Raw genomic sequence first — 288,358 nt, forward strand, 5'->3', positions numbered from 1 at the left:
GGAAGTTGACTTCTATTTGGGATGAAAAATTGCTTCTGCGCATCGCGGAAGAGTCAAATTCAAGGGTCAACTTATACGCCCTTACCTACTAACTGAGTCGTTATATTTCGGCTCAGTAGTAAAATGTGAAATATACTCAAAACAGTGCAAACGTTCATCTGGATGGAATGAAAAGATAAAGAACCCAGGTAATAATGTAAACAATCCTTATCTACGCGCCTGATGGCAGGTGGACCCAAATCAACAAACAATGGCATTATTAACAACATTTGCCCAACTGCGCCAGACAAGGAGGGTTTTAATATTCGGGTCTCTTTTTTTTTGTTAGTAGCTATCCGGTATATCGTGTGGTTTCTTGTTAAACAGCAACAGTATCTCTTCTCGAGGATTTCGTCGTAGGCGTCACAGATTAAAACTAAACCAACTAACCCATTGCCTCAAAAATATGATGGCCGACCGTAGCGGGACAGGGCCGGCCTCATCGAACGAAAAAGAAATATCGAATGTCAAAAGGGAGTGTTAGGAGTACCCGTAATCGTCGAATATGCATGAAAAGAATAGTCATTGAGTGTGGAGGAAGCGCAGAGAGGCAAGGATCGTAGCAAGTGGAAATCCATAGTCTCTGCCTAACCCAATATCTAAGATACCAAACAAACCAACCTACTTAAAGACTCAATTTTACGATGAATTTAGCAGAGGACCTATAAATGGTCCTTGTGGCACCCCGTGTGGGTTTATGGTAATTTACTTGTTACTGAAAAGGATTTATTGATTAAATTAATTCGAATCGTAGGCAGCCATTGGATTAATATGTAAGTAGGCATGAGGGATAATCCCATGAATTATCCCTCATGCCTACTTAACTTATGACTTACAAATGAATTTGACTATATAGGTACATTTGTACTTATATTGTTTATAATATATTCATGAAATTAACAAATTACCGCCTAATTGTTTAATTTGCCCATAGTCGAAATTCAATTTCAAGATTCAAGTTAACAACGCAAATGGTTTTTGGAAAACAGATAATTCAAAGACGCTAATATCCATATCGTCCATTTGACATTTTCGTTTTTCCTTATCAGTAGTTGGTGAAAGTGCTTCTTCTACTTCTCAAAGAACGACACCGAGAGTACTGGAGAATTTTTAAATTTTTAGTGATGAATTAATTAGTTCTAGAGCATCAGACAGGACAGTTTGTGTTGTTCACTCATTCACGTTTCCATGCGGAAGGATTTAACGACAGACCACGCATACTAATCATACCGCTCCTCACTCCATACCAAAACTTAAGGGCGGAAATCAGAAAGGATATCCTTTATATTTATGGTGCACTATCTCCATAGAATCCAGACAGACTTATAAAACCATTCCAGGCTGTTTAATATGGCGGCTTCGGCCATTTTGTACGAGGTGCGCGTGCGTTGTTTCCTGCGACGAAAAGAGGCTGCCTACCCATTGTTTTGTTGGAGGGGGATGCGTGTGACTAGAATAAAGAATATATTAATGGTTTAACTGTCGATTTGAACTGTGGAGAACCCCGTCTTTTATAGTTTACGTATGAGTTTTTTGGGAAACTATTGGCTTCGCATAGGAATGTTTACTTCAAATGGCGTTACATAAACCGTGGAATAGACGTGACTAATTTTTAAATCTAATAACTACGATGTGCAGGATAGTTTGACTTTCGTTGATGATGTTAGATGGTCACCATAGTGATCACGTTTCTTCAGCCCAAACAACTCCCTCTGACTTTTCGGAATTTGATTGAAATTGAGACATTTTTGAAAATGGACTAAAATTTTTACCTGTCTAATGGTTCTGCCAGCTCATTTGCCTTCTATACTATTTTTAATCATTGAGTCGGCTGTACGCTTTTTCTATCGTAGTATTAAAATCTTTAGGTAACCCCAAACAGATTGTAAACGTTTATAGAAAAAAGGCTTTGTTATTCAAAGTTTCGAAATTAAGCCTCATCTGTTCCACCGGAGGTCCCGGGTTTGAATGAGAAGGGCATGAAGAGAAGTTAACTTTTTCTAATGGTCTTGGACGTTTATCAATACATGTAGATATTTATTATGAAAACACAGTATCGTTGAGTAAGTATCTCGAAACGAAACACAAGTTTCGAACTTACTTCGAAGCTATATCAATCTGTGTAATTTGTCCCGCATATTTTTATTTACTTGTGTTATAGGTATGTGGTATATAATATTACAATTGGAACCCCGTTAAGGGTAAGCACGTCATAAGTGTGTGTTGTAAGGTTAAGAGTTAAATTTTCACAAACTAAACGTGGATACAAATTGAATATATCTTCGGCCCACAAGCGAATAATTACTTGACCCGAGAACCTAACATGAGTCATCTCATTCATCTCCAGACAGAATGACACCCACACATAACAGATATAGCGTTATCTTATCTCAAATAGGCCTCACCACGAAGCATCGTATCTCACTGGAGAGGACTCATATTTTTATGTGGATACATGTACAATTTATGTTTCTTAATCCATGAAGGGTAAGGTTCTCAAAGGACGCGGATGCCAAAGGGAAGTCGCTTCGTGTAAAAACCTTACTTTGGCAACCAACCAAGATCAAAGTCAAAGGCTTTAGTATCGTTATATAGGGAACCTCGAAAATTTTAATCATTCGGGAATGTTTTAGTGACATGTCGGTTAAGAGCATCCTAATCCGCAGAGCTTGCATAAAATGATTCTGGCTATGATTGAAGCAAATACTACTTAGTTGTAGAACGTGCCAAACGGAAACATCTCTGCGCCGCGCTACCACGTGTAAGAAAAAGAGGACGTATTTGCGTGTTTGTAGTACATTCATACATATACCCACGTCTTTATCCCTCGCGGGGTAGACAGAGCAAACAGTCTTGAAAAGACTGATAGGCCACGTTCAGCTGTTTGGCTTAATGATAGAATTGAGATTCTAATAGCGACAGGTAGCTAGCCCATCGACTAGGAAGAATCTTAAGTTTAAAAGCCTCTCTCTTAGTCGCCTTTTACGACATCCATGGGAAAGAGATGGAGAGGCCCTATTCTTTTTTTCTATGCCTGCCGGGAACCACACGGTTGATTTAGTAGTACTTATTCTAATTTTATTCAGTAATTTTGGATACCAACTGTTTCACATCCAGTGAGTACTTGCTTTATGTGTCTCGGATCAAACAAAGTTGACAAACAATCAAAAATCCTTAAATACCAAAGAACTGTACTTTTTTCTCTTAAGCTAAACTTAGAACCAATACAGAGGTAGGTAGCACCAAATCGAGATTTCACAACATGCCATCTATTATGTCGAATGGCGACACTTGCACACATATTTTCGCGTCCGTCGCCATTGTGGAAGCTATTGTACGCGATTTGAATGCGCACACGCATGTGTCAAAACTTGGAAACGTAAGCGCCATTATTTCTCCGTTTCGGTACTAAGTACTGATATTTAATGACCGCGAAATTTAGGTAGGTATAGTAAAGAAAATCTTTGAATTACTTAAATAAAGGTAAATCGGTTCGACTTAATAATTTTCCTTTAAGACCACGCTTCTTCATGGGTAACCCATCTCGAAAGCTTACATACATTTGATACCAATCTATTTCTGCTGGTATTAGGCATCAAAAACAGATTGATAGCAAATATTCACCCATCCCACATATATTTTGAGATTTTATAAATACTTACATTCCCATTTCTCTTCCTGTTGATGGTGAAGAACGTATTTAGTAGGAGTCCAGTAGTAGTACCGCTGTAGGATAAGGACGCAACGAAAATATGTCGTTAATATTACCTCGTACATAGAATGAACATTTTATTGTTGGCCCCTACCTGCTACATTCAGGAAAATATGGTGTGGATGAACGATATATAGTGCCAATAACAATACTTCCATACAATATCGTTTTCTAAAAATCTAAAAGACTTATATTTTGTTTCATAAGTTACATATATGTTCGCGCCAAGGTCATTCATTTTAGCGGGAAGCCGTCAAAATGGCGGACCCTTCGTCACAGAATAGTGAGGAATGGAGCCGCGCTGCTAAACGGGAGGTCACGATTAATACATGTTGTGATAATTATGTTTATTTTACTTAGAAAGCTTGGATGTGAATGTTCACACAAATTGACATTCTGCAAGTACTCCCATGATCAAGCTTATAATATATTTTATGAGAAAATAACTATCTTTCCCAACACTACCCATTGGCTATCGGTTATTCGAACAGAATTATGAGAGTAGTGCGCTGCTCTCTAACAGCGCACTCTTTCTTGACTCCCTACAAAATCTCTTTAGTGTCCGTTTAGTATTCTGTATTACTCGTCATTTCAAGATAAGTAAATATGCACTTTTAGTTCCGAAGGGGGAATAAAATTGTGAAACCCTCCGGTAGCATCAAAGGGATTGAATTTATCAACCGGTTGGCTTCTCAACTCTCTCGAGAAGAGAACGCGGCACACCTAATTAATAGAAACCTACTTAACGTCGCCTTTTATTCCAATTAAAATGGTGACGGTCTGAGGAGGACCAAGAGACACACACTGAGAAGCTAAGCTCAATAATCCACTGGTAAACGCAATCGGCCTCTGTGTTAGAAATCAAAACAACAGCTTGATAAAGCAAAAATTTACACGAACCGACTCCTGTCTGAACTCCGCAACCTTCGAATGGGAACCTGACCTATTGAATCATGATTACCTACACCTCATGTTACCAGTATGTGCACGTACCGTCATGACTATCCTTCGCGCACTTCAGGCTCTTCTGGTGAGGATGCAAACGGGACTAAAGCTCAGCCAAGGACCAGAGGTTATATTCCTTATCAAAATTCGTGAGTAGACCCCAGATTTCTATACGCTCCTCACCGTAAGTACCTACTTATAGACAAATGGAAAATCACGCCGATTCAGTCCCAATTTGTACAAGAAGCTATTGTGGTCTGTATGAGCATTGGATTCCTTATCGGTGTACTATTGGTCATCGTCAAGCGTGCAATAAGTATGCGAGCCGCATCCGCGGCGAAGACATTCGTGCTACCTAAAAATAAGGTGAGAACAGAATAAACATACCAAGTAAGTAGTACCTTACCTTCAGACTGAAATCGCTTCTTGTAAAAACCTGACTTATCCTATCCAGCCCCCATAACATGGCACGGGCGATGCTGTTTTTTTTAACCGAAAAACTATTGCTGTTTAGCTTTTTATTATGCAGTGAAAAGGAACAGCTAAAGGTTTTTGCGCGATAAAAATGGCGTCGCGCATTCCATTCTCCTGGAGCAGGATCGAAGCCAAAGGCACGTAACTATGACTCTTCTAGAAAGTTTAGGACTGTCTTCTATCAGAAGTGTTGTTTAATGTGTTTGACGTAGTTGTCGGATTCGCGCATGTGAACCAAAAGGGAACCTTTTGTTGGATGTTTTTCAAGTATTAATTAAAAATAAGTAGTCTCCTTTATTAGGTATATACCTAAACCCAGTGCCTTCATAAGAAAAATTAATTATTTTATTGAAGCATAAAATGCAAGTAAACTTAAGAATTAAAAATTTAGACTTGTTTAGCACTCGATTTTGACTATCTTTAAAAGCTCGCAAAAAGTAAAGAGTACAAATTTAATGTAACAGATTAAATTACATGAATTTCATTAATATTAAGTGCGCCATATCCCGCAATTTCGGGCTCGCTGATCTATTAAAATATTGATACAATAAAAATAAGAAAATATAATTGTCATCGAACATATTTACATTATGTAACATGGTCAGGACACAAGTTTTCAGTGGAATCTTATATGAACATCTTCTGTGTTTTCTGTATTGTATAATGCCGCGCCCAACTTTGAATAGAAAGAATGGGTGATGGAATTTATGTTCGGTACTTCAAGTGGCAAAGGGCTGCGTATCATATACCTACGAATGAATAAATAATGACTTCTAGGAATAAGAATAGCAAATACATACATATAATCACGTCTTTATCCCTTACGGGGTAAACAAAGCCAACAGCCAGTCTCGTTAAGATTAAAAGGCCTCGTTCAGCTGATGGGGATCATGATAGAATTGAGATGAAAATAGTGACTGATTGGTAGCCCATCGCCTAAAGAATAAAAATCCGAAGTTTATATAAGCCTATCCCTTAGTCGCCTTTTAAGCCATCCATGGGAAAGAAATGAAGTGGTCCATTCTTAAGTACTGCTGGAACTATACGGTACAAGAATAGTTTGCACAAACTAGGAATAGAACATTCAAACAAATCTTTGACAAAAAATACCGATTCATCAATAAAAAAATATTTAAAATCGTAGGTACTTACACATACACCCTCAATACTTGGGACAGAAAAGTAACCTATTTTTTATTCTTGAAGAGCAATTTATTATCTCTGTGCCTTTGTACTTCTTACTGAGGCCAGAATCTCTTTGTCTCTCTTCTTCTCGGTAAGATTCCTAATGCTATCCTTTCGATTAATCTTCTCTCTGGCGTAAGTCCTAGCACAAAGCGATTCCTCTTTTACACATACATATACGCAATCACGCAAAAGGTCAAAACACTTACATATATAACATGGCAGCCGCGAGAAGAGAACCCTTTGAAAAATAGCGAAACAGTGTTGTTTTTCAGGCGATAAAAACGACGTTGCGCGTTCCATGCTACTGTGCCTGAACGGTGTAAGTGTAACGTAAAAACGTTATATCAAACTCAGCCATGAACAAGCTGCTGTGTTAGAAGTTGACTCCATTTAATAGATGTCCTCAATGGTAAACAGCATAAAAACGCAATTTTGTGCATGCATTCAACTATGACACTAAATATCAAAATCAACCATGACGAAGCTGCTGCTTCAGTAATTGAGACCCTTTATTTGTGGTCGCTTATCAACGACGGGCAAAAAACATTCAAATATAAGAGCTTAACTGTATGGAACATCGGGTCCATCGTACTTGTATTTTTTATATATTCACGTCTGTGGTCACATCAATAGTCAAAAACTATAAGCATTTGATTTTGAGCTTCAATAATATTGATAGTATTGTTGTTTCAATAGTTCTAAGTAACTGAGCTATCAATACTATCGATAGTCCTCCTGATACTATTACTTTTACTCAACTATCGATAGTCTATAGCAGAAGACTATCCATCGGCAACACTAGTCAAGCAAGTCAATTGTCAATGTCAAACAAACATCATGGTTATGGTGTTTTCCATAGAGTAAAATGTTATTTCTGTTTTGTTGTGGTTTTGATCTCAGTGAAACAATTTTGTTTCTCTGATAAAATTTTTAGGTCTGCTTTTGTAAAATTTTACCATCAATATGTCACAAACACAGCAGCAATTATTAAATGAAAATAGTAAATACATCTTAGAGTGAGTACTTTTAAATTTACTATTCTAACCTATCGAATGGTTTTACTACATTTATGAAATTACTTATAATTTTTTTTGTTCCACTTTTTCTGTTCCAGTTTGTTTTCGGAACAAACAGTTGATTCACAAAGCTTAGACTCCATATGCGCTCAAGTACAAAAGAGGTTTCCAAAATCGGAACATTTTAACTGTAAGTATATTGTCATCTATATAACTAAGTTTATAAGCAAAACTTATCTCAAACTTTTACGGAATATCTTTAATATGAATAGTTTTACAGATTTATTATATATCTGCCTATATCTTCTGAATTTAAAGAAAGAAAAAATATAAGTTACAAAAGAATTATCCTACAATTTTGTTCAAGAAGACAAAGGAGTTTTAGGAATTCTCAGTCATAAGCCATGTGTATCATCAGACTCCTGGCTTTTGTCCCAGTTACAGTTGTTAATAATGTAAATCAGATAATAAGTACATACAGCACAACACACACAATTGAACTAGCTTTTAAATTAGTTCGAGACTTAGTAGTCTGGATTTATAAAAATAATATAGTACTGTTGAGACAGTACTATATAATTTTATTTTCATTACTATACTGTCTCAACAGTACCATATTATAATATTTTCATTTATAAGAGCTTCATAAAGTTATACTCTCATTCCAGTATGCCTCCTGCTCTCATCACTCATCACCAGCGGAGACTTGTCTCTTCCCGGGCAGCGTGTGGTTGCCCTGGCGCTCCTGTTTGACGTCTACAAGCTGGACAACCCGTTCAGCCCGCTGTTTCTGTATCTGCTGGAGGGCAAGCCCGGATTGCTGCCGCTACTGCCGCAGGAGAGGCTGTTTATCGGACAACTGCATGGGTTCTTGCCTATTAATATTAAGGATGTAAGTATGCACGTAACAATGACAATTGTCAGTGGGAAGGCATAGACGAACCTTGATTAAATTAAAGATGTCCTGGCAAAGGTCAAGTCAGGAATATCCTACACCTTGTTTTACAAATTGTAATGATAAATTCTTTTTTATTTATTACTATATCATAATGAATGTGAATGAAACAAAAGAAGTATGTAGAGATCATAGCTAGTGGAAAGATGTAGTCTCTGCCTATGTATGTATGCGTGTTTGATTCTCAGTTTGGTGGGAGCAATGATTCGGATTTGACCGCTCTGAACAAATACAACCTATGCTTTGAACTGCAGCCTAAGACCTGGGTCTTTTCCTCTCGACTTCATTCTTTGTGGTTTCGCTCTTGGCAGAGCGGTCCTGGTCACAATGAGGCCAACGCTTTCCTCACGATCTCCCGCCATATCTTTCTGTTGGCAGACGCCAACACCATTTCTTTCTGGTGTATTCCGATAGCATTTTCCCAATGCTGATTTTATTTGGTCAGTCCAGCGCATAGGTGATCAGCCATATGGTTTGGTTCCCTCCACTTCATTCCATAATGTTAATTCGCTGTAAATTCCAGGTGATGAAGAAGTCAGCCAAACAGGTGATGCTGACCGAGGTGGCTCCGAAAGACTTGGAGTTTGATTTCTCTCCGCTGCAGGCGGTGGTCGCCGAGCGCGTGTCTGAAATGAGCTCCATGGCGCGAGCTACTGCGCCTGCGCTCATTCCGCTTAGTGATGGGTGAGTTTGTTTTTGTTTGGTCTGACTTTGTAAATTAGATTGATACTGCTATGTGATATGAAGATGTTATATAAAACTAATGAAGAATCTATGCGCAATTGACGTAAAGCTTATTATTACTAATATTAAACTCCAAAAAAACATTGATATTTTACAAATACATACATAATCACGACTATCATTATATTATATTATATCATATATCATTTGCGAGGTAGACAGAGCCAATAGTCCTAAATAGACTGATAGACTATGTTCAGCTGTTTGGCTTTATGATAGAATTGAGATTCAAGTAGTGACAGGTTGCTAGCCGGTCGCCTAAAAAAATCCCAAATTTATAAGCCTATCCCTTAGTCACCTTTAATGACATCCATTGAAAAAAGATGGAGTGGTCCTGTTATTTTTTCTTTTGGTTTTTGGAATCACATGGTACAATTTTAATTTGTGATCTTAATAAATTTGTTTCTGTCCAGGACCCCCCCAAACCGGATGGCCATGAAGGAGCTGCTGGAAGCCCTGATGGGGAACGATTACATGCCGTTACATCGCACACTCAAAGCAGCTGGACCCATCCCCCCTCCAAGCTTCCTCATCGACACCGATATACCATTTGCAGACGAGGTACCTAAATCTTCTTCCTCCTGGCTTTAGTCCTGGTTGTTTCTCGGTCTCCACTCTGGTGAGGACCCGGGGTATGCGTGTAACCATGGATCCTGATTGGGTGAGTCAGGTTATTACCCGAAGCAACTCCCATCTGACCTCCACAATCTTTGCAGAGGAACCTAACCCATATTGGATTGATCATGGTCCAGTTGCCTGAATGTGCAGGTATCCTGGTCATGTTTTCCCTCGCCCTAAGAAAAAAAAACTAATTTGAATAACACTTGGAATAAAGTCATTGGTGACTGAGGGATTGGAATTCGAACCTGTTTACTTTTTGATTCTGACAGCATTTTTACCGGACGTCAATTTACTAATATATGTAGATCTCTTAAATCTAAATCTTGGAAATGACGGCATCTGTGGCGCAGCGGTAATACGCTTGTCTGTGACACCGGAGGTTCCGAGGTTCGAATTCCGGTCAGGGCATGATGTGAAACGAACTTTCTCTGATGGTCTGGATCTTGGATGTTTATCTATATAAGTATTTATTATAAAATATAGTATCGTTGAGTTAGTATCTCGCAACACAAGTCTCGAACTTACTTCGAGGCTTACTCAATCTGTGTAATTTGTCCTGTATATATATATATATATTGTCTACATTAAAAAACATGAATAAATATATAAAATTTTTACTCCCGTTCAGGCTGTATGGAAAAACTTGGTGAATCGCGGCGCGTACGTTCCGCTATACGACACGGAGTGCGACGGCCTCGTCGGTCTCAAACCGGAGCGCGAGCGCAGAAACAATCAGACTGCTAACAAGGTAAATAAATACATTATAATAAAGTGCCGTGTGGTTCCCGGCACCAATATTCAAATTCAAAAATTTTATTCATTACTATATAGGATACTTCATATCGCTTAATAATTGTCAAAACGTATGGTTTAACAACATTGGTTGACGTCAAATAAATTACTTAAAACTAAGTTTACTGCCGCTTCCAAGGGCGGAAGAAGAAGAAGCGGTAACAAACTGCACTGCAGCATTTTCTTCAACAACGTCAACTTCACAATATCAATATATTTAATATAATACAAAAAAGAATAGGACCACTCCATATCTTTCCCATGGATGTCGTAAAAGGCGACTAAGGGATAGGCTTACAAAGTTGGGATTCTTGTTTAGACGATGGGCTAGCAACCTGTCACTATTTGAATCTCAACTCTATCATTGAGCCAAATAGCTGATCGTGGCTATTCAGTCTTTTCAAGACTGTTGGCTCTGTCTACCCCGCAAGGGATATAGACGTGACCATATGTATGTAGTCTACTTTAATTTCGACACCACCGCAACGGCCTCGATGGTCCATTGGTTAGCGCGTGAGAGTGTGAAGTTGGCGGTCCAAGTTCGAGTCCCAACAAAAACAAGATTTTATTTTTTATTAAAAATATTTTTTTTTTGTGTTATTTGAGTATTTTATATCAAAAAACTGAAAATCAAAATACTACATGTAATAAAACGGTAAAAATATTTTGTCTGTACATTTAAAATTTTGACTGAAACGGATAGAGATTTTTTTTTTACATTTTTTGTCTGTCTATATCTGACTGTATGTTTAAGATTGAACTCGAACTTCACGCGGACGAAGTCGCGGGCAACAGCTAGTTATAAATAAATGGTGTAGGTGACACGTATAAATCATCTCAATTCGGGCGTATACACGCGATATCGATAAATTCGCGCGGATGAAGCTGTTGGAAAAAGCTAATTAAGGCAATAAAGCTTAATTCTCTTTTACAGCAAGAAGAAAAGAAGGAGAAGCAAGAGGAGAAGAAGCCAGAAGAGCCACAGAGCATCGTGAGCGAGGCCAAGGAGCTGACCCAGCTGGCGCTCAAGGCGGCTCTGAGCGTCCCGCAGCAGCAGCGGCTGCTGGCCTTGCTGGACCAGCATCCCAGCACTGTCTACGAGATCTCTCTGTTGCCGGCACAGGTGATGTAGCTACATACAGCCAGCTGGAAGGCACCAGGAGCTGCCTCAGCTGACTCGAGGCGGCTCTGAGCGCCCCGCAGCAGCAGCGGCTGCTGGCCTTGCTGGACCAGCATCCCAGCACTGTCTACGAGATCTCTCTGTTGCCGGCACAGGTGATGTAGCTACATACAGCCAGCTGGAGCACGAGGAGCTGCCTCAGCTGACTCGAGGCGGCTGCTGTTCTGCATCACCTTGGCTGTTCAACCTATTCGTGTTTACATTAATTTAAAATTGTATTTACTCCTCTAAATAGTAAAAATCCCTATTAATATTATAAATGCGAAAGTAAGTTTGTTTGTTTGTTTGTTGTCTCTTCACGCGTTCACTGAACCAATCTTCATTAAAATTTACCATTTTATATATAATCAGTAATCTGGAGAAAGACAGCGTACTTCACGTCCCGGTAAAAACTATGGTACTTGTGGGATTTGCGAAAAAAACATGTATTTTTTGTAGGTGACGCTAGGTGGGGGTAAAACCTGGTACCATATAATTATCTGGTCCATCTCCTTAGAAAAAAAAGAATTGCCAAATTTCTTTCCAAAAATAACTTCAGACACTTGTTTCAGCTGCCGGAGCTGGTGGAGAACAATCCGATGGTGGCGATCTCCGTGCTGCTGAAGCTGATCAACTCCCAGCAAATCACGGAGTACTTCAGCGTCCTCGTCAATATGGAGATGTCATTGCATTCCATGGAGGTTGTCAACAGGTACTTGTAATATTTTTTTTTTTTATTTATTTATTTGGAAGACCAACAACCGTTTACAAAAAATAGCGCCACATATGTAAAACAAATGGTCATTTATAGGACTATATATATATAATATACCTACATGACTATATTTGTTTAAGTGATTAATTTACATACATACCTACATATGGTCACGTCTATATCCCTTATGGGCTAAACAGATCCAACAGTCTTGGAAAGACTCTGATAGTATTGAGATCCAAATAGTGACAGGTTGCTAGCCCATCGCCTAAAAAAAAGAATCCCAAGTTTATAAGCCTATCCCTTAGTCGCCTTTTACGACATCCATGAAAAAGAGATGAAGTAGTCCTTTTCTTTTTTTGTATTGGTGCCGGGAACCACACGGCACAATTAAGAAGATACATACATAAAATCACGCCTCTTTCCCGGAGGGGTAGGCAGAGACTACCTCTTTCCACTTGCCACGATCTCTGCATACTTCATCCACATTCATAATTCTCTTCATGCAAGCTCGGCGGTACTTTTGACCTGACCCATTGCCAGGACGTCCTTAATTCGATCAAGATACGTTCGTCTAGGCCTTCCCACTCCGACCTTTCCCTCCACACTCTCCTTGTATTAAGAAGTTTAGTTGTGATAATTTAAATTTCAATCTCAACCAACAGGCTGACAACATCGGTGGATCTGCCGGTAGACTTCGTACACTTGTACATCAGCAACTGCATATCAACATGCGAGACTATCAGAGACAGGTACATGCAGAACCGGCTGGTGAGGCTTGTGTGTGTGTTTCTGCAGTCGCTCATCAGAAACAAGATCATCAATGTTAAGGTGAGTATGTCGCGAACGTGTTTTATGTGACTTTTGAGACTTCAAATCGGGGCTGAAAGGTCAGATCAAGATTTTTATTTTTATTTATTATTTTTATTTTTTAGTGCCGTGTGGTCCCCGGCACCAGTACAAAAAAGAATAGGACCACTCCATCTCTTTCCCATGGATGTCGTAAAAGGCGACTAAGGAATAGGCTTATAAACTTGAGATTCTTTTTTAGGCGATGGGCTAGCAACCTGTCACTATTTGAATCTCAATTCTATCATTAAGCCAAATAGCTGAATGTGGCCATTCAGTCTTTTCAGGACTGTTGGTTCTGTCTACCCCGCAAGGGATATAGACGTGACCATATGTATGTATGTATGTATGTTTTTATTTTTTATTTTTATTTATTATTTTTATTTATTTATTTATTTAAACTTTATGCACATAAAATGTACAACAGGTGGACTTAATGCCACAAGGCATTCTCTGCCAGTTGAACCTTTGGACCGAACTGAGATGGATGTACAGTAGTGTGATAACTGTAAAATAAAAAATTATATAAATACTAATAGGTTACTTAATACACTTGCGTATAATATATTACAAACATAAGTATGACTATATAATATATATATATATACGTATATACACTCAATATAAAATAAACATACATATACTACATAAGGTGGATGATTGTGTAAAGTTTAAGGAAATTATAACTAAACGAGATTGAATTCAGAGAGTTGTGTATGTGGATGAAGCGAAAGAAGTGTGCAGGCATCGTTGCAAGTGGTTATATAAAATTACTAGCTGTGCCCGCGACTTCGTCCGCGTGGAATAGTTATTTTGGACATCATTGAAGCCCTCAAGGATGATTAATTTGCCCCGCTTTTTTTTTTTATAAATTTCCATTTTTTCGTTGCTCCTAAAAGCTGCAGCGTGTTATTTAGCCTAAAGACTTCCACGATAAATGGTCTATTCACCACAAAAAGAATTTTTCAATTCGAATCAGTGGTTCCTGAGATACGCGCGTTCAAACAAAAAAACAAACTCTTCAGCTTTATAATGTTACTATAAATAAAAGTTATGACATTAAAACTTTTAACGTAATAATGGTTTATACGAGTAGTTTGAATTGATGGCATTTTATTTTGAAACTAAAAAAAACGACGCATCCTTTTGTAGTAAAGGTAGAGCGCACTAAATTTTAACCCCCATCACAATAAGATGAGTGTTAATTTATATAAATTTCTCTTGCCCAACAGGAACTTTTCATAGAAGTGGAAGCGTTCTGCATAGAGTTCAGCCGTATTCGGGAGGCGGCCGCTTTGTTCAGGTTGCTCAAGCAATTGGACTCCGGCGAGGGCTCCCACAAGGACTCCAAGGAGAACTGACAGCTGGACGGTGACGGGGAGTACGCTGACTGACTCACTGATTTACTGATCGCGGTAAATAAAGGTGATACATACGAGGCCGTTTTGAGGGCGTTAAAGCCGTTTCCGGGCGTTAAAGCCGTCCCGTTGTAACATACAATACATACATACATATGGTCACGTCTATATCCCTTGCGGGGTAGACAGAGCCAACAGTCTTGAAAAGACTGAATGGCCACGTTCAGCTATTTGGCTTAATGATAGAATTGAGATTCAAATAGTGACAGGTTGCTAGCCCATCGCCTAAAAAGAATCCCAAGTTTGTAAGCCTATCCCTTAGTCGCCTTTTACGACATCCATGGGAAAGAGATGGAGTGGTCCTATTCATTTTTGTATTGGTGCCGGGAACCACACGGCACACGTAACATACAATAGATTTTTTAATTCGAGTTTATTTTTAAAAGTCAATTTTAGTTGATTCTTATTTTTATCACCATAAAAATTAACATACTGTGCCGTACACACGTAGAAAGTGGGAAAAGGTAACGACGAATTTTTGTGGATTCTTTAAAAATATATAGGTTTTATCTATGGATTTGATTGCTACGTGCTGGCAACGTAGCTTTAGCGGTAAATCCATGTATAATACTAAAGCATAAATGTAAGACTCCTGCACATAACATGACTCTGATGGGCTAGGCCTTTAATAATTCACGAATAAAAAGTAATCTTCACTCTATTTCTAACTTTGAGGTTAACTGGAACTGTAAAAAGTGAGAACGGGGCTGACATGTCAAGATAAATTTAAAAGCCCACAAATGAATAATAATAATAAAATATAGAATTAAGAGAATATAAGACATTTTTCCTTTCAACGTTCGTGAATAAGAGAGCCGAAGCCGAAGACTCCGAAGAGGTTTCCCACAAAGACGCCAAGAAATAAAAAATATAATAATAATAATAAATATATACGGGACAAATTACACTGATTGAGTTAGCCCTGAAGTAAGTTCGAAACTTGTGTTACGAGATACTAACTCAAAGATACTATATTTTATAACAAATACTTATATAGATAAACATCCAAGACCCAGGCCAATCAGAAAAAGTTCTTTTCTCATCATGCCCTGACCGGGATTCGAACCCGGGACCTCCGGTGTCACAGACAAGCGTACTACCGCTGCGCCACAGAGGCCGTCAAGAAAGGCGTAGACGGGGAGGATTCTGACTGACTGACCAATTTATCGCGTAGAATAAAGGAAAATCGCACACGCACATCAGCCTTCTTATTCACGAACGTTGAAAGGCAAGTTTTCAAGAATGTTGGCTCTGTCTACCCCGCAAGGGTGCAAGACGTGACTATATGTATTGTATTTTTTTATATATTTTACTCAATAACGATGTTACTTATATGCATCTCATCTCGTGCGCACACTGCGCAGATCGTTAGTATTATTTTATAGATAAGGTGGTTCTAATTTTAAGTTCCTCAATGTACCTAAATAGTTTTAGTAAGTAGAATAATTATTTGGTTCCTATAACAGAACTAAGATAACCTTACAATATAAGGGTCTGTTCACACCACGACGCGACGCGATACTTCAAGCACAATTTTTAAATAACAATTTATTATTATTTTATTTTGGAATCACAAACAGCTCAGCTACATAACAACATATTAACATATAAGTATTAAATATACACATTTTCGCATCCTTTATCTTTTTGTACATACATACATAAAATCACGCCTGTTTCCCGGAGGGGTAGGCAGAGACTAACTCTTTCTACTTGCCTCTACATACTTCCATCGCTTCATCCGCATTCATAGATAACTCTCTTCATGCAAGCTCGGCATGTTTCGAGTATCTTTTTGTGTAGTAAATAAATTTTGAGTGGCCATTTCTGGCCCCACCGGGGAACCTAACCCTTAACCGGGTTGCAGGGGATCCTAACCCTAATTGGATCGATCATGGTTACACATCCAGTTGGTTGAATGTGCAGGTTACCTCACGATGTTTTCCCTCACCGTAAGAGCGTCGGCTGGTATTTAAACTAATGTACATAACTTCGAATATAGTCATTGGTGCATGGCCGAGTTGGGATTTGAACCTTTGCCCTTTATGCGCATCACGCATTTTAAAGCGGGATAATAAGTCATACGACAATTAAATTCTCCAATGCACGGAGTATTGAATCTGACTGTGCCCTTCTGAATGTATTTTATGCGACCTTTGTAAGGCTCTATATATATATATATATTACTAGTTATATAGTTGTATATATATATATATGTAGTATTATATATATTTACAACTATAAAATAGTTATATATATATATATACTATATATTATAACACTGTGATGTGTGAATAGTTTAGACGTACCTAATTGTAATTTTTAAGAACATTTTATAATACCTAAATAATGTTAAGTCCCTTTAATTTCTTTACATATGTCTAAATAGAGAAGAGTAGAAAATTATATGAAATATTAATGGTTCTTTTAGTAACATTCTATTATCATCTTTTTGCATATTCTTAAGTCTCATCTTACGATTCATAATTATATCTTGCCCTGTTATATAGTAGTTTAATTCCATTGATTGATTACCATTCTCATTGATTTCATACAAAAAACATAGAAAAAAAAATCCTTGCTATAGTGTGGTTAGCGAATAAATCTATGGATTATCACGAATGCTGACGAGGCATATTTGTTAAAATAACACACAATTGTAATCTATATTTATACAATAAGTTACAATTAATGCAAAAGCGTCTATCGGAACACATTGGATTTAACAGAAGGCGGTACTGAGGGCTCAGAGGGGTTAATGCCAGTTTTACTCAATCAAACGCGTCGAGCAAGTAAACGCGAATTTGTATATCATTTGCTCAACGCCATCTAGTGGTAACTCGATGGCACTAATGCAATTCCATACAAATTCGCGATTACTTGCTCATGAGAGTCAAAATGACGGGTGTACCCCAGGAATTAAATTGTACCTATATAAAAAAAATGTACCTGAAGCATACTTTTATGTACCTTGTTTAAAAAAAATTGTTTTGTTTCTCAGGAACTATCCAAGTTATCAGGTGTCTGTTTTTTGTTTCTAAAGGTAATGTTTAGGTACATTTTTTTGGTGTAATCATATTTTATGTACTATTTATAGAATTTGAAATATTTGGGTACACCCGCCATTCGAATGTCAAAATGGCGGGTGTACATATTTTATTGAATAAGTAACTCTTTTTTGAAAGAGGTACAATTTTTTTCAGGTCATTTTGACTCTCATACTTGCTCGACGGGTTGTATCGAGTAAAACTCGCACTCACCCCTCAGGAGATAGCTGCGCCACTTCGGCTTGGTGTATGGCAAGTGGCCCAGGTATCTCCCGAGTCGTATTTACCAACTGAAATAGAGTTAAGTATATTTAAATTAAAATATATTTTCTTACTAATGCTATAGTTAAGGTACATTCATAAAGGTATAAATTAAATATATGAAAAATAATAACTGTGTATACAGGGTAACTAAAGTAGATCTAAATTAAAATCTTCGTCACTTTTCATGCCTTGTCAATCTTCGTGAAAAGCCAATAGTTATACAGACTATGATCTTTATTGTAAATATTTCTTACAATTTGTAATAAATGATTTGCCTATTCAAGTTTTATTTTATACTTATTTAGCCACCTTCAAAAAAATAAGTCTTTCGCAAATCCCACGGGAACCATAGTTTTTCCCGGGATGGGAAGTACCTACTCTACGTCTTTCTCCAGACTCATAATTTTATATAGTATGGAAAAACTAGAGGTGATTTATTTAGCCTAATAAAGGTTCAAAAGTGTGAAGTAAAACAACTTACTTTCGCATTTAAGCTAAGCTAAACACTCATCTGTTCCTTTCTCTTTGGGATTTAGTTGAAGCTTAATACCTATTTTATTTATATTGGCTACATAGTTGCTTTATTTTTTTAAATAAACTTTAGACAATGGACTAGCAACCTACAATGAAAAAAATCCTGTAGTGAATTTTGTCACCTCTTCTGCACTAACGCTTTGGAAGCGGCAGTAAACTGAGTTATAAGTAATTTGAATTATTAAGTGATAGGAAGAATCCCATAATAATGAATAAAATTTCAAATTTTAACTATCTGAACAGCCGCGTGCATTACGCCAGCAACAAGTGCTGAATATGAAATCGAGATGTTACTGGATAATTAGTTAATAACAACTTGTGACGAAAGTTTGAAAAAAGTGCAGACCAGTTGTTGCCGATTTATGTATACCTACATATAGTCACGTCTATATCCCTTGTGGCGTAGACAGAGCCAACAGCCTTGAAAAGGCTAATAGGCCACGTTTAGCTATTTGGCTTAATGATAGAATTTTCGATTTATCTATACACATTTATCTTCTATCATTACTAATTGCTGGCGTAATGCTTCACATGACATCCTAGTAGAATCACATTAAAGTGAAAATCTCGGGAACTAGGTACTTACTGGATGCACTTTTGTTCAAATTTTCATCACAGTTACAAGATTATATTCTGTAACTGTAACTTGTCTATGTAAGGTAGGTCCTACAAAAAAATATTAAATATTACTATAATTTAATATCAACCAAGTGGTTTTCTTGTGTCATAACATTTGCTTTATTTATACCCCCAGATGTTTCTAACTAGTATCCAAAATACTACATACTAATGATTCATTGGAAATGGCTTAGTTTTAAAATGCAACTGATAAAATGATTGATATTTACTTTCATATATGATATTGCATTGTAGGGTAGTTAAACAAATTAAAACACTATGATCTCTTTAAAAGTTTATTCAAATTATATAACTACCTTATTTCCTTTTTTATAACTAAAACTGGCGCCATGCTATATTCCATTAACAACTACTTTACACCATCTAGAATTTTCTTTATTTCGGCATCAGCAGCTACATCTACAGGAGTGCAGTCTTCATCGTCTTTTAGCAGAGAAGCTCCTGCTCTTACCAGGATCCTGGTTGAGTCTACGTGACCACAAGACGCTGCATAATGAAGTGCAGTCTGACCGCATTCGTCAATGGCATCTATTTGGCATCCACCCTCAATGGCAGCCAATAAGGCTTCAGTCGCGTTTCGGTCTGCAGCCCAGTGCAACGCACTGAGACCTTCGTCATCTCTTTCATGTCTTAATTCCGGATTCTTCTTCAAAAGTTCTCTAACTCTATCAGCACAGTTTTCTCTTGCCGCGTCTATGAGTGACAACTCGTGGGCAACAAGGTCGAGTTCAGGTGAACGTCTCATAGATGACACAGTGACCCAAGTTTCCTTCGTTCCAGGTGTGCCATCAGGTTTATGGGAAAATTCCGAATCTAACTGCTGAATTAATGCTATATATTTTTCTTTTGCTTCTCTGCTGGGCAAGTCTCCTAGTGACCTCCAAGCTTCCCATTTCCTCCTGGCGCGACCTTCTAACCACCCTGGCTTTGGTACATTGCACTTTCCCTCTGTTCCTTGCTTGAATAGGCCATACAACTCTAGTAATTGATTGTTATCTAGTTTGTTAGTAATTTTCCGCAAATGATCAGCTGCCTTATTGAAAGTTACGTCTAAAGGTGATTGCTCATTATCTGAAAAGTCTGAATCTGGGTATTCTGGAAGCGCCTCTGCCATTATAAATGCTATCTAGCTATTCTGGATTTGAACAGTTAAGTTAAGACCCTCTAAAGTATGGACTTGTTTGTTGGTAGCATCAGCGGCAGCCGACGGGCTGACAAATTCAATAAACCCGTAGCCTTTGCTGAGACCTGTGGAACGATCAAAGACTACTCTAGAACTTTGTACTGGACCAAACTGGGCAAAATATTCTCTAAGTTGGCGGTGGCCCACAGTCCACGGCAGGTTGCCCACATAAAGGCGAGCAGCTCTGGCTGTACTGGCCATTACCTACACAGTTACAATTTCTAGCAAATGCAAAGACCTGTCGCCGATCAAGGCACTGTAGTCCACGCCCGAGCTCTCGGTCAGTGAATCCAAGTCAAGAAGAGCGCCCTTGAGTCCCCACTTCTTCAGCAAAGCTTCAATGGACCAGTCCGCACTGCGTTCCTGATAAGCACACAAAAATCGACCGTCAGTACCGTCCAACAGATACGCAACTGTCGAAAGCACTTCTTCAAACTGCGACGGTTCGTAAAAACAATCGGAAGCTAGCAAAAGATCTACAGGGCGGAGAGAATGGACGTCCGCCAAGAGTAGACCCCAGGCGAGCCCTAAGATTTGTACGTCACGGCCGGGAACTAGACCGTTTGCCTCACAGCAAGTAGATAAATGTTGAAGGGAGCGCGGTAGTGCAACACTGTCACTTAATGTGACACGGGCACCACACTTAGCTGCTAATATTCCTGGTAATCCAGTGCCGCAACCGAGCTCTAATACACGTAGACCGCGTAAATGTCGTCTTTGGGTCCACAGATACCAAGCTAAGAGCGACGCAGAAGGCCACGTGTAAAAGGAGTAGCCAGCGGTAAGAAGCTCGGGTATTATAATTTCTAGGTATTCGCTTCGATTGTCGCCGTTATTCGAACACTTGCCTCGGAAGACGAACTTTTTCAGGGTCCCGCTAACTGGACGACCATCGGTCATTGCTTAAACCTCGTTAATATTGGAAGAAAATCACCTTTTTTAGTGCAGAAATTCACGAACGATGAGCGGAATACCTACTGACTGGAAAAAAAAAACCTCGGGGAAAAAACTAACCAACCCACTACTTCAATTAAGTGACAATTGACACATGCCATTGACATTTTGTTGTTTTTTTTTTATTTTGTTCGTTCTTGGTTCCTTCATCCCACGACTACCCCTCAACGTGGGACAGTCAGGATTTCAGGAAGCTCACAAGAATCATAAAAATCCCATGGACTAAAAAACATTGATCGGTAAATCATCTCAATTTATATTAAGTTTACCTGAGTAAAAATTTCAAATTATTTTTTTAGCACTTTAAACAGGACACCGAGTAATTATGAGGAGAATTAAAGAAAATTTAATTTATTCACTTTATTAATCAACGAGCCGAAGTGTTGTCCGTACAGAAACTACATTTTTAAATTAATAACCCGAGTATCAAAAAACAAAGAATAGGATCACTTCATCTCTTTCCTATTGATGTCATATGAGGCGAATCTCAATTCTATCATTCAACCAAGCAGCAGAGCGTGTGTAGCCTTTGAGTTTTTTGATGACTGTTGCCTCTGTCTACCCCGCAGGGGATATAGACGTATTTATATGCAATGTTACGTTTTAATTCTAAAAAAATCAGCGCCACACAAATACACACACACACAGTCATACGTACAATCTCTAAAACACACGCATTTATTCTTTTACAATTGCGTATTATTACCTGCCAAAAATATTCTATTTTTTATCAAGCTTCAAAGCCTTTAGTAAAATTTTTTTGGTGAAAAGTAAATGTATCAGCCAAGGGTATCACCATTCCAACAAATATAAAAAAATAATATTTCTTCTCCATTCATTCTTTTTTAGTTCATTCATGATATGCTTCATTCATTTCCAACTCATTCATTCCTCTCCTCACCTCACCTTACTTCAAAAACTTTGGTGTTGCTGAGGTGTCTACAGCCGGTTTTATTTATTTTATTTACTTTTCGATTTTATTTTTGAATAATTTTTATCTATTTTGAAAAATGGCAGTAGCATCAAAAGGTTAGTATAATAATTAATTTTAAGTCTACGACAAAAGTTATCGCCTGCTTCGAAGGTCGGGGTCAAATTCCACTTGTTATGTTTTGAAGAATTTCAATAGAAGCAAATGAGAATTAACAGGTTTTAATTATAAATAAATTTTTAACAAAAACAACATCAGATTTAATTTCTTAAATAAAATGTAAGAGCCTGATTTAATTTCTTTCTACAAAATTTTATTTTGAATATACAATTTTCTTGTATGAACGAAGTCCAAAAGTTCGGAAATACCTCTTTCAGTATTAAACCAAACTACTAATGAATACGTAATGACTTATCTTAGACCGAAATTTCGTTTAAGGTATATTTATAAGTAAGTATATTTCGTTAACAAATATACTTTTTTTTTTTTAGAATTCTCACGTACCTACCTAACTGAAAATAATTCTCATAACAAAAGTACATACATCAATTCCCAGTAATCAATACATGTATTGCATACTCTCAATAAGAGTTTGTAATTAAATCGCACGTTATAACCCATGTAGGTACCTACATCCTGATTTTTACTGTTAACTAAATGTGTGGTTCCCGGCACCTATAGAAAAAAGAATAGGACCACTCTTCCTGTTTCCCATGGATGTCGTAAAAGGGGACTAAGGACTAAGTGTACTGTCGCTCGTGTAATGTTGCCCGCGTCGTTCTGTAGAACGCCAGCCGACGCCGCTAGGAAGCCGGAAGATGTGCTTGATTATTTTCCATGTGAGAATTTATTGTCTTCATAATAGTATTAAGGCGACTTAGGAATAGGCTTATATACTTGGGATTCCTCTTGTAGGCGATGGGCTAGCAAACTGTCACTATTTGAATCTCAATTCTCTCATAAAGCCAAACAGCTGAACGTTCAGTCTTTTGATGACTGTTGGCTCTGTCTACCCTACCAGGGGATATAGACGTGATTATATATTAGGTTATCTTAATTGCCTACAGGAATATTTATTCTGGGAGCTAAGCGCACACCCTTTGGTACATTCGGTGGTGTGTTCCGTAACACAACAGCCACGGAGCTGGCATCGCTGGCCATAACTGCCTCGCTGAAGGAAGCTGGAGTACCTCCAGAGAAAGTTGACACCGTTATTGTGGGGCAGGTCATCGCTGTAAGTTGTTTTTAGCTACTTATGTATCTCGCTTTCTTTTCTATATTATGGCATCCACCGAACTTTCAATGATTCTAACAATGTCATGGTTTGAAGAGACACGAAGTTATGAAATTGGTCGATGGATGGTTATACCATCTGAAAGGAGAAGGTTAACGAATATAAGAACACAAAAAGACAAATATAACAAGTAGTCATTGTAAGTAAAAAAGAGAACAAGTAGTAAGAGCTACTTATGTTTGTTTAACTATGTTATTTTATTATTAAAAAAAATTGTACTTTTGTTGGAAATTAATAAAATATTGTACTGTTTTATTTTTAAAAGCAAAGTCACATAGGCTTTATTTCCTCTACATTCTCATGGGAGCTGAGAGATTGTAGGTCTTGGAAAACTACTTTGTTACAATATTTTTTTTATGTCCATATTGAATTAATTATAATATTTATAACAAGTGCCTTATGTAAGTTTTAAGAGTTATTAAAATCCTATAGGTACATTCGTCTGGCGTTTAGTTAGTTTTGTCTTTCCTGTGTAGGATTCAGGTCAGGGTTGGAGTCTACTTTCTGCGACCTCATGTTAATACATTGCACAACTCCCACACGGGAAATTTAAAGCAACTTGGTGCTTTTTCTATGATAGTCCTTGACAACTTGACATATTATTTTATTTTGATTTTTTCAGTGAAAGAAGTTATTAACTTATTATCACTGTAGTTCATGCCTTGATAACACAGAAATGATAAAAGCATTAAATTATGTATCTGTAAATTTTTTATTTATACATAGGTACTTACTTAGGTATTTAACATTCTTACATTTCTATTTGAAATGGACTAGATTGTTTAGATCTATTGTTCACCCCAAGTGCCCCTAGAAGTGAAGGTACACTCCGTACCTTCAGATCATAAGGAAACCAACCAAATTTCAACTTTCAACGCTCAGTAGTTTCGGCTGTGCATCAGTCCTCTGTAACAGAAGAGTTATTATTGATTATGTGAAGCAGAGTGTATCCATTTATATGCTACTGTATCGCGAAATTCCCATGAAAGTCTCGCGCAAACCCAAGGATAAGAAATAAAGTATTTATTAATTTTGTTTTAATTGTCTACCCCGCAGGGGATATAGACATGATTATATGTACGTATGAATTTTGTCCAGTCATCAGCCACGGATGGAATCTACACACCTCGCCATGCAGCGCTGAAAGCTGGCATCCCTCAGGACAAGCCTGTTCTCGGCATCAACAGGCTGTGCGGCTCAGGATTCCAGTCTGTTGCCAACAGTGCACAGGTATGAAATGAACAGATTTGAACGAAAGTACACAGGTTTGAACGGGTATGAACAAATTTGAGCAAGTTTGAACACAGTACACAGGTTTGAACATTAGGGCACGGGTATAAACAACATTAAGCAAGTTTGAACACAGTACACAGGTTTGAACATTAATGCACGGGTATAAACAACATTAAGCAAGTTTGAACACAGTACACAGGTTTGAACAATAGGGCATTATGAACAACGTTTGTTCAAACCAGTGCAATATATAACTGTTCTTGAACAAAGTGCACTGGTTTGAACAATACCTGGTGCAACTGATATGAACAACATTGAATATTATTCAGGAATTATTTAGGTACGCGTATACTATAATGATCAAATGCAATAAAATAATTAAAACTGAAAATCTACAACTGAATATTAAAACTACAAAATTGGTCACAGGACATCATTACCGGGGCAGCTAAAATATCCGTGGCTGGAGGCACAGAGAACATGACCCAGGCCCCGTTCGCAGTCCGCGGGGTCCGCTTTGGCACGATCCTAGGGTCCAACTACGCCTTCGAAGACACTCTGTGGTCGGGACTCACTGATTCGTACTGTGGTCTGCCAATGGGCATGACCGCTGAGAAGTTGGGGGGCCAGTTCAGTATTACCAGGGAGGAGTGTGATAACTTCGCGTTGAGGTCACAGCAGAGGTGGAAGGCAGGTAAGATGAAGATCAATAAAAGATAAAATAGTAGAATGACAAATATAGTAATCTTAAGTGAAACTGGATAAAGTTTAACACGCAATAATAGATGCCATCGACATCAGTAGAGGGACGTGTATAGATGGGATCATGATAAGCTGAAATGAATCTTAATTTTAAAGAAAAAAGCTTTCATAATTGCATGTCAGTTGCAATGGAACAGGACAAAATATGCTGAAACAAAGGTCTTATCTATACTAATATTATAAAGCTGAAGAGTTTGTTTGTTTGTTTGAACGCGCTAATCTCAGTAACTACTTCCGGTCCGAATTGAAAATTTCTTTTTACGTCGAATAGACCATTTATCGAGGAAGGCTTTAGGCTATGTAACATCACGCTGCAACTATAAGGAGCAAAGAAATAATGGAAAATGTGGAAAAAAACAGGGAAAATTATTCATCCTTGAGGGCTTCAATGATGCCCATCATAATTATTTTACGCGGACGAAGTTAGGCACACGAAGGCACAGCTAGTTAATATAATATTCAGTAAAATAGGCTATATTTTGCCTTCAAATATACATATGTTATTTAGTTGGGACTGAATGATTCGTACTGTGGTCAGCCAATGGGTAGGAAGGTAAGAAATAAAACTTTTAATTAATCATCGTCTTTGCTTAAGTTGGAAGGTTCTAGAAACGCTTAAGTGGAAAAGAAGTAAGCTGATGATTGCACTTGGCAGCGTTGTTGGTTGCACTTTTGGAAATAACATTATGTTGTTAACCTAGATTATCTAAGTTTTATGAGAGTAATCGTTTGCTGAACCAAATAAATAAAATAAACATACACACATACCTACATATCGTGATTATACACGTCTGTATCCCTTGCAGACAGAGCCAACAGTCAAAGACTGAAAGGTCACGTTCAGCCTTAATGATAGAATTGAAATTCAAATAGTGACAGTTTGCTAGCCTCTGCCTAAAAGAAGAATCCCGAGCCTATCCCTTAGCCGCCTTTTACGACACCAATGGAAACCACACGGCACTACAACAAAAATAAAATAAAAAGTAAAAGCAGCATAATATACTGTCGTGTGGTTCCCGGCACCAAAACAAAAAAGAATAGGACCACTCCATCTCTTTCCCATGGATGTCGTAAAAGGCGACTAAGGGATAGGCTTACAAACTTGGGATTCTTATTTTAGGCGATGGGCTAGCAACCTGTCACCATTTGAATCTCAATCCCATCTTAAAGCCAAACAGCTGAACGTGGCCTATCAGTCTTTACAAGGCTGTAGGCTCTGTCTACCCCGCAAGGGATATAGACGTGACCATATGTATGTATATACTGTCGATGTGCAAATTTTCTTTTAAATGAGAGTTTCCTCATTTGTCCCCCCAGCCAGCGACGCGGGGGTGTTCAAAGCGGAGACGGTGCCGGTGACGCTGACGGTGAAGCGCAAGGAGGTGCAGGTGGCGGCGGACGAGCACCCGCGCCCGCAGACCACCCTGGACTCGCTGAAGAAGCTGCCGCCCGTCTTCAAGAAGGAGGGGCTGGTCACCGCTGGCTCAGCTTCTGTAAGTGGCTCCATCTATCTTCTTGTTCTTTTTATGTCGATATAATTGAACATTTCGAGACGAAACTCTTATAAAACTTTTTAGGAAATTTATAAATTTGCGACACTTGTTATTAGAATAGAATAGATTGGTTTTTAAAATCGGATACAAGGTATCACTTATTGACATGTAAAATCTAATAGGCATGATGACAATTTTTTTTTTGTTTTAGTGTTATTTTAGTTTCACAACAACTAACACATTGTTTGAATGGCATCAATAAACAATAAACTACCCGAGATATACGGGGTAACATAACACATTATTTGGACGAGTCCAAAACGCACCTCACAAAACGTTACTCACGTGTGACGTCACAACTGAGTATCTTGTTCCCGTCATGAACTTTATTTGTATGGCAGCTACCTTAATTATTGCGATTATGGATATAATGTCTTAATAAAAGTGATTTCATATTATTGTTTATTCACTCCTGGCATAATTATATTTAAATAATTTTGATTTTTTTAAATGGACTTTCCCATCATACTTTGAAAGAATATCCTACTACTATTATAAAGGCGAAAGTTTGTATGGATGTTTGTTACTCTTTCGCGCAAAAACTACTGAACCGATTACCATGAAATTTGGTATGTAGGTAGCTGAAGACCCAGAATAACACATAGGCTACTTTTTATCCCAGAGTTCCCGCGGGATTGATAGGGTTTCCATGCGGACGAAGTCGCGGGCGGCCTCTAGTAAAACATATAGGGCGTCAACATTATAACCAAAAATTCACATAACGTATTAATTACGTGTATTCTATCATGTTATGCACTAATAAATAATGTTTTAAGACCTAGTCATCATCCTTATTATAACTACTGCCTCTTCTAAAGCGCACGTGTAGAAGAACCGGCGGAACGAACTACACTGCAGCATTTTCACCGGACGTCAATTTACTACAAATATAGATCACTTAAATCTAAATCGTGGACGGAATATACTAAATTAGTGACTAAGGGAGAGGCTTATAAACTTGAGCTTATTTTTTAAAGCGATGGGCTAGCAACATGTCGCTATTTGGATCATTAAGCCAAACCAACTGTACGTGGCCTATCAGTCTTATCAAGACTCCTGCCGCCGTCTATCCTGCAAGGGATATAGACGTGATTATATGAATCATATACATATATTAAAATATATCAAATATCTTTATTATAATAATTTATCTTATCACACACATTAAGCTTATCGGACGCTGTTTGTTGAACTTTGCTTTCACATTGTAAAAAAAAAACAATATTATTTGCATTTATTGTGAGTCTAAAGTGTACACATTATCTCTAATTCTACGGTCAAAGTACAAAAGTTCAAGGGCCCTTAGGTGACCGACGTACATACATACCTATAGTCACGTCTATATCCCTTGCTGGGCAGACAGAGCCAACAGTCTTAAAAAGACTGAGAGGCCACGTTCAGCTGCATGGCTTCAAGGTGGAATTGAGATTCAAATAGTGGCAGGTTGCTAGCCCGTCCCTTAGTCGCGTTTAACGACATCCATGAGATGGAGTGGTCCTATTCTTTTTTCTATTTGGGTCGAGAACCATATGGCACAAAATATGTGTACCTATATTCTTGCGGTACAAACAGAGCCAACTCTTAAAGACTACTGTAAGTCCACATTCATTCATATGGATATTAGTTTAGAGAATTATAAAGCTAAAGAGTTTGTTTCTTTGAACGCGCTAATCTCAGGAACTTGTGGTTCGAATTGAAAAATTCTTTGTGTTGAATAGACCATTTATCGAGGAAAGCTTTAGGCTATATAACATCACACTGCAACTTTTAGGAGCAAATAAATAATGTAAATTTGAAAAAAGCGAGGATAATTATTCATCCTTGAGGGCTTCAATGATGCCCAAAATAACTATTCCACCCGGACGAAATCGCGGGCACAGCTAGTAATAAATAATTGACGGCCTCTGTGGCGCAGCGGTAGTGCGCTTGTCTGTGACACCGGAGGTCCCGGGTTCGAATCCCGGCCAGGGCATGATGAGAAACGAACTTTTTCTTATTGGCCTGGGTCTTGGATGTTTATCTATATAAGTATTTATTATTATTATAAATATAGTATTGTTGAGTTAGTATCTCGTAAAACAAGTCTCGAACTTACTTCGAGGCTAACTCAATCTGTGTAATTTGTTCGGGTATCATTTAAGCTATCACCAATTTATTTAGTTTTGTGTTTCTTAAATTATAGAGTTTGTCCTCAACATAGTAGATCTGTCACCAAAATGTAGTCACCAAACAATGCAAAATCAGTTCCACAATAAATCACCTAAAATCCTGAGATATAAGGTCTAGTACCAAATAAATGTTTTTGTATGTATTATAATAGGTGTGTCCTAATAAGTATTTAAGCAAACTAATTTAAAGAGATCACCAATAAATCATATTATGTTACTAGCAAATTGCATTAAGTTCAAATAAAAAATTAGGGTTGTCATCATCGTTTCAACTAAAAGATTCTGCTACTTAACTAGACTCCCAAGGTTCTAAATTTCCACTGGTAGTATAAATTATATTTAAATAAAATTTTTAGCAGAGTAGTAAATAAAACAATTAAAGTTAAAATAATCAATATTTATTGTTGAAAATAATTACCACTGAACAATCAGCGCTGGTTTAAAATAGCTGGCTTATGGCTAGCAGAATAGTAGATAAAACACTTAATTAAAGTTAAAATAATCAATATTTATTCTTAAAAATAATAACCACTGAACAATCAGCGCTGGTTTAAAATAGCTGGCTAGCAGAATAGTAGATAAAACACTTAATTATAGTTAAAATAATCAATAGTTAACTACTACCCATCGTTGAGGCCGGATTGGTCAATTTTTAAAGCGCGCCAATTTGTCTCCGCCCCTTTGATCATTTTTTCATTAAAATTATAAATTGATGTATTAAATTGGTAACGAATACTATTAATTTAATATCTGAACGAAATAAAATGTTACTACTGTATTGGTGACAAAATATCAAATAAAAAGGAGTCGCAGTCAGGGATCGATAATCGATTTATTTGGTGACAGATCTACCATTCTGAGCACAGAGCTATTATTTAAGTAACAAAATTATTATTATAAGAACGAAGTTTATATTCATGTAATTCAATATAATTTTATTGGTTATCGATCTCTTATTTTACACATATATTAACATTAATTTGATAATTCATACCTGGGAACAATTTTTGTTTATCTGAGAACGAAAATATTTCGTGGCGATAGATCTATTTATTAGGTGATACAACTTGATGACAAATATAAATTTTGGTGATAGAAAATATAGTTCCCAATTTGTTCTGATTAAAAAAAAAATAAAAAAATAAAGTAAATAAATTCCGATACAGGGCATCTGCGACGGCGCCGGCGCAATAGTTCTGGCCAACGAGGAGGTGTCCAAGGCCTACAAGCCCCTCGCCAGGCTGGTCGGCTGGGCGTACGTGGGCGTCGACCCCAGCATCATGGGCATCGGCCCCGTCTCCGCCATACAGAACCTGCTCAAGGTCACCAACCTCACGCTCAACGACATTGACCTCATTGAGGTGAGTTTTGTCAATTACCAGAAGTTTGTTGATGAAAACTGTTATATTAATGTGGTTATTAGCTGATAATCTAGGGAGATAAAATAAAACACGGAGCAATGAACAATGACCAAGCAATTATATTGTAAAGTGACACAGAGTAAAAAGGATAATAAAACAGTGGCGACATCTATGCCTTTTACCTTTGCAGGGGAACCTAACCCGTATTGAATCAATCATGGTCACACATCCAGTTGCCTGAATGTGTAGGTTTCCTCACGATGTTTACCTTACATATAATAAGTTCACATACTATACATAGATATGTACTCTAAATAAAATAAACTTTTTAAATTTTATGATTGTGAAGAGTTTAAGAAAATCTACTGGTCAAAAAAAGATTAGATTTGATTTTCTCTTCAAGAAAATTTATAGTACATTATACATGTGGCGCAGCGGTAGTACGCTTGTCTGTGACACCGGAGGTCTCAGGTTCTAAGCCCGGCTAGGGCATGATGAAAAAAGAACTTTTTTTAATTGGCCTGGATCTTGGATGTTTATCTATATAAGTATTTATTATAAAATATAGTATCGTTGAGTTAATATCTAGTAACACAAGTCTCGAACTTACTTCGAGGCTAACTCAATCTATGTAATTTATCCCGTATACATATTTATTATGTTCACCAGATCAACGAAGCCTTCTGCGCTCAGACCCTGGCGTGCGCCAAGGCCCTGAAGTTGGATGTTGAGAAGCTGAACGTGAACGGAGGCGCCACCGCCCTCGGACACCCCCTGGGCGCCTCTGGATCCAGGATCACTGCCCACTTGGTCCATGAGCTCAAGTATGTCACATCCAAACTCAAAATATTTTATCAATAGGTAGTTTTTTTTTAGTTTCTGCCTACCCCTCCGGGAAAGAGACGTGATTTTATGTATGTATGTATGTAGTTTTTAAGCCATGCGGGTGAACTTCTTTTGAAGACTTTTTCGAATATCCCTATCACTATTTTTGAATCTCAATTCCATCATAAAGCCATACAGCTGAACTTGGCCGTTCAGCCGTTTCAAGACTCTTAGCTCTGTCTACCCCGCAAGGGATATAGACGTGATTAAATGTATGTATATGAAACTAAAACTAATTTTCCTTGTTTCAGACGTCGTGGTCTAAAACGCGGTATTGGTTCCGCCTGCATCGGAGGAGGTCAGGGGATTGCAGTGCTTGTAGAATCTGTCTAAATGTAACATCGGATATTGTTGTCTAAGGGTTATCTGGGGTCAACATGGTAGGATATTACATGAGAGGTCAATTATTGCCAATTTAACTTTTTAAGTATATTAAAGTGTCATTGTTTCTCTAGCTGTGTATAGTCACCAGAATTAGTTTATCTATGTAAGTGTTTATTGTACAGTATAGTTGAGTTAGTATCACGTAACACAAGTCTCGAACTCACTTCGAGGCTAACTCAATCTGTGTAATTTGTCCTGTATATATTTATTTATTGAAAGGTTTTCATATTATGTATGTTTGTTTTTAAAATAATTGTACTAACAAATTTGAGGCACTGTTCTTAAGACTAAACTATCATGAAAAATTGAAAATTTGTTTCCCAATTTGCTGATTTTATGATATTCTGTCATAGCTATCAAATTTTACAAAGCTTGGATCTTCAATAATGAAATGAGCCCCAGATGCCCTTGTAAAAACAGTGTAACTTTTCATATCAGTAAAAAGATATATATACCAATATATTTTTTGGCACAATAGAAAGATAATTCTTGTTATCATAAAGATAGACTGATCCGTACATAAACAACAAAATCGTAGAATTTATATTTTGTAAGTGAAAATATATTTATAAGTGTAAATGTTGTATAAAACATGTTTATGTATGTACCTACATATATTATTTGGATGTATTTTGTGTTTTGTTGAATAAATAAATGTTTTTTTTTTACAAATAACTGCATCTTTATTTATTACTTGATCCGCAACAAAAGAAAGCATTTGTCTATCTAAATATCTTAAATCATGTCAAATTAAATTAATAGCTTTTTAGCTGTTGCTTTATTGTTTAAGGTATTTTAAAAACTAGAGTAGACGGAGAAAAAGTTGGAAAGGAGACAGATATTTTAACGTACATACACATACTCACGTCGATTTCCCTTGCGGGGTAGACAGAGCCAACAGTCTTGAAAAGACTGATAGGCTACGTTCAGCTCTGATAGAATTAAAATAGTGACAGGTTGCTAGACCATTGCCTAAAAAAATAATCTCTTAATTTATAAGCCTATACCTAACTTTCCTTTTACGACATCTTTGGGAATGAAATGTGGCCCTATTCTTTTTCCTATTAGTACCAGGAACCACGACACTTGTGCGACTTTTGTGGATAAATCATTGTACAGTGAAACTGTCACTGGTCTGGTTTTGTACCAGCGGGGTAAGAAAATTCAAACTTGAAAATAATCATCGACTGCGCGGAATATCACAATCAAGTTTTAATTATGATTAGGGCATTGACCCATATAACCTATCGTGAATATTCAATTTTACTTTGGACAATTCGAATGAATGCAACTAATATCATAAAAATAATTCTTTGTTACTAACTTGCATTTCATATAGATACCTACTTACCTACGGCGCTACGAAGACCGGTTATCAACCGCTTGTTATCAACAAATAATACAACAATATTATAATCATTTACTGTCATAAGCGGCCGCGAAGTGACGTGTTTGTTTTTTTTTTCTAGTGATTTACCGTTCCATCAATAAAAAAACATGTCTGTGGCTGTAAATAAAGGTAGGAATAGTTTTTATTTAAGTAATTTAATAGGTGTTGGGTTAAATAATGCTTGTCGTTACAAGGACTTTAGTCTCGTGTTAAATGGAATTTTATTACCGAAACTCGTCATTTATTTTAATGATTAGGCTACCATGTAAGTACAAGACGTTTTGAGATCCAAATTAGTTAGATATGTTACGATCAAATACGCAAAGGAAAATGTTTGTTTTGTTTGTCGTCTTTGGCTTATAGGTTATGTGTGTTAAAAATAAATAAGTTTGGTTTGGTGAGGTCAATGTCTATTGCGCGTGCGCACCTTCGCTTTCATTTCGTATGCCGAGAAACAAACCAACATACGAATAGTCAAAATAGTAGGTATTCAGAAATGTCCTATCGGACAAACTTAGTTATAGAAAATTTGACAAACTTAGTCAATAGGCATTCTTAGTAGGTACTTAGGTACCTATAAGTGGTTTTCATTTAACACCCGATCAAACCAATGAATTTTATATCTTTCCGAAAGAACTTTTTAGTTTTTAGCTGCGTTGGATGGAAATCGGTTTGGCAGGTTTAAATTTATTTTAAATATTCACAAAGAAGGTTGCCTACAGGAGAGAAATTGAAGTAAAGACTGGTCTGGACTGGACAGTGCCTAGGGTATAGGTAGGTACTTAGAATCTTTGCGATACATACATACATACTTTTTAAGACCAAAAAAACACATTATGCTTTTGGTTGAGTCAAAAGCCAATGTAAGGACGGTTTCAAAAATTAAAACTAAGTAAGTAACCTAGGTAGGTACTAAGGAAGTATTTTAAAACAACCTGGAAAACAGAATGTAAAAAATAGTAAAAAAAAACACGCATCGCTTCTTGAAACCGGTTAAAATACCTGTTCCCGACAGGTATATACATAGTGGCAGCCAAAAGAACCCCCTTCGGCCGCATGGGGGGGATGTTGCGGGATGTCCACCCTTCGGACCTCATGGCCGCGGCTGCGAGGGAGGCCTTCAAGGCGTCAGCGATCTCTCCAGACATAATTGACACTGTTAATGTGGGACAAGTGAATGGGGTGAGTGTCTTTGCTGATCAAAATCATTATTTCTTTTGCTACATTCATGTAACCAACTCAATTCTATCATTAAGCCTAACAGCTGAGCGTGGCCTTTCAGTTTTTCAAGACTATTTTCTCTGTCTACCCCGCAAGGAATATAGACGCGGCTGTACCTATGTATGATGTATTTTCATTTCTTTTAATTTTTTTGAGGGGAGGGAGGCAGAAATCACATCTTTCCGCTGGCAATCAGTTACTGATTTTTACCAATGTTTCAGCTGAGTGGTACCTCAGACGGAGGTCTAGCTCCTCGCCACGCGGCTCTGAAGGCGGGAGTGCCGCAAGACAAACCGGCTCTGGGTGTGAACAGGCTCTGCGGATCAGGGTTCCAGGCCGTCGTCAACAGCGTCCAGGTAACTCTTTTTTTGTTACTCATACATACATATCATCACGTCTATATCCCTTACGGGGTAGACAGAGCCACCAGTCTTGAAAAGACTGAAAGGCCACGTTCAGCTATTTGGCTTGATGATAGAATTAAGATTCATATAGTGACAGGTTGTTAGCCTGTCGCCTAAAAAAGAATCCCAAGTTTGTAAGCCTATCCCTTAGTCGCCTTTTACGACATCCATGGGAAAGAGATGGAGTGGTCCTATTCTTCTTTTTATTGGTGCCGGGAACCACACGGCACTTGTTACTCATTTTTCTGTTATTTGTCCCTGTTCCCGAAAGAAAGATCCCAGGGTCCGCCCATGACCACGGCCCAGTGGATAAGTCAGGTAAATACACGAAGTCATTATCATCTTATCTCTAGGAACAACAAGAGAACCTTAACCCAACTGGGATTATGATTTTGAGTTGCTTGCTAACTAAAGGAAATTTTAACGAAATATAAAACTCTAAATGTACTGACATGACGAGTGATGAAGGAAACATACATACATACATATGGTCACGTCTATATCCCTTGCGGGGTAGACAGAGCCAATAGTCTTGAAAAGACTGAATGGCCACGTTCAGCTATTTGGCTTAATGATAGAATTGAGATTCAAATAGTGACAGGTTGCTAGCCCATCGCCTAAAAGAAGAATCCCAAATTTGTAAGCTTATCCCTTAGTCGCCTTTTACGACATCCATGGGAAAGAGATGGAGTGGTCCTATTCTTTTTTGTATTGGTGCCGGGAACCACACGGCACTGATGAAGGAAACTTGACTCCAATGCCTTGTTCCAGGACATCTTAACTGGCACCGCCCAAGTCTCGCTTGCTGGCGGGACAGAAAATATGTCAGCAGTACCCTTCGTTGTTAGAAACGTACGTTTCGGCACTTCCCTGGGTACAAATGTACCATTCGAAGATCTCCTCACCTCTGGTTCCTTGGACACTTACTGTAACTTCACGATGCCGCAGACGGCTGAGAATCTTGCAGAGAAATATGGACTGATGAGAGGAGAGGTGGACGATTTCGCTATCCAATCACAAAGACGGTGGAAAGCTGGTAAAGAAACTTTTCATCACCTGTTTGTGGTCCTTGAGTCCTTCCTAGATTATCATAATCATATATCATCATCATATCACAATTTACACGGCATTCCCTCTTTCTCAATCGTTAATTGTAAAAGCAGAAAATTAGCAGTTAAAGTTTTTTGAAAGAAAGCATGTCAACTAGCTATGTCGACTTATTTCTGGCGTTATTCCCGATTACATCCTCACCGTTCTGGAGAGGAGCCCAGGGTGCGCCTCACTGAACATGATCCTGGATTAGGTAATATCAGGTTTTTACACCAAACGACTTCCGTCCACCTCCGCAACCTGATGATTAAAGTTGCATTAGATGGATGTGACTATTGTTTTAGTCGCCTTTTCAAACATTCAAGTGGACGGCCTCGAAGGCCTCTGTGGCGTAGCTGTAGTACGTTTGTCTGCGACACCAGTGGTCCCGGGTTCGATTCCCGGCCAGGACATGCTAAGGAAAGAACTTTTTGTGATTGGCCTGGGTCTTGGATGTTTATCTATATAAGTATTTATAATAAAATATATTATCGTTGAGTTAGTATCTCGTTACACAAGTCTCAAACTTACTTCGAGGCTAACTCAATCTGTGTAATTTGTCCCGTATATAGGTATTTATTTATTTTATTTATTTAAAGGAAAATATGGAGTTGGTCCTACTTTAAAGTGTCGGGGACCACACGGCACCCACTTATCTATATTAACATCCCATTTTCTGTAGCATTCGACGCCGGCGTGTTCAAAGAAGAGATGGCTCCAGTCACAGTTAAGGTGAAGAAACAGGAAGTAGTCATAGACAAGGACGAGCACCCCCGTCCAGAGACAACGACCGAGGCGCTCAATAAACTTCCTGTGCTTTTCCGCAAGGGAGGCGTGGTCACTGCTGGCAATTCTTCAGTAAGTTTATCAATTACCTTCCACACGACTATTCTTCTTGCAGATTTTAAAGTGTTTACATTTAAATAGAATTATCAAAATATTTAATCAAGACGAAACTGACCGTTTATTTGTGAATATCCATAGCGGCTTTGCAATATCATAGTGCAGACAAAAATCCTGCCTGATTGATATACTGAACTCTCCTAATTAATTTCAGGGCGTAAACGACGGAGCTGGAGCGCTGATCGTGGCTAGCGAAGACGCCGTGAAGAAGCACGGTCTGAAGCCCCTCGCGAGGATCCTCGCTTGGTCCTTCGTGGGAGTGGACCCTAGCGTCATGGGCATTGGACCAGTGCCGGCTATAAAGAATGTACTGTCTGTCACTGGCCATAAGCTGGAGGACATTGACTTAATTGAGGTAGGTCATCACGATTGCATCCTCCATTCTCGCATCATCTCGGTATTTGCCCTGGGGAGGGTCATTAGATCCGTCTTTGAAAACAACATTTTCCAGTTTGGAGTGTATTAAATGGCGTAGATAAGTTAATATGGGGCCATGAGCAAAAATAATATTGGGCCCCTTGAAACTAGTGGTTCTATGAAGTGTGGAAATATTATATTTCTGGTCAGGAGTAACCTATAGAGTTCATTTTTGAGACTTGTGTTGGTATTATAATTTTGATGATACAAGTACCAATTAAAAAATACATTTTGACCTGACCCGAGTAACGAAACTGGGATTTTAGGTTCAAAGACAAGACATTGTCTCAATGACATAACCAGTGCTATTAACATGGTTATAAAAGGATATTGAAAGCCTCAATATGCATTATTTATCAGATAAACGAGGCCTTCGCTGCTCAAACCCTGGCCTGCGTCAAGGAACTGGGCTTGGACCAGAACAAGCTCAACGTGAACGGCGGGGCTATCGCTATGGGCCACCCCCTGGGAGCTTCTGGTGCCAGGATCACGGCGCACTTGGCACACGAATTGAGGTAATCAGTAGTTTTAAACCACTGTTTCGCATCCGTAAAATACCGTTTCTCCCTATTCCCAGAGAAATCGGATACTGTTTTATTTTCGAATTAAAAGAAATATAACAATATATAATAGGCAAGATGCAATAACATAATAGGCAAGATTTCTCCGTTTTAAATAATAAACGCCACTAGATATCTGCGATATGTATAAGATCTTATCATATTATGATTTTTATTTTCCAGACGTCGAGGACTCAAGAAGGGAATCGGTTCAGCCTGCATCGGCGGCGGACAAGGTATCGCCATCCTATTAGAGTCAGTCTGATGATAGCAAATAGAAGAGTTTCTATAATTTAAGTGTTGATGAGCCTAATGAACAGAGCAGCGATAAAATCGAATTTATATAAATTATAAAAACTAACATTTTTTAAAAAATGTCCATATAAAATTTTATTTAAAAAAATAATTTAAAAATAGTAATGTATGTACTTAACTTAAGAATAATTACCACGCATAAAGAAATTGCATACATATAATGAAAGGAAGAGTTATTTTTATATTATTATTATTTGTTACTTAATTTATATTTTCTATACGTACCTAATTTTTTTAAATAATGTCGACTGATAGCACATACTTTTTTGTTATGAATAATTGTATTTTTAATAAATATGTATTACTGCATTTTTATTGTTTTATTGAAAGCTATAATTTTTGACTGATTTACTTTCGAGATCAAATTCCCCAGGCAACAGTTTTCATGCAAGCTCGTCGGTTTCGGGACCTGATCTTTTGCCAGAACGTCTCCAATTTGATCAAGGTACGTTCCTTTAATGGGACGACTTTCTTTCAAACGAACTAGATATATAGATAATTCATTTATTTGATTTGCTACACACAATTTACAATTTCATATTGAATACAAATTAATTAGGGTGCGAGTTGCAGCAATAAAAAAAGGTCGCAACTCGACAAATTTATTGTTATAGAGCAATACGCTGATAGCTTAATTAGGCATACTTACTACATACCTATTATCTTCTACCTTATACCAAAATAAATATAAATAACATACATTGTATGTACCTATCTATCAACGAATAAACAATTGATAAGACAGATAGACTTACATACTAATTCACATAAAGATCCAGTGTGAGACACGACCACCTTGTCAGTGCGCGTTTTATCTTATTCATATCTATTGTTTTATCTTTATTATGGTCGTGCCGAACAAAGGTCAGTATAGATTTTATTATTAAGTAATACACCAAGATTAGATATAAGTATTTATATTCTATGGTAGGTAAGTTTATCTGGCATCCTGCAGTTTTATATAAATCCAGTTTAATCCTAGCAAAAATAAATAAGATAAATGCCAAATAATTCTGTCACTCAGCGGAGGTTCAAATGTTTTTCATAATATAAAAATAAGTCTAGTGTTTATTCATTAACAGTCATATAGATATCCCGTATATAATCGCCCAAAAAAAGAATCCCATGTAAGCCTTACCATTAGTCGCCGTTTATGACATCCAAGGGAAAAACGTGGACTATTCTAAAGTGCCGAAAACCAAACGGGAAATAATTCATTAAAAATAAAAATATCCATATATTTCCAGTGTACATGTACCACAATTTGGACGAATTTTTTTTAATTCACAAATCAAACGTATTCAAAGGACAAACATCATTAAAATCAAGCCAATATAAGAATATTAATTTATTGTTTCAGGAATATTTGTAGTCGGCGCGAAACGTACGCCATTTTGTAAATATGGCGGATCTCTGCGCGAACTGACTGCTTCGTACATATTCGCTACAGCTGCCAAAGGAGCGATACAATCAGCTGAATTGGACCCTAGTATCATCGACCACACATTTGTAGGAAATGTTAACTATGTAAGTTGATGTTTGCTATTAGACTGATAGAGGTCGCCTATTTCCCCTTATTTAAAACTTCACCTATCATTTTCGAATATGGGCGCTTATGCATTATTGCCCGCGGGTAGATACTAGATAGTTGCGTAGATACTTACCTACAAAACCACAGTAATGGTAACTGGTAATCAATGTGGGTTATTATTAATGGTCATCTCCATTTATTTCTGTGGATATTGCAAAGGGATATCGTACGGAACGTGGCAAGCAAAATGTAGTGCAACAAAACAATGATGAATCTGGCGATATACCTACCTAATCCAACTAATATTATAAATGCGAAAGTTTGTGAGTACCTATGGATGTTTGTTACTCTTTCACGCAAAAACTACTGAACCGATTACGACGAAATTTGGTATGTAGGTAGCTGAAGACCCAGAATATCATATAGGCTACTTTTTATCCCGGAGTTTATTATATTTAGTATAATTGCACGCGGACAAAGGCGGGCGGCCTCTACTTATCTATAAAGAGAGAAATAAAATTGTCCACAGACAATGAACTAATCATAAAATCAATCAGAAACGTGGTCTGGGAATTGGTGGACGATTTGCGAAACATTCCATTTTGAAATAGATCATCATGGACATTGGACAATCTGGGAGTAGTCATAACGTGGCCTTTTTGGCATGTGCTCATTTTAGGAAATGGACAATAGGTACCTATAGTCGCAAACGGCCCTCAACACTACAGCTAAAAATGTACTTATTCGTATTGTTCTTCTTTTCTCAGCTCAGCCAATGCGACGGCGGTAAGACCCCAAGGTACTGCGGCATCTACTCAGGAGTACCCATCGATAAGCCAGCCCTGGGCGTGAACAAGGCATGTGGAAGCGGCCTGCAGGCTGTCATTAACGGTGCTCTGGTTTGTATGAATTGGATTTTGTTTTTGTACCAGAATAAGCATACATACATATTGTCACGTCTTTATCCCTAGTGGGGTAGACAGGGCAAACTGTCTTGAAAAGAATGAAAGGCCACGTTCAGTTGTTTGGTTTAATGATAGAATTGAGGTTCAAATAGTGACAGGTTGGCAGCCTATCGCCTAAAAGAAGAATCCCAAGCTTATAAACGCCTTTTACAACATCCGTGGGGAAGAGATGGAGTAGTCCTATTCTTTTTTCTATTGGTGGTGCCGGGAACCACACGGCACTTTGGCATCTTTTGATTATATTAGTACTTATTTTTCATCTAGCCGAAAGTCCAAAGTGACCATGGGTAAACCAATGCATGTGACTAAATCGTGGTTCCGATAGACACATTATTAAAAAAAATTTGACGGCCTCTGTGGCGCAGCGGTAGTGGGCTTGTCTGTGACACCGGGGTCCCGGGTTCGAATCCCGTCCAGGGCATGATGAGAAAAGAACTTATTCTGATTGGTCTGGGTCTTGGATGTTTATCTATATAAATATTTATTATAAAATATAGTATCGTTGAGTTAGTATCTTGTAACACAAGTCTCGAACTTACTTCGAGGCTGACTCAATCTGTGTAATTTGTCCCGTATATATTTATTTATTAATTAATGCCTACAACACAACACACCAACAATTTCAGACAAAACCGTTTTCCATTTCGAATAAGAACTTTCTAAAATGCTTACTTCATTAACAGCATATTTCATCACATTTTCCAGGAGATCCTAACAGGCCTTGCCAGGGTGTCGCTCACCGGCGGGACAGAACAAATGACGTCACTACCACACCTTGTCAGAAATGTTCGTTTCGGCGCCACCCTGGGTGGATCATACCAGTTCGAAGACCATATAACTACTCAGTTCGTAGATAGCCGAAGTGGGTTGACCTTGCAGAAGGTGGCTGAGGAACTGGCAAAGAATTACAATGTGACGAGGGAAGACGCTGATAAATATGCATCTGAGAGTCGCTTAAAGTGGAAGGCAGGTGATTGGATTTCTATTTTAATCATAAATTTAACACGAAGTATTCGTGGTTTAATTATCGTTTATATATAGAATTCTCATGTCACAATGTTCGTTCCCGTACTCCTCCGAAACGGCTTGACCGACTCTCATGAAATTTTAGGAGCATATTGAGTAGGTCTGAGAATTGGCCAATATCTATTTTTCATACCCCTTAGTGATAAGGGTTGTCCACCCTTAACATTTTTTTAATAGATGGTTCGGTCATGCGGAGAGGATGAATGAAAGCAGGTTGACTAAGCAGATATACAAGGAGAGTGTGGAGGGAAAGGTCGGAGTGGGAAGACCTAGACGAACGTATCTTGATCAAATTAAGGACGTCCTGATAAAGGGTCAGGTCAAAAGTACCCGAAACCGCCGAGCTTGCATGAAGAGAGTTATGAATGTGGATGAAGCGAAAGAAGTATGCAGAGATCGTGGCAAGTGGAAAGAGGTAGTCTCTGCCTACCCCTCCGGGAAAGAGGCGTGATTTTATGTATGTATGTATGTTAAATCCAATGGAGTATGACTGCATAGAATCGTGAACCTGACTATGACAGAAATTCCACCATATTTAACAAAGCGTAAAGTTCACATTTCAATGCCTCTCCAGCCCAAACATCTAATGTCTTCGTCGAAGAACTAGTGAGTGTAACAGCGACAATGAGAAAGAAGGAGATCACGGTGTCAGAAGATGAGGTGACAGATGATGACAGCAGCTTGCAAGGGTTGGAGGCGTTACAACCAACGCTGATAGATGGTTCGGTTGTTACTGCTGGGAATTCTGCTGTGAGTTTTACTTCTTTTTCTTGATATTTCTGTCCATAGTCCTTCTTTTGATCTTATCTATCTATACTTATAATATTAAGCTGAAGAGTTTGTTTGTTTGTTTTAACGCGCTAATCTCAGGAACTACTGGTTGGAATTTAAAAATTATTTTTGTGTTGAATAGACCAATTATCGAGGAAGGCTTTAGGCTATTTAACATTACGCTACAACTATAAGGAGCGAAGAAATAATGGAAAATGTGAAAAAAACGGAGAAAATTTTTACCCTTGAGGTCTTCAATGATGCCCAAAATAACTATTCCGAGCGGACGGAGTCGCGGGCACAGCTAGTTCCTTTATGCGAGGTTAGAACTGTATGTCGGTTTCCACCAAGTTGCATACCTACTACGCGTGTCTTTTACGCAGTCAATCCAACTCTTTTAGCAATATACATTCGTCCACGATTTAAGAGATCTACATATATTTGTAAATTGACGTCCGGAGAAAATGCTGCAGTGTAGTTTGTTCCGCCGCTTCTTCTACACATGCGCTTTGGAAGCGGTAGTAGTTATAATTAGATTTAAGTGATGTGACGTCAATAAGTGATACCTTGTATCCAATTTTAAAATAAATTTATTTCTAGATATTTGTCATTTTAATAGGCTTAAGCACAATTCAATACTGCTCAGCTGATTTATGAAAACATTGCAGGTCGAACGGTTAAGTTATCCGAATAAAAAATCGTCACGCACAGGTTCCAATGTTATCGTGTACCATGTAATGACTTCTTTTTATGTTAAGCAGATTAGAATAAGTCTTCAAGTGCACATTTTTGATCCAATGTGCAGATCGGATATTTAATTCTTGCCTCCATGAAAAATAGACGTGACAGTGTGACGAACTCTGTGTATCCGACGTAATAGATTTCTCTTATAGATTTACTTGTCGTAAAAGATTCTGTTTTTATAGGCACCTGCGGACGGTGCAGCATCACTGCTCCTGACAGACGAGGAGACGGTGACCCGGCATCAGCTCAGGCCACTCGCGAGGGTTGCCGGGTGGGCCTGCGTGGGCGGAGACCCAGAGTCTGGCCTGGGTGCGGTCACAGCCGTGGAAAGACTGCTAGAAGTAACAAGGGTGAAAGAAGTAGATTTGTTTGAGGTTAGTATTTCCAAGTGCCGTGTGGTTCCCGGCACCAATACAAAAAAGAATAGGACCACTCCATTTCTATCCCATGGATGTCGTAAAAGGCGACTAAGGGATAGGCTTACAAACTTGGGATTCTTTTTTAGGTGATGGGCTAGCAACCTGTCACTATTTGAATCTCAATTCTATCATATAGCCTAATAGCTGAACGTGGTCATTCAGTCTTTTCAAGACTGTTGGCTCTGTCTACCCCGCAAGGGACATAGACGTGACCATATGTATGTATGTATGTATGTAGTATTTCGACCGTTATTGCTATTCTACTAGTAAGGAAAGGTATAAAAAGACTTTTGATTAGACGATGGGCTGTTAAGCATTCAAAATCTGCATCTCGATTCCATCATGAGGCTATCCGGATGAACGTGGACATCGAATATTTTTAGCTCTGACCCCGCAAGGGATAAGGACGTGATTGCATGAAATCCACCATATGTGCTCCACCTAAACCACCTTAGACCTCATAATTTTTATCAGGGAGATAAAGATCAGACACACTCAAAATTCAATTCATCTTTTTTCATCAATTTAAACCATCTTAAAGTGGAATATTATCAAATTGTTCCACAGATACAGAGTGCCGTGTGACTCCCGGGACCAATAAAGCAAAGAATAAGACCACTCCATCTCGTTCCCATGGATGTCGTAAAAGGCGACTAAGGGATAGGATTATAAACTTTGGTACCTATCTTCTTTTAGACGATGGGCTAGCAACCTGTCACTTTTTTAATCTCAATTCTATCGTTAAGCCAAAAAGCTGAACGTGGCCTATCAGCCTTTTTAAGACTGTTGGCACTGTCAACCCCGCAAGGGATATAGACGTGGTTATATATATATGTATGTATTCCATAGATAAGCGACATGTTCGCCTCTCAAGCTGTCGTCACTAGCAGACAGCTCAACATAGATCCTGACCAGCTGAACGTATCAGGAGGAGCATTGACCCTGGGCCATCCGGTAGCTGCCTCGGGCGCTAGGATAGCAGTGCATATGGTACATGAACTGAGGTAAGAGGCTTAACTTAGACGAGGCGAACCTAGTACCTAGAGACTTATTTTCGGACATTGAAAGGCAATGTCTCATCCTATCTTTCTTTCAAGCTTCAAGGTAACTGGATTGGTAGAAAGAGAGAGAAGACCTATTTTCGTTGAAGGTTGGTAATTAAGGGAACATTTTTAGATTCTGAGAACATAACCACTGCACAAGTGCCTAATGTAATGACTACTGTTATGGTTACATACATACATAAAATCACACCTCTTTCTCTGCATAGGAACTTCCTTCGCTTCATCCACATTCATAACTCTCTTCATGCAAGCTCAGCAGTTTCGGGTACTCTTGACCTGACCCTTTACCAGGACGTCCTTAATTAGATCAAGATACGTTCGTCTAGGTCTTCCCACTCCGACCTTTCCCTCAACACTCTCCTTGTATATCTGCTTAGTCAACCTGCGTTCATTCATCCTCTTCACATGACCAAACCATCTTAACATACTCTTTTCTATTCCTGTAACTACATCGTCTTTCACATCACAACATTCCCTTATCACGCTGTTCCTTATCCGGTCACTCAATTTCACACCCATCATACTCCTTAACGCTCTATTATGGTTTTCGACGACTATTCATATTTATATAAGTATAATATATACTAGATTTCACTGGGGCTTGGCTCCCAATAATCAGTACAGTACCTACGGTAGTAGTACCCTATGTTTCTCCTGAAGGTTGAGTCCATCTCTGTGCTATTTAATAAGTCTATTCAGAAATTTATTCCTAACAAACAACAAAACAAACCGTTTCTCTTTATTATATAAACATTTACATACATATAATCGCGTCTATATCCCTTGCGGGGTAGACAGAGCCAACAGTCTTGAAACAACTGAAAGGCCATATTAATCTGTTGTGCAAAAGATGGAATTGAGAATCAAATAGTGACAGTTTGGTAGCCCATCGCCTACAAGAAGAATCCCAAATTGAAGAATTAACGTTTTATAGTAGTTGCATTTTATATAATAACAAATTTACTGTTTTTTTTACTAAATTTCAGGCGTCGTAACTTAAAAACTGGAGTAGTCGCGTCGAGTTGCGGTGGAGGGCAAGGAATAGCCTTATTGCTAGAAAATATGTGAAGAAAATGTGCCAAATTTAGATTTTAATATGTACTAGCAACTGATGCTAGAATATTGTTAAAAATCATACAAATCAATACGAAAGAAATGACAGCATGTAATATTTTGATTGGAGGAGAAAAAGTGGAGCAAGTGAAAGAGTTTGTATATCTAGGATCAAAGTTTACATCAGATGGCAAGTATGATAGTGATATTGAAAGGAGAGTGAACGCGGGGAACATGGTGAATGGAGCTTTGCATGCCTTTATGAGCAGTCAGAAACTATCCAAAAAGGCTCGACTGGCTGTGCACAGGGGCGTGTTGGTCCCGACATTAATGTATGGGAGTGAAAGTTGGGTATGGCAAAAGAAGCATGAAAGCAGAATAAATGCAGTGGAAATGAGAGCGTTAAGGAGTATGATGGGTGTGAAATTGAGTGACAGGATAAGGAACAGCGTGATAAGGGAATGTTGTGATGTGAAAGAAGATGTAGTTACAGGAATAGAAAAGGGTATGTTAAGATGGTTCGGTCATGTGGAGAGGATGAATGAAAGCAGGTTGACTAAGCAGATATACAAGGAGAGTGTGGAGGGAAAGGTCGGAGTGGGAAGACCTAGACGAACGTATCTTGATCAAATTAAGGACGTCCTGGTAAAGGGTCAGGTCAAAAGTACCCGAAACCGCCGAGCTTGTATGAAGAGAGTTATGAATGTGGACGAAGCGAAAGAAGTATGCAGAGATCGTGGCAAGTGGAAAGAGGTAGTCTCTGCCTACCCCTCCGGGAAAGAGGCGTGATTTTATGTATGTATGTATGTATGTATGTATGTATCATACAAATCAGAATAAAAATTATATGGTTCCTTTTCTACATTTTAATGATTCCAAATAACGACTTAATTACGTCATATCCATATGTCAGATATTTTATTCGGAGACATATTGTAATATAGTATACAATAAAGGTCCTGTTTTTACTATTTCACCATTTAAAAATCTTGATAATTTTAAGTGTACTGTAAAGTACTGAAATATGTTTACTGTAACATAAGTACTAAAGTACTGAAAAAAGTCGCAAGGTGTACATTTACAGTGAATTATTATTTTGTGGTACTATAAGGCAGGTTACGTAAGAATTGAAATCAATTTAAACAAGGTATATTCATTTTTAGGTATGTATATTATTATTGAATAAAACCTAAGTCCATTTAAATGCTACTCGTATGTACATACAGTGAACTGCAGATTAACTTGAACCCCAGTTCATACAAACCAAAATATTGAGAAGTCAAGTTTCTTTGCAGGTCTCTATACAATAGATACAAATAGTGTTATAAGAAATTATCTAACTTTTGGAAATTGAAGTTTTATACCTATGCTAAATTAAAATAATAATTACATGACATACCAACATATGTACTTATTAATTATGTATATTTCAATATTTATCTAACATGGTATGACAATACTATGAAAGAATTTCATATACCTTATCACTAAGTTAATATAAAAAACCTAGTTTCCTTATAAATAGGAAGAAGTTAAATATATAATATATAAATATAAATAATAATAAAATGTTACTGTAATTACTATGTGAGAGTTTCTCCCTTAGTTACCTGTAAAAAAGAATATATGTATTTACTATGTCAAGCTGTTACAAATCATGGAAAAATGTAAAATATGTATATACTAGAGGCCGCCCGCAACTTCGTCCGCATGGAAACCCTATCAATCCCGCGGGAACTCTGGGATAAAAAGTAGCCTATGTGTTATTCTGGGTCTTCAGCTACCTACATACCAAATTTCATGGTAATCGGTTCAGTAGTTTTTGCGTGAAAGAGTAACAAACATCCATACAAACTTTCGCCTTTATAATAGTAGTAGGATTTATTTTATTTTTAACCAGCTTAAAAAAAAAAGTTGGTTCTGAATTTTAAATATGTTTGTATATTTGTCTGCAATTATCTCGCTTTTCATTGAACCAATTTTGATGCAGTTTTCAGGAAAGTGTTTGTTACACTTAGGAGAATGCTTTACTGACATCAAAAAGCAGTATATCAATGGGAGGCAGATCCCTTATTTATATTGAATAAGTCTTTTTATTATTTAGACACCTGTCAAATTAAAGACTAATTTACCCATTGGTTCTTATTTTTAACTCCTATTTTTCCTATATAATTCTGTCACTGTACAATTCTACATTTAGGTCAGTTCACACTAAGAAAAGATGTGACATACCATTTTATAAGAGAGACTTTGTTGCCTCTCTCAGCACAAATTGACTTTAAGGTTCTCATGACCTACTTTACAGGTTGCCTATTATTTTACCAGCCTCCTTCACATCTATTGATTACATAAAAAATGTTTCTACTGACTATCCTATCAAAACAAATTGTTCAGACAACATTAAACTTACACAAGCCTCCAAATAGTCAATCTTCCTCTCCAAAGATGTCAATTTCTCATTCAAAGTGGCGAGTCGCGATCTGCATGACATGTCTACAACAAAACAAAATGATGGTTAAAAAACAAAACAAAACAAACATTGGTATCAGGTCTCTGAGAATATTGCATCTGGTTAAAGTTTCTTGGATACGGATCTCGTTCGGCTTGGAAGAAAATATGTAGTACACAATTTAAATCAGAGAAGTTAACAACGAAAGCGTTTGATCAAGCTTTCACTTACCGAAAGAATTTAGAAAATCGGTGATCTTTTTTATGCTTCCCGTGATAACCTCTATGTATTCCCTATTAGCCCAATCCTGTTGGATTTGCTTTTGTATTGTTTCACGAGGAGGTGCAGCCATTTCGAGATTTGTATGTAGAATAGAATAGAAATATAGTTTTTATAAGAACTTAGGCAAATAAATTTGACAAATCTTAAGAATTTGGGGTTTTTACAGTTTACACACAACAAAGCTAAGATATTTCTTGTATTGTTGAAAGTCACAAACTAAGGAGAGATACTATTGAAAGTCAAGTCAAGTCAAACTTGAACAGACAAGGACAGGCAGATGCTGACAGTGACAGTCCGATGCGAAGAACAGGCTAAACAAAAGATCAAAGCAAAGGTACATCAATTATGAACAGCTGATTTATATCAATTGTCAATGTCATTTATTTGAGTAACTGTCATTATCAAACACTGAATCGAAGTTGCCGGCGCCACGAATTTTGTTTTATTTTTGTATAATATATAATATTTCTAAAAACAGACCAAAAAAATAATGGATGAAATTGAGTATAAATTAAACACAAAAAATAGTGTCTTAATAGTTAACGCTGTTGATAAATTGATATCAATAATTAAATCCAAATATAAACCTTGTGAAAGGCAGAAGTTTGTTTTGGAGAATGAGGAATTAAAGTTTTTGAGAGAGAAATGTTCTTCAAAGGATCCTATGGTGAGCCTGACGGCATGCCAGGGTTTGCTGGCCCTGGTGGAACTGGGGGTTGTGGAGATTGGTCAGACTATGTCGATAGTCGTGACTCTGTTACCAAGTGCACAGTAAGCAATTTATCTTGCCATATTTTCGTACATTTAAAGGTTAAGTTTTTATATTAACTTTATGAAATACTTATTGCCGTATCTTTTAGTAATAATGAATCTTACCAGTGTAGAGTGGTTGTTCATGAACATGGACTAGGCTTGTTATAAAGTGAGAACCTCTATAACTTATGATGAGAAGGTAGGAAGATAGAGAGAGAAGATGTGACATATTCATTGCCAACATATCTGAATAGACACATAGAAAGAGGTACATGTTTTATAGTAAGAAACTCTAACTTATGATGAGAAGGTAGGAAGATAGAGAGAGAAGATGTGACATATTCATTGCCAACATATCTGAATAGACACATAGAAAGAGCTACCAAGCTGGAAAGGCTAGTAGTATTAATTAGTATTTAAACCCACCAAAACATTTTCCATTAAACTCTTAATGGAATTGATATTCCTTTAATTTCTTTTACAGCAACCATGCCGCCATCATTTCAACTATGGCAGGCCTTTTAATTTTGGACCTGAAGTCCCGTCTGGTGCCTGGTCAGCCATACAAATGTCAGTTTGGTTTGAAGTCTCCGCAGCATCCGTTCATAACCGTTTTGGAGAAGAATAAGGCTGAAGATGAAGTATTGGTGCAGATGCATGCATTGTGCACTCATCCTGATTATATGTGAGTGAATTACTACAAATCAGCGCCACAAATTACAACATATATCATCGCTGTTATATGCGACCAGTAAGTTGCTGGCTAACCTCATCACCCAAGGCTCGGTATGTGACCATATGAGACCTTTAGACTGCCTTAAGACTTTATAGTCTGATTGTTATATTGTTTCCATCATGTTTCCAGAGTATCGTCTAACAGTTTAGAACTTCTTCGAGCAGTGTTCCTGTGGCTGACTTGCAACCCTCGCCGCAGCAGCAGCATCAGGCCGTGGCAGTTGCTGCTCAGCTTGCCGCACTCCGCGCAGCAGAGCGAACTGCTTCTCACCTGCTTGTCTTGTCAGCAGGTCTGTGTTACGGAAGCTTCTAGAGTATTAGTGGGGTTCAAGTGTTTTGTACGATGGGCATGGCACCAAATTGAACATTTTTCGCGAGGTTTTAGTTTGGAAACCGTAATTCTGTCAATGTTTAGTCAAATGTCGTATTGATGAGCTGAGCATGAGAGAACATGAGCTGAAGTGGTTTTAACTAATTTATTTGACATCAAAGAATGTTGTGAAATCAAAAGATATGACAATAATTAAGTGATGTCGGTCTGTAATCTTTGCAAATTAATTTGCTGTTCTGTTTGAGTCTCATTGGTTTGCCTTTTTTTCAGATATGTAACCCAGAATTAATGGAGGGAGCTTTAGCGGCGTACTCCGCAGTGTTGGAGGCGTATGTTTACAAACAAAATGGCGACTACATAGCGGCTCTACTGCCCATGCTGGCCAGGATATCAGTGGAACTTGTTGCTCATGGGTAAGTTTATTATCTTAATCCTTCTCCTGAAGTTACTCCCGATTGCATCCTCACCAACTTGAAGAAGAGCCCGGGCCTTGCCTTTGACCAGAGACTCTGGATTAGGTCAGTCAGGTTTTTACATGAAGCCACTCCCATCTGATAAATTGACAGTAGAATTGGTAAGGTGCCCGGGTAAAACTGGATATACTGGAGCAGACAACTGGATGTGAAACCATGATCAATTCCAATACAGGTCAGCTTCCCCTGTACAGGTTGTGGAGGTCAGACGGGAGTCGCTTCGTGTAAAAACCTGACTCATACCCCGGGCTCCTCTCCAGAGTGGTGAGGAAGAAGAATGGTTTTGACGATAGTTGGTATCATTGTTCGTTTTATTTGACAAATGTAGGCAACCTTCTTGTACGCCATAGCAACGGTTGCCATGGATGTTGTTGATTTAGGAATAATGTCAAATTAATTTTACATACATACATATGGTCACGTCTATATCCCTTGCGGTGTTGACAGAGCCAACAGTCTTGAAAATACTGAATTGCCACGTTCAGCCATTTGGCTTAACGATGGAATTTTTATTGTCAAAAAGATAATCTCAATTTTATGTTGAATAATATAGTGATTTTTAACTGATTATTTCTCTCCTCTTTTCTCCTTCTATCTTTTGTAGGAATAAATAACTTTATAACTATACTTACATACATAAAATCACGCCTCTTTCCCGGAGGGGTAGGCAGAGACTACCTCTTTCCACTTGTCACGATCTCTGCATTCTTCCTTCGCTTCATCCACATTCATAACTCTCTTCATTCAAGCTCGGCGGTTTCGGGTACTTTCGACCTGACCCTTTACCAGGACGTCCTTAATTTGATCAAGATACGTTCGACTAAGTCTTCCCACTCCGGCAAGGGATATAGACGGATTATATATATATATGTATGTATAGTTATACACATATCTATAGTTATACAAATGTAACGTTGTGCAGCAAAGACCCGCGCGCGTGCTACAGCCGCCTGGAGCGCTGCGGGGCGGAGCACCCGGCGCTGGGCGCGGCGCTGCTGGCGCTCGCCGTGCCCGCCAGCGCCGCGCTGCATCTGCACGAGCTGTTTTCTACTGGTATCTCATTTCGTTTAGATAACATACAGTCATCTTGTACTCAAATCTCATTTAGTTACTTTAGACAATTTACATGTTTTCTCATAAATTAAAAATTGAAACAAAATAATAAGTACATAAATTAAAAAGAAAACAAAAATATTGCCGTGTGGTTCCCGGACCTTTAGGAAAAAGAATAAGACCACTCCGTCTCTTTCCCATGGATGTCGTAAAAGCCGACTAAGGGAAAGGCTAATATACTTCGGATTCTTCTTTTGGGCAGGCTAGCAACCTGTCAGTATTTGAATCTCAATTATATTATTGAGCCAAACAGCTGAACGTGGCCTATCAGTCTTTTGAATACTGTTGGCTCTGTCTACCCCGCAAGGGATATAGACATGATCATTCGCACCTTCGGTGCAACAAAGTCACATATAGCCAAAATTGTAAAAACTAAGTATGCCAAATTGTTTTTGAAACATACCTTTACTTGGGGCAACAAAAACATCCGCGAAAATAAACAATCAATATTGCAAAGATGTTAAGCCTACTATAAATAGTAATCCAGAAATGAACAAATACATGAGAAAAACAAATTAAAAGTCTTCTCCTGTAAAATCAAAAAAAGAGTTGTTGTGACTTTGTTGCACTGAAGGTGCGATGTATGTATGTAGGTATGAAAACAAAAAATAAAGTAAGAAATATGGTAGACACTAATCAGCGCCTAATTATTATTGACAGAATGAGAACCGTCAAACCAAGACTAGGTGGTAATTTTTTTTTTAAATAAGTAGGTTTTCAATCAAAAATGTCGAGCTCCGAGCAGACAGCGAAATAAATAAAGAAAGAGTTTTTCCTATAGTCGGTCAAGCCCCATCCAGGGGAATACAATGGAGCTGTCTTATTCTAAAATGCTGGAAAGAACTACGGTGTCCTGTATTATCCTAATCAACTAGCAGTACCCACTACCCGTCCGCGTGGAATATTTATTTTGGGCATCATTGAAGCCCCCAAGGATGAATAATTTTCTCCGTCTTTTTCACATTTTCCATTATTTATTTGCTCCTAAAAGTTGCAGCTTGATGTTATAAAGCCTAAAGCTAAAGCCTTCCTCGATTAATGGTCTATTCAACGCAAAAATAACTTTTCAATTCGAACCAGTATTTCCTGAGATTAGCGCGTTCACACAAACAAACAAACTCTTCAGCTTTATAATATTAGTATAGATAAAAATACATTGTTCCAGTTCTCAACATAATAAGCAAGTACGAGTGCTCGAGCATGTCTCTGAACATGTTCGCGGCCGTATCGCTACAGTGGCTCCACCTACCCTCTTATCTAACATCATCTGCGTTGAAAGTCGCCTCAAAAATACTAGACATATACCAAACAAATAAAGGCGACAGTCGCTTGCACATGACAAATTTGAAAGCGAACAAAGTGTTCCAAACTCTGTTATATACGGACAGCAAATTGACCGTTATGTTCAAATTGTTGGAAACGTGGGAACGTTTGGAACATAACCCGGATAAGTTGAGGAGTTGGTTCGACGATTTAGAGACGGTTAATGACGAGTTGAAATTTGAATTGGTACCGTTTTTGCTTGGCGTAATAATGGATAAGAGGAATGACGATTGGTTTAAAGATATAATAGTTCGTGCTCTGAGAATGGTCGTGGGGTTGGTGGAAAAGAAAAAGGAGATATCTGTAACGCTATTGCCGGTGTTGGTGTATAAGTTAGCAAATGATATTTCGCCGAAAGTGAAGTTGGAGTGTTTGCGAGCTTTACCGTTAATGGCGAAGACTAAGGTGAGAAAACTGATCCTATATATATCTATATCTCTGTTACTGTATTTTCAGCTGTTAGTTGTAAAATTCAGGTTTCGATTACCTACTTGTTTTTTTAATATTTAAGCTTATATCCTACTAATATTATAAATGCGAAAGTTTGTGAGTATGTCAGGATGTCAGTATGGATGTTTGTTACTCTTTCACGCAAAAACTACTGAACCGATTACGATGAAATTTGTTATGTGGGTAGCTGAAGATCCAGAATAACATATAGGCTACTTTTTATCCCAGAGTTCCCGCGGGATTGATAGGGTTTCCATGCGGACGTAGTCGCGGGCGGCCTCTAGTTTTTAATATCCTACTACTATTATAAAGGCGAAAGTTTGTATGGATGTATGGATGTTTGTTACTCTTTCACGCAAAAACTACTGAACCGATTACCATGAAATTTGGTATGTAGGTAGCTGAAGATCCAGAATAACATATAGGCTTTATCCCATAGTTCCCGCGGGATTGATTGGGTTTCCATGCGGACGAAGTCGCGGGCGGCGCTAGTTTTTAATATAAACTTATAAAAAAATCGGTATTCTTGTTTTAGCCGATGAGCTGGCAAGCAGTCACTATTTGAGTGTCAATTCTATCATTATGCCAAACAGCTGAACGTGGCCTTTCAGTCTTTTCAAGACTTGGCTATGTCTACCCCGCAAGGGATATAGACGTGATATAATCACGTTATGTCTGTATAATGGTGTATGTTACAGGAGAACGTTCCAACGATTGTAGCTATTCTGAATTCTCTAAAATCTGGAAAGGGAGCGCCGGTGTCGTTCCTTATCTCTCTTTACACCAGCTTGGCTGAAACACAGGTATGTAATGCTGACAGATTGTTTTTATCTATATGTATGCACCTCGCGATCTTAGACCTTGCGAACTTAGATCTCGAGAACTTAGATCTTGCGAACTTAGACCTTGCGAACTTAGATCTCGAGAACTTGGATCTCGCGATCTTAGACATCGCGATCTTAGACCTCGCGATCTTAGACATCGCGATCTTAGACCTTGCGAACTTAGATCTCGCGAACTTAGACCTCGCGATCTTAGACCTCGCGAACTAAGACCTCGCGATCTTAGACCTCGCGATCTTAGTCATCGCAATTAGACCTCGCGATCTTAGCCATCGCGATCTTAGTCTTAGTCTTCACAACCGGTTGGAGCGAGACTAGTTTATTGTATATCAGATGGATGATACATAAATTCAAATGTAGGATTATCCTCCAGTACACCAACTCCATCGCATCAGCATAGAAGCTTTGACTAAATGACTTCATATTTAATATATTTTCTTAGGTTCGTTGCTTCCCGTATCTACAAGAATTACTTGTCGACACCGGCGCCGGCGCCGGCAGGCCGGATGAGCTGAAATGGGAGGTCGAATTGGCTAGGGCATTAGCCGTGGATAGGATTTGCGAAATTAGGTGAGAAATATCAGAAGGATGTTCTTTTTTTTATCATTTTTGTGCGTATTACGGAAGAATTTGTTATACATTTGTCGTTAAAGGCGACTAAGGGATAGGCTTATAAATTTGAGGTTTTTCAGGGTGGGTACGCAATGGGCTAGCAATCTGTAAATACATATTGTAATAAAGTTTAGGTTTTTCTTTTGGGATTTGAATCTCAATTCCATCAAGCCAAACAGCTGAATGGTGGCCTTTCAGTCTTCTCAAGAGTGTTGGCTCTGACTACTCCACACGGGATAAAGACGTGATTATATGAATATGTGCCGTGTGGTTCCCGGCACCATTCCATCTCTTTTCTGTGGATGTTGTAAAAGGCGACTAAGGGATACAAACTTGGGATTCTCTTTTTAGGCGATGGGCTAGCAACCTGTCACTATTTGAATCTCAATTCCATCAAGCCGAACGCGGCCTATCAGTCTTCTCAAGACTGTTGGTTCTGTTTACCCCGCAACGGGAAATAGACTTGATTATATGGTAATGAATTGTAAATAAAAACGTGACATATATGAAAACTAGCGACCCGTCCCGGCTTCGCACGGGTGCAAAATTATAAATGTTATTATACATAAAAACCTTCCTCTTGAACCACTCTACCTGTTACAAAAAACCGCATCAAAATCCGTTGCGTAATTTTAAAGATTTAAGCATACAGACAAACAGACTAAAATAGCGACTTTGTTTTATACTATGTAGTGATGAATTCGTTGAAGTTGTGACCTTTTTGTATTGCTGCCACTCACACCCTATTAATTTGTATTACATATGAAATTGTAAATTGTGTGTAGCAAATCAAATCAATGAATTATCTATTGCCGTGTGGTTGCCGGCACCAATACAAAAAAGAATAGGACCATTCCATCTCTTTCTCATGGATGTCGTAAAAGGCTACTAAGGGATAGGCTTGCAAACTTGGGATTCTTTTTCAGGCGATGGGCTAGCAACCTGTCACTATTTGAATCTCAATTCTATCATTAAGCCAAATAGCTGAACGTGGCCTATCAGTATTTTCAAGACTGTTGTCTCTGTCTACCCCGCAAGGGATATAGACGTGACCATATGTATATGAATTATCTATCTATCTATCTAATCGTATACGTTGGTCAGGCCATCCAGCCACGGCCTAGAACTGGTCCCGGTGATATCCTCGATCCTGAACCGCTGCACGGAGCGCGCCGGCGCGGCCGCCAGCGGCGCGGCGCTGCGTGCGCTGGCGCGGCTGTGGCGCGGCGGCTGCGTGCGCGCGCCGGGCGCGTGGCGGGCGCTGCGGCACAAGATGGCGGCCGACGCCCGCCCCGCACTGCAGATCAGGTGCGCTTGTATACGAACATTGTTGTCATTTAACTTCAACTTCGTGAACTTAGACCTCGTGAACTCGGACCGCGAGAATTTAGAACTCGCGAACTTAGACTTCGAGAATTTAGAGCTCGTGAACTTAGAACTCGTGAAGTTAGACCTCGTGAACTCGGACCGCGAGAATTTAGAACTCGCGAACTTAGACCTCGAGCCTTGTATACGAACATTGTTGTCATTCTGGTTTAAAAAGAAAATGTAGAAGACCTTATATTTTCTCTTCTGTTATTGCCTCTGTCTACCCCGCAAGGGATATAGACGTGACTGTATGTATGTATCAAACAGAGCGTCGGTGGTCGAATCGGTAAGGTGCCCGGTTAAAACGCGTGTTGCGCATAAAGACACCAGTTCGAATCCCACCGCGGTCATTTGCCAATGACTATTTTCGAAGTTACGTTACATTAGTTTGAATACTAACCGATGTTCTTACTGTGTGGTGTGGGACTACATCGTGAGATAACTTAATACAATAATAAACCAAGCAACCTTGGTAGGGCTAACATTATTAATTTTAATACAAACTTACACCCCCCATTTTAGTATTCTAGAGATTGATTTTTTTTTTAAATAGTGTCCTATGTTAGAACGCGGTTTTAAAACTATTATGCCTGCGGTTTATCAGTGAAAGCGGATCAGACAGACTTACACATTTCTATGAAGTAAGCGATAGTAACTGAGCGATTACTTGAAATGTCAAAATATCAATTAATTATGACCAACAGAAGCAAAAATTGTGATTTTTTTAATTTCTCTCTTGTCTGTATGTTTGTTATGTACCGTGTGGTTTCCGGGACTTTAGAATGAAACCACTCCATATATTTCCTATGGATGACTAAGGGATAGCGGCTTATGAACTTGGCAACTTTCCTTTTGTGGGTGATGAGCTTGCAACATGTCACTATTTGAATCGCAATTCCATTATTTAGCCCTACAGCTAGCGTCAGAGTTTCAGTCCTTGCGAGACTGTTGCCTCTGTCTACCCCGCAAGGGATATAGACGTGATTATATGTATGTATGTACATGTTTCAGCCTATGTCGTCTGTTATCCGAAATCCCAGCACTACGGGTGTCTTCCCCGGAATTCGATAATCTCATAAGTGACGTCACTGGCAAATTGTGGAACTTCATCGCAGAGTCCAACAACCCCGAAGTGGTGGAAGCGGCGTGCGATGCGCTTGCGCAGTATAAAATTACTGATTACCAATTGAAAGATATTCCCGAGGTAAATGTATATTTGTAAAGTTATGTGTAAGTATGAACGTGGCCTGTCAGTCTTTTTGAGACTGTTGGCTCTGTGTACCCCGCAAGGGATATAGACGTGATTGGATGTGTGTATGCATGTATATACGGAAAAAATTACACATATCGAGTTGGCTTCGAAACTTGTGTTACGAAATACTAACTCAACGATATTATATTTTGTAATAAACATCCAAGACCCAGGTTAATTAGAAAAAGTTCGTTTGTCATCATGCCCTGGCCGGGATTCGAACCCGGGACTACCGGTGTCACAGCGCACTACCGGTACGTCACAGAGGCCTTTATTTAAGAAATTGAAATAAATAAGTGCATGTGTGGCCCGAGATTGACATAATGGCATGTGCATTTTTGACATGGCATTGACATAATTTGTACAGTATGTATATAATATATTATATATATCTTGTTTTATATATATATATACATACATAAAATCACGCCTCTTTCCCGGAGGGGTAGGCAGAGACTACCACTTGCCACGATCCCCGCAAACTTCCTTCGCTTCATCCACATTCATAACTCTCTATATTCTCTCTCTCTCTCTCTATATATATATATATATATATATATATATATGTATATATGTATATATATATATATGTGTGTATATATATATATATATATATATATATATATATATATATATATATATATATATATATATATGTATATATGTATATATATATATATGTGTGTATATATATATATATATATATATATATATATATATATATATATATATATATATATATATATATATATATATATATGTATGTATGTATATATACACACATATATATATATACATATATACATATATACATATATATATATATATATATATTATTAGGTTTTTACTCATTCATATTTTTTGCAATGTGCATTGGATTTAATATTTTTAATTGACGTCCGGTAAAAATGCTGCAGCGTAGTTTGTTCCGCCGCTTCTTCTACATATGCGCTCTCGATGTGGTAGTAGTTATAATTAGATTTAAGTGTTGTGACGTCATTAAGTGACCTTGTATTCAATTATGAAAATAAATCTATTCTATGCATTATAATAAATATGTCAGTCTTAATGTCTATCATTAAGTCAAACAACCAAATACTAGCACCCTGTCAGTTCAGTCTTTTCAAGACTATTGGCTCTTGTCTACCCCGCAAGGGATATATATATATATATATATATGTATGTATGTATGTCTTAATATATGTTTTTTGTCAGGTGTACCGTCGCTCGGTAAAGTTGCCCGCGTCTTTCTGTAAAACGCCCGCCGACGCCGCTAGGAAGCCGGAAGATGTGCTTGATTATGTTCCGTGTGAGTTTTTTTTTACGGGACTAATTATACAGATTGAGTTAGCCTCGAAGTAAGTTCGAGACTTGTGTTACGAGATACTAACTCAACGATACTATATTTTATATATACACCAAGAATAAACATCCAAGACCCAGGCCAATCAGAGAAAGTTCGTTTCTCATCATGCCCTGGCCGGGATTCGAACCCGGGACCTCCGGTGACACAGACAAGCGCACTACCGCTGCGCCACAGAGGCCGTATTGTCTTCATAATAGTACTAAGGCGATTAAGGAATAGGCTTGTTATAAACTTGGGATTCTTCTTTTAGACGACAGGCTAGCAACCTGTCACTATTTGAATTTCAATTCTATCATTAAGCCAAACAGCTGAACGTGGCCTGTCCAGTCTTTTCAAGACTGTTAGCTCTGTCTACCCCGCAAGGGATATAGACGTGATTATAATGTTTGTATGTATAATAGTGCTAGCTTTACCCGCAGCTTTACGCGCCTGAATTTAGCGCAATTTTCATAAAGCGACGATTGTAACGCCATCTACAAAAAAGCGGAGAAAATAGCACCACCACCTATAAAAAGCAACGAATTAAACGCCACATACATACATATAGGCACGTCTGTATCCTTTGCGGGGTAGACAATGCAACGGTTAACAGTGTTAAAGACTAAAAGGTCACGTGAACGTGCTAACCGATGCTCTTACGGTGAGGGAAAACATCGTGAGGAAACCTGCACATTCAGGCAACTGGATGTGTAACCATGATCGATCCAATACGGGTTAGGTTCCCCCGCAAAGGTTGCGGAGGTCAGACGGGAGTCGCTTCATGTATAAACCTGATTCAACCAATCCTAGATCCATGGTCAAAGGCACACCCCGGGCTCCTCTCCAGAGCGGTGAGGATGCAACCGGGACTAAAGCCAGGAGGAAGAAGATTCTATCATGTTTTTAACTAATTAATATTGATTTTAGATTTTGTTGTTGCCGTGTGGTTCCCGGCACTAATACAAAAGAGAATAGGACCACTCCATCTCTTTCCCATGGATGTCGTAAAAGGCGACTAAGGGATAGACTTACAAACTTGGGATTCTTCTTTAGGTGATGGGCTAGCAACCTGTCACTATTTGAATCTCATTTCTATCATTAAGCCGAACAGCTGAACGTGGCCGTTCAGTCTTTTCAAGATTGTTGGCTCTGTCTACCCCGCAAGGGATATAGACGTGACTATATGTATGTACTAGAGGCCGCCCGCGACTTCGTCCGCATGGAAACCCTATCAATCCCGCGGGAACTCTGGGATAAAAAGTAGCCTATGTGTTATTCTGGGTCTTCAGCTACCTACATACCAAATTTCATGGTAATCGGTTCAGTAGTTTTTGCGTGAAAGAGTAACAAACATCCATACATCCATACAAACTTTCGCCTTTATAATAGTAGTAGGATGTAGATTTTGTAATTATCCATATTCCAGGTGAAGTCTGGCCGGAAGTATACAAATATACAAATCAAGCCGCCTTAAGCGGCGTGGAGCGTCTTTGCACCAAATTGATAGACAGAGAAATCAAGGGGTACCGGAGTGGAGTGTACCACCACGACTCCAGACAAGAACCACCTTCAGCGGGGTACTTGCCCGCTAGTAGTGTGGCCAGGGGACTGTTGGACTGCTTCAGGAAACAGGTAGATCTCATTAGTTTAGTACCACTAGGACTCTATAAGAACCACCCTCAGTGGCGTGCTGCTAGTATTATGGCCAGGGGACTGTTGGAATGCTTCAGGAAACAAAAAGATTTCATTAGTTTAGTACTACCAGGACTATATAAGAACCACTTTCACTGGCGTATACTGCTAGTAGTGAAGCCAGGGGAATGTTGGACTGCTTAAGGAAACAGGTAGATGTCACTAGTTTAGTACCACCAAGACTCTAGAAAAGAACCACCTTCAGTGGCGTACTGCTAGTAGTGTGGCCAGGGGAATGCTGGACTGCTTCAGAAAACAGGTAAATGTCATTAAGTTAGTACCATCAGGACTCTAGACAAGAACCACCTTCAGTGGCGTGCTGACAGTATTATGGCCAGGGGACTGTTGGACTGCTTCAGGATACAGGTAGATGTCATTAGTTTAGTACCACCAGTACTCTATAAGAACCACCTTCAGTGGCGTGCTGCTAGTAGTGTGGCCAGGGGACTGTTGGACTGCTTCAGGAAACAGGTAGATGTTATGAGTTTAGTACCACCACGACTCTATAAGAACCACCTTCAGTGGCGTGCTGCTAGTAGTGTGGCCAGGGGACTGTTGGACTGCTTCAGGAAACAGGTAGATGTTATGAGTTTAGTACCACCACGACTCTATAAGAACCACCTTCAGTGGCGTGCTGCTAGTAGTGTGGCCAGGGGACTGTTGGACTGCTTCAGGAAACAGGTAGATGTTATGAGTTTAGTACCACCACGACTATAAGAACCACCTTCAGTGGCGTGCTGCTAGTAGTGTGGCCAGGGGACTGTTGGACTACTTCAGGAAACAGGTAGATGTCATAAGGTTATTATCACCACGACTCTAGACAAGAACCACCTTCAGTAGGGTACTTGCCCGCTAGCAGTGTGGCCAGGGGACTGCTGGACTGCTTCAGGAAACAAAAAGATCTCATTAGATTAGTACCACCAGGACTCTATAGGTAAGAACCACCTTCAGTGGCGTGCTAGTAGTAGAGTGGCCAGGGGACTGTTGGACTGCTTTAGGAAACAGGTAGATCTCATTAGTTTAGTACCACTAGGACTCTATAAGAACCACTTATTATTTTGCCTGCAAAGTATAGTAAGATGGGATATCCCAGTTTTTCTAAGGGAATGGAAAATAAATGAATATATTTTTTCATTTTTTATTATACTAGGGACAGTTGCAGTTGTAATAGTATATATATTGATGATTTTTAACAGTGCCACGCGGGGATATAGACGTGATTATATGAATGAACGAATGATGAATTAATTCGTTATCATTTTGCCTAGGACACGAACCAAATACTACGGCCAGTCGACTATAACGTGCGAAGGTGCGCGCCTTTTTAACAAGATACCCTCTGATTTCAAAAACATTACCTCGTTCGATGTATTCAAGAGACAATAAGCCGAGCACATAATCTCAATTTACTGAACTTTTACTGTTATATTTCTTTTATTATTGTGACAACGAACTTTTTTTTTTCTTTTTATGTTCTTATGTAAGTGATGTAAAATATGTTTTTATAAGAATAAAAGTCTATAAACCTAAAACTAATTTCAGGCAACATCCCCCTCATACGAATTCCCCGATACCGTTCTCCTGTCAGTCCTCCGCACGCTGACAGCGGAGTACCCGCGCCCCCTGCCGCCAGGGGACCTGTGCTTCCTGCACGAGGCGCTGCACAGAGGCGAGGCGTGGCGGGCGGGCTGCCTCGGGCTGGCGGCGAGGCAGGCGACTGTGTCTGCCTCGGCGAAGAGACTGCTGGAGAATTACCTGCAAGGGATCGATCCGGGAGTCTCTGATGTGAGTATTGTTGGTACATTTGCATATATATATAGGTACAATCACGCCTGTTTCCCATTATTGGGATAGGCAGATGCTATGGATTTCCGATACGATCCTTATAGACCTCTCTCGCTTTGTTTGTTATACATAAAAAGGGGTAGGTAGTTTGTTAGTTGTTTTCAGAAATAATAAGTAGTTATATTGAGAAACCATTGGTTATAAATATGCTATTCTCAAAATATTACTTCCAATAGACATCTTATGTAGTGGGTATTAGTAATGTTTTTGTACCGAGGCGAGGCAAGGCAGGCTGCCTCGGGCTCGCGGCGAGGCAAGCGACTGTGTCTGCCTCGGCGAAGAGACTGCTGGAGAATTACCTGCAGGGGATCGATCCTGGAGTCTCGGATGTGAGTATTGTTGGTACATTTGCATATATATAGGTACAATCACGCCTGTCTCCCATTGGGGTAGGCAGATGCTATGGATTTCCACTCACTACGATCCTTACTCGGAATCGATCCAAGCGTCTCTGATGTAAGTTCTGTTTTATAGACGTGATTATACGACGGCCTCTGTGGCGCAGCGGTTGTACGCTTGTCTGTGACACCGGAGGTCCCGGGTTCGAATCCCGGCCAGGGCATGATGAGAAAAGAACTTTTTCTGATTGACCTGGGTCTTGGATGTTTATGTATATAAGTATTTATTATAAAATATGGTATCGTTGAGTTAGTATCTCGTAACACAAGTTTCGAACTTACTTCGAGGCTAACTCAATCTGTGTAATTTGTCCCGTATATATTTATTTATTTATTTATTTATATGTGTATGTACAAAAAATATGAGTGATTTCATGTACGTATTTACATAAATACGTACATAAAATCACACATATTTTTCGTCTTTCGTGTTTTGTTGTACTGGCCACTTTTAAAACAGACTTGTTTATTTAATAGAACATACATATATACATATAATCACGTCTATATCCCTTGACAATAGACAGAGTCTTGAAAGACTGATAGGCCACATTTGGCTGATAAGCTTAATATTAGAATTTATTCTTTATTTTAATTTTTTTTTAATTTTATATATTCTTCTACACATGCGCTTTGGAAGCGGTAGTAGTTATAATTAGTTTTAAGTGATGTGACGTCAATAAGTGATACCTTGTATCCAATTTTGAAAATAAATCTATTCTATTCTAATTGAGATTCAAATAGAGACAGGTTGCTAATCCATCGCCCAAAAGAAGAATCCCAAGTTTATAAGCCAATCCCATAGTCGGCTTTTACGACAACCGTGGCAAAGAAATGGAGTGGTCCTATTCTATTTAAAATTGGTGCCGGGAACCACACGGCAATTAATAGAAAAACATGTTTATTTACAGCAATCTGACATAGTAATACTATTCGAGCTACTTCCAGTCCTCTGCCGAGGAATGCCGCCCAACTCTTTACGCAGTCCCATAGAGAAATGTCTTGCCGAGTCTTACTCAGCCATATCGAGGTTGAAACGAGGTGAGTTCTCTCTCTTATAAAATAAATAAATAAAATATATACGGGACAAATTACACTGATTGTGTTAGCCTCGAAGTAAGTTCGAGACTTGTGTTACGAGATACTAACTCAACGATACTGTATTTTATAGTAAATACTTACATAGATAAACATCCAAGACCCAGGGCAATAAGAGAAAGCTCTTTTCTCATCATGCCCTGGCCGGGATTCGAACCCGGGACCTCCGGTGTCACAGACAAGTGTACCACCGTTGCGCCACAGAGGCCGTCATTAACTCTTATTTTCTTACTAGTTTAAAGTTTTTTTTTCTGTTTGGTCAGCTGGTTGACTGGTTTTTGTTTTGTGCATTAAAGTTTTAAATAAATAAATAAATCTTCTTGTATTATATATATATAAATCTGTTGCAACTGATTTGTTTCTTTTATAACTATGTACTTACTATTATCCTATTACTGTGTAAATTTCTATGCAATAAAGATATTACAGCCAAACAAACAGAAAATAAATAGTATATGAAATGTTTGTTTCAGGTCACAGTGTAGACGAGCCTTTATTCGTGAAACAGTTGAACATGATCCGACAGGCTTTAGAGAGTGATCGAATTCACGACGCGAACAGAACGTTACTATCACAGATTGTGGAGCATTACTTCTCAGTTATATCTGATGATAATGTGGTAAGTAACTTAATGCATATATTTATTTTAAACATATATTATCATGTGTGTAGATGTAGGTATTCACGATCCCTGGGAACTTCTTATTTTTCTAGTACCTGGTTGACTGAGCGGTGCTCGGTGTACTACGGAAAATCAAAATAGGCTAACGCAGGCACGTCATTTTATATTTCAGTAAATGAAGTAAATTTGTATCATCTAATATGTTAGTATTTTTTTAAAAGCTACAAACTACCTAAGCACTTAACCCCCTTGAGGCTAATGCCCCTTTTAAACAAAAGAACGGGATGATCTTCAAAACAGACACAGAATCCATTTAAAGAACAGAACGAAGAACTAACTAAACGATACTATATTTTATAGTAAATACTTAGATAGATAAACTTCCAAAACCCAGACCAATCATAGAACGTTCGTTTCTCATCATGCTCTGACCGGGATTCGAACCCGGGACCTCCGGTGTCACAGAAAAGCGTATTACCGCTGCGCCACAGAGGCCGTCGTAAATCGATCACTGGTAAGAGAATATGCACCAACTGCAGAAACTCCTTCAGTATCAGTCACCAACTGTCCAGAAGAGCTTTATACTCTTCCAAAATCGATGTGTTCTTCTACAGGCCTGGCCAGCCTTCGTGGAAGCCTGCTGTTGTTTATCCAGTGTGTACCTGGAGCGGATGACGTCCCCCAGCAGCTGGTGGGAGCCCTGCGGCGCGCTGCTGAGGAAGGCCACCGCCGTCAGGGCGGCCGTGGCTGCGGCCGGGGGGCTGGTGTGGCTGAACGAAGTCATAGACGCTCAGAGTACCATGATCAGGTCAGTTTTGTTTATAGACGCTCAGAGTACCATGATCAGGTGAGTTTCTTTTGGCGTATCAACTGCCTTAGGTTACTCAGTTGGGTCATTTATTTATGTACACAAAATTAAATACAGGAGCATTGAACACAGACATTGTAGTACGAAGGTGCTATTTATTTCAATATGAGTCGTATTTGTAGTTTCCTTGTTACAATATCTATTATCGACTCTTGATTGCAGCGAGCAAGAGCACTGCCTATCCCTAATGGTGCCCGCGCTGAAGGCGGCGGATCCCGACCAGCCTGACACAGTGGCGTGGTGTCTGCAGCTCATGGCGCGGGCGCAGGTTGCTTTCCATGAGTAAGTTACACACATACATATCAAATCAAATCAAATCTATTTATTGTGGAGCACAGGTAAATACATACAGGTACATACATATTTGATTCTCGATTTTCATTTTTATTTTGTTTGGTTGACTGGAAGAAATTCCGATTGTGATAAGTCGGAAATTGTTCTTCTAAATCCAATGACTGTTTTATATTTTGTTATATTTATTTTTATGTGAAATTAAGAATTTACAAACAAACGTACATACATAAATATAATCATGTTTTTTCTCCAGAGGAGACTACATCTTGCCAATTGCCACGATCTCTGCATACTTCTTCCGTTTCATACACATACATAACACTCTTAATGCAAGCTCGGCGGTTTCGGATCGGATTTGATCAAGATACGTTCGTCTAGGTCTTCCCACTCCAACCTTTCCCTCCATACTCTCCTTGTATATCTGCTTAGTCAACCTGCTTTCATTCATCCTCTCCACATGACCGAACCATCTCAACATACCCTTTTCTATTCCTGTAACTACATCTTCTTTCACATCACAACATTCACTTGTCACGTTGTGTATACATACATATATATATAGCCACGTCTATATTCATTGCGCGGTAGACAAAGAAGACAGTCTCTTTTGAAGATTGTTGATTCTGTCTACCCCGCAAGGGATATAGACTTGTTTATATGTATTATTTATTTATGTACATACATACATAAAATCATTGCTGCACTTGCCACGATCTCTGCATACTTCCTTTATTATTTATGTACATCAAAGAAAAAAATTAAACTAGAACTTATACTAAAGGGAAATTCAGTACAAGGGCTCTACTTATTTCTGGCGAAATTTTTTCCAGTAGACCCACGTATATATGTCTACATATGCATGTATGTATGTCACTTCTATTTAAACCTACATCACATACAGGTAATTATATGTCTACCGTATGTTTGTATATACATATATCAGTTTCATTTCAACCTACATCACATACAAGTCATCACACATCTTAAAATTCCTTAACAGGGCAGAAGAACAATCGGCCAAGTTATACTTCTGTAGCGTAGTCATGGTGACGCTGTGCGCCCTGAGTGGTCACTCCTCCCTGTCCGGGGCTCCGCCCCCCGCCACGTTGCCGCCCGCCGCCGCCGCCCTGGCCGCCAGGGGGGCCTGGCGGGGGCATACTCATCAGGTATACATCCTACTACTATTATAAAGGCGAAAGTTTGTATGGATGTATGGATGTTTGTTACTCTTTCACGCAAAAACTACTGAACCGATTACCATGAAATTTGGTATGTAGGTAGCTGAAGACCCAGAATAACACATAGGCTACTTTTTATCCCAGAGTTCCCGCGGGATTGATAGGGTTTCCATGCGGACGAAGTCGCGGGCGGCCTCTAGTATATAATATACTCATTGTTACATTAAACTGGTCGGTAATAAACTTCTAAATTGTTTACAGCGCCATCTATTAGCAAATTAATGTATTATTCAAATTTTATTATTGTACTTCTAAATATAGTGCCGTGTGGTTACCGGCACCGATATATAAAAAGAATAGGGCCACTCCATCTCATTTCCTATGGATGTCGTAAGAAGCGACTAAGGAATAGACTTACTCGTATAAACTTGGGATTCTTATTTTAGGCGATGGGCTAGCAACCTGTCACTATTTGAATCTCAATTCTATCTTAATGCCAAACAGCTGAGTGTGGCCTATTGGCTCTGTCTACCCCGCCAGGGATATAGACGTGATCATATGTATGTATATATATTTCTAAACGGGTAATCAATTGTTGTACAGATATTAGAATGGCTGATCTACACCAGAGACAACATCGGCGATACTGAGATCGCGTTGAGCTGTCAAAGAACTTTACTAGCGATGAGGCATACGTCCGCCTTCGTGGAACACAACGTGTGGACCAGGCTGTAAGTACTTACATGACACGTCTATGACCCTTGCGGGGTAGACAGAGCGAACAGTCTCGAAAAGACTGAAAGACCACGGTCAGTTGTATGGATTCATACATACATATAATCACGTCTATATCCCTTGCGGGGTAGACAGAGCGAACAGTTTCGAAAAGACTGAAAGACCACGGTCAGTTGTATAGATTCATACATACATATTATCACGTCTATATCCCTTGCGGGGTAGACAGAGCGAACAGTCTCGAAAAGACTGAAAGACCACGGTCAGTTGTATAGATTCATACATACATATAATCACGTTTATATCCCTTGCGGGGTAGACAGAGCGAACAGTCTTGAAAAGACTGATAGGCCACGTTCAGCTGTATGGCTTCATGATGGAATTTAGATTTGCTAGCCCATCGACTAAATGAGGAATCCCAAGTTTATAAGCTACTCTACTCCGTCTCTTTCCCATGGATGTCGTAAAAGGCGACTAAGGGATATCCTATTAAAATATCCATGGGAAAGAGGTGGAGTAGAGTAGCTTATAAACTTGGGATTCCTCTTTAAGGGGCTATCCCTTAGTCGCCTTTTACGGCATCCATGGGAAAGAGATGGAGTAGAGTAGTTAATATACGAAGAGACAGGTTGCTAGCCTATCACCTACAAAAGGAATCCTCAAGTTTATGAATAATGTTTAGTGGTAATGATAGTTCTGGTCCAATCGCCACAAAGGGAATACCTTCCTGTAGGCTGATGTGATGCCTGTAGAACCGCGCGACAGACGATGTTATGTCGGTCGACTAAGGGATAGCCCTTAGTCGCCTATTACGACATCCATGGGAAAGAGATGGAGTAGAGTAGCTTATAAACTTGGGATTCCTCATTTAGGGCTATCCCTTAGTCGCCTTTTACGGCATCCATGGGAAAGAGATGGAGTAGAGTAGCTTATGAACTTGGGATTCCTCTTTTAGGGCTATCCCTTAGTTGCCTTTTACGGCATCCATGGGAAAGAGATGGAGTAGAGTAGTTAAAATCATAAAGAGACAGATTGCTAGCCTATCACCTACAAAAGGAATCCTCAAGTTTATGAATTATGTTTAGTGGTAACGATAGTTCTGGTCCAATCGCCACAAAGGGAAGATCTTTCTGTAGGCTGGTGTGATGCCTGTAAAGCGACAGACGATGTTATGTCGGTCGACTAAGGGATAGCCCTTAGTCGCCTTTTACGACATCCATGGGAAAGAGATGGAGTAGGGTAGCTTATAAACTTGGGATTCCTCTTTTAGGGCTATCCCTTAGTCGCCTTTTACGGCATCCATGGGAAAGAGATGGAGTAGAGTAGCTTATGAACTTGGGATTCCTCTTTTAGGGCTATCCCTTAGTCGCCTTTTACGGCATCCATGGGAAAGAGATGGAGTAGAGTAGTTAAAATCATAAAGACCCATGTCCATTTACCCCAATCCGTGGAAATTTCACTTGCGCGATTCAGCATACGCGCTGTGATTTGCTAGTGGCGTGTGACGTATTGGAGGTATCGCCACTTATGTATTTTTTCTTGTACTAGGACTTGGCGGTAGCTCCATCTGTGTGTTATTTTCGTAACTATTTACTTATTATTGTAATAAAAACTTTTATTTCTACAGAGATAATTTCTTTCTTTACAGAGAATCTTACTTCGGAAAGCATGCTGTAGAAGTTGATATATAGGATAAAGATTCAGAACTGACAATAACCTCCCTTTTTAAGAATGTTGAATATTGTATTGATATATACTTACATATAATGTAAAACAAGTGTATGTTTTGTAATTTGCCAATAATTATAAATATTATAGTTACCCGAAATTGTACTATAAAATTTGTTTTGTAAATAAATATAAATGTGCCAGATGTACAAATCATCCTTTGTTTTGTATTTTTATCTGAGATTTGAAAATGGCGTGCCTAAACATACATACTGTCATGCCTGTCTCCCTTTGGGATAGGCAGAGATTATGGATTTCCACTTGCCACGATCCTTACAGATCTCTCCCGCTTCCTCCACACTCCTTACTCTTTTCATGAATAAAAATTGTTCAAATCTATACTAATATTATAAAGCTGAAGAATTTGTTTGTTTGAACGCGCTAATCTCAGGAACTACTGGTTCGAATTGAAAAATTATTTTTGCGTTGAATAGACCCATAATCGAGGAAGGCTTTAGGCTTTATAAAATCACGCTACAACTATAAAGAAATAATGGAAAATGTGAAAAAAACAAGGAAAATTATTCATACTTGAGGGCTTCAATGATGCCCAAAAACTATTCCACGCGGACGAAGTCGCGGGCACAGCTAGTAAAAGTAATATAGTTAAGTTCATATGTTTTATTTGATTACATAGTTATTAATATATTACAACTCTCCTATTTGAGAGCCTTATCACATTTTCAACGGCGCAGTGCTGCCCTCATAAATAATTTTGACTTTTTAGACAAAATTATTTATTTCAAATAAAATGTGAAATAGCTCTTTAACACATTATTACATTTAAAATTAATAATTTTCATTAAATAATAATGAATAACTGTTGAAGACGGTAAAGCACACTACAAGTAAAACTTAGATATGGAAATGAACTGGGGATGATCTTGGGATAAAGTATAAATGCACTTTGGTTTAACTTTAAACATGTACTGTAATAAACCGCTGAACTTATTGATACAATAGTTTTAAAACAACGTTATATCTAGTACTATAACATTTATTTACAATATGCAAAATAGCACTACTCTATTAGGGTTGGATATAAAATAAATGAGATCATCATTACTATCTTGCACTAGTTTTTGTCCGCAGATTCGCTCACGCGAATTTAGCGCCACCAACTCTTACTTCTTCTGGCTTTATACATAGGACCCTCAATTGGTCCATTCAATTACAATTTCTAACACACTTTACCTAGTATGGCTTTTGGATAGAAATTATTTGTTTGATTTAAAAAAATGTGATTCCCGGCAGTGCCGTGTGATTCCCGGCACCAATACAAAAAAGAATAGGACCACTCCATCTCTTTCCCATGGATGTCGTAAAAGGCGACTAAGGGATAGGCTTACAAACTTGGGATTCTTCTTTAGGCGATGGGCTAGCAACCTGTCACTATTTGAATCTCAATTCTATCATTAAGCCGAATAGCTGAACGTGGCCATTCAGTCTTTTCAAGATTGTCGGCTCTGTCTAACCCGCAAGGGATATAGACGTGACTATACATATGTATGTATGTGTGTAAAAAAATATAACCACGCCCGCTTCAGTAGAAGGTGGCGTGCGTGGTGTGACGTCACACGGCGGTCTCGTCCGCGGCTGCTGCGCTCTGTGCGACCGCCACGCGGATCACCTCCTCCTCCAGTTTGCTCTCCGCCGGCATGTTCTGTTTTTAAATAAAACGCATAATTTAAAAAAAAAAAAAACGTTCCACAGATTCGTAATTAGAGTATGTATGTACTAAATTTTTATAAGCAAAGTCAATTTATATACATACATACATAGATAAAATCACGCTTCTTTCCTGAAGGAGTAGGCAAAGACTACGTTTTTCCATTTGCCACGATTTATACATACTTCAATAGTTGATTAAGACAGGTCTTTGCTTTGCTTCAATAAAAAAATAAATAAGGAATGAAATTTGAACTATAAAAAATAATAATTAAGGTTTTTAAATAGAACTCCAGTGAAATCTAAAAGTTGATGCTTACATCCTCTTGGTATGTTATACTCAATCTTCTTACATATGAATTAACACAAGGTTCCAGGTTTAATACCCGGTCAAAAATAAAAGTATTTTAAGGGGACGGGCTATCAACCTGTCACTTATAAAATCTCAAACCAGTCATTAACCCACACAGTTGAACGCGGCGTTTCAGTCATTTCGAAACTGATGTCTCTGTCTCACCCGCAAAGGATAAAGGCGTGATATAACATATGAATGTGAACATACACATACAACATGTGCCGTGTGGTTCCCGGCACTATTACAAAAAAGAATAGGACCACTCCATCTCTTTCCCATGGATGTCGTAAAAGGCGACTAAGGGATAGGCTTATAAACTTAGGATTCCTCTTTTAGGCGATGGGCTAGCAACCTGTCACTATTTGAATCTCGGTTCTATCATTAAGCCAAATAGCTGAACGTGGCCATTCAGTCTTTTCAAGACTGTTGGCTCTGTCTACCCCGCAAGGGATATATACGTGACCATATGTATGTATGTATGTATGTATGTGAACATACCTCTAAAGCAGTATAATGCTTATGGAGCGCCGACGGCAGCTTGTTGTGGGCGGGCCGCAGCTTGCCCGCCTCGGGCGCGCGCGCCCCGGGCCCGGCCGCGCCCCGCCGGGCCCCGCCGCGCCCCGGGGAGCGGCTCGTACCCACGCTTTTTAGGAGGCGAGCCCTTTAACAATGAATAGAATAGTCTAACACCAGGATTTCTTAAAAAAAAACAAACAAACACAAACAGGTGCCGTGTGGTTCCCGGCACATACATACATACTTATTATGGTCACGTCTATATCCCTTGCGGGGTAGACAGAGCCAACAGTCTTGAAAAGACTGAATGGCCACACTCAGCTTTTTGGTTTTGTGATAAAATTTAGATTCAAATAGTGACAGGTTGCTAACCCTCGCCTAAAAAAGAATCCCAAGTTTGTAAGCCTATCCCTTAGTGGCCTTTTACGAAATCCATGGGAAAGAGATGGAGTGGTCCTATTCTTTTTTGTATTAGTGCCGGGAACCACACAGCACTAGTTCCCGGCACCAATAAAAAAAACCATAGGACGACTCCATGGACACTTCACCACATAGATTCTGTCATTCCTAAACAAGAACCGAGCAAAATAATGAAGATAACATCATCACTCACGCATCCAACAGCTTGAGCAGCAGCCTGCTGTACTCCCTGTACTCGTCCTCGCCAAACTCCCCGGGGTGGTGTCTCGCGAACTCGTACGTGTCACAGAACTGATGCACCAGTTTCTGCCCGCAGCCGTCCAGCGGCGCCGCCAGCGACGACAGCAGGAACGCCCTGAGGGACTCCCGTGGGTGGCGACGGAGACCTGGCTCTTGGTTGGCTATCTCTTCCTCTGGAACAGGATGTGATATTTAAACAAAATATTCAATAATAACAAACATTACCTTATATATAAAATTATCGTGTCATGTCCGAAACAGCTTGACCAATTCTCATGAAATTTTGTGAGCATATTGAGTAGGTCTGAGAATCGGCCAACATCTATTTTTCATACCCCTTAGTGATAAAGGTTGTTCATCCTTAACATTTTTTTAACTAGAAAAATTATTTATATGGCAAACATTGTTTTGCCATATAAATTTAGTCCAGATATCCTAAGACCGTTAATGTATTAGCTGCTATGCTGTGCTGTTTTTTTTTATATTGCAGTCGTCATTATAAACAATTTTGCATCTGTGTCTAATCTGTCCTGAATATAATTTTATTAAATTTTCCCTCCCGATACAAAAAGTCTAAGTAGCAAAATGTCAAACATCTAATGAGAAATCTGCCTAGGTAGCTGATCATCCATTTAGCAAAACATCCTACTATCAAGAGGTACAGATAACAAAATGTCTATAAAGGAAATTGAAGATTTAAAATAAAAGAAATTACCAAATGATCTCTTATATTTACCTAGTGTTTTGATATCATCTACAGCTCTAAACCTGTAATGGTACGGTTGCTGCGGCTCTAGGATGTAGTGTGAAGGCTCCGTGCTCAACAGACGAGGTTCATGCACGATGCGAGGCACCGCTTCAATGCGACGCTCTATTTCTTTCTTTAAACACTGAAATATAGAAAAAATTGTTACATACATACATATCATTACGTCTATATCCCTTGCGGGGTAGACAGAGCCAACAGTCTTGAAAAGACTGAAAGGCCATTTCAGCTGTTTGGCTTAATGATAGAATTGAGATTCAAATAGTGACAGCTAGCCCATCGCCTAAAAGAAGGATCCCAAGTTTATAAGCCAATCCCTTAGTCGCCTTTTACGACATCCATGGGAAAGAGATGGAGTAGTCCTATTCTTTTTTCTATTTGTGCCGGAAACCACATGGCACAAACAAACTGTTGAAATGTATATGTTAAAATAAATAAAATTGTTTTATTCTATTAATAAATTGTATTTCATTTGGTGTATGTTAACAATTGACATACAGACAGAGTTGATGCAGTGGAATTAATTTCCACTGCACTGCATAAGTTATAAAAATTTAATTTGTTTGAATAAAGTATTATTTTTACTTGGACTAAGTCATTCCATCTCTTTTACATGAATGATGTAAAAGGCAACTAAAGGACTAATCATTTATCAACACGAAGATTTGTTTAGAACATGCATGCTTTTAAGTCTATCTACAAAAGAAAGTCTTATTAACTTTATTAAACCTCTCATTATCTATGAATTCCAATTTTAATATCTTTGAACCATCCTGTTAAACAAGCTCTCTAAGTCTTGTGACTCTTGGCTGTCCTTGTAAGTGATAAAGATGTTGATGAAGCGAAAGAAGTGTGAAGGGAACATCGCAAACTCAAACTCAAAATATTTATAGCAAATGGAAATATGTTGTTTCTGCCAACCCCTTTTGGGAAAACGGTGTGATATTATGTTTGTATGATAATGAACATACAACATATTCTCTCTAAGAAGAAGTCTATTTTATACTATGTTGAAACTTGCGTCTTTCCATGAAGTCCCCGCAGTCACCCAATCGATATCGGATATAAAACGACACGTACCTTTTTCGCATCAGCTCCAATAGGAACGTGAGGTCCTCGTCTGGACCGAAGGGCAAACCTAGTGATCTGCCTTTTGGCGAATATGAACAATATCACGAAAGTTAGTACCCCACCGCTTATTATGAATATAATGTTCAAACTCGTGAAGTCCTGTCCAATGCCCATGGTTTTTAGATTATCGCAATATAGTTATGAATTAAAAAAAGAAGCAAAAACTTCTCAACAAACACAGTAAATCACAAATTTTGATCAAAAACTAGATAGTAATACATTTACATATATTTTGATTATTGTTTTTGGCAGACGACTGACAAGAAATGCTATCACTGACACTGACTGACATCACTGTGTATGATGACAGTGACGACTCTATTTTTACTACGCTTTTTTAATTTGCAAGTAATGCAATAGACGACGTGTTCATAATGATAACGCACACCTCATTAGTTTTAATAAGTTTATAATATAAGAATCGAATAAAAAACGTAAAAACCACCTACTCAGACCAACGCCAAGGACTTACCTACTCTATCCAATTCAACACATGCCTCCTAACCACATCATGTAAGATTTAATCTATGAAGTTAAATTGTTATCCTTCTTGAGTTTGTCCCAGTAATCAATATAGCAGGAGTGACTAGGTCAAGCAATGAACTGCACAAATCGCTTACCTTTTGCGCCAACTAAAGATTTTCTTTCTTTCTTTCTTTCCATTTTCTGAGTACAAACACCTTGTTATTAAGTTAATTTTTTAACTGTTTGGATCGCTAACATATTACAAAACACACAACTGTTTAAAATATAAAAAATTAAAGCGTAAGTAGGTACATTACATTGATTAAAAAACTTACAAGCTACTGTAAATGGACCGCTTTTAGATTTCTATACAAGTAAATATTATTAATGGCAGTATTAGAAATAAAAATAACACCTGATCGCTGTGTGTAAAAAATACGATCGGAGGTAAGTAATATATACTTATATAGTATATAATATTATAATATTATAATATTATAATATTATGTGGTAAACTTATTTATTTTTATTTTATTCTTCGCTCTAATTAAGTAAACGCATTCTACATCCACTTTTAATGTGTTCTCAGTTGCAGTCTTAACGGTGTTGCTTCGTTTTTCGGAAACTCAAAATATTTTTCCTAAGTCGCCTCTTACGACGTAGGTACCTACAATGGACATAAGAATTTCTTTAAACTCTATTAAAATACGGTCAAGTTTAGTTTACTTGTTCCACATAACTTGTAGGTCGATAGATAGGTACCTATTTACAAGATAATTTTTGGTAACTTGGTAAGACAAAGAATGTCGCACTAGGGTTAAACCTAGATTTAAAGCAACACCAAGGTATAAATCGATTTAGTTAATATACATACTAGCTCACCGGCGGGAAATTTAATTAATTTTATCAACACGGATGTACGTAGCTCGGTCCTTATCTATACTCTTTGAGTTATCAACGCAATGCTAATTGTAAATGCTCACTTCTTTTATCGCTCCCATTCTTCGCTCCGATAAGATTATAGTCATATGGCTCGGCAGTACGCGCCTTTACACGACGAAGTAAATAGTTCAGATTTACCAATAAAGTTTAGGTATTTTTGTGATGTGAATATCGAAGTGATGGTGTGTTTTATTAGTGGCAGTTTTATTACAACATGATAGACCCTCGCACGTTTGCAGTGATGCATAGTGTGAGGCCACTGGAGGTCGACGGCCATAGGAATCGGTCGGCCTCTTTGTCAGTCAACCTTTATCAACGGTCCTTAAGACCCGAGCCTAGATACTCTTTGCAGCATCAGGTAATAATTTATAGTTCCCGTTTTATTTATTACAAATGTAGATACTTATAAGAAAGAAATATTTAAGTATATAATGATTTTTCCAAATCGATGAGAATAAATAAGTCACAGATTTAAAACATTACTGTTTGTCTTATATATGTCTGTGAGTTATGGACGAAACAATGTCAAGTGTTTGTAACACAGGTTAATAATAGATGAATTCTTTGGTTTCTTTTCAAAAAGGAGTACCATGACGTCTATGGGCGAACAATCACGTTAAAGCGAGATTATAGGGTAGGGGATTTACCACAGAACACAGATGTGGGATAGATTACCCCTTAGGTGCTACGATATGTGCATGACTAGGGATTAAATACATGGCCGCATATATGAGCCCTTTAGTAACCTAGAGCCATCTTAAACTTATCAGATCTAACGAGTAGCGTCGCATTCAATCATGTTTTTCAAAGATGATTGCTGTAAGATTTTTTTTAATATTGCACATTTTTGACTGACTGACGTCAACAGTATTTACAAAAAATTTTTTTTTAGTTTGTAGTTAAGGATTTTTCTTTAATTAGGTAAATTTATTATAACAATAGTTTAGAAATTGTTAAAGTCAAAATAATATATATGTAATGTTATAAATAGTCAGTGACAAAAAATGCATAAAACGAAACGTAAACGTAAAATAAGTAGTGACAAATCAGCTGTCAATTGTGTCAATCAAACGAATTGACTCAAAACTGTCATCGAGATATTTCTTCATGATATTTTCGTTTTTTATTTGTGTATTTCATTAATTACCGTAGGAAATTATTAGATTCAGTGGTTAGATATTTTTAAGAATATCGATCAAACATCTTAAATGTATGATACTTGTGATGTGCGAGTGTAAAACATTAATGTCTTGAGAAACGTGTCACTATTTTTTTACAAACCGTTGTACAATAATCTAAGCTGGGTAAAGGAATGTGAAGTGTCCTTTACCTTCGGAAACAAGTGATATTTTCACATGGGTGATGGCTTGGCAGTCGGACACACGTGTAAGTAAAGATAACGGTTCTTGCTTGGCAGCATTGAATAATTAGTAATGACAATATGTAAACACATCCTTGTCATTGATTTACATTTAAATGAGGTTCACGTACATACCTGCGATCTAAACAATTCCTCTTGTCTGATATGTTGTGAGTTCTGACCATAATGTGCCCATTTTCATATGTTTCTTGATATTAAAAGGTTACTCTGCTAATAAGATTTGGATCCAATTGAATAAGTTAATATTTGTCATTTGAAGTTTTTTTCCTGAAAAGTAGGCGTTTGTACTCTGTTTCAGACACTCTAGGCATAATTTAAATGAATTCTTGGATGAGAATCTATAAAACTGTTGAACATAGTCTTATCTATGTATGGGTGTAATTACCCATATGTCTTCCTGATGCATCCCTTGGCCTATTTTCTCAATGTTCTCTCAATGCAGGGCCAACTTTCTTGTGTCCCCAATCTCGGCTTACAGATTTGATTCCCAAGCAGGCAAATGTAAGAAAATATCTTTTTTCGATCCTTTCTCCTAGCATTAATCTTCGTTAAATCCTAACCTGTTTAAACCTGGGGTGTGCCTTACGCACAATAAGTGTGTTTCATCATAACATTGATATCAAGTTGATTAGTTTGAATACTAACCGATGCTCTTATGGTGAGGTAAAACATTGTGAGGAAACCTGCATATTCAGGCACCTGGATGTGTAACCATACGATCCAATAGCAAAGGTTGTGGAGGTCAGAAGGGAATTGCTTCATCTAAAAACATGACTCACCCAATCCATGGTCAAGGGCTTACCTTAGGCTCTTCTCCAGAGTGGTGAGGATGCAACCAGGACTATAGCCAGGAAGAAGGAAGATTGATGTCAAGTTAATTAAAATGTATGCTGTGTCGTTCCCCATGGTTATGGCACAAAGGTGACCAAGGGAAAAGTTGCACATTAATATAGCGCATGCTTTTAACTGGTCCAGTAAGATAGAAACAAACATAGTATGTGCGTGCTATTTCTCTATCTGTGCAAATTGTGATAGTAATCAAGGAAAGGCTTATAAACTTGAGATTCTTCGTTGAGGCCAAGGGCTAGTAACATGTCACTGTTTGAATCTCAATTTCATCATAAAGCCATACAGCTGAACATGGCCGTTCTGTCTTTTTATGACAAATGGCTGTGTCTACCCTGCGAGGGATATAGATGTGATTATGTGTGTGTGTGTAGCTTCACATGGGTAGCATTTATACATCTTCCTCTTGAATCAAAAAAAAGTCTTCCTGTTTTTAAAAATTGTGACTATTAAGGGATGGATTAGCAACAGTCTCTATTTGAATCTCAATTCCATCATAAAGCCATACAGGTGAACCTTACAGTTTTCAAGGTTCTTCTGGAGGGGTAGGCAGAAATTTTATGTATGCATTCTTCTTTCGCTTCATTGACATTCATGACTCTCTTCATACAAGCTCCCATCACAATATTTCTGATCAAACCTTGGTAATAAAAAAGACTACTTTTGAATCAATTGTCATCCCCTGAAAACAAATCTTATATCGTGTGCGGTTCATATAAAACGTTAAGGCAAGAGAGGTAATTTAAAGATCTTTTACAATATTTATGGGTGAGAGATAGACACGAGATCCAGAAAGAAGCCGCCAGTGGATAGCGAGCTACTTGGCGAGCGCTGTAGTAGGTAGTTCATTGGTCAAGGCCGGGGGCGCGTGCGCGCGTTTACATAGGGCTCCCGGGCTGGGAAGAGGTGCGCGGGGGAGTCCGCAGCGGCACGATGTCACACTCGCCAGTTCTAATTTGTCTCCACTTGTGTAAATATAAGAAGGCGATTCCACTGTTATCAGGTTTTATCTCTAGAGGCGTCATTATTTGTTGTTATAGTGAATCACTGAAAAATCTATAGATAGATACCTGGAAAGTACCCAATTCATTAGTGAATGCTTAAGTTCATTCATTTATATAGTCACGTCTATATCCATTGCGGGATAGACAGAGCCAGCAGTCTTAAAAGACTAACAGGCCATGTTCAGTTGGTATGTTTACATACACATACATACATATGGTCACGTCTATATCCCGTTGCGGGGTAGACAGAGTCTTGAAAAGACTGAATGGCCACATTCAGCTATTTGGCTTAATGATAGAATTGAGATTCAAATAGTGACAGGTTGCTAGCCCATCGCCTAAAAGAGGAATCCCAAGTTTATAAGCCTATTCCTTAGTCGCCTTTTACGACACCCATGGGAAAGAGATGGAGTGGTCCTATTCTTTTTTGTAATGGTGCCGGTAACCACACGGCACTTGGTATGTTTAATGATAGAATTTAAGTTTAAATAGTGACAGGTTGCTAACCCATCACAAGAAAGATAAAAAAAACATTTTATTGAAATGTGCTTGTGTATGTAATGCTAATACTATCCTTATCTTTTTCCTCAGACTGATGAAAACAGCTTCTTGCTGCGTCTGAAGATAATCGGAGCCCACTCTTTGGCTAAGAAGGATATATTTGGTGCTAGGTGAGTCTGTTTTAATAATAATCTATTCTCTTAAGACGGGGTCAAAGACCACCGGCCATGAACCAATGACTTTTTTCAAAGTTATGTACATTAGTTTGAATACTAACCGATGCTCTTACGGTGAGGGAAAATAAGGTGAGTTAACCTGCACATTCAGGCAACTGGATGTGTAACCATGGATACGATAGGGGTTAGGTTTCCCTGCTATTGTTCCGAAGGTCAGTGGTCGCTTCGTGTAAAAAACCTGACTCACCCAATCCAGGATCCATGGTCAACGGCATACCTCGGACTCTTCTCCAGAGTGGTGAGGATGCAACCGGGACTAAAGCCAGGAGGAAGAGGAGTTAATTTGGACTTCTGTTTGAAGTTTGTACACATATAAAATCACGCCTCTTTCCCGGAGGGGTAGGCAGAGACTACCTCTTTCTACTTGCCACGATCTCTGCATACTCCCTTCGCTTCATCCACATTCATAACTCTCTTCATGCAAGCTCGGTGGTTTCGGGTACTTTTGACCTGACCCTTTACCAGGACGTCCTTAATTTGATCAAAATACGTTTGAAGTTTGTATTAAACGTATAATGTATTAAACATAATTATAATGTACGAGTAGGTACTGACATGTTCCCATTAGCTGCGACTACACGATATTAGCATAAAGTAGACAACTTTATTGTTTCACTAATTGTATTTCACTTCAAGGTTGGTAGATCACCGGCTTTCAGTGTTAAAGAGTGGTATTCAAAGCTGAAGGTACTCTACTACCTATTAATTCTCTGAATAGACTTATCAGTGCCGTGTGGTTCCCGGCACCAATACAAAAAAGAATAGGACCACTCCATCTCTTTCCCATGGATGTCGTAAAAGGCGACTAAGGGATAGGCTTACAAACTCGGGATTCTTTTTTAGGCGATGGGCTAGCAACCTGTCACTAGTTGAATCTCAATTCTATCGTTAAGCCAAATAGCTGAACGTGGCCATTCAGTCTTTTCAAGACTTTTGGCTCTGTGTACCCCGCAAGGGATATAGACGTGACCATATGTATGTATGTATAGACTTATCAAAGGAAAGAAGCCATCGTGAAAGAATCCACCGAGATAGGTCTAGCTATAAATGATTTTAAAATTTTGAGTTGCATTATACATAAATAAATCACGCCTCTGTCCCGGAAGGGTAGGCTTGCGTTGCATTATACATAAATAAATCACGCCTCTTTCCCGGGAGGGTAGGCAGCGACCACATCTTTTCACTTGCCACGATCCCTTAATACTTCTTTAGCTTCATCCACATTCATAACTCTCTTCATGCAAGCATCATACTATCAATAGTTCTGTGATCTCACAGTAAAAAATAAGTTTGTCCCAAAATTTGTACATGTGAATTGGACAAATTGAATTCGATAGCATATGACATTCGCTATAGTTGTAAAACTTGTAAATTGACCAGGATCAATGAACTGACTGACTCACCACAAAGGACTGTACTATAATCGTGTCACGAACTAGTGAAAGTCATGGACGATTATTATTAGTATGCTTTAAGTGGCTACGATTGTCGTTAAGTGGTCAAAATCGAGTATGAATCCCACTGGGGCAGTTACCAGTGACTCTGTAGAGTAGTGGTAGGCAGAGACTCTTACGGTGAAGGAAAATGTCGTGGGGAAACCTGCACATTCAGGCAACTGGATGTGTAACCATGATCGATCCGATACGGGTCAGGTTCGCCTGCAAAGGTTGCGGAGGTCAGACGGGAATCAATTAGTTGAAAAACTTGACTTACTCAATCTAGGGTCCATGGACAAAGGCGTACCCCAGGCTCCTCTCCAGAGTGGTGAGGATGCAAGTGGGAATTAGACCAGGAGAAAGAAGTGGTAGGCAGTCTTCGCTTCGTCCACATTAAAAGATCTATTTTCTGAGTAATATATTAGTTTGTATACATACATACATATGGTCACGTCTATATCCCTTGCGGGGCAGACAGAGCCAACAGTCTTGAAAAGACTGAATGGCCACGTTCAGCTATTTGGCTTAATGATAGAATAAAGATTTGAATAGTGACTAGGCCACAGATGGACGCACAGACAAATAGACACTTCTCACATATAGCACCCTACTTTTCGGTCGTAAGATCTTAGCCGTCGGTGCAAAAGCACTCGAAACGCATAAAATAAATCATGATAAGTGGCAATTGACAAAAAATTACAATATTATGACGTCATCTCTATATTTATAACAGTGTTGATGATTGTATGAACGTGTCACGATGACTGAGTCATATAGCCATTGATGATTTTTATGGTAATAAACTAGAATCTTTATAGAGTAGATAGAATATATAGGTAACTGCGTGCATAGACACCAATTTAGAGACGGGATATTTTGGGGAAGTTACGATTTGTATGGACCACACGGCCTGCTTTACTATGTCTTTAAATATGTCACGCGTTTACCAGAAAATCAGTATCTTCCTCTTGGCTTTAGTCCCAGTTTCATCCTCACCACCCTGGAGGGGAGCCCGAGGTATGCCTTAGACCATGGATCCAGGATTGGGTGAGTCAGGTTTTTACACGAAGCGACTCCCATCTGACCTCCGTAACATTTGCAGGAGTACCTGACCCGTATTGGATCGATCATGGTTACACATCCAGTTGCTTGAATGTGCAGGTTTCCCTCACGACATTTTCCTTCACCGTAAGAGTCTCTGCCTACCACTACTCTGCAGAAAAGAGTACATATGTGTGTTTCTTATTAAATAAGACGCACATTGGAACAGACAGAATTTAATGAGTTTTTTTTGTACTTATTGTTTTTTTTCCTGATTTCCAGCGATCCCTATGTTCGTGTGGAGCTGCAGAAAGTGGACGGTGACGTCACCATCGAAACCTTCCTCACGAAGACCAAGAAAAAGGTACGTGAAGCTTCAGTCATGGATCCTGGTTTATGTAATGGTCTTCTACATTTCAACTGGACATTATTGAAAAAAAAAAGACAACCAAAATTTTTTTATCACATTTTTTTTTTGTATATGTATGTTATGTATCAGCCATCTTGTTCGCAACACGATCGTTGATAAGGTTAATGTCTTATCATATCTCTCTTTCTATCATTTCGGAAAACTAAAGAGAAGGAAAGAGAGATTAAGCATATGTATGTCTCGTCAAGTTTCGTGAAAAGAGCGGTCAGCTTTTTGGATGTAGCTACATTATCAAAAGATTCTGTTCATCCGTTGGAAATAATATAATCTGATTTCTTGTTTATAATAAAGACATCTTATACATATTTTTTTAAATTTATGAAGTTTCAATTAATTTATAATCATGACTAAACATTGAACGCCAATTTCTGAAATCTATAATGTTATAAAAATTCCATTTCAGACATTGAATCCAGTATGGAATCAGGAGTTTGTATTCAGGGTGAGTATAACTCGTTTACAATTTGTAATAGTGTACAAGCTAACATTTTTACCATTTTTTTTTGTATTGTCATATCTATATTACGTATCTCTCGCCATTTCACTAGATACTTTGTGGTCTTACTTTCATTTATCCCGTAAAACTACTTTTCCTTGTCTTCCCCATTTTCTGACATTCTATTTTTATGTCTCTCATCTTTGCATGTGATATGACATAGGGAAAGGCTTATAAACTTGGGATTTCATTTTGTAGGCGATGGGCTAGCAACCTGTCACTATTTGAATCTCAATTCCATCTTAAGCCATACAGCTGAACCTTGACTTTTTAATCTTTTTAAGACTGTTGGCTCTGTCTACTCTGTTAGGGATATACATCAAGGGATATAATCACGCCTTTTTTCCCGGAGGGGTAGGCAGAAACTATGTTTCCACATGCCACGATCTCTGCATACTTCTTTCGCTTCATCCGCATTCATAACTCTCTTCATGCAAGCTCGGCGGTTAAAGACGTGATTATGTGTGTATGTATGTCTGTCATCAACCTTTCCTTTATCCTAATCTTTGAGTCTATTGTCCATTTCCATTTTGCACAAACTTCCACACCTATTTGTAATCAGATGCAAGTCATACGTTTTGATATGAAAGCTATAAAGAGATAATAATATAAGATAGTAATCTTAAGGTTTATCGCTCATTTTATATTGCGCTGAATTTATTTAATTTGAAAACAATGACCATTTCATACTCCTTTTTGATTAAATGAAAACCTGTTATTGCGTTATCTTAAGATAAGAAACAACGCAGGACCTAGAACACGACCTTGTGGAATCCCATATCTAACATCATGATTCATTGGATTTCACTTTGTTTTTTTTTTCTTTTCGATTTGATTGACTTTTACTATCGTGTTTTATTATTTATTTATATATTTTTTGTGGGATAATGAAAAGGCCTGGCCGCACACTCATGGAAAGCCGGCCTAATGTTTTGACCTGTACGTATGTATTGGTCCATAGGTTCGACTGGCACAGAATCCTGTATGGCATTAATTCCACCTGTTGTGCATGAACAATAAATAATAAAGTTACCTCCCCAGGTGAAGCCCCAGGAGCACAAACTCCTCATCCAGGTTTTCGACGAGAACCGGCTGACCCGCGACGACTTCCTGGGCATGGTGGAGCTCCCGCTGGCGGCCGTGCCGGCGGAGAGCGCGGCCAGCGCGCGCGCCGCCGCCGTCAAGTACCCGCTGCGCCCGCGCAGGTCTGTGTAAGTAGCGCACGAGTGGTCACGCCTTTTTTGTTTTGATTTGGCGCGGATGTGTAACGATTTTGCCCGATTAGTATGTTAAAAGGATATTTTTATCTAGTTAATACTTAAATAGTATTTTATTACTTTACTTTCTTGAAATTGAAAACAAAATGTTTATTGAATCAGAAGTTTCACAGACAGTTCCAGAGACCTGTTTTTAAGCAAAAACTATTTTTACACTCAAGTAAATAAAAAAAAGAAAATCTGAACGTCCTGGTCAGGCCATTTATAAGAAATAGTATGAATATAATGGCCCATTAGTCTCGATCCAATCAGAAATGGAATGGAATTTCAAATATCTTCAAAATCGGAACTGAAGTGAAGCTGAGTAATAGATAAAAATTTTACATAAAAAATGTTGTTGCTAAATACATTTTTTTTCTCGACAAAGTATTATTTTTTGAAAAGTGACAGTTACATATCCACGCCGAAAGTTTTTTTTTTTAATTTAACCTTTCTCGTGTTTATTTATAACATTACTAATATTATTTGTGTTTTCTCTCCTATCTAGCTTTTACTGTTTTTAAATGGAGGTAGAACTGTTGTTTATTTTTATGTTTCAGATATTTTTTATAATGTTGTTATGTTTTAACATAATCCCCTTATTTGGTTCACTAACTGTTGTAGGTAGATACATTTTTTATGGATTTTGAATTTTGTTTGTATGTTTGGATCACGTGAATATTTTTTTTTTACAATTGGTGTTTTAATGTGTGTATTGGTAATTAAATTATGTAAAATGATTCTCCATATGATTGGTTTTGATAAAATTGATGTTGTGTGTGTGAGTTTACTGTGTCTTTTTAAATAATTGTTTCTGTATGTCTTATCGACCTTATTTTCGAGATTGAGTCTCAGCTATGGTAGAAAAAAAATTAAATTAATTGTTTATTTGGTACAAAATGCAAAGAACACGAGAGAAAAATCATTTATTTCTTAAACATTGTACTTAACATTATCTCCAGGAAATAAGCATAATTATGTGTTTGTAGTGTAGGAGTAGTAAAATCATCGTCAAAATTTGAGGTCACAGAAGTGCTCCCGCTAAGTCGAGCGCAAAGTTGACATTTCCGTATCATCCTTTTGTGTATCTATTTTGGCGTATTTCGTTGCGTTAAGAACTTTAAGCAAACATTTAAAGTGCAGCGTTTTTAGAATAAAATACAATAGATTTATTTTCAAAATTGGATACAAGATATCACTTAATTCTAATTATAACGCTTCCAAAGCGCATGTGTGGATGAAGCGGTGGAGCAAACTACACTGGCTGGGAGATCCTACTTAGGAATAAGCTCGTCTTTTTACTGAACTACTGTTTTATATTTGTAATGTACTCCTTTAGTGAACAATAAAGCATTAACTTACTTACTTTTGAGCGCTATATTTTCAAGTCGTGTTTTTTTTTTAAATTAATTTAGTCAATAACATAAAGCTACGTTTCCAGTGCGCGATCGCGCGTGCGTGGGTTCATAGAGGTGTACGTGGGGCTGGTGGGGCGCGTGGGCCCGCCCGCCGACGGGGACGCTGCGCCCGCGCACGACGACTGGGAGCTGGTGGAGCCCGCCGCCCAGCTGGGGCAGCCGGTGCAGCCGGTAATATACATACATACATACATACATAGATAGATAATTCATTTATTTGATTGCTACACACGATTTACAATTTCATATGGAAAACAAATTAATAGGGTGTGAGTGGCAGCAATACAAAAAGGTCACAACTCAACGAATTTATTGCTGTAGAGCAATACGCTGATTTTCAGTTATGACCTAGGTGCTAGTGCAGGTCAATCTGCGTACGTAACAAAAAAATAAACAAATACATACATAATAAGACAGATGGCTCTGTCTACCCTGCAAGGGATATAGATGTGGTTATGAGTGTGTGGTTTCACATGGGTAGCATTTATATTTCCTCTTGAATAAAAAAAGTCTTCCTATTTTTTAAAAATTGTGACTATTAAGGAATGGATTAGCATTATGTCTCTATTTGAATCTCAATTTCATACATACATAATGCCACGTCTATATCCCTTGCAGGGTAAACAGAGGCAACAGTCTTGGAAACACTGATAGACCACGGTCAGATGTTGTTTGGCTTAATGATAGAATTGGGATTTAAATAGTGACAGGTTGCTAGCCCACTGCTTAAAAGAAGAATCCCAAATTTACAAGCTTATCCCGAAGTCGTCTTTAGCGACTTCCACGGGAGAGAGATGGAGTGATCCTACTCGCTTTTTTTTTGTCGCAGCCGGTAACATAGTTTTTACTGTTTTATTAAAATAACAGGTGAGTAATGGCAATCCGACTTGTTTTAAAAGATAAATAAAATAGTTAAAAAGGTCCAATAAACAAGATTGACAACTTAATAGCGTTGGTTTATGCTTATTATTTTTGAGTACATAATTATTGCTTAGTTCCTTAATTCACTTTTAAATCCGCAATATGGTGAGGTATGCTATAGTTCTTGTCAAGTTTTATAAGAGAATCTGATAAGGGAAGCCGGTAGCAATATTGTTCTTTAGAGGGTTCGCAGCTGGTAATTGGTTTTGCCAAAGTGTAAAACAGGATAGAGTTATAAAGCTTTGAGACACGAAAAATAAGTTGTGCTATAAATTACTAGAATATGTTCGCAAATCCGCCCGCGTAAAGCGAAAAATCCCGTTAATTTCTCTTTTTTATTTATTTATTTATTTATTGGCGCACAATACCTATAGTTTCACAATGTATGTTTTAATAATAAATAAATATATACGGGACAAATTACACAGATTGATGTAGCCCCTAAGTAAGTTCGAAACTTGTGTTACGAGATACTAACTCAACGATACTATATTTTAGAATAAATACTTATACAAATAAACATCCAAGACCCACCTTTAAGTAACAAAAACTATTTATTTTTTCGCGGTAATTAGAGAGAGACCGAGAGAGCAGCCATACTTTTCTTTTTTTATTGTTTTATTTTCCACGTTGGTGCCCACGGAAGACCAGCGTTTTGGTCCACGTTGTGGTATATATATACCACGATCAAATGGGGGCAGGGGGCATTTTGGTATCTACCAAAGTTGTTATAGATTAAGGTTCCTGTTCTTGTAATAAATAAACATTTTTTTTCTTTCTTTCTAATTACGGGAGATCTATTTTTAGATTTCACTTGGCCAGTTTTAACCTAAATTAAAAAATAAACATATATTAAAATAAGTTGATACACATACATACATACATACGGTCACATCGATATCCCTTGCGGAAAAGACTGAATGGCCACGTTCAGCTATTTGGCTTAACGATAGAATTGAGATTCAAATAGTGACAGGTTGCTAACCCGTCGCCTAAAAAAGAATCCCAAGTTTCTAAGCCTATCCAAATAAGTTGATAACAATTTATAATTACTATCGTAATGTAATTTGGCTAGGTCTCGGAGGGCGCCGCGCGAACTGTGCCCTCTTTTACCGGAGAGGACTGGGAGATAGTCGAGGCATCACAATTTGTATGTCATTATTTTTGTGTTTATCGCTTCCCTTCGCATAGCTGCCTGTGGATTGATGGCATCTTTTAATAGGTGTATTAAAAGATGCCACTTTTAAATGCTTCGGTACTTTAATCTCCATTTACTATATTTAATAGACCGTATTTGACGTATTGTATATATATAGAGATCGTGGCAATTGGAAAGATGTAGTCTCTGCCTACCCCTCCGGGAAAAAGTTGTGATTTTATGTATGTATGTATGTTTATGTATTAGCTTTTTGCTTTGCGTTTGAAAATATATTTTTTTAATGGAACATAATTTATCATCTGTCATTGTTAAGATATATTCATATAATCACGTCTATATCCCTTGCGGGGTAGATAAAGCCAGTAGTTTTGAAAGACTGATAGGCTACGTTCAGCTAATAGACTTAATTGAGATTTAAATAGTGACAGGTTGAAAGCCCATCGCATATAAGAAAAATCCCAAGTTCATAAGCATATCCCTTAGTCGACTTTTACGTCATCCATGGGAAAGAGATGGAGTGGTTCTATTCATTGTAAATAACATAGTTTAAGAGCATCCATATTTTTTTAAATTAACATTGTTTTAAAGCAGACATTAAAAATGTCATGCTTACCCTGTTATGTTATTTTTTTTTTAATTATGTATTCTTTTGTTTCGTTAATTCTTTAAATTTTATATTCTAGTATCCCCGTAAAATCCTACTAAAATATAAATGCGAATGTTTGTGAGTATGTCAGTATGGATGTTTGTTACTCTTTCATGCAAAAACTACTGAACCGATTACCATGAAATTTGGTATGTAGGTAGCTGAAGACCTAGAATAACATATACTTTTTATCCCGGAGTTCCCGCGGGATTGATAGGGTTTCCATGCGGACGAAGTCGCGGGCGGCCTCTAGTTAGAATATAATATTTGAAGAATAGAAAAGGGTATGTAAAAGGACAATAACTGGGTAACTCTTGGATAGACATGTATCGTCTCAGTCTTCATCGTCACTTGCCATCAGGCGAGATGGAAGTCAAATGCCTAATCCAATGTTGAAATAAAAATCTAAGTTTATGTTTCCTCACGATGTTTTCCCTCGCCGTAAGAATATCGGTTAGTATTCAAACTAATGAACGTATAACTTTGAAAGTAGTCATTGGCCAAGGTGGCCTTTATGATTTTAAACCTATTTTGACGGCCTCTGTGGCGCAGCGGTGGTACGCTTGTCTGTGACACCGGAGGTCCCGGGTTCGAATCCCGGCCAGGGCATGATGAGAAAATAACATTTTCTGATTGGCCTGGGTCTTAGATGTTTATTTATACATATAAGTATTTACTATAAAATATCGTTGAAGTTAGTATCTCGTTATACAACTCTCGAACTTACTTCGACGCTAACTCAATCAGTGTAATTTGTCCCGTATATATTTATACATACATACATACATACATATGGTCACGTCTATATCCCTTGCGGGGTAGACAGAGCCAACAGTCCCGAAAAGACTGAATGGCCACGTTCAGCCATTTGGCTTAATGATAGAATAGAGATTCAAATAGTGACAGGTTGCTAGCCCATCGCCTGAAAAATAATCCCAAGTTTGCAAGCCTATCCCTTAGTCGCCTTTTACGACATCCATGGGAAAGAGATGGAGTGGTCCTATTCTTTTTTGTATTGGTGCCGGCAACCACACGGCACATATTTATATATTTATTTATTTATTAAACCTGTGCCTTGCCTGTGATTCGACCACCGACGGTCTAGCTCATTATTGTACTCTCTGCTCGTGTCTATATCAATACATATAATAAGAAAGTTAAAAATTGAGTGCCTGTCTGCACATTAAATATTTTTCCACAAAAGTGATTGGGGGAGATTTAAGAAGAGTAGGAACAATTTTTGTGTGCCTGTCTGTCTGGTATGTTATGACTTCGAAACTACTCAACGGATTTGGACGCGTTTCGATGGTGGATTTACATGTAATTAGGAGCATTGTGATAACTTTGTTTCATTAAAATCGGTTAAGAGAAAAAGATGTTTAAGTCATTTGAAAAATTACTTGAATTGCGTTGCTTCAAAACTCGTAAACTGAGTTGAATGCGGTTTACATAAACGTATTTGATTTAATTAAGATCAAGCTAGAATTTCTACTTTGTTTAATCGATAATTTGCACGGGAATATGATACCATAGAATTAACTATAAATCTTTTATACTGTATAAATGTAGTTTCCACTGGAAAATGAAATAAATTACTTAAAAACTAAGTTTACTGCCGCTTCCAAGGCGTCAGTGCAGAAGAAGCGGTAACAAACTGCACTGCAGCATTTTCTTCAACAACGTCAACTTCACAATATTTGTAGGTATATACACTCCGTGACAAAACTTTAGCACACTATACATTTTTTATTACAACTTTTAATAAAAGCATACTTTTAGCTTAAGCATGCTACGATTGAAGATCTTTAGCCTAGGTATTTATGTAAACATCAAAATAGATAGCTATTGTTTACTTATAGGTTCTGTATAAAATCGTGCCCTCTGATCGATGTCCCGGCCAGGGCATGATGAGAAACAAACTTTCTCTGATTGGCCTGGGTCTTGGATGTGTATCTATATAAGTATATATTATAAAATATAGTATCGTTGAGTTAGTATCTCGTATCACAAGTCTCAAACTTACTTCGAGGCTAACTCAATCTGTGTAATTTGTCCCGTATATATTTATTATTTATAGTTTACATTCACTCCTATAATCAATTTCAGCTATGTTATGTGTTTGTTACAGGTGATCGGCGGGGACCCGTTACCCCCCGGCTGGGAGGAGAGACAGGACGCCAACGGGAGGACGTATTACGTGAACCACATAGAGAGGTCCACGCAATGGGAACGGCCTACCTTCACGTGAGTGTCTTCTTAATTTGGTCATCTTTTGTACCTACAATGTATTATCTCGTCCCATTCTATTCTAAGTTTGGATATTTGTGAAGTTGACGTTGTTGAAGAAAATGCTGCAGTGCAATTTGTTACCGCTTCTTCTGCACTGACGCCTTGGAAGCGGCGGTAAACATAGTTTTAGTATATATTTGACGTCAACCAATGTTGTGAAACCAAAAGTTTTGACAATTATTAAGCGATATGAAGTATCCTATAATAATGAATAAAAAATTTGAATTTGAATTGAATTTGAATACTTCACTTACGTCACACGCCGTCAGCCAATCACAGTGAGAGTACGACGCGCTCAACCAATCACAGCGCGTATGCGTATAAATTGCGATATAAAAGATTGCACAGATTGAAGAATAAATACATATGAATCTCATTTCAATTAAAAAACCATCTATCTACCTAAACTTAGACTTATAGTATTCTGAATATGGGCTCTGTCTACCTCATAAGGTATATGATGCGATTTAGTTATGATGTATGTGATCTATGGAAAACTAAATACTTCTCCACCACTTGGTTGGGAGGAAATGCAGAACGCCAAGGGGTGGACGCATTACGCGAACCACATAGTGGTGGTGGTGAAACCATGCAATGGTAATGGTCTACCTTCAAGTGAGTGTCATCTTATATTGGTTGGGTGCGAAACGAAGAAGATAAAATATATTTTGTATATGTAACGTGATAGGTTGCAAGCTCGTCGCCTAAAAGAAGAATCCCAAGTGTATAGGTAAGCCTATCTCTAAGTCGCCTTTTACGACATCCATGGAAAAGAGATGGAGTGGTCCTATCCTTTTTTTCTATTGGTGCCGTTAAGTTTCAGTTTCCCTGTATAGCGAGAGCGATGATTAATTATGTGTTATGCGAAAATAAAAACAAAAAAAATTAATCATCATTACAGCCGTATGCAAAGTACAGAATCGCAAGCAGAGCGTATGGAGACGGCCGTGACTGAGTTCCAGAGGCGGTTCCACATCTCCGCTGATGAGGAACACTCCTCCAGCCCCTCGGCTTCGCAGCACCAGGTATGTCTAGCTATAGGATGCGGTGATATATTGACGACATGTTGATTGGGGTTAACATGGAAATAAAATACTGGAAGTCACACTCCTTTATGCAAAATTTTTAGATAAATAATACGAATTATTTATTAAGTACCTACACCTGTTAAAAGGGACGGAGTGGGAAAGGAAAAAAAATGAATGAAAAGTTGTTTATTTGGTACGATATACAATGAACACTAAATATAAATGAATAAATATATATGGGACAGTTTAAACAAATTGAGTTAGCCTCGAAGTAAGTTCGAGACTTGTGTTACGAGATACTAACTCAACGATACTATATTTTACAATAAATACAAGACCCAGGCCAGTCAGAGAAAGTTCGTTTCTCATCATACCCTGGCCGTTCGAACCCGGTACGTCTGGTGACACAGACAAGCACACTACCGCTGCGCCACAGAGTTTGAAAAGATGGTAAAAAATACATCTTTTGTTGGAATTGGCGTTTTAAAAAAGATATACACAAACATTCGCGGTCAATTTTTATTATACAATTTTTGTTTAGGAGTATGACTTCTAGTTTCTTTTTATATCTATGTACCAATCTACTCATATCGAGTCTTATAAAGGCACTGCATTACCATCGAAGATCAGCTGAGATAATAATACCATTTTAGTTAAATTTATCTGATTGGTGAATGTGTATGTAACTTTTGTTTTGTAGTTACAAACTGTGTATCATTTTACATACACACATACATATATTCACATCTATATCCCTTGCGGGGTAGACAGAGCCAACTGTCTTGAAAAGACCAAATGGCCACATTCAGCTGTTAAGCTTAATGATTGAATTGAGATTCAAATAGTGACAGGTCGCTAGCCCATCGCCTAAAAGAAGAATCCCAAGTTTATAAGCCTATCCCTTAGTCGCCTATTACGACATCCATGGGAAAGACATGGAGTGGTCCTATTCTTTTTTCTATTGGTGCTTTTATAAGAGAAATAAAGTACAATGTCGCACTTTGTTAGTGTATACAAATTAAATTTGCACGTCTCGGTCCGAACCTCTATGGAAATAATAATCTTTGCCGTTATTAACGGGTAAAAATTTTATTACTGGATCGGAAAAGTGGTCAAATTCGTGAATAGTATTTAATATGTTTCAAAGATATACGAAAAAAAAAGATTGTAGGTACTACACACGATTTTGATCCACTTTTTCATGTTTAAAATTTCACTCAAAATGCATATGTTTGAAACTTTTATAAAAATCAGTTCTGTATATGATTATAGATTTTGATGGCAATAAGTATAGTGGCATGCATTTTGAAATAAAAACTGATGTTTAGATAAAAAGTAATTTTGGAGGCACGAAATAAAAATTTAAATATTTATTTATAAATACTCGCTCATTAGTTATGCCCGCGACTTCGTCCGCGTGGAATAGTTAGTTTGGGTATCATTGAAGCCCTCAAGAATGAATAATTTTCCCCGTTTTTTTCACATATTCTAATTTTCTTTACTCCTTATAGTTGCAGCGTGATATTATTTAGCCTAAAGCCTTCCCCGACAAATGGTCTATTCAACGCAAAAAGAATTTTTCAATTCGAACCATTAGTTCCTGAGATTAGCGCGTTCAAACAAACTCTTCAGCTTTATAATATTAAATGTTTACGTATATGTTCACCAACTTTTAACATTCGCCTATATTTTGTGCCTCCAAAATGTCAGGAAAATTTTCGATTTACCCTTAAAAATGTAACAATCCTATATGTTTTGCATGTTCAATGGGATATTGATGTTACAAAGACCGTAGTTGTGCATGCAAGCACATAGATGGCGTTCACAGTTAGTAGGTTTGTTGGAAAGGATAGTGGAAAACGGAATCACGTGCTACGGGGTGGACAGGGAAACAAGATTAGAATGACCGGGAAAATATACAATTTTAATTGCCTACTAGCACTTGCAGAGTATTTGTTTTTAAAGGTATCCTTTATAGTTATAAGCATTCTATACAAATTATGTCACGATTTGATGTACAGTCACGTGCAAATGTTTGTGCACGTGTCACGTGCAATATCTTTTCTTTGAAAAAATTGATGCGGACTCTTGTACTTGACTGTACTTAAATTATAAGACTTTAAAAGGCCCTGTCTTTCCTGTAAGTGACTTGGTATTATAAGTATTATAATTAAAATTGTAAAGTTTTAACTTTGACTTGTTTATTATTTTTATTATGTTTTGGCTTTTTTATCTTGATAAAAAAATATTTGCCAAAATTTTGTTTACATATCATATATTTCTTTTAAGATTTTCCGATTTTTTTTCCTTTTCTATTCAGAAAGGCAGAGATATTAAATAGAGCATGGGCTTCAGCGAGTTACTAATTCGATATTTCATGCTGTGTACTCATTTTTTTTGGATTAATTTCATGTAGTTAAAATATTTTCTTTACTAAGTTACTTTAATTGTAATTATTTGCCAACCCTTAATACATCTTTTCATAAAGTCTCAGATTTTAGCTATATAGCAATTTATTTTTTTGTTTTAAAGTCTTGATAATATTCAAAATTTTTGCATGTTGATATGCTTACAAATATAATACTTGGCAATTTTTTTAAATATACCTTTGCAGCCTCTAAATAATTTAGCTTATAATAACACGTGGGAGAAGCTTTAGATATGAGTACACAGCCACGCATAAAACTCATAATTCATCACTCAATACTAATCCGGTGCCAACGGTTCACGGGTGTGACCATAGACGTCCGTTGTGTTGTCCTCACTACCATAGACAATTTTAAGCACGCGAGAGATTAGAAACACTATAGTAAGATCTTTGGCAATGGCAATTTTTTAAATAAAAAAAAAAGATCTTATTGAGTGGTATTCAAACTTTTATGTGCAACGGTCTGCAGACAAAAGTTTGTGGGTAGATAATGTCAATGTAAATCTCTAACAGGAGGATGTAAGCAATAGAAGCGGGGATACTAACTCGCCCGATGCTACTCCTTACTCGACTCCGATACGGTCTCCGGAACTCAATGATGTAGAGCAAGAAGAAACAGACAGAGGTGCAGGGGAATCAACTAGTATAAGTAACGAAAACGACTGTGATAATAATTTAAGAGATAACCAAGATCAAGACGATGTTGTTTGCGCCAACGAAACTGTGAGAATACAGGGAAATGATGACAACGAAACTGCGAATGAAAATGATGCTCAAGCTGTTTGTGATAATGCGGCTTCTAGTCAAGACGATGTCGACGGTGACGCACCGAATGCCATGAATGGTGATGCTAACGAAATTTCGGAAACAAATGTAGTAGTAGAATCGGCTGAGATTGAAAATGAACAGACGGAAAATGAAATGGGGAATGGGGAAACAGAAATAAGAGATGTAGACAATGAAACAGATGAAAATGGAATTGGTCAAAACAACGAAATTAGTGCAGAGGAGGCAGAACGAGAAGCGTTATTGGCAGATTTGGAGGATGCGTTGACGTTTGATGAGAATCACTTCAGTACGCCGACAGGTGGCGCTAGTCCCGCGAGGTCACCGAACTCTAGGCGGAGGCGGACGGCGACCGATTCGGACGACTCAGAGGTAAGACCGGGCGCGCGGGTGACGCGAAATGTACAGACACGCTTTGCTGGGAGCATTAGATCTCACACATACATACACTTGTACATTGTATATAGCTATTATAACTGTATTGTATATTTTTTAAGATCATAAATAATAAGAGTCGATAGCGTTGCTTATATTTGGATGGCGTGGTGGTGGAGAAATCCAAATTCCGCAAGTGTGGTCTCATTGTAATGTCGGTGATCATTTCTACAAAAATATATTAATTTGGTCCGGCTATTGGCATGGACATAGTGAATCTTTATTTAGAATTCATGTTTATTTATTTGATTTATAAGATCATTTATAAAATCAAATATATAAACTTGGGCAACACCAGAAAAAGCAACGAAATTTTGAACCATAAACTTTTCAAATAACCAGGGTGTTTGCAAATAAAAATATTAGTCTATTTCATTACATTATTATCAAAATTTCATCGCATCGTACAAAATATATTTAAGCATACATTTCGCGTCACCGCCGGCACGCTTGCAACGGAGTGCATTGGGAAATTGTCTATGAGACAGCGTGAGGAACAACAGCCTTCTGTGATGTCCACAAGTGCTTACCATAACCTGTGCCCGCTTGCGGCTACTTCTCGTGTTACCCTTGTGTCTTGTGCCAAGTGGATGTCTTGTGCCAAGTTTGTTTTTTTTTGTTTTTTTTCTGTATTCGTAACAAACCTGTAAAGTTTGTGGAGGCCACATGGTAGTTGCTTCGTGCGGAGAATCTGACTCCATTCAATCCAGTATCATGGTAAAGGTGAACCCCAGGCTCGTCTCCAGAAAGGTGAGGATGATGTAATCGGAAAAAACGCCAGGGGAAAAAAAAAAATAAACAATATACTTGGCATTCAATATTTAAGTTTTCCTCGTGGCAATACTGCGAATTCCGTCTTGTAAATTCTTCATTCACAAGATTGCGCTGTTTAAAATTTGACCGCCGAAAATTTTTTATTTGTTTCTTACCCAAATGAACACTGGATTAATCCACTTGACACAAAACTCGTCACCACAAAAATACTGTCTTTTTTACATATCAATTGGACTAAGACATTTCAAAATTGACAGCTATCAATAACGATTCTAACAGTTAGCTTTATTTTACAGGTTGAAATTGATACATCTAAAAATGGTTTGACATAAATAACAATTGAAATAAATTCAATTACAATTTGTTTTCGGGAATGGTGTAAATTATCAATTTATTTTCAGTTTTTCAATCTGATCTATTGTTTTTGACAGTTCGATGCTCATTTGACAGTAGTTTGACAGTTCATGTCATGCTTCTTTTGTTGTATGTATATGCTTGTGCTATATATGTGCTTTTTGTTCTTTTTTTTTTTGAACAATGGATAGTTTATCATATTTGTATGTTATTGTGTGATTTTTATTGATATATATAGTTTAATTATTTATAGTTAGTGGAACGTTGTTATGATTGCACGGTTGACGGTTGAAAATAATAGCACAAATTTATTATTATCCTGTAGATTGATGCATCTTGTAGATTCTTTATAAATGTATCCAATATGGCCAACATTGTTTTCTTGACCGCTCTTAAGCTATGGGACTTCATTTCTATGACACTGGAATCGGTTAAATCGAGTTTGGTGCGATTTTTTTTGTGGCATGGTATGGGTTCGCTTTTTTTTTTTAATAAAAAAGGGTGATTTTATTAATTTCAATTTTGATTTATTCAATTTGTGTTGCCAGTTTGAATAATCCAAGGGGCAAATATGAAATGCATATTTGTTTATAACCCGGTGTGCTAAACATTTGTCAAATATACAGCTGACACGCAAAAAAAAATGACAGCAGTAGAAATAAATGGGTACTTTTCAAAGGGCAGTCAAGTGAAACTATTTTTCATCATTGACTCAATAAAATCGGTCAAAATAATTATGAATGTTAAAGTTTCGTCGTTCCGCAGGACGAGACAGACGGATCGACGGAGAGCACGCGGAGCAGTAGTGCGAGCAGCACGCAGAGTCAAACTCTGCCTAACAGTGAAGGTTGGTACTGCTTTTTACAAACCGTAAGACAGAAACACATTAATCTTCTGGGGTGTGGGGTCTTCTCGTATTAAGGACGTCCTGGTAAATGGTCAGGTCAGTACCCGAAACCGCCGAGCTTGCATGAAGAGTTATGAATGTGGATGAAGCGAAGGAAGTATGCAGAGATCGTGGCAAGTGGAAAGAGGTGTCTCTGCCTACCCCTCCGGGTAAGAGGCGTGATTTAATGTATGTATGTGTCATCTAGGGTTAGTAGGTTCTAAGTGGTTTAGATTATTGACCGGGGTGATCTTATAAATATACATACATATAATCACGTCTATACCCCTTGCGGGGTAGACAGAGCCAACAGTCTGGAATAACTGAAAGGCCACGGTCAGCTGTTTGGCTTAATGATAGATTGAGATTCAAATGGTGACAGGTTGCTAGCCCATTGCCTACCACTAGAGGAATCCCAAGTCTATAAGCCTATCCCGTACATGCACACATCATATCGCGCTATTTTTCTGGAGGTGTAGACAGAGACTACATCTTTCCGTTTTCCACGATACATGCATACTTCTGTCTTTTCGTTTACATTCAAAAATATCTTCATGCAAGTTTGGCGTTTTCAGATACCCTTGACCTGACCTTCTACCAGGACGTCCTTAATCAAGTATTTTGTAACAAGTACAATAATTATTTCGTACTAAGCAGCAGACTTTCTGATATCATTCGGATGCTGTTAACATTCGATCATTTTTATTACTTTTTTTTATGTATTGACATTATCTATCGATGTTTTCTGTATATTCAGGTTTACCTCCCGGATGGACGATGCAGAAAGCACCAAATGGAAGAATATTCTTCATCGACCACAACAAGAAGACTACCACGTGGATAGATCCAAGAACAGGTCAGTTATCACTACTTAATTGGAGAATTTTATGTTTGTACTAGCTGTTGGAGAATTTTATGTTTGTACTAGCTGTGCCCGCGACTTTGTCCGCGTGGAATAGTTATTTTGGGTATCATTGAAGCCCTCAAGGATGAATAATTAATCCCGTTTTTTTCACATATTCCATTATTTCTTTGCTCCTTATAGTTGCAGCGTGATGTTACATAGCCTAAAGCCTTCCTTGTTAACTGGTCTATTCAACGCAAAAAGAATTTTTCAATTCGAACCAGTAGTTCATGAGATTAGCGCGTTCAAACAAACAAACAAACATACTCTTTAGCTTTATAATATTAGTATAGATATATCCGTGCCGTATGGTTCCCGGCACCATTAAAAAGAATAGGACCACTCCATCTCTTTCCAATGAATATCGTAAAAATACACACATATAATATATATATATATATTTATATTATTCGTTAACGCCATCTTTTTCAATACTAGTTAAGTAAGTGTGTAACGTATGGTTTTAATGTAGTTTATGATTTTGTCTTGTCTAAATTAAATTTCAACTAAAATTACAAAAGATCTTAATTTTAATACGTTTGAATCCAAGGCGGTGTCGATGTCAAATTTTAAAATTACCGTCATCCTGATTTGAGAAATGGAGAGATCTTTGACGAATACTGCATTGATCCTCGTATGTGATGAGAGGCATTTTCAAAGTCACAGTTTGTCCTGGAATATGTACTGTTGTGATCTATTCTTAGTTTGGATAATTGTGAAGTTGACGTTGTTGAAGAAAATGCTGCAGTGCAGTTTGTTACCGCTTCTTCTGCACTGACGCCTTGGAAGCGGCAGTAAACTTAGTTTTAAGTAATTTATTTGACGTCAACCAATGTTGTTAAACCATACGTTTGGACAATTATTAAGCGATATGAAGTATCCTATAATAATGAATAAAAATTTTGAATTTTTGAATGAGATCTACAAATGAATGAATTTTTATTCCATTTTAATATGTTATGAGAGGCATTTTCAAAGTCACAGTTTGTCCTGGAACATAGTACATGTTGTGATCTACGAATGAATGAATTGAATTTGGATCTAAATTCTATCATCAAGCCGAGCAGCTGAACGTGGTCGTTCAGTCTTTTCGAGACTGTTGGCTCTGTCTACCCCGTAAGGGATATATACGTGACTATATGTATGTACAAGCGACCCGCCCCGGCTTAGCACGGGTGCAAAATTCGTAAAAAATTATACATAAAAACCTTCCTCTTGAATCACTCTACCTGTTACAAAAAACCGCATCAAAATCCGTTGCGTAATTTTAAAGATTTAAGCATACAGACAAACAGACTAAAATAGCGACTTTGTTTTATACTATGTAGTAGAATTGAATTCCATTTGAAGGTTGTGCATCGAGTCTACCATCAGCCGCTGCGGCGTCGGCGGGACCCACTGACGAGTTGGGACCACTACCCGAGGGTTGGGAGGAGAGAGTTCACACGGACGGCAGAATATTCTTCATTGACCACAGTGAGTATAGACCTTTCAATTGACGCCGCCATTTATTGTATTAAGGATGTTTACGTTTTAAGTCTTTAGGATGGATAGATATCTATTTTTTGCCAATAGGCCGTGTGGCTCCCGGCACCAATACAAAAAAGAATAGGACCACTCCAAATCTTTCCCATGGATGTCGTAAAAGGCGACTAAGGGATAGGCTTACAAACTTGGGATTCTTTTTTAGGCGATGGGCTAGCAACCTGTCACTATGTAGTTGAATCTCAATTCTATCGTTAAGCCAAATAGCTGTACGTGGCCATTCAGTCTTTTCAAGACTGTTGGCTCTGTCTACCCCGCAAGGGATATAGACGTGACCATATGTATGTATGTAGGCCATTAATTAATTTCAAAATTTACCCAACGATATTTTTTTTTGCCGTGTCGTACCTGGCACCAATACAAAAAAGAATGGGACCACTCCATCTCTTTCCCGTGGATGACGTAAGAGGCGACTAAGCGATATGCTTACAAACTTGGGATTCTTTTTAAGGCGATGGGCTAGCAACCTGTCACTAGTTGAATCTCAATTCTATCGTTAAGCCAAATAGCTGAACGTGGCCTTTTCAAGACTGTTGGCTCTGTCTACCCCGCAAGGGATATAGACGTGATTTTTTTTTACAGATACTCGCACGACGCAATGGGAAGACCCCAGACTTTCAAATCCCCAGATAGCGGGCCCGGCAGTACCTTATTCCAGAGATTACAAGCGGAAATACGAATACCTCAAGAGTCAGTTACGCAAACCTGTGAGTAAAGATATAGATTATTTATTTGAAAAAAAAAGGAAAAAAAAAATGTTTTTGTGCCGTGTGGTTCCCGGCACCATTATAAAAAAGAATATGACCACTCCATCTCTTTCCCACGGATGTCGTAAAAGGCGACTAAGGGATAGCCTTATAAACTTGGGATTCCTCTTTTAGGCGATGGGCCTAGCAACCTGTCACTATTTGAATCTCAATTCTATCTTAAAGCCAAATAGCTGAACGTGGCCTATCAGTCTTGACAAGACTGTTGGCTCTGTCTTCCCCGCAAGGGATATAGACGTGATTATATGTATGTATGTATGTAGAAAAAAGAATCTGTTATTTTTTTATATATTTATGTACAACATAAAAAAAAACATCAACATTTGTACAAGGTCACTTCTTATTTCTTATGTATTTGTCAATGAAAAGAAATCACATATAACTAAGTGTTCTTTAACCTGGATTTGTTTAAAAAAAAATCCGATTTTAATGTTTCGATTTTAACCGTTTTCATTAGTTCTGCTTAGAACTAAATAGTTGATGAAGTGAGACGATTAAAACGCTTAATGCATAGCCAAGGGTGAAGTTTTATCCAATGCCTTATTTATGTAAGTATGATTAAAAGTATGAGGTAATTGTCATGTGGCATAGCTCTCAAAACCCGGCCAAGTCTGACGGGAATTTGCTGAATCGTCTCTAAAGAAAGTCATTGTGAGATATGTATTATTACTAAAGTGTCTTGTTATGTTGTTGTCCATATCTTTCTCGTGGATGTCGTAAAAGGCGACTAAGATATAGGCTTGTAAACTTGGGATTCTTTTTTTAGGCGACGGGCTGGCAACCTGTCACTATTTGAATCTCAATTCTATCATTAAGCCAAACAGCTGATCGTGGCCTATGTCAGTCTTTTCAAGACTGTTGGCTCTGTCTACCCCACTAGGGATATAAACGTGTCTTGTTAATTTTCAGAGCAACGTCCCCAACAAGTTCGAAATAAAAGTCCGTCGGAACTCAATATTGGAAGACTCGTACCGTATTATCAGCTCCGTGAGCCGCATCGAGCTGTTGAAGACCAAGCTGTGGGTCGAGTTCGAGTCGGAAGTCGGGCTCGGTGAGTGTTTGTTGTGTGACGATAGATGGCGTTGTTTAAAAATTAAATCGCGCTATGCAATTTCTTTAAATTCCTACTTGTAGTTTATTGTACGTAACTGTATTCTGGAAGACTCGTACCGTATTATCAGTTCCGTGAGCCGCATCGAGCTGTTGAAGACCAAGCTGTGGGTCGAGTTCGAGTCGGAAGTGGGGCTCGGTGAGTGTTTGTTGTGTGACGATAGATGGCGTTGTTTAAAATCTTTTACCATCATCCTCGTGGTGTTTGTCATGATTGTGTGGAGGAGACTGGATTTTATTTTTGAAAATTGTTAAAGTCAGGTAGTTACATTAAATGCATCCTGTTTGCTTTTGGCGACATTGAAAAGTATCATAATTAACATTTGGAAAATCAATTGTCCAATTTTAATTTGAAAAATGTTCCATTTGACTGTGCGCTGCCTATTCGATTATGGAGTGTTTATTTATTTATTTAAACTTTATGCACAACAGGTGGACTTAATGCCACAAGGCATTCTGAGTGTTCCTTTTTTGGTTTACTGGAAGAAATTCCGATTGGGATAAGTCCGCCATTGTACATACATATTCTTCATAATCCAACGACTGTTTTGTAATTTATTATACATATTTATTTTTTATGTGCAATAATCAGTTTACAAACAACAGTTTTGTATATTTGTTCTCTTTTCTTTGTCACAGATTACGGAGGTCTGGCTCGCGAGTGGTTCTTCCTCCTCTCCAAAGAGATGTTCAACCCATACTACGGCCTGTTTGAATACTCGGCCATGGACAATTACACGTTGCAAATCAACCCTAACAGTGGGGTATGCAATGAGGAACATCTCTCGTATTTCAAGTTCATAGGCAGGGTGGCCGGCATGGCGGTGTACCATGGGAAACTTCTAGATGGTAAGCAGTTCAGCTTTTTAGTTTTTTGTGAGAAGCACTTGTGGTATAAACGCCTTTGTGTTAGGGTCGGTAAAACAGCTCCTTAACCCTTTGAAAGTTTGAGTTCTTTCTACGGGTTTTAACTTAAGAACATCTTATAGTAAGATGGTAAGTATTTTAGCTTTTTGTTTTTGCGTATTCCCATAAGTCTCTGTGGTATAAAGACCGGGGTTTAAAGTTTGGGTAAAACGGCTACTTAACCATTTAAAAGTTTGAGTTCTTTCTAAAGGTTTAAGTCTAAGGAGTATCTAATAGTAAGATGTGAAATGAGGAATATTTATTATATTTTAACTCGTTTCCGTTATAGACTATGTGCATTCGTCCACGATTTAGTTTTGAAAGGATTCTTCTTCTTCTGAAAAAGAAGAATTCCAAGTTTATAAGTTTAAAAGGGATTACCCTTTTACGACATCCATGGGAAAGAGATGGAGTGGTCCTATTCTTTTATTTCTATTGGTCCCGGGAACCACACGGCACATTGAATATAAATCTAATCTATTCCATTCTTTTCAGCATTCTTCATCCGTCCATTCTACAAGATGATGCTGAACAAGACTATAGATCTCAAAGACATGGAGTCTGTCGATCTCGAGTACTACAACTCTCTCATGTGGATCAGGGTAAGTGATTACCGTTACTGAGAAAGAAAGAAAGAAAATATGTTTATTTAGTACAAATTACAAATTAAAATATGACAATTTACATCCAAGAATGTACCCAAAAAGGTCACCGCTCAGCGGAGCTGGTCTTCCGCGGATGCATCTTTGACCTAAATAATATAAAACATGGTACCACGCCATCTATTTCTCATGGATGTCGTAAAAGGCGATTAAGGGATAGGCTTAATCGCCTAAACTTGGGATTCTTCTTTTAGGCGACAGGCTAGCAACCTGTCACTATTTGAATCTCAATCATTAAGCCAAACGGCTGAACGTGGTCTATCAGTCTTTTTAAGACTTTTGACTCTGTCTACCCCGCAAGGGATATAGGCGTGATTATATATGTATGTATGTTATATTAAGGACGTCCTGGTAAAGGGTCAGGTCAAGAGTACCCGAAACCGCCGAGCTTGCATGAAGAGAGTTATTAATGTGGATGTAGCGAAGGAAGTACGCAGAGATCGTGGCAAGTGGAAAGAGGTAGTCTCTGCCTACCCCTCGGGGAAAGAGGCGTGATTTTATGTATGTGTGTATGTATGTTATTCCAGGAGAACGACCCATCGGAACTGGAGTTGACCTTCAGTGTGGACGAGGAACAGTTCGGGAAGACGATACAACGAGAGCTGAAGCCGGGGGGAGCTAACATTCCAGTGGACGATGAGAACAAGGACGAGTATATCAAGTGAGTATCAGTCTGCCGTGTGGTTCCCGGCACCAGTACAAAAAATAATAGGACCACTCCCATCTCTTTCCCATGGATGTCGTAAGAGGCGACTAAGGGATAGGCTTACGAACTTTAGAATCCTTTTTAGGCGATGGGCAAGCAACCTGACACTATTTGGATCTCAATTCCATCATTAAGCCAAGCAGTTGAATGTGGCCTCTCAGACTTTTCGGAACTGTTCATTCATCAATTTTAAATAGAAATTATTTCAGGCATAGTCTACGCCTTTACTTTTTTGACTAACACTTAATATACATACATACATATAGTCACGTCTATATCTCTTACGGGGCAGACAGAGCCAACAGTCTTGAAAAGATTTAAAGGCCTCGTACAGCTTTTTGGCTTGATGATAGAAATGAGATTTAAATAGTGACAGGTTGCTAGCCCATCGCCTAAAAGAAGAATTCCAAGTTTATATGCTTATCCCTTAGTCGCCTTTTACGACACCCATGGGAACGAGATGGTGTGGTCGTATTCTTTTTATTATATTGGTGCCGACAACCACACGGCACTCATCATTTATCAGGCATCAACCTTTATTTAAAAAAATAACTGGTGTGGCTAAAACATCAAAAAAAAATATATAATAATAATAATGGTCAATTTTCGTCTATTTTCTTGAATAACTTGGAAACTATTTATTTTAAAATTACAAAAAAAAAATACTTTTAAGATCTTCTCAACAAGACCTTTCATTTAATATGCCACACGATGCAGTTTTCCGAAATTTTTTTTTATTTTCCCCTTCCCCCCCAAAAATGACCCCCCATATACAGATGTCATCCGCTCACGTCACACCTTTGTGTTTGGGTCACAGGAATTGATATGTGTACCAAATTTCAATTTAATCGGTCTAATAGATTCGGAGATAATTGACTGTAAGCGACGGACGGACAGACACACGAGTGATCCTATAAGGGTTCCGTTTTTGTATTCAGACGTACGGAACCCTAAAATACCCCCTCCTCGCGTCCGTACGTTCCTAAAGCTTTTACCTTTGTCCAGACGCCCGCACCCACTTCAATGGTGATAACTGAAAATCAGCCTTTTGCACTTCAGTTAGCGCAAAAATTCCGCTGAGTTTATGACCTTTTCTACTTGCTGCAGCACGCAAATGCATCTCAACTGTGTTATTATATTGTTATGTTTAACTCTGTATTTTGTGTATGTAGCAACTGAATAAACGTTTTTATCTATCTATCAGACTGGTGATCCAATGGAGATTCGTCAGCCGCGTCCAGGAGCAGATGTCGGCGTTCCTGGAAGGTTTCGGCGCGCTGGTGCCCCTCAACCTGCTGAAGATCTTCGACGAGCACGAGCTGGAGCTGCTGCTGTGCGGCATACAGCACATCGACGTGAGGGACTGGCGCGCCAACACGCTCTACAAGGGCGACTATCACGCCAACCATATCGTCGTCATGTGGTTTTGGAGGGTGAGTTGTTCATTCTTCCTCCTGGGTTTAGTCCAGGTTGCATCCTCACCACGCTGGGACTCGGTACCGCTTTGGAGAGGAGCCCGGGGTGTGTCTGCAACCATGGATCCTGGATTGAGTGAGTCAGGTTTTACACGATCTACAAGGGGGATTATCACGCTCACCTTATCGTGGTCATGTGGTTTTGGAGGGTGAGTTGTTCATTCTTCCACCTGGGTTTAGTCTCGGTACCGCTCTGGAGAGGAGCCCATGGTATGTCTGCAACCATGGATCCTGGATTGGATGAGCCAGGTTTTACACGCTCTACAAGGGGGATTATCACGCTAACCATATCGTGGTCATGTGGTTTTGGAGGGTGAGTTGTTCATTGTTCCACCTGGATTTAGTCCAGGGTGCATCCTCACCACGCTGGGACTCGGTACCGCTTTGGAGAGGAGCCCGGGGTTTGTCTGCAACCATGGATCCTGGATTGGGTGAGCCAGGTTTTACACGATCTACAAGGGGGACTATCTCGCTAATCATATCGTGGTCATGTGGTTTTGGAGGGTGAGTTGTTCTTTCTTCCACCTGGCTTTAGTCCAGGTTGCATCCTTTCCGATTTGGAGAGGATGGATCCTGGATTGAGTGAGCCAGGTTTTACACGCTCTACAAGGGGGACTATCACGCCAAACATATCGTGGTCATGTGGTTTTGGAGGGTGAGTTGTTCATTCTTCCACCTGGGTTTAGTCTCGGTACCGCTTTGGAGAGGAGCCCGGGGTGTGCCTGCAACCATGGATCCTGGATTGGGTGAGCCAGGTTTTACACGCTCTACAAGGGGGACTATCACGCCAACCATATCGTGGTCATGTGGTTTTGGAGGGTGAGTTGTTCATTGTTCCACCTGGATTTAGTCCAGGGTGCAAGTTCACCGCTTTGGAGAGGAGCCCGGGGTGTGCCTGCAACCATGGATCCTGGATTGGGTGAGCCAGGTTTTTATACGAAGCGACTCCTGTCTGATATCCGCAACCTTTGCAGGGGAAACTAACGATTCGATATTTTATAATAAATACTTATATAAATATACATCCAAGACCCAGACCAATCAGAGAAAGGTCGTTTTGGGATTCGAACCCGGGACCTGCGGTGTCACAGACAACCGCACTAACTCTGCGACACACCATATTTAACCGGTAACGTTCTTCACATACTATTTACATACATATAATCACGTGTATATCCATTGCGGGGTAGACAGAGCCAACAGTGTTGAAAAGACTGATAGGCAATGTTCAGCTGTTTTGCTTTATGATACAATTGAGATTCAAATAGTGACAGGTTGCTAGCCCATCGCCTAAAAGAAGAATCCCTAGTTTGCCTATACCTTAGTCGCCTTTAACGACATCCATGGATAAGTGGTCTTATTCAAAATTGCCGGGAACCACACGGCACACAATATTTAATATCAATAAATTTTCAGGTGGTGCTATCATTCTCCAACGAGATGCGCTCGCGCCTGCTCCAGTTCGTCACAGGAACGTCCAGGGTCCCGATGAACGGGTTCAAGGAGCTGTACGGCTCAAACGGACCCCAATTGTTCACTATTGAGAAGTGGGGCGCGCCCGAGAATTACCCCAGAGCGCATACTTGGTAAGCGATCTTAACTGATTTTGTTCTATGTTTCTACGTAGGTATGTATGTTTAAAAATTCCCTATCTACTTAGTTATGCTTAATTAAATAAAATATGTTAAAGTTAAAAATGCACAGTCAATTAAGAGGCACTTATGTCGAAGCGTAATGATTTTGTATGTAGGTATGTGTATCTACGCCATATTTTAAATAGACCTTTGATCTATGTAATCTAATGACTTGAGTAATTATTCTTCAAATGTGCATATAACTAACAAAAAACAACCTAATAATAGCTTGCTTTACGAGTACAGTTGAAGGGCAGCCCGCATCATGGTACGCATGCGCGACGCCATTATTGTCGCGTGGAAAAACTATAGCTTTCTTGCTTTTAATGATGACTTGAAACGGGATAGCGATAGGTTGTCGCGCGATAATAACGGCGTCGCGCGTGCCGCGCGGGGGCGGGTAATGGTGATTAAACTCATACTGCAATATAAGGGGTTATGACGTCATACTGCTCAAAGTAATAATTCCGTTTCAAATCTAGGCATCAATAAATAATAGTTTAAATTTAGTGAAAAATATTAATAAAAACAACCTAATGTGCCGTATGGTTTCCGGCACTAATAGACATAAAAATGCAAATACACTCCATCTCTTTCCCATGGATGTCGTAAAAGGCGATTAAGGGATAGGCTTGTAAACTTGGGATACTTCTTTTAAGCGATGAGCTAGCAACCTGTCACTATTTGATTATATAACTATTGTCAAAAGCGAACCGCCTCCAATCGGTATCTCGATTGTGATAATTATATACTAGCTGTCCCGGCAAACGTTGTTTTGCCATATATATAATATGCTATATATATTATTAATATTAATATCGTAATTAACTCCAAGCTCTTTCCACGTCACAGCTTCAACCGCATCGACCTGCCGCCGTACGAGAGCTACCAGCAGCTCCGCGAGAAGCTCATCAAGGCCATCGAGGGCTCGGTAGGGTTCGCCGGCGTCGACTGATTGTGGCTGAGCGACCACGACTACCTCCGACTGGTGCTCACATCGGAGTTCGTGAGGCATATAGTGCCACTACTGATAGGCACTATCTTGTTATTCTTTTTGTTTGTGAGTAATAATGGCGGTTTTAAATAGAGATGCGGTGGGAGGGGGGGGGGGGGGTTTGTGTGTCCGGAGGGGGGATGGGGGGGAGACATTGGGGAATAAATGAACTAACTGACGTAGTGTTGACGTGTGTTTTGACCGTGGGTTAATAAGATTAGAAAGCTGAAGGTTAGTAAGAAAATTCGGATGTGAAATGGCGGATGGAGCTGTTTTTGTGTGAGAAGATGTAGTAGAGGACAGCAAAAAAAACCTCGGATGAACTTTTAGTTAACTGATTGTGGCTGAGCGACCATGATCACCTCCCGATTGGTGCTCACATCGGAGTTCGTGAGGCATATAGTGCCACTACTGATATGTACGATCTTGTTATTCTTTTTGTTTGTGAGTAATAATGGCGGTTTTAAATAGAGATGCGGTGGGGGAGGGGGGATGTGTGTGCGAGGGGGGAAGGGGGGGAGACAGTGTGGGACTTGACTCGGGGAATAAATGGACTAACTAACGTAGTGTTGACGTGTATTTTGTCCGTGGGTTAAAAAGATTAGAAAGCTGAAAGTTAGTAAGAAAATTCGGATGTGAAATGGCGGATGGAGCTGTTTTTGTGTGAGAAGATGTAGTAGAGGACAGCAAAAAAACCTCGGATGAACTTTTTTTTCAACTGATTGTGGCTCAGCGACCATGATCACCTCCCGATTGGTGCTCACATCGGAGTTCGTGAGGCATATAGTGCCACTATTGATCGGCACTATCTTGTTATTTTTTTTGTTTGTGAGTAATAATGGCGGTTTTAAATAGAGGGGGGGGAGTGTGTGTGCGAGGGGGGGAGGGGGGGGGTGACATTGTGTGGGACTTGACTCGGGGAATAAATGGACTAACTAACGTAGTGTTGACGTGTATTTTGTCCGTGGGTTAAAAAGATTAGAAAGCTGAAGGTTAGTAAGAAAATTCGGATGTGAAATGGCGGATGGAGCTGTTTTTGTGTGAGAAGATGTAGTAGAGGACAGCAAAAAAACCTCGGATGAACTTTTTTTTCAACTGATTGTGGCTCAGCGACCATGATCACCTCCCGATTGGTGCTCACATCGGAGTTCGTGAGGCATATAGTGCCACTATTGATCGGCACTATCTTGTTATTTTTTTTGTTTGTGAGTAATAATGGCGGTTTTAAATAGAGGGGGGGGGGAGTGTGTGTGCGAGGGGGGGAGGGGGGGGGGGTGACATTGTGTGGGACTTGACTCGGGGAATAAATGGACTAACTAACGTAGTGTTGACGTGTATTTTGTCCGTGGGTTAAAAAGATTAGAAAGCTGAAGGTTAGTAAGAAAATTCGGATGTGAAATGGCGGATGGAGCTGTTTTTGTGTGAGAAGATGTAGTAGAGGACAGCAAAAAAACCTCGGATGAACTTTTTTTTCAACTGATTGTGGCTCAGCGACCATGATCACCTCCCGACTGGTGCTCACATCGGAGTTCGTGAGGCATATAGTGCCATTACTGATATGTACGATCTTGTTATTCTTTTTCTTTGTGAGTAATAATGGCGGTTTTAAATAGAGATGCGGTGGGTGGGGGGGGGGGGGAATGTGTGTGTGGAGGGGGGAAGGGGGGGGGAGACAGTGTGGGACTTGCCTCGGGGAATAAATGAACTAACTGACGGAATATTTACGTGTTTTGTCCATGGGTTAATAAGATTAGAAAGCAGAAAGTTAATAGTAATATTCGGATGTGAAATGGCGGATGGAGCTGTTTTTGTGTGAGAAGATGTAGTAGAGGACAGCAAAAAAACCTCGGATGAACTTTTTTTTCAACTGATTGTGGCTCAGCGACCATGATCACCTCCCGATTGGTGCTCACATCGGAGTTCGTGAGGCATATAGTGCCACTACTGATATGCACTATCTTGTTATTCTTTTTGTTTGTGAGTAATAATGGCGGTTTTAAATAGAGATGCGGTGGGAGGGGGGGGGGGTTTGTGTGTGCGGAGGGGGGGTGGGGGGAGACAGTGTGTGGGACTTGACTCGGGGAATAAATGGACTAACTAACATAATATTTGCGTGTATTGTCCGTGGGTTAATAAGATTAGAAAGCTGAAGGTTAGTAAGAAAATTCGGATGTGAAATGGCGGATGGAGCTGTTTTTGTGACAGAAGATGTAGTAAAAGACAGCAAAAAAAACCTCTGATGAACTTGTAGTCAACTGATTGTGGCTGAGCGACCACGACTACCTCCGACTGGTGCTCACATCGGAGTTCGTGAGGCATATAGTGCCACTATTGATCTGCACGATCTTGTTATTCTTTTTGTTTGTGAGTAATAATGGCGGTTTTAAATAGAGATGCGGTGGGGGGGGGGGGGGGGATCTGTGTGCGGAGGGGGGAAGGGGGGGAGACAGTGTGGGACTTGACTCGGGGAATAAATGAACTAACTGACGGAATATTTACGTGTTTTGTCCGTGGGTTAATAAGATTAGAAAGCTGAAAGTTAGTAACAAAATTCGGATGTAAAATGGCGGAGGGAGCTGTTTTTGTGTGAGAAGATGTAGTAGAGGACAGCATTCAGGACAGGGAGACATTGTGTGTCTGAAGGAAAGGAAAGATATCCGGATACAAATTGATAGGACTGATTGTGGCTGATTAACTAAGAGACGTCTTACACGTTTGTTTTTTTGGGAGATAAAGTTACTTATGGAGGGGGAACTGTATTGAAGATGAACAGGATTAGAATGAAGTCAACCGATTGTCACTGAGTGACCACGACTTGTTGTTCTTTATATGTGTCAGTCATAAGTATTTGACCCGATAAATTCTTGTTCTCAATAAAGATAATGAATCGCCATGCTAAAATAAAGGTTTTTCAAATGAGCCGCTGTGTGGGACTCATAGACTGCCACACGGTAACATTGTTTACCTTGATCTGTTGCCCACTGTACAAGCCATGATTGATGGTGTAGTGTCAAAGAGTAATTATGACTTCGGATGTAATTTACGTTTGTAATAGAGTAACTCATTATGCGATCGTTATATTAAATATTATGTTTTTCAAATAAAAAAAGGCAATTTAAAATAGTTCAAGAAGTTCAAGATTTATTGTTAAAATCAATCTTTAATTTTACCGTCATAATTATTCCCTAATAGTGTACAGACAAATGTGGGGAACTAAGATATAATATGAACAATGAAATTCAAAATTTGACACCACGCCCCTTAGCATGCGCACGCGCAACGTCGTTTTAATCGCGCGAAAAACTATCGCTGTCCCGTTTCCCGTCATAAAAAAAACGAAACAGCGATAGTATTGCGCGGTGTCATGCTGGTGGCGTATCTTAACTATTCTATCAACAAACGAATAATGTCTGTCACAGACATAAAAATTATATGGAAATGGACAAAACGCATTTCAAGTATGCGTACAAAATAATAATTCGTTATGACCCCAAATAGGTTTACAAGTAAGTTGAGTACTGTTTCTTTTTTTTTAAACTTTGCCTTAGTATTGTAAAACATCGAGATTTTAAGGCGCACATACATACGTCTTAAAGGTGCGTGTGAAAATCTGTTCAGTTTACAATATCTACATGATAAGTTGACTAATGTTAATTTCACACACGTCAATTGGTAAGTTAGCACGGAATTGATTGATTAGATGTTAAATCATTTGATTTTTATTCAACGATCTATATTCACTTATTTTGACAATTAAACTTTCACGAGTTAACGACACAAACACAAAGGTCTGGTTCAAATGTACTGCATTATATTAAAAAGGCAGGTCAGATTAACAAAGAAATTGTTAAACACATTAATCATATCTATAATAATATTATAAAGCTGAAGAGTTTGTTTGTTTGAAGGAACTACTGGTTCGAATTTAAAAATTTATTTTTCTGTTCAATAAATAGACCCTTTATCGAGGGAGGCTTTGGGCTATATAACATCCCGCTGCAACTATAAGGAACCAAGAAATAATGGAAAATGTGAAAAAAAAACGGGGAAAATTATTCATCATTGAGGGCTTCAATGATGCCCAAAATAACTCTCGTAAACACTCAAAGGCCACATTCAGTTGTATGTCTAAATGATGGAATTGAGATTAAAATAGTGACAGTTTGGTAGCCCATCGCCTACATGAAGAAACCCACATTAATTAACCTCCATTGATTGATTAATTTTCGCCATTTCGAATTGGAAAATCACAGCATATTTGAATGAAATTACCTAATCAAATGGTAGTACATAATTTGATCAGACCTTTTTATAATTTATGCAAAAATGTCTCATTAATAAATGTCTTAACTTGTGATCGTATTTCTTTGCGTCCTAAACGACTGAACCGGTCGGCTTTTGCTTATAAATAAATATATTTTCATATTAAGTCGTTGTATATATTGTATTATATATAGGGTGTAAAAAATTGCTTTGTAATTAAAAAAAAAAAAAATCAGAAATTCCATGAAATGGACGACATATTGTAATATTGACAGCAATTGTTTACACCGTGTATTAAAATAATATTTATATTATATTATATGTATAGAGTCAGTAAGTTATGTTATTTACTTAATTATCTAGTTTTTTAGGTAGTCTACGACGATTGTATTAAATTGTGTGAGTTTTGGTCTCTTTATAATTTTAGTTGTTTCTGGTAAACGGTATTCTTATTCTTGTTAGTTCTTGTTAGATTCGACTGCGCATTTATGAGAAGGGACGTGAAGGAAATTGTAGTAAGGTATCTAATTAAATTATAAGTTTTAACTGGCGTTTGTTTTGTTATCTCACAACAGTCTTGTTTCGAAAATATATTAAAAATTCTTTATTAATATTAATATTTCTGTTACATTTATTTTTATGTGCAATAAAGAGTTTACAAACAAACAATCAAAATCACTACGTATTTTTTTTTACTGATTACGTCAAAAATCAATTAATTTTATTGACTTTTTTTAAATTGTATTTTTCTTGTAAGACTGTTATTAGGTTCAATGATTATTAAGGAATATATCTAGCAGACTGGTCTAGATTTGTGTGAGATTGGACAAAAGTTTTTATACGCTTTAAATCTGTAAAATAAGATTAATATAAATTCCACGAGTAATAATATTCATAGACGAATTTTAATTCGTTTTCTAATATAAAATTATCTGTAAAATTGTAGTGTGAAAATCATTAGTTAATTAGTTAGACCTTTGCCGAAATTAGATGTAGTCATAGAAGTAAACCAGAGGATGTGTTTTGTAATACGGCGTCTGGTCGTGCGGACAAATTGTAAAACGTGTTAAAATGATGTAAAAAAATAATAATTCTGGTATGTAGCTATAGTGTCTATTTATTTTTACATTCGTGCCTTATTATGTAAATAACATTGGCAGTTAAGAAATTTTTTTTGTTTTTTTTTTGAGAATTACTCTTTGAGGTTTTACTTCTATGATCACAAGTAGAATTAGAGCCAATAATTCTAAATTAAAAAAAAGAGAATATTTCTGTCAATTTAAATGGGATCCCCAAAAAGTTGGTATAACGCGATAACTAAACATTATAAAGAGTGCTGAAATGAGACATATAAATAGAAACTTTAATTATAAATAATTGAATAAGAATAGTTAGAAGACCTTGCGAGCATTTTACGAAATTTATTCCATTATATATTTAGCTACCTATATTTTTCATTTAAGCTATCCGATAAATATATTAAAAGCAATAAAATTTAAAGATCAATTTTTTTTCTTCAGTTTTGGCTTTATAAGTTAAAATTAACGAACACTTGCGTAAAATGCCCGTGACGCAACGATGTGCCGTAGCCGATGCAGTTTAAACTCTCGCATAGGCTTTTTAAAAGGATAGACCGGGCACGGAAAAATAAGGCTAAAGGTCAGAATTTTGTGTAAGTATTGCTCGATTAGTTGTTCTTATGATTTAATTTTGTGACTTTATTTTAAAATATTCGTTTATATACTCTATTTAGCTTAAGTGAGGTCTTAGGTGACACTTGATTATTTTAAGTGACGGGTCTATTCTTTTATAAGTCATTTGTTGTAGACAAATCCTGGGAAGCCTTATATTTTGTTGGCGTTTTGATTTGTTCCCTGGGAACTTTTCGATGTAATTGCATTAACAATAGCTATATTTTATAAATATTATAACTATCGTGTAAATAGATTATTGAAATTAAAAATTCATGCAAATAAAAGTTATTAATTATATTGTTGTGTTTTATTTATACAATTGTTACGGTGACCTCAACGGCTTGGTTGGTCAGTCTTCTAAAGAAATGCGGTGGACGTATGTTGAATTCTATTTGTACAAATATTATTTACAATATAAAGCTGTTTGTTTGACTAAATTAAAGAAAAAAGTCTATTAATATTTTTAATTGTGTTTTTAACTGAATAAGTAGGTACTATAATTGGTTTTGGTTCCCATCAGACATATTCAAGATACAGTTTATTTAAATAGATAATAATATGTATTGATAAGTCATATTGCATTTATAATGAAAAATAATTATTTTTTACCTGGCGTAGTGGTCTGATGAATTATCAAATAATTAACACTGCACCAACAAAACAATAAATAATTAAGAAATATAAACGTGTTTCCAACTGAACAAATGATTGCAAAATGCAAACCAAATTCCTCGGAAATATTCAAATAACTGAACCGAATTCTTTTTAAATTCCCTTACAACTGGCCAGTTACATCACTCAAAAGTGACCACAGACAACAATGCATGTTTACAAAAAGTTTACCTCATGTGTGGAGGCGATCTGTTGAAATGAGCCACAGGTTATACAGAGAAGGGGGCGACCTCTACCTTCAGGTTACGCAAATTCCCGCCAAATTGCCGACTCAGTACGTGATTGCGCGGGAAAGATGTTGCGCGTAGCTGTGCTGTCTGTGCTTGTGAGTGTGGCGGTAGGGAGTATCGTTCAAATTAATGGTAAGTTTAGATTTTTAATTTATAATAGCTTTATAATACGTAGGTTCACCAAATCCTTATTTTAAAGTTTAAATAAGTTATACATAATTAAATTATAAAATAAAGATATACAGGTATAAAATCGAATATATAAAATAAAAAATACATTAAACAGTTTCAGTTTTTATAGTTTTCAGAAATCTTTATACTTCCGTTTTCCGTTAGCCGTTTGAGTTAGGGTTCAAGGTGCATTTTGAAAAAGTTCATATTCACTGCCAGTTCCATCCCAAAACAACAAATTTATATTGGAAATTGATAAAATATAAGTTATAATATTAATCCAGCCAGGCATAAAATATGCAAAATATTGTTGATGCCATTTTTTTAATCTGGTAAGTTATTAAATTTCTTAAACTTTTTCCCAATCAGATCCGACCGTTCTTAGTTAAGAAAGTTCTTAGTTCTCAGTTATCAGTTAAGTTTGTGATATCGAATAAAATATTTTTCTTTCTTAATTTAGATTATCCGGTAATAAAAGAAAAATGTTTTTAATTCCGTAAAATAATTATTATACCTAATACGTCGCTTCAAATATGAAAAGAAAATCTACAAAAAATAAGAGTAAGTACATATCTATCTATTTACTTAAAAAAATAAATCTAAACTGAGCTCTTTATACCTTTCATTTGATATTAGTCGAGCTCTATAAATGTAATTACAGTAACCACTGTAAATGTATTATTCAAAACGTGTTAAAATGATGAATATTTAACGAAAGATCGGATTGCAGTTTAGGATTTTAGGATGCACAGTATGCGAATTGTGCAATGTATGTAGTGACAGAATGTTAATTAAGTTGGCAAGTGTATTCCAAACGTCACCACTTCTTTGTTAACTAAGAATAGAATAGAATAGATTTAGTTTCAAAATTGGATATAAGGTATCACTTATTGATGTCACATCAATTAAATCTAATTATAACTACTACCGCTTCCGAAGCGCATGTGTAGAAGAACCGGCGGAACAAACTACACTGCAAGTATATGTCTTCTTCCTGGCGTTAGTTCTGATTGAATACTCACCTTCTTGCTGAGCAGTCTGGGGTGCGCCTAAACGATGATGCTCCTGGATTGGGTGAGTCAGGTTTTTACACGAAGCGACTCCCATCCGACCTCCACAACCTTTGCATGGAAATCGACCTCATATCGGATTATGGTATGGTGTTGTTCCCGGCACCAATACAAAAAGAATAGGACCACCCCATCTCTTTCCCATGGATGTCGTAATAGGCGACTAAGGGATAGGCTTACAAACTTGGGATTCTTAGTTAGGCGATTGTCTAGCAACCTGTCACTATTTGAATCTCAATTCTATCACTAAGCCAAATAGCTGAACGTGGCCATTCAGTCTTTTCAAGCCTGTTGGCTCTGTCTACCCTGCAAGGGATATAGACGTGACTATATGTATGTATGTAACACATTAAGTTGCCTGAATGTGGATTCCCGAAGGATGGAAAAGAATGGATTCACGAAGTGTTCCCTCACTGTGAGCGCATCGGTTAGCACTCAAACTAATGTACATAACTCAGATAAGAGTCACTGGTACATGGCCGAGGTAGGATTTGTACCTGTACACGCTATTGCTCGCGCATTTTGGCCGGGCCTTTTAACCGTTCGACCATCGACGCTTAACTATGCAACCTTCCTTAACTATTTGTCCCTTCTTAACCAGACGTCCCGGGGGATAAGATGCCGCAGTTCTGACCTCCGTGACTTCCTGTTACTGCAAAACATCCTGACGAAGATAAAATAAATAGATAAAAAACGTGTTCAAACAAACTCTTCAGCTTAATAATATAAGTATATATTGGGGATGTGATGTTTTTGATTCTAGAAACGAAATTTGCATCATTGCCGCCTCTATACGGGCTGGACGAGTGGTCACAATGTCAGAATGAAGGCGACGTATACTGCATCGTGGATGCTGTTCTCGTCTCAAACGCACCTTCGCCCACCCTGAAGTTATTACAGGTAAGATTTCTTTTATTACTATATAAACAAAATGCCGTGTGGTTCCCGGCACCAATAGAAATAAGAATAGGACAACTTTTTTTCCATGGATGCCGTAAAGGGCTACTACGGGATAGGCTTATAAATTTGGGATTCTTCTTTTAGGCGATGGGCTAGCAACCTGTCACTTTATATGATATAAATTTTAATTCTATCAGTAAGCCGAACAGCTGAACGTGGCCTATCATTTTCCCCGCAAGGGTTATATACGTGATTATATGTATGTATGTATAAACAAAATCAATTGAACCAAAAAAGACTTTCTAACCTCTTCAAGCCGACATCAAACATTGGAAGAGGAAGGAAGAAATATAGTTAAATTCAATAATGAATTTTTAGACGTACACAGACATATTTTTCGAATAATTTTGCAACCACATAGAATTCTCCATAGCAAGTTGATAGCGGTACAATAACATGTACTCCAACATAAAGCTGTACAATTGAACGTGGCTCTTCACTCTTTTTAAGACTGTTGGCTCTGTCTACCCCGCAAGGGATATAGAAGTGTCTATATTGATGAACGTTTGGATAATGCCACAGAGAATCACTCTGTATACACTCCAATATAACCAATGTTGTGAAACCAAACGTTTTGACAATTTTTAAGCGATATGAAGTTGTAGCGGGAGCGATGATTCGGCTCGACCGCCACAAAAGGGAAGATCTTCCGCCAGGCTAGGTGTTATGCCGGGGGAACCGCGGCTCCAATGATGTTGTGTCGCAGGTTGTATATCCGATGCTCCAATCTGTGAAATCTTTGCTTGCGCGATTTAGGCTTTTCGCAGTTTTTGATTGATAGCGTCGCGTAATTTTATTTTTTATACTTGTGACTTGTGGCGTATAGATTTCGCCACAAAGTATCCTATAATAATGAATAAAAATTTTGAATTTTAATTTTGATTTTAAACTCTTTCTCGCATATCGTCGGAGTACCTCTCTTAAAGGTCACTTCCTTGTCTTCACTTCATGTCTCTTCATTCCGGTCCAAACACAGGTGTGCGTCAAAGTTACAATAATTTAAATTTTAAATTGTGTTTAACCAGACTGTCTAGTTAGATTGGTTACTATAATAATTAACACAACAACATTTGTATATATAAATGTTATGAATAAAATTCTTAATTCTAGATTCTAGGTCAACGGGAAGTGTATTGAATTTGGCATATGTGCGTCATTACGTTTAAAAAAGGACCAGACAAATGTTTATCTGTTACCGTTATTGTTGAAAGAAAATAAACACGCTAGTTGTAAGCGTCATTTTATAGTTTTATTAATTTAATGAGATGTTGCAATATTATGCCGTGTGGTTCCCGGCACCAATACAAAAAAGAATAGGACCACTCCATCTCTTTCCCATTGATGTCGTAAAAGGCGACTAAGGGATAGGCTTACAAACTTGGAATTCTTTTTTAGGCGATGGGTTAGCAACCTGTCACTATTTGAATCTCAATTCTATCATTAAGCCAAATAGCTGAACGTGGCCATTCAGACTTTTCAAGGCTGTTAGCTCTGTCTACCCCGCAAGGGATATAGACGTGTCCATATGTATGTATGTATGTTACAATATTGCAACAGCAATACATAGTTTGTAAAAATTTTTTTTCATCATTATAGTATACTATCATATCGCTTAATAATTGTCAAATCTTTTGGTTTAACAACATTGGTTGACGTCAAATAATTTACTCAAAACTAAGTTTACTGCCGCTTCCAAGGCGTCAGTGCAGAAGAAGCGGTAACAAACTGCACTGCAGCATTTTCTTCAACAACGTCAACTTCACAAATATCCAAACTTAGAATAGCATGTGGTACGGATTTCGTTTGACGCGGGCGATGTTGCGAGCGTACTCTAGTATCGTATAAGCTTTAAGTACGCTCAACCTAAGTCGCCTTGTACAACATCCGAAACTTACGTCCTGGTTTACTTTTCCGGAAATCCGGCTGTGTAGGGTACATACGAGTACCTTTGTCATTTCCGAGTCCGGAGGTCTCGACTTGTTTACAACTTAATCTCAACGTAGGTAATTAGCGCTTTAGTACAGTGTAATAATATATATTTGTTTCTTTATTTAGCTTTTAGACTCTCAATGCCACATACTGGTTTTAAACGTCTATTGAATGCTGTGAACCATCACGAGTTTACCTACATGTTAAAATAGTTAAAAACCTCCGTAATATATGTTTTCATACATACATACATATGGTCACGTCTATATCCCTTGCGGGGTAGACAGAGCCAACAGTCTTGAAATGACTGAATGGCCACGTTCAGCTATTTGGCTTAATGATAGAATTGAGATTCAAATAGTGACAGGTTGCTAGCCCATCGCCTAAAAGAAGAAACCCAAGTTTTAAGCCTATCTTTTAGTCGCCTTTTACGACATCCATGGGAAAGAGATGGAATGGTCCTATTCTTTTTTGTATTGGTGCCGGGAACCACACGGCACATATGTTTTCGTTGGTTTGTTATCTCGTACATACATACATACATAAAATCATGCCTCTTTCCCGGAGGGGTAGGCAGAGACTACCTCTTTCCACTTGCCACGATCTCTGCATACCTACTTTCTTCGCTTCATCCACATTCATAACTCTCTTCATGCAAGCTCGGCGGTTTCGGATACTCTTGCCCTGACCCTTTACCAGGACGTCCTTAATTTGATCAAGATACGTTCGTCTAGGTCTATTGATCTTGTAATTGATTTTAATTCGCGTTGCATTGTCATATTTATAAATAATACAAGTATTAAACCCGCACAGATATACGAGTACCTAAATATGTGTTTTAATACTTATATTTGGCTGAAAATATGGGAAAAACGAATTTTGTCCACGTGGTAGTGACCACATTCGTTGGAATTTAAAATATACTAGTGAACCTAGTGAGGTTCACTAGTATATTTCAAATTTCAACGAAATTGTTAGAGACTTTTACGAAAAATGTTACAACAAAATGCTCATATAAGTAATGGTTTATGATTTTTGCCTTAAGTTTGTCGTATTGTACCACACTAATACAGAGAAATAATTTTTACTACTAAACTTATTATCACGAAATTTGACACACATTAGGATAGTGAGAGAAAAGACCTTCTAAAGTGACATTGGCTTTTTTTTTCCTCTGAAACTCCGCGCAATAGCTAGTCTTTTATATATTTTCGAATGTTTTTCTCAAGCTGAGACCATCTCGGGATCCCAGGTTTTTCTGGGTCCATTCCTAGAAGCCAGGAATTGGAAAAATGGTCCAGGATGTACCTACCCCAAGACTTGCTTGCTTCCCATAAAACCTTACCAACTCCAGGCTCGTGGTCATGGACCGTTGACCAATTGACCTTGAGTTTTGCATTTTGTGCTCAAAGAATGACATAACACTTTAAAAGTTGGCATTTTGAATAAGGCACCTAATCTTGAACCCACGATTATTTTACAATCAAAACTTCAACCTTATAATGATGTGATAAGGATTAAAATTTCCCTATAAACAATAAGTTGTTATTTTGTTTACTTGTATGTACAATATTGCACATCTTAACAATCAATCATAATAATGTTTGTCTATGGTTATGAGGCTAGTTTTCGTGTCAAGGTATAAGGATGTTTCTTTTGACCCTTTGTGCAAAAGCAGAGTGTTATCACTAAAAAGTATAAAGCAAGTCGCTTCCCGGGTCCTGTCCCTATGTCTGCATGTATGTCTGTATGCGTAAATAAACAACTGATTTGATGCAGTTCAATGCAGTTCAAATCAGGTTTAAGTGTATAAATAAATATAATAATAATTTAAGATTAATATTTTCACTATTATTATTTTATTGTTTAACTTTAACTAAGTTGGATCAAAAACATCGAAATATAATTAATTCTTGTTGTAATTTCGTACAGTCATCGGCAAAAAAGTTAGATACAAAACTAAATACTTTAATATTAGGGTTAAGATTATCTTCAGTTTAATAATCACATCTATATTCCTCGCGGGGTAGGCAGAGTCTTGAAAAGACCGAAAGGCCGGGTTCAACTGTACCTACGGCTTAAAGATGAAATTTGGAATTCAACAAGTGACAGGTTGCCAGCCCATGGCCTGCAAGAAGAATCCCAAGTTTATACACCATTACCTTAGTCGCCTTTTACGACATCTATGGAAAAAATATGGAGTGGTCAAATCCTATAAGAATTACACGGCACAATTTTTCTACCTCTTATCACTTTTTAAAACTTCATTGAAGGATTATAAGATTTTTGACGTAATTTACAGTACAGTCAACGGCAAAAAAAGGTATCCTCTATTCATACAATCCAAAATGGTATTAATGTCAAGTTTATCTGCAGTTGTTTGTATGAGACACCACAAAACCCGTTTACTTTATATATAGATAATTAATTCGGAACAGATTAGTAAGTTAATTGGACAGGATTATGAAATGAATCTTATAACCGAACTAGTTTCGTGAGACGACCTCATTGGCGTAATAGTTAATACGCCGGCCACCTACTTTGGGGTTATGGGTTTGATTCTCAGCAAGGAATAATATTGCACTTTATTATGTAACTTTTTCGCCTTTAAACATTTAACAGATTGTAAAAGTGTAAAAGTTTGTGTGGCCATTCAGTCTTTCCAAGACTGTTGGCCCTGTCTAACCCGCAAGGGATATAGTCGTGACCATATGTATGTATGTATATGTATTAATTAATTCGTGACAGATTGCTAGCCCATCGCCTACAATTCGAATCCCAAGTTTATCAGCCTTACCCTCAGTCACCTTTTACGACGTCCATGCTAAATACCTACATAGAGTGGTCCTATTCTAAAGCACAGCGAAGTCCTAACAAGAGGTAAGTTTATGTAGGCAACCTTCAAATTCAAATTCAAAATTCAAAAATTCAAATTCAAAATTTTTTATTCATTATTATAGGATATTATTATATCGCTTAATAATTGTCGTATGGTTTAACAACTTGGTTGACGTCAAATAAATTACTTACAAACTAAGTTTACTGCCGCTTTCAAGGCGTCAGTGCAGAAGAAGCGGTAACAAACTGCACTTCTTTGTATACGCCAGAGATATGTCAAAAATAATATTTATTGTCAGATGTTCTTAATTTTATGTGGAATAATATAGACATTTTAAACAGATTATTTTCTCCTCTTTTCTCCTTTTATCTTCTGTAGGAATTAAATAACTTTATAAATATACTTCCTACAGTCTACATATTTAGATTCGCGCATTGCCAGATGAATGTCAGAATGGCCGGTTTCATCAGTATGTACCGACAAACGTGATGTCCTTGACTCGCCGATATGACGAAAGCCGGGTTATGTCGATACTTTATATCGTAATGTATTATTTCACTACCTGTCCTACAGTAATTATACATTTTAATATTTATGTAATGTTAATATGTTATATTTGTTAACTAGATTGGGTCGCGAGCTCGTATGGAAATATTAATGAATGTGGACGGACGGTGTGACATACATATATACATATGGTCACGTCTATATCCCTGGCGGGGCAGATAGAGCCAACAGTCGTGAGACTGACAGCCCAAGTTCAGCTTGGGCTGTCAGTCTCACGCTTTATGATGGAATTGAGATTCAAATAGTGACAGGTTGCTAGCGCATCGCCTAAAAGAAGAATCCCATGTTTATTCCCTTAGTCGCCGTTAACGACATCACGGGAAAGAGATAGAGTGGTCCTGTAGTTTTTTATATTGGTGCCGGGAACCACAGGGCAATTTAATTACAAATATACAGATTTTCGTAATCTTAATACGATACAGTAGCCATATCGTAATATATATTATTTCACTACCTGTGGTAATACCATGCGGCGATAACATTTGTATTAAACTTGTAATAACGAGTTTTTGCTCGCAAATTATTTAAGTGGAATCCTATTTATATCTACATTCTTTTTAATATTCATCTTATAGTTTAATTCATTTCAATTTTTTTTTACAATAATGATTTTGACGATTCTTAACAGAATAAACATTAGGCAGAATATATATGTACCTACTTATCCTATCCTTAGACATCTCTTACGATACCACGGGCACAAGCGATAGTCTTCTTTTTTGTGGGTCGTCATAGTTGCAAATACCAGAAAATTTAAACCATTTTAGATTCCCGACACCATTATCTTCTTGTCTCCTGTTTCGGGTCTGATGGAAGAGATTTCTTTAGAAATAAGCTGAACCAAATACTATTCTATTTTCCGCCCTTGTATTGTACTACCTACTGTTTTATATTAGTAATGTACTTCTTTAGTGAACAATAAAGCATTTAATAACTTACTATTTTTAATTGTGTTTAACATTCCTACTTAAATGTTTTCTGTGTATATAAATCCCAAATTTATAAGCTTATCCCTTAGTCGCTTTTTACGACATCCATGGGAACGAGATGGAGTGCCCCTATTCTTTTTATTTTTGGTGTCTTTATTTACTTAAGAATTGAGATTCAGATAGAGATAAGTTTTTAGCCTAACGTTTAAAAATGGATAGTCAAATAAGCCTTTACCTTGATCAACTGTAAGGATCCATGCAGAATGAGCAGCTTTTACTTCGCTGCCGGATCAGAATGGACGCCATAGTTAGTCATAATTAAATTATTTCTTCTCCTTTTTCTCCTCCTATTTTTGTTTCCTTTTTTGTCTTTTTGTTATGGTGTTCTTTGAATAAATTCTTTTTGCCTTTTTTTACTTTACTTCCAGGATTACTCACAGGAGACACTAAAACACTACAACCGCACTATGGTACACCGAGGCACCTGCGTCTCCAGGTGTATGGAGGAGCTGGGTGTGAGTGATCACCAGCTGGCCGCTCAAGCGTGTATCAATAACAGCTTGATCAAATATGGACTACAGGTGAGTCACCTACATACATACATACATATCATCACGTCTATATCCCTTACGGGGTTGACAGAGCCAACAGTCTTGAAAAGACTGAAAGGCCACGTTCAGCTGTTTGGCTTTTTGATAGAATTGAGATTCAAATAGTGGCAGGTTGCTAGCCCATCGCCTAAAGGAAGAATCCCAAGTTTATAAACCAATACCTTAGTCGCCTTTTACGACGTGAGTCACCTCCTGGTAATTATTCCCATTGTACCACTACCGGTGAGACATCAACGTTATTACATACCATTGAATCATATCTGGACTCCCCCAGGTTCACCTTTGACCGCAATACAAAAAAGAAAAGGATATTCACTAGTTGAATCTCAATTCTATCAGTAAGCCAAATAGCTGAACGTGGCCATTCAGTCAAATCAAATCAAATCAAACATGTTTATTGTGAAACACAGGTAAAAAAAATAGGTCAACAATAAAATTATAGGTATCACTGTGTCCTGCCCATATGGACGTACAATATTTCCTTTATAATATGATTAAAGATCAATTAATTAGTAATACAAATCAAAATAAGCACTTGCACAAATAAAAAGAAACAAAAATTAAAAAATCATAATAATAACAGAATTTAGGTCAAAGAGTAGTCAAAATAATTTGGTGTCATTTAAATAATTATCAATACGTACTATAATAACATTCATTTGTCAATAAAAGTTTAGGTTCTTTTTTAAATGTCAGTAGATTAGTCTTTCAAAACTGTTGGCTCTGTCTACCCCGCAAGGGATATAGACGTGACCATATGTATGTATGTATGTCTAATTGTAACTGGAATGTTATCAGGCGGAGGTGATATCAGTAAACTGGTGTAGCACGGTAGGGGAGTCGGCTATCACCGACGCCAGCTCAGCCCGGGCCTTAGCTGTAGTTTGTGTTGTGCTGGTTGCCCTGGCTTTCCTTGCCACTGTGCTGCATGTAATCGGAGACCGCTGCGCTAAAGTGGACAGTAAGTTACTGAGGATTATCGAGTGCATGTGTACTTAACGTCCCAAGCACTGATTCGGGAACTAACTTCGTAGACGTTAGTTTCTGAGTCAGGTACTTAACTAACAAGTATATTTGCATGTCATTGGAAAGGAGTCAGTTAGTTATCACATCAATTGATTACGAATGAAGACTAACCTATTGAACACAACACAGCATACAAATTTAAAGATTAACGTGCATTAAAAAAATTAAGTTGTATTTTTATTGATAAACTAAAACATATGTAAATAACTTTTAAACAGATCTCTTCAAATCATCGCGTATATAAGAATAGATAACGTCAGCAAAATCCTTGTCTACATCGAACCCAAGTTTAAGGGCGTGTGAGTTGTCAAAATCAAGTGGAAGAGATTCCAGCATACGTCTTATCTCCGCATCTGTCTCAAATCTTACTAGAGCCACCACTTTATCACCAGCTACCTTCCTGAGAGCAGCTAAGATCTCGTCAACAGACACGCAAAAGCCTGGTATATTTACTCCTCGCCACAAACCCAAAGAACTTTCAGGAACTAAAGCTGCATGTATTATATTCTTCACAACCATTCTTGGACTTGATATCCAAACTTTCTGACTTCTAGCTACAGGACAAATAGCGACTTCACCATTCAGAGGCTCCCTTACTATGCCACTGACAAAAGAAGTCATCGCTTTGTTAGCGGCACCAGGTCGTATACAAATTGTCGGTAGTCTCACGAAACGGCCGTCTAGAAACTTCTTTCTTGAGTAATCGTTGATGAGTAGTTCGCACATCGCTTTCTGCGTTCCGTAAGAAGTCTGGGGTTGGCAGGCCGTCATGTCAGTCACAGTTTTAGGTAGATCTCCTCCAAAAACGCCGCAGGAGCTGGTGAAAACAAATTTTAATGACGGCACTTTCTTCCGAGCCGCTTCGAGGAGTGATCTCGTTGCGTCGAAGTTCACTGCCATTCCGAGATCGAAGTCTGCTTCGGCATGACCGCTGACGATGGCAGCAAGGTGGAAGAACACATCGCAATCTGGTTCTATAAGATTTGAAGCCGCTTCTGGTGATGTTATGTCCACAGCGAGTACTTTAACTCTTGGATCATTGCGTTTGTTTGGAAGGATAGCATCAACTAGGGTTAAATTCTTCACGGGTATTGGAGAGTCCGGTTTGAGCAGTTCGTCTGCTATGCGAGACCCCAGGAACCCAGCAGCGCCAGTGATTACAACCTTCATTATGAAAGTCTCTTGAAATATAATGAATAACTGAGCGGAATACAACAAATTGTTAACTTTTGATTGTAAGATATTTAAGTCAAATGTCAACACTGCTTCGATTATGTAAGCTGATAGTAATGTTTTGTGTTTACTACAGATAATGATTATATTTGGTGGGTATACTTAGAGATCGTGCTATGAGTGTCATTAAATTTAAAGATAAGTATGTAAATTATTACGCAATAATATATTTTACGACTTAAGACCTTATAATGGTTAAGATAATAAATATTTTACACCTGAACTTTATGAATTTGAAAATAGGTGTCACGTTCTAGTATTTATCTATTTTATTCATGTACCTGCAATTGTATCTCTTTGTTTATTTGAAAGTTAAATCATTTTTGATTTCATTCTGACTTAAATTATAATAAGACAATGGTTGCAAGGTACATGTCATGAAAAATTTTAGGTTCGGCGTCGCTTGCATAATAAACTCCTTGTAGTTAGTACTCCCAAATCCTTGGTATTCGTAAATTTTAATGTGAATGTTTTTCCAAACATTCATAATAATTCTCTTTAGCAAGCTCGGCTGTTTCAGATACTCTTAACACGTACGCGACTTTTAAAAGTGGTACTGTATCAGATTCCTCTCTTGAGTTGCATTTGTAAGTTGTATATTTTTGCAGACAACAAATACCTCCTGGCATTTTCGCTGAAGCGCAATTGGTCAATCCTGACTTACAACAGGTCCAAGCCCAGGAGCGACGATAGAATGAAGGACCTCACAGCCATTGAGGGTATCAGGTAAATTTTCTTACATATCCAAGTTAAACATATATACATACATATAATCACGTCTATATCCCTTGCGGGGTAGACAGAGCCTACAGTCTTGTAAAGACTGATAGGCCACGTTCAGCTATTTGGCTTTAAGATAGGATTGAGATTCAAATAGTGACAGGTTGCTAGCCCATCGCCTTAAAGAAGAATCCCAAGTTTATAAGCCTACCCCTTAGTCGGCTTTTACGCCATCCATGGGAAAGAGATGGAGTGGTCCTATCCTTTTTTGTATTGGTGCCGGGAACCACACGGCACAATATCCAAGTTATAGGTATGTTTTTCGCCTGGGGTTCCGCCCTCTTGAAACGAAAAATCCCGGAATTTCGGGAAATCCTTTCCTTGTCTACCCTTACTACACTTAAGGAACCTACGTGCCAAATTTCAAATCTCTAGACCAAGCGGTAAGTGATGTACGTTGATTTCACAGTCAATTGTCCTCTATTTAATTTTGGCCCAAAATTTGAACTATATTTAATTATTTTACAGAGTGATGGGCATGCTGTGCGTCATCTTCTCCCACGTGTTGTTCATCAACATTTATTCTTTCACTGACAACCCCCAGTTTATTGAAAAGGTAAGTATTTTTTTTTATGTGAAAAGAGCGGTAACTTATTCCAAGTCCTACTTAAAAAATCTATCCATTCCAATGTAATATCATCTTTTGTGCCAAAAAGAATTTCCTATTTTCTTTCAAATGTAGAAATTTTTGTCAGGGAGAACGCAACCATGATAAATAGCAGGATAATAATGACTTTACGGCTTACATTATAATATTAATTTGGACATCGATACCAGAAAATTACTGGGCATTGAAATTTAGTGTCAGAAGTGGGATCCTATCAATCCCACTTCTAATGACGTCAACCAAAAATTAAAAATTACAAATTCTGATTTATATTCAGATGTATGACCAATTCGGTTGGCAAGTTGTGCTGAACTCGCCCGTGTGGTTGCAAGCGTTTTTCGCGATGTCAGGCTTCCTCACCGCCTACGTCATCCTCATCACAGCTGACACCAAGCCCATGACTGTGCTAAAGTGTTTCATGAGCGTCATCAATAGATATATCAGGTAATTATTTTTTTAAATCAGTTTTACAGATTCTTATTGCCTTATTTTTAATAGATACCTATCAACTTCGATTAATTTCCTGCATTTTGAGAAATCCCTGCATTTTCCTTCTCGATGTTTATAGAAATAACACGTCATTCAATAATCCCATTGTAAAAATGTGCCTATTGTTTTATAGTTAAAATACTGTGCCGTGTGCTTACAAACTTGGGATTCTTTTTTAGGCGATGGGCTAGCAACCTGTCACTATTTGAATCTCAATTCTATCATTAAGCCAAATAGCTGAACGCGGCCATTCAGTCTTTTCAAGACTGGATGGCTCTGTCTAGCGCACAAGGGATATAGACGTGACCAAATGTATGTATGTAGAGAATGTAATATATACATACATATAATCACGTCTATATCCCTTGCGGGGTTAACAGAACCAACAGTCTTAAAACGACTGATAGGCCCACGTTCAGCTGTTTGGCTAAATGATAGAATTGAGATTTAAATAGTGACAGGTTGCTAGCATGTTGCTTAAAAGAAGAATCCCAAGTTATAAGCATATCCCTTAGTCGCCTTTTACGACATCCATGGGAGAGAGATGGAGTGGTCCTTTTTTTTAATCTAAATTCTCTACCAGTCATCCAATATATTCAAATCAAAACATCTTATCGAATTACGGTAAAGATTACGGTGAGATTCGAACTCGTTCACCTTGGCACGCATTATTTGGCCAGTTACTTAAATCAGTTGCCTGCCTACATACCTACGATCACCTAAACTCTCTTATACATAGATACATACATACATATAATCACGTCATCCCTATAGATAATAGAAAAAGCGTCTTTACTTAATTACATACATTAGTTTTGCATACATCAGTGCTGTGTGGTTCCCGGCACCGGTACCAAAAAGAATAGGACCACTCCATCTCTTTCCTATGGATGTCGTAAAAGGCGACTAAGGGATAGGCTTACAAACTTGGAATTCTTCTTTAGGCGATCGGCTAGCAACCTATGTCACTATTTGTATCTCAATTCTATCATTAAGCCAAATACCTGAGCGTGGCCTGTCAGTCTTTTCAAGACTGTTGGCTCTGTCTACCCCACAAGGGATATAGACGTGACCATATGTATGTATGTATATCAACAATGTAGAATGTTGCAGTGCGTAAAGGAATGTCGCGGTAATATGTTGAATTAGCCATACATACATTTGACGGCCTCTGTGGCTCAGCGGTAGTACGCTTGTCTGTGACACCGGAGGTCCCGGGTTCGAATCCCGGCCAGGGCATGATGAGAAAAGAACTTTTTCTGATTGGCCTGCGTCTTGGATGTTTATCTATATAAGTATTTATTATTATTATAAAATATAGTATCATTGAGTTAGTATCTCGTAACACAAGTTTCGAACTTACTTCGAGGCTAACTCAATCAGTGTAATTTGTCCCGTATATATTTATTTATACTTCACATCAGGATAACCCCGGTGGCCGGCATAGCGCTCTGGGTGACAGTGACCTGGTACCCGGGCCTGGGTTCGGGCCCGCAGTGGGCGTGGCTGGTGACGCGCGAAGCCCGGGACTGCTCCCAGCGCTGGTGGTACCACCTGCTGTACGTACACAACCACCTCGAGATGGGGAAGTTCTGTATGGGGCATACCTGGTGAGTTCTATCCTACTACTATTATAAAGGCGAAAGTTTGTATGGATGTATGGATGTTTGTTACTCTTTCACGCAAAAACTACTGAACCGATTACCATGAAATTTGGTATGTAGGTAGCTGAAGACCCAGAATAACACATAGGCTACTTTTTATCCCAGAGTTCCCGCGGGATTGATAGGGTTTCCATGCGGACGAAGTCGCGGGCGGCCTCTAGTAATTGAATAAGCCTTTTTTAACAAGATACCCTCCGATATCAAAAATATTACTTACCCACCTCGTATGATGTATTAGCCGAGCACTGATCTCAATTTACTGAACTTTTGCTGTTATATTTCGTTTACTAGCTGTTACCGCGACTTCGTCCGCGTGGAATAGTTATTTTGGGCATCATTGAAGCCCTCAAGGATGAATAATTTTCCCCGTTTTTTATTTCACACTTTTCATTATTTCTTAGCTCCTTATAGTTGCAGCGTGATGTTATATAGCCTAAAGCCTTCCTCGATAAATAGTCTATTCAACGCAAAAAGTATTTTTCAATTCGAAGCAGTAGTTCCTGAGATAAGCGCGTTCAAACAAACAAACAAACTCTCAGCTTTATAATATTGAGATGGATTGGTCCTATTCTTTTTTGTATTGGTGCCGGGAACCACACAAGGCTTTTGGTCTTTTCAAGTCTGCTGGCTCGGTCTACACCGCAAGGGTTGTATACGTGGTACCTAGAAGTGATCACCAGAACATGACAAAACATGTTTTTAATTTAACTCCACTTGAATAATCTTCTATAGGTATCTAGCAGCAGACTTCCAACTCCACATCATAGGTATCCTGGTGATGTTCCTCCTGGTAAGATGTCGGAAGGCGGCACTACCATTGCTGATTGTCCTCGTGTTGGGATCAGGAGCGGCCGCTGGGATAATCGCGTACTTCTACGACATCAAGCCCATTGTGACAGCTCAGTCACCTGAGTAAGTGCAATGGCCAGATATCGAAATAGGTAGATTGAATTGGGGTCAATGAACGTATACCTATATTAATATGGACATGCCTCCGGGATTGCGGGATTTGTAAATTATCTATATTAGCATTTTTTCCGGAATTTTTTACAAGTGTGATGAAGAATATATTAATGGTAGCTGTTTTCCCCCGACTTCGTTCATGTAAATTGTAGTCCTATGTTACCCGCGGACAATGTAGTTTACTGTAAGTGTAAGTACTGAAATGGAATCCCGGAAAAGAGGCTTATCTATGTTTTGCTTTCAACGGTAATTCATGATGCAAGTAAATAAAATCAATCTACCTATTCCGATCTATGGTAATGACGTGTAGGTATTATTTGATGACCTCTGTGGCGTAGAGGTAGTGCACTTGTCTGCGACACCGGAGGTCCCGGGTTCGAATACTGTCCAGGGCTGATGAGTAACGAGCTTTCTCTGATTGGCCTGGGTGTTTAATGTTTTTTAAAGTAATTATAAGTAATAATTAGTAAGACTGGTGGCTCTGTCTACCCCGCTAGGGATACAGACGTGATTATATGTATGTATGTGTCCTTTTTGTTTTGTTTCTCACATTGAATCGTTAAATCACAGGTATGCATGATTCTATCAGATATAATTGTTATATATTTATTTCTTACGAGTGTTGTTGTCGTTAAGAGCGTCAGTGGTCGAATGGCTAAGGTGGCCGGTGTTAAAATGCGTGATGCGCAGAAAGTCACAGGTTCAAATCCCACCTCGTCCATGTACCAGTGTCTCGTCGACTTCTTGTTTTAAGCGACAGGCTAGAGCAACCTGTCACTATTTGAATCTCAATTCTTTCATTAAGCCAAACAGCTGAACGTGGCCTACTTGTTTCAGACTCTTTAAGACTGTTGTCCCTGTCCACCCCGCAAGGGATATAGACGTGATTATATGTATGTATGTCTATGTATATAAAGATTGCTAGCCCATCGCCTAAAAGAAGAATCCTAAGTTTGTAAGCCTATCCCTTAGTCGCCTTTTACGACATCCATGGGAAAGAGATATGGAGTGGCCCTATTCTTTTTTTGTATTAGTGCCGGGAACCACACGGCACCCGCAAGGGATATAGACGTGATTATATTATGTACATAGGTATATAGAGTGTACTATAATAATGAACAAAAATCAAATTTGAATTTGATATCATCGTAGGACTCTTCGCACCATGTTCCTGAACAACAGGACCCTGACGATGCTGTACCTCCCGAGCTGGACGAACCTGCCGGGCTACCTCGGGGGGGTCTCCGTGGCCTTCATACTGCACCAAGTGCAGGTCACGGGAGTCAAGCTGAACCAGATGAGGGTATTTATATCTATACTTGTATTGTAAAGCTGAAGAGTTTGTTTGTTTGTATATTTGAACGGGCTAATCTGAGGAACTACTGGTTCGAATTGAAAAATTCCGTCAAGCTGAACCAGATGAGGGTATTTATATCTATACTTATATTATAAAGCTGAAGAGTTTGTTTGTTTGTATATTTGAACGGGCTAATCTGAGGAACTACTGGTTCGAATTGAAAAATTCCGTCAAGCTGAACCAGATGAGGGTATTTATATCTATACTTATATTATAAAGCTGAAGAGTTTGTTTGTTTGTATATTTGAACGGGCTAATCTGAGGAACTACTGGTTCGAATTGAAAAATTCCGTCAAGCTGAACCAGATGAGGGTATTTATATCTATACTTATATTATAAAGCTGAAGAGTTTGTTTGTTTGTATATTTGAACGGGCTAATCTGAGGAACTACTGGTTCGAATTGAAAAATTCCGTCAAGCTCAACCAGATGAGGGTATATATATCTATACTTATATTATAAAGCTGAAGAGTTTGTTTGTTTGTTTGTTTGTTTGAACGCGCTAATCTGAGGAACTACTGGTTCGAATTGAAAAATTCCGTCAAGCTCAACCAGATGAGGGTATATATATCTATACTTATATTATAAAGCTGAAGAGTTTGTTTGTTTGTTTGTTTGTTTGAACGCGCTAATCTGAGGAACTACTGGTTCGAATTGAAAAATTCCGTCAAGCTCAACCAGATGAGGGTATTTATATCTATACTTATATTGTAAAGCTGAAGAGTTTGTTTGTTTGTTTGCTTGTTTGAACGCGCTAATCTGAGGAACTACTGGTTCGAATTGAAAAATTCCGTCAAGCTCAACCAGATGAGGGTATTTATATCTATACATACAAATAATCACGTCTATATCCCTTGCGGGGTAGACAGAGCCAACAGTCTTGTAAAGACTGATAGGCCACGTTCAGCTATTTGGCTTTAAGATATGATTGAGATTCAAATAGTGACAGGTTGCTAGCCCATCACTATTTGAATCTCAATTCTATCATTAAGCCAAATAGCTGAACGTGGCCTATCAGCCTTTACAAGACTGTTGGCTCTGTCTACCCCGCAAGGGATATAGACGTGATTATATGTATGTATGTATAGTTTGTTTGTTTGCTTGTTTGTTTGCTTGTTTGTTTGCTTGTTTGTTTGCTTGTTTTTATGTTTGAACGCGTTAATCTCAGGAACTACTGGTTCGAATTTGAAAATTCTTTTTGTGTTGAATTGACCATTTATCGAGGAAGACTTAAGGTTATATAACATCACGCTGCAACTATTAGGAGCGAAGAAATAATGGAAAATGTGTAAAAAACGGGGAAAATTATACATTCTTGAGGATTTCAATGATGCCCAAAATAACTATTCCACGCGGACGAAGTTGCACAGCTAGTAATATATATAAATATACTAGCTGTCCCGGCAAACATTGTTTTGCCATATAAACAATTTTCAAGTAATTTCTAGTTAAACAAAAATGTAAAGGGTTTACAACCATCATCAACCATTATCACTAAGGGAAAATAGATGTTAGATTCGCAGACGTACTCGATATGTTAACAAAGTTTTATGAGAATCGGTCCAGCCGTTTCGGAGGAGTACGGGAATGAACATTTTGACACGAGAATTTTATATATGTATAAGATACGGGAAAAATTACACTGATTGAGTTAGCCTCGAAGTAAGTTCGAAACTTGTGTTACGAGATACTAACTCAACGATACTTTATTTTATAAGAAATACTTATACAGATAAACATCCAAGACCCAGGCCAATCAGAGAAAGTTCGTTTCTCATCATGTCCTGACCGGAATTCGAACCCGGGACCAACGGTGTCACAGACAAGCCTGCGTCACAGATTCCGTCAAATATTGTTATAAGTACTTGTTTTGTATCAAAAGGCTTGTTTTGTATCAAGACCGCTGGCTCTGTCTACACCGCAAGGGATATATACGTGGTAATATACATTTGTTAGTGCCGTGTAGTTCCCGGCACCATTAGAAAAAAGAATAGGACCACTTCATCCCTTTCCCTTGGACGTCGTTAAAGGCGACTAAGGGATAGGCTTATACGAACTTGGGGTTCTTCTTTTAGACGACGGGCTAGTAACCTGTCACTATTTAAATCTCAATTCTATCATAAAGCCAAACAGCTGAACGTGGCCTTTCAGTCTTATCAAGACGGCAAGCTCCGTCTCCACCGCAACGGATATAGACGTGACTGACGGTGAGTATGCTTTCTATAAATTTCCAGTGGTTCAACCTCCTCTTCCACTCGTCGATAACGTTAGCCTCGATCGTGGTGTTTGCGGGATTTGTGTTCCTGACAGACAGACAAGTGCCGTCGTGGTCGGCGGCTGTGTACGCCGCCCTCGACAGGACTCTGGTGGCGAGCTGCTTTGCTCTGTTCATGCTGGGATGCTTCACACATTGCAAATGTATGTCAAATCTATATCTACAAATATTATAGAGCTAAAGAGTTTGTTCGTTTGTTTGTTGATATAATGAATGTGTGCCGTGTGGTTCCCGGCACCAATAAAAAAGAAGAATAGGACCGCTATCAATTCAAGACTGTTGGCTCTGTCTACCCCGCAAGGGATATAGACGTGATTATATTATAGACGGCATTAAGTCCGCCTTTTGTACATTTTTGTTTTTATGCAATAAAGTTTAAATACATAAATAAATTATACTATGTATGTATGTACCACTCAATCTCGTTTCCATCGATGTCGTAAAAGGCAACTAAGGGAAAGGCTTATTAATTATTTGGGTTTCTATTAGGCGACGGACTAGCAACCTGTCACTATTTGAATCTCAATTCTATCATTAAGCCAAATAGCTGAGCTTGGCCTAGCAGTCTTTTCAAGACTGTTGGCTCTGTCTACCCCACAAGGGATATAGACGTGACCATATGTATGTAACATTATTTGTATTTCATTACATTCCAGCCGGTCTCCGCAGCATTTTGGAGTGGCGTGGTTTTCACACGCTGGGCAGACTGTCTTACTGCGTTTTTGTCATACACTTTATGATTCTCCGCCTCACTTTAGCTGGCAACACTCAACTCGGACACGTTTCTATTTACTCTATGGTAAGTCATTTATGATGGTATAATTATGGTCTATTTACTCTATGGTAAGTCCAGTTGATAATGGTTTAATTATAGTTTTTTTCAATTTAGGGTCTATAGCGTCAAGGTAAGGTGCTTGGTCAAAATGCGTGATACGCATAAAGGCACAGGTTTTAATACCAACTTCAAAATGACTATTTTCGTAGTTATATGTACATAAGTTTGAATTCTAACCGATTCTCTTATGGTGAGGGAAATCATCGTGAGGAAACCTGCACATTCAGGCAACTGGATGTGTAACTTTGATCCTATACGGGTTAAGTTCCCCTGCAAAGGTTGCGGAGGTCAGACGGGAGTCGCTTCGTGTAATAACCTGACTCACCCAATCCAGGATCCATGGTCAAAGGCATACCATGGGCTCCTCTCCAGAGTGGTGCGGATGCAACCGGGACTAAAGCCAGGAGGAAGAAGAAGTCTAGTTGATAAGTATTCATCATGGAGTGAAAGGATGCAACCGGGACTAATCGAAATCGATGGATGGATATCGTAAAAGGTGACTAAGGGAAAAGATAATAAACTTTTATTTTTTTTGTCACTATTTGAATTTCAATTCCATCGTAGCTGAAGGTAGCTGCTGTTATTTATTTTTACAATATTTTGGTCACTAATTTGCTAAATGTATTTACTTTTTATTACAGATATCCCTTTTAATAACGGTATCAGTACTGTCATACCTCATCGCCATACCAGTCTGCCTTCTCATTGAGTTACCGGCCATAGAGCTGTGGAAGGCTCTGACCACCTCTGAGAGGCCATCGCCAGTGTCCACGCCTTCTCCAAGACCCTCGTTACCAGCTTTACCCACGTTAAAGCCTATGGACTTATTAGCCCATATCAGGAGACGAAATGAAGTTTAGATTAATATTGGTTACATTATTTTAGTTTTAATCAGTCAATATTAAGTTTAGAAATTCTTCTTTTACTAATTAAGTGTTCGAGTGACAGAGTAAAAGAGTGACCGATTACCTGAGTGAAAGAGTAACTGAGCGACTGAGCAAAAGAGTAACTGAGTCACAGTGACCAATAGCTGTTCGTCTTCTCATCGAACTACCTACAATAGATCTATAGTGAGTTGTGGAAGACTCTGACCACCCCTGAGAGACCATCGCCACCTCCACGTCTTCTCCGAGATCCTCATTACCAGCGTTACCCACGTTAAAGCCTATGGAGTTGTAAGCCGATATTGGAAGACAAAATTAAATTTAAATTAATGTAATTTTGTTTTGATCAGTCAATCACAATACGAAGTAGAAGTCAACTTTTCTTATTGAGTTACTGAAACTGAGTGAATAAGCAATAGGATTAAGGTTTTCTAAGCCTTCCAATCCTTATTTAATATAAAGTGTTGAATAAATAACTTTTCCATTACTTATAAAATGATCGAGTGACTGAGTAAAAGAGTGGCTGAATAACTGAGTGACTGAGCAAATGAGTGATTGAATTACAGTGAGCAATACCTGTTTAATTTCAGTGTTAAGGCGAGTCGTATTTTTTTAAGGAGCTTTAAGTGATGTAAATAAATAGGACGTAGGTGACAGGGAATTAAAATATCGAATTTATAATTTTTTGTTTAATTTACTTAATAAAGTCAGATAATAAATTTAAAAAATTAGTAACGGTATCGTTTTAAGAAGAAATATTTTACAGCTGTATAATATGAACACATTAATATTTTGTTTCTCTCACTCAATATGTTCTCTCTTTCATTCCGTCCTACTGTCATATATATGACTTCTTAAAGCGTTACTGTATTAATATTTAACAATATACTTATTTCTAAGATGAGGACTGAACAATAAATGTTTATAAAACCACTCTTTAAATTTTCATTTTAAATTGCGTCTCAAACAAAATCATAGAAGGCATAAAAATATTAAAAAAAAACAAACATCAATACCCACCGAAATATAGGTAGTTAAATTGAAGTATCATAATCAACTATTTTTTTATCGAAATATTTCTTAAAAAAAATTAACTTTATATACAAATTTTTTAATTATAAAAATCTCAAAATAAAAATTTAAAGTTATTGCCACAAGAAATATAATACTTAAAAATATATTTTTTTTTACTGCTGAATTGTATGTACAACCTATTATGTAAATTTACTGATATTAACAGAAATAAATTATAGAGCTACCTACACAATAAACCTTACCTTACTTTAATAATATTCGCTAAGGAAAATACAATAAAAATGTACATTATACAGCACAAAATGTTGCCGAGTGGATCTCGGCGAAGTCAATTTATATAATCTATAAACCCATAGAGCTGGACATGGCTTTTCGAAGGCTGTTGGCTCTGTCTACCCCGCATGTGATATAGACGTGGTTATGTAAATGTATGTATTTCAGTAATATGAAAAAATGACAATGTTTATCACAAATTATTTATAACTGTAACATTACTTGAACACGTTTATTTGTCAGTTTTCTTCTCCAGCTCAGTGTCGTTCATGTTGATGTCAGTCTCTTGTTTCTCCTTCTTCCCGGCCAGTGCCAGGTGTATGATCTGGGATAGTGGGGACTCCACCATCAGCCAAAATGGCACAGCTGACGTCAACGTGATGCAAATCAAGCCGTAGGCTTCCATGTTCTGGAAGTGAATCGGTTTTACCGTTATGACCATAAATATATTATTTAAGTGCCGTGTGGTTCCCGGCTTCTTAGAATAGGACCACTCAACATCTTTCCCATGGATGTCGTAAAAAGCGACTAAAAGTAAGGCTTATAAACTTTGAATTCTTTTCGGCGATGGGTTAGCAACCTGTCATTATTTCAATCTCGATTCCTTCATTAAGGCATACTTACAGCTTATCACGGCCTTTCAGTCTTGAATAGAGACGAGACTAACAGAGACTGTTAGTTCTGTCTACCTTGCAAAGGATATAATATATAGACGTGATTATATGTTTGTATGTATATTATTGAGTTTTTAGTGGTTATGACACGAAAACCTTGATGCTATCCCAATTATTTTTGTTCTAACTATTGCGTGGTAAGTTTCACTCAACGGTTACATTTTGGGAATGAAATAATTAGTAATTTTAAAAGAAGATAATTATTAAAGAGCGATAGAGATGAAGACATAATATGTTTATTGCAGCAGTACAGTAGGCGTGTGTCTCAGGCCCCAATACGCCAAATAGTGTGCAAAACAAGAAGCCGTGTGGTTCCCAGCAGTGCCGTGTGGTTCCCGGCACCAATACAAAAAAGAATAGGACCACTCCATATCTCTTTCCCATGGATGTCGTAAAAGGCGACTAAGGGATAGGCTTACAAACTTGGAATTCTTTTTTTAGGTGATGGGCTAGCAACCTGTTACTTTTTGGATCTCAATTCTATCATTAAGCCAAATAGCTGAACGTGGCCGATCAGTCTTCATGATCTGTTGGCTCTGTCTACCCCACAAGGGATAAAGACGTGACCATATGTATGTATGTATGTACACAAATTCCTTAGATTCCATCTTGGCGATGAACCAAAAACAGGTAACTGGCCCAAAAAAATTTAAAAAAAATTCAGTACTTACGATTTGCAGAAAGGACACGCGCGTGAGCGTCGACTTCTGTCCTCCCAACGTCCTGATATGCATTATATGGATGAGGTAGGCGCAGTACGAGAGACGGGCTAGACTGGTCCACCCAGACCACTCCAGGATACCTCGGTACAAGTCTGAAATTTACCAATAGATGTTTGGATTGGACGAAATGGAATTTTCGAATATTCCGTAAAATCATATCAGTAATCTTTCTTTTTTTTTTTTTTCTTTTTTTTTTATTTTTTTTTATTTTATTAATACATACATATGGTCACGTCTATATCTCTTGCGGGGTAGACGGAGCCAACAGTCTTGAAAAGACTGAATGGCCACGTTCAGCTATTTGGCTTAATCGCCTAAAGGATGGATTTTTTTGTGCCGTGTGGTTCCCGGCACCAATAAAAAAGTATAGGACCGCTCCATCGCTTTCCCATGGATGACGTAAAAGGCGACTAAGGGATAGGCTTACAAACTTGGGTTTCTTTTTTAGGCGATGGGCTAGCAACCTATCACTATTTGAATCTCAATTCCATCATTAAGCCAAATAGCTGAACGTGGCCATTCAGTCTTTTCGAGACTGGTGGCTCTGTCTACCCCGCAAGGGATATAGACGTGACCATGTGTGTGTATGTGCTAATTATTAAGGTGCTACTGACTTTCAACCTTCAGCACGCAGCCCATGATCATCAACACGATGCACATTCCGAAGGTGATCTTCACCAGGGTCGCGTAGACCGCGCGCACCAGCGCGGGCGGCGGCGGCCGGTCCAGGTAGAACACCGCGCCCACGCCCAGGACTGTCAGCATGGCGGGGAATACCAGCCACATGCCGTACCGGTATTTCTGGGAATATATCGTGGCGTTATCGTCTCTGCCTACCCCTCCGGGAAAGAGGCGTGATTTTATTCATGTATGTATGTATATCGTGGCGTTGACATTGAAATTGACAATGTCATTGTCATTGATATTGCTGCTACTGCTATTGGTATTAATATTGACATTGCACTAATATTAAAAAACTAATAGGACCACTCCGTCTCATTTCCCATGGATGTCGTAAGAGGCGACTAAGGGAGGTTCATAAGCCTATGAACTTGGGATTCTTATTTTAGCCGATGGGTTATCAACCTGTCACTATTTGAATATCAATTCTATCTGAAAACCAAATAGCTGGACGTGGCCTATCAGTCTCTTCAAGATTGTTAGCTCTGTCTACCACGCACGGGATATAGACATGATTATATATATGTAAACAGACAGAGATAGTACAAAGGCTGACTTATCACTAATGCAATCTCTTCCAGTCAACCTTTGGGTGGGAGGAAACCAAACAGTCGGCGTTGGCGCAGAGCAAAATAAATATTTAAACATGTACACAGAACATAAGTAAGTAAGGTTACACTTGCAACTCACCTTCATACTACCATCGTCTATATTTTTCTTCCGCCAACTGTACACGATCCAGCCGGTGATGAGACCGAGTGCAAAGTTGATGATGTTGGTGTGACCTCGCTTGTATACGTTGTTGAAGGTGGGATCCGTTACGAAGAACGTTGCCATGATGCTGTTGAATAAGATGAGAAAGAAAGAATGAAAAATCGTTTATTTGGTACATTAACAAAATATAAATTGGAAAGGGTCAGGTCAAAAGTACCCGAAACCGCCGAGCCTGCATGAAGAGAGTTATGAATGTCGATGAAGCGAAGGAAATATACAGAGATCGTTGCAAGTGGAATGAGGTAGTCTCTGCCTACCCCTCCGGGAAAGAGGCGTGATTTTATGTATGTAAATTGGAATTAGTGAATTGTATGAATTTGCTTAACTTTTACCTAAAATCATCGTAATGAGGTGCCGAATTACAACCGGATCCATCCGGGTTCAACTCGGGCCTTTAAATCACGATAACTTTATTTTTTACATTGCTATCATTGAAACTCATTTCTATACTAATATCATAGAGACAATCGGGTTCAACTCGGGCCTTAAAATCACGATAACTTTATTTTTTACATTGCTATCATTGAAACTCATTTCTATACTAATATCATAAAGCTGAAGAGTTTGTTTGTTTGAACGCGCTAATCTCAGGAACTTTTGGTTCGAATTGAAAAATTCTTTTTGCGTTGAATAGACCATTTATCGAGGAAGGCTTTAGGCTATATAACATCACGCTGCAACTATAAGGAGCACAAAGAAATAATGGAATATGTGAAAAAAACTTCAATGATGCCCAAAATAATTATACCACGCGGACGAAGTTGCGGGCACAGCTACTCTATTACTTATAATACCTACCTCTATTACTTATAATACGATCGTGGCAAGTGGAAAGAGGTAGTCTCTGCCTACCCCTCCGGGAAAGAGGCGTGATTTTATGTATGTATGTATGTAGATATGTATAATATGTACCTACCTTGGAGAAACAAGAAGTACAGCATCAAGGTTTTGGAAGTAAGTGTGGAGGAACGGCGTCATCAGTCCCACGGCGAGGAGGCAGCCAAGTGCGATCTTCCTGACCCTGACGCTCTGGAAGACGTCCAGGAGGACCAACCCGAGGACGTGGAGCTGCATGTCACAGGCTATGTACCTGATGAAGGAGGCAATGTACATACATACATACATATAATAAGTTACATACATCATGTCTTTATTTCATTAAGAAGAAGACGGAGTGAATAGTCACAAAATGTGTAAATAATCACGTCTATATCCCTTGCGGGGTAGACAGAGCCAACAGTCTTGAAAAAGACTGATAGGCCACGTTCAGCTGTTCGGCTTAATGATGGAATTGAGATTCAAATAGTGACAGGTCGCTAGCTCATCGCCTCAAAGACGAACCCAAGTTTATAAGAATATCCCTTACTCGCCTTTTACGACATCCATGCGAACAAGACGGAGAGGTGCTACTCTTTTTTTTATTGGTACTGGAAACCACACGGCACTGTCATTGTGCAGTGCAGGAGGCAATGTCATCCATACATATAATAAAACTGTAACTGAAGTTTGTCTGTACATTGAAGATATTTAAGAAAAAAAAATTAAAAGGGGTCTTTTTATTATTATTAAACGGTTTTATTTAGCTCACCCCGTTTGTTTTATTTATTCTTGGGTCAAATTTAGTAATTCAAATTTCACCCTCTTCCTGTCAACCGATTAATCTGAAATTTTGTATACACTTTGGATTTTGGTGACAATATAATTATGTTTATTCATTATCATTATAAATTTAAGATGGCCGCCGTTACAAAATGGCGGATAATTTAGGTTTCATTAATCCCATCAACATGGGTATCAAATGAAAGGTCTCAACAAGCAGAATACAATTTACTATTCAAAATTAAAATCTAAGCAGTGGGATAAAATGTAGCCTATGTTACTCCTGAAGGTTAAGTCTATCCCTGTGCCAAATTTCATTCAAATCGGTCCAGTAGTTTTTGAGTTTATTCGTTACAAAAACAAAAAACTAGAAAATAAAAATAGGTAAAAAAACTTTTTAAGTTAAACGGTTTTATGTTAAACATACATTGCAATGTTTAATATAAATGTACTAAAAACCAAAAAATAATAAAATAGATACAGTCGTGGGAATTATAAACATATGCATAGACTAGACTAAAATAAAACCTAAATGTATGTGATACATGTTATATTATGAAATGTAGCATCGTTGAGTAAGTATCTCGTAACACAAGTCTCGAACTTACTTCGAGGCTAACTCAATCAGTGTAATTTGTCCCGTATATACATATATTTATATTTATTAATTATCGCCGGAATGAAGAAGGAGAACATTAAACATACCATGTCTGCGGCATGCATTGCGAGTCATCTTTGTAGTTGTTGATGTACATCAGATTGTAATACCAGTCCCGCCGGCAGTCTTCCACCTCCACGTCGGCTACTCTCTATTTGAAAACAAAAAAGAATAATCTAAAACACACACACACGTAATCACGTCTATATCCCTTGCGGGGTAGACAGAGCCAACAGTCTTGAAGAGACTGATAGGCCACGTTCAGCTGTTCGGCTTTATGGTGGAAATGAGATTCAAATAGTGACAGGTTGTAGTTATAATTATAATAAGTTATGTGACGTCAATAAGTGATACCTTGTATCCAATTCCGAAAATAAATCTATTCTATTCTATTCTGTTGCTAGCCCATCGCCTAGAAAAGAATCCCAAGTTTGTAAGCCTATCCCTTAGTCGCCTTTTACGACATCCATGGGAAAGAGATGGAGTGGTCCTATTCTTTTTTATATTGGTGCCGGGAACCACACGGCACCTACAATATGAACCTACCGTCCAAAATGGTCCAGTTCCACCAAAACGCATCCATGTACATGTAAAAGCTAAAATCACTGCGTAAGACGGCGTGAGTCTGCAACAAGAATACACAAACATACATATAATCACTTCTATATCCCTTGCGGGTTAGACAGAGCCAACAGTCTTAAAAAGACTGATAGGCCACAGGTTCAGCTATTTGGCTTAATGATATAATTGAGATTCAAATAGTGACAGGTTGCTAGCCCACCGCTTAAAAAAAAATCTCAAGTTTGTAAGCCTATCCCTTATACGCCTTTTACGACATCCATGGGAAAGAGATTGAGTGGTCCTTCTCTTTTTTGAATTGGTGCCGGGAACCACACGGCAATGTCGGGAACCACACGGCAATGTCGGGAACCACACGGCAATGCCGGGAACCACACGGCAATACGCATACACATATCAGGTCGAATACACATATCAGGTCTTAATCCTTTACAGAGTAGACAGTACTATATGTCTCAAGACTTAGATGTCCCGACTGATGTACCAAAAACAAATTATAAAAGTTTATATCTTCCGACTATTGTAAGTTATTCCTTAGACATTTTAAAGAAAGTAATAAAGCGCCGTGTGGTTTCTGAAACCAATAAAAAAAAGAAGTGGACCACACCATCTCTTTCATCCATGGAGTCCTAAAAAGCGACTACGAAATAGGCTTATAAACTTGGGAACCTGTTACATTTGAAATTCAATTGTATCATTAAGCCAAACAGCTGAACGTAACCTATCAGTCTTTTCAAGACTGTTGGCTCTGCCTACCCCGCAGGGGATATAGACGTGATTATATATATATATATATATATACATATATTAACAAATAACTAAATCCATCCACCACTAACCTCAACCATCTTGATACGATCGCCTTGGGTACCATTTTCCACGTGATCTGATGGTGTTCGGAATAAGACAATATCTTCGTCATCATGAAAAAGCCCGACATCACGAAGAAGGTCTGCACGATCAGGGTTCCATTGAAGAAGATCTGGTAGCCCAGGTTGTCGTACATCTGAATTAAAAAAAAAATCTGAATTTGTGTCCCTAAAGAGTTAGTATCTCAAAACACAAGACTTTAATTTCTTTGTGACTAAAAAATTATAAATAATATACGGGAAATTGCGTCTATATCCCTTGCGGGGTAGACAAAGCCAACAGTCTTAAAAAGACTAATAGGCCACGTTCAGCTGCTTGGATTAATGATAGAATTGAGATTCAAATAGTGACAAGCCTGTCGCCTTAAAGAAGAATCCCAAGTTTATAAGCCTATCCCTTAATCGCCTTTTACGACATACATGGGAAAGAGATGGTGAGAGAAATGGAGTGATCCTATTCTTTTCCTATTGGTGCCGGGAACCACACGGCAATGTGATATTTGAAGAAGATAAATTCAGTAGATAACCCGCGAGTCAGTTACAAATAAACTCAATTTACGATGTTGAATTTAATGATACGATTTCTTACTTGTTCAAACTCCAGTTCGTTGACAGCTGTCACTGCTGACGGTAGAAAAGCGTGGCCCAATATTACAAACATCATTGTAAGTGTTCTGAAACAAGTCATCGAATAATTAAATAAAATAAAAAGCAACATTACTGATCGAGTTATGCCTATTTCTTGTAATTCAAGGGAAATTCGAAGACGCACATGTTCTTCATCATGAGCATTTGGTGATGTCGCGCACACAATTAAATTCTACGGGATCTGATCTGTAAATATATATTTTACGCTACCTTGGCATATTTGGAATAGAACTTAATCTTAATCATTATTTCTAACCAGTCATTAGGCGAAAAAAAGATTAATTTACATTTCACCAAATTTAGACCAAAGGTTCAAAAGTTATCGCGTTACAAACATACATACAAAACTGTAAAATGCATGCTGGGTAAATAAGTAGTACAGGTATATAAATGTAATGTACCAAGTTAGGTTTTTTTTTGTTTGTTACAAAAAAAAAGATATATAATATACATAGTTCCTGGAGTTAAAAAATATGTACAATTTTCATTATTTTGCGGACTTATCGCACTTTTCATTATTTTGCGGGTTCTAACCTCCTGGCGTAATCTACTCCTAGTTTCTATGTATATAAATATTTTTAGTTGACTGCATACAAAGATATAGTCGCATCTATATCCCCTGCGGAGTAGACAGAACCAATAGTCTTGAAAAGACTTAAGGCCACGTGTATGGCTAAATGATGGAATTGAGATTCAAATAGTGACAGGTTGCTAGCCCATCGTCTACAAGAAGAATCTCAAATTTATTATCCCATCCCTTAGTTGACTGGTTATTACCTCAAACCGCTGAGCGCTCTGAATCTAGCCACTTCAGGGTCTGGATTCGCGGGTTTCACCAGCTTCTCCCAGTTGTGGCTAATGGAGAAACACAGCAGAAGATTGTTGGCTGAAATCAATAAACAGTTACAATAATTATTACTCCGTCCGTAGTACAAGTTTATCATATTATTTATTAACATTGCCTAAAATAGTACATTTATTGTTTATTTTGATAGTACGTGTACAATTTAGATTTAAATAAATAAACACGTTTTTACCCCTAGTCGTGTAGATACGGTCAATTTGATAGAAGTTTTTTGAGAAAGGTATAATATATATATTACATATAATCACGTTTATATCCCTTCCGGGGTAAATAGAACCAACAGTCTTGAAAATACTGATAGGTAACATATAAAGTGACAGGTTGCTAGCACGTCGCCTAAAAGAAGAATCCCAAGTTACAGTAGTTAGACGGAATAAGGGACTACAAGCCTATCTCTTAGTAGTCCCTTATTCCCTCATTGCTGCCGTGTGGTTCCCGGCACCAACATAAAAATGCCGCTTTTGCATATAACCAAGGGAAAGGTTTACCTACATTGAATATAATATATATATTCAAATTTTAATATTGCATAAATTTTTGATTGCTAAACAATGTGTTCTAGAAAGGGCTCAATATCCAAACGTATTAAAAATTAACATAAGGGCAGATTTCCCAACTAACTAGTAAGGTAAACAACTTTTAACAGTTGTTTACGGTGACAAAATTTAAGTACTTGCCGTAACGTTTCATAATAATTGAAATAAATCATTTAACGGGCTCACTATGGTATTAATCAAATGCGTACGGTCAAGTTTGAGCTAAACGTATTTAACATCTGTCACAAACATGTGAATAAATGTAAATATTTACCTCGTTTATTTTTAGAGTTGCAATAGAATCCAAACAGGCTTCCGATAAGGTTAAGCATCAGTATTATCACGAAAATAGCAGCTACCATTATATCTGCAGCGTCTACGTGTTTAGTGTCACCATATTTTTCACATGAAATTATCTTTGTCACTTTGGACTTTAATTGGTACTCATTCCATAGAGTTTTGTTTAGGCACGCCTCAAGGGTGTTTGTTAGGTCCGTTTGGTTTGCGTTGTAGAGCTCTGGACATGTTTTGGTGACGCAGATACCGTAGAATAGTCTCGTCCGATTGAAATGTGTCACGACATGTTCGGAGTATTCCTGTAAAAAGGTATTTCATATTTATTGACATACATGAATTACGGGTAAGATTCCCCTTCAAAGGTTGCGGAGGTCAGACGGGAGTCGCTTCGTGTAAAAACCTAAATAATAAGAAATTTCTCATAGCGACAAGTTTAAGTTCTATATTCTGTATTTTTATATTCTGTAATGACATTCATTTATCGTCATTGTTTTAAAGTATGGTCATAAAATCATCATGAATTGCTGGTGAACATGACGTAATGTTATAGTTTTGACCCCCACGGAAAAACCTTTGCAATCATTGCAATCTTGTTTGTTTGTAAGTGCTGCAATTCACATTCATACATACATACATACATATAATCACGTCTATATCTCTTGTGGGGTAGACAGAGCCAACAGTCTTGTAAAATAGGTCACGTTCAGCTATTTGGCTTTAAGATAGAATTGAGATTCAAATAGTGACAGGTTGCTAGCCCATTGCTAAAAAAAGAATCCCAAGTTTGTAAGCCTATCACTTAGTTGTCTTTTACGACATCCATGGGAAAGAGATGGAGTGGTCCTATTATTTTTTGTATTGGTGCCGGGAACCACACGGCATAAAAGGCAAGTAAAGGAAAGCCTAATAAGCTTTCATTTACTCGCCTCTTAAGACATCTATAGGTAAGATATGGTGCTAATCTATTATAAAACACTACCGACCCGCCCCGGCTTCGCACGGGTTCAAAATTATAAATTTTATTTATACATAAAAACCTTACTCTTGAATCACTCTACCTGTTACAAAAAACCGCATCTAAATCCGTTGCGTAATTTTAAAGATTTAAACATACAGACTAAAATAGCGACTTTGTTTTATACCATGTAGGTAGTGATAGTGATGAAGTGATTTACCTTCATCATGTCATACAGCTGACTCGGCCCGTCAGTCACGACAGCCAGCTCGGCCGAGCAGTACAAGGCGCCAGGTCGTGACATGCAGAGCTCGTACGGGTCCAGATGGGTCACCGGCGGCATGCGGTAGTACTCCGATGCTGTGAGATGTGATGACTTCAGATTTGGTTTAGATATGAGAGTTTTTGGAGAGTAGTGTGGGAGAGTCGGTGGTCGAATCGGTAAGGTGCCCCGTTAAAAGGCGTGATGCGCAGAGAGGCACAGGTTCAAATCCAACCTCGGCCATGTACCAATGACTCTTTTCAAAGTTATGTACATTAGTTTGAATACTAACCGATTCTCTTACGGTGAGGGAAAATATCGTGAGTAAATCTGCACATTCAGGCAACTGGACGTTATAACCCTTGATCGATCCAATACGGGTAAGGTTTACCTACAAAGGTTTGCGGAGGTAAGACGGGAGTCGTTTTCTGTAAAATCCTGACTCACCCAATCCAGGATCCATGGTCCAAGGCATACTCCGGGCTCCTCTCCAGAGTGGTGAAGATGCAACCGAGACTAACGCCAGAAGGAAGGGGTTTTGGGAGAGTAGAATAAAAATACTGACGGACATTCAAAAATTCAATACCTATGTACATTGAATCATTAATGAGAAAGGAAGACTGAACGATCCTCTTTTCATTAAAATGTTTCCTACGGTTTCCAATCTCATTCTTAACAATTGTCTTAAACAATTTTTAATCAAGTTAGGAAGTTGATTCCGATATCATGAAAAAAGTCTCAAAAAATAAAATCTAAATAAAATATATTTGTGCACTGTGGTTCCCGGCACCAATACAAAAAAGAATAGAATCACTCCATCTCTTTCTCATGGATGTCGTAAAAACTACCAAGGGCTAATAAAGTTGGGATTCGTCTTTTAGGCGACGGGCGAGCAACCTGTCACTATTTGAATCTCAATTCTATCATTAAGCCAAACAGCTGAACGTGGCCTATCAGTTTTTTTCAAGACTGTTGTACACGTGTTTGTATGTATGTATAATATTTTGCTCAGGTGTTTGATGAAGTCTCCTCGTTTAAGAAAACGTATAATAAACCTACAAAGATTACCGATGCTTGTTCATTCTTACCCCATAACACAAAAGATGTTAGTCTTTTATTTTGAGGCTCAATCTAAAATAAATAAATATGTACAGTTAAACTTAAGGTTAAAGTTGAACGTATCTTGATCAAATTAAGGACGTCCTGGTAAAGGGTCAGGTCAAAAGTACCCGAAACCGCCGAGCTTGCATGAAGAGAGTTATGAATGTGGATGAAGCGAAGGAAGTATGCAGAGATCGTGGCAAGTGGAAAGAGATAGTCTCTGCCTACCCCTCCGGGAAAGAGGCGTGATTTTATGTATGTATGTATGTACAGTTAAATTACAATTTTTTTGTCTTATAATATGTTAAATTACAATGTCTTACTGTTTATGTTTATATATATTTTACACGACCTCCTACACGAGACTAACATAACGAGGTTTATGTAAAAAATATAACGTCCTTACTTTAATTGTTTATCTGTTTGCATTACACAATGGCCGAAACATCTTCATGTCATTGCCAGTTAACTATATCTTTATCCGATACTTTTTACACATGCATGTTTGTCTGTACCAAGGTGAGACGGATTCTCAGAAACTTTGCCGTTTGAAATATAACATCCCAAAATAGAGGAAAGTTACCAGAGAAAGATATTTCTCAAGGTGGCAGGTAATTTGACCACCCATTTAAATATTGAAATCCATCTATACAATACTATAAAAGCAAAAGTATGTTGGTCTGTATCGCTTTTCTGCTTAAACAGTTAAATCGGTTTTTTGAAGTAACGATACGAGGTTAAACATAGGTTATACCTCCTCTGGAAAATCCCACGGGAGCCAATCTAGGGTAACAGATTATTCTAATTTACTTCCTCCTGGCTTTAGTCCCGGTTGCATCCTCACCACTCTGGAGAGGAGCCCGGGGTATGCTTTTGATCCTGGATTGGCTGAGTCAGGTTTTTATGCGAAGCGACTCCCGTCTGACCTCCGCAACCATTGGTTACACATCCAGTTCCCTGAATGTGCAGGTTTCCTTACGATATTTTTCCTCACTGTATTCTAATTCTAATGCTGAATAAATAAAAATAATGAAATTGGATCTGCTTTCTGCTATTAGATATTTGTTTAAAAAGGTATATTTTAATTTGTATTGCATTAATTTTCTCTTAGTGTACTTCTAAACATACATAGTATAATCACGTCTATATCCCTTGCGGGATAGACAAAGCCAAAAGTCTTGAATAGACTAAAAGACCACATTCGGCTGTTTGGCTAAATGATAGAATTGAGATTCAAATAAGTAGTGACAGGTTGCTAGCGCCCATCGCCTAAAAGAAGAATACCAATTTTATAAGCCTATTTACGACATCCATTCTTTTTTTATTGGTGCAGGGAACCACACGGCCTGTAAACCATATAAGAAATCTTATTACACGCGAAATTTCAAATTTCTAGACCCAGCTGAACCAGGTCTAGATCTGGGCTATGCGTCAGTATGTCATCAGTGTCACGTATTAAATACTCGGCAGTTTTTTCAAGTTAACATGCATTTTGCAATTATGTGTAATGCAAGTGCAAGTACGTCAACAAAAATGGTTTCTATTACTTGGCCTACATTCTGGTCATTGCCTATTTTTTTTATTAATAAACGATAGAATTATATTTTGATTATTATAATGAGTGTTTGGCATAATAATGCTAAGTTAGAACCAACATAAAATTCGAAATGTCAGGAAAAACGATATACATACATATAGTCGCATCTATATCCCTTGTTTTCAAGACTGTTGGCTCTGTCTACCCCAGGCAGAGACAACAGTCTTGAAAACACTGAAAAGCCACATTCAGCTGTATGCCTTATTGATGGAATTGAGATTCAAATAGTGACAGGTTGCTAGCCCATCACCTAAAGAAAGAATCCCAAGTTAATAACCATGAATTAGATATTTAGGAAAAATATATGTAAGAAATGAAATATTGATGATAGATGTTCCTTAGTGAAAACAACTGAAAAAAAAATAACAAAAAAATATAATACCATTGAGCCGATATATGACACCAGCGCTTCTTTCAAAAATTAACAACAAAACAAAACCACATATAAACTTCATTTTGAATTAATTTCACTTCATAGTACACCGGAATTAATTAATACTTAATAATTATAAGTTAATCATCGCTGGGAGATTTCGGCGTCTGCGCACGAGTGCGACGATACTCAATTTGATAATGTACCTAGTGTGAACTTTCAAACGACACTTTGGTTTGATGCGTGCATTTTAATCTATACTAATATTATAAAGCTGAAGAGTTTGTTTGTTTGTTTGTTGGTTTGATCGAGCTAATCTCAAGAACTACTGGTTCGAATTGAAAAATTCTTTTTGCGTTGAATAGACCATTTATCGAGGAAGGCTTTAGGCTATATAATATCACGCTGCAACTATAAGAAGCGAAGTAATAATGGAATATGTGAAAAAACGGGGAAAATTATTCACCCTTAAGGGCTTCAATGATTCTCAAAATAACTATTTTAAGCGGACGAAGTCGCGGGCACAGCTAGTTTGTTATAAAGGTGTGCGCCGACGAGAGCGACTAAGAGTTGCTGCTGACTCACAGTATGCTTTTTCTTCTCTTTTTTTACCAGAAAAGTTAACAAAGCAGGTACATTGCCACGGGGGAATTTAAGAAATTTTAATAATTTTATTTAGTTGTTTTTTATTATTTTAAGTAAAACGTAACTTTTATTATTATTTATTTAAATACTTAAAATAATAAATTAAAATCTGATTTTCTTGATATTGCATTTTGAACCTTAAAACATTTCCAGTTTAATTCAGTCACAGCCTGTGTAACAATATATTTGTGTTAAAATAACACTTAACCTTAAAATTACCTATTAAATCAGTGGAGTTCAATTATTTCTTAGAAAACTTGAACTTTTCTTGCATTGCGGTGTCATTATTATACTAATGTCAATAATTATATTCTTTGTCATGTTAATGTACAAGAAACAACAATGTTAAAGTCTAATTAAGTCTTCGTCTATTTGTATATCTTTACATACATACATATAATCTCGTCCATATCCCTTGCGGGGTAGACAGAGCCAACAGTCTTAAAAAGACTGATAGGCCACGTTTAGCTGTTTGGCTTAATGATAGAATTGAGATTCAAATAGTGACAGGTTGCCAGTCTGTCGCCTAAAAGAAGAATCCCAAGTTTATAAGCCTATCCCTCAGTCGCCTTTACGAAATCCATGGGAATTCTTTTTTGTATTGGTGCCAAAAACCACACGGCATCACGGCCACAAAAAAGAATAGGGCCACTACATCACTTTCCCATGGAAGTCGTAAAAGGCGACTAAGGGATAGGCTTACAAGCTAGCGATTCTTTTTTAGGCGATGGGTTAGCAACCTGTCACTGTTTGAATTTCAATTCTATCATCAAGCCAAAAAGTTGAACGAAGCCTATCAGTCTTTTCAAGACTGTTGGCTCTGTCTACCCCGCAAGGGATATAGACGTCACTATATGTATGTATGTCTACGTCAAAAGTGAACCACATCACATGGTTAATTACGAAATTAATTACAAAACTTGACGCCAACATTGAGGTACGAGCTAAGGTCGTGTCAACATACAAATACCTATACGATATACATACATACATGAATAGATATGGTTACGTCTGTATCCCTTGTGGGGTAGACAGAGCCAACAGTCTTGAAAAGACTGATAGGCCACGCTCAGTTATTTGGCTTAATGATAGAATTGCCGTGTGGTTCCCGGCACCAATACAAAAAAGAATAGGACCACTCCATCTCTTTCCCATGGATGTCGTAAAAGGCGACTAAGGGATAGGCTTACAAACTTGGGATTCTTTTTTAGGCGATGGGCTAGCAACCTGTCACTAGTTGAATCTCAATTCTATCGTTAAGCCAAATAGCTGAACGTGGCCATTCAGTCTTTTCAAGACTGTTGGCTCTGTCTACCCCGCAAGGGATATAGACGTGACGGTATGTATGTATGTATGTATGTATTCTATCATTCTATCACCTATATGAACAGTAGGGTTGAAAAAAGCGGGAAATTTTCCGGATTTTTTCAAATTCCCTCGTTTTTATACAAGTTTTTTACGAAAGTTTCAAGAAATATAAGAATGAAATATTTCATGTTTTTTATTTATAAAACAGAAAAATATGAAAGAAACGGAAAAATACGATAGGAAAAGTATTGATTTCCTTACAATATGCATCATTGTTGTAAAAATTGGTAATTATACATTGAATATATATATAGTTTTCCAATCGTTTTTTTCTTATTTTTCGAAACAAACGACGAAAATCTCAATAAAACCGTTTTTTACCCAAGGTTTTATTCTGATACATTTCAATGTAACAAACCAATAAAACGGTAAAAAACGAAAAAACGTTTCTTTCACCGAAATAAACAATTTGTTTCTTTCGGAATTTTCAACGCTAATGAACAGTGATTGATTATATTACTTGTGTTTTTCACACCGTGCATTTCATAGTTTACTAGTGACTTAACTCGGTTACCAACGTGGTAGGTAGAGCCAGCAGTCTTTAAAATAAATAATAATTTATTTGTATGGCTTATGGCTATTTCAACCTATAGATTCCGAAGAACAAGGTTATGTAACCATTTGGCTTTTGATATAATTATGGATGGCTGGATATAGGTACATATATGACAAAGGATGAACCCTCAAAATGTACATTAAAATTGGTTCATTCATTTGGTTGCTACGCGACGGAAAAGTTGGTGAAAATATGATTAGTCTTTCAAGACTGCTGGCTCTGTCTGCCCGAAAAGGGATATAGACGTGATTATATATGAATGAATGTATCGGGTCTTTCTTGAAATCGCTCTTACATTTTTTTTTTTTATTTCAATTAAATATGTCATCTTTAATAATTACATCTAGTCAGGACATCTCAAAAGTTTATTTATTCTTAACTCGGATGATCAAAGAACAATAAACATGTAGGTACCTACGTTGTTTGAAGTGGAAACAAAAGTAACTATGACAAATTGTATAGCAAAGTCGATTAGTTACAATATTACATAACTTTTTTGACGGCCTCTATGGCGCAGCGGTAGTACGCTTGTCTGTGACACCGGAGGTCCGAATCCCGGCCAGGGCATGATCAGAAAAGAGCTTTTTCTGATTGGCCTGGGTCTTGGATGTTTATCTATATAAGTATTTATTATAAAATATAGTATCGTTGAGTTAGTATCTCGTAACACAAGTCTCGAGCTTACCTACTTCGAGGCTAACTCAATCTGTGTAATAATGTCCCGTATTATTTATTTCATTTATTTATAACTTTGTTGTCAGGCGACTTGACAGTCCGCTTTAACTGTTGTAGATGTTTGGAATTCTCCCCTATAATGTCCTAACTACTAAGAGGTTGGGAAAATAAATAAATAAATATTGTTCACCCGAAAGGTTAGTTTAATAGACAATAAATGATTTATTTATTGTTATCATAGTCTTCAGCTTCAAATACCTGCTTTCTTACTAACAAATGATGATGTTGATAACAGTTCATAGCAGTCCCCATTCTACATAGTCATCCACCACGTCATTGAGCCGCCCAGCGAACAGTTTCCCCGGCTTGACCACGAAGCTGTCCAGGCCGGCGCGCTCTTCCGCCAGGCTCGGCGCGTCCACGCTCTCCACTGTCACCATTGATAAGGCGAACGCCGATACCACTAACCCATAGGGAAGTTTCTGGAAGAGGACATTTTAAACTTATTCATATATACAGACATATAGTCACGTCTTTATCCCTCGCGGGTAGATAGAGCCAACGGTCTCGAAAAGACAGAAAGGCCACGTTTAGCTGTATGGCTTCGTGATTAAATTGATATTCAAATAGTGACACGTTGCTAGCCCATCGCTACAAGAAGAATAAAAGTTTATAAGCCTATCCCTAATTCGCCTTTTACGCGTCCATCGGAAAGATATGGAGTAGTTCTATTCTAAAGCGTCGAATACAACAGCTGGCGTTAGTTCTATTAATAGAGTGTAGAGTGAGCGTAAAGAATTAAATTATCAAAATGTTTTACTTTAGTCAAAAATAAACACACCTTAGAAAAGTATTACTTAACATACTTTATCAAAAAAAAAAGAATAATTGTATTTACAGAATCGGTATAGAACTGTACTAGATAGTTAACCGACGTACAAAAAGAAAACTGAATTTGATGGTTACAACCTAAGCAATGTAAATGTGACGAAAGAAGTAATTGTACAAGTTTAATTCATGAAAATAAAAATATATTTACCTCCTTTAATTCATATTCGAAGTCTTCCCTCGAGTAGACTTTATCAGGGTTGAGACCATATGCCCTCAGCATGCGGCTTATCGTAGTATAGTATAGTTCTATTAATTTCTTATAGTACTTTTTCCGGAAAGCGCCGTCAGTGCCCATGAAGATGAAATAGAGTAAGTCTATAATCCCAGAACTGGGTTGGATGGACTGAAAATCCACTGGAATTACGTCTACGCTACCATCCTGTGGAAAATATGAAATGAAGATATGCCGTTAATCAAATAGGTAATTAATCAATTCGTCAAAATGACAGAAAAAAACCTATAATGACTATACCTACTTGTTGTGTTTGTCTTTTTGTGTTTGTACATTTGTTAACCTTCTCCTTTCAGATTGTATACCGTCCAATTTTGTAACTTCGTGTCTCTTCAAACCATGACATTGGCAGAATCACCGAAAGTCCGGTGGAAGCCATAATATAGAAAAGAAAGAAAGACTATTGAATGGTTAAAACAATTTCAAATTGATCTTCATTTTTGTCCCGATTGAGGTTTTCCCTGTGGTCATAATTCAGGAGTGCCATGTACTTAATCCTAAAGATTCTCTCGGAGTACTCACCGCATTATTTCGGTGCATCAAGTTGCTAGGTCGGTAATCCCCATGTATTAACACTGGTTTGCGAACAGGCTTGAAAAACTGACAAAAATCAATTTTATCTTCATCAGTAAAAAATGCCTTAAACCTCTCTTTATTTTCTTCTTTAACTACTGCTAGAGAATGCGGGAATGTCATTTTGAATGCTTTGTTGAAAAAGTCTGGTATATTCTTTAATATCGTAGCGAAATGTTTACCGTGTCTCTCAAAACTGTCTGGATATTCTTCTTCGTAGCACATTGAGAGAGCGTGAAACTTAGCTAAAACTTCTACGGCCTTAGAGGCATAAGGCCAGTCTACTGACTTCATTCTGTCATGAAGCGTGTATCCATTAGCCGTCAAGTCTTCTAAAATTATGGTTTCCTGATTAACACCTGAACTGCTTCCATAGAATTTACAAAAGACCAGTCTATCTTCTTCTGGAATACCGTGCTTTTTCTCAATCTTCTCGTATATTTTCACAAGTTCCTCATACACGATGCGTTCAATATCAAAAAGTGCGGAGCTAGCCATTTCGTCACGCAAAGAGGGATTCATTGCAGCTACTTTACCAAAGACTTTCAAACTTTCTTTGTTTGGGGCTGAAATTGTCCCTCCGAACAACAATGAGGAATAATTTGCTCCACCAGTGAATATTGGGCTCACTTCCAGGGAATACTCCTTATAATTCTGTTCCTTCGCGATTTCTTCCAGCAGATCTCGGAACACCTTTTCGGACTCCATGATTGTAAACTATTTGTAGAACAGTGTGTTTTTAATTATGTGATAGTAACGTTTATATTGTTTTTTTCATAGATAAAAACCAAAATTATCGTTTTAATCGCGTATCTTGATCACACAATATTTGCAGTCAGTAATCACCTTTCATACAATAAGGACTAAGTTAAGCACTTTATCTGTTCGAATGCTTCGGCTGTTGTTATGCACAGACATATAGATTTAAACATATCGCTTATTTCATGAGTAATAACTTACATCCTACCATTATATAGAATTGTTTTGTCTGTGTTATTGTGAAGTCACGCTGAATTGCATTTATGGCGGGCACCTAATTGTCTTCATAATGATGACTTCAATTTGCGATTGTTGTGTTTAACGTAAGTTTTATCAACATCAACTGCATAGATAACATAATGAATTTAGTTCTAAATTTAAAGTGAGTTCTCTTGTTACAATAGTCTGTTAGTGAAGGAAAACAATAGTGTGTGGCAGCTGCTTCCATGCAGATTGTAAAAGTTATTAAAGGAAATGGTTTGTGAAGGAATTATATAAATGAATTGAGAAAGACCGGCCTAGTAGCGTACCGGCTGCTAACACACAAAAATAAAAGAAAGGCAACATTAAGAAAAACAATCAGTGTTAGCAGAAATTTGGACAGTCACCTACCTACAGTTTTCAGTACATAAATTGTTACAATTCCCATGAGATGACTCTCAATGAGAGAGATGGAAAAGAATAATACACTTGCGATTCTTCTTTTAGGTGAAGGGCTAGCAACCAGTCACTATCAACATTAGAATTAAATCCGCCAATTGTGCTATAAGTACATTTGCATTTTGTGCAATGAAGTTTTAATAAATAAACATTTTAATTTCGTTATTAAGTCATACAGCCGAATGTGGCCTTACAGTCATTTCGAGATCATTGGCTGTGTTTACCTCGTAAAGGATAAAGACATGATTGTTAGAAAGGCGGAAATGTTAGCTGGTGCTATATCACTAACTTCACCACATTTAAGCCTCTAAACATTGTTGTAAACATAAATTTACTGATACACCCCGGACTGTATATTTTTATCCAAGATGGGATCAAATAATACCTTATTTTGGATTAATTTACCTTTATTTTTGAGGAACCTGGACCTGTCTTAATAATGATGTAAAATAAGCAATTTGCCAGCAATGTTAATTACATAACCTAAGTATTTTGGTTAAAAATACTTAAATAAATTATCTATACATGAATGCATTATTTACCTCTATATAATCATGTATAATAGAAGAGATGCAGTTAATTTTCCAAGTAAAATAGACTTTGAGACGTTTTGCGGCGTAGCGGTAGTACTCTTGTCTGTGACACCGGAGGTCCCGGGTTCGAATCCCGGCCAGGGCATGATTAGAAAAGAACTTTTTCCGATTGGCCTGGGTTTTGAATGTTTATCTATATAAGTATTTAATATAAAATATAGTATCGTTGAGTTAGTATCTCGTAACACAAGTCTCGAACTTCCTTCGAGGCTGACTCAATCTGTGTAATTTGACCCGTATATATTTATTCTGCAGCATTAGCAGTATACTCTTGACTAAAAGCTATATGTCTAACCAATCTGAAAACTAAATAAATAAAAATATCATCATAAAATGAAAACGGTTCATTTTGTTTATTTAAATTTATTACATCTTCAAAAATTATCTATCTATTATCATTAATTTTACATCTGTACCCTTGGAGGAGCGAAGTCTCCTAACACAGGTATTACATACTTAACAGGAGACTTCAAACACTTTTGTTATTTACGATATTGTAAGTTAAAGAATAAATATTTTTTCATTTTTTCATTTTTTTCATTTTTCATTAATTCTTTATCTTCATTTCCATCAGAAATAACTCGAAAGGACCTTTAAACTAGCCTAGTTAAACTTAATTAGGTACGTTTTCATTTCAACAAACACATACAAGGTCAGATATTTATAATATGAATTTATATCTATACACGCACGAATAAATTGATAACAGAAAATCGGGCAATTCATCTTCATGTTAAGGTATAAGTAAAACGAACTTTAGTTCTTTCGGTCAGTATTATAACGACTACACAATCATGGACACAGTAAAAGTACGTGGACTTCTCGCAGATATCGCTAATGAACAAAACTATGAAGATTATTCCATCGAAATAACTCCTATATCTTCTGGTGGAGCAAATTATACCTCAGTGTTATTCACCGCTAAAATTTCAGCACCAAACAAACAAGATTTGGAACTCTTCGGCAAAGTTGCTTCAATCAATGCCCAGATGCGGGAAGAAACACCAATCTTGTTCTATGATATAGAACGCTTTGCGTATACGGAATTAGCTAAAATATATGAAAACATTGAGCGAAAACATGGCATACCAAAAGAAGATAGATTGGTTTTATCTAAGTACTATGGGAGCAGTGCAGTGACTTATGAAGAGACCATCGTTTTTGAGAATTTAAGTGCCAAAGGGTTCACAGTTCACGACAGAATGAAATCGGTTGATTGGCAATATGCTTCTAAGGCTATAGAAGTGTTAGCGAAATTTCATGCTCTCTCTATGTGTTATGCAGAAGAATATCCAGAAAGTTTTAAGAAGCATCAAAATAAATTTTCGTTAGACTCTATGTGCACTGCTTACTCTAAAGGTCTGGAAATGTTCTTACCATTTTCTACAGCGGTAGTGAAAGATGAGAACAAAGAAAGATACAAAAGGTTTTTTGACAATGTAGACTTGAAACAATTATTCCAGCCTGTCGGCAAACCAGTGTTTGTGCATGGTGATTACAGACCCAGCAATTTGATGCATAGAAATAATGAGGTGAGTTTATTCTGATCATAATCTCGGAAACTTGTGAAGGATTTATATTAATGAATTGAGAAAGAACGGTCTAGTAGCGTACCAGCAGAGGGTGCTAACACACAAAGATGAGAGAAAGACAACATTAAAAAAAGACAATTTATACATACATACATAAAATCACGCCTCTTTCCCGGAGGGGTAGGCAGAGACTACCTCTTCCCACTTGCCACGATCTCTGCATACTTCCTTCGCTTCATCTACATTCATAACTCTCTTCATGCAAGCTCGGCGGTTTCGGGTACTTTTGACCAGGACGTCCTTAATTTGATCAAGATACGTTCGTCTAGGTAATCTACTTTAATTAATCAAAAAAGACAATTTTGTGAGCATTAATTTTGATAGACCTACCTACAGTTTTCTGTACATAAATTGTTACAATTTCCAAGAAATGACTCACAATTTCGTGCCACATTTGCTATAAAATGACTTACTTACATTACAGGACAGTAGTCTTGACCTCATCCCAGTAGATCTGCAGACCTTACTGCCTGGTTCTGGAGTTTTGGACCTGTTCTACTTCATCTTCACGGCCACAGACGGAGCTTTCAGGAAACAGTACTACAACAATCTTATAGACCATTATTACGCCACGCTCAGTCGCATGCTGAGAGCATATGGTCTCAACCCTGATAAAGCCTATTCGAGGGAAGACTTCGACAACGAATTAAAAGAGGTAATACATTTTAGAAACCAAAACCCGGAGGTCCCGGGTTCGAATCCCGGCCAGGGCATGATGAGAATTGGGATTTTTTTTTGGCAATAGGTTAGCAACCTGTCTATATGACAATTTTTAAGTGATATGAAGTGTCCCATAATACTCGTAGCGAATAAACATTTCGAATTTGAATTCTTTATGGCAGAAGCTGGTTTCTGCTTTTCTCAATTTCATTTTTGTAATTAATCTATACATAAAACAGTAAAAATATTTTGTCTGTACATTTAGTATTTTTGACTTTATTGGATAGAGGGACACTTAGAATGAATACTAGACAGTAAAAATTTATTTTTTTATTTTTTATCTGTCTACCTGTATGTATGATCACGCTTATTCCCGAAAGTACTGAACCGATTTACTTAAAACATTCACCAATTGCTTTGTTTTAACTCAGAAAAACATTTAAAGTTTGTTTCATCAAAATTGGTTCACTAAAAACAAAGTTGTCGTCATTTGAATGAACTCAAGGCATGAGTTTGCTTGCAAATAAGTTTACGCGGAAAAAATCGAAATTTACGCGGACGAAGTCGCGGGCAACAGCTAGTTTTAAATATGTACATACAAACATACATATAGTCACGTCTATATCCCTTAGGTAGACAGAGCCAATAGTCCCGAAAAGACTGAATGGCCATATTCAGCTGCTCGGCTTAATGATGGAATTGAGATCCAAATAGTGACAGGTTGCTAGCCCATCGCCTAAAAAAGAATCACAAGTATGTAAGCCTATTCCTTAGTCGCCTTTTACGACATCCATGATAAAGAAATGGAGTGGTCCTATTCTTTTTTGTATTGGTGCCGAGAACCACACGGCAAAATTTTAAATATGTGACAAACAAACATACATAAAATCACGCCTCTTTCCCGGAGGGGTAGGCAGAGACTACCTCTTTCCACTTGCCATCCATCTCTGCATATTTCCTTCGCTTCATCCACATTCATAACTCACTTCATGCAAGCTCGGCGGTTTCGGGTACTACGGGTGACAAAGAAAACTTTTGGAAAAATCGGCATTTCCTCTTACCCAGCGAATCCACTTCGGCCTGGTGGCTACTGCGTTGACGTTGCCCCTGGTGACAGTGGAGGCGGAGGACGCACCAGATGCGGCGGACCCCAGCTTCAATGACCTCCAGATGAAGACTGGCAAGACCTTGCCGGAGAGACTTAACGACATTGTCGATGAGTTCGTCTTGAGGGATCTGTTATAGTTAGATATAGAAAATAAATTAATAAATAAAAAGTCTCCATCTTTTAATATGTAATTATTGTTGCTTTCTATTTTTTATGTGCCGTGTGGTTCCCGGCACCAATAAAAAAAAATAGGACCACTCCTTTTCTTTCCTATGGGTGTCGTAAAAGGCGGCTAAGTGTAGAAATAAAACCATTAAAGACTGAACGAAAATTAAAACATACATACATACATACATATGATCACGTCTATATCCCTTGCGGGGTAGACAGAGCCAACAGTCTTGAAAAGACTGAATGGCCACGTTCAGCTATTTGGCTTAATGATAGAACCGAGATTCAAATAGTGACAGGTTGCTAGCCCATCGCCTAAAAGAGGAATCCTAAGTTTATAAGCCTATCCCTTAGTCGCCTATTCGAAAATTAAAACAGTTTATTGAAATGTTAATCTATACAATTAGCGGGAAGCAGCGTAAGGAAAAAGTTGACGGGAGGCGTCACAACTGGGCCACAGATAAAATAGACTGGTACAGGCATGGGCGTTGTTTACATTATTCCAACACTAAGGGATACGCTTATAGATAAACTTATGATTCCTCTTTTAGGCGATGGGCTAGCAACCTGTCACTATTTGAATCTCAATTCTATCATTACGCCGAGCAGCTGAACGTGGCCTATCAGTCTTTTCAAGACTGTTGGCTCTGTCTACCTCACAAGTGATATAGACGTGACGTATGTGTGAATATTTAGTGCAGTTTTAACAGTAACATTAAGATCTAGTTTAAAAAGGAGCACTTAAGTATTTTATATAGATTCGCCGCTCAAAACTACGATATCTTCATAATAATATGCTATGCACGTTACACAATAAATAAAGAGATTACGACCAAAGTTCAAAAGCAATATATGTAATTATATCACGTTTTTTTTTAATAATACTCACCAATAATGTCTATATGCTTTGTATATGTGCACTGTAATTCCGGTTCATATCTGTTCCAACAAAATTTTGCTAGTCATATTACAAAAATACCTTGAGTACCTACAAAATAAGGGTTCACATCATGCAGGCAGCATTGCTCTTAAAAGCTGAAATCCTCAATATGCTCACAAAATTTCATGAGAATCGGTCAAGCCGTTTCGGAGGAGTACGGGAAAATTTTATATACATATAAGATTATAAACCTACATAAACATACCTAAGATAAATCACATACCCAGGACAGATACTGAACCAAAGCTATAAGTGCGAAGTTATGTAGCCGTGTGGTTCCCGGCACCTTTAGAAAAAAGAATATTACCACTCCATCTCTTTTCCATGGGATATGCTTACAAACTTGGGATTCTTTTTTAGGCGATGGGTTAGCAACCTGTCACTATTTGAATCTCAATTCTATCATTTAGCCAAATAGCTGAATGCCATTCAGTCTTTTCAAGACTGTTGGCTCTGTCTACTCCGCAAGGGATATAGACGTGACCATATGTATGTATGAAGTACGTAATATAATTTGATAAGATTCTTTTAGATATTGCCAGTCAGCATTAGAATACCAACCCAAGTATTTATATCTTCATTGAACTCCAAAGGTCTTGGCAAAATTATTATGTTTATATAACACTTATCTTAAAATACTGATAGGAATAGTAATAAGCTATTGTAAATATTTAAGTGAACGGCTTATAAACTTGGGGTTCTTCTTGTAGTCAACGGGCTAGCAACCTATTTGAATCTCAATTAGGCGATTATCACACGGCACCGCGCACCGCCGCGGAGGGCGGTGGCGGTAACGCGGATTTCGCAGCGGTGCACCGCGCGGTAAGGCGGTTTACGCGCCTGTACGCGCGGATGGATTTAACGCGGTTTTGACCAGTTTGATTGCAGACGCTGGCAAGAATGGACGCTGAAGTGGTGGCAGCAATCTGGCTTTTATGGCGCAGAAAGAAAAAAATAAGAAGATACTGGGTCATCCATTTTTACGAAGCAGAACTCTAAATGGGTCATTCATGTTATTCTATAAAAGTTTGAGAAAATACGAAGATAAATTTTTTAATTATACGCGAATGTCCACTTCTTCATTTGATTATTTGTTAGCAAAAATAAGGAAAGCAATTTCTGGAGTAAATACAAACATGCGTCCTTGTATTTCGCCGGAAGAAAAGCTTCTTGTTCAGTTTTAGGAGTCTATCACTATATTGTGTGCTTTTCATGTCCCAGATAGCAGAGCGACTTTGAATCTCTGAAATAAACTTTTCGACATCGAAATCCATTTTTAAATTGCGACACGTCTTGCTTCCACGATGTTCCGCGCGGTTATGCGGTGCCACGTGTGTGAGAGGTGCCGCCCCTCCGCGCTGCCGTCCGCGCGGAGAGGCGGTGGCGGCGAGAGCACCGCTCGACCGCGCGGTCGGGCGGTGAACATGTGTTTAGTATCAACGGATTTAGTAGAGGCTTATGCGACATGAGATCCGCTTCACCGCCTGCCGCGGCGGTGCGCGGTGCCGTGTGATAATCGCCTTAGCTGGACGAGGCGTTTCAGTCTTTTCAAGATTGTTGAGTTATTTAATACTAGACGCCGCCCGCGACTTAGTCCGCGTGGATAACCTGTCATTACTTAACAATCAATCCCGCGGGTACTCCGGGATAAAAAGTAGCCTATATGTTATTCTGGGTCTTCAGCTACCTACATACCAAATTTGATCGTAATCGGTTTAGTAGTTTTTGCGTGACAAACATCCATACTGACATACTCACAAACTTTCGCATTTATAATATTTGTACGACTGTACCTCGTTGTAGCTACTATCTCTTACCTAGATATGATCCGTTCAGATACCTATCTTGTTGACTGGAAAAGGTCCTTCCTGGGGATAAATCCGCCGTTTTGCAGTATCGTTTTAGTCATATTATGTTTTTTGTAACTCTGTTATGTACGATAAACTATTTATAAACAAATAATAGATCCGCCATTGCAAATGATTTATTTTTATTATAACTTATGCACTATTTCTTGTAACTATGTAAATTTCTGTGCAATAAAGATATAACATACACATAGGTACATAAAAATTCTTGTTTTATTTATAAAGGCTATTTAAAAAAATATCAAGAAAGAAGAGTATAAAGAGGATTTTGATAAAAGGCTATCAGAAGACTTTCAGTCAAATCTGAAAGTATTCTGGAAATCCGTAAGGTCAGCCCGAGGAAATACTATAACCAGAGAGCTGACTAGGATCAGATGCCAGGATGGTAGCGTTGTGAAAGGAGAAGAATGTGTACTAAAGATATGGAAGGACTATTTTGAAAGTTTATTTGAAAAAAAGGAAGGAAATAAGAAAGATTTCTGCTATAGCGAAGAAAAAGAGAATGAGATGGAAGGCGAAATTGAAATGTTCGAAATTGTGGAAGCACTTAAGAGTATGAAAGCGGGAAAGGCTGCTGGGTGTGATAGAGTGTCGGTCGAGATGCTTAAAGCAGGAAAAGGCGTAGTAGCTAGTCAGTTGTACTGCCTTTTCAATTTGTGTTGGAGAAGCGGCCGAGTACCAAAAGATTGGTGTAAGGCTGTTATCGTGCCACTTTACAAAGGAAAAGGGTCACAGCTGGACTGCAAAAATTATCGTGGTATAAGCCTGCTTAGCGTCGTCGGCAAATTGTATGCTAAGGTATTGATTAATAGAGTCAGGAATGAAACTGATGACAAAATATGGGATGCTCAAGCGGGATTTCGAAAGGGAATGGGATGTACTGATCAGGTCTTTTCCTTGCGGTGCATAGCCGAAAAGTTTTTGGCCAAGAGTCAAAAAGTCTATTGCACATTCGTAGATCTGGAAAAGGCCTATGACAGAGTTGAGAGGAATGAATTGTGGTCAGCACTTTCTATGCATGGGGTGAGCAGTCTCTTAATACGAGCACTGAAATCCTTATATGAGGATTCGAGTGCTTGTGTCAGGATAAACGGAGCGCACACTGAGTGGTTTAAGATTGAGAAAGGCGTTAGGCAAGGATGTGTTGCGTCACCGTGGCTGTTCAACCTATTTATGGATAGCTGTTTGACAGATTTGAAAGAGTCTAAAAGTGGATTAAGGATGAATGAGTTACTCGTCAAATGTCTGCTCTATGCCGACGATCAGGTTATACTGGCGTCATCAGCGGAGGAGTTACAGGAGATGGTAAACTGTATGCATGAAGCTTTAAAAGAGAAAGGAATGAAAGTGAACGTAAGTAAAACTAAAACACTGGTTTTTGAAATGGAGAAAGAAATGACAGCATGTAATATTTTGATTGGAGGAGAAAAAGTGGAGCAAGTGAAAGAGTTTGTATATCTAGGATCAAAGTTTACATCAGATGGCAAGTATGATAGTGATATTGAAAGGAGAGTGAACGCGGGGAACATGGTGAATGGAGCTTTGCATGCCTTTATGAGCAGTCAGAAACTATCCAAAAAGGCTCGACTGGCTGTGCACAGGGGCGTGTTGGTCCCGACATTAATGTATGGGAGTGAAAGTTGGGTATGGCAAAAGAAGCATGAAAGCAGAATAAATGCAGTGGAAATGAGAGCGTTAAGGAGTATGATGGGTGTGAAATTGAGTGACAGGATAAGGAACAGCGTGATAAGGGAATGTTGTGATGTGAAAGAAGATGTAGTTACAGGAATAGAAAAGGGTATGTTAAGATGGTTCGGTCATGTGGAGAGGATGAATGAAAGCAGGTTGACTAAGCAGATATACAAGGAGAGTGTGGAGGGAAAGGTCGGAGTGGGAAGACCTAGACGAACGTATCTTGATCAAATTAAGGACGTCCTGGTAAAGGGTCAGGTCAAAAGTACCCGAAACCGCCGAGCTTGTATGAAGAGAGTTATGAATGTGGACGAAGCGAAAGAAGTATGCAGAGATCGTGGCAAGTGGAAAGAGGTAGTCTCTGCCTACCCCTCCGGGAAAGAGGCGTGATTTTATGTATGTATGTATGTAAAAAAATATCAAATTCGTTAGCGATTAATAACAATAAGAAGTCGGTTAATGTATTAAGTCTTTTCAATTAAAGCTGTCCATTTACTTTATTTATCAAAATATTTGAAACAGGACAATGACTGACTGACTGACTGATATCAGCACATTTCAAACCGTTGGGTCTAGAGGTTTTAATTTATAGTTTTTTTTAAGTGGTATATAGAGTGGATTTCCTGGTTTTTTTATTTTTATTTATTTACTTTATTTCATAGCCATTAGCATTAGGTGTGTCAAAACTAATGTAATAAGTCATACCTACATTAAAATCCTTATTTTGTTTTTATTTTTTATTTTTAGCCTGGTTCTTGGATGTTTATCTATAAAAGTATTTATAATAAAATATAGTATCGTTGAGTTTGTATCTCGTAACACAAGTTTCGAACTTACTTCGAGGCTAACTCAATCTGTGTAATTTGTCCCGTATATATTTATATGTTTTATTTATTTTCTTGTTTAGTAGGTGTTTTACAATATTACGTCAATATCCGCCATTATTGTTTACTAGATTTACCCACATTTTCGCCAGCGTGAATTATGCGCTACCTACAAAAGAATACAGGTTTTTCACAAATGCCAAGGGAACTTCAGCTTTAACCGCCGTTTATAAGCCTGTCCCTTTGTCGCCTTAAACGACATCCATCCATAATGCCGTGTGGTTCCCAGCACCAATAAAAAAAAGAATAGGACCACTCCATCTCGGATATCAATAAAAAATATATAATCGTGCATTCAACAGCTAGATTTATTGTAATCTGTGCTAATAGATCCTACCTGTAATTAACGAGAAATATAACACATATTGCGCATGAGCATATAAAAAATATAAATTAATATAAATGATATAAAACATAAGATCTAGCGACAAATGCATTTTTAATCGCTGGACCTACTTAGATAAAACAACACATGCTTAACAGCTCATTGCGTCAAAACACTGCTCAATTAATGTGCAATTCGCTAAGTGAAATTTGTTTGTATACTTATTTTTTTTTAAACATAGGCTGTTCTTACAAATATCTTCTTATTCTTAAGATAATATTTTTTAATCATTCAATTTTATTAGTAATATTTTATACAGAGAGAAAAATAGGAAGAAAATTTGAGAAATTTAAGCAGTATTGAAGATTTCTTGAAGTGATTAGAAAGACTTACTGTTATAAATACCTCAAATATACTATTATAAAATATTTTTTAAAAAACTTTATAATTTCAATTCTCTTAAATCAATGTTAATGTTGTTTTTTCTACAACCAAATTAAACTAGTTTGCCAGATCTTGTGTTTGTATTAACCAAGAATCTGGCTAACTGGTACACAGGTAGTTACTTAGTTACTCGAACATTGCGAACCAAACAAATCCATAAATAAAATTTTAATAATAATTATTGCAAACATCAATTAAACATATTTACGCAAGAGTTACTTCAAAAATTAGTGTTTTATACAAAAAAAAAAGAAAACAATTGATAGAAATATTTAACTTAGCGAACTGACATCGCGTATTTTCGTCACGACCATCATTGCATTGTGTCACAATCAAACCAGTAATCTCGCGGTCAGCAATCATGGCGGACGCCGAAGCCACGCTCACGACACTCCTCCGAGAAATAGCCGACGAACAACAATACAAAAACTACGACCTGCAACTGAAAGCGTTCAACACTGGAGGCGCAAACTACACTTCAGTGCTTTTCTACATCACAGTATCTGCACCAGGGAAAGAGGATTTGAAACTGTTCGCTAAAGTCGCGAGCGTCGGTGAGAAGTTCCGATCTATGGGCTACGTGGACCGAATGTATGTCTCCGAGCAAGAATTTTATAATGCCGTCATGAAAGTTTGGAACGGACTGCAAGAGAAATATGACATAGCAGACATAGATAGATACGTGTTTCCGAAATTCTACGGGGGCAACCCTGAATTCGGGAAGGAGACAGTGGTTTTGGAGAACCTGATAGCTCAGGGGTATAATACGTATAACAGATTCAAGGGTGTGGATTGGGAGTATGCAGCGAAAGCTATTGAGATCCTCGCGAAGTTCCACGCGTTATCGTTCATCCATCAGAAAGCGAATCCTGATGAATACGAGAAGATCGCGGAGAAACTGAAGTTTGAGTCGCCTCCTGACGATGAGGCTATTTCGGAATTATGGGCGAAGATGATCGAACAACCGATACAAGTTTTAGACGAAGAGGGACAGAAGAAAGTGCGCAATTTCTTCAATGGTGTCAACCTGAGGGATTTGTACCTGAAATATAACACGCCAAGAAAACATAAGATCTTGATCCATGGCGACTATAGGCCGAGCAATCTGTTGCATAAAGAGCATGTAAGTATACATATAATTATTTATTTGTTACGTTTTATACATATAATTAATTAATTTATGATTTCAATAACATACATATTGTGATATTTATAGCAATGCGAAGGTAGATCAAACTAAACACTATTAAATGCCTACTCAAAACATACGTTCTGCTAAAAATACAGTTAAAAGTAACATTGTAAATATAAAAGCGCCACTTACAAAAGACGGTTTCTCGAATATCCTACGTGAACTATATATTTTTTACCCTATGTTCTTCTTCGGCATCTATATGATATACATATACCTACGCAAAATTTCAAGAACTAACGCGTGAAGAAACAACAAACAAGTAAACTTACTTTCACATTTGTAATTAATACAACCACTACTAGACTACGCCGTTCCCACGAAAGTTTTAAAATATTCTCTGCGCCCATAGACTACGCAAGGACCACGTATGATTAGACCAGAAAATACGAGTAACAATTGTAATGAATTGTATTTATTTAGTTTGGTGGTGCGGTGTGGTTCCCGGCATTAATGGAAAAAAGACTAGGACTACTCCATTTCTTTCATAGTTGTCGACTAAGGGATCTACTTATCAACTTGAGATTCTTCTTTTAGGCGATAAGCTTGCAACCGATCACTATTTGAATCTAAATTCAAGCCAAACAGCTGAACGTGGCCTTTAAGTCTTTTCAAGACTGTTGGCTCTGTCTACCCCACATGGCATAGAGACGTGATTCTGAAAACTCGCATTTATATCTATGTTCCCATGGAAACTTCTGGATTATCTCTTAAAGAGTCCCAAGGTAGCAATTGCGAGTATAATGTTTACATAGTCAGACAGTTACTCGTGTTTTGTTTTTTATTGATTCGCTGATCCAATCATCGGAAAATCACCCTAAAGACCTTGGCTATTGGTCACTTCACGGCTCATTTAAGCCATACTATTGGCACGGACGTAACTGCCTTTGTATAATTTGACCGGCATTGTTAAAGAGGGTCATGGTTTTAGCGCACAGTTTCCACCGATTTTGGGTGGAATTCTTGCTGGTTCGACTAGTCACTTGATGACCTTCGTTGCTTTAAAAATAATACTGTCAACGTGGTATTGCCGTCATTATTGACAATTGTTAATCGGAGGTCAGATAGGTTTTAGGGCGATGAGTATGTTACCGGGTTTGACGCCAGGTGACGTGTGGTTCCCGGCACCAATGAACAAAGAATACGACCACTGCATGTCTTTCTCATGGATGTCGTAAGAGGCGACTAAGGGATAGGCTTATCAAGTTCACCTGTCACTATTTGAGTCTCAATTCTATCATCAAGCCAAACAGCTGAACGTGGAATATCAGTCCTTTCAAGACTGTTGGCTCTGTCTACCCCTCAAGGGATGTGGAAGTGATTATATGTATGTATGTATTGACCACTGCATGTCTTTCCCATGGATGTCGTAAAAGGCGACTAAGGTATAACCTTATCAAGTTCACCTGAATCTCAATTCTATCATCAAGCCAAACAGCTGAACGTGGCATATCAGTCTTCTCCAGACAGTTGGCTCTGTCTACCCCTCAGGGGATGTGGAAGTACTTATATGTATGTACAAACGGCGGACGGTCGTCGGCCTTCGACCTCGTAGTTTCACGTGATATGTAGTTCAAGGTTGACACTGTCTGACACAATGCAGTAAGTGGTAATCTATCACTGTTCTGGTTGACTGGAAGAAATCCCGATTGGGATAAGTCCTATGATAAATGACCTCATTTCCGACCGCTTTTTGATGCGATAAGTCAAATTACATACACACATTATGGTCACGTCTATATCCCTTGCGGGGTAGACAGAGCCAACAGTCCTGAAAAAACTGAACGGCCACGTTCAGCTATTTGGCTTAATGATAGAATTGATATTCAAATAGTGACAGGTTGCTAGCTCATCGCCTAAAAATAGAATCCTTAGTTTGTAAGCCTATTCTTAGTCGCCTTTAACGACATTCGTGGGAAAGAGATGAGAGAGTGGTCCTATTCTTTTTTTCATTGGTGCCGGGAACCACACGGCACTAACTAATAAGTCAAATTATTGCAAAATAATGTTGGTTCATACAACACAGTGCGATAACCGTGTTTAGTATTTTCGTGTTTTGGTTACTTTTATCATTATCTATCATTATCATTATCGAATTAAAGATAAGTTTAACAGACGTGCTGTGGGGTTAAATGAAGTCTGTTTGTTATCTACTCGTATACTAGTATTATAAAGCTGATGAGTGAGTTTGTTTGTTTGTTTGAACACGCTAATCTCAGGCACTACTGGTTCGAATTGAAAAAACCTTTGGTAAAACCTTGTCTTTGGTAAAACTAGTGTCGGGTGTGCTGGTGGGGCTTAGGGAGTGAAACGAATAACTTCCTGATAGATTTATTGCCAATGGAATAATTTATAATACATATATGTGCGTAACCGATAAAGTTCACGAGACGACTGGGGACGGAGGGGATTCGATCGCCAGTCGCTCTACATAAAAATGCAATTCAGCAAGTTTGCATGTCGCTACATCATTCCCCCCTTTTTAAAAAAAAATGGTTGTATACAAAATTTTGAATAATATTGTAAAAAACATTAACACGATTTGCAAAATCAAGCAAATATATAAAAGTTTGTTAAAATTATAATATATACTTTAGTTTCATACACAAAATGCACTATGATCATGACACACTTTATACTACTTAAATACTTAAGTTCATAAACAGTGCATCTTACAGACAGTTTTAAAATCAAAGTAATGAAATTTGATATATCAATCTACACATGAACAATTACAAACACATCGTTCCTATGGAGTTACATTCCATAGTACCTACTGACTCTGCAAAGTTAAGTACAAAATAAAATTGCTATAGAAAAGAACCATGAAGTACAAAATAAAGTTGTTACAAAAAAGAAACTGTATGTACTTACACAAAAATACAATACACTGTTACACAAAAATAATATTTTTACAGTTATCGAATTAGCATTAACATGTATGGTTTTTTATATATTTATTACCGAACTACACGTATTAGATAAAACGAAATTACAAATATGTTTTTGTAACTAACCTAGAAAATGAACAAAACGAACGGGTTTTTTAACGATGCGACCTCTACGCGTTATACGATGCGTATCTGTATTTGTACCTTCTGTGCTGTGTTCTATTTGCACAGGGCTTGACAAGTTTCTCTGTGGCATGATACTCTTAGATACGTCTAACCTTTCGTCTGTACCTTCTTCACGATCCAGTGGTACAGGGCATAAATTGCTTCTCCGCGTAACGGTTAAATCATCGTCTTGGAGTACATACGCGGGTTTGAGCCTATCTATAGATATACGTGTTAATTTGTCTTTGACTCTCACTACAAATACCTTACTTCCTCGTTGTATGACTTTATATGGACCGTCATAAGTCGGTTGTAAAGGTTTTCGAACTGCATCATTACGAATGAAAACATATTCGCTTGTCTTAAGATCAGGATGAACGAAAATTGTCCGTGAGCCATGTTGAGAAAACGACACAGGTTTGTATTTACATATAGTATCTCTAATCCTTTCAACTAATGTTTCGGGATTGCATACCTGAGTTTTCGTAGTGTCGAAAAAATCTCCGGGTAACCTTAACGCTTGACCGTACACCATTTCCGCAGCGCTTACTCCACTGTCACTACGGAGTGCTGCACGAAGACCTAACATTACAGTTGGTAACTCTTCTACCCAAGAAGTGTTATCTAAACGAGCTGAAAGAGCAGCTTTAAAAAATCTATGGAAACGTTCCAGAATACCGTTACATTGTGCGTGATATGGTGTAGTTCTTGTTTTATTCACACCCATATAACGCATAAGGCGGTTAAACAAATCGCTTTCGAATTGACGACCTTGGTCGCTAGTTATCGTATGTGGACATCCAAAACGTGCTATCCAACCCTGGTAAACTACACGTGCTACCGTATCAGCTGTTATATCTTTAGTTGGAAAACATTCAGGCCATCTTGTACACCTATCTATGAGAGTTACTAAATATCTATAACCATCCACTGTTGTTGGAAGAGGACCAACAATATCTACATGAATATGTTCAAACCTATCGCATTCAGGAAACTGTTGTAGCTGAGACAAAGTATGTCTGTTGACTTTACATCTTTGACACTGAATACATGTTTTTGCCCACAAACCTACATCTCGGTTCATGGTTGGCCAGAAAAATTTTGAACTAACTAATTTACGTGTGTTTCTTATTCCCGGATGGCTAAGGTTATGTACGCTATTAAAAACTATCCTACGAAATTTGTTTGGTACATATGGACGAACATTGCCTGTTGATAATTCACAATATAAATTATAGTTACAGTTAGGTAAGCAAATGTGTTTCAGCTGAATGTTATCCGATCCGTTGTTTGTTATAAACTCATCGTGGGACTGAGCTTTTGCCAACGCTGCGAAATCTACAGTCGTGGGACACGTTATTGATTCTACGCGGCTTAGTGCGTCGGCTACTACGTTGTTTGGACCTTCAATATGACGAATGTCGGTAGAAAATTCACTAATATAAATAAGTTGTCTTGTTCGCCTAGGTGTCTCCTTATCGGTACCTATTTTAGAAAATGCGTAAACTAACGGCTTATGATCTGTGTATATGATGAGAGACCTTCCTTCGTGCAGGTTCCTAAAATGTTTTATAGCCATATATATAGCGAGTAACTCGCGATCATAAGTAGAATACTTACGTTGAACCGATGATAAAGCCTTGGAATAATAACCTAGCGGCTTCCAGGTACCGCCCACGTGTTGCTGCAATACTGCACCAACACATGTGTCTGAGGCGTCCGTCATAAGTGCTAAAGGTGCGTCTGCTACTGGATGGAACAAAGTACAGGCGTTTTGTAAACTCACCTTACATTGTTCAAAAGCTCTTATAGCTACGTCCGACCATTGTATGACAGTTTTGTCATTTTTTTTAGCACCGTGTAAAAACTTATTAAGTTCGGATTGATAAGATGCGGCGTTTGGAAGATGAGCTCGATAAAAATTGAGCATACCCAAAAAACGACGTAATTGCGCAATTGTTTCCGGTTTTGGGTAATCTTTAATTGCCTGAACCTTGTCTTCCAAAGGTCGTATCCCCTCAGTACATACTTGATAGCCTAGGAATTCTAATTTTTCTTTGCCGAAATTACACTTAGCCTGGTTGATACAGATACCATACTTTACAAATCTTTGAAATACTATCTCTAGATGCTTTTTATGGGTGATTGCGTCACTACTAGCTATTAATGCGTCATCGATATAACAATATACAAAATCGAGACCGTGTAGTACAGTATTATTCATAAAACGCTGGAATGACTGTGCTGCATTACGTAAACCAAAAATTAATCTAGGAAACTCATATAAGCCAAAAGGTGTAATAACTGCACTTTTCTCAACATGCTCAGGCGCGATTTCAATAAAATGGTAGGCTCTTTTTATATCAAGACTAGAGAATATTTTCTTTCCTGCTAAAAGATATGTAAAGTCCTGCAAGCGAGGAATAGGGTACCTGTCGGGAATCGTTATAGCGTTAAGTCTACGATAATCGCCACAAGGTCGCAACTCACCGTTTTTCTTCGGCACGACGTGGAGTGGGCTGGCCCAAGGACTTTTTGAAGGCCGGCAAATCCCCAGCTCCTGCATAATACGGAACTCTTCTTTTACCTTATTGTATTTATCCGGTGGAAGGGGTCGCGCTCTTGCAAAAACAGGCGGGCCTGTTGTCTCTATGTGATGGTATACCGTGTGTTTAGCTGGTTCTTTAAACGATAATGGCTTCGTAATCTCTGAATATCGCTGTAATAAATCCGAAAACGGCTGTTGCATATCTATTGTACTTATCGGAAGTTCACTATTGTGACACACGAGCGACGCTATAACGCCTAAACTGGTAGTTTTGTCGACTAACTTACGTGCACTCAAGTCCACAAGAAGTTTAAAATGTTCTAAAAAATCTGCTCCAATAATCGGCTGACTCACATTCGCGACTACAAATGTCCAACGAAAACAACGCCTTAGGTTCAAATTTAACACTAAAGTTTGAGAGCCGTACGTTTTTATCTCTGTTCCGTTCGCTGCATACAGTTTGTAATCCGAGCACTCACTATCACTAAAGGATTTTTTTTTGCGTGGAATCACCGAAACGTTAGCACCTGTATCCACTAAAAAACGTAGTCCACTATTTAAATCTGTTACGCAAAGGCGGTGGGATGGCAAAACGGTGCAGACTTCCGCCACTGGCTGCACTCTCGTTAGTTTTCCGGAGTTTTCCAAGCACATGGTTTCTCACATTTCTTGGCACGATTCTTGAATCGGTAGTGGTAGAAACAGAGCCAATCGGGGCTATTGGGTGTACGCTGCCGGGAAGCGCTGCGCGTACGGTATGATGAACGTTTATTACCTCTGTCGCGTTGGATTGACCTTGACCTCGTATCCATTTGGTTCAACCGAACATTTATTTTGGCTATCTCTGCCATAATTTTGTCGCACTGATCTGATGAGACCTGGGAAACCTCGGCGACGTTCTCAGGCCGAGTCGTCTCTTGGATTTTATCGGCAATGTCACACAAACTTTCTAAATCCACATTCTCCGTCACCGCAAGAACAGCTCTCGCCGCTGGTGGCAGATGACCTTGCCACAATATACGAAGGGTTTCGTCAGGAATCTTACCCCTTGCGAGATCGCGCATGCGGCGCAATAGCTGGGAAGGCTTTTGTTCCCCAAGCTCCATTTCCCCGATCAATTTCTGTATTTTCCTGTTTTCTGACTCCTCGTAAATTTGTAGTAATCTGGCCTTCAGACTTTCGAATTTGTTAGTTTTTGGTGGATCGATAAGTAAATCGGATACTTGTTGAATGGCATCCTTAGTCAATTTTGATACGACGATATTAAATTTAGAATCATCTCCCATTTTCTGTGGTGCTAATATCGCCTCTGTTCGAATAAACCAAACTCCGGAATTTTATTGGTTAGGCTAATTGCAGACAACCCATATCCTAATTTCTCTTCCGTGTCCGCCATGGTCGAAGTACCGGCGACGGCGGGCGGTGGTACCGGAATTTTAACAGGCTGGTCAATTTGAGGTGGCACTTGTGGGTTCATTTTTCACAATAAATTTTGAGTCTGAAATTACTACTACACTTTTGTTCACTTTTTCGCGGGTCACCAGTGTCGGGTGTGCTGGTGGGGCTTAGGGAGTGAAACGAATAACTTCCTGATAGATTTATTGCCAATGGAATAATTTATAATACATATATGTGCGTAACCGATAAAGTTCACGAGACGACTGGGGACGGAGGGGATTCGATCGCCAGTCGCTCTACATAAAAATGCAATTCAGCAAGTTTGCATGTCGCTACACTAGTATTAAATTAATAAATATAAAATGTATACGGGACAAATTAAACAGATTGAGTTAGCCTCGAAGTAAGTTCTAGACTTGTGTTACGAGATACTAAACTTAACGATACTATATTTTATATTAAATACTTACTTATATAGATAAACATCAAAGACCCAGGCCAATCAGAAAAAGTTCTTTTCTCACCATGCCCTGGCCGGGATTCGAACCCGGGACCTCCGATGTCACAGACAAGCTTACTACCGCTGCGCCACAGAGGCCGTCAAAAGAAAGAGAGAGAGTTATGAATGTGGATGAAGCGAAGGAAGTATGCAGATATCGTTGCAAGTGGAAAGAGGTAGTCTCTGCCTACCACTCCGGGAAAGAAACGTGATTTTATGTATGTATGTATGAAAAATAAGTTAACGATAGATGAAAATTATTAGAATAGGACCACTCCATCTCGTTCCCATGGATTTCGTAAAAGGCGACTAAGGGATAGGCTTATAAACTTGGGATTCTTCTTTTAGGCGATGGGCTAGCAACCCGTCACTATTTGAATCTCAATTCTATCATTAAGCCAAACAGTTGAACGTGGCCTATCAGTCTTTTCAAGACTGTTGGCTCTGTCTACCCCGCAAGGGATATAGACGTGACCGTATGTATGTATGTATGTATGAAAATTATTTCAGAATGGTCACCTCTTCGTCATACCCGTGGACTATCAGACAGTCCACACTGGATGCCCGGTCATAGACCTCATCTACTTCATCTCCCTGGCCACGGACGTGGGCTTCCGAGCTTGGCACTGGGATCGGCTGCTCGCCCACTACTACGACCAGCTCAGCTTGGCACTGACCAGGTTTAAGATGGACCCCACTGAGGTTTACCCCAAGGAAGAGTTCGATGAAGACTTGAAAGAGGTAATTGTTTGTGTTACTTCCGCGTGAATCAGTTATTCTTTGTTGCATGGTAACCAAATATTTGTCAAATAAAATATGCTACATGCATACATATAATCACGTCTATATCCCTTGCGGGGAAGACAGAGCCAACAGTCTTGAAAATACTGAAAGGCCACGTGCAAATGTTTGACTTACTGATAAAATTGAGATTCATATAGTGACAGGTTGCTAGCCCATCGCCTAAAAGAAGAATCCCAAGTTCGTAAGCCTATCCCTTAGTCGCCTTTTACGACATCCATAGGAAAGAGATAGAGTGGTCCTAATCTTTTTTGTACTGGTGCCGGGAACCACACGGCACCAGTACAAAAAAGCATATTATAAATATAATTATATTTTTCTGATTGGCCTGGGTCTTGGATGTTTATCTACTTATATAAGTATTTATTATAAAATACATTATCGTTGTGTTAGTAACTCGTAGTAACACAAGTCTCGAACTTACTTCGAGGTTAACTCAATCTGTGTAATTTGTCCCGTATATATTTATATATATAGCGACCCGCCTAGGCTTCGCACGGGTGCAAATTATAAATGTTATTATTATACATAAAAACCTTCCTCTTGAATCACTCTACCTGTTACAAAAAACCGCATCAAAATCCGTTGCGTAATTTTAAAGATTTAAGCATACATACAAACAGACTAAAATAGCGACTTTGTTTTATACTATGTAGTGATATATATATATTTATATTTATAATTTTAATTTTACAGATGTTCCCCTACGCCCTCCTGGTCGGCGTGATGGTGCTTCCCGTGGTGACAGTGGAGTCCGAGAACGCCCCTCAGATGTCGGATGACACGGACATAGACGCGTTCGTCTTGAAGCCGAACGAAATATTCGCAGACAGGTTCGCGGGTCTCGTCAGGGACCTGATTAAACGGGACATTATTTGAAAATGGGTGACGACAATAAACAAAATAAACAAACGTTGTATAAAAAAAATAATAAGAAATAATAATAAAAATGTACAAAATAAGAAAAAATAGGTAGGTAATTAGATTTAACACATTAAAAATGTAATAAATAATACTTAAGTGAAAATGAAAAAATAATGTAGAACATTATTTTTATAATAATAAGTAACTGGACTAAATATCGATTGATATTAATTGTGCCGTGTGGTTCCCGGCACCAATACATAAAAGAATAGGACCACTCTTTCTCTTTCTCATGGATGTCGTAAAGGGCGACTGAGGGATAGGCGTACAAACTTGGGATTCTTTTTTAGGCGATGGGCTATGAACCTGTCACTATTTGAATCTCAATTCTATCATTATGCCAAATAGCTGAACGTAACGTAACGCTAAAAATAGGTAGGTAATTAGATTTAACACCTTAAAAATTGAATAAATAATACTTAACTGAAAATACCGATAGATATTATTAGCATAAGAAAAGTTAAGCACTTGTTATGAGGGGGCTAGGTTAAATGTGATAAAAAAATATGTGAAGGAATATAATTTCTAGACTTCAGCTCAAAATGATTTGCAGTTATTGCTCGCATAGAAATTAATAATCTTAGCACATAATTGGCTAAGTAATGTTATCTTAACCTAAGTATTACTTACTATTCTTTTTCTCTTTAAATAAAATAGTATTTAAACTAGACCTCTTACTTGTGAAGATTTTTTTAATGCTAAACTTTTCTTAGTATGAAAAGTAAAAACTTCTCCCATTTTTGATAGTAAATATTGATAGTAAATATTGATAATAATCTTAACTATTTTAGTAGTTCGAATGTTTACATACACAAATTAAATTAGAGTAGATTCTCAACTTGGACACATTAAATAAATCAAAAATGAATAGTCAATTTCTTTAGATAATATAATAAATTTAAACATATGATATACGCCTTTTTGTTGAAAAATACATTTCTTAAAAAGTTTTATAGCAAAATAAAATAATTAACAACTTTGTTTTCGCTTCTCATGGCTGTAAATTAATTTTAAAATATATTGTTTCAAAAAAAAAAATATATGGAGGTTGTATACCCCTCATTTAAGTTATTTTTTTCATTTGTTCTCAGGCATCATTTATGTTCAAAATATAACTGAAATATCGCAGCCCATTTGATGTCGTTATGTCATGTAGCTTGTCCAAAACATCTTATTTCTGTGTCTACAGATATAGTCTATACAACAAATTATGTTGTCTCAATAAATAGGCCTGAAAAAACTTATTCTTTTTGCAAAACATTTGTAAACAGTTTTAAATACTCGTATGTTAAATTATTATAAATTCTATATTTTACTACTTAGCCCGACTCTGTGACATTTTATTTTTACTATAAAATTATGTTAATTTAAGTTAATTAAATAGTGTTGATTTGTGTTTATTTAGGTTAATTAAATAGTGTAGATGTGCTGAAAAGTTAAGGATTTTATAAAATTGAAATGTACAGGAATGACTTGTATTATAAATTTCTTAGTATTAAGTTAGATTCAAGGTTTGGCCATTTCACGCACAGTTTTAAATATAGTTTTATTTACGTGTCGATGTATTGAAATTTTGCTTTTTTTATTGTGACAGGCGTAATTCTACCTCAGTATCTTTAGAATGAACTCACTAGTTTTTAAGTACACGTACAAAAATATTGTAATTCGTAAAAAAATTAAACATTTACAAAATAAGGAAAACAAGACTGTTATCATAATGCACAGACAAACAAGAATATGATAACATTACAAATAGACAAGAAAAATGCTTTTTAATAAACGATTAGGTAGTAGGATTTTTAAGAAAAAAAACATGTTAAAAGTTGGAAAATCAATTTTTATTTGTATGTAACGAAACGTCACTTTGATAACCTCCTTTTTTGTCTAAATGAACAGAGTTAAATTGCTGATGCATGCATTTATTTATTCACTTTACTGAAACTTGTAAAGAAAGATAATGTTCTATGAAGTAAAACTGCACTTATACTTAATAATCACTGCACTTATATATTTGTACTCATTGACATTTAATGTGTTATATAAATTACAAAATTAATGTGAACTTAAAACATTTGTACTAAGATATATTTAAAAAAACGTTCCCGCGCCATTCTCTTTCTTTTTATAATATATTTTTTTATAGGTGGCCAGTTCTAACCTATTTCAATCTGTTGCTTATTTCTTTCAAAGAGGTTGCGTGATGTTAATGTTGATGAAATGTTAATGTTGATGCATGCATTTATTTATTCACTTTACTGAAACTTGTAAAAGGAAGGTAATGTTCTATGAAGTAAAACTGCACTTATTCTTAAAAATCACTGCACTTATATATTTGGACTCATTGACTTTTAATGTGTTATATACATTACAAAAATATGGACTTAAACATTTGTACTGAGCTGTAATTTAAAAAACTTAGTTCCCGCGTCATTCTCTTTCTTTTTTGTTTAATATAGAAAGTGGAAAGAGGTAGTCTCTGCCTACCCCTCCGGGAAAGAGGCGTGATTTTATGTATGTATGTATGTATGTATGAACAGAGATTGGAACCAATCTTTTTTCATTTAAAATAATAATAATTCTGATTTCTGTGGCTGAATCAGAGCAAATGATCTGTAAAACCACTATGCTTGCTATTATAAGAATCAATTATTGATCTTTCTTCACTGACAGCTTGTCGTAGATTTGTGACAAGAAAAACCTACCAAATGTCTACCAGAATAGCCTTACTTGTTAAGATAAAAAAAGTCAAAATTTATAATTAAAAGAAATAACAAAAAAAAATATTAAATTAGGTTGGCAAATTATAACGACGAGGAATTAGATAATTTTTATTCTCTAAGTACCTATTAGTTAACATATTTCTTTTCAGTTGACCTCAAATATAAAAAGAGGCTGTGGGTTATTTTTTTTTTATATAACTAAGAACACATTAATTTGTTATCTTCTTATTTAAATCGCTTTTGTTAAATATTTTACCTGCATGACAGTATGATTTGTTGATTAAATTATTTTGTTTCATTTTTATTCTTTTTCATTTCATTTAACTTCTTTCATAAAAAATATCCAAAAATAAAATTAAAGAGAAAATAATGTATATTTGTAAGTTTGTTACGAATAAACTTAAAAAATACTGGACTGATTTTCACAAAATTTGGCACAGATGTAGATTAATACTAAGGGTATACATAGGATACTTTTTTCTGAAATTTCCCACGGAAGCGAAGGACCGTGCAAAGACTAGTGTTTATAGTAAGTCAGTGCGGCAAAAATGTAATTACCGCAACACAACATTCTTATTCAGAACCACAGAATACAAATATCTGTGAAAACAAAATATTATTTTAGGAATCCATCTTAGGACTATGATGGATTAACCAGTTACCTTGTTTTGAAAAAATAATCTACCAATTATTATTAACTGTCTAATGTATACCTACATTGGATATATTTGATTAAGCCAAAGAAGCGAATGAGATCTGCCAATCAACTTGGGGCCAAAATACTTTTTTATGTGTATGTTTGTAACGCGATAACTTTAGAACCGTTGGTCTGATTAAAAAAAAATTAAAATGTATGTATTATCTGTAAAAAAAATTTATAACGTACGTAGGGCATCAACATCGGTTCTCAATAAAATACTTAAAGTATTAAAAATTTCGTAAGATTGAAGTGCGAGGTCTAACTGACTTCTAAAAGAAGGTACATAATTCAGTTTTAGAAAATTTACAAATTCATTATAATCTACTCTTTTTCTCTAAAAATACATCCAATTTTTTTCTTTTTTTTTAACTTTTATATTAAAACAGATCTGAAAAGATAAAAACTGGACTATCAAATTAGGGTGTAATTCTTTTTTTTTTTAAAAGAAGAATTAATTTTTAACAAATAATTAATTACATTAAGCTGAAGAAAACTTTGTTACTGATAAAATCAATGCTCTCTCTTTTAACCGACTTTAATGAAGGAGGTTCTCAATAATATTCTTAGTGTTTGTCTGTTTCGCTTTTTATTTCATCTTACCTCAGTTTCCCCATGGCTTTTTAAATAAAATGTATATTTTTTTTATAACCATAGCATTGTTTTGTTTATACAACAGTTACGATGGTCACTGAGGTCAGCACAAGAGGCTCAAACCAGATTGAGGATAACGCAACGACATAGAGTAAGCGGATACAGATCCCGCATAAATCCATTAAGCAAACATTAAAGTCAGGTTAGTGTCAGTAATGATTACGGAGGTCAGGCGGGAGTCGCTTCGTGTAAAAACCTGTCTCACCCAATCCAGGATATATGGTAAAAGGCATACCTCGGGCTAATCTCCAGAGTGGTGAGGATGCAACCGGGATTAAAGCCAGGAGGAAGAGCAGTAAATACTAAACTCAACTTTCTATATTTAAGCACCTATTTAAAACGAGTGATAATAAAATATATATAAACCAGTTATTAATTTAGTTGAATGTCAAATTGGCAAAAAAAGAAAATTTAAACTTGTCCTGTTTTATTCAACCTGAAGGCTTTCTATCTGCCACATTAAAAGTAAACATAGTCTATGTTTCAGTATTTGTAGCTTCACGTTCAAAATTATTTTAAAAGCATTCACGAGAATGTATATAGAATAAATGCTATAAAAAGCTTCATATGTCTAAATTCTTATGAATTATAATTATTAAAGTACCCTTTTCGGTAAGTTTCCCCTATAGAATCTAGCGTAACTCTGGGAATAAATATTAAATTTTAATATTTATTAAACCTATTAAACATTGGAGGAGTACTTTGGAAAGACGAGATAATAATTTTTCTAAAACAAAAGAATGGAGAACTCAGGGAAATACACTTCTTAAATAAAATACATGGTACCTACTTGTGTATTCATTTCATACATGTCATCTGATAAAAAAAAATTAAAATAAAAAAAAAACAACTCATCAAACAACAAAGAATGCGTCGGCTATTGTATGCGGGATCTGTACGTGCGTGTGGTACTCTATGCCCCCAGCATTCACATCTCGCATATACATTACCGTGTTACATTTTACCACGGGACACAGCTCAAGACGTTTGACTAAGTGGTACTTAAAAAAAAACTTAAAATTAAAACGTTGTTCTAAAATTAAAAAAAAAAAACATTTTTTTAAAGTGTAACGTGGTACTTGCCGTAGATAAAAAATCTTTTTTTTTTTTAATTAGGAAAAGTTTGCTATACGTAATGGGTAATTTTAAGTATATGTTTAGCTGTGTTGTGCTTCACTTATTATTATTGAAATGTTGTTCCGGTGTCATTTATAGATTAAATGGTGAGTAAACTATAAACACACATACGTCACATCTTTATCACTTACAAGGTAGACAGAGCCTCAATAAAAGATTTGAAGGCCATATTCAGATAGGTGATGATGATATTGAGACTAGAATAGTGACAGGTTGCCTATAGCCCAAAAAAAAAGAATCGTATGTTTAATTTTATAGGTAAGCTTTTCCTTTGATAGACTTTTACAATAAGTGCGGGAAGACAAACAAAATTATGTTGCAACATTATCCAGACTAATATGAAAGCTTGAGGGCAAATTAGTATGACTTAGTTGCCTTTTACGACATCCATGGGAAAGAGAAGATTACGTGTGTGACAAGTGGATACAAAGACGATACAAATCTCTTAATATGTACTAAAACTAAGGGACTAAGGGATAGGCTTATAAACTAGGGATTCTTCTTCTAGGCGATGGGCTAGCAACCCGTCACTTTTTGAATATCAATTCTATCATCAAGCAAAAAGCTGAACGTGGCCTTTCAGTCTTTTGAAGTATGTTGGCTCTGTCTACCCCGCAAGGGATATAATGTTATGTTATGAAAAACTATTGCTATCCTGTTTCCCACATAAAAAGCGAAACAGCGATAGTTTATCGCGCGATAAAAACGGCGTCGCGCGTGCCATACTACGAAGGCTGGATAGACCAGGGTTTTTTATAAGAAACAACTTGCTTATGACCTTTTACATACAGACATACATACATATGGTCACGTCTATATCCCTTACGGGGTAGACAGAGCCAACAGTCTTGAAAAGGCTGATTGGCTACGTTCAGCTATTTGGTTTAATGATAGAATTGAGATTCAAATAGTGACAGGTTGCTAGCCCATCGCCTAAGAAAGAATGCCAAGTTTGTAAGCCTATCCCTTAGTCGCCTTTTACGACATCCATGGGAAAGAGATGGAGTGGTCCTATTCTCTTTTCTATTGGAAACAACTCCCTTATGACCTTTTCATGGACGGAAGCTGACCTATATTGGATCATAGGCTACACACCCAGTTGCCTGAATGTACTGTTTTTTTTTCATATTGTTTTCCCTCACCGTAAGAGAATCGGTTAGCAATCAAACTAATGTTGGTACATATTAGATAAACTCGAAAAACTTAGAAAAAAATACGTAGGTACATATACATGGAGGGTGTGGAGGGAAAGGTCGGAGTGGGAAGACCGCTAGACGAACGTATCTTGATCAAATTAAGGACGTCCTGGCAAAGGGTCAGGTCAAAAGTACCCGAAACCGCCGAGCTTGCATGAAGAGAGTTATGAATGTGGATGAAGCGAAGGAAATATGCAGAGATCGTGGCAAGTGGAAAGAGGTAGTCTCTGCCTACCCCTCCGGGAAAGAATTTGATTTTATGTATGTATGTATATACGCGGTAGGATCTGAACCTGTTTGTTGGTTCATTACGCTTTTTTATTCCGATACCTTTCGACCATCTACCCTATCTGCTGCAGTGCAGTTTGTTCCGCCGCTTCTTCTACACATGTGCTTTGGAATAATTAGATTTAAGTGATGTGACGTCAATAAGTGATACCTTGTATCCAAATTTGAAAATAAATATTCTTAACTGTACGGAGATTTTCAAGAAAATTGGTTCAGTAGATAACGCGTGAAGGGAAAACAAACATACAAACTTATTTATGTTATTAGTTAAGATTTAAGTTGACAATGACAAAGTTTTTCAGCTCGCTTAATTAAATATAATATGTGCCAACTCGTAAATATTAAGTTAAAGGTCTACAATAAATTGTAATGACAAATGTTTTTGCATTTCGCAACATACAGTTGATAACTCAAGGATTCATGTCTTTAAATGCATAAAAATATGCTGACAATTATACGATGGGGCGAGTAATGTGAAAGTTTGTAATATATTTTTTAAAATACATGCATATAGTCACGTCTATATCCTTGCAGGGTAGACAGAGCCCGCTGTCTTGAAAAAACTTAAAGGCCACGTTCAGCTTTATGATGGAATTGAGATTCAAATAGTGACATGTTGCTAGCCCATTGCCCATAAGAGGAATCAAAAAATTTATAAGTGTATCCCTTAGTAGCCGTTTACAACATCCATGGGAAAGAGATGGAGTCATCCTATTCTTTTTTCTATTGGTGCCGGGAACCACACGGCGCATCATTTCATGATGGTAGCATATGGCAATCAAAAGGGAAAAAATTTAAGTCAGAGATTTTGGTTGATCCCTTTAGAAAATCTTTATCAAAACTGCTTTATAATAATAAAGTCGAGAGTCTGTTTGTTACGCTTCAATAGATAAACATCTTGAAATGAAATTTGGTTTCAAAGCTGTCGAGTCGAGGGCAAAAATACAATTTTTTGCGAGCGCAGCTCAACCGATTCTCATGAAATATTAAATCGAGGCAGGCACGAGGTCGGAAAAACTTTTAGCTAAGTCACCGGCATAAGTCATTTGTTAGTCAACTTGACCATGAACCAAGTTCATGTTTCTCAGGAGGTCAGTCAGTCGGAAATGTGAATTTGCACATTATCATATATTTAAACTAACATTTTCCCTATATTTTCTGAGTTCACTCAAAAAATGTCATTTGGAGCGTCAGTGGTCCAATAAGTATGGTGCCTAGTTAAAACGTGTCGCTCGTTAAAGGCACAGGTTCGAATCCCACCACGGCCATGTACCAATGATTATTTTCGAAGTTATGTAAATTAGTTTGAATACTAACGAATGAAACTAAACGATGCTCTTACGGTGAGGGAAAACATCGTTAGAAAACTTGCACATTCAGAAAACTGGATGTGTAACCATAATCGATCCAATACGGGTTAGGTTCCTCTGCAAAAGGTTAGTCGCTTCGTGTAAAAAGCGGACTCACCCAATCCAGGATCCATGGTAAAAGACTTACCCCTGGCTCCTCTCCAGAGTACTGATGGATGCAACAAAGACTAATAAAATTGGTGTTAGAGTAGCTTAAAAATTTTTAAATCACATACATACATACATAAAAATCACGCCTCTTTCCCGGAGGGGTAGGTAGAGACTACTTTTAAATCACATTGTTTGCAAAATTATATAAGTCTTTTCTTTTTATTTTTACATTTAATGGGGTGGAGGGTTGATCCTAAGATACAGGATACTGCCTAGTTAAGGTATCAACCCACCATAATCCTTTTTCGTAATACCTATTAAGTATTTTTGTAAACTTTATTGTGATTGTGATTATGGTGAGACATTAAAGATTAGACAATTAGACAATAGAATAATCAGGTAGAAAAAGACTAAAAAAAGTCTTATTTTGACTAGCAACTTGTCACTATTTAAATCTCAATTCTATCTTCAATCCATATATCTACATTTGAAAGGAGTCATTGGTTCATGGCCTAGATGGGATTTGAATCTGTGCCTTTCTGCGCATCACGCATTTTAACCGGGCACCTTACGGATTCGACCATCGACGCACTATTTCAAGTTAGATAAATGAATGTATTCAATTCTATCATAAAGCCAAACAGCTGAACGTGGCCTGTCAGTCTCTTCAGGACTGTTGGCTCTGTCTACCCCGCAAGGGATATAGACGTGACTATATTGTATGTATAAATGAATGTAGGAAATGCTTTTAGTAAATTATCGCAATTATAGGCAATTACAAGCCGCGTGGACAGACTGACGCATAACTTTGTGTCATTGAATACTATTTTTTCTAGTCAGATCTTGCGAGTGCCTAATTTATGGTTATCAGCCTTTTGGCGACTGTGTCTTCTTTTTTAATACATATAGTCACGTCTATATCCCTTACGGGGTAGACAGAACCAACTGTCTTTAAAAGGCTGAAAGGCCACGGTCAGTTGTATGGCTATAATGATGGATTTCATTTCTTCCACATTGCTATTCTAAGTTTCGATAGTTGTGAAGTTGACGTTGTTGAAGAAAATGCTGGAGTGCAGTTTGTTACCTCTTCTTCTGCATTAACACTTTGGAAGCGGTAGGAAACTTTGTTTTCAGTAATTTATTTAACGTCAACCATTATTGTGACACCTAAAGATATGACAAATATTAAGTGATATGAAGTGTACCATTTTTAAATTGAATTTTCGGTTCTTTTTATTTTCCGGCGACATTATACTTATATGTAGATATATAAATGCAAATAGAACTTCCACAAATATCTACCACACATCGTCAATCTCACTGAGCTTCAAAATGATTAAAAAAAATTATATACTCGTACTCATCTCAATTCCATCATTAAGCCAAACAGCTGAACGTGGTCATTCAGTCTTTTCAAGACTGTGAGCTCTGTCTACCCCGCAAGGGACATAGACGTGACCATATGTATGTATGTATGTACTCATCCACAGAAACACAATATGAGTCAATGCCGCCTCTGTTCGCGATGGACCACTACGAGGCTTGTCTCCATGACCTGGACGGTATGTACTGTGTAGCTGACTTCGATTTGTATGCTGTTGGTCACTCCGACCTTATGAAGCTTATACAGGTAAGAAAGAGATGACGATACTGTTCTGTTTTCTTAATGTATGTATTGATTTGTTTGATCACAATACTTACATACAAACGTAGAATCACGTCTATATCCCTTGCGGGGTAGACAGAGCCTCGCAAAGACTGAAAGGCCACGTTCAGCTGTATGTTCAGCTATAGCAGCCAAATACATTATCTTATGTACAGAAAGGTCTTTTTAACTGTTTTGTTATAGTTACATTTGTATTGATTAGATCAAAATTAAAATACGAAAAAAATGTGCAAGACTAATAAAAAAAATCTTATTAATTGTTTATCTAAGTTACAACTGCGCATAACAATAATTAAAATAATGATACGTTTAATGGTGAGGAAGTCAAAGAATTACATGCCACTTAGGGCTCGGTCAAGATCGTGGTCAAGAATGGCCAAGTTAAACGGTTCTAGAGAAAAATGGCGGGGTAATACCAACCTGTACTTAAACACATTATTATTTACATATTTAATCTCGGCTTCCTTGTGAAAATAATATCAACATGAAGATATTTATTAAGGTTTATATGTAGATTCCTCTTGTAGTCTAAGAGAGGGTTTCCCAAAATTTTTGCGGGTCGGGAAATTCAATTGGGGTCTGCACCGAGCGGGTCAAGCTGCTCTACTACCTTAGTTAAAAGAAATAAATAAATCAGCAGAGTCTTCGGGTTTACACGGACAGATGCGCGGGCGCACTCTAGTCAATACTAGGAGTCCACAAAACCAGCACAAAATGAACCTTTTTAACGCTCAAATATAAACACACAGCACTTTACGTAGCACATTTTTTGGTGGAAAAACACCTTTAAAGACAAAATGCAGCAGTCATCGTCAGTGACACAATTTAAATCGGCTTAGACGACCAGCGATTACTCTAATTGTTTAAACACCATGCAATGACGAGAAGTCATTGCGATCTGGCTGACTGTTATACTGGACTACTTATATTATAACATACATATATACATATGGTCACGTCTATATCCCTTGTGGGGTAGACAGAGCCAACAGTCTTGAAAAGACTGATAGGCCACGCTCAGCTATTTGGCTTAATGATAGAATTGAGATTCAAATAGTGACAGGTTGATAGCCTATCGCTTAAAAAAGAATGCCAAGTTTGTAAGCCTATCCTTTAGTCGCCTTTTACGACATCCATGGTAAAGAGACGGAGTGGTTTTATTTTATTTTTTGTATTGGTTCCGGGAACCACGCGGCTCCAATACAAAAAAGCACTAATATAATAAATGCGAAAGTTTGTATGTTAGGATATCATTATGGACGTTTGTTACTCTTTCATGCAAAAACTAATGAACCAATTACGATGAAATTTATGTATGTAGGTAGCTGAAGACTCAGAATAACTTATAGGATACTTTTTATAACGGAGTTCCCGCGGTATTGATAGGGTTTCCATGCGGACGAAGTCGCGGGCGGCCTCTAGCATACATATATTTACAAGCTTCTGCCCGGGGCTTAGCTACCGTGTGAAAAAATGGCATTCATTTGTAATTTTAAATAAATATCTACATACATTAATACACAATTTGTAAAAGGTGACAAATTTAAAGATTTTAGTTTTTTTTTTTGTTTTTCGCAAGCATAATTTATGATACTCGTAATGTCCTCCAAATTAATTTCAAAATGGAATGCACTGATCTTATCAATTACCAATCCTATAAACGTTAAAAAGAAATAAATTAAAAATACCTTAAATTTCTATAAATTGGTCAAGGATTCTCACAACACTACTAACAAATACAATTTGTAAAGCCCTTATATGATATATAAGAGGCCGCCGGCGACTTCGTCCGCGTGGAATCAATCCCGCGGGAACTCCGGGATAAAAAGTAGCCTATATGTTATTCTGGGTCTTCAGCTACCTACATACCAAATTTTATCGAAATCGGTTTAGTAGTTTTTGCGTGAAAGAGTAACAAACATCCATACGGACATCCTGTCATACTCACTAACTTTCGCTTTTATAATATTAGTAGGATGATCACGTCTACATATATCCCTTGTGAGGTAGAAAGAGCCAACAGTCTTGAAAATACTGAAAGGTCAAGTTCAACACAACAATTCGGCCCAATGATGGAGTTTAGATTCAAATAATGACAGTTGCCGACAAAGAGAAACCCAAATTTATAAGCCCTTCCTTAGTCGCCTTTTACGCTTATGACATGCATGGAGTGGTCCTGTTCTAAAACAAATTAAATTCAAAATTCAAAATTTTTATTCATTATTATAGGATATTATTATATCGCTTAATAATTGTCGTATGGTTTAACAACTTGGTTGACGTCAAATAAATTACTTAAAAACTAAGTTTACTGCCGCTTCCAAGGCGTCAGTGCAGAAGAAGCGGTAACAAACTGCACTGCAGCATTTTCATCAACAACGTCAACTTCACAATATTAAATTATACTTAGAATAGAATAAACCACACGGCATCATAAAGCCCTTATATATTCCAAATATGGCCGCTTTGTATATGCACTTTGCGTCGCTGTATTATGAATGTGTACTTCCTCATTTGGTTGTTTAATATAATAATCATCAACACAGTCTGTCACGTCTGTCTGTTTTATGTGGCATTCGGCCATACGATTCATACATTATGTCCTTTGTTTCTATTTTTGGAGTTACTTGTCGAAAAAAAATATGTAAATTGGAATTATTGTGTGTTGATTTAAATCAATTTACGTGGATATGTCCTGTTTCAAGATGTTTAATGATGGAATTGGGAAAAATTCGGTGTCAAATTTTTATGTTGTCCAATTTTGGTTTAAATACATAAGTTTAGTTTACTTTTATAATAATAGATGGCGTTGTCCCATTTTGAAACGCGATATGGTTTTGCTCTGATACAAACATAAAAAGAAATGTAAAATGTAACTAAGAATCACGCTTGCTATTTTTAAGAACTTACTTTTGCCACATGCGGTGTTGAAAGAATGTTAATTATCTATGACTATTTCTATGAGATACATGGACATAAATTATGCCTCTTTCCCGAAGGGGTAGGCAGGGACCACATCTTTCCACTTGCGACGATCCCTGCATACTTCTTTCGCTTTATCCACTTTCAATAACTCTTTTCATGCAACCTCGTCGGTTTCGGGTACTCTTGACCTTGACCCATAATGTGTTATAAATGCAACCATTTTGATATGAAAAACATTTGATTAAGCCATTTTTAGATAAGTTTTTTTTTATATTTTCAGAAAAACAAATTATGAGAGTGAGTTTCAAAATTTAATTCTTTTATTTCAGGAATATTCTGCTCACACACTAAAGCACTACAATCACACACAAATCCACAGAGGGATTTGTGTCACAAGAACTTGCAAACAACATATAGAGAAAAACACAACAAATGAGACAGCGGACCTAAGTCGCGTCCTTGAGGGGTGCCTTAACGAATCCATATGGTTGAACTACAAAATCCAAGCAAGACTGAATAACATTAAATACTGTGATAAAGCGAATGAAACTATGAGTTTGGATGTGTATGATATGGTCATGGTTGTGGTTTATTTTATAATAATAATTCTTAATCTAGCCGGAAGCCTGTATGATGTCGCGTTCTCCAAGAAACCGGGAAGAGGTGAGCTGGTTTGATTTATCTTTGACTTATATCAATCTTAGCTAAGAATCTAATGTATCTCTAATAAAATATAACCTTAAAGTGATGAAACCTAAATTTTCCTGGATTTTTGGAGTGAAAACAGATAGACTTCTTAATAGTGCCTTTCTAAAACTTTAATAGAATCAGTTGAATAGTTCTTGAATTGATGATGATCGTTGTTGTACAAAATATATCAAATATTCACCCTTTCAATATGGATAAATGAATGAAATAATACAACATCAAAATGTTCGAAAATGTCTGTTTCAGGAAATCCCTATTTACTAGCGTTCTCCATTCGTCGCAATTGGGCCAAACTGGTGGAGCCCGGGGGAACGGGCTCAGAGCCAAGACTGGATCGGTTGAAGACATTTTATGGACTAAGGTTTGTGTAGAAGAGTTAATTGATTAATTTACTTACAACTTTATTGTACAAAATACAAATGTGCACAATTAGCGAACTTGATGCTAGAAGCATTATCACCATATACCATTGTGTCTGACAGAGAACTTACTTACTTGGATAGTCAATACTAATAATTTTGCATTATACATACATACATATGATCACGTCTTTATCCCTTACGGGGTAGACAGAGCCAACAGTCTTGAAAAGTACTGATAGGCCACATTCAGCTGTTTGGCTTAATGATAGAATTGAGATTCAAATAGTGACGGGTTGCTAGCCCATCGCCTAAAAGAAGAATCCCAAGTTTATAAGCCTATCCCTTAGTCGCCTTTTACGACATCCATGAGAACGAGATGGAGTGGTCCTATTCTTTTTTTTAATGGTGCCGGGAACCACACGGCAATATAGTCGTTCCATTAATGCAAAGATATATTATAAAAGATCAAATTTATAATAACTTTCAAGATCTAATTAAAGACAGACACCAAGATGCTAAATTAACACTCAACTCTTTTCTAGATATCCTTGCTTGTGCATTTTCAGTTTATTATAATTAAATATTAAATTGAGAAATTAATAATTCGTATTTCTAACATTTCAGGACACTGACGATGATCTGCGTGTTTTTTTCACACACCGTGCTTATAATGTCTCATTCGTACATCGACGACCCTCTTTACATTGAAAGGGTTAGTTAATGATAAATCTAATTGATCTGTGCCTACGACGGTCTCTGTGGCTAACGAACGAACTTTCTCTTATTGACTTGGGGCTTTAATGTTCATACATACATATGGTCACGTCTATATCCCTTGCGGGGTAAACAGAGCCAACAGTCTTAAAAAGACTGAATGGCCACGTTCAGCTATTTGGCTTAATGATAGAATTGAGATTAAAATAGTGCCAGGTTGCTAGCCCATCGCCTAAAAAAGAATCCCAAGTTTGTAATTCTATCCCTTAGTCGCCTTTTACGACACCCATGGGAAAGAGATGGACTGGTTCTATTCTTTTTTGTATTGGTGCCGGGAACCACACGACATATTATTTGATGTTCATCTATTTGAGTATTTATTATAAAATATTGTAACTCGTGACACAAGTCTCGAACTCACCTCGAGGTTAACTCAATCTGTATAATCTGTCCCGTATATTTATGTATTTTTCGAATTCTTCTTTGCGTAAGAATTTTAAAATTACCTCCCATTGCGAACGTAACGTCTACTCTGAGACATATTTTTTTTAGTATTGAGTAGTAGCTCTATAGTTTCAAATACTTGGATTGCATCTTTATCATCAGTTTTCCTATTTCTTTGGCTGTTACTTTTTTGTCTTATTTACTACCATATGACCTACTATAATATTAGTTTTAATAAATAAATATATACAGGACAAGTTACACTGATTGAGTTAGCCTCGAAATAAGTTCGAAACTTGTGTTACGAGATACAGATATAGATATAGATAAACATCCAAGACCCAGACCAATCAGAAAAAGTTCTTTTCTCATCATGCCCTGACCGGGATTCGAACCCGGGACCTCCGGTGTCACAGTCAAGCGTACTACCGCTGCGCCATAGAGGCCGTCAAAAGTTTTTTTCGTTAGATGAACAAAACTTATCTGTCTATTCTCTTTGCATTTCAGTCTCCCGACGAACCTCTCAAACAGCTTCTCTTCAACGGGAGCTTGGTGACTCACACGTTCTTCGTCATGTCCAGCTTCCTCCTCGCCTACAACTTCCAGTTGTACTCGGAGAAGACTAAAATCACATGGGTCCAGGTCCCCAAGGGCATACTTCTCAGGTGGCTTCGGTAAGATGCTGTTATTAAGTCTGAGAAAATTCCTGTTTATGAAAACTAACTTTGCTACTAGACCAGCATGAAGCTGGCATTAGATGTGCGCCTATTCCCTGTTTTCGCCTTTTACGACATTCACAGGAAAGATGGAGTGATCATATATTAAAGTGATGGGAACCACACGGAACATACATACATATGGTCACGTCTATATCCCTTGCGGAGCAGACAGAGCCAACAGTCTTGAAAAGACTGAATGGCCACGTTCAGCTATTTGGTCAGACACACGGAACTAGAAGAATAATTTGATAAAACGGCTATATATGATTCTTGAAGCAGAAAAAATCTTGGATAACCATATACATACATACATACATACATAAAATCACGCCTCTTTCCCGGAGGGGTAGGCAGAGACTACCTCTTTCCACTTGCCACGATCTCTGCCTACTTCCTTCGCTTCATCCACATCCATAACTCTCTTCATGCAAGCTCGGCGGTTTCGGGTACTTTTGACCTGACCCTTTACCAGGACGTCCTCAATTTAACGTCCTCAGAAAAATAATTTGATAAAACGTCTATACATGATTCTTAAAGCAGACAAATCTTGGATAACCAAGTAAATGACAACATTTGCAGGTTAACCCCAACATTTGGCCTGGTGGTGTTCACCATATCGACCCTCATGCGTCACGCCGGCAGCGGCCCCCTCTGGCAGCTGGTGGTGGGCAGCGAGGCGGCCGCCTGCAGGCAGTACTGGTGGGCGCACCTGCTGTACATCAACAACTATATCTACGATGATGCGTACTGTATGCCGCAGACGTGGTGAGGAATATGGGTGTTTTTTTATTAATTCTAACTTTGTACCACCAAATAAAAAATACATACATACATAGGTACATACATAAAATCACGCCTCTTTCCCGGAGGGGTAGGCAGAGACTACCTCTTTCCACTTGCCACGATCTCTGCATATTTCCTTCGCTTCATCCACATTCATTCCAAATAAGGAATGGACAGATAAAATGGCTTTATTCTTTTTATGATACGAAGCGGTTATGATCACTTGATTGGTAGACTTATGCGCAGAGGTATTGAAATTAGCAGGTCTACGTTCTTCTTTTAGAAGAGAAAAGAAAAAAGAACTTGTTGATAACGCGTTCGGAAGCTAAAGTTACCATTTTCGTGGCCATTCAGTCTTTTCAAGTCTGCTGGCTCTGTCTACCTCGCAAGGGATATGGACGTGACCATATGTATGTATGTATCTAGGTATTCAGAAATTTTACCTTAAAACCCATTGGGTGACTTAGTCATGAAATTTGACAAGTCATTAGTACTCATGTCAAAGAAATATCTGTCAATTTCAAATTACACTTGGCCGGAGATCAAACCCTCAAAATCTCTGATTAGAGTCAGCCGTGAGAACCACTTAGTCAATGGGTCATTAATGAATTATTTTCATCAACCCATTTCAGGTACCTGGCTGCAGACACCCAGATGTTTTGCATCGGCATCATCGTCTGCTTCATCGCGCGCACTCCTCGCGTCCAGAAGATCATCATGCCAATCCTGATGATGGTGTCAGTTGGTATCGTGGGGACTCACACGTACTTCCAAGACTTGGATCCTGTGGTGCTGCAGGCGCCTGAGTGAGTTACAGATACGTTGATAAATGAAATAAAGTGTGTTTACATACATACATACATAAAATCACGCCTCTTTCCCGGAGGGGTAGGCAGAGACTACCTCTTTCCAAAGTGTTTTTCTGTGCTTAAAATTTATGAAGAAGATGAAAAGTCTAGTCGAGAGTACCTTAAACCAATACTTACGATTTATGATGTCTCCGCCTACTCCCAAAAAAGAGCCATGATCATAGGGTTGTCATGTATGTACCAGTTTTTTTATAGTTATCTTAAGATACGATTCGACCAAACAAAAGTTGGTTTTAGTTCCCTAACAGTTTGAAACTTTAGAGGTTGACAAGATAATGAATCAAGTTCTCTCAACTCATCAATATCTTTGCCATATTAAAAAAAAAAGAATTTTCAAATTTAAACTAATTCCATTGCAGAAAGTACCGCAACCTCTACGAGAATGATGACACCTTTCGTCTGCTGTACATCCGGGGTCACACCAACTTGTCCACCTACTCCCTGGGCCTGGCCGGTGGCTTCTACCTGTATTACCTGCAGCAGGAGAAGAAAGACTGGAACAAATACAAAGTATGTTTGTTCTTTAGTTAAATTAAAACTGTGAAGTAAATTCGTAATCATGAGGGAAATTACAGGGCAGTATTTATGTCCAATGAAGAGAGTTCCTTACTTTTAAATAGAACTACTATTCGTTGCTTTTCTGAGATGTACATACATATGTACATATGGTCACGTCTATATCCCTTGCGGGGTAGACAGAGCCAACAGTCTTGAAAAGACTAAATGTTCCACGTTACCGTAACCACGTTCAGCTATTTGGCTTAATGATAGAATTGAGATTCAAATAGTGACATGTTGCTAACCCATCGCCTAAAAAAGAATCCCAAGTTTGTAAGCCTATCCCTTAGTCGCCTTTTACGACATCCATGGGAAAGAGATGGAGTGGTCCTATTCTTTTTTGTATTGGAGCCGGGAACCACACGGCACTATATGTTTATTCTTTTGTTAAAAATTAAAACTGTGAAGTAAATTCGTAATCATGAAGAAAATTTCAGGGCAGTATTTATGTCCAATGAAGAGAGTTCCTAACTTTTAAATAGAACTCCTATTCATTGCTTTTCTGAGATGTAAATATCAAAAATCCACACTGGATCAGGTTTAGGTGTCTCTGTAAACAGAGTCACGAAAGCCAAACGGGAATCTCTTCATGAACCCTAAATCAACCACTCCCACATCGTATTTTGAGGCGGACTCATATCTCTTTACTAAAAAGGGAAACAAGGGGACAAAAGCTAGGGAGATGATGTTGACTAAAGATAGGATAAGATATACACGTGTAAATACTAGCTAAGTCGCTAAGCTACGGTAATTAAAGTCATAACATATGATCACGTCTACATCCCTTGCGGGGAAAACAGAGCCAACAATCTCGAAAAGACCAATAGGCCACGTTCAGCTGTTCGGCTTAATAATAGCATTGAGATTCAAATAGTGACAGGTAGCTATCCCATCGCCTAAAAGAAGAATCAAAATTATAAGCTTATCCCTAAGTCCCTTTACGACATCCATGGGAAAGAGATGTTCGGCTGTTTGGATGAATGGAGTGGTCCTACTCTTTTTTTCTATTACCTAGTGCCGGGAACCACACGGCACTAAGTGAGTCACAACGTTAAGTTTATCAAAGACTACCCTCCATTTCATGATTTAGATCTAAAAGATCTATATTTGTATATTGACGTCCGACGAAAATGCTGCAGTGTAGTTTGTTCCGCCGCTACTTCTACTCATGCGCTTTGGAAGCGGTAGTAGTTATAATTTGATTTTAGTGATGTGACGTCAATAAGTGGTACCTTGTATCCAATTTTGAAAATTATTCTATTCTATTCTATTCAGATTTACCGATGGGCCTTTTGGTTGATGGCTCCTCTCGCGGTAGGCATCATCCTCTCTGGGGGTATCTTCTACACGGACGAAGACACCATCCCCGAGGCCTGGAAGGTTCTGTATGCCATGTTCTACAAGCCAGCGTTCCAGGTGCTCGTAGTAACGCTTATCATTGGGACAGCGCTTAAATTCGAGAGTAAGTTACTTTCTGTCTTTCAGTTTTTGGACTGTTTTTTGTTTTGCTGCTGCGTAGTTTGTTCCGCCGCTTCTTCTACACACGCGCTTCGGAAGCGGTTGTTGTTATAATTGGATTTATGTGATGTGACGTCAATAAGTGACACCTTGTTTCTAGTTTTGAAAATTAATCTATTCTATTATTTTGTCATAAGCTCTAAATATTGCCTTCCAGTCACCTTTCAAAATTTCAACAGAAAAATATAGGGAGTTCTATTCTACCGGAGACTACACGCCTCAATTTTTTCCCAAATATTATCTTGTCAATAGTATTATAATTATCGTACTGCTAGTACTCCATATCATAAGTGAACCACAGACTTAGTAATCGCCTGCAATGCAGAATTGGATTTTTCCAATTCTTTCCTTTGGAAATTATAAATGACGCGAAGTAAGTAAGCAATTAAAATAAAACTTACTTCGAGGCTAACTCAATCTGTGTAATTTTTACAAAAAAAAAATTAATGCTGTTTAATTTCAGAAATATACCGGGGTATTTTAGAATGGCGCGGGTTCAGATGGACCGGCCGCGTGAGCTACAGCGCGTTTTTGTTGCACACGGTTTTCCAAAGGGGTCTCATCGGTATACAAACTACTCCTATACATATGACAGACTATTTTGTGGTAAGTATGTATTCCACTTCTTCAGAGTAATTTGGACAGTTCACTTTGCTTAAGTAGGCACTAGATTAACTTCAATTCTAGTATTTATATTGTATACTAGCTGATCTTTGTTGCTTTGCGCTTCTTGGCATACATATATACATACATTTAGTCACGTCTATATCCTTTGCGGGATAGACAGTTCTAGACAGTCTTGAAAAAACTTGGCCACGTTCAGCTGTATGGCCTTATGATGGAATTGAGATTCAAATAGTGACAGGTTGCTAACCCATTGCCTAAAAAAGAATTTTGTAAGCCTATCCCTTAGTCGCCTTTTACGACATCCATGGGAAAGAGATGGAGTGGTCCTATTCTATTTTGTATAAGTGCCAGTACACGGCACCTGTATAATTATGACTCTATCCAATTGTATATGTAACTAAATCATTTTCACGCAGGTAACAGTGCTGATGGCAACAATCATCATGTCATTCCTGGGATCAGCTGTCCTCTGGCTGTTATTCGAGTCTCCGATATCAGCGCTCATCAAGGCTGTAATGCGACCACAGAAAAATCAGGACCAAAATCAGAATGTCTGATATTTTAATAAATGCTTGCCAGTTCGGTTGTGTTTCTTCTCAGACATAACATTAACTACTTAAGTACTCAAGTAAAAATTTATGAAGTATTACATAACATATAGTCACGCCTTTATCCCCTGCGGGGTAGACAGAGCCAACAGTCATCAAAAGACTGAAAGGCCACGCCAGGGTCAATGATAGAATTGAGATTGAAATAGTGACAGGTTGCTAGCCCATCGCCTAAAATTAGAAACTTAAGTTTATCAGCCCTTCTCTTAGTCGCCTTTTACTATATCCATGGGAAAGACAGGGAGTGTTCCTATTCTAAAAGCCACTTTTTAAATAGTCTTTTTTTTAAATCTGTTTTTTGTCAGACACTCGTAGGTATAAGTATACCGATATTTTTATGTACTTTAGTCGGGGAATTTACCAAAATTAACAACATCTTTTTTTGTAATACAAAAATTATGTTTTCCCAATACACGAATTCGACATCTGCATAGTAAATATTATTATTGTATATAAATAGTGTGGGTAAAATGTTATGAACACTAAAAAGACTTCCTGCAACTATTTCTATAAATAGGTATCACAGAATAACGCACACACACATAATTCAGCAAATACTAACAACTAATACAGGGCGACTTTTAATTCAACTGCATAAATTTAACTGTAAAGTGTACTCATCTAAAGGATATTTAAAAACGTTAAAAGAAACATATCGGTTCATATTTCAGAAAGTAAAAAAAAAATAAAAGTATCAAAATCCACGACCCTAAATACGTCATATCACCCCGGCCGGCGGAAAAGCGACGCGTAAGATTCAAAGGTCAACGACACAATTTATTCAGCTGAGCGATCTCGATAACTCTGTACTTTACTTGATCTTGATACTAGAAAATTAATTTATTTTTCAGACATTTATTTACATGTTTAGTTTTAATTTCTTTTTGTAGTATTGGTCTGTATTAAAGCGTGTGACGTAGTTTTTGAGGATTTTTAAAATGTGAAAATGATGATGTTTAATTTAAATAAAAATAGGCTCAAACGGCTCAGAAGCATGGGTATAGTCTATTTTGAAAAGGATGCAGTTGTTTTAAATGTCACCCTGTATAATGAGATAATGTGCCATGTGGTTTCCGGCACCAATAAAAAAGGAAAGGGACCTCTTCATCTCGTTCCCAGAGACGTCGTAAAAGGCGAATAAGGGAAATACTTATAAACTTGGGATTTTTCTTTTAGACAATGGACTAGCAACCTGTCACTATTTGAATCTCAATTCTATCATTTAGCCAAACAGCTGAACGTGGCCTATCAGTCTTTTGAAGACCAAAAGATATAATTACGTCTACATCTCTTGCGGGGTAGGCTAAGCCAAAGTCTTGAAAAGATTGAAAGGCCACATTCAGCTGTATAACTTTTACGATAGAATCTCAATTCAGATAGCGACACGTTGCTCAAAGTTTGAAAGACTATCCCTTATTCGCCTTTTACGACATCCATGGGAAAGATTTCATGTATGTACTTATGGGAAAGAGATGTAGAGGTTCAATTTTTCTATTGGTGCCGATACCCACACGGCGTCACAATATCTCATATCTGTCACAATAAATAATTGAACTTAGTCTATCAGTGTCGTCTTCTGGCTCTGTCTCGCCCGCATGTAATAAAGAAGTAGCTAGTAAGGAATATTCCAGTCATTGATCACGCTATGATCCATGCGCATGCGACTGGTTGTAGTACACGTTAATTTCTACACGTGACGTGTAGAAGTGCGACGTACTTACGAGTAGTAAACATGTCGTTGTGTCTTAAACTAAGTCTGATAATAACCGCTTACAATTGATTTCTTAACTTATGCCCAATGGTACGCAGCGTGTATACGGGTATATACCCCTGCAGGGTAGACAGAGCCAACAGTCATCAAAGCACGGCTACGTTTAGCCGCTTGACAAGCGCCTAGAAAATAATGAACAATAAGAGTTAATCTTTCGACGGCCTCTGTGGCGCAGCGGTAGTACGCTTGTCTGTGACACCGGAGGTCCCGGGTTCAAATCCCGGTCAGGGCATGATGAGAAAAGAACTTTTTCTGATCGGCCTGGGTCTTGTATGTTTATCTATATAATTATTTATTATAAAATATAGTATCGTTGAGTTAGTATCTCGCACACAAGTCTAACACAAGTCTCGAACTCACTTCGAGGCTAACTCAATCAGTGTAATTGGTCCCGAATATATTTTGAGGTAGATATAAAAGGTTTTTTTTTAAATTTAAATAATCTTTACTCCATACATTCATATTCATATATAATTACGTCTACATCGTACACAGAGCCAACAGTCTTGCAAAGACCAAAAGGCCACGTTCAGCAGTTTGGCTTGATGATAGAATTGAGATTCAAATAGTGACAGGTTGCTAGCCCATCGCCTAAAAGAAGAATCCCAAATTTATAAGCCTATCCCTTAATCGCCTTTTACGACATCCATAGTTTACTTGTGAAGGAGTTGTCCTTTTCTTATTTCTATTGGTGCCGGGAACCACACGGCATCAACTGTGTGAACATGGCCTGTCAGTTTAATTAATCAATTGAATTTATATTCAAATAGTGACAAGTTGCTAGCTCATCGCCTTAGAGAAGAATCTCAAGTTTATAAGCCTTTCCATTTATTCAGATACTTTTAAATTCTGAAATTGAAATAATAGACGATCGTTTGGAAATTTACTCTCCTTCCTTACGCAATAATTCAATAGTTATTCTTTTACATTATATTATCACCGCGTCATCCATTATGTCATTAAACGAAAGGAAAATGGGCAAAGTCTATTTTTTTTTTATCATTTAACTTTAACCGCGGAGGCTTAAAAAAACGATTCGTAAAAAAATGCCTTTGCCATAGTACACAATGGATTTACAAAAAGGATCAATGTTCATGAAATAGAAAAATATTGTAAAGGTTAGACGAGGTCTGACCTTTGGGTATTTTTCTTACTTCTATGTCATCAGTTATCACAATAAGTTACTGTTAGCATGATTACATTTTTCTCTAAGCCACGCGTGCGAATAGGATGAACAAAACTTATGGAGGAAACAGCATGTTGTTCTTTGTAAGACACATACATACATATAGCCACGTCTAAATCCCTTGCGAGGTAGGCAGAGCCAGCAATCTTGAACGACTGAAAGGCCGCTGTTAGGCTAAATGATAGAATTGAGATTCTAAAAGTGACAGGTTGCTAGCCCATCGCCTAAAAGAAGAATTCCAAGTTTATAAGCCTATCCCTTAGTCGCCTTTTACGACATCCATGGGAAAGAGATGGAATGGTCCTATTCTCAAGGATCACTTTCCCAAGGATCCCAAGTTTACCTCATTAAAAGCAAATTTAAAAGTTAATTATTAAAGATTAATTGATGTTATTTATATTAACCAAATGGGATGAAATCTAAAATTGCTTAGGTAATTACAAATTTCTGCGTACTCCATAAATATCTACGATCCAAAATCGCGCGTCATAAACTTTTGTAAAAACAAATATTTAACAGAATCGGTCTTTGCTTAGAACAATAACTTGGTAACATATAAATATGACCACGATGGATTCTGTAAGTCAGGTTACACGAAGCGACTCCCGTCTGACCTCAGCAACCTGCAGGATATCCGAACCTGTTTTTTATCATGATTAAACATTTGCGGCCTCTGTGGCGCAGCGGTAGTACGCTTGTCTGTGTCACTTGAGGTCCCGGGTTCGAATACCAGCCAGGGCATGATGAGAAACGAACGTTCTCTGATTGGCCTGGGTCTTGGATGTTTATCTATATAAGTATTTATTATAAAATATAGTATCGTTGAGTTAGTATCTCGTAACACAAGTTTCGAACTTACTTCGAGGCTAGCTCAATCTGTGTAATTTGTCCCGTATAGATGTATTTATTAATTTATTATTATTTGGCTTAATGTGCAGGTTCACTCACTAAATTATCATTCAGCGTTCATGTGGCCAGCTCATGACGAGATATCTAAAAATGTTTAATACCGTAAATGTAGACAAAGACAATGCATTTGTCGTGTTTCTAAAAATAATAATTAATACCAAATGAAGTTTGAACATAAAAAGATAAATTTAGTGCAGTCATGATGATACACGCTTTTATCTGACTTGATACCTAGTAAAAAAAAAGGGATTTCGATGACATGAGGCATTGTTGCCCTAATCTTGACAATTTTATTCCCAGTCTGTCACAATTAAAAAGATCGCTAGCTAAAGTGTTAGATACTTACTGATTACTTACTAGATACACCTACTACAGATTTTTATATTCTTTTACGTCTTATATTATGTGAATTAGTTTATAAGTGTATTTTAAACTTGTTTGTATAACATATAAAGGTTTGCAGTGTACACAATTTTTATTTAGATTATAGACTAGTGCCGTGTGGTTCCCGGCACCAATACAAAAAAGAATAGAACGACTCCATTTCTTTCCCATGGATGTCGTAAAATGCGACTAAGGGATAGGCTCACAAACTTGGGATTCTATTTTAAGGCGATAGGCTAGCAACCTGTCGCTATTCGAATCTCAATTCTATCATTAAGCCAAATAGCTGAACGTGGTCATTCAGTCTTTGAGACTGTTGGCTCTGTCTACCCCACAAGGTATATAGACGTGACCATATGTATGTATGTATTATAGACTAGTTTTAGTAAAAATATGTAGATCAAATGCTATAATGTTTTATCTGCAATCAGTTTGTATGCCTAATATAATTAAAAAAAATCATATTTTTTGGTGATGGGCTTGCAACCTGTCATCTCATCACCCTGAATGTCCGGCCGTCGAATGTACTCTGTCTACCCCGAAAGGGGCCAATACTTGATATGTGTACGTGTGTGTATGAAATGATGAATATTCAATATGAATGCGCACGTCACTAAAAAAATATTTAACCTACGTACTTTTGCTTTTGTTTTTTTTTTTACGATATTGTTATCGAAATTCAAAACCGTAGAATAGGCAAAAGTCGAGGATTTCAGGTAAAAAATAAAGGTAACAACCAAAGAACAAATGACATCATGAGATTAGCAGTCTCTATGTGAAAATTTCAATAAACTGGTACCACATACGAGTCGGTGGTCAAATCAGCAAACATTATAGATATAAACATCATAGCAGAAGAACATCGTGAGGAAACCTGCACATTCAGGCAACTGGGTGTGAATCCAGGGATCCAATACGGGTTAAGTTTACCTGCACAGGTTGCGGAGGTCAATTGAAAGTTCGTCAAAACACCCGACTCACCCAATCCATGGTTAAAGGCACGCCCCGGGCTATACTCGACGGCCTCTGTGGCGCAGCGGTAGTACGCTTGTCTGTGACACCGGAGGTCCCGGGCTCGAATCCCGGGTATCGAAGGAAAAAAAAGAGAAAATGATGAGAAACGAACTTTTTCTTTTCTGATTGGCCTGGGTCTTGGATGTTTATCTATATAAGTATTTATTATAAACTAGGTATAGTATCGTTGAGTTAGTGTCTCGTAACACAAGTCTCGAACTTACGTCGAGGCTAACTCAATCTGTGTAATTTGGCCCGTATATATTTATTTACACTGCAGAGAGGTGAGGATACAACCGGGACTGAAGCCAGAACTTCCTTTTAACGTACACACGTCCGGCCATTTTTACTTCTCGAATTGTAATCGAAATAAATTTGACAAAAAATTATTCATCGTTAAGTTTTCATGCCTACTTTCGATACTCATTGAATTTGGTTTACTATACAAAACTATATTTCTTAAATTACGCGGTTAAAAAAAAAATATTCGTAATAGTTTCTTCATTTTTAGGGTACCGATGGTGAGAAGAGAAATCGAAATATAAATAAATATATACGGGACAGATTACACAGATTTAGTTAGCCTCGAAGTGAGGTTCGAGACTTGTGTGACGAGGTACTCGTATCTACTAACTCAACGATAGGATTTTATAATAAATACTTATAAAGATGAACATCCAAGGCACAGGCCAATCCGGAAAACATTCTCATCATGCCTTGGCCGGGAATCGAACCCGAGACTTCCGGACAGAAGTTTAGAAGCTTGTCACAGACAAGCGCTACGCCACAGAGGCCGTCAAATATTGTTTACGCAAGACTCTCCTTAGTCGCCCTTTACGACATCCATGGGAAGATATGGTTCTTAAAACCATCTTTAACTAATTCCTGATCTTAAGTGGAAAGGAAAGTGTCAAAAGCAAGAAGTGTGCAGGGATCGTGGCAAGTGGAAAGATGTGGTCTCTGCCTACCCCTCCGGGAAAGAGGCGTGATTTATGTGTGTATGTATGTAGGAAAGTGTCAGAAAGCGGACCCTTTTATTTAACTTTACAACCTGCGCGGATATAAAAAGCACATGCTTTATATAAATAAGAAAAAACATAAATTCAAAAATACTTAATTAATAAAAAGAAACTCACCCTTGGCATGTTTTAAGCCGAGGTATAAATGTTAAATATTCCGTCAACACAAAACAGTCACAGTGTACATTATTGTGCAAAAGTGTGCATGAACACAAATCTGATTCATTCTAGAAGAAGTCTGAAGATGATCAAACTAATTTTACTTCTTTTTTTATTGAAAAAGTGCAGTGGTTTTGATTTGGATGGTGAGTGTAGTGTTCAGTGTAATTATTCTTAATTACTCCAATCTATACTAATATTATAAAGCTGAAGAGTTTGTTTGTTTGTTTGTTTGAACGCGCTAAACTCAGGAACTACTGGTTCGAATTCAAAAATTATTTTTGTGTTGAATAGACCATTTATCGAGAAAGGCTTTAGGCTATATAACATCACGCTGCCACTATTAGGAGCGTAGAAATAATGGAAAATGTGAAAAAAAACGGGGTAAATTATTTATCCTTAAGGGCTTTAATGATGTCCAAAATAACTATTCCACGCTAACGAAGTCGCGGGCACAGCTAGTATTTAATGTAATTATATGTTTGACTTCTGTAAGTTGGGATCCTAATAGTATATTCCAACTTCGCTTTCCTTGAATTTTGGTAATTTTCCCCGCCTCTCCCCATTCCTTTAAAGTCTCGGGGCGAGAGGGAGACACATGGCGATACTTGGGTCACCTCAAGATGGTGCCGCTACCTCCTGAGCCCACAGTACCAGCGGTGTTTCCCTTTGGCGAATAAACTTAAAACGATAAATAAGAAGCAGAAATTATAAGACGAGAGTTCAAGATTCTGGACACGGATTTTTTCCTATAACAGATTTAATTTTGTAGTGATCTAAGACTGTTGGCTCTGTTTACCCCGCACGGGATATAGACGTGACCATATGTAGGTATGTATGTATGTGATCTAACTGGCCAGCAAAAAAATGAGGGCTGTATGGAAGCCAGGAGATATCCCTCGACCCTTGCCTAGTACTGGAATTGAACCTCTGTCCCTGTATTGAGCAAGACTCGTCTCTTCTGTTGATGAACATTGCTGAATATTGACCGAATCCATTTAGATGTTATGGCCTTTGACTTCTCAGCCGCTCCATGGTTCTCGCAAAATCATAGAGATTCAAAGATTTGTGTCCGCCAAACATTATAGCTTATCAGTATCATTTAACACATGCTGTGTGAATTTCTTGAAACGGCCTCAATCTATCCATCAGGTGGGAACAGTCCGCCGAAGACCAAAATTGTGTTTCTACATACATACATACATATAGTCACGTCCATATCCCTTGCGGGGTAGACAGAGCCAACAGTCTTGAAAAGACTGATAGGCCACGTTTAGCTATTTGGCTTTAAGACAGAATTGAGATTCCAATAGAGACAAGGTGCTAGGGAGATAGGGTGCTAGCCCATCGCCTAAAAGAAGAATCCCAAGTTTATAAGCCTACCCCTTAGTCGCCTTTTACGACATCCATGGGAGAGAGATGGAGTGGTCCTATTCTTTTCTATGTGCCGGTAACCACACGGCACTGGTGTTTCTAAGCTATGTATAATATATGCTGTAAAACGCAACAATTTTGATCAAACCATGCGATGAAAACATAAATAATTAAAAAAAACTGCGTGGATTCTTCACAAACAATCCCGCCGTGAACCTTGCGACCTGACGTATTTTAGATGTTGACGCAAACAATGGCCCAGACAGATAAAATATGTTTTGTACCTTTTTACTTAAAATATTATATAGTCAAACGACCCTGTAAGGTATTTCAAAATATTATTTTACTTACGAGTATATGCGGTTGACGTAGACTGAATAATCTAAATACGTATTTGAATGTAGCTGAACGTGGTCATTCAGTCTTTTAAAGACTGTTGGCTCTGTCTAGCCCTAAAGGGATATAGACGTGACCATATGTATGTATGTATGTAAATATTTATAAGAAACACGTGATTTCATCTGTCAACATGGTGAGGAATCTATTGAAACAGATCCTACTAATATTATAAATGCGAAAGTTTGTGAGTATGTCCGTATGGATGTTTGTTACTCTTTCTCGCAAAAAGTACTGAACCGATTACGATGAAATTTGGTATGTAGGTAGCTAAAGACCCAGAATAACATATAGGCTACTTTTTATACCCGAGTTCCCGCGAGATTGATTCTACGCGGACGAAGTCGCGGGCGGCTTCTAGTATTGATATTTAATAAAAGATTAAAATCAAAAAGTCAACTTCATCTCCACTTATTATAATAAAGGCAGGAAGTGGTTTTGAAAATATGGTGAACTAAATAAATGGACGAACAAGGCGTCAAAGAACGCAGATCTAGATCTTGAAAAGCAGATCTAGTCTCACCCTCGGTAAAAATTTGTATGAGATAATGAAAGGTAGCCAGCCCATTGCATAAAAGATGACTTTAACCTTTTCCTTGATTAATTTATAGTCTGCGGAAGACCAGCCGGCAGGCCCACACTTCGTTTTTTCTTTGCTTCCAGACACTAAGCAAAATATGTTTATTCTCAGTCATTTGTACATAATCTTCTATAATATAAAAATGAATCGCTACATGTGTTGGTAAGCGCATAACTCAAGAACGCCTGGACCAATTTGGCCAATTCTTTTTTTTTTAATATTCGTCGAAGCTCAAGGATGGTTTTTACGGCGAAAAAATACAAAATAATTGCCTGAAAAACCTTAAAACAGTCCTTTTCTTTATCCCATACAAACGTTTTCTAACTAATACGTACAGTCAATTTGAGCTTCATTGCTAATGTATAAAGTTCACTGTTGTCTAGGCAATGAAGTTCTAATAGATAGGAACAAAAAACTGTCATATTACAAATCTTTTTTGACAGAACGAAGTCTGTCGGGTCCGCTAGTAACCATAATAAATCCATGGGGAAGAAACTGTATTTATTATTAAGTGATGTTCGAAATGTCCCATATTCATTATATTTTGGGACAAAATTTTTGGGACTTGCAAGGTAGACAAAGCCAACAGTCATGAAAAGACTGAAAGACCCACTTAGCCAAATCAAATGAAAAATCTTGTTACGCTTTAACTATGACCGGTCAGCCACTTGTTTGAGTGATTCTTCTGCATACATACATATGATCACGTCTTTATCCCTTCCGGGGTAGACAGAGCCAACAGTCTTGAAAAGACTGATAGGCCACATTCAGCTGTTTGGCATTATGATAGAATTGAGATTCAAATAGTGACGGGCTGCTAGCCCATCGCCTAAAAGAAGAATCCCAAGTATATAAGCCTTTCCCTTAGTCGCCTTTTACGACATCCATGGGAACGAGATGGAGTGGTCCTATTCTTTTTTTTTATTGGTGCCGGGTACCACTCAGCACAGTGATTCTTCTATTCACTTAATATTCCTGGTCTTCCCAGGATTCTTGATGACTCTATTTCTTTTTCCAGATGTGGAATACGAGAAGATGCCGCCGCTGTTCGCTTTGGACGACTACGACCGGTGTCTCCTCTACAACGGCACGTACTGCGTCATCAGAACTGACCTCTCTGCAGAGCCTGGAAACGAACTTATGACGATGATCAAGGTAAGTTTTTAACACTCTTTCAAGTTTGCTTTTATTATGTCCAGTTTGAATGATAGGTACTTTTGATTTCGCTGTGTTTTCATAGATCCAAAAATACATACATACATAAACTCACGCCTTTTTCCCGGAGGGGTAGGCAGAGACTACATCTGTCCACTTGCCACGATCTCTGCATACTTCCTTCGTTTCATCCACATTCATAACTCTCTTTATGCAAACTCTGCGGTTTCGGGTACGCTTGACCTGACCCTTTGCCAGATCCAAAAATCCCTTTAAACAATTGACAATGTCACTTAGTAGACTATCATCGTCACCCTGACATTTGCCCCGAGAGATCGGATGACCTAGAGTCAATTTATGACTAGACTTAGAAATGCCGAGTATTGACGCAGGGGTTCAGCCATTCTAGTAACTGTACATGTAGTATCCATATGTTACCCTCTTTGCATAAGGCAACTGGATTTCATAATACATTCTTTAAATACTAACCGATGCACTTACGGTGCCGTGTGGTTCCCGGCACAAATAAAATAAAAGAATAGGACCACTCCATCTCTTTCCAATGGATGTCGTAAAGGCGACTAAGGGGTAGGATAGGATAAACTTGGGATTCTTTTTTAGGCGATGGGCTAGCAACCTGTCACAATTTGAATCACAATTCTATCATCAAGCCAAACAACTGAACGTGGCCTTTCAGTCTTTTCAAGTCTGTTGGCTCTGTGTACCCCGCAAGAGATATAGACGTGATGATATGTATGTATGTATGTATGTATTCCTCCTCTTTTCCAGAACTACACCAAGTCTAGCCGCGTAAAGCATTATGACCATTCATACTTAAATAAAGGCATCTGCGTTACCTCGACCTGTCGCGACTACATCGGTGATAAAGATGTAAACTCACAATCAGACATTCAGGATATACTAGACGCTTGTGAAAACCAAACTATTTATGATAAATACGGTTTACAAGCTAAGGTCACGAAGATTTTCTATTGCGACACAGCCGAAACGAAAGTGGACAAGAAAGATCTTTTAGACTGGATAGTTTTAGGTGTCATTGCCTTAATAGTGTTTATAAATGTTGCTGCGACAATGTATGATTCGACGCTTGATGAGAAAAAGGTGGCTAATTTAAGCTTTGGTGAGTTACTTCTTATTTCTTGTTACCGCATTATATAATCACAGCACATTCTGAAATCTGTGATTGATCCTTATATTAAATGCGATCATTAACATCTGTTGAACAGAACTTTCACACATAATTCATTAATTACTACTGCAGATGCAAATGCTGCAGTGTAGTTTGTTCCACCGCTTCTTCTACACGTGCGCTTTGGAAGCGGTAGTAGTTATAATTAGATTTAAGTGACGTGTCGTCAATAAGTGATACCTAATACTTTTGAAAATAAATCTAGATATTCTGTTCATTTAGAAAAAGAAATTTAGAAACAAGTTCTAAATTATATTTACAAAGAAAAGCTATACAATAATATATAATTCTTTTTATAGAATTTTTTACATTTTATAAAGAATATTAACATGATTTTTAACCGTGGATTAAATTTTCAGGGATCAAAATGCTGCTTTGTTTTTCTATGGCCCGTAACTGGAAATACCTGGTTGCGCCTCCTAATGAAGACCCAAAGATGAACAAACTTCAAGGAATTGACTTCGTAAGGTAGGATTCTCAAGATTATTCTGCACTTGAATTGATGGATATGTCGTCATTCATCTTTTTATTTAGGTACATCATATGGGTCTTGAAATTGAGGGAATTTATTTATTTATAAAGCAATACAAGTGACACTAAGTAATAAGATACAAGGTTTCTTAATAACTAAAATAGTTCCAACTTAGCATCCTTACCTAATAATTATAATATTATATTAACATTTATAATTATAAACTTAACTTTTAACCTAGACATGTTTCTATCGTCTATATGTGTTTCTGGACAACTGACATACATATAGTCTCGTCTATATCCCTTGCGGGGTTGACAGAGCTAACAGTCTCAAAAAGAGTGACAGGCCACGTTCAGCTACATGGCTTCATGATGGAATTGAGATTTAAAAAGCAACAGCTTGCTTGCCCATCGCTTACAAGAGGAATCCAATGTATATATATTCATAAGCCTATCCTTTGGTCGCCTTTTACGACATATATGGGAAAGATTTGGAGTGATTTATATTCTAAATTAAGTAATTATCAATATTGTAAATGCCGTGTGGGTCCCGGCACCAATAGATATAGGACCACTTCATCTCTTTCCAATGGATGTCGTAAAAGGTGACTAAGAGGCAGGCTTATAAATTTGGCATTCTTCTTTTAGGCGATGCGCTAGCAACCTGTCACTATTTGAATCTCAATTCTATCTTAAAGCCAAATAGCTGAACGTGGCCTATCAGTCTTTACAAGACTGTTGGCTCTGTCTACCCCGCAAGGGTTAAAGACGTGATTATATGTATGTATGTATGTAATTATCAATATTATTTTCAGGACAGCTGCATCCTTCATGATGGTCCTGGGGCATGTCAATTGGATTTACACAATGGGTTTTGTCGATAACCCCCACGATTTCGAACGAGTGAGTTGAACAGATATTCAGTATAATACTCATACATACATATGGTCACGTCTATATCCCTTGCGGGGTAGACAGAGCCAACAGTCTTTAAAAGACTGAATGGCCACGTTCAGCTATTTGGCTTAACGATAGAATTGAGATACAACTAGTGATATGTTGCTAGCCCATCGACTGAAAAAGAATCCCAAGTTTGTAAGCCTATCCCTTAGTCGCTTTTAACGACATCTATGGGAGAGAGATGGAGTGGTCCCATTCTTTTTTCTATTGGTACCGTGAACTTATAATAAGCCTAATTATAGCCTAGTATAATACTCGTTTATCAATTTAATAAATAAAGAACGTCGGTGGTCGAAAAGGTAATATGCCCGGTTGAAATGCGTGATGCGAAGAAAGACACAGGTTCGAATCCCATCTCGGCCATGTACCATGACTATTTTCGAACTTTTATTAAACCTTAGTATCGGGTACCAGGGCTAAACAAAACCTGTATGTGACAATGATTTTTGCTAACATACATACATACATATGATCACGTCTTTATCCCTTACGGGGTAGACAGAGCCAACAGTCTTGAAAAGACTGATAGGCCACGTTCAGCTGTTTGGCTTGATGATAGAATTGAGATTCAAATAGTGACAGGTTGCTAGCCCATCGCCTAAAAGAAGAATCCCATGTTTATAAGCCTATCCCTTAGTCGCCTTTTACGACATCCATGGGAACGAGATGGAGTGGTCCTATTCTTTATTTTTTTTATTGGTGCCGGGAATCACACGGCACTGATTTTGTTAACGATTTTGCTAACAAAGAGTATATTATTAAACGTGTTACGTAGGATTCACAGTTAAGAATTCGTGTGCGTGATATCACAACTTTAACAAAACAAATTGTATGTGAGTTTTGTTCCCATTAATCAGAGTTCCATATTTTCTGATAATTTTTATGATAAAGTTACGTACATTAAGTAAACGATATGCTAATTCGACAATTCCTTGTCCTCTCGTGGAGTCCTTCAAAACGATGTCATAAAAAAATACAAGCAAAAAGTTTAATAATATACCTACCAAGTTTTTAAAACTTTCTCAAGCGTCGCACAATCATACGAGTAAAATAAACCAATTAACCTTTCAGTTATTCTTAAAAAATCTAGTGTCACAGTTGCATACATAATTATGATAATTTAAGAATTTTTACCACCGTCTGAAGTTCAAATATGAGCTGATAGACATATCGACCATGACACAATACCGATTTTTTTAAATATTATATTCAACTTAGTGCATATTTTTTACTACATCATTTTATGCCGTGTGGCTCCCGGTATCAATAGAAAAAAGCGTAGTAAAAAGAATAGGACCACTCCATCTCTTTCTTCTGTATATCGTAAAACGCGACTAAGGAAAAGGCTTATGAACTTGGGATACTTTTCGGCGATGGGCTAGCAACCTGTCACTGTTTGAATCTCAATTCTATCATAAGCCAAACGGCTGAACATGGAATATGTATCTGTCTTCTCAAGACTGTTGGCTCTGCCTACCCCGCAAAGAATATAGACATGATTATATGTAGGTATGTATCATTTTGTATCTTTTGTCATCTTTCTCATATTCGTTAATTGTTTGCAGTCTTACAACCTCATGCATTTCCAAGTTATCTACAACGGCATGATCGTCGTCCAAATATTCTTCGTCATCTCCGGCTTCCTCTTGGTCTATAACCTCGAGTCTTCCGAGAAGAACAGGCCATCAGTGAAAGATATGCCGAAGATAATCATCAACAGATTCTGCAGGTATTATTTCAATTTCTTCATCAATGTCCTTTTTGTTTTATGAGTATGTTACCACACCTCTTCTTGGTGTAAGCAGTCAGATCGTATGAATGTATGGAAAAGAAATTGACCTGAAAGTGTTCCCGTGGTTGCCCATAGCAAGGGTCAAGGATGGCAGAGGTAAAATTTACTCTAATAAAGACATGACAAAAACCTATTAAATGGTAAAATGTCGTAAGAGACCACAAAGGAACTAGACTAATGAACTGGAAATTCTTCTTGTAGGCGATGAGCTATCAACCTGTCACAATTTTAATCTCAATTCTATCATGAAGGCATACGGCTGAACGTGGCCTTTCAGTATTTTTAAGACTATTGGCTCTGTCTACTAAGCAAGGTATATACACGTGACTCTATGTATGTATAATTGTAAATAGAAGAACTTAATGTCCCAATTATTTGTAAAAGTGATCCTTCTTCTTTGAGGCTTTAAACTAAATACCTTTCCAATATCTCTGACTATTCCATCATTGTGCTATCCTGCTAAACATGACCTTTCAGTCTTGTAACTATTATATCTAGCTCTTCAAGTATCTAGCACTTAATACGTAAATTTCTATCGAATTCGATAGTGTTAAGAAATTTTAGAAATACAACATTAGATCATCAGGCCTCTGTGGCGCAGCGGTAGTGCGCTTGTCTGTGACACCGGAATTCCCGGGTTCGAATCCCGGCCAGGGCATGATGAGAAACGAACTTCCTCTGATTGTCCTGGGACTTGGATGTTTATCTATACAAGTATTTATTATAAATATAGTTTCGTTGAGTTAGCATCTCGTAACACAAGTCTCGAACTTACTTCGAGGCTAACTCAATCTGTGTAAAAAAAAACATCTCTATGTTCACAGACTCGCCCCCCCAATGGCAGTGGTGATAGCTCTGAACGCAACCTGGGCCAGGTTCCTCAGCACTGGCCCTCTTTGGAAGCTGTACGTGTCTTCCATGGTCCACGACTGCCGAAAATGGTGGTGGTCCCATCTGCTCTTCGTCAACAACTACCTGATCGAGAACAAATACTGCACGGTGCAAACCTGGTCAGTAGTTAGATCGATAGATAGATAGATAAAAACGTTTATTCAGTTGCTACAGACACAAAATACAGAGTTAAACAAAACATTATAAAAAACACAGTTGAGATGCATTTGCGTGCTGCAGCAAGTAGAAAAGGTCATAAACTCAGCGGAATTTTTGCACTAACTGAAGTGCAAAACGCTGATTTTCAGTTATCACCATTGAAGTGGGGGCGAGCGCTAAAGCGAAAGAAAGAAAAAATAAAATAATAAATTTATATGCAAAAGATTATGGGTACATTTCTTCCATTCTTATCACTAATTTCATTCCACGACTAGTTGCAAAAAAAGTTTGGTTACCAAATCATTAAGTTACTTGTTATGCATCTTTACTAATATAATAACGCTGAAGAGTTTGTTTGTTTGTTTGACCGCGCTAGTCTCAGGAACTACTAGTTCGAATTGAAACATTTTTGTGTTGAATAGACCATTTATCGAGGAAGGCTATATTATATCGTGCTGCAACTTTTAGGAGAGAAGAAATAAAGGTAAAAAAAACGAGGAAATTATTCATCCTTGAGGGCTTCAATGATGCTTAAAATAACTATGATACTAATATAATAAAAATCTGTGATAAGGGATTAACAAAAATTGGCGTGGCGTCAAGAATATCCAGGCCCACTTTCACATTTTAATTAGGTATAAAAGTTAAAAGCTTTAGTGTAGATACTAATTGCTTTACCGACCAAATAATAACTGGCCTTTCTTTACTGATGAAACAAATCAAATATTTGGCGTTAATTTTCGAGAACACATGATACACAAAATGAATGACCATTATCTTAAGAAAGTCATTTAGGTAATGAATGATTCATAATAGGTGTCACATTTACCATTTCGTTAAACATATCTCAATAACTCTAAAACAATTAACCGCCTCCCGTGGCATTAAACATACATACATACATCCATTGTTTTATCTGACATGGGTTTCACATTATTATAATATGTAAGAAAAACTTCGTACAAGGAAATAACGGAAAATGTGATTCCTAAATTGGTGCCGTGTGGTTCCCGGCACCAATACAAAAAAGAATAGGACCACTCCATCTCTTTCCCGTGGATGTCGTAAAAGGCGACTAAGGGATAGGCTTACAAACTTGGGATTCTTTTTTAGGCGACAGACTAGCAACCTGTCACTATTTGAATCTCAATTCTATAATTAAGCCAAATAGCTGAACGTGGCCTTTCAGTCTTTTCAAGACTGTTGGCTCTGTCTACCCCGTAAGGGATATAGACGTGATAATATGTATGTGATTCGTAAATTACATATTACATATATTAAATTTTTTTAAAGAATACGGCTATATGCAATGACTCATTCAAGAGTGATGTGAATAGCAGGTCGTGAGTTCAAATCCCGCGTGAAATTTTAAATGATAAAATTCCAAAAAAAAAACCTTGTCATCATACATAAAATGCATTCGTTGTTAAAATATTAGCAGATGATGACACATAGGTATAGATGAGTTCACTGTTCCATATGTAAAATGGAAATCATTGTTCAAAAATAACACAAGATAAGTCAGTAATAAATTCAGTTTTAATAAAAATCTTGATTGTCTGTCAGTAAAAAAAATAATTTGACGTATCCGCATTATTATTCTTTAGGAATCGACCACTCTTTTTAAATGCGCGCGTACTCGTGGCAAAAAGTCGACCCAGGGCCCTGAATGAGAGAAAGCCTGCTCTTATCATAATAGTATATATCAACATACATACATATGGTCACGTCTATGTCCCTTGTGGGGTAGACAGAGCCAACAGTCTTGAAAAGACCGAATGGCCAGGCTGCCATGGCCTCTTATGCTTCGTCCACAATGCAGAATGATAGAATTAAAAAATGAACGTAAAATACCTACATTTTAATATTTCCAGGCACACAGCAGCTGACACCCAGGTGTTCCTGGTGGCCATTCTCCTCTACTTCCTGGTCAAACCCCGGGCCAGAACCCTCGTCGTTGGTCTCGTGTTCCTGATCGGCATGATACTGCCGATGCTACACATCTACTTCCAAGATTTAGATGCGCAGATGTTGAAGACGCCTGAGTGAGTAATCGGAAAAATATCATAGAATTCTGGCACCTCTCACTTAGGTTAACATAAATAAATACCTACAAGGAAATCACAGTGCCGTGTGGTTCCAAGTACTTTTAGAATAGGACCACACACCATATCTTTTCTATGGATGTCGTAAACCACGACTAAAGCAATGCATAAACTTGGGATTCTTCTTGTACGCGAATACTAATTAAATTTCAATTCGATAACTGAGAGGCATTTCAATTGTTGTTGTAGTCTCTGTCTACCCCGTAAAGGAAATAGACGTCATAATTTGTATGTACGTGTGTTATGCGCAAATTCGCCAAAGTGCCGTATAGTACCCGGCAATAAAAAAAAAGAATAGAACCACTCCATCTCGTTCCTATTTATAATAACTTTTATTTTATTAGTGGCAGAAAATATCCACTAGGTAACTAACTACATACTAATCTCAATTTCGATTATTTCCAACAGGATGTTACGTTCCTTGGACGACCCCAATCGTTACCCATACGTATTTTCCCACAACAATATCTGCTGCTATTTGCTGGGTATGGTCACCGCGTACAAGCTGTACCGATGGGAGAAGCAGGGAGTCACATTCAATGGAAAGGTAAGAACCCACTTTAGAGAACTTAAAAAAAAAACTGGTGTTGTACCCGGCACCAATAGAAAAAAAGAATAGGACCACTCCATCTCTTTCCCATGGATGTCGTAAAAGGCGACTAATGGCTATCCCTTAGTCGCCTGATATACATATGATGCTTATACACTTGGGATTCCTCTTTTAGGCGATGGGATAGCAACCTGTCACTATTTGAATCTCAATTCTATCATTAAACCAAACAGCTTAACGTGGTCTTTCAGTATTTTGATGACTGTTGGCTCTGTCTTCTTCGCAGGGGATATAGACGTGATTATATGTTATGTTAATATGTTTAAAAGAAGTGATTGATATTGACAAATTTTAATCAATACAGCTGAAGGTATGTTGGAAGCTTTTAACTTTGCAATGCTATTAATATATATTTTATTAATGGAGATGTAGTTCATGTTGGTGTGGTTGCAAAAAGAGACATAGTAAATACTCCTATGTGCCACCAGCAATACTGCCCAAGGAAATTGACAATGAAAGGGAAAGGCATAAAGGATATATATACAGAACAAATTACACATACCTATTGAGTTAGCCTTGAAGTACTTGTAAGTTCGAGACTTGTGTTACGAGATACTAACTCAACGATACTATATTTTATAATAAATACTTATATAGATAAACATCCAAAACCCAGGTCAATCGGAAAAAGTTCGTTTCTCATCATGCCCCGGCTGGGATTCGAACCCGGGACCTGCGGTGTCACAGACAAGCGTACTACCGCTGCGCCACAGAGGCCGTCTCAAAAAAGCAAATTGTCACAGTCTCTGAACAAAATTAGGTAGATACTTTGAAAAGCATGAACTCCTACTACAACTGTTACCCTAAATTTTGTTCTATTTTTATCCACAGATAGCCAGAATTTGGTCCAAGATGTTGGTGCCTGTGATGATCCTTTGCTTCTTAACCGGGAATTTCTTCCACGAAGAAGACTATCGGACTCCATTATGGATCAGAATGCTATGGCAAGGAACTCATAGACTGTTCCTGGGGTTCCCGATGGCCTCTCTCCTCGTCAGTATGGTGATGGGCGTGGACAGTAAGTATAGACAATAGTTTTTGGGACCCATTACATTTACTTACACTTGTAATAATTTGCTTTGACAATAGTCTCGTTGTGTATTGGAATATTGGAAAATAAATATAAATATTTACGGGACAAATTACACAGATTGAGTTAGCCTCGAAGTAAGTTCGAAACTTGTGTTACGAGATACTAACTCAACGATACTATATTTATAATAAATACTTATATAGATAAATATCCAAGACCCAGAGTTCAAAGACAATCAGAGAAAGTTCGTTTCTCATCATGCCCTGGCCGGGATTCGAACCCGGGACCTCCAATATCACAGACAAGCGCACTACCGCTGCGCCACAGGCCGTCTTACTTATAATATTTTTTTAAATAGCACTTTATTAGCACCTTTTTCTTTTAGTCACAATGGCCTTAATAATTATATTTCTAATGTTTAGCAAAACCTACTTCTTAATTTTTAAACTATACCTATGCATTTTTATTGTAAATTGTCTTATTTATTTTAGATCTCATTCAAGACATAATGAAGTGGCCCGTGTTTAAAATCACCGGCAAGCTGACCTACTCCGTGTTCCTTCTTCACGAGACCTTCACTCCTCTCATCGCTGGTTCCAAGAGCAACCTGGAACACTTCGCATATTTCAACCTGGTTCGTACCATTTTGATTAAAAATATTCATTTCTCCAAAACTTTAGTAGTGACAAATTATTTTCTGCGACCTTAGACTCTCAGGACTTGGTTTTTAAAGCAATGCAACAACAAAAAAAAACAGGTATTTAAAGCGGTTTGACTTTAAATACATCAAAAACCCTAAATACATACACAGATTTAGCATCCATACTATGGTAATTTTGAGATTCAGATGTCAATATAGTCTTTTTACTTTCTTTTCTTACTTGCATGATCTTGAAATAATTAATTCTGCTGTTTATCTAGGCTTCCGACATTATAATTCTAAATAGAAAACTATGTGCTTTTTCACGGTCAAGACAAATATTTAAGTTTAAGAAGGGTTTTTTTTTCATTCCAGTTGATATACCAATGTGGCATCGTCGTGCTAACCTACATTCTATCAGTACCATTCTACCTGATGGTAGAAGCGTCTGTGACCCAATTGGTAAGGTTGCTTCTGGTGAAAGAGCGACCCGTCTTATCACCCGCAGACCCAGATCATACAAAGAAGAATGTAGAATACAACAGAAAGGCTGATAAAATTGAAGAGAATGGTTCTATAATACTAAATGGAAATGAACTTAATGACAATGTTCTTAATGAGCTTCTAGATAAAGCTGTTAGAGAAGAAACGAAGAAGACAAGTTGATATGTTATAAGGTGTATAAGTTATGTTTAAAATTAGACGATAAGACAATCAATAAACGTGATTTTTCTCTAGTGCCATGAGAAGATATGAAAATAGCCGCCTTATTTATTTAAACGCACATTAGCGGTATTGAAAAAGATATCATGCAAGCCTTCTCTGAAAGTTTTATGATTGATTTCCAAATTGATTACTTCTGTCTATTTCTTGTTAAATTTTAGGAGCTGTGCTTGTATTTATATAGACAGCTTAAGCTTGACTTTTTGTTTTAAATATTAGTATTGATATGAACCCATAATATTCGGGTCATCAGGTAATTTCGGTCATCACACAAAGAGGCATATAAAGGTGAAACTATACAGTTGATATGATATGATAAGTTAAGTTTATGAGATATAAGATTATATATATAAGTAATAAAAAAATTAAGTTTAAAAAACAATCATTCAACAAATTTTATTTACTCCTCTTTCAAACCATTTTTTTCAAAACATTTGGTGTCATTAGTGAATACAGTATTAACATTTTTATTATTTTGTTCCAATGTATTATTTATATCATTTTCATCACAGTCGTTGCACTCAGCTTGATCTTCGAGTTTCTTCTTCTCTGAAGGGCTCATCATAATTTTTATTAAAGGCGTCATAGGTGCTTCAATTAATACGTAGAAAGGTATTGCTACGCCCAACGATAATACGTAAAAACCAAATTCCACCATGAGCTGAAAAAAATAACTTTGAATAAGATAGGAACTCTAAAAACTATGAAACTGACTTGAGACTTTAAATTTTTACGTCCCTTTGCCTAAAATCAACCCATCTTGAAAATTAAACATCTTATTAATCATTAGCTGGATTTTATTTGGTAGTCACAATGGTTAAGGTTTCCCAATTTTAAAGTATTATTGTAAAAATTGGCACTTTGCTACGGTCATGTCTATATCCCTTGCGGGGTAGACAGAGCCAACAGTCTTGAAAGATTGAATGGCCACGTTCAGCTATTTGGCTTAATGATAGAATTGAGATTCAAATAGTGACAGGTTGCTAACCCATCGCCTAAAAAAGAATCCCAATCCCTTAGTCGCCTTTTACGATTTCCATGATAAAGAGATGGAGTGGTCCTATTCTTTTTTGTATTGGTGCCGGGTACCACACGGTATTACGGCTACATGTATGTTATTTATATTTTTCTAAGTCCAACTTTGGTAGTTCGAAGAGATATTTCATTAGATGCCGATTAAACACGTCTCCATACAATTTTTAAATATGTAAAACTGATCGGATTGAAGATTAATAAGGCATCGTTTGCTAAAGCTACGACATCTGAAGAAATATTAACAATTTTCATATTCTTGTCACACCAAAATAACACAGGTCAAAAAAAACTTACGAAATTCAAATAATGGAGATGGTCTAACTGAGTCCTAACTCCTACTATCACATGAAGGATATTCAAGTGAACCAGGAACACTGAGTAGGATATTCGACCCAGAAACACCCATAAATTCCAATTGAATATGGTATCTGAAACATGTTAAATATGTACCTATTTATGATATTTCCAATTGTCCAAAAAAAATCATTTTCTTCAATTTTGAAAACAATTCAACTATCTAACACTGACACAGTTTCCAAGCTACTGAAACTAGTGAAATGATTTACATAATATATTTTTTTTTTTGACAAATTACACTGATTGAGTTAGCCTCGAAGTAAGTTCGAGGCTTGTGTTACGAGATACCAACTCAACGGTACTATATTTTATAATAAATACTTATATAGATAAACATCCAAGATCCAGGCCAATCGGAGAAAGTTCGTTTCTCATCATGCCCTGGCCGGGATTTGAACCCGGGACCCCCGGTGTCACAGACAAGCGCACTACCGCTGCGCCACAGAGGCCGTCAATATATGACATTTGATTCAAGCGAATCCTTGTTCCTAATATCGTATGGTTTTGGTGGGTTCTAGTACCACATAAAAGTCTATCTTCCCGTGACTAGAAGTGCAAAGGTCTCACGTAGGTGTTCACGATAATTAATTAATCATAACAATGTTTTCTCTCGTCCACATTTCTATTCTAGATTTGGATAATTGTGAAATTACGTTATTGAAGAAAACGCTGCAGTGTTTGTTACCGCTACTTCTGCACTGACGCTTTGGAAGCGGGAGTAAACTCAGTTTTAAGTAATTTATTGTGTATACCAATGTTGTGAAACAAAAAGATATGAGAATTATTCAGTGATGTTGTAAAGTCCCATAACAATGATCTATAAAAGTATTATTATAAAATATAGTATCGTTGAGTTAGTATCTCGTAACACAAATTTCGAACTTACTTCGAGGCTAACTCAATCAGTGTATGTTGTCTTAAAAAAAAATGAATAAAACATTCTGAATTTGAAGAAAAAGTAAAGTTGTAGTAAAAATAAAGAACATAATTCAAACCATCTGATTGGACAGTCAAGGACATGATGAGCAACGCGATGGCGGAGCTGACTGCGATCCTGTAGACGGCCTGGAAGCCCATCCTGGTCCCGAGGGAGACGTCGTCAGTGTTGATGAGAGTGATGATGCGAGGCAGCAGGAACATGAAGCCGACGGCTAATACACGGATAATGGTTACCAGCTGCAACAACCGATAATTAAGACCATGGAGATAAAATTAATTTAGATAGATAGATAAAACTCTTTATTGCACCATAAGAGAAAAACATACAAAACAACACAAAGCAGATATAGATAGGTATATTTAAACAGAAAGTTTACAAATTGAACAAGCCGAAAGGTATTTGTTTAAATCCTGATCATCTTATTAGTGAGAAATATGACATTAGCCAACACTAAAGATAAACTTTGATTAATTTGAATACATAACTTCATCTCAAAATCAGTTCAAAGGTTTCCTGACCATTCGTTTAGGTCAATCATGGTCTTTAGGTGAGTCCCATGTCAAACAGGTCAGTCTTACAAAGATATGAAAAATAAAATACCATTACTTCAAAATTCATTAAGAAGTTCCGTTTTGTTATCATAAAATGATAAAGACAAGATAGCTAAAGTTAGCCTTTCCAGATAATTTACGGTGTGAAGAAAAGGCTAAAATGTTTGTAAATCTATTAAAATTATCACCCATAAATAAAGCATATTATACAATTGACGAGTTTTTTAACGATAAAAATTTGGAATTGACATAATATGTAAAACCATTGACGCAATATAATTTTAAATTATATATTATGCTAATTTGTATTGAATTAATTGAACAAATAGAATTGAAAAAAAATCAAATCATACTCGTACATACATACATACAGTCATATGACCACGTCTTTATCCCTTACGGGGTAGACAGAGCCAACAGTCTTGAAAAGACTGATAGGCCACGTTTAGCTGTTCGGCTTAATGATAGAATTGAGATTCAAATAGTGACGGGTTGCTAGCCCATCGCCTAAAAGTAGAATCCCAAGTTTATAAGCCTATCCCTTAATCGCCTTTTACGACATCCATGGGAACGAGATGGAGTGGTCCTATTCTTTTTTTATTGGTGCCGGGAACCACACGGCACAATCATACTCGTACTTAATTAAATTGACAAAACCGCTTGCAGTTCCAACAATAATGTTGCTATACCCCACGGGATTAATGTTGTATTGTGAAACGTACGAAACGATACGCAATAAACGAATTGAATTGGAAAAAATAAATGTTTGAACAAACCTTTCGGTTCTTAAAAGTGATTCCTTTCTTATTCCACTCGTACATTTTGTAACCGGTGTACATGCCGATGACGTAGCCAGCTATGTTGGTGTGGCCTAAAGCGAAGCTGTATTTGAAGTTGTCATCGCCTAGGTTCCGAGACATTCTGTAATCGAAACATACATACATACATATAGTCACGTCTATATCCCTTGCGGGGTAGACAGGGACATCAGTCCTGAAGAGACTGACGGGCCACGTTCAGCTGTTTGGCTTAATGAATGAACTTTCGTGGTGATTTCCAATTTTTAATTTCTGCAGCAGTCTTTTTTATTTACTACATCATAGTCTCCTTACGAAATAAATCTATCTATACTAATATTATAAAGCTGAATAGTGTTTGTTTGTTTGAATTGAAAAAATATTTTTTCGTTGAATAGACCGTTTATCGAGGAAGGCTTTAGATTATATAACATCACGCTGCAACTATTAAGTGCCAAGAAATAATGGAAAATGTGAAAAAAAGAACGGGGAAAGTGATTCATTCTTGAATGTTTCAATGATGCCCAAAATAACTTTTCCACGCGGACGAAGTCGCGGGCACAGCTAGTACTTCATATAATTTTAATTTACACTAGCTGTGCCTGCGACTTTGTCCGCGTGGAATAGTTATCATGGGCATCATTGAAGCCCTTAAGGATGAATAATTTACCCCGTTTTTTTTCACATTTTCCATTATTACTTCGCTCCTAATAGTTGCAACGTGATGTTATATAGCCTAAAGCCTTCCTCGATAAATGCTCTATTTAACACAAAAATAATTTTTCTATTCGAACCAGTAGTTCCTAAAATTAGCGCGTTCAAACAAACAAACTCTTCAGCTTTATAATATTAGTGCAGATTACTACAAATACTTACTCAGGTGAAAAGAAGAACATCAGGTCCAAGTTGTAGAGCCACACATGGAGGGCTGGCAGTATGATGCCCAGGACCAGCAACACCGCTAGAACCAGATTCCGACCGCGGTCCTTGGTCGTCACGTAGACCACCAGCGCCAGGACGAACAGCTGAGTGTCCGCTGCCAAATGCCTGAGGAACGAGAGCGGTACTTAAGAAGTCATTTATCTTGGTCACTTATATGTACATACATACGTACATATGATCACGTCTATATCCCTAGCGGGGTAGACAGAGCCACCAGTCTTGAAAAGACTGATAGGCCACGCTCAGCTGGTACTTGGTCAGATTGGAGTTCTCTTGACCTGTCAATTTCTCCTTCTATCATATTATAATTAAACCAGCCTGAATATTGCTCAATTTATTGATGCCGTGTGGTCCCCGGCACCAATAAAAAATTAAAATAGAACCACTCCACCTCGTTCCCATAGATGCCGTAAAAGGCGACCAAGGGATGGGCTAAAAAATTAAAAATTCTGCGATGGGTTAGCAACCTGTCACTATTTGAATCTTAATTCTATTATTCAGACTGGTGGCCGTCAGACGTCTGCCCCGCTAGGGATATAGACGTGATTATATGTAAGTATGTATCTATATAATCTAGTTTAGGCTCCAGTCCACCTCCCAATATAAATTTAATTTTGTATATTGGTATGGTGTGGAAAAATAAATCTTTTTTTCATTTCATTTTCATTTCAATCAGGAGTTACCAAGTATGTTTAGCACAGAACGCGTTGTCAGGCACATAGTTGTTGATGTACAGCAGATGAGTCCACCAGTACTTGCGACATTGCTGGACCACGCTGACCACATTGCGACCCCACAGCGGGCCTGAGCCCAGGTGCCGTAGCCACGTGGCCGAGAACGCCATCAGGATAGCTAGCGGAGGCGTCAACCTGGAATGTTTATCAAAAATTTGATTATTAAGCCTTTAAGCTACACACACACAGTGTCGTGTGGTTCCCGGCACCAATAAAAAAAAGGAATAGGATCACTCCATCTCGTTCCCATTGGATGTCGTAAAAGGCGACTAAGGGATGGGCTTATAAACTTGGGATTCTTCTCTTAGGCGATGGGCTAGCAACCCTTCACTATTTGAATCTCAATTCTATCATTAAGCCAAACAGCTGAACGTGGCCTGTCAGTCTGTTGGCTCTGTCTACCCCGCAAGGGATATGGACGTGATTATATGTATGTACATTATGACAATCCTCTCTATTTTATCCCAGTTAGTTTACAGTCTAACATTACCCATGATCCAGGAATTGATAATGTACATAGATCTTCTTGATAATGTAGACCTTCGTGACCTCTTATCTAGAGAACCTGGTTAAACGAATAGTCATCATGATTAAGAACAGTTTATTCTCACTAATGACTTCAAATTATGATGTAGTTACAGGAATAGAAAAGGGTATGTTAAGATGGTTCGGTCATGTGGAGAGGATGAATGAAAGCAGGTTGACTAAGCAGATATACAAGGAGAGTGTGGAGGGAACGGTCGGAGTGGGAAGACCTAGACGAACGTATCTTGATCAAATTAAGGACGTCCTGGTCAAAAGTACCCGAAACCGCCGAGCTTGCATGAAGAGAGTTATGAATGTGGATGAAGCGAAGGAAGTATGCAGAGATCGTGGCAAGTGGAAAGAGGTAGTCTCTGCCGACCGCTCCGGGAAAGAGGCGTGATTTTATGTATGTATGTATGTATGACTTCAAACTTGCCTTACCTCCAAAACCTGAACAGCAATATCTTCGGTATGGTGCCCCACGTGATCCTGTGGGTTTCCGAGGAGATCTCCAGGTTGTAGACGAGAAGGAAGCTGGCTATGACGAAGAAGATTTGTACGACATAAGTCCCGTTGAATGTTATCTCATAGTATACGGATTTGAAGGCCTGAAACAGTATCTTCTTATCAACTTTAAGATCTACTTAGAGGTGTTTTCATACCGTGCCGTGTGGTTCCCGGCACCAATACAAAAAAGAATGGGACCACTGCATCTCTTTCTCATGGATATCGTAAAAGGCGACTAAGGGATAGGCTTACAAACTTGGGATTCTATTTTAGGCGATGAGCTAGCAACTTGTCGTTATTTGAATCTCAATTCTATCATAAAGCCAAATAGCTGACCGTGGCCATTCAGTCTCTTTAAGACTGTTGGCTCTGTCTACCCCGCAAGGGATATAGACGTGACCATACCTATGTATGTATGTATTTTCATAAACCCATTAACAGATAGAAGTCATCATTTATCATTGTTAAAGTTTTTCCCGATTTATATGATAACGATCCAGCCCCGTAACATGGCATGCGCGACGCCATTTTTTTTCTATGACGCCCTTTGTCTTTTAACACTGCTGGCTCTGTCTACCCCGCAAGAGATATAAACGTGATTATAGGTAGGTATGTATGGAGTATATGTAGATGTTTCTCATTACCTTTTCCACGTCATGTGGATTATCAATAAAACCACCAAGCAGAACCAATGTTGCATGACCTATTATCACTGGGATTGACCCGCTATTCCTGAAATAAATAATAATTTTTGTTAAATTTATTGTAAGTTAATAAAAAAAAATTTTGTTAAGTTTATTGTTAAAATTTTGTATGTATATAATTTTTAAAGGGTCAGGTCAAGAGTACCCATAGGAAGTACGTAGAGATCGTGGCAAGTGGAATGATGTAGTCTCTGCCTACCCCTCCGGGAATGAGACGTGATTTTTACGTATATGTATGTTCATAATTTTATTAAAAAAATTAAATAAAATAAAAATTATAATTAACGGGAGCAAAATGAATTAAACATTTTTGCGTGAATGGAAAAGTTATTCGATTATGTAATTACTAGCTGTGCCCGCGACTTCGTCGGCGTGGAATAGTTATTTTGGGCATCACTGAAGCCCTCAAGGATGAATAATTTACCCCGTTTTTTTTTTCACATTATCCATTATATCTTCGCTACTTATAGTTGCAGCGTGATGTTATATAGCCTAAAGCCTTCCTCGATAAATGGTCTATTCAACACAAAATGAATTTTTCAATTCGAACCAGTAGTTCCTGAGATTAGCGCGCTCAAACAAACAAACAAACTCTTCAACTTTATAATATTAGTATACCTATAGATGAGTCATTTTTAGAGGTACCTTAACGCGTTAATTCCTTTTAAAGAATTTAGTTTCGGATCGTCTGCAGGTTTGGACACCAGGTATCTGAAGTTGCCGATCATAGAGAAACACATCAACATTTTTTTACCTAAAACATGCAAGAAATTAATTATCAACATTATACATACATACATATAATCACGTCTATATCCCTTGCGGGGTAGACAGAGCCAACAGTCTTGTAAAGACTAATAGGCCACGTTCAGCTGTTTATCAACATTATAGGTACGACAAAAACATTTAATTATTGTACATCCAATTTTAAAAAAGATCACGTTTACAAATTCAAAAGTTAATTAGTTTTAATAATAAAATAATTTTTAATTTTTTAAATTTATGTATATTTTTTTTTATAAATATTTTGTTTTTATTTTCTATGAACAAAAATAATTTACATTTCAACTTTTTTTTAGAAGCTAATAAATCCTTACATGCTTAGAAGACATGAGTTATGTAGGTACATTGTTCAAGCTTAGAAGATAGGAATAGTGAGACCTTAGATATCAATTTCAATATGCCTCATAAACAGACCATTCCAAAAAATTCAAACCCAACATACCTTTCCCAAATCGCGTCCTCTCATCGTCTTCAACCAACAAGTCGTAGCACGTCGCAATAATATTCAAAACTAATATTGCAATAAGTACCAAAAGAACAGCCCAATCATACGCATCGATGTTAGATGTCTCCGATTTCTTGTCACAATTAACAACTGCAACGTTGGCGTATAACCCGTACTCTCTCCATACGCTGTGATTACCACAGCTTTGCAATACCTTTACAGAAAAAAATAAACATAAACAATCCTACTACTATTATAAAGGCGAAAGTTTGTATGGATGTTTGTTACTCTTTCACGCAAAAACTACTGAACCGATTACCATGAAATTTGGTATGTAGGTAGCTGAAGACCCAGAATAACACATTGGCTACTTTTTATCCCAGAGTTCCCGCGGGATTGATAGGGTTTCCATGCGGACGAAGTCGCGGGCGGCCTCTAGTAAACATATAATCACGTCACGTCTGATTGAAAGGCCACGCTCAGCTGATTGGCAGAATAAAAGAATTGAGATTCATATAGTGACAGGTTGTTAGCCCATCGCCTAAAAGAGGAATCGCAAGTATACATATAAGTATCTCTTAGTCGCCTTTTACAACATCCTAGGGAAATAAGTGGAGTGGTCCTATTCTTTTTTTTATTACAGCCCGGATCCACACGGCATGTACATGTGCATATAGTCTATATCCCTTGCGGGGTAGACAGAGCCATCAGTCTCGAAAGGATAAACCACGTCAAAAGTTGCTAGCCCATCGCCTCAAAGAAGAATCCCTAGTTTATAAGCCTATTCAGAAAAAAAAATATGTGTAATGTATGTAAAAAAAAACGTATTTTATTTTTATTTTAATAAACGCAGAAAAACTTGAGCAAAGGCAAATTATTCATTGTCTGTTCTAAATTGAATCATTTAAAAATAAATAAATGCGCATTTAAAAATATTAAACTAAAGACAAGTATGTATACCAACGACAGTCTTTGACCTTATACTTGTTCCATGTCGGTACGAAAAAGAATTGACAATATTTTTATTTTCGTACAGTAGGTACATACGTATGTTTAAATTAACAAATAATTTCCGTGAATGCACGAGTTGGTGTAAAGCTGGCATCTATTATGCAGTTTTTATGTGTATGTTCGCTATATTTTACACTTTATTTTTCATAAATTAAATGTACGAAACTGTATGTGACAATGGCTTAGACCAGTGATTCCCAAAGTGGTCTATATCAAACTCTAGGGATCTCTGAGAACCTGCAAGCGGTCTACGTGAGGGAAAGAAACGGGACCCCCATTTATTTTCCCTGACGTCATGAAATGAAGATGAGGGTCCACCATAGTGGATCTCATCACATACACTGATAGTAACTATTTACTTACATCATACTATCTTATAATATCAAAACATATACATTATTTATAAAAGTACCTATGATGAAAAAAAAAATATTATATATTTTTATAAAATTGTGTAAATTTTAGGATACAGGAAATCAATATCAGGTGGTCTACCCAACACGGAAAAACATGGCAAGGGGTCTAAGCCACAAAAAAGTTTGGGGAACCCTCGCTTAAACCTTTATTATATGGGAGAGACCTGGTGACCCGAAAAAGATTCTCCGAACACCTACTTTGGGCATCAGTTCTCCACAATTACTTAACTTTAAGTATTATATGTATAGTAGTAAGTAGTATATGCTATACTACTACTTTACTATACTAACATTGTTTATGTGGAGAAGAAAATAAATGAATGATTATGGGAAAAAAAAATTTAATTCAAATTTAATTTAGACGGCCTCTGTGGCGCAGCGGTAGTACGCTTGTCTGTGACACCGGAGGTCCCGGGTTCGAATCTCGGCCAGGGCATGATGAGAAAAGAACTTTTTCTGATTGGCCTGGGTCTTGGATGTTTATCTATATAAGTATTTATTATAATATAAAGGTAGTATCGTTGAGTTAGTATCTCGTAACACAAGTTTCAAACTTACTTCGAGGCTAACTCAATCTGTGTAATTTGTCCCGTATATATTAATTTATAATATTTAATATTTTAAATATAATCATTTCGATCATTGTGAAGGAATCTTAAAGAACTCGTTTTTGTAAGCGTCATAAGCATTTTCTCTTTTTTAACCAAATTCATAAAGAAGGAGGTTCTCAATTCGGCCGTAGTTTTTAATGTTTTTATTTATATATGGGCTATAAAGATAATTTGAACTGTATTGTATGTTACGTCATATCTTCGGTATTCATCAATCCGATACAAATATTATTTTTTTATTCACCTGGTGCAGATGAGTGGGGTCGTTCAGGTCCGAATCTCCAATGAACTCTTTGCAGGTCGTGGAGACGCAGACGCCTCTTTCCAAATAAGTATAATTCAAATGCTTGACGTGATGATTTTGGGAGTAATTCTGAAAAAGAATACAATTATAAATTGACCTGTTTAATATAATTAAATATAAATATATACGAGACAAATTACACAGATAAGTTAGCCTCAAAGTAAGTTCGAAACTTGTGTTACGAGATACTAACTCAACGATAGATACTAAATTATATGATTAATACTTTTAAGACCCAGACCAATCAGAAAAAGTTCTTTTCACATCATGCCCTGGCCAGGATTCGAACCCAGGACCTCCGGTGTCACAGACAAACGTACTACCGCTGCGCCACAGACCATCAAAATTAATGAACAAGAAACAATATTTGAAATTAAATTTTCCACGGCCATATTTCGATAAATCATGTTATGACAGCAGAAAAAACAGAATGTACACTTAAGTAGGTACTTCTTCCCCTATAGATTCTAAAGATCAATCAAGGAAATGCTTATAAACTTAGGATTCTTCTTGTAAGCGATGGGCTCGCAAACTTTCACTATTTGAATCACAATTCTATCTTTAAGCAATACAGCTGAACTTAGCCTTTCAGTGCTTTCAAGACTTTGTCTACCTGGGAAGAGATTAGACGTGATTATACATATAGTTTGTATGTAGGTATATTATTCGTATAGCAAATGACTAGAGTTTGACCTCAAACTTATTACTTATACCCAAAATATATTCTTTAATCCATGTATAATAATAGTCATACGAGTATGTATAATGTATATTGAGATAACAGAGAAACTTGTATACCTACGTTTTATTTTAAAATTCATGCATTTAGAAAATCGTATTATCACACCAATCACGCCATAACTGAATGATATTTTTTGACATAACATACATACATACATAAAATCACGCCTCTTTCCCGGAGGGGTAGGCAGAGACTACCTCTTTTCACCTGCCACGGTCTCTGCATACTTCCTTCGCTTCATCCACATTCATAACTCTCTGCATGCAAGCTCGGCGGTTTCGGGTACCTTTGACCTGACCCTTTACCTGGACGTCCTTAATTGATATTTTTTGACATAAATTTTCAGTTATTCGTAACATTATCTTGTACCCACGTAACTTGAAAGAAATTTGATATAGAGCCAAAAGGCTTAAAAAGACATTAAGGCCATGATAGTTCAATTTATAACAGCTACCGTTCTGATCCACTAACAGAGATAAAATACGAGTATTGTAAATAACAAAAAATCCCGACTGCATAAAAACAAAAAAAAACAAGCCCAGCAGTTTATTTTTTTTAAGAACTGAAAAAAAAACTACTGTCCTTGTTCCAAGTATCAACAATCAGGACCCATTAAAATTATACGGGACTCCGATTTAGTCAAATATTGTGCTTAGTAACACTCGCAAGGTTAAGACTAATCGATACATACATATAATTACGTAGGTATATCCCTTGCGGGACAGATAGAGCCATCAGTCTTGAATAGACAATAGATAAATACATATAAGCCACGTTCAGCTGTTAGGCTTTATGATAGAATTGAGATCTTAATAGTGACAGGTGGCTAGTTACTTGCCTAAAGAAAGAATTCCAAATTAAAAGATTAGGTATCCCTTATTCATCCACATCCACGGGGATGGAGTGGTCCTATTCTTTTTCTATTGGTACCGGGAGCAACACGGCACGCTAATTACAAGACTAATCGATTGACGTATAAATCATCAAAATTAACCAATCTATATACTACAATGCCATAAAGGAACAAACATACATATAAATACATAAACTCATAAAAACATTACTCTCATTTGCGTCGCGCAGTCGGGTAATAAAGCATAAAGTTTGCCAGCATCTTTTCTGGACATAATATAAAGAATATAATAGAATAGATTTGTAGCGGGAGCGATGATTCGGCTCGACCGCCACCAAAGGGAAGATCTTCCGCCATGCTAGGTGTTATGCCTGGGGAACCGCGCGACAGACGATGTTGAGTCGGAGATTCTTCGTTGCTATTGGTTGAGCGCGTCAATTTCTTCGCGATGTTGTGGCGAGTGGCGTAGAGATGTCGCCACAGATTTATTTTCAAAATTGGATACAAGGTAGGTATCACTGATTGACGTCACATCACTTAAATTTAATTATAACTACTACCAAAGCGCATGTGTAGAAGAAGCGGCGGAACAAACTACACTGCAGCATTTTCATCGGACGTCAATATACAAATATAGATCTCTTAAATCTAAATCATTAACAAATGCACATTGTCTACATTAAAAAACATGAATGAATGTAGAACTAGTAGTAACTAAAAGTCAATCAACTTGTGATTCTCCTTTCATGCGATGGGCTAGCAACCTGAGATTATCCGTAACTCGACTCCATCATAAAGTCTATCTGAACGTGGCCTTTCAGTGACTGTGAGCTGTATCTACCTCATAAAGACGTAATTATATACTTATGTTCTAATGACAGTCAATGTAATAATGATTAGATAAAAAAATTTAAAAAAATCCATTCATCCTTAATTATTTTTTCCTTTTAAATATTGAGTACAGATTTAACCTTATCACCTTTACTCACTCAACTTAGGCCACATAAAATTAAGTACCTTAGTAAATAAACAATTTAAAAAAGACATTTTAACACTAATTACTTAATTTCATTGTTCACTTAAAGAGGTTCATTGTTCACTTATTACCTAAGACCAAGAAGGGCTACGTTTTTCGGGACACAGATTCAGACAATCCCAAGTTTATTAGCCTATCCCTCGGTCACCTTTTACAACATCCATGGGAAAGAGATGGAGTGGTCCTGTTCCAAAATGCCGGAAACCACATGGCACAATTTGGAGCCTAGATAGAATGTTTTACCGCCTATTCGGAACTTTTTATGTGAAAAGTTACCATATTTACGCCATAATATCGATAAGAGCTCCACTTAACTCCACTGATAAGAGTTAACTCTTAAATTACATACATACATACATATGGTCACGTCTATATCCCTTACGGGGTAGACAGAACAGGCTTAAAAAGACTGAATGGCCACGTTCAGCTATTTGGCTTAATGATAGAATTGAGATTCAAATAGTGACAGGTTGCTCGCCCATCGCCTAAAAAGAATCCCAAGTTTGTAAGCCTATCCCTTAGTCGCCTTTTACGACATCCATAGGAAATAGATGGAGTGGTCCTATTCTTTTATGTATTGGTGCCGGGAACCACACGGTACAAACGGCTCATAAATTTAAGAAGAATAACAAAACTTAACCTGATTAAGTTCGCAAAGAAAGTAAATGTAAAAATAGAAATTTCTGCCTACCCGTATGAGATGCATGAGTTCATTGCCCTCCTCGGCGAAGAGGTCGAGTCTGAGCATGCAGTACGTGCCATTGTGCCGGAGACAACGGTCGTAGTTATCCAAAGAGAAGAGTTGGGGAAGCCTGTCGTGTTCCTCATCTGAAATAAACGGGCCAACAGTTTAATAATGTGGGCGAAATCTATACGCCACGAGTTACAAAAATAAAATAATAAAATCACGCGACGCTATCAGTCAAAAGCAGGGAAAAACCTAAATCGCGCAAGCAAAGATTTCACGGATTGGAGCTATATATACAACCTCCGACACAACATTGTCGGAGCCGCGGTTCCCCAGGCATAACACCTAGCCTGGCGGAAGATCTTCCCTTTGATGGCGGTCGAGCCGAATCATCGCTCCCGCTACAGTAATATTAAGTACACCCAATCTTAATTACCTTAGCCTACGCTCCCGGAACCAAAGCGGTAGGCGATGGTCACGTCTATATCTCTTGTGGGGTAGACAGAGCCAAACAGTCTTGAAACGACTGAATGGCCACATTCAGCTATTTGGCTTAATGATAGAATTGAGATTCAAATAGTGCCAGGTTGCTAGCCTATAAAAAGACTCCATGGGAGAGAAATGAGTTCAAGATTAAGATCCCAAGAGCAAGAGTGGTCATATTCTAGTAAAGTAGTAGTGTTGCCGGTAACCACACATTATTCCCGGCTTTAGTCCCGGTTGAATCCTCACCACTTTGGAGAGGAGCCCGGGGTAAGCTCTTGACCATGGATCCTGGATTCAGTGAGTCAGGTTTTACACGAAGCGGCTCCCGTCTTGACTAAAGGATAGAAGCTAGGAGTCATACAGGTGAACGTGGCCTTTCAATATTTTCAAAACTATTGGCTCTGTCTACCTCGCAGGGCATATAGAGTGGTCCTATTCTTTTTTACATTAGTGCCGGGAACCACACGGCACTTATATCATATTTTAGCAATTAATATTATATTATGTAAATTTTTCGTTTCTTCCACATATATACATTATTACCACTTACTTGTACATTACTACTACATATTGCAAGATCGTCGGTAAGGGTACTTTTGACCTGTCATTTTACCAGTCGGAAAAGGAAATAACTGAGAAATCTGTGATTACTTGCGTTACATGGAACTTCTTTAATCAATAAACCAGATGATTTTCAGATCTTGAATTAATTAAAATCTTACCAGTCAAATCTATAGCCACGCACTGTTTGAGGAGAATAAATAGGAAAATTTTCAACAACATCGTCAATGTCTAGTGAAACAATGACTACCTGCTTTTTAAAACTTACTATACCCAAACATGTATTAAGAGGACATGCCAAATATATGTACGTTATGCGTAAGTCTTGTGACATCTGTATACAAATCTAGCAGCCGAGACTCAAAACGATTTCTTTTTTGATTCGTAAGCATCAATCATATAATAAAAAATATGATAATGCTATTAGCATTAAGTCCATCTTTTGTACTTTACAAATTGTAATTTTTGCAATCTATACATATAATAAAACAGTAAGAATATTTTGTCTGTACATTTAGTATTTTTGACTGAAATGGATAGAGGGACACTTAGAATGAATAATAGAAGGCAAAAATATATTTTTTTAATTTCTTGTCGTCTGTCTATATGTATTATCACGATTATCTCCGAAAGTACTGAACCGATTTACTTCAAACTTTAAGCAATTGCTTTGTTTTAAATGAAAAAACATTTAATGTTTGTTTCATCAAAATCGGTTCACAAAAAAAAAGTAATCGTCATTTGAATGAACTGGCATGAGTTTGCCTGCAAATAAGTTTACGCGTAAAAATTCGAAATTTACACGGACGACGTCGCGGGCAATAGCTAGTAAAGAATAAATAAATAAACCATTCGATTACCGTTGCTGTTTACGTCTCGACTATACCGGTATACCCTCTTAACGCATATGAAGAACATAAGACGCCGTGTTTTTTGATATATGTTAAGTAAGTTACAATGTTTCCTACTTGTAAATAATCATGAAACGTTGTCACTTTTTTTTTGGAAACTGACAATTGAAAAGTGAAAATAAAACTGTTATTCTACTGCTTATTTCACAAGTTCGCGGCCCGCGTCTCTGTTTTTTGTGTAAATTTCGTTACTAGCAACAATAAATACTTTTGTTCACGTCTATATCCCTTGCGGGGTAGTCAGAGCCAACAGTCTTGGAAAGACTGAAAATACTAAAATGGTGGAATTGAAAATAAATATCAAAAAATACACGTTTATCGTATGACGATCACTTTTATAATTAAATTATTTTTTTATTTTCTGTATTTATTCATAATGTTAATAATATAATAACAATTGTTATAGAGGCAACTAAAATACATGATTTTTTGAACTGTGCGCTGATAAACATTTTTTATTAAATATTGTATTAGACAGTTGAAACCGTCATCCCAATCCTAATCTAAATATACTAGCTGTGTCCGCGAATTCGTCCGCGTAGAATAGTTATTTCGGGCATCATTGAAGCCCTCAAGGATATACATATATATAAGGAATAATTTTGCCCGTTTTTATTTCACATTTTCCATTATTTCTTTGCTCCTTATAGTTGCAGCGTGATGTTATATAGCCTAAAGCCTTCCTCGATAAATGGTCTATTCAATCCAAAAAGAATTTTTCAATTCGAACCAGTAGTTCCTGAGATTAGCGCGTTAAAACAAACAAACTCTTCAGCTTTTTAATATTAGTATACGAGTAGATTCTTAGTTAATACACCACAAAACTAACTACACGACATTAAACGGGGAACATTTTAAAGCAGTCCCCAAGCTATAAAGTCATCCACAACTCCATTGATTCTCGCCGGGAGGTTCTTCCCGGTCTTCACCATAAAGCTGTCCATGGAAGCACCTTCTTCTGCGAAATTTGGAGCGTCTTCGCTTTCAACAGTCACTATGGGCAAGCCGAAGGTGGCAATAACCAGGCCGAAGTGCAATCTCTGTAAATATGAAAGGGAGGTTATGTCATGACATTGAATTCAGCATATCCATACTTACTAATATTATAAAGCTGAAGAGTTTGTTTGTTTGAACGCGCTAATTTTAGGAACTTTCAGGTTTGAATTTAAAAATTCTTTTTGCGCAGACTATTTATCGAGGAAGATTGAATTTGATGGAAGATTGAAAATGCATTAAAATAATATTTTTTTTTTCTATAAACAAACATTAATAATATATTCATAAACAACATATATCTACATATAATTGATAATGTATAAAAGGTATTTTCAGTTTATGTACGTATTATATTCAGTGTAAAATTAAAAGACAAAGAATCTTTGGCATGCAAATTGATCTGATGTATGAGTATTAATAAGTAAGTAAGGAAGTGTTCCAGCCAACCTGACAATATGATAATTGCTATTACCTCCTTAAGCTCGAAGTCAAAATCTCCCCTCGAATAGACTTTATCAGGGTTGAGACCATATGCCCTCAGCATGCGACTGAGCGTGGCGTAATAATGGTCCACGAGCTTAGTGTAGTACTGTTTACGGAATTCCTGATCCGTGGCCATGAAGATGAAGTAGAGTAGGTCTATAACTCCTGAACATGGCTGAAGGGTCTGCAGATCCAAGGCGATCACGTCCACGCTGCCATCCTGAAACCAATTGACATACATACATATGGTCACGTCTATATCCCTTGCGGGGTAGACAGAGCCAACAGTCTTGAAAAGACTGAATGGCCACATTTGGCTTAACGATAGAATTGAGATTCAACTAGCGACAGGTTGCTAGCCCATCGCTTAAAAAAGAATCCCAAGTTTGTAAGCCTATCCCTTAGTCGCCTTTTACGACATCCATGGGAAAGATTTGGAGTGGTCCTATTCTTTTTTGTATTGGTGCCGGGAGCCACACGGCCAAAACAATTGACACTATTAATAAAGAGAAAAGATTTGTATTTTTGCATTCTCACCTCTCTGGAGAGGAGCCTGGGGTACGCCTTTGACCATGGATCCTGTATTAGGTGAGTCAGGTTTTTACACGAAGCGACACCCGTCACCCGATTGGATTATATCCAGTTGCCTGAATGTGCAGGGTTTCTCACGATGTTTTCCCTCACCGTAAGAGCATTGGTTGATATTCAAACTACATAATTTCGAAAATAGTCATTGGTACATGGCCGAGGTGGGATTTGAACCTGTGCCCTCCTGCGCACGACGAATTTTAACCGGGTTCCTTACCGATTCGATGAAGTTGCTTCCTCCATTACATTTTGGATAATAATCTTGGAATGATTAAGTCACGTTAATTAGCGAAACAGATTTTTTTTCTATTTCAAACTTCGTAACACGACCATATTCGTATAATACTTAGAAGGTTTACTGTACACACGTCTTTTTCGATTTACTAGGTAGAGACTAGATATATCTTTATAGCCTTTATAGAAATGACTCTAGCTTAATATATTTCTAAAAATCAGTAACGTCACTTCTGTTCTGACTCAGCATTATGCGCTATCTTTATCTATGTAATTTATATTAAAACAATAACAAGTACCTACATACAGTATTTATCAATAAATGTGATAAAGTATCTAAAATCTAAAGACACGTTCAATCTACGTATGATAACACTGTTTTTAAATAGTTTACCTTATTATTTCGATGCATCAAATTACTAGGCCTGTAATCCCCGTGCATAATCACAGATTTTCGGACAGGCGTAAACATTTGTTCAAAATTGACTTTATCTTCATTAGCAAAGAACGCTTCGAATCTAGCTTTGTTCTCTTCCTTTATAACTGATGTGCTAAGCGGTAATGTTGCCCGCAGACCTTTGTTATATACATCTGATATTTTACCTAATATAGAAGAAAGCTCTTTACTGTGCCTTTCAAAATTGTCTGGATATTCTTCTGCATAACACATAGAGAGAGCATGAAATTTCGCTAACACTTCTATAGCCTTAGAAGCATAAGGCCAATCTACCGATTTCATTCTGTCATGTAGAGTGAATCCCTTAGCTGTTAAATCTTCCAAAATTATTGTTTCTTCAAATTCATTTGCATTGCAGCCGTAGTATTTGCAAAATACCAGTCTGTCTTCATCTGGTATGTTATGTTTCAATTCAATCTGTTCGTAAATTTTCAGTAGTTCCGTATATGCAATGCGTTCGACGTCGAAGGCTGAGCCTCCCATTTCTTCACGGAGCTTGGCACTTACTATCACAACTTTACCAAACACCTTCAAAGTATCTCTCTTTGGTGCTGAAATAGTGCCTTTATACAACGTTGATGAAAAATTAGCTCCACCAGTTGATACGGGCGTAACTCTTAGCCAATACTCTTTATAATTTTGCTCTTTTGCAACTTTCTCCAACAAATCGCGGAATGTCTTTTCTGTTGTGTCCATGACTGCGAATTGTTTAATGAGTCGCGTGATACTGATAAAGACGAATAAATTGATCGTGGTTTTTATACGTAGATAATTTACCAATTTCTTATCTAAATTATTTTATATGTATGCTTTAATCATCTGTATTTCTGATCTTAAACACTAAACCTAAGTTATGAATGGTATGTGTGACCTGGATGGCACACTTACCGTCTTCAGAGAAATCGCGTTAATAGTCCAAAATGGTTCTGCACAATTAAATTAAACCAATAATAAAAACAACAACGACAAGCCCGCCGGTCACTTATGGGTGAATCTTGATTACGTGGACTCTTGTTCTACAAAAAACCAACTTTTGTGTGTTAGTGATATTGAAAGAAGAATTAATGCAGGCAACATAGAGAATGGAGCATTGCATGCCTTTATGAGAAGTCAGAAGTTGTCCAAATAGGCTAGGCTCGCTTGGCGGTGCATAGGGGCGTGTTGATTCCAACACTAATGTATGGGAGTAAAAGTTGGGTGTGGCAGAAAAGCACGAAAGTAGAATAAACGCGGTGGAAATGAGAGCGTTAAGGAGTATGATAGGTGTAATTTTTCTCTCACCGTTAGAGCATTGGTTAGTTTTCAAACTAACGTACATACCTTTGATAATAGTCATTGGTACATTGTCGGGGTGGGATTTGAACCTATGCCTTTTTGCGCCACACGCATTTTAACCCACTTTACCGATTCGACCACAGATGCTCTCTGATTCCTTATAAATTATAAGAATTTTTAGTCTATACAAATGTTATAAAGCTGTATGAGTTTGTTTTGAACGCGCTAATCTCAGGAACTACTGGTAAATTGAAAAATTATTTTTGTGTTGAATAGACCATTTATCGAGGAAGGCTTTAGGCTATATTACTTCACGCTGCAACTATAATGAGCAAAGAAATAATGGAAAATGTGAAAAAAAAATCGGGGAAATTTATTCATCCTTGAGGGCTTCAATGTTGCCCAAAATAACTATTCCACGCGGACGAAGTCGCGGACACAGCTAGTATATAATATCATATAGATAAAATTCTCGTGTCACAATGTTTGTCTCCATACTCCCCCGAAACGGCTTTACCGATTTTAACCAAATTTTGCATGCATATTCAGTAGGTCTGAGAATCGGCTAACATCTATTTTTCATACCTCTTATTGATAAGGGTTGTCCACACATGACATTTTTTTTTGACCTAGAAATTACTTAAAAATTATTTATGTATATGGCATAACAACGTTTGCCGGGACAGCTAGTAACATATAAAATCTGATTATTGAACTGTAAATCTAATCATTGCTTGTGCCGTACATGACGTCAGCTACATTAACAAATTCCTCTTTTGACGGGAAATTGATGCTACTAGTTCCTTGCCGACAGTACTGGCTTGGGTTGTAGAATTATGGTAAGTGTGCCGTGTGGTTCCCGGCACCAATACAAAAAAGATTAAGACCACTCCATCTTTTTCCCATGAATGTCGTAAAAGGTGACTAAGGGATAGGCTTATAAAATTGCGATCCTTTTTTTAGGCGATGGGCAACAACCTGTCACTATTTGGATCTCAATTCCTAAATGATGGAATTGAGATGAGCCCAGCAGCTGAACGTGGCCATTCAGTCTTTTCGGGACTATTGGCTCCGTCTACTCCGTAAGGGATATAGATGTAACTATATGTATGTATGTACATATGTAATTATGGTAAGAAAACTCATCATCCGAAATTGGCAATAACTTTTGTATCCATTTTATCCTCATCGGACAGCCGATCTTCATACATACATACATATAATCACGTCTATATCCCTTGCGGGGTAGATAGAGCCAACAGTCTTGAAAAGACTGATATACCACATTGAGCTATTTGGCTTAATGACAGGTTGCTAGCCCGTCGCCTAAAAGAAGAATCCCAAGTTTGTAAGCCCATCCCTCAGTCGCCTTTTACAACATCCACGGGAACGAGATGGAGTGACCGTATTCTTTTTTTTTTAATTGGTACCGGGAACTACAAGGCTCTTTATTATTGTGCAATATTTTCCAATTATATGAAATGTTATCTTTGTTGCTATGCCTGATATCAAACTATGTATTTCTTTTAGCACTATGTATAAATAGGTGCCGTGTGGTTTCCGGCACCAATACAAAAAACAATATGACCACTTCATCTCTTTCCCATGGATGTCGTAAAAGGCGACTAAGGGATAGGCTTACAAACTTGAGATTCTTTTTTTAGGCGATGGGCTAGCAACCTGTCACTATTCGAATCTCAATTCTATCTTAAATCCAAATAGCTGAACGTGGCCTATCAGTCCGCTCAAAACTATTGGCTCTGTCTACCCCGCAAGGGATATAGACGTGATTATATGTATGTATGTACTATACTTATAAACTTGGGATTCTTTTTTAGGCGATGGGCTAACAACCTATCACTATTTGAATTTCAATTCTATCATTAAGCCTAATAGCTGAACGTGGCCATTCGGTCTTTTCAAGACTGTTGGCTCTGTCTAGCCCACAAGAGATATAGACGTGACCATGTGTGTGTGTGTGTGTGTATGTATGTACTATGTATAAATCCCTGTATACTTAATGACCTTTCAGCCGCTGCAGATGTGCAGGGTGCACTTTATATTGTCAGTGCAATGGTACTTGTGTCATATGATTAATTATCTATGAGTGTCAATGTCATTGTCAAGAGAGAGACTAACAGTTTGTAACGGACATACAATAAATCAGTTTGTGATGGCGTCATCACGTGACCGAAGTTCGAATGTGTTTTCACTACATAGTATAAAACAAAGTCGCTATTTTAGTCTGTTTGTCTGTATGCTTAAATCTTTAAAATTACGCAACGGATTTTGATGCGGTTTTTTGTAACAGCTAGAGTGATTCAAGATGAAGGTTTTTATGTATAATTTTTTCCGAATTTTGAACCCGTGCGAAGCCGGGGCGGGTCGCTAGTATTTCATAAATTCCTATATGAACCAGTACTTAATTTACTGGATCTACAGCTACCTTACCACAACAGAGCAGGGGGCCAACCGCGGTAAATTTATCGTATTAACCAAAACAAAACTACAAACAAATACGTTACGTTATGCATATTTCGTATCGCGCTAATTGTCGAACGGAAACGGTTCAGCTTTGGTTTGGAAGATACGTTCATGGAACGTTAGATTAACGTTTGACATTTGGTTTAACCGAAGAAATGGCATCGCGCTATTTTTTGACAGCGGTTTTATCCTAAAAAAATACCTTATGTTTTTTTTTATTGACGTTAAACCTTTGTAAAATACCGCGATTGCCCCCCTGGGGTCACTTTATCTATGGACTTCCAAGTAAAATTCTAAGTCCAAAGACCTTCTTTACCTCTGGGCTATCTCAGCGATACAATCAACGTTGTCTGTCTATATTGTTGTACTCGCAAAACGCGAAAACTATTGCTTCGATTAAAATGCTGTTTTCAGACTTGTTGGTATACAAAAAGACATCCCCACCCCTCTAAGGGGCAATACAAGAGTCAGCTTTTTCAGTGAACAGCGAACGGAGTCGCGGGCAATAGCTAGTAAAGTATTAAATAAATAATACTATGAAAAAAAAGTCTATACTATAATATTATAAAGCTGAAGAGTTTGTTTGTTTGTTTGAACGCGCTAATCTCAAGAACTACTGGTTCGAATTGAAAAATTCTTTTTGCATTGAATAGACCATTTATTGAGGAAGACTTTAGGCTATATAACATCACGCTACAACTATAATGAGCAAAGAAATAATGGAAAATGTGAAAAAAAAATCGGGGGAATTTATTCATTATTCTTGAGGGCTTCAATGATGCCCAAAATAACTATTCCACGCGGACGAAGTCGCGGGCACAGCCAGTGCCCACATAAATCTTTGGGCGTATAAAGGGAAGAAATATACGGGCATCTATTGGGAAATTTCTCAATTTGCCCTAAATGCCCGGATATTTGCCCATCTCTTATTCTCTACTTACACCACCAACAGCCGCCGTCATAGTGCATACCACAAACATATTGTTACAGGTGAATTTGATGTGGTGTAACATTAACATATTTTATTAATTTTTTATTTATTTATTTTTAATGATAAGAAAAATTTGAAGTCAACATGTAGGCCACGGAAATATCTTAAGAAAAGCAATAGCAATGTCTCTCATTTCATCAAGAGCTAACTGCAAAACTTTAGGATACTTGGATTGGAATTATCTTTTTAGTCTTTAATTTAGAATATTGTTTTTATTATTAAATAGTAATGTTTTAGTTCGGCCTATAGTTTTAGTTTTTTGTCAATAAAGTACGTTACTTTTGTAAAATAAATACATTTAATTTGAAGAATAAGTATTGTGACTTTATTAATGTGAAATCTACATCCAAAACTAAATTGTCTACCAATTTCAAACCTACCAATGTCTATAACGTTTGATTATTATATAATAGCATTATATATAATAGCAAAGTTTGAAGACTCGAGTATATGACCAATGTGTTCTCCCAGTTATGACCTACGGTTGCGAGACGTGGACTCTTACTGTCGGGACCGTTCACCGCCTAAAAGTGGCTCAGAGGGCCATGGAACGCTCAATGCTTGGAGTCTCTCTGCGGGACAAGATCAGAAACGACATTATACGCCAGCGCACAAAAGTCACTGATATAAGTGTGCGAATAGCGCGTCTGAAGTGGCAATGGGCGGGACATATCTGCCGCAGAGAAGATGACAGATGGAGTAAAAAGGTTCTATTCTGGCGACCCCGTACAGGAAAAAGAAGTGTGGGTAAACCAGCTGCCAGATGGTCGGACGATATCAAAAAGACGGCAGGGCCGACCTGGACCAAGATCGCCGCATTAAGATCAAAGTGGAAATCCATTGAAGAGGCATACGTTCAGCAGTGGACAAAAATATGCTGAGAAGAAGAAGAGAAGAAAGCATTAATACAAATATTTTTTTCAATTTAATTAAAATAATTCTAAAAGATAAAAGTGTACAAGGAGACAAGTTTTTTTTATTTGATTTACCTTAATTACAATTATTTATAACCTTACTTTTATTGCACCATGTACTAAATTTATTTTTTAATATAAATGCAATGTACGACACAATTTTGAACCAAGTTAAGAGACGACTAAGGTAATTAGCACTTTTACCCAATGCAACAACGATGGTCGAAGTTGAGTTTGACTTTTTTGATTAAGTTGCCGAGATCAGAAGAGAATTCTTATCCAACTGATCCACACCTGGATCTCCAGCATTCTCCCTAGGGAGAACCCAAACGGAGATAATTAACCAGGAAGAACAAAATACTATTTGATCTTCAATTCCATCAGTAAGCCATACAGCTAACGTGGTGTTTCAATCTTTTCAAGACTGTTGAGTCTGTCTACCCCATAAGGAATATACGTGGTCATATGTACATAAGAAGAAAATAATAAAAGAATTGTAACAATTAAATTTCACAATATAACGTTACCCGGGATATCAATATTGCGCAATTTGTTTTCATATAAAACCCAACCGAATATTTGACACAATCAGTCGATAGCCATCATAACGTGATTCATGTAGTCAACGACCTTACGATGGACACGGAAAAGATATTCCGCGATGTGTTAGACGAAATCGCTAAAGAAAATAATTATATTGATTATAAACTACAAATTAAACCAATATCCACGGGTGGAGCGAATTATACTTCAGTTCTGTACACAGGAACAATTTCAGCGGCGGGAAAAGATGATTTGAAACTGTTCGGCAAAGTCGCCAATATAAGTGAAAAAATGCGCGAAGATATATCACCTACATTGTTTGATGTTGAACGCGTCGCGTACACAGAGATATTGAAAGTTTATGAGAAGATTCAGAACAAACATCACATAAAAGATGAGGACAAACTGATTTTCTGCAAATTCTACGGTTTTAATTCAAACGCTTACCAAGAGACTGCAGTTTTGGAAGATCTATCGACTAAGGGATTCTCTCTCCATGACAGATTCCAAACAGTTGATTGGCCGTATGCTTCTAAAGCTGTTGAAGTGTTAGGAAAACTACACGCTCTCTCAATGTGTTTTAAAGAAGAATATCCAGAGAGCTTCCAAAAATACTGTAATTTATTATCAACATTATCAGAGGGAGTAACAGATATGTTTAATAAAACTTTCCTCACTGTTCTACCAATTGCAAAGTCAGCAATTTATGAAGATAAGATGGAGAGATTCGAAGCCTATTTTTCTAAAGAAGAGAATATTGATTTCACCAATATGTTTAAAACTGGTCTGAGGCCAGTATTGGCACATATGGACTACAGACCTAGCAATCTGATGCATCGAAATAATGAGGTTAGTAACTTAAAAATATAATATAGTAGCTGTTGGCCATGACTTGGCCCCCATAATTAAACTAAAAGGTCATTGACAACCTGATATATTTGTTCAAAGTAGTTTGAGATGTTATACAAACTCCTTCTTATTACATTCTTGTTTATCTGTGGTGCGGTATCCATGCGCGCGCATCATAAAAATACAGAGCATTCGTGTCCAAGCTATCCTGTGGTTTTATTGGATGAATATTATATGCTGATGCATATCATCTCTTCCTCCTGGCTTAGTCCCGGTTACATCCTCACCTCTCTGGAGAAAATCCCACGATGTCCCTTTTGATCATGATAAACTATGACACATTTATTACAGGACGGCAGCTTAGATATGATCCCTGTGGATCTTCAGACCATGCGCCCAGCTTCTGGAATCCTGGATCTACTCTACTTCATCTACTTGGCCACAGACGGTGCCTTCCGTAAAAAGTACTACAACAATCTTATAGACCTTTATTACGCCACGCTCAGTCGCATGCTGAGGGCATATGGTCTCAACCCTGATAAAGTCTACTCTAGGGAAGATTTTGACTTAGAACTGCAAGAGGTAATCAATCTTCCTTCTTTCTTGGTAAACCCGCTTAGTCAACTCCTGAAACCACATAAGAAAGTCAGATACCAAATATCAAACTATTGCCAGCTGTTTATACTGTTTTGATATTTCAATCAGTCCTCTCTTATATATTTAGAAGATTTATTCTTGACCCTTAGCTCAGGTCTCTTTGGCAAGTTAATTTTATTTTTCACAAATTTAAATGTAGTTGTGCCGTGTGGTTCCCGGAACCAATAAAAAAAAGAATAGGACCACTCCATCTCGTTCCCATGGATTTCGTAAAAGACGACTAAGGGATAGGCTTATAAACTTGGGATTCATCTTTTAGGCGATGGGCTAGCAACCCGTTACTATTTGAATCTCAATTCTATCATTAAGCCAAACAGCTGAACGTGGCCCATCAGTCCGCTCAAGACTGTTGGCTCTGTCTACCCCGCAAGGGATAAAGACGTGATAATATGTATGTATGTTAAATGTAGTTTATGGTCTTCCTTTTAAAATAAAATAGCTATATTGCAAAATAACCCATAAGCATAACATAAAATTATGAATTAACAATTACAAATTTCGGTGGCCCAGCGATAGTGCGCTTGTTTGTGATTAGAAAAGAACTTTATCTGATTGTCCTGGTTATTAGATGTTAATCTATTTAAAAATATATTTATCTATATATGGATGTCGTAAAAGGCGACTAGGGCTATCTCTAGTAAGCCTATGCTTCTAACTTCTGATTCTACTTTTAGGCCAGTAATTTGTCAGTATTTAAATCTCAATTTTATCATTAAGCCAAACTGCTGAACGTGGCCTTACAGCCTTTTCAAGACTGTTGACTCTGCCTATCCCGCAAAGGGATTTAGACATAATAATATACAATTCAATCTACCCATATATGTTAAACCTTCATGGTTTCAATATCAATAACGAACACCCTGGCCATTGTATATTGTGTCAAGTAGATTAAAAATAAGAACTACTTATTCTCTTCTGTCATCTGCTCTGTCATGTCTTATGTGTATCTAAGATTTTATCTAAATAAAATAAACTAACGTACTCACTGCACTCTCTGCTTTCACTTATTCTAATAATACAAGTATTTGTTATAAAATATACCATTGTTAAGATCTCACACAAGTCTCGAACTTTTTTCGAGGCTAACTCAATCTGTATAATTTGTACCGTATATACTTATAGGTATATTTATTATTTCAGAGGCTACCATATGGGCTGATGTGCGCTGTCTTTGGCCTCCCCGTGGTGACGGTGGAAAGCGAGGATGCTCCCAACTTAGGTGATCATGACGCCTCCCTGGACATGTTCCAGATGAAGGCAGGAAAGCTACTACCGCAGAGACTTAATGATGTAATCGATGATTATATAGCGTTTGGGATACTTTAAGTGGTAATTAAATTTACAGGAAATTACGATAGCTATGTTTTCTATGTAGTAATCAAATAGAAATTTTGTTAATGTAAATTTTGTTAATGCAACTGTATAATAAATAATTTTTTTATGACTGTTGTTACTAAGTAGTATATTTCATATAGATTTTAAAAGTTCCATCGTCAAGAAAGTATAATATTCATTTCACTACATGGCGGGGAATAGGGACAGGCCATCTCAGAGGTTATAAACCTTTAAGATGGATTTTTACAATGTGCCATGTGGTTACCGGCACTTTGAAATAGTACGATTCCTGATCTTTCCGTTGATGTAAAAGCGTAGACAAAGGGATAGGCTAATATACATGAAATTCTTCTTGGAATGTATGATGCTTGCTTCTATGATGGGCTAGCAAAATATCACTATTTGAATCTTAATTCCAGTCTCGCAAAGACTAAAATGACAGCTGTTTGGCTTAATAATAGAATTGAGATTCAAATAGACAGATTGCTGGCTGGGATATGCTTATACATTTGGGATTCTTCTTTTAAACGATGGGCTAGCAACCTGTCACTATTTTAATCTCAATTCTATCATCAAGTCAAAAAGCTGAACGTGGCCTAGATGACTGTTTGCGCCCTACCCCGCAAGGGATATAGACGTGACTATTTGTATGTATGTCCCATAACCCCTTTTTACGATATCCATGGGAAAGAAATGGAGTAATATTTTTCTATTGGTGCCGGGAACCACACGGCAAACTTACTTTTGGTAGTTAACCTATTATTTGATCACGCGAATCAAATTTTTGCATATTACCAAGTAAATGTTTTAAGGAATATAAATCTGTCAAATATTCCATTCTACCCCAAATCGTACCCGGCTCAAACATACTGATCACACTAGCTGCGTCTGCGCATTGGACGACTGTGGATATGCTTTTAACCAGATACTATCCGGAGCGGTAGTCATACCTACCCTCTATCACGAAAACGGCGACCTATATCCCAAAAAAAATCATGTGAGTTTAACTTTATTCTTCCTCCTGGCTTTAGTACCGATTGCATCCTCACCACTCTAGAGGAGCCCGGGGTATGTGGGGAATCAAATCATAGTCAAACTGAATAACACCGAAATACAACGAGTATATAATCATGAGTACACAGCTTAATAGCTCTATTGTAAGAATAAATAGTACTCGTAATACCAGAAAACTACTTAGGTACATATTAAAAAATAATTTACTAAAACTACATCGTCATACAACGGAGATGTATAATTACATAAAATTCACAATCATTTCAGTAAATAGCACCAACTACAGATTGTATGATACGTGTGATGTGTGCATACGGATTTGTTATTGGTATTTATACGAGCCACCACTACTACGCACTTCAATCAGAAGATATTCCTACAAGAGTTAACTATGCCAGATCACGAATATATGTTACGCGGGTTGCTTGAACATATAGCTAAGGAACAAAACTATAAAGATGCAAACATCAAAGTCGAACCAATTTCCAGTGGCGGTGCTAATTATACATCAGTCCTGTTTAACACAACAATCTTAGCACCAAACCGGAAAGACTTGAAACTCTTCGCTAAAGTTGCTAATCTATGTGAAAAAAGCCGGACTCTTGTGCCTTCATCAATTTTCGATACAGAAAGATTCGTATACAGAGATTTAGCTGAAGTCTTCAAAGTAATCGAAAGAAAATGCAATATTCCAGAAACGGAAAGATATGTTTTTCCTAAATTCTACGGTTACAACCCGAATATTTACGAAGAAACTATCGTTTTGGAGAATTTAGCTGCTCAGGGATACGTTGTGTATGACAGACTTAAATCTGTCGATTGGCCTTACGCTTCTAAAGCTGTGGAGACCCTCGCTAGATTTCACGCACTTGCAATGGCTTATGAAGATAAAAACCCAGAGGAATATCATAAACTACTAGAGAAACTAAACAAACAAATTGAACCAGCATATGACACAATGAGTGGGAATTTTCAAAATTTTGTAAAAACAGCTTTGTCAGCCACAAGAAAGGAAAATAAGGAGAGATTGCAAAAATATTTTGATAGGGAGCTCTCACTGAAGGGAAATATATTTAATAGATACACAAAAGTAAATCGTCGACCCGTAATTATTCATGGTGATTATAGGCCGAGCAATATAATGCATCGAGTGAATAAGGTAGGTAAAAAAATCTGAATCAACTCCTGGAAGGTAGGTTAGAGTAAGTTTGAAACACTTTATTTTCGAAGTTCATTTAGGATAATACACGGATTATATTACAGACGCGCTTCCCCGATTTAGTTTTGTGACTATGAAGATTTCAGGAATTAGTATGTCTGCTTTGATATTAAGCTTGAAAATTTAAAAAGGTTTTCGATAAGTATCATAATGCGATGATAATAGGATCATCACCTTATTTACTAATCCACTATTTTTTCCACTCATTTAAGGACGGCTCAGTGGACCTGATTCCCCTGGACTACCAGACCATCCAAGCGGGCTGCGGTATCGCGGATCTCCTGTACTTCATATTCAGCGGATCCGACTCCCAATTCCGAGCGCGCCACTACACCCGCCTGGTGGACCACTACTACGACAGTTTGAGCAAAGCCTTACTGAAGCTGCAATTGGACCCTCAAAAGGTCTACCCCAGAGAAGACTTTGATTATGAACTGCAAGAAGTAAGTTTTGTTTGTGGGTAATATCGTTATCTAGGTACATTGCCTAAAAAATATATTTCTAGTGAAGAAAATTCAAAATGAAATTTCGCCAGTTTTTAACTAAGTTTGAGGGCCATTGGCAAATACTGTCTGTCTTTAAAGTGAGGGTCTGAAGCATGACTGGATGAAGTAACTTCCATTCCCATCCTTTAGCTTCAAAACTTGTCAAAGTTTCACAAAGTTGGTAGGCAATTAATTAAATATGCCTTGAAAGGATAAAAGTTCTTATGTCACCTTCTACACCATCCACAAGAGTTGCAGTAGTATTTTTTTTCATGCGAGATAAAATACAAGGCGAGTCGATTCCTATGGCTTCTTCCTTATTTGCGTCCATTGGAGTGTTTTATCTTAACTCTTGTGGCGACATCTCTACGCCACAAGTCACAATAGCCAATCACGTGACGCTATCAGCCAATAACAGCGATGAGTCCAAATCGCGCAAGCAAAGATTTCACACATTGGAGCATATACAACCTTCGATACAACATCGTCGGACCGCGGTTCGTGGCGGAAGATCTCCCCTTTGTGGCGGTTGACCCAAAATTCAAATTCAAAATTTTTATTTATTATTATAGGATACTACATATCGCTTAATAATTGTCGAAACGTTTGGTTTCACAACATTGGTTGACGTCAAATAAATTACTTAAAACTAAGTTTACTGCCGCTTCCAAGGCGTCAGTGCAGAAGAAGCGGTAACAAACTGCATTGCAGCATTTTCTTCAACAACGTCAATTTTAAAATTATCCAAAATTTAATTAGCCCTCTTACCATTTTACTTCCGGGATAGAAATAGTCCCGCTGTTTCGGAGGAAGCTTTTGACTCCACAAAGCGCAATAAAATGTATTAACTCTCCTTACAGGCGCTCCCATTCGGCCTCATTTGCGCCGTGTTCCTTCTTCCCGTGATCACCGTGGAGTCGGAAGACGCCCCGGACATCAACGCTGACGACGTCTGGAGCAGCATAGCCAACACCAAGACCAGCCGCCACTACCCTGAGAGGCTGAACGGCGTCGTAGACGATTACATCAAATGGGCCATACTCTGATGTTTTTGTTGATTTTGTTAAGTTTAGTAAAGTGATTGTTTATTTATTATTATTTTTTTATTTTGCCGTATAGCTCCTGTTACTTAAGAATAGAACAACTCCCTTTTCCGAGGATGTTGTAAAAGGCGATTATGGGAAAGGCTTATAAACTTGGGATTCTTCTTGTAGGCGATAGGCAAGCAAGCGCTGTCACTATTTGAATCTCAATTCCATCAAGCCATACAGCTGAACGTGGCCTTGTATGTATTCCAATTCCTGGATGGATTTTGACAAAATTTTGTACTTACATGGGTAGATTATACTTGGAATAAACGGCATAACCCATACATACATATTTCACGACAGGCAGGAATGCGGACAGGGAATTCCAAATCACAGCGATTCGCATGATGAAAGATTTGGCGAATTGCAAGATTCGAAGAGTGGAGCTATCGACCATGTACGGGTGGAATCCCTGCCCACGCCGTGTAACTTAAATACTAATGAAAATCTACGTGAAATAAAAAGTTTCCAAACAAACAAATTAGGAACCTATCAATTTAAATTACTTTGTAACTAAACATTGGCTATAATCCTTAATGTTAGCAAACATTACACAGCAGTTAACGAGCCTATGATAAGATTACTGCGTCTAAGGTCTTATCTATCAAGTTGCATTGTAATAACTAACGTGCAAAAACTCATATCAAAATCTTGTCACACTTACTCAGCTATATTAACGACAATACAAAGTACCACACGGAAGTTGATAATTGTAATATTATCTATATTAATATTATTAAGGTGAAGAGTTTGTTTGTTTGAACGCGCTATTCTCAGGAACTACTGGTTCGAATTGAAAAATTCTTATTGCGTCGAATAGACCATTTATCGAGGAAGCTTTAGGCTATATAACACCACGCGGACGAAGTCGCGATCACAGCTAGTTATCTACCTAATAATATCTATTGATGACACGTGACAGGTGAACGTGGAATTTCAGTCTTCGTAAGACTGTTGGCTCTGTCTCCCCGTATGGAATAAAGACGCTATTATATGTAGGTATGTATTTATTAATAAGTACCGTGTGGTTCCCGGCACCAATACAAAAAGAATTGGACCACTCCATCTCTTTCCCATGGATGTCGTAAAAGGCGACTAAGGGATAGGCTTATAAAATTGCGATCCTTTTTTAGGCGATGGGCTAGCAACCTGTCACTATTTGGATCTCAATTCCATCATTAAGCCGAACAGCTGAACGCGGCCATTCAGTCTTTTCGGGACTTTTGGCTCTTTCTACCCCGTAAGGGATATAGACGTGACTATATGTATGTATGTATTTATTAATAACCAGCTTTCGCCCACAAATTGGGGATTTTCCCGTATCCGTAGTATAAAAAATGGCGTTTTTGTTTTTCCAAGGTCTAAATCATCATTATAACTCAAAAGAAGATAATAACATTGATCACCCTTGTCTACCTTTCGGTTATATGATCTATTCCAAGCCGTGGGAGGGGCGCACTGCTCACTCGTTTGTACAAATGTTTTATTATTACAATAACCAATCCAATGAGACATATCAGGTGACAACGAAGCTACTCTCAGTCCCCCTGGATATCCGTAAATACCCCCATGGTCTAGCTGCGAACTTAATACGAGCGAGATGATGATCAGCGCAGGGATTCCCAGATTTGACATAGTGTTGACGTCCTCCACAGACGGACCAAAGGTTAAAACTGATGTAATATAGACAAGTTTTTCATTGTATTGATGATTCAAGCAATTTTGTTTTGCCATACAAGGTATCTATTATGAATAGATTTATTTATATTTATGACGTAATTTATCAAAATCTGATATCAATAGCTATCAGTATTATCACTGTTATAAGGTAAATAGCTGTTGATACGGTCTATAGTAGTGTTAAGATGGCCGTTGCAGAGCAAAGACTATTAAAATTACTGGACCAAATAGCCAAGGAGCAAAAATACAATGATTACAATGTGGACGTCAAACCCATATCAACTGGAGGGGCCAACTACACGACAGCTTTGTTCACCGTGACTATAACAGAACCAGATAAAGAAGACCTGCATCTCTTCGCCAAAGTCGCTATTTTAAGCGAGGGCATGAGAAAAGAAATGCCATTCGATTTGTACGAAGTAGAATATTTTGCTTACAACAAACTCGAAAAGATATACAACGAGATGCAAGACAGATACAAAATTCCCGCTAATGACCGTCTGGTTTTCGCAAAATACTACGGCAGCAACACAAATGTTACCGAAGAGACCATTGTCCTTGAAGATTTAACGGCTAAGGGCTACGAATGTCACGACAGATTCAAATGTTTTGACTGGCCATATGCTTCCAAAGCTGTGGGAATGTTAGCCAAATTCCATGGGCTGTCAATAGCTTTTGGAGAAGAAAATCCCACAGAATTCCAAGGATGGCTCAACAAATATCAGTTTAAATTAAATGAGAGTGATTCGCATGGGATGTTCTTTAAAAAAATTGCCACACTAGCGTTGAAAGTTGTAAAGGAAGAGAATAAAGGGAGACTTGCGAAGTTTTTAGAATTATTGTCTGTAGGGAAGATGGTAGAGTTTAATGCCCCGATTCGAAGACCAATGTTGGTGCACGGGGATTATCGTCCCAGCAATTTGATGCATCGTGAAAACAAGGTGAGCACCTGCTTCTGCTATCGAACGCGTGAAGATACAAAAAAATACTTTCGCATTTATTATCTAATATATAATAAAGATGAAATCTTGTTGAAATATTTATACGTACAATGTCAATGCTGCAGTGTAGTTTGTTCCGCCGCTTCTTCTACACATGCGCTTTGGAAGAGGTAGTAGATTTAGAAATTAGTTTTAAGTGATGTGACGTCAATAAGTGATACGAAAATATAGGTTATTAAAAAAAATATATTTATATCTAAACTTATTTAGTTATATTCTCTCATTTATTCACAAAATAATAGTAAAGATACACAATAAAACCGAAATTGAACATTTCGCGTGAAAATGCTAACTTTTGTACAAAATAATACCTGATCTTAATTTTTTCTGCATGGATCAATAGAAACATATAACATCTACACTATGTACCTACCTTCAATTTTGGAAATAAACTCACTGATTATTTCAGGACGGATCTGTGGACGTGATTCCTGTCGACCTTCAGACGTTACGCGCTGGCTGCGGAGTCTCGGACCTCATGTACTTCATCTTCTCCGGTTCAGATGCGGCATTCCGTGCCAAGTACTACAGGAAACTCATTGACCACTACTACGAGAACATCTGTGAGACTCTCAAATATGCTGGGCTTAGTCCAGACGATGTGTACTCGAGAGAAGACTTCGATTATGAAGTTGAAAAGGTGTGAAATATTTACGAGCAGACTTTACTAGGGAGATATAACTGACCCATCTTTGGCATAAGCATTTGTTTACTTTACAGTAGATTCTTGATTATGAACTGATTTTGTAAATGGCGACTAAGGTAATGCTAAAAAATCTTGCGATTTTGCTTGTAAGCTATGGACTAGACACCTGTCACTGCATGAATCTCAAGTTCATCATTGAGCCATACAGCTGAACGTGGCACTTTCAGTGTATTCAACATTGTTGGCTCTGTCTACCCTGCAAGGGATATAGACGTGACTATATGTATATATGTTCATTAAAACCGGAGAAACTTCAGTATGATATGTTGTTCATTTAAATATCTTCTTTTTCATTTCAGCTCCAACCATCTGGTATATTTATGGCTGTGTTCATTCTCCCGATGATCACGGTGTCCAGTGAAAACGCGCCGAGCATGGCGGAGGGCGATGACATTTCATCATTGGCTGTCGAGCACACTAACGACCTCTACGCGGAAAGACTCAACGGAGTCATTGACGACGCCGTGCGCTGGGAAATCATATAATGACGGAAATTGGAATAAGATTTGTATCGATAAATTTTATTTTGTACACTAGCTTTGCCCGCAACTACGTCCGCGTGGAATATTTCTTAAGCTAAAGCTCTAAAGCCCTCAAGGATGAAGAATTTTCCCCGTTATATGAAAATAGTTGCAAATAGAATTTTTCAATTCAAACCAGTAGTTAAATCCTGAGATTAGCGCATTCAAACAAACAAACTCTTCAGCTTTATATATTATCTAGTATAGATGAAACTATAGGAACAGATATTTTTATCACATTAACACGCAGTTGTAAGTGACAAATATATATGATGAAAACGTACTTACCAGTTCAGTTCTTATGTCAAATTATACGCGTGCTTATATTAAGAAATGTAGTTGCTCTCTTTATACTCAAGAAAACGATGCTACCACCTTTTCATTTAATGCTTATTGATTATTACAAACAAGTTCGTATATGTACAAACTACACATAACTATATGACTACGATGTTATATAACGTATGATTATTGCTGTGAATAAACGTGCTAAGTATAGAAAACTTAATGCCATTTTTCTTTAAAAAAATCTTGATCACCAAATATCGAATGCGATTGACGCTTCTGTGTGTTTTGTAAAGCCCATAAGGTAAACTGAACTAAAATTAAAAGTCATGTTTATAATATTATTTTCCTTTTATTATCTCAGGAATTGTTTGTTTTCATATTAATATAATATCATAGTTTCATTACAGTGAATACATGTCAGCAGGTAATGACGATTGCATTAACGATGGTACCAACAGGCTCACTCGGTAACAAATCAATAAATCCACACAAAAGATGCTTTTCGACGGGCCAACCAAATAACATTGGCAGTTTGGCGCGTAGAAAAACAACGCGCGTTGTTTTTCTACGCGCGTTGTTTTTCTAAAAAACAAGTGTTACCAGTGCGCGAAAAAACTACTATTTCACGACATAAAACAGAAATGTCGCAACAAAACACAGCCTTTGAAAAAAATATAATAAAATCAGGTGCTGCGCGGTGCTGCAACCTCAGAGTACCCACATACACATTACATTATTTGGTCGTACACGCTATATATTATTACAAACGTACACAACTTCTTTATATATAAACATTTATTTGTATCATAAGTACCTAGTAGAATTTCTCTAACCTTGCATTGAACTAGAACTTAGTGCTGAAAACAATTTGTTATATATCGCACAAAACAAGCGCAGGTAAACATTTATAGCATTATAAAAATTTTAAGTAGAAAATAAAATACGTCGTAAAAAAATGCAGTCATTGGTTTTTTTTTATTTTACAACAACGGAACTAGAAGCGAAGACGCGACGAACGCATAGTCAACAGGCGATATGTGAACCATAACATCATAAGCTAACATATAGTAGAAATTTGCAGAGTTATAAATACCGTCGGGGACATTTTCTATAACCCGCTACAATATACGTATCTACTCATAATTAACTCTATGGGTTTAAATGTGAAGATTATGGAAAAGGCCCCAGACTTCTCTATGCGTATAGAATATCTAAGATGCTAAATCACAAGAACTTTGATTATAATATAGTTATTGTATGCTTAGAACAATCCTTTCGCCCCTGAGCAAACTAAACGTGATATGATATATATTGTACTATATTTATTTTAGCCTCTTAAGATAAATACTGAAGATTTATGACGATGTTGCTATATTTGATGAATTCGAATAAGAAAATTTAGGTGACATGCCACATAACAATTTATTTGCCAAATTCAAATCTACAGTTCAAAACACAGTTAGAATTTGAATGAACAGGCTTGAACGATAACTTTGATGAATGTTCGAATATGTTTCAGAAATCAACTTATTTTTAACAAAACGTAGACGGTGTTAAAGCCATAAACATTAAAACAATCAACAGATAAATAGACTTTATAACTTCTTAGAAAGCTATAACAAAGTACGACTTTAGATATGATTAATTAAATTAATTTATATTGATTAACAGAATGTTAAATATCTAAGAAGTTAAAAGGTCTACGGCGAAGGCCGATTCCACAGTGATCGTGCTTCATTTAAGGTTTAAACTCTACTCGTGACTAATGCCTACATATCTTTACATATTTAAACAGATTCATAAGTTACAATTCCTTACTTTTAACACCGCAGCACAATCACGTACAATAGGCCCGAACATATGATTAAACTGTTCAAATTGACAGCTAGTAAAAGAACCTAATATCGACTTTAACAAACAATATCCGCAGGGTTCATATTTGTCGCGAACAGGTCCACGAACAAAATATAAAATCAAACCTCCGGACACTGAATTTAAAGCTAAATTTAATATACTCCAGTTTTCACCTGCCATACACTGAACGAAAAGTGAAAACATTCCGTTTCATAGAAACAGAATCAGCCAATCTTGACACTTAAAAGTATTAAATTCGTTGCATACAAAAGCTGCGAATCAAAACCGCTAATAAATAGACAATATTAAACATCGAGCAAAATGTTTAGGTTTTTCTATAAACGGTTAAGTAAACACATACTATTTGCGTCTCTCTCACACATACAAAGGAGAAAGAGAGACAGCATTAAAATAACGATTTTTTTAAATATTTTCGTGATGCTCATATAACAACGGTTATTTATAACGGTTATGGTGGGGGTGAGGTATTATCTACGGATGCGTGATATCTGGGGATTGCCTAACTACCTTAACATGGGTTTCGTTCTATTCCTCCTACATCTAACTCAGCTTATTCCCTCCGCACTTTAAAACTCCCATTCACATTTGCGTGTCTAGTTCATGGTCAGCCACTTACTCCCGCTTTCCGGGACAATTTTTTTCTCAAATTAGACCGATCTTCGCCAAACTGTAGCCGTTTTATGATTATTATTTTATCCTTGAATCCATTGGGTCGTATATAATCCTTGGCGTAATGATATTTTGATTGAATTGTTGAACTTCAGGCAAAAATGGCTATAGTGTATTTGTAATTGTTCTCGGCAACTTTTAGAAGTATGTTGACTTGAACATTTTTCTTAATGTAATTAGGGAATAAGCATCTAATTCGTTATATTCCGACGAGGTCCAACTGCAACGCCATACTGGTCTTGAACCTAAATACCATTTCTTCGTTATGATAAGTTTATTTCTTTACCCTAATGATCTATGGCGCGCGGTCTCTGAATAATTAATACTTAATCCTTCTTCTCTTGGTTCGGAATGAGTTTTATTTTACACGTATATTTCATCAATCGATTGCCCGTTCACAAGTCCCACTCAAATCATTAAAAAAATTTCATATATTTTTTAATTTGCTGATTGCACATGCATAATGAGAATTTGCACACTTATTTAATATATTTTAAAGCTTTGTACACATCAGAGGCCGAAAGAACCGCGCACCGTCACTACCGTACGTCTTACCTGTTTATATCGCACATGGCCGAACCATATTAGCTTTAAATACACATATACACATCAACGTCAAGATTTAAAGTTTATTTATTCCGCTATCACTGAAAATTACATACATTATATTGTATACTTGATAACAGAGTTGGTCGGAGCGCCGCGCGGACGACTATAAAAATATTTCACTATAAAAAAATAAAATAAAGATAGATAATATCAATTGACTGAGAACGTTTTGCTAAAATAGACATTTCTATAAATTTCAACAACCTAATAAACGTTTGAAATAATGATAACCAGATCTGCTACCTACGCTATGTCTTATATAGTATCATCTTACAGTAATTATATTGAAAAAATACAATGTATCAAGAACGTTTGGTCGAACTAAAATTGTATTCCGCGCGGCGCGCCGAGCCGCAAACAACAGCGCCTAAGAAAGAGATAACAACTTTAGGATAATACCCATAAACACACTGGTATTCAGTTACATTACATGTTTACAATTAAACCTATCACCTAAGAGAGCGCTGTATCGCGATGACAAAAATCGATATTTTTTTAATAATTTTCTATCACGTGATTGCAAAATCCTGAAATATCCTTTGTCGTCGGGACACAGAGAGTCTCAGCCCAAAAACTGCTTGTTGAGACATTTCCTTGTGAAGTATTGTTTATTGTTTTTATTTCTCAAATGTCCCTACAAGAGTGTGCTTACGCCGCAAATACACTCAGCAACAATGACATATAATATATTAAGCTGGCTTACTCACTACGGATATCTAAAGTAAATAGCAAATGTTACTTTTCACTCGTGATTTCGAGCAAGTAAGTACTTGTCGATTGTTACCTAGTGTATTAGAGGCTTTAATAACATATTATTGTTTTTATTTTTTTGCGACGCGTGCACGACGTGCGTACGACAAAAGCTAGTGTTGTCGTTCTACTTAAAAACTACCAAATGGTAGAAATTTCATACATTTACAGCAACATTTTTTTTTCATTTACACACATTTTTCTTGAACATTTAAAGGATGAACCGAAACGCAGTAAATAAATGATAATGCGAAGCTAAATGCTGCATCTTTTTCACTCACAAGTTCGCACACTAGTGTTAGAAAGAGTCAAGTACAGCGAATAAGAAGGCACTACAGATTATAACGCGCCGCGCCAAGCTACCGTCCAGACTTGCCATATTTATTTATTTTTCTTACATTTAACTTGTATTTTACATATATTTTGATTGTTGCGACATTATTGACTACCAACTGACGTACCATGCGTCTGTATCCGCATCGAACATTCTGCCAACATAACAACAATAAATACAATTGTACTTCCACGCACATCCAATGGAATTTATTATACAAAAACAAAGATTTATACAACATACGCTAAGCAACGAATAATAAAGTATACACATCTAAAAATGTACAATTAACCAAATAGTATAATGAACTATTCTGCGAAATTAAATATACATGAATTGTACAGGAAATCGGTTGATATTGATCTGATTTTTATGTATTTAGACGACATCTTAATTCAGTTAAAATATCTTACGAAACCTTAGATTTTATAACGGTTGAGTGATGAAGATTTCTTCACATAATAGTGTTACTTGCCATGATTTGGCTACACTTACACCTAATTAGATATGTCTAATTAGGCAGTATATTTTACATTGCAGCTCGGATTTATTATATGAGATAAGAGATGCCAACGAAAAACCTATTTATTTACTTAGAAATTACTTTGAAATGTCGCATAACTGAAGAAACATAATGTCATGCTACAAATAAAAATATTACAGAAAAGGCAACTCAAAGTATTGTTATGGTGCGTTGGAGTAATATACAAATCGACTGTTTAATTATAAACTATGATGTATAAACAGTTATTGGACCCAGGGAAATCGCAACAAATAAGTCGGTCTCTGGAATTAGTTGATTAACTAGGATGATGTTTCTTCCGTCCCTCCACATAGCTCCTACATTAGGCTTATCCTCCAAGCCAAATAGTTCCTACATTTGTCTATTTATTTTTATTAAGTTTAATTGTTTAAGCTTTATTAAAAGCAACATCATGAACTCTTGTACCGAACTTTTATAGACCAATACTTTACTAATTTTTGGACATATCAAAATGTATTGCAAAAGTAAAATTTCGGTATTGTTTTAATTATTTCCCACGATTTCTCTGCGGCCATCTCTAAGTAATTAAGATAAATTTATACAATAATAGTGAAGCTATTAGGCCTCGCGATCAATATAATTACACAACGTTGGCGTTACATACAAAAATTAATTATTTACAAAACGCGTATACTTCTAGCTCGACTATGTTTTATAATCGCTAATCAGTACTTTGTTTAATTACGTTCTGTCAACATGGAAACTAAAATATACTCGTAAGCAAAATATCCGAATTCTTACAAAAAGGTTCAGGTGCGCTATCAAATTTTCTACGGATTGGAGCACATAGCCTGGCGGAAGATTTCCATTTTGACGAGGCCGTAAATTCGCTCCCAGAAACTCTCAATCGATTGAAACAATGTGTAAAATTAATTTCTCCAAAAAAAAAAAAAATTATTCGAATCGTTGCATTGTAAACTTTAAACATTTTGAAAATCAACCAATTTTTGTATGCAAACGCGAATCACATCGGATAAGTTTGGACCGCTATTCATCCGACAATTTGCCGTAATCAAATTGACTAGTCATACATTTTAGTTACAATAGGAAGAGTAACTGTAAGTCTAGAAAAGGTACTATTGCGTACTGAGTCTTTAGGAATTAAACTCAAATATTTCAAGAAAAGATGTAACTTATAGTTAAAGGAAATATTTTTTATATACCTACCTATCTTTAACTATTTCTTTCGTTATAAATTTATGGAAATTATAATTGATAAATGACACATCCTCATTCTGCTATCTAATGTAATACTGCAGTACATTATTATTATTTAATAATATCATTTAAAACCCAACTTATTTTGATTGAGATTTCCAATATAAATATTCATACAAACAAGACTTACAGCTACTCCCTGTACGTACGTGCCACGTGGAATGCGGAATGAATCTCAAAACTCCCTGCCTCCTATTGGTCAGCTGATATAACGCAATCGTACACTGCTTGGATACACATTAAATATATTAATTTAAACAGCTCGCAATCAATGGAAAAAAAATGTCGTTCGAAAAATTCGAATTCCGAACAGTGGACGACCGCACAAACGGCTTTACAAAAATGCATTGACTCGTTGACTTACCGAGCATAGACAAGACCACAGACAACCGACCACGTGATCACTTCTCCTGCCTGGATATTGCTAACACAAGCTGTAATTCTGCGTCTTCCTTTTGTCTTCTCTTCTCGGCTTCTGCTTCCAGCCTTTTTGACTCTTCCGCGGCCCAGGCCCACTGCTGCTCCTCTGTCGGTAAGAATTCAGTGCTGCGGGCTTCCAACGACGCCTTGGCCTTCTTCTCCTTATTGTGTTTACTCCTGCCGATGCCCCCTATCGTGTTCACCAACGATCTCGCGTATTTCACGGGCTTTGGCGATTTCTCCTTCTTCGACGGCAAAGTGTTCGCGAGCCAAGTTTCGTTCAAATTTTTATTCTGGTCCGACCCCCAATCTGACGCCCAGTTTTCAGATTTATTCGCCCAATTGTCGGTCTTCCAATCGCTGGATGACGAGTTCGTGTTTTTGCTGTTGGTCGACCACGCGTCGGATTTCGTCTGCGTCGGCTTCGCCCAGGCGTCGGATTTGGTCTGCGCCGGTTTGGTCCAGGCGTCGTCCGCCGCCCAGTTGTCGTTGGGCCACGCCGCCCACGCGTTGTTGTTTTCGTTTGTTTCTGGGAGAGCGCTGATGGCCGTTGTTCTGTGGTCAGATCTGGTGGAGAAGGGATCGTAAGCCACGGGGGGGGCGGACACGCGGCCGCTCCGTTTCTCGGGCTTCGAGAAGTTTCCGTTGAGAGTTGAAGAGAAGAAATTATCTGTTTCGAATCCCGCCACAGAGGTCGGTCTTTTGGAGTCTGTGACGTCAGCGAAGGGGTCTTCAATGTTGAAGGGGTCTTCGTATCGGTAGTCTTTGAAGGGGTCCTCGGTGAAGTCCATGGAGGAGCTGGCGCGGGTCTGGACGAACAAAGCGAGTGGGGTTAGCTAGTGTGTAAGGGGGGGGATATAGATTGTACGCACGTGTCGCCGCCGCCGCGAAGTCCTTAGCGCTGCAATGTGGGGGAAGCACAACACTGTGGTTAGCATGTTAGTGATAGGTGAGATGATATGGTCACACAACGCTTTCAATCATTGTATTTCAATTAAAACAGATATCAATTTTATATTTCGTATAGGCATGATAAGTCGACAAGAAAAACTCAGCCCGAAAGAATATTTGATTGATGATAACACGATACTGACCATAGCACAAAGTTGTGTGACCATGATATATAGAAGTATTATTGTATTATACAATTAATTATTGTTAATTAAAGAAAAGAAGAGGATATTTATAAATAAATAAATAAAATGAAATAAATAAAATGTTAATGAATGTAGGGAGAATAAACAAGCGCTGAAATATTGTATCTACTTTTGAAACTACGAAAAAGCATAATCGTGCAAATAAAGTTTTACATTAATACTAAAAATTTGCTTAATTTTTCACAATATGTTTCGAATTTTGTGTCAATTATATTACACGAACTGTTCAAAATCGTATGGGGCACTGGCCGCAAAAAGAAAAAGTATATTTTTAATAAAAGAACAATGGTGATCGTCAATTGTTAATTTTCACAACAACGATTTAAGACGCAATAAGTTAGGATCATTTTTATGTTTTAAGTTTTATATTTTAGTTTTCTCTATTTTTACCAACACACAGTATTTTATTTTTACATCCCGACTTAATTACCTAAACACAAGACGAGAGACAATTTTCATTGACTGACAAGTTAATGAGCATTAGACACACTCACATATTTCTTGATCCTTAGGTTTTAAAACCCCAGATCTACATATCATTTATCAGCAGTGGGTCAGCATGAAACTTGTTCAACTTCGTGGTATGTTTTTTTTAAATTCAATATTGGATTAGGCATTTGTCTTTCATCTCGCCTGATGGTAAGTGACGATGAAGACTAAGATCACACATGCCTATCCAAGAGTATATTTTGATGCGCCATTTAATTAAACTTTAGTCGCTTTTTACTACAAATACAGAAAACAAATAGGTAAGCAGACAACAAATTAATAATTATATATTTTTGTAAAATACGTTGACTTACATAGTTGTAGGTAATAAAACATATTTAATATTATCAGATAACGTTAAATATTGATACAAAGCTGATAATTTTATTATATGTAACAAAGCCACATACTATAAACTACGGTGAACATGCAATGAATTATGACAACAGAGAAACGTGCAAATGAATGTAATTAGAAAAAGCGGTGAAGCTACGGAACATTATCTAAAATAAATGTATGAAGACACACAGCGAACGAGTTGCGTACAGTGGCCTACAGAGAAACCTGACCCCTCCTCTGGTGATGCTTCCTTTATGAAAAGGTGGTTCATGTTTCTATAAAGTTAACTGTACGTACGAAGGCAAAGTTATATCCGTTAAACCCGCGACTCACTAAGAACCTCAGTGTATTTTGTACCTCACTGTTGCACTAAACTTAAGTAATTTATTCGACATCAACCAATGTTGTAAAACTAAAAGATACGACAATTATTAAGTGATAATCGAGATATTATTATTTGAATTTGATGTCGTAAGAAAAATTTTAATTGTAAAAAGAATATTGTTTTTGTCAAACTAAAAGCAATAATTAAGAACAACATTATGTATATGATGTAGCTGCGCAGAAGTTTTATTATATGGCGCGAAATTATTTGAACGGTTGAGCCTATCAGAGCGCGCTAATTGAACCCGCGAATTGAACTGTTGAGCGAGATTGCAGGAGACATTTTGTTTTTGGATTTTAATGTATTTGTAATAAGGTCTTATCTTTCCAAAAAAAAACATCCCTTTATAATTAGTTAAGTGATAAAAGAATAGCATGCAAGCAGAGAAAGTAAAAATTGCAAAATAAAAAAACCTACAAAATTTAGTTCATCTAATAGGCAAGAAGCACGGACACAATATTGATTGAATGACATATATATATTTTTTTATTCATATCATAAAATTATCTTTACAAACCGCGTCATAAAAATTCGAAAACTTAAACCGTTGCAATAACATTATTAGTTTATAGAAACATCGCAAACATCAAAAGAGTGCCATTTAAAGCAAAAGCGAGCTAAGTGTAAAAGTACAATTGTATATAATGTGTAACATCATGTAAATGGCAAAATTCGAACACGCCCATTGGCTAAAATAAAACGCGAACCACCTATTGATATGTGACCAAGGAATTGGATGTTTTTTTTAAACAATACCCTCCCTTGATAAATGTACGAAAACTGGAATTAATACGTAACAAACCAATTTTTTTACGTTTGGACAGAGTGAAACTTGCATTATTGACAACTTGAAAGAAATCACGAATTTGTATGAAATTGCATTAGTGCCATCGCATTACTACTAGGTGGCGCTGATCAAATCACATACTAATTCGCGTTTATTTGATCGATGCGTTTGATCGAGTTAAACACGCACTAACCCCCGTGGGGTTTCCAAATATCTATTCGCTATTGTGTAAGGTATATCCACAAAATCCAGATGTTACACATCGTGTACAAAATAATATTTATAAAAATAATACTGGTATTAAACGCGCACATAACATATTTTTATTTTAGTCGCTCGATGGCCACGTATCATTGTAACATGATTCGAAGCGTCCGAGATGAAATAAAGGTACGTTACGTGCACGTTTAATACCTGTATTATTTATAATTAGTATAATGCAAAGCGATAGTTCAAAATGTGCTTTTATCTTAATGAGGTGATCAAACTTTGGCTTCATACATGTTTCTTTCACTGCGACGTTAAATAAAAAAAAAAAAAACACTATTTTATAAAAACAGCAAGCAATTTCATGCCGACAACGGGAGGGGGCAAATAAACGTGGGTACAATCAAAATAAAGGGGATAAAATAATCTGAAATTAAAATATTTTAGCTTATATTTAAAACACTCTTGAGAAATTTGTTCCAAACGTTTATTTTTTTTTAATATAAAAATTGTAATTGGAACAGATTCCTTGTACAAAATAGACTGTCATAAAAGAAAAATATTCTATGTACTAGTTTTATTCAACATATTTAGCATCGTCCTATATTTTATCACAGCTATAAGCTATACTTCTGATATCTTTTAACATACTATAAAAAAATACAATATGGGGTTCGAACCCACAATTACTACGCCACAATTGTGATTTTTGTGTTATAAATTCACATTGTCTTCACTTTCGCTTTATTACCAGCTATTTTTAAAGATAGTGAAAAAGGTAGCTTTTAAAATACCTCAATATAAAATGTTTATCAAGCCTTAGTGTACAGTCAATCAATTTGAATTTGGAACGTTTCATTTTTGAATTTCAACGTTCATAATGTTTCAGTGTATTCGAGACTGTTGGCCCCGTCTACTCTGTAAGGGATACCGACATAATTATATGTATGTATAGTTATCATTGTTAGTGAATAGGCCCACAAATCGGAACCGAAGAAATAGAGTAGATAATGTGTATATGTAAGTGTGTGTATCTGTGTGCGCACGCGCACGTACCTTGTGCGCGGCGGGGCGCGGCGGCGCGGGGCGCGGCGGCGGCTGCTTGGGCTTAGCGGCGGGCCGCGCGGGCGCGTGCAGCACCGCGAACGGGTCGCTCTCCCACGCGGCCTGACAAACCAATTCTACATTCAGATGTGGAACACTCAATGGGGTATACGTCGTATGGTTCTCAATAGAGAATTTAGAGAAAGGAATGAAAGTGAACGCAAGTAAAACTAAAACACTGGTTTTGAAATTGAGAAAAGAAATGACAGCATGTAATATTTTGATTGAAGGAGAAAAAGTTGAGCAAGTGAAAGAGTTTGTATATCTAGGATCAAAGTTTACATCAGATGGCAAGTGTGATAGTGATATTGAAAGGAGAGTGAACGCGGGGAACATGGTGAATGGAGCTATGAGCAGTCAGAAACTATCCAAAAAGGCTCGACTGGCTGTGCATAGGGGCGTGTTGGTCCCGACATTAATGTATGGGAGTGAAAGTTAGGTATGGCAAAAGAAGCACGAAAGCAGAATAAATGCAGTAGAAATGAGAGCGTTAAGGAGTATAATGGGTGTGAAATTGAGTGACCGGATAAAAAACAGCGTGATAAGGGAATGTTGTGATGTGAAAGAAGATGTAGTTACAGGAATAAAAAAGGGTATGTTAAGATGGTTCGGTCATGTGGATAGGATGAATGAAAGCAGGTTGACTAAGCAGGTATACAAGGAGAGTGTGGAGGGAAAGGTCGATATTTGATTTGAGGTTAGACCAAGAAAATCAATTGTTTAATTGAACTATTGACAAATGTGTCTTTTGAACTCACGAGTTTACTTAAAAATGCCTAAAAGATCTTGGAAAAGAACGCTGTTAAACAATCTAACTTCACGAAGCCGCGACTCGTCTCAAGAACACCTTAGAGAAAATCGTCTTAAAATACAAACAGGTCAGGTTTCGCAAACTTCGTGCATAGAGAACTCATTTCTAGAAAACCTTCATGAAAATAATCACATTTCCGCTTGTCCCACAGGTGTTTCTCAAACTTCACACAGTGATGAATCATTTCATAAAAACCATTATAAAAATAATCCAGTTTCCGCTCGTCCCACACGTGCTGCTAAAGTAAGATGTTTGCAAAACTTGACTAATATTAAAACACGCTCTACCAAAAACAAAAAACCGAGCAAAGCTCGGGCAACCAGGTACTGTATATAATTATATAGGTATGTATAAAACCTGCGATTTGGTCCACGCATTCATATCAGTCAATCAGTTTGTCAGTGTCCTAATTTTGTAAATAATGAAAAAAAAACTCACATCGTTGCTAGGTTTATTGTCTGTAGAAGCGAAAGCGTCGCCCGCGAACGGATCCGCGTTCGACGCGAATGGATCCGAACTGAAGCCGTCCTGAAAACATACCGTAATACATACATACATATGGTCACATCTGTATCCCTTGTGAGGTAGACAAAGCCAACAGTCTTGAAGTGACTGATCGGCCACGTTCAGCTATTTGGCTTAATGATAGAATTGAGATTCCAATAGTGACAGGTTGCGAGCCCATCGCCTAAATCCCAAGACGCTATCAGCCAATAACAGCAAACAGTCTAAAGCGCGCCAGCAAAGATTTCACGGATTGGAGCATAAATACAAACTCTGACATCACATCAGCCTACAGAAAAATCTTCACTTCCGAATCATCGCACCCGCTACATACTCCTACTAACATTTATAAAAGCGGGAGTTTGCAAGAATGTGTGAATATATGGATGTGTAGATAATAGATTTACATAATACCTGAGCGGGTTTATTCCCGGACGGCGCGAAGGGATCATTGGGAGTGATCGCTGTGGAGAAGGCGGATTCTTTGAACGGATCCGCGCCGAACGAAGATCCGTTCATTGACGCGAAGCCGTTGTTAGTGGATTCTGGCTCCTCCTGAAAATATCCATTTTTATAATTATAAATGTGAAAGTGTGATTGTCTGTCCTTCTGGGGCCTGAAACGTTGTAAGTCATACAAGCCCGTCAGATGAAAATATAATTAACTGCCCCGGCGAGGTGCGCGGCGCTGAACTGCGGCTGCAGCGCGAGCTACAGCCAGGAGACAGCAGGGGAGAGCACTGACCAAGGCGTCGCTGGGCGTGGCGCCGCGCACGGCCCGCGCGAGGTGCGCGGCGCTGAACTGCGGCTGCAGCGCGAGCTACAGCCAGGAGACAGCAGGGGAGAGCACTGACCAAGGCGTCGCTGGGCGTGGCGCCGCGCACGGCCCGCGCGAGGTGCGCGGCGCTGAACTGCGGCTGCAGCGCGAGCTACAGCCAGGAGACAGCAGGGGAGAGCACTGACCAAGGCGTCGCTGGGCGTGGCGCCGCGCACGGCCCGCGCGAGGTGCGCGGCGCTGAACTGCGGCTGCAGCGCGAGCTACAGCCAGGAGACAGCAGGGGAGAGCACTGACCAAGGCGTCGCTGGGCGTGGCGCCGCGCACGGCCCGCGCGAGGTGCGCGGCGCTGAACTGCGGCTGCAGCGCGAGCTACAGCCAGGAGACAGCAGGGGAGAGCACTGACCAAGGCGTCGCTGGGCGTGGCGCCGCGCACGGCCCGCGCGAGGTGCGCGGCGCTGAACTGCGGCTGCAGCGCGAGCTACAGCCAGGAGACAGCAGGGGAGAGCACTGACCAAGGCGTCGCTGGGCGTGGCGCCGCGCACGGCCCGCGCGAGGTGCGCGGCGCTGAACTGCGGCTGCAGCGCGAGCTACAGCCAGGAGACAGCAGGGGAGAGCACTGACCAAGGCGTCGCTGGGCGTGGCGCCGCGCACGGCCCGCGCGAGGTGCGCGGCGCTGAACTGCGGCTGCAGCGCGAGCTACAGCCAGGAGACAGCAGGGGAGAGCACTGACCAAGGCGTCGCTGGGCGTGGCGCCGCGCACGGCCCGCGCGAGGTGCGCGGCGCTGAACTGCGGCTGCAGCGCGAGCTACAGCCAGGAGACAGCAGGGGAGAGCACTGACCAAGGCGTCGCTGGGCGTGGCGCCGCGCACGGCCCGCGCGAGGTGCGCGGCGCTGAACTGCGGCTGCAGCGCGAGCTACAGCCAGGAGACAGCAGGGGAGAGCACTGACCAAGGCGTCGCTGGGCGTGGCGCCGCGCACGGCCCGCGCGAGGTGCGCGGCGCTGAACTGCGGCTGCAGCGCGAGCTACAGCCAGGAGACAGCAGGGGAGAGCACTGACCAAGGCGTCGCTGGGCGTGGCGCCGCGCACGGCCCGCGCGAGGTGCGCGGCGCTGAACTGCGGCTGCAGCGCGAGCTGCGCGGGCGAGGGCGCGCCGCTGCTCAGCGCCGCCACGGCCTGCGAGATCTCGCGGTGCTGCTCTTCCAGGTGACTGATTTTTATGTTCGCCTGAAAAGGACATACACACATACATATAATCGCGTCTGGCAGACAGAACCAACAATCTCGATCAAGCTAGGTCACGTTCAGCTGTTTAACTTTATGGCACTTAGCGGCAAGGAAATGAAAAGAAAAATTACGATAAATTCAGTACCCACAGATCAAGCAACATACATACATAAAATCGCCTCTTTCCCGGAGGGGTAGGCAAAGACTACATCTTCCCACTTGCCACGATCTCTGCATACTTCCTTCGCCTTCCTTCCTTCATCCACATACATAACTCTTCATGCAAGGTCGGCGGTTTCGGGTACTCTTGACCTGACCCTTTGCCAGGACGTCCTTAATTTGATCAAGATACGTTCATCTAGCCACTCCGACCTTTCCCTCCACACTCTCCTTGTATATTTGCTTAGTCAACCTGCTTTCATTCATCCTCTCCACATGATAAAACCATCTTAACATACCCTTTTATTCCTGTAACTACATCTTCCTTTACATAACAACATTCCCTTGTCACGCTGATCCTTATCCGGTCACTCAGTTTCACGCCGATCATACTCCATAACGCTCCCATTTTTACCGCATTTATTCTGCTATCGTGCTTCTTTTGCCACACCTACCTTTCTCTCACATACATTAATGTTGGGACCAACACGACACTATGCACAGCCACGCGAGCCTTTTTACACAGTTTTTGACTGCTCATTAAGTCATGCAAAGCTCCATTCACCATGTTCCCCGCGTTCACTCTCCTTTCAATATCACTATCACACTTGCCATCTGATATAAACTTTGATCCTAGATATACAAACTCTTTCACTTGTTTAACTTTTTCTTCTCCAATCAAAATATTACATGCTGTCATTTCCTTCGCCATTTCAAAAACCAATGTTTTAGTTTTACTTACGTTCACTTTCATTCCTTTCTTACTCAAAGCTTCATACATACAGTTAACCATCTTCTGTAACTTTTCGGCTAACGACACTAGTATAACCTGACTGACGGCACAGAGCAGACGTTTGACGAATAACTCATTCATCCATCCACTTTCAGACTCTTTCAAATCTGTCAAACAACTATCCATAAATAGGTTGAACAGCCACGGTGACGCAACACATGCTTGGCTAACACCTTTCTCAATCTTAAACCACTCAGTGTGCGCTCCGTTTAACCTGACACAAGCACTCGAATCCTCATATAAAGATATCAGTGCTCATAGAAAGTGCTGACCCCAATTCATTCCTCTCTACTCTGTCATAGGCCTTTTTATGGTCCACTAATGAGCAAGACTTTTTGGCTCTTGGACAAAAACTTTTCGGCTATGCATCGCAGTGAAAAGATTTGATCCGTGCATCCCATTGCCTTTCGAATTGTTGCATTACAGATAATATTGAACTTGAACATTGAATCAGTAGCGGAAAGAATACTAATGAATTAATCTGAAGAAACATACTTACCTAATAGAAAAAAAAATTACAAAGGGGGAGTTCTTTTGCGGTAGCAAAAAGTTACCTACAGAATGTACCAGTAAATAATATTGTTGCACGTAGAACACGTAGTGCACACTCAGCGAGGTCACCCCACTTGTTACGATGTACCTTAGTATATTACTTAGTATTTGACGGCCTCCGTGGCGCAGCGGTAGTACGCTTGTCTGTGACACCGGAGGTCCCGAGTTCGAATCCCGGCCAGGGCATGATGAGAAAAGAACTTTTTTCTGATTGGCCTGGGTCTTGGATGTTTATCTATATAAGTATTTATTATAAAATATAGTATCGTTGAGTTAGTATCTCGTAACACATGTCTCGAACTTACCTCGAGGCTAACTCGATCTGTGTAATTTGTCCTGTATATATTTATTTATTTATACTCGTATAAGCTGTTGGTTAATCTTAATAATTCATGCATTAAATAATTCTCATATTATTAACTGGACTTTGTGGTTTAATTCACCATCGCCAAAGTATTGTTCATAGTCTATACAGGGTGACTTATAATTCAACTGCATAAATTTAACTGGTAAGTGTACTCATCTAAAGGATATTTAAAAACGTTTAAAAAAAAATATCGGTTCATATTTCAGAAAGTACAAAAAAAAAAGTATCAAAATCCACGATCCTAAATACTTCATATCACCCCGGCCGGCGGAAAAGCAACGCATAAGATTCAGAGGTCAACGACACAATTCATTGAGCTGAGCGATCTCGACAACTCTGTACTTTACTTGATCTTGATACTAGAAAAATAATTTATTTTTCAGACATTTATTTACATGTTTAGTTTTAATTTCTTTTTGTAGTATTGGTCTTTAATAAAGCGTATGACGTAGATTTTGAGGGTTCTTTAAATGTGAAAATGATGACGTTTAATTTAAATAAAAATAGGCTCAAACGGCTCAGAAGCATGGGTAGAGTCTATGTTTAAAAGGATGCAGTTGTTTTAAATGTCACCCTGTATATGTTTCACCTTCTCTTCCTGTCAATATATCTAATATAGCTACATACCTGACTGACAGCCAGCACAGATCGCCTCAGCATAGCGGTGAGCGAGTCGCACTCCCTCTCCGCGTCGGCCACCTGCTGCTGCAGCTCCTTCTCCCTCTCCCGCAGCGAGTTGGCGGCCTGCCTCCTCGCCGCCACCTCCGCTTCCGTTTCCGCCGCGGCCGCCTCTTGGGCGGACACTTGCGAGCGGAGTTTGTCCACCTGATTGGTGAAAACGGGTGATGTTTTATTCATCGGTGCCGTGTGGTTCCCGGCACCAATGGAAAAAAGAATAGGAGCATTCCATCTCTTCCCCATGGACATCGTAAAAGACGACTAAATAGGCTTATAAATTTGGGATTCCTCTTTTAGGCGATGAGCTAACAACCTGTCACTACTTGAATCTCAATTCTATCATAAAACTGAACTGAACGTGGCCTATTGGGTTTCTTATAGACTGCTGGCTCTGTCTACCCCGCAAAGGTTATACATACATAAAATCACGCCTCTTTCCCGGAGGGGTAGGTAGAGACTACCTCTTTCCACTTGCCACGATCTTTGCATACTTCCTTCGCTTCATCCACATTCATAACTCTCTTCATGCAAGCTCGGCGGTTTCGGGTACTTTTGACCAAAGGATATAGACGTGATTATATCTATGTATGTATATTTTAATGGCGTATCGCGTGCGTAGTACGCAATATAAGTCAGATCAACCCCCGTATGGGAGCTGATGATATTGACGTGACCATATGTATGTAAGTAATCTATTGTAGGTTTACCTGTGTTTTTAAGTCATTTAATCTCTTTTGTGCTTCGCCTTTTTGGTTTTCTAACTGTTTTAATGTCGCCGTCAACGTGTCCAGTTCGCTCTGAAATAAAAAAAAAGATATTATAATAATTCCAAAATGCAATAAAAATATTAAATTATAATTTTAAGACTTATCAAAGTTATACCATTAAATTCTCAAATCATGACGTTATTGAAAAAAAAGTGCAGTTTGTTACCGCTTCTTCTGCACTGACGACTAAGAACACCTAGAAGCGCTCAAATTTCTGAACGTAACTTATTCAAAGTGTTCTTAAAGGAGTCATTTGCAACTTATGACTTCCACCTCCCGCACTATCTCTTCCATCTCCAGATTCTGTGAGGTCCCAGGTTCAGTGCCGGTTCAGAACCTCACCTGCAGACTGTCAGCCTCCCGTCAGCCTCCAGGGCGAGTCTCTGGGCAAAGCGAAGCTTCCTGATATCTTCTGTTCCTAAGGTCCCAGGGTCAGTGCCGGTTCAGAACCTCACCTGCAGACTATCAGCCTCTCCCGAGTTGACGGCGACCTCCCTCTGCTTGGCGGCCACGTCGGCCTCCAGGGCGAGTCTCTCTGGCCAAAGCGAAGCTTCCTGGTATCTTCTGTTTCTAAGGTCCCAGGGTCAGTGCCGGTTCAGAACCTCACCTGCAGACTGTCAGCCTCCCGTCAGCCTCCAGACGAGTCTCTCTGGCCAAAGCGAAGCTTCCTGATATCTTCTGTTCCCAAGGTCCCAGGGTCAGTGCCGGTTCAGAACCTCACCTGCAGACTGTCAGCCTCCCGTCAGCCTCCAGACGAGTCTCTCTGGCCAAAGCGAAGCTTCCTGATATCTTCTGTTCTCAAGGTCCCAGGTTCAGTGCCGGTTCAGAACCTCACCTGCAGACTATCAGCCTCTCCCGAGTTGACGGCGACCTCCCTCTGCTTGGCGGCCACGTCGGCCTCCAGGGCGAGTCTCTCTCTGGCCAGGGCGTCCACCTCCCGGGCGATAGCTTCTAGTTCAGGAGTGGGCTGGGGGCCCAGGTTCAGCGCCGGCTCGGTCGATTGCTGTGAACAAGAATCAAGGTAATTCAATATTGAATGGCTAAATGATGGAATTTATTTTCAGACTAGCTTGTGCTTCCCGGCACCATTAGAAAAAAGAATGAGACCACTCCATCTCTTTCCCATGGATGTCGTAAAAAGCGACTAAGGGATAGGCTTATATACTTGGGATTACTGTTTTAGGCGATGGGCTAGGAACCTGTCACTATTTGAATCTCAATTCTATCATTAAGCCAAACAGCTGAACAAGGCCTTTCGGTCTTTTGTTGACTGTTGGCTCTGTCTACCCGACGGGAGATATAGACGTGATTATATTCTATGTTAAGTTTACTCGTAACTATTGTTAACGTAATTGTAACGTAAACAATGCAATTTGAATTGTTTCGCCAAGGATTTTTCTTAATATAATTAGAAATATAAATATATACGGGACAAATTACACATATTAAGTTAGACTCGAAGTAAGTTCGAGACTTGTGTTAAGTGATACTAACTCAACGAAATATATCTTAAACTCACATTAAGCAACATCGTATCAAAAATAAAAATAAATTTACAATAAAAAACAATGTAGCACTTTCCACAGAGAACAAATTTAACTGAACATATATATTTACATTTTTTTACACTTCAAGTTTATTTTTAAAGTATTTATATGCGTCGACGCATTATTTCATGGGCAATTAGTCACGCCTTTGTTTATAAATAGCGACGGCGGCTTATCTACTCTATTTGCATATTTTCCGATGTTTTCACTACACTTTTATACTTTACGACTAAGATATAATACTTTACAAGTAAAAAATAATTTTACGCGGCGATATTTTAAGATACAATTTATTACATGCATACATAGGTAAATCACGCCTCTTTCCAGCAGGGGTAGACAGACACCACATGTTTCCACTTGCCACGATCTCTGCATACTTATTTCACTTCATCCACATTCATAACTCTCTTCATGTAAGCTCGTCGGTTTCGGATGGAAAGATGTGGTCTCTGCCTACCCCTCCGGGAAAGGGGCGTGATTTATGTATGTATGTAGTCAAACTCAAAAAAGGTGGTCCTTAGTTTGACCTGGCCTGACCTTAGTTTAGTCATATGTATGTGTATGCATGTAATGTATGTATATATGTATGTATGTGATAAATGTACATACATACATACATACATACATAAAATCACGCCTCTTTCCCGGAGGGGTAGGCAGAGACTACCTCTTTCCACTTGCCACGATCTCTGCATACTTCTTTCGCTTCGTCCACATTCATAACTCTCTTCATACAAGCTCGGCGGTTTCGGGTACTTTTGACCTGACCCTTTACCAGGACAAATAAATTAAATTACAAATAAATAAATAATAAAAATAAATTTAATTTAAATAATAATAATTAATGACAAATAAATTTAATTTAAATGTACATAATGTTTGTATTTGTCCGAGATTATCTCGCGTTCCGCTGAACCGATTTTGATGCCTTTTTCCGGAAAGCGTTTGTTTAACTTAAGAAAAGCTTTTAAAAACCAAACCTACTTCAAGAAAAGAGAATATCGATTGGAGGCGTTTCTCTTTTTACAAAATTAATTCGCTACATGCTCAAATCACATAATGTCCTCTAAACTTTTTAGCCTACTTTAAAAAAAAAGGTGTGTTATTGTAAAAACAAATACCTGTCCGGGTCTACAAGATGGCGGCAGCATGTTCTCAGCGAGGGCGGCGGGCGGCGGTTGCCCTGACAGAGCCCTCTTCACCAGCCACATCGCCAAGCTGAACTGTTGACGGGATAGTTTGCCGACGCTGTCCGTATCACAAAGAGCCCTGGAACAAACAGACATACATACATATAATCACGTCTATATCCCTTGCGGGGGAGACAATGAAACAAACAGAGACAGTTTCAACACTGATCATGGAAGTAATTTATACATGTAGGGACCATTATAATGTGTCAGCACGACTCATATAGCAACATACATTTTAGCAAAGTTCAGAGGCAAAAAAATCTTATATATAAAATTCTCGTGTCACAATGTTTGTCTCCATACTCCCCCGAAACGGCTTTACCGATTTTAACCAAATTTTGCATGCATATTCAGTAGGTCTGAGAGTCGGCTAACATCTATTTTTCATACCTCTTATTGATAAGGTTTGTCCACACTTGACATTTTTTTTTGCCTAGAAATTACTTAAAAATTATTTATATGGCAAAACAACGTTTGCCGGGACAGCTAGTATATTGTAATTTTTGCTAGAGTTGATCATGTAAAAGTATTAAATTAACAATGCTTTGATGGGTGTATAACACAATTTACACGGAAATACAAAATGGTATTAATCTATTATACATGTACATATCTTCTTCCTACTAGTTTTAGTCCCGGTTGCATCCTCACCACTCTGGAGAGGAGCCCGGGGTATGCCTGCAACCATGGCTCCTGGATTGGATGAGTCAGGTTTTTATACGAAGCGACTCCCATCTGACCTCCGCAACCTTTGCAGGGGAACCTGCCCTTATTGTATCGATCATGGTGACACATCCAGTTGCCTGAACGTGCAGGTTTCCTCACGACACTTTCCCTCACCGTAAGAGCATCGGTTAGTATTCAAACTAATGTACATCACTTCGAAAATAGTCATTGGTACATGGCCGAGGTGGGATTCGAACCTGTGCCTTTTTGCACCACACGCATTCTTAACCGGGCACCTTACCAATACGACCGCCGAATATCATACACAGTATCAAGAAATAATAGTACATAATTATAAAATATCTTATTCCACTGAAACAGTACAAAAAATGCTCAATATTTCCATAGAACACCATTGTGCCGTGTGGTTCTCGGCACCAATACAAAAAAGAATAGGACCACTCCATCTCTTTCCCACGGATATCGTAAAAGGCGACTAAGAGATAGGCTTACAAACTTGGGATTCTTCTTTTAGGCGATGGGCTAGCAACCTGTCACTATTTGGATCTCAATTCTATCATTAAACCAAACAGCTGAATGTGGCCTATCAGTCTTTTCAAGACTGTTGGCTCTGTCTACCCCACAAGGGATATAGATGTGACCATATGTATATATGTATGTATGTATCTTATTCCACTGAAACAGTACAAAAAAAAAACTGCTCAACATTTCCATAGAACACCCAATCGAGTCACAATCGCTCACCATATATGCGCAAGAGTGGCCTGCGGCAGCCCCGTGTCCAGGAAGGTCTGCTTGATCTCGGCGCCGGACACGAACCCGTCGCGGTCCGCGTCCGCCGCCGCGAACTGCGCCGCGAACTGCGCCTGCTCCGCCGCCGACACCACCCACTGCGGGTCTGGGGGGGCAGGGGGGTCAATGTCGTCACACGGCACCAATACAAAAAAGAATAGGACCACTCCATCTCTTTCACATGGATCAATCAATCAATTTATTTGTCAAACATAGATACAAAAATACAGTTGTTGAATAATAATCCCCGCAAGGGATTTAAACGTGATTATATGTAACTTGGTATTTTGTTCGCATTATTGACCTTATTTGTTTAGCAACTACCCTTATTATTAAGTTTATTGGTATGATGACTTGTTACTTCGTGCCCCAAGTCTTCACATCTGGACTACCAACATTCACCAAGTAGTCCGCTATCATCCAGCGGCTTCTTGCTGGATCTCGTGTCTATAGGTCAACCCACGACCACTCTTAACTTGTAGAACTAGTCCAAATAAAGTTTGTCTTTGTTATATAATTTTTTTCACCACAATGTTCGTACTCCTATTTCCGTACTCCTCCGAAACGGCTCGACCGATTCTCATGAAATTCTGTGAGCATATTGAATAGATCTGAGAATCGGCCAACATCTATTTTTCATACCCACAAAATGCAAAACAACGTTTGCCGGGACAGCTAGTAAATAAATAAATAAAAACCCATCTTACCCGGTCCCGAAGGTAGTTGTGAACCTATGAGCGTCATGGTGGTACCAGAACTAGAACCACCCGTGGGGATGAGGGGAGTCGCAGACATCAGTGGTTGTGACGGCGCCGTCGCTGTGGGGGGCTGGAATTAAAATTATTGATGAGTCTTGAATTCACTTTACTCATTTCAAGTTTGAATATCATAACTATACAAGGTGACATTTAAAACAACTGCATCCTTTTAAACATAGACTATACCCATGCATCTGAGCCGTTTGAGCCTATTTTTATTTAAATTAAACGTCATCATTTTCGCATTTAAAAACCCTCAAAAACTACGTCACACGCTTTATTAAAGACCAATACTACAAAAAGAAATTAAAACTAAACATGTAAATAAATGTCTGAAAAATAAATTATTTTTCTAGTATCAAGATCAAGTAAAGTGCAGAGTTGTCGAGATTGCTCAGCTGAATGAATTGTGTCGTTGACCTCTGAATCTTACGCGTCGCTTTTCCGCCGGCCGGGGTGATATGACGTATTTAGGATCGTGGATTTTGATACTTTTATTTTTTTCGTACTTTCTGAAATATGAACCGATATTTTTCTTTTAACGTTTTTAAATATCCTTTAGATGAGTATACTTAACAGTTAAAGGAGATGGCCCAATTGAAGTATGGACGACTGCCCTGGAATGTATACACATAACAACTATTCTTATATAATCTTGAATCACTGTATATTCATATTTTGTATGAAAAAAGTTTCAGGAACTTGTCAAATGTATACAATCTTAAAAATAAACTTCCTCATTTACTGGCTCAATTAATCAACAAACTTCTTATAAAATGCTTTTTTATTCAGGAGTTTTTACTGTCGCATACTTAACTAGTCTGGTGCGAACATGAATCAACGTACCATTTCAGTTTGTATTTATTTGTGGTATATAAGTGGTACTAGTTGTTGCCCCGATTAAAGAAATATATATTTATTTGTAATGTATGTGAGAATTCTATCAACACAAACAACAGCATGTATTCAAATACGCTCTGAACTGAACATATAGTAGATTTTTTTCTAAATATTTATGCAGAACTAAATGTATAACTAGTTGCAACAGATATGATACAGAAAATGAAAACAAAAAAAATATGATTTACTACTAATATTTTCAGGAGAAAAAAGTACTCAAATAAAAAACATTGTTTCAAAGTGCGATTCATTTATTTGGACATTTATTTGTAAAAGCTGGTCTAGAGAATGAGTCACCGTGGTTTTATGACAGGCGATGCGATAAGCAATCCATCACTATTTCGAATTCTTGATTTAACTATACGCCCCACCAACTTAATAAATGTGACCTTTGTGTTTTATGGCAACAGGTCTGTCTATCCCCCAAACACGTGAGACTATGATGTATGCTAATCCTAAAAATCTTACTTGTCTTTATCTCTTAGGCTATACAGAATCTAAGGCCATATTTAGCAAGACCATGAAGCGTATAGTTAAAAACAGGAAATCAAAATAGTAATGGATTGCTAGCAGCATCGTCTATCATGATACACCCATTTGATTAAGGTTTAAGGGGCTCCCCTATGTGAAACCAGTGCCACCGCCGACTAATCATCATTACTCAAAACAAAATAAATAAACAATTATAAATAAGTATCAGATAAAAAGCACAACAAAACAACGAACAGAAGAACGAACGAGTGACGTCTGAGCGATGTTCAATTGACCAGTGTTGCCAGAAGATCATCATCAAATCGATTTTTAATAAATATATATTTTTATCGATTTAAGTAACACAATCAATTCCAAATGTACAGCAAACAAATCATTTTTAAAGTAAAATATATAGATTGTTATTAAATATACCTAAACATATTGAAGCGGTCCCAAAATAACGCTTCCTACTAAGCGTATATACTGTACATGTTCATAAATATCGATTAAATCGAAATCAGTAATCGTACGGGAAGTTAATAAAAACCTTTTGAATGGCAACACTTAACTCGTTGCTGTAAAGGAAGCCATGAAAGGAAGTGAAATAAGATTAAGAATCTTTTATTAAAGAAAATCATTTTGACAAGTTCTAGGAAAAAAATTAATACGTGATAATTAATAAATTAATATTTCAGTATTATAGGAAAATAACATTTATGTATACATTTCTAGGGCAGTTTTGGGCCATCTCCTTTATGCAGTTGAATTAAAAGTCACCCTGTATAAAAACTTATATAAGATTCAAAAATAATAGAATGCTTGCGACCAGATTTAATACAATTATATTTTTTTTACTAGCTGTGCCCGCGACCTCGTCCGCGTCCGCTTCGGTAAGGAATAATTTACCCCGTTTTTTTTTTACATTTTCCATTATTTCTTCGCTCGTAATAGTTGCAGCGTGATGATAAATAGCCTAAAGCCTTCCTCGATAAATGTTCTATTCAACACAAAAATAATTAATTTTTTCAATTCGAACCAGTAGTTCCTGAGATTAGCGCGTTCAACATACATACATAAAATCACGCCTCTTTCCCAGAGCGATAGGCGGAGACTACATCTTTCCGCTTACCACGATCTCTGCATACTTCCCTCGCTTCATCCTCATTCATCTTCATGCAAGCTCGGCGGTTTCGGGTACTTTTGACCTGACCCTTTACTAGGACGTCCAAACAAACAAATACTTCAGCTTTATAATATTAGTATAGATGTTATCTCCACTCACAGATGAGAAGTCCAGCAGCCCGTCCAGCAGCGCCGCGCTGTTAGAGGCGTGCTGCGCATGCGGCGGCTGCGGGCGGGGCGGCGCGCGCGGCTGCGGGGAGGGCGGGCGCGAGGGGGGCCGCGAGGGGGGGCGCGAGGGGGGGCGCGGCGGCCGCGGCGCGCGCAGCTCCGCCGGCAGCGCCGTGGGGATCGCGTGCTTCTCCAGCGCCTTGTACACCAGGTGCATGGCCTGGCGACACAGTATACACACATACATATCACTAGCGGGGTAGACAGTCAACTTCACAGTCTCACGCGCCAACCACTGGAGTCCATAGAGGCTGTTGCAGTGGTGTCGAAATTAAAGTATACTACATACATAAATATGGTCACGACTATATACCTTGTGGGGTAGACAGAGACAACAGTCTTGAAAATACTGATAGGCCACGTTCAGCTGTTCGACGTTAAGATAGAATTGAGATTCAAATGGTGACAGGTTGCTAGCCTATCGGCTTAAAGAGGAATCCCAAGTTTATAAGCCCGCTAGTCGCCTTTTACGACATCCATGGGAAAGACATGGAGTAATCCTATTATTTTTTTCTATTGGTGCCGGGAACCACACGGCACAATAGAACAATGTTGACTGAGCAGTTAAATACATTCAGTTGCCTTAATATGCAGGTTTCCTCATGATACTTTCATGAGAACATCGTTCAAAATCTATTTACAAAATTTTGAGTTTTCCACAAAAAAACAATAACATACCACCATAAACTCGTGCCTGTCAAGCATTCCATCTTTGTCCTGGTCTGCGAGGTCCCAGATCTTGCCCAGAGTCTCCAGAGGCAGCTTCGACTCCATCAGCACGCCTTTTACCTGAAATCAACGATAAATATTACATACACACATATAGGCACGTTTATTTCCCTTGCGGGGTAGAAAAAGCCAACAGTCTCGAAAAGACTGCATTCGGCTGAATGATGAAATTGAGATTCAAATAGTGACAGGTTGCTTACCCATCGCGTAAATGAGAAATTCCAAGAATATTTCAAAATAATTTTTTTTTTGCATATCTTGAGTACAATAAGTATTATAAGTATGGAATATAAAGTATGGAAATAAATTAGATTTATTTTCAAAATAGAACACAAAGTATCGCTTATTGCCAACAACATAACTAACATCTAATTATATCTACTACCGCTTCCAAAGCGCATGTGTAGAATAAGCTGCGGAACAAACCACACTGTAGCATATACATACAATAAGGCTCCCTATAGTCTATGGTCTACGAGTCTCACCTTGTTCCCAGCTATGAGCCCGTTGTTGGGCTGCAAGGAGTCAAACAGCTGGCTGTATTTGTCCCTCTCGGCGGGTTTGATGCTCCAGTCGTTGGCGGGCGCGAGCGGCGCGGGGGAGGGGGCCGCGGGCCGCGCGGGGGGGTGGCCCGCCTTCGGCAGCTCGCCCTGGGGGTTAAAATAAAAGTGTATGACATAATCATATTTTTTTATCTGAGACAATATTATTATTGAACAAACGAGTGATGCGAGTGAGGTGAAGTAAACCTTTCTTATATGTTTGTAACGGTGATAACTTACAAACCGTTGGACCGATTTTAATGTAATTAAAAATATATGTAGATTTAGTCTATATACATTTTTAAGTGTAAAAATGCCGTGTTCTTCCCGGCACCAATTCCCATAAACTTAGGATTCTTTTTTTATGTGATGGGCTAGCAACCTTTCACTATTTGAATCACAATTCTACTAGGCAAGGGATAAAGACGTGAATATATGTATGTAATTTTAAGTTTGTTGGGCATTCATTATTTATTACTACGAGGCTATTTCATTGATGAATCAAGGTCTACTAGCAAACAATGATAATAACAAGATGTATCTTCTCTCTTTCTTTCTGTTAACTTGAAAGTTAGAGAGAGGACGGATGCTATCTTTACAAATAAAAAATAAAACTCACGACTTTAGGCGGTGGCGCGTCCATATGTATGTTGTTCATGTTGATATCGCGGCCGGATTGGGCCAGCGCGACCAACTTCAGCGCGACGAACAACCCTGGCTGTGGACAACACACATTAATTTATATTACAGTCATAGACATACTATGACCTAGACTCACAATGCCTCTGAAAGCGTCTAAGTAAACCAATTGGACTGTCCGTTCAAAAATGGATCTTAACATATATCACAATAAAGCATGCAATCGTTAAATATAAATCTAAATTACAGAATTTATGCTTTATTGCAATATATTAAGATCCTTATCTATAAAAGACAGATATAAGTTTAGACTTCTATCTATGAATCTTATACAAGTATGTAGTTGATCTAAGCTTTTATGGCCTAAAAAAGCCGACAGCACTGTTGTGTTGGCCACTTGCAAGAAATAAATAAAACAATTTATAACTAGAACCTCTAAGTCGTAAAATAAAACTTACACCCTTCTAGATTCACCACAAGAAAAATAACCCTTTCCTTCTGAATAAAAAAGTTGGTAGAGCCACAGGGTCTTGAAATTACCTTAATGGGGTCAAAATGAATTCAACTTCCTAGAGCCTGATGTCAACTCATGATCTGAATGTGAAAAAGTTAGATGCTAACAAGAAATGCACAGTTATGATGAGACATTGAGAACCTTCTGCATTTTTGAAGGTCGTTTGAAAACATGTAATTATACACAATGTGGCGTCGCGCGCAGATAACTTATCACTGCGCCTGGGCATCCGCAGTGTTACGCTAACCGCGTCAAAAAAATAATATTTGTAAATGATTAAACTCCGAAACTAATAAAAAAAAACTTCAGACTATGAATTTCCATCTGTTATGATTTGAATTGTAAAATCTCTTTATAGTGCGAATTTTATCATAGCTTAGTAAATAAACATTGGTTCAATACCTGAAAGAATTTTAGATAAAGAAGTTACATGAGAAAAAAATCTGATGAAACAATTGAAAAAAGATTTTATCTCACTGTGATAATACAGGTATCAATTTGAGTGACAAATCTTTGAATGTAAGCCTAGGACAATATGATAACAATTTAACATAAATAGAAACATGCTATCAAACATCACAATGTCCCATGTATGTAGAAATTGCTGTGACACGCGACGTCGTCTGCGTGAACGAAATATGAAAACCTCTATAAATGTTATTCCAATTGAAATTTAAATGAAAATTTGTTAAAAAACATAAAAATGGTTTGCTGATATAGAAAAGCTTTAAAGTAATAAAGCAGTAATTCAAAATTACCAAGAATTATATAAGGAGGCAATAAAAGAAATATTCCCATTTTATCACCCTACATTGGCTTTTAATAAAGTTTTATTAAGCAACATATAACACAGAAACCTAAGTGGACTGAGATGCTGAAAGACAGTCACAGAGGGTGACACTGAGAAGGATACCAAGGACTAAATGGTTAGATGATCAATGAAGCAGAGGATTGGTGTGTTTTGAAACTATGTTAAAAGTATGATTAACTGTTTTGCTAAACATCCTTTAACTTTAACATTAACATCTTGGTAACAGTGGTGGGATACAAACTGAAGTATTTTTAGTGACAGCAGGGGATCAGCATTTACTAGAGAAAATAAATTTAAAAAAAAAAACTTACTTTATCCAGATATCCCTTGCCAGTGGGATCGGAGAGATCCCAGATCTTGCTGAGGACGACATCGCTGAGCTGTGACTTCTTGAGGAACCGAGCTGCCTCCGGGGCCTGGATTGCCCCTGATCCATTTGGATCCACCTAAAAATTATGTTAAACAAATTTAATAATTTTTCATCGAATAACATGGATAATATGAAGATATGTTTTGAAGACAAGTGGGAAGGTTAAGCGGAAGTCTCTCTTTTTCTGTTCCTTGCATTTGTTAATCATAGAGAAGTCTATTTAATCCTAATACTGTGTTATACTTTCAAACAGTAAAAAATAATTTTTAAAATTGGTCAATTAAATTTGGAGATATTCACACTTCAGTAATAAATAAAATTGGTGACAAGGCCTCAGTTTCCTACAAATAGTTATAAAATTATTTAATATTAACTATTTATCAGACACTTATACTGAATACCTACACTGATAAACTTTTTGGACTATTATTATACTGGTATTTAAATACTGGCAAACAAGACTTATAACACAAAAGTAGTTAATTGTTAACAACACCATGAAGGTTGTGTCAATGATATGGTATTGATTCACAGGCAGGCTGTAGCTAATTGGAACTCATTACTTTATAAATATTTCATCTGCATTCAATGAAAAAAAAATGTGATTGAGCCCAATTGGAAATTAATTCACTCAAGTTTTGGCAATCTTCCCAAATAAATCCAGGCTTTAAAATGTGATCAATTCTTGATTTTATGATATGACAAAATCTTATAGGAAATTTCTACATATAAATTTTAAATGACTAGTTTTTGTTAATCCATTATCATAATGATTTATCTGCTCATACGCTAACCGGCAATATATTGACGATCTTCGTCGTATCGATCATACGGCGGTGAACAGAGCAAATTAACACTAATATATTGTTACTTACTTGGTGATAATATGCTTCGTATATAGCACTGTGGGTCCCTGCCACCTGCAATTGTTCAAGCCACATATTGGATAAAATAAATAACACTGCATTACAGAATTATTTTGAATGGGTGTGACATTACTACACTGTCCATGACATTCAATGTTCGCGCAAAAATATGGTAAACCTCAGTAAATTGCTAATAATTTTTTGAAAATATAACATGTAGAAACACAGTTCTTTATGTTGAAAAGCAACTTTTCAACGTAAATTGCAGTAATACTGGTTAATTTCTATAAACTGGGATCAGCGTAATCCCTTCACTGTAGCACACTTCGACATTAAATATTTCAGTAACACGATTATTTATCTGAAATGTGAAGAACAACTTTTAAAAAATAACTAATAAACTTTATGCGCGGATATTAAATAGTACAATTGACACAGTTTATCTTAGTAAATTTTATTAAAATCCTACCTGAGTAGGAGAAGGCAAGGCAGCCATTTTTCACATCTCTTCAGTCGACCAATCAATAGCTGTCACAAACAATAGACTTTTGACGTTAATAGTGCTGCCTTCCCTCTATTTTGTCTATGACGTAGATTAACATTCTAAATCGATTTATATAGACAGGCATACGGCCCGCTCGTATAGAGACGATTTGTGAAGATTCTGATGCCAGATGCAATAGAAGTGTTCTGGGATCGTGGCAAGTTGACCTAACCCTCTGAGAAAGGGGCCTGATATTATGTTCATATTTTGACAAAATATATTGATGCTATTCAAAAACAAGTTTTAAAAACAAGTAGTGCAGGTTGACCCAACAGAAAACATTAAATAACAGAAACATTATAAAATGGACTTTATTTTTTCAACAAATATATTTAAACGTTTCAATCCATTTTCATTAACTCTGTAACAAGAATGAGCTTGTAATCTCTTCAACCAACTATCCACTTTGTGATGGCGCTCCAATAACGGTATGAGCAGCTGTAGGGAGCTCACTGTAGCTCCACAGCAAAGATCACAAAGAGAGACCTGAAACACCAAAAATACAAACATGAAATAAGCTGTTATATTTTGGTTCACCACATTTTAGAATTGTAACATTTGTAACTTACTTTATCACCAGCGAGCCAACTATGTTCCCCAAGTCGGTATTCCAGATAATCTACAGCGTGATACCAATCCTTCAATTTGCTTTCGTCTGCAGGCCATTTACCGGTAAAGAATTCTGACTGAAAACAATAGATGTATAGCACTGAAAAGAAGTAAGATTTAGGCTCAAGTTATAAGCGATTTATATGCGACTCGCTGTTTTTGACTATGATGGAGCATATAATAGTGTTAAATACTGGTATAGTAAATAAACTATGACTTAACACATCATTACTGTTACTAGCGACCAGGCCCGACTTCGCATGGGTAGCATTTATACATATAAACTTTCCTCTTGAATTAGTATGTCTATTAAAAAACTGCAACTTTTTTTTTTGTGTAGTTTGAAAGATCTAAGTATACATACACACATAAACATATCTAAATGTATCGTGTGAGAAAATCATTCATATTACCTACTCAAACAAAAACAAGCGTAGATTAAAAAATGGAAGCAATATTTAATAATTTCTATATCTTACATAAATTGCACTATCTATAGGGAACAAAGTTCCCGAATTGAAAAATAGCATCTGATCTATCCTGGACTTGGCTGTATTACTATATGGATATAAGGCATAGTTCCGACTCTTACGACACATGTACAAAGCTATTGCATGACTGTCATTAATAATATGGTTACCAACGGAGAGAGCTGGTACTTTCTGCAAAGGATTAATCTGAAATTAAAATAATTAATTTTAATTACTATCTCTATAAGGTTTCTTTGATTTACAGCTTATTTTAGGCTATATGCTGGCAAAATTTCAATATCCGAATCTAAATTAATCTAAATTGAGTCTTTCTGAGGTCAATGGCTTCATTTTCCCTGGTATAAAGGCGTTTCTAATATGATAAGTTATTTCGTTCTTATTAAGAACCACTGTATTTGCTAATTGAAAACGTCCCTTAAAATAGTTAAATACTTGTCTACGCCCGTATACGTCTTGGGTACGTGGAATGTATTGTGGAATACCTTTGTATAAAACTCTGACTTGTGCTCAGAGCAGAATAGATCAACTCTATGTAGTTTGTACTCGATGTTGAGGGCCGATGCCGTCATCATGACAAACCGCACGGGCGGGGAGGCCTCGTCTCCGAACAGCGTGGGCTTCTTATCAAATGGTAACGAGTTTCTGGAACTTATGTTGCTACCATTATTACATACATACATACATATAGTCACGTCTATATCCCTTGCGGGGTAGACCGTGCCAACAGTCTTGAAAAGTCTGACAGGCCACGTTCAGCTTTTTGGCTCGATGATAGAATTGTGATTCAAATAGTGACAGATTGCTAGCCGATGAACTTAAGATTCTTGTTTAAGGCGATGGCCTAAAACAAGAATCTTAAGTTTATAAGCCTATCCCTTAGTCGCCTTTATCGACATCCATGGGAACGAGATGAAGTGATCCAATTCTTTTTTTATATTGGTGCCGGGACCCACACGGTTACGAGTAGAGTAATTTTACCATATGCCTGAGATTCTTCTTGTGGGCGATGGGCAAGCAACCTGTCATTATTTGAATCTCAATTCCATCATTGAGCCAAGCTTTGTGTTATTCAGTTCGCGTTTCTTTTAAGGTCCATATTAAAGTACCTAAGTATTTATTAAAGGTTTCAAACAAAAATAGTAACAAAATAAACAGCTCACAACTTTAAAACTATGAAACACGAACGCAATATAAAGAAAACATAACTTACCGAGTAGAATGATGGTTAAAACAACGATTAACGTTTCCATGTCCAAGGCTTTTGACTAAACTTGAGAGCAAACTCATTATTTTTGATCCTCAAAACATCTGTCGTCTTTAACTTCCCACAACCGAATATGCCTTCGATATCCTATAAAACAAACCTTAATTTTATTTTTAGATACATTAAGACTCCGCCTTGTAGACGAAAACAAACAAAAATATACATAAAAGCTTTACCAATATAGATGGTTTTAGAATGGAGAAATATTTTGCATATGAAACTATCCCGTAGCTCGTATTACATTATGCATTTGGTATCAATTTAAAAGGCTAATGGTCATGAATCGCCAGGCTTTACCTGCGACATTATATCTTTTCTTTTATTACTGATATAAAAACCTACAATTTGTTATTTAAGAAGCATTTAAAATGAGAAACCCAAGTTTTAATCTTGTATTAAAATCAATAAAATCAATCTATTTTGACTAATTATTATTAAATAAGTGATAGCACCAAGAATGGTAGCATTTAAGATTGAGGGATAGGAAGATATTGCTACTCCATCGCCTAAAAGACAAATAAATTCTCAGTTGATTACACTTTCCCATGATTTCATTTTAAAATCGGGGACGTAGGAGAAGTAGTAAAGAATATGCTGTTATATTTACGAAAACATTGTCACTTTTTAAAGAAAACTTTTTGGACGTATTTTATAAGATGTCATACATGGCACCAATTTGTCTAGTGTGACATGTTTATACATTTCTCACATACCTTTGGAAAACAAAAATAAATTTTTAAATTAATATGTATCACTAAGCTATGGGGGCTGGCAAAAG

At 37.8% G+C, this 288,358-nt stretch overlaps 26 protein-coding genes across 31 annotated transcripts in view; 15 read left to right on the forward strand and 11 right to left on the reverse strand.

The window, feature by feature from the left end:
• Positions 1 to 7,211: 7,211 nt before the first annotated feature.
• LOC106136437 (CCR4-NOT transcription complex subunit 11) lies at positions 7,212 to 14,668 on the forward strand. The gene is made up of 10 exons (XM_060949432.1): positions 7,212 to 7,374; positions 7,473 to 7,564; positions 8,043 to 8,266; positions 8,853 to 9,013; positions 9,487 to 9,634; positions 10,323 to 10,442; positions 11,421 to 11,609; positions 12,218 to 12,357; positions 13,026 to 13,191; positions 14,442 to 14,668. The coding sequence occupies exons 1-10, from the start codon at positions 7,322 to 7,324 to the stop codon at positions 14,568 to 14,570; spliced, it is 1,422 nt and encodes a 473-aa protein (XP_060805415.1). The 5' UTR covers positions 7,212 to 7,321; the 3' UTR covers positions 14,571 to 14,668.
• Positions 14,669 to 19,372: 4,704 nt separating this feature from the next.
• Positions 19,373 to 21,303, reverse strand: LOC106136430 (acyl-CoA-binding domain-containing protein 6). Its single transcript, XM_060949643.1, has 2 exons — positions 20,552 to 21,303; positions 19,373 to 20,233 (listed from the first exon to the last, which is right to left on the reverse strand). The coding sequence occupies exons 1-2, from the start codon at positions 21,192 to 21,194 to the stop codon at positions 19,461 to 19,463; spliced, it is 1,416 nt and encodes a 471-aa protein (XP_060805626.1). The 5' UTR covers positions 21,195 to 21,303; the 3' UTR covers positions 19,373 to 19,460.
• Positions 20,230 to 20,557, reverse strand: LOC106136429 (SRA stem-loop-interacting RNA-binding protein, mitochondrial). Its single transcript, XM_013336980.2, has one exon. The coding sequence runs from the start codon at positions 20,493 to 20,495 to the stop codon at positions 20,238 to 20,240; it is 258 nt and encodes an 85-aa protein (XP_013192434.1). The 5' UTR covers positions 20,496 to 20,557; the 3' UTR covers positions 20,230 to 20,237.
• An 817-nt stretch (positions 21,304 to 22,120) lies between the features above and the next one.
• Positions 22,121 to 32,486, forward strand: LOC106136458 (3-ketoacyl-CoA thiolase, mitochondrial). The gene is made up of 8 exons (XM_060949430.1): positions 22,121 to 22,277; positions 23,247 to 23,413; positions 24,572 to 24,703; positions 25,136 to 25,400; positions 26,786 to 26,961; positions 30,356 to 30,550; positions 31,220 to 31,374; positions 31,687 to 32,486. Exons 1-8 carry the CDS (start codon positions 22,259 to 22,261, stop codon positions 31,766 to 31,768), a joined length of 1,191 nt encoding a protein of 396 aa, XP_060805413.1. The 5' UTR covers positions 22,121 to 22,258; the 3' UTR covers positions 31,769 to 32,486.
• A 735-nt stretch (positions 32,487 to 33,221) lies between these two features.
• Positions 33,222 to 38,427, forward strand: LOC106136453 (3-ketoacyl-CoA thiolase, mitochondrial-like). The gene is made up of 8 exons (XM_013337004.2): positions 33,222 to 33,338; positions 34,225 to 34,391; positions 34,652 to 34,786; positions 35,606 to 35,870; positions 36,606 to 36,781; positions 36,981 to 37,181; positions 37,604 to 37,758; positions 37,987 to 38,427. Exons 1-8 carry the CDS (start codon positions 33,317 to 33,319, stop codon positions 38,066 to 38,068), a joined length of 1,203 nt encoding a protein of 400 aa, XP_013192458.2. The 5' UTR covers positions 33,222 to 33,316; the 3' UTR covers positions 38,069 to 38,427.
• A 362-nt stretch (positions 38,428 to 38,789) lies between these two features.
• LOC106136454 (3-ketoacyl-CoA thiolase, mitochondrial-like) lies at positions 38,790 to 45,774 on the forward strand. The gene is made up of 8 exons (XM_013337007.2): positions 38,790 to 38,982; positions 39,479 to 39,645; positions 40,417 to 40,548; positions 41,320 to 41,584; positions 42,215 to 42,390; positions 43,338 to 43,529; positions 44,424 to 44,578; positions 45,625 to 45,774. The coding sequence occupies exons 1-8, from the start codon at positions 38,964 to 38,966 to the stop codon at positions 45,704 to 45,706; spliced, it is 1,188 nt and encodes a 395-aa protein (XP_013192461.2). The 5' UTR covers positions 38,790 to 38,963; the 3' UTR covers positions 45,707 to 45,774.
• A 1,431-nt stretch (positions 45,775 to 47,205) lies between these two features.
• LOC106136455 (probable protein BRICK1-B) lies at positions 47,206 to 48,668 on the reverse strand. The gene is made up of 3 exons (XM_060949647.1): positions 48,372 to 48,668; positions 48,102 to 48,184; positions 47,206 to 47,301 (listed from the first exon to the last, which is right to left on the reverse strand). The coding sequence occupies exons 1-3, from the start codon at positions 48,490 to 48,492 to the stop codon at positions 47,275 to 47,277; spliced, it is 231 nt and encodes a 76-aa protein (XP_060805630.1). The 5' UTR covers positions 48,493 to 48,668; the 3' UTR covers positions 47,206 to 47,274.
• A 218-nt stretch (positions 48,669 to 48,886) lies between these two features.
• On the forward strand, positions 48,887 to 69,633 carry LOC106136423 (focadhesin). Its single transcript, XM_060949431.1, has 20 exons — positions 48,887 to 49,193; positions 49,660 to 49,860; positions 50,041 to 50,200; positions 50,512 to 50,654; positions 51,637 to 51,767; positions 52,993 to 53,555; positions 54,299 to 54,403; positions 54,885 to 55,012; positions 56,159 to 56,362; positions 57,434 to 57,626; positions 58,890 to 58,983; positions 60,446 to 60,651; positions 62,254 to 62,496; positions 63,866 to 63,995; positions 64,526 to 64,671; positions 65,289 to 65,482; positions 65,705 to 65,824; positions 66,837 to 67,002; positions 67,618 to 67,745; positions 69,398 to 69,633. The coding sequence occupies exons 1-20, from the start codon at positions 48,913 to 48,915 to the stop codon at positions 69,438 to 69,440; spliced, it is 3,579 nt and encodes a 1,192-aa protein (XP_060805414.1). The 5' UTR covers positions 48,887 to 48,912; the 3' UTR covers positions 69,441 to 69,633.
• A 450-nt stretch (positions 69,634 to 70,083) lies between these two features.
• On the reverse strand, positions 70,084 to 74,784 carry LOC106136441 (protein C1orf43 homolog). Its single transcript, XM_060949560.1, has 5 exons — positions 74,523 to 74,784; positions 73,413 to 73,566; positions 72,630 to 72,849; positions 71,999 to 72,161; positions 70,084 to 71,140 (listed from the first exon to the last, which is right to left on the reverse strand). The coding sequence occupies exons 1-5, from the start codon at positions 74,685 to 74,687 to the stop codon at positions 71,051 to 71,053; spliced, it is 792 nt and encodes a 263-aa protein (XP_060805543.1). The 5' UTR covers positions 74,688 to 74,784; the 3' UTR covers positions 70,084 to 71,050.
• A 1,247-nt stretch (positions 74,785 to 76,031) lies between these two features.
• LOC106136457 (E3 ubiquitin-protein ligase Nedd-4) lies at positions 76,032 to 108,537 on the forward strand. Of its 5 annotated transcripts, none has more exons than XM_060949548.1 (21): positions 76,032 to 76,338; positions 79,803 to 79,882; positions 82,708 to 82,789; positions 83,259 to 83,297; positions 84,393 to 84,562; positions 86,049 to 86,196; positions 88,022 to 88,096; positions 90,880 to 90,995; positions 91,942 to 92,065; positions 95,010 to 95,654; positions 97,611 to 97,692; positions 98,489 to 98,587; positions 99,986 to 100,111; positions 100,763 to 100,887; positions 101,857 to 101,998; positions 102,697 to 102,906; positions 103,459 to 103,565; positions 104,153 to 104,286; positions 105,536 to 105,764; positions 107,223 to 107,392; positions 108,293 to 108,537. In XM_060949548.1, exons 1-21 carry the CDS (start codon positions 76,195 to 76,197, stop codon positions 108,393 to 108,395), a joined length of 3,150 nt encoding a protein of 1,049 aa, XP_060805531.1. In that variant the 5' UTR covers positions 76,032 to 76,194; the 3' UTR covers positions 108,396 to 108,537. The 5 variants fall into 5 exon arrangements, with proteins under 5 accessions (XP_060805531.1, XP_060805532.1, XP_060805534.1 ...); XM_060949549.1 differs by having other exon boundaries at positions 84,393 to 84,556; XM_060949550.1 differs by lacking the exon at positions 76,032 to 76,338 and adding an exon at positions 77,046 to 77,366.
• Positions 108,538 to 115,346: 6,809 nt separating this feature from the next.
• Positions 115,347 to 137,383, forward strand: LOC106136431 (nose resistant to fluoxetine protein 6-like). The gene is made up of 13 exons (XM_060949693.1): positions 115,347 to 115,425; positions 117,298 to 117,434; positions 124,187 to 124,339; positions 125,168 to 125,330; positions 127,237 to 127,354; positions 127,877 to 127,964; positions 128,293 to 128,459; positions 129,929 to 130,114; positions 130,901 to 131,080; positions 132,284 to 132,434; positions 134,722 to 134,905; positions 135,419 to 135,561; positions 136,239 to 137,383. Exons 1-13 carry the CDS (start codon positions 115,359 to 115,361, stop codon positions 136,455 to 136,457), a joined length of 1,956 nt encoding a protein of 651 aa, XP_060805676.1. The 5' UTR covers positions 115,347 to 115,358; the 3' UTR covers positions 136,458 to 137,383.
• Positions 125,592 to 126,636, reverse strand: LOC106136433 (D-erythronate dehydrogenase). The gene has a single exon (XM_013336982.2). The coding sequence runs from the start codon at positions 126,563 to 126,565 to the stop codon at positions 125,606 to 125,608; it is 960 nt and encodes a 319-aa protein (XP_013192436.2). The 5' UTR covers positions 126,566 to 126,636; the 3' UTR covers positions 125,592 to 125,605.
• Positions 137,358 to 151,399, reverse strand: LOC106136422 (nose resistant to fluoxetine protein 6). Its single transcript, XM_060949694.1, has 13 exons — positions 150,989 to 151,399; positions 147,867 to 148,006; positions 146,669 to 146,990; positions 145,771 to 145,879; positions 144,935 to 145,019; positions 144,316 to 144,482; positions 143,444 to 143,522; positions 142,945 to 143,048; positions 141,557 to 141,730; positions 140,557 to 140,707; positions 139,800 to 139,986; positions 139,135 to 139,277; positions 137,358 to 138,198 (listed from the first exon to the last, which is right to left on the reverse strand). Exons 1-13 carry the CDS (start codon positions 151,059 to 151,061, stop codon positions 138,022 to 138,024), a joined length of 1,911 nt encoding a protein of 636 aa, XP_060805677.1. The 5' UTR covers positions 151,062 to 151,399; the 3' UTR covers positions 137,358 to 138,021.
• Positions 151,400 to 154,405: 3,006 nt separating this feature from the next.
• Positions 154,406 to 156,685, reverse strand: LOC106136448 (uncharacterized). The gene is made up of 3 exons (XM_013336998.2): positions 155,869 to 156,685; positions 155,263 to 155,493; positions 154,406 to 154,705 (listed from the first exon to the last, which is right to left on the reverse strand). Exons 1-3 carry the CDS (start codon positions 156,625 to 156,627, stop codon positions 154,520 to 154,522), a joined length of 1,176 nt encoding a protein of 391 aa, XP_013192452.2. The 5' UTR covers positions 156,628 to 156,685; the 3' UTR covers positions 154,406 to 154,519.
• A 424-nt stretch (positions 156,686 to 157,109) lies between these two features.
• On the forward strand, positions 157,110 to 161,482 carry LOC106136449 (uncharacterized). The gene is made up of 4 exons (XM_013336999.2): positions 157,110 to 157,155; positions 158,670 to 159,463; positions 159,948 to 160,178; positions 161,249 to 161,482. Exons 1-4 carry the CDS (start codon positions 157,125 to 157,127, stop codon positions 161,426 to 161,428), a joined length of 1,236 nt encoding a protein of 411 aa, XP_013192453.2. The 5' UTR covers positions 157,110 to 157,124; the 3' UTR covers positions 161,429 to 161,482.
• A 6,479-nt stretch (positions 161,483 to 167,961) lies between these two features.
• LOC106136421 (uncharacterized) lies at positions 167,962 to 181,057 on the forward strand. Its single transcript, XM_060949695.1, has 3 exons — positions 167,962 to 168,738; positions 176,819 to 177,049; positions 177,806 to 181,057. Exons 1-3 carry the CDS (start codon positions 167,977 to 167,979, stop codon positions 177,986 to 177,988), a joined length of 1,176 nt encoding a protein of 391 aa, XP_060805678.1. The 5' UTR covers positions 167,962 to 167,976; the 3' UTR covers positions 177,989 to 181,057.
• Positions 181,058 to 183,231: 2,174 nt separating this feature from the next.
• On the forward strand, positions 183,232 to 198,635 carry LOC106136420 (nose resistant to fluoxetine protein 6). The gene is made up of 12 exons (XM_060949770.1): positions 183,232 to 183,327; positions 187,676 to 187,815; positions 191,106 to 191,439; positions 191,731 to 191,845; positions 192,471 to 192,558; positions 193,512 to 193,678; positions 194,303 to 194,488; positions 195,139 to 195,312; positions 195,735 to 195,885; positions 197,209 to 197,395; positions 197,915 to 198,057; positions 198,495 to 198,635. The coding sequence occupies exons 1-12, from the start codon at positions 183,240 to 183,242 to the stop codon at positions 198,633 to 198,635; spliced, it is 1,914 nt and encodes a 637-aa protein (XP_060805753.1). The 5' UTR covers positions 183,232 to 183,239.
• A 6,504-nt stretch (positions 198,636 to 205,139) lies between these two features.
• LOC106136445 (nose resistant to fluoxetine protein 6) lies at positions 205,140 to 219,612 on the forward strand. The gene is made up of 12 exons (XM_013336994.2): positions 205,140 to 205,274; positions 208,497 to 208,633; positions 209,423 to 209,774; positions 210,203 to 210,311; positions 211,133 to 211,220; positions 212,843 to 213,006; positions 213,894 to 214,079; positions 215,994 to 216,164; positions 216,633 to 216,771; positions 217,666 to 217,852; positions 218,359 to 218,501; positions 218,883 to 219,612. The coding sequence occupies exons 1-12, from the start codon at positions 205,175 to 205,177 to the stop codon at positions 219,171 to 219,173; spliced, it is 2,067 nt and encodes a 688-aa protein (XP_013192448.2). The 5' UTR covers positions 205,140 to 205,174; the 3' UTR covers positions 219,174 to 219,612.
• LOC106136446 (nose resistant to fluoxetine protein 6) lies at positions 219,596 to 235,341 on the reverse strand. The gene is made up of 13 exons (XM_060949692.1): positions 234,420 to 235,341; positions 233,215 to 233,351; positions 229,833 to 229,961; positions 227,548 to 227,764; positions 226,968 to 227,076; positions 226,263 to 226,350; positions 225,553 to 225,719; positions 224,536 to 224,721; positions 223,787 to 223,957; positions 222,890 to 223,034; positions 221,618 to 221,798; positions 220,560 to 220,693; positions 219,596 to 219,891 (listed from the first exon to the last, which is right to left on the reverse strand). Exons 1-13 carry the CDS (start codon positions 234,478 to 234,480, stop codon positions 219,631 to 219,633), a joined length of 1,986 nt encoding a protein of 661 aa, XP_060805675.1. The 5' UTR covers positions 234,481 to 235,341; the 3' UTR covers positions 219,596 to 219,630.
• Positions 235,342 to 235,728: 387 nt separating this feature from the next.
• Positions 235,729 to 238,672, reverse strand: LOC106136447 (uncharacterized). Its single transcript, XM_013336996.2, has 3 exons — positions 237,865 to 238,672; positions 236,638 to 236,868; positions 235,729 to 236,209 (listed from the first exon to the last, which is right to left on the reverse strand). Exons 1-3 carry the CDS (start codon positions 238,621 to 238,623, stop codon positions 236,024 to 236,026), a joined length of 1,176 nt encoding a protein of 391 aa, XP_013192450.1. The 5' UTR covers positions 238,624 to 238,672; the 3' UTR covers positions 235,729 to 236,023.
• A 5,498-nt stretch (positions 238,673 to 244,170) lies between these two features.
• LOC106136438 (uncharacterized) lies at positions 244,171 to 247,089 on the forward strand. The gene is made up of 3 exons (XM_013336988.2): positions 244,171 to 244,983; positions 245,335 to 245,565; positions 246,781 to 247,089. The coding sequence occupies exons 1-3, from the start codon at positions 244,228 to 244,230 to the stop codon at positions 246,964 to 246,966; spliced, it is 1,173 nt and encodes a 390-aa protein (XP_013192442.2). The 5' UTR covers positions 244,171 to 244,227; the 3' UTR covers positions 246,967 to 247,089.
• Positions 247,090 to 248,336: 1,247 nt separating this feature from the next.
• On the forward strand, positions 248,337 to 250,788 carry LOC106136462 (uncharacterized). The gene is made up of 3 exons (XM_060949711.1): positions 248,337 to 249,148; positions 249,421 to 249,651; positions 250,554 to 250,788. Exons 1-3 carry the CDS (start codon positions 248,381 to 248,383, stop codon positions 250,737 to 250,739), a joined length of 1,185 nt encoding a protein of 394 aa, XP_060805694.1. The 5' UTR covers positions 248,337 to 248,380; the 3' UTR covers positions 250,740 to 250,788.
• A 1,825-nt stretch (positions 250,789 to 252,613) lies between these two features.
• On the forward strand, positions 252,614 to 255,197 carry LOC106136452 (uncharacterized). The gene is made up of 3 exons (XM_013337002.2): positions 252,614 to 253,402; positions 253,872 to 254,102; positions 254,468 to 255,197. The coding sequence occupies exons 1-3, from the start codon at positions 252,647 to 252,649 to the stop codon at positions 254,651 to 254,653; spliced, it is 1,173 nt and encodes a 390-aa protein (XP_013192456.2). The 5' UTR covers positions 252,614 to 252,646; the 3' UTR covers positions 254,654 to 255,197.
• Positions 255,198 to 257,468: 2,271 nt separating this feature from the next.
• Positions 257,469 to 285,212, reverse strand: LOC106136419 (epidermal growth factor receptor substrate 15-like 1). Of its 2 annotated transcripts, XM_060949580.1 has the most exons (18): positions 285,142 to 285,212; positions 284,682 to 284,726; positions 283,748 to 283,882; positions 282,092 to 282,190; positions 281,416 to 281,580; positions 280,880 to 280,990; positions 280,134 to 280,361; positions 277,427 to 277,547; positions 276,672 to 276,825; positions 275,169 to 275,316; positions 273,333 to 273,500; positions 272,438 to 272,527; positions 271,680 to 271,877; positions 269,014 to 269,181; positions 267,594 to 267,734; positions 267,114 to 267,203; positions 265,817 to 265,927; positions 257,469 to 262,205 (listed from the first exon to the last, which is right to left on the reverse strand). In XM_060949580.1, exons 1-18 carry the CDS (start codon positions 285,166 to 285,168, stop codon positions 261,378 to 261,380), a joined length of 3,027 nt encoding a protein of 1,008 aa, XP_060805563.1. In that variant the 5' UTR covers positions 285,169 to 285,212; the 3' UTR covers positions 257,469 to 261,377. The 2 variants fall into 2 exon arrangements, with proteins under 2 accessions (XP_060805563.1, XP_060805564.1); XM_060949581.1 differs by lacking the exons at positions 283,748 to 283,882; positions 284,682 to 284,726; positions 285,142 to 285,212 and adding an exon at positions 282,652 to 282,824.
• Positions 285,213 to 285,531: 319 nt separating this feature from the next.
• Positions 285,532 to 288,358, reverse strand: part of LOC106140503 (glutathione S-transferase 1-like) — a gene marked incomplete at its 3' end in the record, with an annotated part of 5,247 nt that continues 2,420 nt past the window's right edge. Inside the window, exons 2-6 of the mRNA XM_060949675.1 lie at positions 287,527 to 287,667; positions 286,799 to 286,964; positions 286,305 to 286,502; positions 285,786 to 285,902; positions 285,532 to 285,702 (exon numbers count right to left, since the gene is read on the reverse strand). Coding sequence (XP_060805658.1) covers positions 285,532 to 285,702; positions 285,786 to 285,902; positions 286,305 to 286,502; positions 286,799 to 286,964; positions 287,527 to 287,603 — 729 coding nt within the window. The remainder of the gene's footprint in view (positions 285,703 to 285,785; positions 285,903 to 286,304; positions 286,503 to 286,798; positions 286,965 to 287,526; positions 287,668 to 288,358) is intronic.
• LOC106140941 (glutathione S-transferase 1-like) overlaps positions 288,272 to 288,358 on the forward strand; it is a 2,565-nt gene continuing 2,478 nt past the window's right edge. The window contains exon 1 of the mRNA XM_060949771.1: positions 288,272 to 288,358. This exon is cut by the window's right edge and continues 27 nt beyond it. Within this exon, the coding sequence (XP_060805754.1) occupies positions 288,342 to 288,358 (17 nt within the window). The 5' untranslated portion in view covers positions 288,272 to 288,341.

Source organism: Amyelois transitella, chromosome 19 (assembly GCF_032362555.1).
Source record: "Amyelois transitella isolate CPQ chromosome 19, ilAmyTran1.1, whole genome shotgun sequence".
Taxonomy (NCBI): Eukaryota; Metazoa; Arthropoda; class Insecta; order Lepidoptera; family Pyralidae; genus Amyelois; species Amyelois transitella.

Coding starts and splice junctions, on each gene's coding strand:
- LOC106136447 (XM_013336996.2), bottom strand. CDS start 238,623: ATGGACACAACAGAAAAGACATTCCGCGATTTGTTGGAGAAAGTTGCA. Junction 236,869..237,864: donor TGATGCATCGAAATAATAAG/GTAAACTATTTA, acceptor AATTGGTTTCAG/GATGGCAGCGTGGACGTGAT. Junction 236,210..236,637: donor TTGACTTCGAGCTTAAGGAG/GTAATAGCAATT, acceptor TCATATTTACAG/AGATTGCACTTCGGCCTGGT.
- LOC106136458 (XM_060949430.1), top strand. Junction 23,414..24,571: donor TTGTGGGGCAGGTCATCGCT/GTAAGTTGTTTT, acceptor AATTTTGTCCAG/TCATCAGCCACGGATGGAAT. Junction 24,704..25,135: donor CTGTTGCCAACAGTGCACAG/GTATGAAATGAA, acceptor AATTGGTCACAG/GACATCATTACCGGGGCAGC.
- LOC106136448 (XM_013336998.2), bottom strand. CDS start 156,627: ATGGAGTCCGAAAAGGTGTTCCGAGATCTGCTGGAAGAAATCGCGAAG. Junction 155,494..155,868: donor TGATGCACCGAAATAATGCG/GTGAGTACTCCG, acceptor TATTTTCCACAG/GATGGTAGCGTAGACGTAAT. Junction 154,706..155,262: donor TCGAATATGAATTAAAGGAG/GTAAATATATTT, acceptor GTCCTCTTCCAG/AAACTTCCCTATGGGTTAGT.
- LOC106136454 (XM_013337007.2), top strand. Junction 41,585..42,214: donor TCGCTTAAAGTGGAAGGCAG/GTGATTGGATTT, acceptor ATGCCTCTCCAG/CCCAAACATCTAATGTCTTC. Junction 43,530..44,423: donor AAGAAGTAGATTTGTTTGAG/GTTAGTATTTCC, acceptor TGTATTCCATAG/ATAAGCGACATGTTCGCCTC.
- LOC106136446 (XM_060949692.1), bottom strand. CDS start 234,480: ATGTTGTTGAAAATTTTCCTATTTATTCTCCTCAAACAGTGCGTGGCT. Junction 227,765..229,832: donor ACCCCACTCATCTGCACCAG/GTGAATAAAAAA, acceptor TTTTCTGTAAAG/GTATTGCAAAGCTGTGGTAA. Junction 220,694..221,617: donor CTTGACTGTCCAATCAGATG/GTTTGAATTATG, acceptor AACATGTTTCAG/ATACCATATTCAATTGGAAT.
- LOC106136431 (XM_060949693.1), top strand. CDS start 115,359: ATGTTGCGCGTAGCTGTGCTGTCTGTGCTTGTGAGTGTGGCGGTAGGG. Junction 127,355..127,876: donor ACAGCCATTGAGGGTATCAG/GTAAATTTTCTT, acceptor ATTATTTTACAG/AGTGATGGGCATGCTGTGCG. Junction 132,435..134,721: donor TCAAGCTGAACCAGATGAGG/GTATTTATATCT, acceptor ATAAATTTCCAG/TGGTTCAACCTCCTCTTCCA.
- LOC106136452 (XM_013337002.2), top strand. CDS start 252,647: ATGGCCGTTGCAGAGCAAAGACTATTAAAATTACTGGACCAAATAGCC. Junction 253,403..253,871: donor TGATGCATCGTGAAAACAAG/GTGAGCACCTGC, acceptor TGATTATTTCAG/GACGGATCTGTGGACGTGAT. Junction 254,103..254,467: donor TCGATTATGAAGTTGAAAAG/GTGTGAAATATT, acceptor TTTTCATTTCAG/CTCCAACCATCTGGTATATT.
- LOC106136422 (XM_060949694.1), bottom strand. CDS start 151,061: ATGAAGTTTATATGTGGTTTTGTTTTGTTGTTAATTTTTGAAAGAAGC. Junction 141,731..142,944: donor CAATGCATGCCGCAGACATG/GTATGTTTAATG, acceptor CTCCTTCATCAG/GTACATAGCCTGTGACATGC. Junction 138,199..139,134: donor GCGTGTCCTTTCTGCAAATC/GTAAGTACTGAA, acceptor ATTCACTTCCAG/AACATGGAAGCCTACGGCTT.
- LOC106136430 (XM_060949643.1), bottom strand. CDS start 21,194: ATGACCGATGGTCGTCCAGTTAGCGGGACCCTGAAAAAGTTCGTCTTC. Junction 20,234..20,551: donor GAGCTCGGGCGTGGACTACA/GTGCCTTGATCG, acceptor ATAGCTAGATAG/CATTTATAATGGCAGAGGCG.
- LOC106136438 (XM_013336988.2), top strand. CDS start 244,228: ATGGACACGGAAAAGATATTCCGCGATGTGTTAGACGAAATCGCTAAA. Junction 244,984..245,334: donor TGATGCATCGAAATAATGAG/GTTAGTAACTTA, acceptor CATTTATTACAG/GACGGCAGCTTAGATATGAT. Junction 245,566..246,780: donor TTGACTTAGAACTGCAAGAG/GTAATCAATCTT, acceptor TTATTATTTCAG/AGGCTACCATATGGGCTGAT.
- LOC106136455 (XM_060949647.1), bottom strand. CDS start 48,492: ATGGCTGCACCTCCTCGTGAAACAATACAAAAGCAAATCCAACAGGAT. Junction 48,185..48,371: donor CGATTTTCTAAATTCTTTCG/GTAAGTGAAAGC, acceptor GTTTTGTTGTAG/ACATGTCATGCAGATCGCGA. Junction 47,302..48,101: donor TTGACTATTTGGAGGCTTGT/GTAAGTTTAATG, acceptor TCTTTTTTACAG/GTAACTAAGGGAGAAACTCT.
- LOC106136433 (XM_013336982.2), bottom strand. CDS start 126,565: ATGAAGGTTGTAATCACTGGCGCTGCTGGGTTCCTGGGGTCTCGCATA.
- LOC106136423 (XM_060949431.1), top strand. CDS start 48,913: ATGGATGAAATTGAGTATAAATTAAACACAAAAAATAGTGTCTTAATA. Junction 60,652..62,253: donor TGGACTGCTTCAGGAAACAG/GTAGATCTCATT, acceptor AACTAATTTCAG/GCAACATCCCCCTCATACGA. Junction 67,746..69,397: donor CACAACGTGTGGACCAGGCT/GTAAGTACTTAC, acceptor CTTTCTTTACAG/AGAATCTTACTTCGGAAAGC.
- LOC106136421 (XM_060949695.1), top strand. CDS start 167,977: ATGGCGGACGCCGAAGCCACGCTCACGACACTCCTCCGAGAAATAGCC. Junction 168,739..176,818: donor ATCTGTTGCATAAAGAGCAT/GTAAGTATACAT, acceptor AAATTATTTCAG/AATGGTCACCTCTTCGTCAT. Junction 177,050..177,805: donor TCGATGAAGACTTGAAAGAG/GTAATTGTTTGT, acceptor TTAATTTTACAG/ATGTTCCCCTACGCCCTCCT.
- LOC106136419 (XM_060949580.1), bottom strand. CDS start 285,168: ATGGCTGCCTTGCCTTCTCCTACTCAG. Junction 277,548..280,133: donor GGCTGCTGGACTTCTCATCT/GTGAGTGGAGAT, acceptor TTTTAATTCCAG/CCCCCCACAGCGACGGCGCC. Junction 269,182..271,679: donor CTGTGCTGGCTGTCAGTCAG/GTATGTAGCTAT, acceptor TGTCCTTTTCAG/GCGAACATAAAAATCAGTCA.
- LOC106136462 (XM_060949711.1), top strand. CDS start 248,381: ATGCCAGATCACGAATATATGTTACGCGGGTTGCTTGAACATATAGCT. Junction 249,149..249,420: donor TAATGCATCGAGTGAATAAG/GTAGGTAAAAAA, acceptor CACTCATTTAAG/GACGGCTCAGTGGACCTGAT. Junction 249,652..250,553: donor TTGATTATGAACTGCAAGAA/GTAAGTTTTGTT, acceptor CTCTCCTTACAG/GCGCTCCCATTCGGCCTCAT.
- LOC106136441 (XM_060949560.1), bottom strand. CDS start 74,687: ATGGGCATTGGACAGGACTTCACGAGTTTGAACATTATATTCATAATA. Junction 72,850..73,412: donor AGATGATATCAAAACACTAG/GTAAATATAAGA, acceptor ATCCTGTTCCAG/AGGAAGAGATAGCCAACCAA. Junction 71,141..71,998: donor AGCATTATACTGCTTTAGAG/GTATGTTCACAT, acceptor ATTTAAAAACAG/AACATGCCGGCGGAGAGCAA.
- LOC106136420 (XM_060949770.1), top strand. CDS start 183,240: ATGGGTAATTTTAAGTATATGTTTAGCTGTGTTGTGCTTCACTTATTA. Junction 192,559..193,511: donor ACCCTCTTTACATTGAAAGG/GTTAGTTAATGA, acceptor TTTGCATTTCAG/TCTCCCGACGAACCTCTCAA. Junction 198,058..198,494: donor ATATGACAGACTATTTTGTG/GTAAGTATGTAT, acceptor ATTTTCACGCAG/GTAACAGTGCTGATGGCAAC.
- LOC106136453 (XM_013337004.2), top strand. CDS start 33,317: ATGTCTGTGGCTGTAAATAAAG. Junction 36,782..36,980: donor TCACTGCTGGCAATTCTTCA/GTAAGTTTATCA, acceptor AATTAATTTCAG/GGCGTAAACGACGGAGCTGG. Junction 37,759..37,986: donor CACTTGGCACACGAATTGAG/GTAATCAGTAGT, acceptor TTTATTTTCCAG/ACGTCGAGGACTCAAGAAGG.
- LOC106136457 (XM_060949548.1), top strand. CDS start 76,195: ATGATAGACCCTCGCACGTTTGCAGTGATGCATAGTGTGAGGCCACTG. Junction 97,693..98,488: donor AACTCTGCCTAACAGTGAAG/GTTGGTACTGCT, acceptor CTGTATATTCAG/GTTTACCTCCCGGATGGACG. Junction 102,907..103,458: donor CCATGGGAAACTTCTAGATG/GTAAGCAGTTCA, acceptor CATTCTTTTCAG/CATTCTTCATCCGTCCATTC.
- LOC106136429 (XM_013336980.2), bottom strand. CDS start 20,495: ATGGCCAGTACAGCCAGAGCTGCTCGCCTTTATGTGGGCAACCTGCCG.
- LOC106136445 (XM_013336994.2), top strand. CDS start 205,175: ATGAACACAAATCTGATTCATTCTAGAAGAAGTCTGAAGATGATCAAA. Junction 205,275..208,496: donor CAGTGGTTTTGATTTGGATG/GTGAGTGTAGTG, acceptor TTCTTTTTCCAG/ATGTGGAATACGAGAAGATG. Junction 218,502..218,882: donor ACTTCGCATATTTCAACCTG/GTTCGTACCATT, acceptor TTTTCATTCCAG/TTGATATACCAATGTGGCAT.
- LOC106136449 (XM_013336999.2), top strand. CDS start 157,125: ATGCAGATTGTAAAAGTTATTAAAGGAAATG. Junction 157,156..158,669: donor AAAAGTTATTAAAGGAAATG/GTTTGTGAAGGA, acceptor CTTCATGTTAAG/GTATAAGTAAAACGAACTTT. Junction 160,179..161,248: donor TCGACAACGAATTAAAAGAG/GTAATACATTTT, acceptor CCTCTTACCCAG/CGAATCCACTTCGGCCTGGT.
- LOC106136437 (XM_060949432.1), top strand. CDS start 7,322: ATGTCACAAACACAGCAGCAATTATTAAATGAAAATAGTAAATACATC. Junction 7,375..7,472: donor AATAGTAAATACATCTTAGA/GTGAGTACTTTT, acceptor TTTCTGTTCCAG/TTTGTTTTCGGAACAAACAG. Junction 11,610..12,217: donor TCTCTCTGTTGCCGGCACAG/GTGATGTAGCTA, acceptor CACTTGTTTCAG/CTGCCGGAGCTGGTGGAGAA.